Source organism: Capra hircus, chromosome 21 (assembly GCF_001704415.2).
Source record: "Capra hircus breed San Clemente chromosome 21, ASM170441v1, whole genome shotgun sequence".
NCBI lineage: Eukaryota > Metazoa > Chordata > Mammalia > Artiodactyla > Bovidae > Capra > Capra hircus.
This window is the reverse complement of record NC_030828.1, coordinates 67,713,784-67,999,190: the sequence shown is the minus strand read 5'-3', so window position 1 is coordinate 67,999,190 and position 285,407 is coordinate 67,713,784. Positions and strand designations below refer to the sequence as shown.

The window sequence follows — 285,407 nt, the reverse complement described above, 5'->3', positions numbered from 1 at the left end:
GTGTGGTGCCGAGCTCGTAAATACTGGAGCTTAATGAACAGCGTGGAGGTTAATTAATTGTAGGCATAGTCCACATGGCCCTGCCGTACCTGTCATGAAATACATCTTCCGTTGGAACTTATTACATTTTTATCAACTTGGCCTCATGAGTCCTGACGCGTACCTGGGCAGTGGACCGTCCTCGGCAATCAGGTCCATTTGGCTTTTATGGGTTTGCTCAATCTCACCCGAGGGACAGATAGGACAAAGTAAGGAAAGGCCACCAGTGCTACCAAGCACGGGACGTGCGAAGGCCAGGCGCCAGCCCCGGAGTGGACGCCGCCAGCCCCCACCTGCCCACCCTCCGCCCAGCCCAGCCACGCACGAGCCTCCACCCCTCACCCCACACTGTCCCTGCCTCCGGCACCCGCCCCCCGGCCTGGGGCACAGCATCACCCCCAGGGCTGGGTGTGCCCCCACCTTCAGGCTGGCTCCCAGCCTCGCTGACCCCATGTGGGGGCCGTGAGACTAAACTGTGCCACTCTGAGTTGGCACCTGACCCTGAACCAGCCCCTCCACTCAGGGCGATGGCGGTGGGAGGCAGGAAGTCAGGCTCCGGAGTCCCAGCCGGGGGCCCCCCATCAGTGGCAGAGTCCCCCAGCTGGAGGGAGAAGGTAGGAGCTCAGAGCAGGGGGCTCTCCCCAGAGCTTGAACCCACCTGGGCCCCTGCCTACTGCACGCAGCTCCGTTGGGCCAGGGTCAGGGAGGCATGGAGACCTGCCCCCACTGCCTGTAACCCCACTTGCACGGGTCGCTCCATCCCCCACTCCCCAAAGATACACAGCAAGGGACAAGCGACAGCCCATGGGACTGAGGGTGTTGCTCGCTCAACATGGGCCCCTCACCCCTGACCGGAGCTCACCGAGGCCTCCCTCCTGGACAGCATCCCTGCCCCCACCCCCACGCCCCAAGGCCCCCCCACCACCACAGGAGCCTGGCATCAGGACCACCCTGCATGGCGGCCACTGAACCTATGCCCTGACTGGGTGAGAAAGAGGCCACCCCCCACCGGGGGCCCCCCAGGACCTGGTCACCCCCTCAGCTGTCCCCCAGGTGGTTCACAGCCACAGCAGGAACGGAGCCGCTAGCCACAGCCTGCTCAGCGTGCCTCGCTCCCTCTAAGGCACTGTCTCCCACGCACGTCCTCAAGGCAGAGCCACTCTTCACTCGCCCCGTCCAGCGTGGGGCCACTGCCAACGCGGCCACTGGGCATTGGACTCGGGGCTGTGCCAACTGCAGGGCTGGACTCTCAAGACTGTGCTTGATTTCATCGTTTTATTGCTTTATGACTGACACCGGTAAACTGCGCATTTACAGCCAACAGTTTGAGAGGTACTGACAGAGTGTCAGTCAGTACTTCATTGGAAGGGCTGATGCTGAAGCTGAAACGCCAATACTTTGGCCACCTGATGCAAAGAGCTGACTCATTTGAAAAGACCCTGATGCTGAGAAAGATTGAGGGCAGGACGAGAAGGGGACGACAGAGGAGGAGATGGCTGGATAGCATCACCGACTGGATCGACATGGGTTTGGGCGGACTCCGGGAGTTGGTGGTGGACAGGGAGGCCTGGCGTGCTTTGGTTCATGGGGTCGCAAAGAGTCGGACACGACTGAGTGGCTGAACTGAGCTGACCTGACCTGAGTTCGCACAGCGGAACCGTCCAGGCCCAGCACGTGACGACCTGCAGCCGTGCTGTCAGCGGCGCACTCGCCCTCTGCGCCTGGCCTCAGCCGCCAGGCAGCTCCGATCCGCACTCTGTCGTTAAGGATTGCTGTTGCTGCTGTTCAGTTGCCAGGTCGTGTCTGACTCTTCGTGACCCCATGGACTGCAGCACACCAGGCCTCCCTGCCCTTCACCAGCTCCCGAAGTCGGCTCAAACTCAAGTCCATCGAATCGGTGATGCCATCCAACAGTCTCATCCTCTGTCGTCCCCTTCTGCTCCCGCCCTCAGTCCCAGCATCCGGGTCTTTTCCAATGAGTCAGCTTTTCATTATCAGTGGCCACAGCAACGGGGGCTTCAGCCTCAGCATCAGTCCTTCCAGTGAGCACTCAAGGTTGGCTTCCTTTAGGGTTGAGCGCTTTGATCTCCTTGCTGTCCAAGGGACTCTCGAGTTTGCATTTTCTGGAATGTTCTATGCATTCTTTGCAGACTCATCACTGACATTTCATCTGCTTCTTTCATGCAGCATTCGGACACTCACGCTCAGCGTGCTGTTTTTCAGTGAGAGGTATCCACGTTTTGACACGCCAGGTTCATCTGTGCGCTCGGCTGTCTGGACACCGGGGCTGTGTCGGCCCCGGGCTGTTAAGGCCGCGACGTGCCTCCAGGCACAGCTCTGCGTGTGTGTGCCCTTTCTCTCGCAGAGGAACGGCTGGATCACACAGCAGGTGTCCATACGATGTTTAAAAAAGATGTCAGCTTGGAGCCTATTTCACAGAGTGAAGTAAGTCAGAAAGAAAAACACTGATACAGTGTATTAACGCACGTATATGCAGTTGAGAAAGATGGGAACGGTGACCCTACATGCGAGACAGCAAAAGAGACACAGGTGTAAAGAGCGGACTTTGGGGCTCTGTGGGAGAAAGCCAGGGTGGGGTGATTTGAGAGAACAGCAGCGAAACATGTACATTGCCACACGTGAAATAGATGACCAGCGCAAGTTTGATGCATGGAACAGGGCACTCAGCCAGAGCTCTGGGACCACCCTGAGGGATGGTGTGGGGAGGGAGGTGGGAGGGGGTTCGGGATGGGGGACACATGTACCCATGGCTGATTCATGTGAATGTCTGGCAAAAACCACCACTATATTGTAAAGTAACCAGCCTCCAGTTAAAATGAATAAATTAATCTGAAACGAAGCTGTCAGCTCGCCCCCCAAGGTGGTCGCTCCCCTCTATGTTGCCCGCAGCCGGTCTGAGCCCCCAGCCCCTCCCCCGCCTCTCGGGCGCGGGCTGAAGCCGTCTTTTCATCTGTGGTTCGTTTCGCAGCCTTTGCAGTGTGGCCGCTCTGATAGGCGGGGGCACCTAGCACTGCGGCTCTAACTTCGTCTCTGGGACAGCTAACAACTGGGCGTCCTGTCCTGTCTGTGTGCCGTTTACCATTATTGGTTGTTGATGGTGTCTTTTCCTTAAGCATAGTAACATCATCAGGGAAGCCACCTGGGTCTTTCAGGTAGGAAGGCTTCTAAGTGCAAACTGTATTTCTTTCATAGATATAAGGCTATCTGGCTGTCTGTTTCATCCTGCGTTGGTAATTTTTGTCTTTCAAGGGATTTGTCCATTCTTTTTATCCTTTTGTTGGCTTATTAGCTATGGTTCCTTGGTGTGTGGTTTATTGATTGTTTTAAGGTTTATAGGAAGCGTATTTAATTTGTCACAGTCCACTTCAGCGATGTCATAACACTTCATGTACAATTTTATACATTTCATACGTTTCCTTGGAGAAGGCGATGGCGCCCACTCCAGCACTCTCACCTGGGAAATCCCATGGACGGAGGAGCCTGGGGGGCTGCAGTCCAAGGGGTCGCGAAGAGTCGGACACGACTGAGCGACTTCTCTTTCACTTTTCACTTTAGTGCGTTGGAGAAGGCGATGGCACCCACTCCAGTGTTCTTGCCTGGAGAATCCCAGGGACAGGGGAGCCGTTGGACACAGAGTCGGACACGACTGAAGCGACTTAGCAGCAGCAGCAGCATACATTTCCTTTAAGTCATTGATTTTTTTTAAAGTTTTCTTTATGTGGACCATTGAGTTGGTTACATTCAATAAATTTTTTTTGGTTTTATTGGTTTTACTTTGGGTTTCATTGGTTTTATTGGTTACATGAAACATTGCTTCTATTTTGCATTTCGGTTTTTCGGCTGCGAGGCCTATGGGATCTTAGCTCTGGACCGGGATCAAACTCACACCCTCTACATTAGAAAGTGAAGTCTTAACCATTGGACCAGCAAGGAAGTCCCCACGTAGTTGAATTTATTGATATACAGTTGCTCCCAACATTCCTCGTCCTTTTTACATCAGTGGAATCGGTTCTGATGTCCCCTCTTTCATCCCTGACACGGGTGCTTTGTCCCCCCTTTTTCTCTCGATGCGGCAAGCTAAAGGCTCACTGCTGTTGTTGATCCTCTCAAAGAACCAGCTTTGGCTCCATGGATTCTCTTATTGTTTTTCTGTTTGCTGTTTCATCGATTTTTCACTCTGATCTTCATTACAGCTTTTCTTCTTCTTACTTTGGGATTCATGTGTTCCCGTTTTTCTAGGTTCTGAAGGTGGACACTGAAGTCATTGATTTGAAATCTTTTTTCCTTCCTAATATAGGCATTCAGTGCTATAAATGGTGTCCCCCTAAGGAGTGACTTAGCCAAATCCACACATTTTCTGTGGGATTTGCAGTTTTCATTTTGATTCAGTTCAAAATTCTTTTCAGCTTCCCTTCTGGTTTCTTCTTTGACCCATGGCTATTAAGAAATGTGTTAGTTTCCAAATCTGGGGGATTTTCCAGAAGTCTTCCATTTCTCATTTAATTCCACTGTAGTCCGATAACATACTTTTTTATGACTTGGATCCTTTCATATTCTGGGAGTTTGTGCTGTGGCCTGGAATACAATTCATCTCAGTAAATGCCCCATATGTGCGTGAAACGAATGGCCGTTCTCTTGTTGGCGGCAAGGGTTTCATGAAAGTCAGTTGAGTCCGACTTCTAAGTCTTTGACAGCCTTACTGATTACCGACTTGTGACAATTATTTAAAAAGAGATATTACAATTCTGCCTTTAATTATGAACTTTTTCTAATTCTCCTCTTGGTTCTATTGGTTTCTGCTCTGTGTATTTTGAAGCTCTGTTATTTGTTGCATAAACATCAAGGATTATTATGTCCTCTCCCTGAATTGATCCCTTTATCGTTAGGAAACACTTTTCTTTACCCCCGGCAATATGCTGTGCTCTGAAAGCTGTCCTGTCTGGCACTAATATAGCCACTACAGAGGTCTTTTGACTAGTGTTAGCTTAGGATATTTCTTCCAGTTCTTTCCTTTAACTATTTATCCAGTTTACCTTTTGGCTCTGCTGGGTCTCCATTGCTTCGTGCGGGCTTTCTCCAGTCACAGAAAGTGGGGGCTACTTTCACTGCAGCCCGTGGCTCAGGAACTGCAGCTCTCATGGGCCCTGGAGTGCAGGCTCAGTAGTTATGGCACCTGGGCTTCGTTGTTCCAAGGCATTTGGAATCTTCCTAAACCAGGGATCAAGACCATGTCCCCCGCTTTGGAGAGCAGATTCTTATCCCCTGTACCCCCAGGGTCGTCCCCTCCAATTCTTTTACTTTTAACTTATTTGTATCTTTATATTTAAAGTGTGTTTCTTATAGACAAAGTATAGTTGGATCTCGCTTTCCTGCCCGATCTGTCCATCTGTCTCTCATTTTGGCTATTTAAGACTTGGACTGTGAAGAGGGCTGAGCGCCGAAGAATTGATGCTTTTGAACTGTGGTGTTGGAGAAGACTCTTGAGAGTCCCTTGGACTGCAAGAAGATCCAACCAGTCCATTCTGAAGGAGATCAGCCCTGCGATTTCTTTGGAAGGAATGATGCTAAAGCTGAAGCTCCAGTACTTTGGCCACCTCATGCGAAGAGTTGACTCATTGGAAAAGACTCTGATGCTGGGAGGGATTGGGGGCAGGAGGAGAAGGGGACGACCGAGGATGAGATGGCTGGATGGCATCACGGACTCGATGGACGTGCGTCTGAGTGAACTCCGGGAGTTGGTGATGGACAGGGAGGCCTGGCGTGCTGAGGTTCATGGGGTCGCAGAGAGTCGGACACGACTGAGTGACTGAGCTGAGCTGGACTGGTGGGTGGAAGCCCATTACCTTGCTATTTATTTTCTATCTGTTCCACCTGGTTTCTCCTTTTCATTTCTTTCTGCCTTCACTGGGATTAATTCAATATGTTTCTATGATTTTATTTTATCTTTTTGTTGGCTTATTAGCTATGGTTCCTTGACGTGTAGTTTATTGATTGTTTTAACGTTTATAGGAAGCATATTTAACTCATCACAGTCCACTTCAAGCAATGTTATGGCACTTCATGTACAATATAACAATGTTAGAATATTTTCGCTTATTCCCTTCAAAACTTTATGTTGCTGTATTTATGAAGGTGAAGGTGAAGTCGCTCAGTCGTGTCCGACTCTTTGCAACCTGCGGACTGCAGCCCACCAAGCTCCTCTGTCCATGGGATTCTCCAGACAAGAATACTGGAGTGGGTTGCCATTTCCTTCTCCAGGGGATCTTCCTCACCCAGGGAGAGGACCCAGGTCTCCCACATTGCAGGCAGGCGCTTTAACCTCTGCACCACCAGGGAAGCCCCGCTGTATTCACACATTTTACTTAATTGCATGTCATAAATGGGCTTCCCAGGTGGCGCTAGTGGTAAAGAACCTACCACTGCAAGCGCCTGCCAACGCAAGAGACACAAGAGACACAAGAGATGCAGGGCTGGTCCCTGAGTCGGGAAGAGCCCCTGGAGAAGAGCATGGCAGCCCACTCCAGTGCTCCTGCCTGGAGAGCCCATGGACAGAGGAGCCAGACATGCTACAGTCCATGGGGTCACAGAGAGTCGGACACGACTGAAGCGACTTCGCACGTGTCATAAGCTCCACGTTGCACTATTACCATCTTTGTTTGGACAATTATCTGTTAAGTGTATTTGAACAGCAATAATGCCTCTCGTATTTACGTATAAAAGCGCTAGTTTCAGTACTTCCCACTACTGTGTGTAGCTCCAAATGCCCACCAGGTCCCATCTTCTTTCTCCATGAAGGACCTCCTTCAACATTTCTTGCACTGCAGGTCTTCTGGTGAGTCCTTCCAGCCTTTGCATGTTTGCAGCTGTCTTTTTTCGCTTTGTCTTGGAAAGACTTTGTACTGGGTATAGACTTCTGCGTTGACCGACTCTCTTGCTTTGAGGACATGGACGATGTTGCTCCGCCGTCTGCCCCGCATTTCCCGCAGGACGTGTGCTGCCATCCTCACCTTGTTTCCACAATACGAATCTTCTCTTTGACCTTCTGGCTGCTTTAGATTTCGTCTTTATCACTGGCTTTGAGCAATTTGATGAAGATGCACTTTGGTGTGGTTTTTTTTATATTTCTCATGCTGGGATTTCCTTGAGCTTCTTGGATATGTAAGTTTTCATCATCCATGATAAACATTTGGCCATTATTTCTTTCAGCATTTTTCTGTCCCACCCTCTCCCTCCTTCAGATACTCTGATTAAGCATATTAAGCAACTTGCAGCTTTCTCAGTGCTCACTGACACTCTGTTTATTTTTAAATTAATGTTTCTCTATGTTTCAATTCAGATAATTTCTATGGCTTTATCTTCAACTTTGCTAATCATTTCTCCTGCAGTATCTAATCCAGCATCAATTATAAACACTGAGTTTTTCATCTCAGACACTGGAGCTTCTATCTCTAGAAGTTTAGTCTGGTTGTTTTTTACAGCTTCCATATCTCTGCTCAACTCTTTGAACATATGGAATCCAGCTGTAATAACGGCTCATCCTAACACCTGTGCCAGCACTGCTTTGGTTTTGATGATTTATCTCCTCATTATGCATTGATTTTCCAACTTCTGTGCATGTTTGTGTTTTTTATGGGATTCCAGACATTGTGAGTTTTACCTGGTCGGTTGCTGTGTTCTTGAGCTCTTTCTGAGATGTGGAAAGAGTTTGATCCCTTGGGGCATTGCTTTAAAGGCTTTTTTTAGGCAGAAGTCTGGGTCACCCGCCACAGACATAAGGCCCTGGAGAGCCCTCTGCCTCAGGCCCAGGAGTCCTGAACTTTTCCAGATGACTGTGGAACAGACACCACTCCTGAACACCAGGATTATCCCGAATCCTTTCCTACCTCAAGCATTTCCTTGACTCACATGTGCCAATGATCGCTCCGCAGGAGGAGCGGAGCCCTGAGCGGGGCCCTCTGCGAGCCCAGGGCTCCCGCGCAGCACTCGCTCCTCCCATGCTCCTGGCTCCCTAGCCCCCACGCCAGCGCCCCCTCCTGACTCAGGGACATTCCCAGCCTCTAATCCTACTCCACTGCCTGATGCCCCTCATCTCGAGGATGGGCTTTTCAGCATATTTACATCTGCTTCCAGCTTATGTCAGGTGGGAAGGTGAACCTGGTCCACAGTATTCCGTCTTGGCTAGAAGGAGCCCCACTTTATTTTATTGCCTTGAAATGCATTAGTTAGGAGTAACTAGTACTCACAAAAGGATGGAGCCAAAGCAAAAACAGGACCCAGCTATAGATGTGACTGGTGATAGAAGCAAGGTCCCATGCTGTAAAGAGCAATAGTGCATAGGAACCTGGAATGTTAGGTCCATGAATCAAGGCAAATTGGAAGTGGTCAAACAGGAGATGACGAGAGTGAACGTCGACATTCTAGGTATCAGTGAACGAAAATGGACTGGAATGGGTGAATTTAATTCAGATGACCATTATATCTACTACTGCAGGCAGGAATCCCTTAGAAGAAATGGAGTAGCCATCATGATCAACAAAAGAGTCTGAAATGCAGTACTTGGACACAATCTCAAAAACAACAGAATGATCTCTGTTCATTTCCAAGGCAAACCATTCAATATCACAGTGATCAAAGCCTATGCTCCAACCAGTAACACTGAAGAAACTGAAGTTGAACAGTTCTATGAAGACCTACAAGACCTTTTAGAACTAACACCCAAAAAAGATGTCCTTTTCATCATAGGGGACTGGAATGCAAAAGTGGGAAGTCAAGAAACACCTGGAGTAACAGGCAAATTTGGCCTTGGAATGTGGAATGAAGCAGGGCAAAGACTAATAGAGTTTTGCCAAGAAAATGCACTGGTCATAGCAAACACCCTCTTCCAACAACACAAGAGAAGACTCTACCCATGGACATCACCAGATGGTCAACACCAAAATCAGATTGATTATATTCTTTGCAGCCAAAGATGGAGAAGCTCTATACAGTCAACAAAAACAAGACCAGGAGCTGACTGTGGCTCAGATCATGAACTCCTTATTACCAAGTTCAGACTTAAATTGAAGAGTAGGGACAACCACTAGACCATTCAGGTATGACCTCAATCAAATCCCTTATGATTATACAGTGGAAGTGAGAAATAGATTTAAGGGACTAGATCTGATAGATAGAGTGCCTGATGAACTATGGAATGAGGTTCGTGACATTGTACAGGAGACAGGGATCAAGACCATCCCCATGGAAAAGAAATGCAAAAAAGCAAAATGGCTGTCTGGGGAGGCCTTACAAATAGCTGTGAAAAGAAGAGAAGTGAAAAGAAGAGAAAAGGAAAGATATAAGCATCTGAATGCAGAGTTCCAAAGAATAGCAAGAAGAGACAAGGAAGCCTTCCTCAGCGATCAATGCAAAGAAATAGAGGAAAACAATAGAATGGGAAACACTAGAGATCTCTTCAAGAAAATTAGAGATACCAACGGAATGTTTCATGCAAAGATGGGCTCGATAAAGGACAGAAATGGTCTGGACCCAACAGAAGCAGAAGAGAAGGCGATGGCGCCCCACTCCAGTGCTCTCGCCTGGGAAATCCCACGGAGGGAGGAGCCTGATGGGCTACAGTCCATGGGGTTGCGATGAGTTGGATACAACTGAGCTACTTCACTTTCACTTTTCACTTTCATGCATTGGAGAAGGAAATGGCAACCCACTGCAGTGTTCATGCCTGGAGAATCCCAGGGACGGGGGAGCCTGGTAGGCTGCCATCTATGGGGTTGCACAGAGTTGGACACGACTGAAGTGACTTAGCAGCAGCAACAGAAGCAGAAGATATTAAGAAGAGGTGGCAAGAATACACGGAAGAACTGTACAAAAAAGATCTTCACGACCCAGATAATCACAATGGTGTGATCACTCACCTAGAGCCAGACATCCTGGAATGTGAAGTCAAGTGGGCCTTAGAAAGCATCACTACGAACAAAGCTGGTGGAGGTGATGGAATTCCAGTTGAGCTATTTCAGATCCTGAAAGATGATGCTGTGAAAGTGCTGCACTCAATATGCCAGCAAATTTGGAAAACTTAGCAATAGCCACAGGACTGGAAAAGGTCAGTTTTCATTCCAATCCCAAGGAAAGGCAATGCCAAAGAATGCTCAAACTACCACACAATTGCACTCATCTCACACGCTAGGAAAGTAATGCTCAAAATTCTCCAAGCCAGCCTTCAGCAATACATGAACCGTGAACTTCCAGATGTTCAAGCTCGTTTTAGAAAAGGCAGAGGAACCAGAGATCAAATTGTCAACATCTGCTGGATCATGGAAAAAGCAAGAGAGTTCCAGAAAAACATCTATTTCTGCTTTATTGACTATGCCAAAGCCTTTGACTGTGTGGATCACAATAAACTGTGGAAAATTCTGAAAGAGATGGGAATACCAGACCCCCTGACCTGCCTCTTGAGAAATCTGTATGCAGGTCAAGAAGCAACAGTTAGAACTGAACATGGAACAACAGACTGGTTCCAAATAGGAAAAGGAATATGTCAAGGCTATATATTGTCACCCTGCTTATTTAACTTCTATGCAGAGTACATCATGAGAAACACTGGGCTGGATGAAACACAAGCTGGAATCAAGATTGCCAGGAGAAATATCAATCACCTCAGATATGCAGATGACACCACCCTTATGGCAGAGAGTGAAGAGGAACTAAAAAGCCTCTTGATGAAAGTGAAAGAGAAGAGTGAAAAAGTTGGCTTAAAGCTCAACATTCAGAAAACGAAGATCATGGAATCTGGTCCCATCCCTGCATGGCAAATAGATGGGGAAACAGTGGAAACAGTGTCAGACTTTATTTTGGGCTCCAAAATCACTGCAGATGGTGACTGCACCATGAAATTAAAAGACGCTTACCCCTTGGAAGGAAAGTTATGACCAACCTAGACAGCATATTCAAAAGCAGAGACATTACTTTGGTCCAGTGGTTAAGATTCCTGCCCCTAATGCAGGAGGCATGCGTTCAATCTCTGGTCAAGGAACTAAGACCCCACATGCTGTGTGGCATGGCCAAAAGATTTTTTAAAATAAAATAAGAAGTTTTTAAAAAAAAGAACTGTGGGCTGTGTCAGGAGAGGAACCCAGTTGCCTGGTTCCCACTGGGCACCACACGCCCTGCCACATGGTGCCCAGGAGAGTTTGCTGAGTGAACAGTTGGCAGGAAAAATGTGACATAAGCCCCCAGCCTGGCAGGAGAATAAGCCAGCACCAGGAAGACTGTCCCCAGAGGCCCCCACTCAGCATGCACACCCTGGGGTCCTCATTCTCTTCCATCAGGAGCTTCCTCCGCCCATACTGTGCCCCTAGCACCTGCAATCAGGGGGGCTCTGCCATCACTCAGCACCCCATCTCCTGGCACTTTCCCCCCGAGAGGACTCCTGTCCTCATCCTCCCAGCCTCCCAGAGCCCCCACCCAAGAGTCCTCCAGCGTCCCTCAGCATGACAGGATCCAGGCTCCCGCAGTTCAAATTCAGACCATCGAAACCCAGCCTGGCAGCATTCTTGACCTCTGTGACTTAGGGAGACAGGCTTCAAAAAGATTGCAGGTCCCAATGCAAAAATGGGCAAAGCATTTGAATAGACATCTCCCCAATGGTGGTCTAGAAATGGCCAGCGAGCCCAGGAGAAGACGCTCAGCATCATTAGCCATCAGGGAAACGCGAGTCTAAACCACAACGAGACGTCGCCCCACACCCCCTAGGATGGCCAATACCAGAGAAAGAGAAAGCAACAAGGGTCAGCAAGGTTGTGGAGAAACGGAAGCTTGTGCCCTGCGGGTGGGGCTGTGAACAAGCATAGAATTACCAGCATCTCCTCTCCCGGGTGACCACTCAAAAGAGAGCACAGACCTGTACCAGTGTTTACACACGCACGTTCACAGCAGCGTTACTCACAACAGCCAAAAGCGGAAGCAACCCCAGTGTCCGTGGCTGGGTAAATGGATAGACCAACTGTGGTCCATCCACACAATGGATCAGGATGCAGCCGTAATAAGGAATGAGGTTCTGGCACCTGCTCCAACATGCACAAACCTGGATGACGTCATGCCAAGCCAAACAGGCCTGTCGCAGAAGGGAGGATACGAGGTAGCTACACGGTTACACGCACACGAAGTACCTGGAGCAGTCAGTTTCACAGAGACAGGAAGTAGAAGGGTGAGTGTAGGGGGCTGGGGGGGGACGAGGGGTCAGTGGTTTAGGGGCGGAGTTGCTGGAGACACGAAGAGCTTCGGGTGCAGGTGGCGTGGCAGGTACACAGCGTTGTGAACGTCCTCAGACGGCCACTGAGCCCTCGTGCACTTGAGGTGAGAGCTCTAATGCGTTTACTTCACCACGCTACTTTAAAGGCAGGGGCTGCCTACAGCCCGGGCGTCTCAGGCACAGCCAGGCTGGGCGTCTGGGGACCAAGCTGTCACCGAGGGCGAAGCTGATGCTCTCAGCCTCTGACATGTTGACGTGAAGGAAGCGGGGTTTCTCCCACCTTCGTATGAATCCCACTCAGCTCTGGCTGAGGGTGTGCGTCTTCCCAGAAGCATAAATTTAGCAGATTGAGCGGGGAACGGCAGCTGCCTGGGGCTAATAGCTCGCTGAGCACCCATATCTTAAAGGTGGGGCGGGCACTGAGGTGGTGCGGGTAGGGGGCCAGGAGCAGCCCAGTCCGGTGCCCTCTCCTCCACGTCTGGCTTGGGCAGGTTTCGTGGCTTTTTATAGGAAGGTAAGCCAGGCCCGTAGTCCCCTCCACCCAGCCTGGCTCTCATCACACCCCTCCTCCTCCTGTCTCCCAGCCTCTGACTCTGCCTCAGTCTCCCACCTACACCAACAAGGAGGGCTTCCGTGCCTGGGGATCCTTTGGCTCCGACCCTCTGGACCCTCTCCCAGGCCCCCCAGGCCAATCTCCACTCTTGCCCATGTCAGGCTGAAGTTGCCGAGACCTGGGGCTGGCCTCCAAGCACCCTGCCCACTGCCGACAGCTCTGCGAAGGCATCAACTCTCATGACACACATAGAAACGGGCACAGACACGCCTTCAGAAACACACACGCACACACACACACTAGCCGGGCATCCGAGTGTATCCTGCAGATAGAGATAGCATGCGTTGCCCCCCACCACCCGCTACCTCTTTGGAGGGCTGCTCAGAGTCCCGCAGGGCCCCAGCCTTATAAGCCAGCAGCGTGATGAGCAGACACACCCCAGGGGGCTGCCGTCCACTCCCCAAAGCTGATGAGCACGGTTCCCTCGGTCCCGGGGGACTGCCAGGATTAAGTCTGAAATTGGATGCATGGAGCTGGCATCTGGAGCCCCTGCCCAAGCTTGGTGACCCTAACGGCCCTGCAGACATCCCCCTGGGAGCCCCCAGCCCCCACAGCATGCCGGGTGAACTTGAGGGGGCCTGGCCACGCTCCTGCACGGTGGCCATCCCACAGACAGGACACAGCTGATTCCTGCAGGGCCCCTGAGCCACGAGTCAGATGGGCAGCGCAGGGTGTTAACGAGGACTTAGACACAACGTTGCTCAGGCTCACACACTCACATCTCCGCTGGGAGCGAAGGTGCCGGATGCCCTTCCATCTCCAGACAGCCCTGTAAGCTTGCCCACCGCCCCCTCCCTTTCCCCCCATCCCGGGCTCCAACCTCCACCCCTCCTGTGTTTCCTTACGTATCCATCTCCATTGCACTGAGTTTACACACATTCACTCATGGCTGACATTTATGAACAGATTTCAGTTCAAAGTTCAGATTTCTGGCTTTCTGGAAATATTGGAAGCTCCAGCCGCAGGGGCCATCACGGAGGCATCCACCGGAGGCTCACCCTGAGAGGTCCCAGCTGCCCACCACCACCCTGTCCGGCCCCGGGGCCCTGCAGGCTCTGAGTCTGCAGCCCCGGGGTGAGGCCCCAGTGGAAGCTGATGGGGCAGCCTGCTCCGCCACCCTCAATCAGAGTGGGGCCAGACCCCAGGGCATCCGCTGCAGCCGGGCCCGGGGAGAAATGGGGGCGCCCACCAGGTTCATCGGCAGCAGAGGGCCTGGCCTGAGTTGGGGAAGGGCCAGCCAAGGCTGCGGGGAGGCTGGAGGCACAGAAGCAGTAGGCTTCCGGGGCCCAACTGTGGGGGAGGAGAGGACACTGCCCACAGGCACTCTACGCTGGACCTACTCCAGACAGCCAGGCTGCCTCCTCCCAGTAACCCAACTGTGCCCAGTTTATGAGTAGAAAAACTGAGGCTCAGGGACGTGCCCCATTTTGCCAGTTCTCCCAGTTAGCAGCTGGTAGAGGGACCCCTGAACACCTCTCTTTGACAGCTGATGTTTGACATCCGACCCCGGCCCCTCTGAAGGGGGCTCAGTGGTAAAGAACACACCTGCAGAACAGGAGACGAGAGTTCGTTCGATCCCCGGGTCGGAGGCTCCCCTGGAGGAGGACATGGCAGCCCTCTCCAGTATTCTTGCCTGGAGAATCCCATGGACCAAGGATCCTGGCGGGCTACAGTCCAGGGGGTCGCAAAGAGCCAGACCGGACAGGTGACTGAGCGCGCGCCAGCCCTCCTGAGCAGGTCTGGGGGCTCAGGGAGAAGAGATGGGGGCCCGGGGCGGGAACCGGCATGTGTGCCGTGCACCTGTCCCCCAGAGGTGATCAATCAGCCAGCCTCCGTGCTCTGCTACGACACTGTGCGAGGGATCGGGAGTCCCCGGCGGCCCCTGCTCTGGGCTCTGGGCTCAGCCCGGGGCAGCAGCTCTCGCAGGGGCCGGGTATCTGTGCTGCCCATGAATCCTGAGCTCTGACCGAGCCTCGGGGGCCACTTGGGCCCGGGACTGGTTCTAAAAGGCACTTCTGGTCCTAGGCGGGTCCTGAGAACTGACCCTAAGTTCCCCAGGAGCTCGTGCGCACACCACCCTCAACGTCAGAGAGGGCCCCTGAACCACGCCTGCTGGCCACCCGCAGAGCCATGAGCAGGGCTGCCCTCGCCAGCGGGGTTCCATCACGGCCCCGGCCGCATCTCAGCTCCCTGACGTGAGCCACCAGGCCAACCCAGCAGCTAAGCGGCCAGTCAGGGTTGGACAAGGGGCTGCCTGCCTCCCTCAGCGAGACTTCAAGGTGGCTGGGGAGAGCCTCTGCCCGCCGCCCGGCTCTCGTGCCAGGAGTCAGCAGGCCTGAGCCTGCAGGGCTGGGGGCAGCTGTTCTGGGTGGTGAGATGAGGCATGAGGAGGGGGCTTCTCAGCTACAGATGCGCCCCCCATCAGAAGGGGAGCATGTTCGCAGAGGCTGTAGTGGACTCGGGGAAAGGCAGGAAACGGGGAGCAGGACTGAAGGAGAGAAGCGAGAGGTAGCTGGGTGAATGGACGGACGGATGGATGGTGGAGGGAGGATGAGTGATGACTCGTGACGGACGGTGGACAGATGGACGAGCTGCCAAGCGACAGGGAAGGCCAGCAGGCCCCTCAGGACACCCGGGCTAACCCTCACCCAGAGCAGGGTCCCCTCTCCCCACCAACGTCAGGACACCCGGGCTAACCCTCACCCAGAGCAGGGTCCCCTCTCCCCACCAACATCAGGACACCCGGGCTAACCTTCACTCAGAGCAGGGTCCCCTCTCCCCACCAACGTCAGGACACCCGGGCTAACCCTCACCCAGAGCAGGGTCCCCTCTCCCCACCGACGTCAGGACACCCGGGCTAACCCTCACCCAGAGCAGGGTCCCGGCTGCCCACCGACATCAGGACACCCGGGCTAACCTTCACCCAGAGCAGGGTCCCCTCTCCCCACCAACGTCAGGACACACGGGCTAACCCTCACCCAGAGCAGGGTCCCCTCTCCCCACCAACGTCAGGACACCCGGGCTAACCCTCACCCAGAGCAGGGTCCCCGCTGCCCACCAACGTCAGGACACCCGGGCTAACCCTCACCCAGAGCAGGGTCCCCTCTCCTCACCAACGTCAGGACACCCGGGCTAACCCTCACCCAGAGCAGGGTCCCCTCTCCCCACCAACGTCAGGACACACGGGCTAACCCTCACCCAGAGCAGGGTCCCCTCTCCCCACCAACGTCAGGACACCCGGGCTAACCTTCACCCAGAGCAGGGTCCCCTCTCCCCACCAACGTCAGGACACCCGGGCTAACCTTCACCCAGAGCAGGGTCCCTGCTGCCCACCAACGTCAGGACACCCGGGCTAACCCTCACCCAGAGCAGAGTCCCCTCTCCCCACCAACGTCAGGACACCCGGGCTAACCTTCACCCAGAGCAGGGTCCCCTCTCCCCACCAACGTCAGGACACCCAGTCTAACCTTCACCCAGAGCAGGGTCCCCTCTCCCCACCAACGTCAGGACACCCGGGCTAACCCTCACCCAGAGCAGGTTCCCCTCTCCCCACCAACGTCAGGACACCCGGGCTAACCTTCACCCAGAGCAGGGTCCCCGCTGCCCACCAACGTCAGGACACCCGGGCTAACCCTCACCCAGAGCAGAGTCCCCTCTCCCCACCAACGTCAGGACACCCGGGCTAACCTTCACCCAGAGCAGGGTCCCCGCTGCCCACTGATGTCAGGACACACGGGCTAACCTTCACCCAGAGCAGGGTCCCCTCTACCCACCAACGTCAGGACACCCGGGCTAACCTTCACCCAGAGCAGGGTCCCTGCTGCCCACCAACATCAGGACACCCGGGCTAACCTTCACCCAGAGCAGGGTCCCCTCTCCCCACCAACGTCAGGTCACCCGGTCTAACCTTCACCCAGAGCAGAGTCCCCTCTACCCACCAACATCAGGACACCCGGGCTAACCTTCACCCAGAGCAGGGTCCCCGCTGCCCACTGATGTCAGGACACCTGGTCTAACCTTCACCCAGAGTGGGGTCCCCTCTGCCAACCCACGTCAGGTCACCCAGTCTAACCTTCACCCAGAGCAGAGTCCCCTCTACCCACCAACGTCAGGACACCCGGGCTAACCTTCACCCAGAGCAGGGTCCCCGCTGCCCACCGACGTCAGGACACCCAGACTAACCCTTCACCCAGACCGGGGACCCCTCTGCCCACTGATCTCAGGACACCAGGTTTAACCTTCACCCAAAGCGGGGTCCCCGCTGCTCACTGATGTCAGGACACCTGGTCTGACCTTCACCCAGAGTGGGGTCCCCTCTGCCGACCCACATCAGGTCACCCGGTCTAACCTTCACCCAGAGCGGAGTCCTCTCTGCCCACTGACATCAGGACACCTGGTCTAACCTTCACCCAGAGCTGGGTCCTCTCTTGCCACTGACGTCAGGTCACCCGGTCTAACCTTCACCCAGAGCAGGGTCCCCTCTGCTGACCGACATCAGGATACCGGGTCTAACCTTCACCCAAAGCAGGGTCCTCTCTGCCCACTGATGTCAGGACACCCAGACTAACCCTTCACCCAGAGCGGGGTCCCCTCTGCCCACCAACAGGGACCCCCCTCCTCCAGCCCCTCCCCCGCCCTCGCCCCCTCGCCCCCTCCACCGTTCTGTCCCCCACCTTCCCCAGCGCCCTCACCACCTCACCAGCCCCACCACGCTCCCCTCTGGCCCCTCTCAGCTGCGCCATGGCTGCGGGTGTCCTCAGCCCCCCTGCAGACAAGCCCTTGGGTCAACCCAGCCCTCGGTCTCCTGGCCCGAAAGGCCACTACAGACAGCATCACCCGGGACCCGCTGTGCAGGCAGGGAAGCCGTGCCCCCACCAGGCCCACTGCTTCATACCCCACTCTCACTGCCCCTATCCGATGACCGCCTCCAGGCCTCACCCGCAGCCACTCCCCTGCAGGCTCCAGACACCTCACACCCTGCTCCCCCACGCCCCGCTCACCGGCCCCTGAGCAAGTGGTCCCTAAGCCCCAGAGGCCTGGGGAGAGGAGGTGGGCCCCGGCGCTGGCCCGGCCCCTGTCGCACCAGTCTCCCACAGGAGCAGGTCCCTCTCCACCGCTGAGCCTCGGTCCCCCCATTGAAACGTGCGCGCAACAGCAGAGCCCCCAGGGTTGGCACCGGGGTCCTACGAGATGTCTCGGGCCCAGGGCCCTCACCTGGCAGCTACAGCATCAGCCCCGCGGGAAGAAGCACAAGCCCTCCCCAGGTACCCCCCGCTGTCTGGCACTCTCAGAGCACCCTGGAGGCAGGGCAGGAGCCCCTGAGGCCAGGACCTTCCCCGCTGTCTCCAGGCACAGCTGTCCAGAGTGCAGACAGAGCAGCCCCCACGAAGCCCATCCCCAGGCACGGGACCCCCGAGCTCAAGGGAGGGAGAGGAGGGGCTGCCCCCATCTCCTTCCGCCCGACGGCGGCAGCAGGGGGCGGCCCACAGCACAGACTGCCTGAAACAACTCTCGAGCAGGTAACCGGCTCTCTTCTGCTTCAGAACCGGACGGCGGTGGTGGGGGGCAGCCCACAGCACAAATTCCCTGAAACAACTCTCGAGCGCATAACTGGCTCCCTTCTGCTTCAGAAACTTTATAAATCATCCACGTCTGCTTTTATGCATGTCTAATTTGCTCTTCCACCGTTTAGTCTGATTGTCACTTGGGAGGTGATGAGAAGGCAGTTTGAGATCTTAGCTGCTTCTCCTCAGGGTCCCGCCACTCGCAGGGTTGGGGGTGGTGAGGTTGGGGTGGGCGAGCTGGGCCCACGTTCCCCTGGAAGGCAGGAGTCCCCACAGGGTGGCCAGATCAGCCCCCAGTCCCCACACCCAGCCCACGCTGGCCGGGAGGACCCAGCCTCACCTGAGCTTCGAGCTGGTTTTCTCATCCATCGGGGGAGGGCGTTATCACAGAGCAGAAAGAACCTAAGTGGGCAGAGGGATGGGCGCCCCTGGGTCTGCCCCACCCAGGGCCCTCAGGGAAGGGCACCCTGGGCCCGCTTTCCCCTGGGCCTCGGCGCGCTCCGTGGGACCGACCTTCCAGTCCGCGGGCCGAGCTGCATCCAGCGGCGGACTGAGTGGAAGGCTTCCATGACATCCACACTGCCCAGCGCCGCATGGTGCTCGTGCAGACGCAGACCTAGGAGGAGAACGAGGCTATTGATTTTCCCGTCAGCGTTGCCGTGTTCCCTTAAAGGCGTTCACCGGGGCTTTTATGAGCCGAAGCGCTTCCACAAAGGAGCAGATTACCCACAGACCAGGCGGCGGCAATTTGCCCTCCCTTCAGACTCTGGTCGGGAGGGTTGGGAGGGTGGGTGGCCACTCGGAGGAGTCCTGGGGCTGAAGCTAGAGCTTCTGGAGGTGCCCTGCCCTGCAGGGTCCAGCCCATCCCGCCGCCCCACTCGGCTTCCCGGCCAGGAGGTGCCCTGGGGAGACGGACCCTGCAAGGTGCCCAGAGAGGGCCAAAGAAGCTCCCAGGAACCCTGCCGCCCCGCCCAGCAGCACCCCCGGGGGCCCATCCCCGCGTCCAGCCCCGGCCACAGCGGGGCCGCTGTGCCCTCTCACCCAGCCGTCCCAGCACGGTGCTGCCCGTCGGCTCCTCGAGGGCCTCGCACTCTCCACCCTCAGCTCTGCGTCCCGGAGCCCCCAGTCTTCCTCAGGGCAACTGCAGGGGCCAGAACAGCCCCCTCCTGGGTCCTCTGGGCTCCCTGCAATGCTCCCCGGTGGGGCCACAGCTCATCCAAATTCCTGCTCAGCAGGGTCCCAGAGAGGAATGGACCCTCAAAGGCCTGGCCCCTCCTGGGTCACACACACACACTCAGGCACAGCTGGGCGCTGCGGAGTGCCAGCCTCCTGATTCTGGCCGGGCCAGCACCCTGCACACTGCAGAGAGCCAGGCGGGATCCCGCTGGGCCGTTCCCCGGGTCCTGGGAGCCCCGACCAGGCACAGGCGCAGGAAGGCAGAAGGCGAGTCCCCTGGAGGAGGGGACCGTACTAGGCCTTCTCCCACACGCGCCATCCCGTCTGCTTCCCGTGCCGGCCCCAGCGGCCTCTGAGCCGGCTCAGGGCTGTGACCAGGGGTGCCTCTGCCTTAGGACACAGTCCTGGCCCGGGTCGAGGTCCCAGCAGCAAGCCCAAGCCAGCGGCCGGCCTGGGAGAGGCGCGCAGGCAGAGACGCGCCTTCTCTGCGTCCCCGCCCCCAGGGCCCTGGGGACCGGCTAAGCCATCAGGCCCGCGTGTTGACACTGCAGGCCGCGGCATTCAACAGTCTACTCTGCTGTTCGGAGGGACGCGCAGGCCTGCAAAGGCCCTGGGGCGTGAGCCTCGGGTCGGTCCCTCCTGGGCTCCCTGCGGAGGCCTCCGTGGCCTGGGGATCTGCTCATAGCCCACCCCTCCCGGCAGGACAAGGGCCCCTCGCCCTCGACAGCGAGGCCGACGAGGACAAAAGGGGGCCCGGTGCCCTGCGCGTCCTGCTGATCCCATGGCCTCTGACCTCGGAGGCGCTGGGGGCCAGCCAGGAGCCGAGCCCACTCACTGGCCCCCAGAGCCTCGGTTTCCCCCTGAAGCAGGCTTTTCCTCTCATCTCTCTGTCCAGGGTCAGCACTCACCACGTGGCCGGTCAGATGTCAAGAACTGGAGGTGCTCACCCTGCTGGGCAGGGTCACACGCCCAGGCTGGACCCGGGGCCAGGGCTCGGGCCACGCTCCAGCCATTCATTGTGTGCCCGTTGGCTCAGGCATGGGAGGGAGGGGGTGATCACCTGCCCTGACCCCTACCCAGCCTCTGTGAAGACCCACGTCTGGGCCAAGGGGCTTAAACCTGCAGGCCAGGTCACCTCCTCCAGGAGTGAAGTGGACAGGGACACTGGGGCAGCTGCTGGGGACAGCCCGGCCAGGAAGGGCAGAGGCTCGGGGGGCACATCCTCCATCTTTCTGGCCTCTGCCCACCAAGGGGAGGGCAAGTGTGGACAGCGGGGAGCTGGCAGAGCCTGGGTGCTGGCCAGAGCCCTCCCCTGCTGGCAGCGGGCCAGCCTGTGTGTGCCAGGGACCCCTGTGTGTCCCCCCGCCCCCACCTCCTGCTCCCTCCCGCCCCTCAGCCCAGGAGGAAGACAGCTGATGGCCCAGGGGGTGGGGCGGGGATGACGTACCCCGTGGCCCCCGCTGCCACAGGCCCTGGCAGCCATCCTGGGTGGGAGGACCGGAGAATTGGACCCCAGCCTCCCCCGCGGCGGTGTGCTCACCTCCCACGGTGGGTGAGGGCCACCGGCCACGCGCCCCATCCCAGCCCAGAGCGCCTGCCCCACCACCTTGGTCAGCAGACCTCCAGCCCCCGCAGCGTCTGCGGGACCCCTCCCCAGCCCTCCCTTGTGCTTGCCGGGCCCCTCTGCCACCTGCCAGGCCCACGGAAGGGCAGGAGGGACAGGCTGGCACGAGGAGCAGCCTCGGCATATTTTGGGGCTGGCCAGGAATTTGGGGTCGGGGACAAGGACTAATTCTGGCTCAAGGGTGAAAACCCGAGCCAGGCAGCTGTGCTCCAGGGAAGGAACGCGGTCCTGGAAGACACATCTTCTGATTCCTGGGCGGCCAAGAACGCATTCCTGGGCGTTTCTGAGGCTCGGGCTCCCTGTAAACCCAGGATTCCACACAGCACGACAGCTGGCCTGATCCCTGCCAGCCGAGTGGCCAGGCTGGTCCCGCGGCTGCCGACAACCCCATGTTCGCATCTGCTTTGCCCACAGGGAGCCTTTGGTCCCCTGATGTCCCTTGAGCAGCAAGTGGCCACACCAAGGCGGGGCCTGGCTTATCTCTGCAGGCTGAGGAAAGCAGTGGAAGGTCCCTTTGGCGGCTGCGGGGACAGAGGCTCAGAGAGGTCGGAGGCTCTGCCAAGGCCAGGCCCTGTGGTCACCATCGTCTGTGTCCTGCCCTCGCTGTGCCCTGTGCAAAGCTGGCCCTCTCTGCGCACCGCACAGGCCCTGGGCCGGAAGGGAGAGTCCCCACAGCGTCCACGGCGGCCTCCTGCGGGGCGCCCTGCAGTGTCCACTTTCTCCCACCGTGACCGGATATTCTCCTGAAAACAGAAAAGAGAGGGCGTCTGCCTCCAGGAAGAACAGGCGAGGTGGGCGGGACCAGCCCCGACAACTAGACGCGAGTGGGTCTAGTCTAAAGCAGAAAAGAACAAATCGGACCACAAGCAATGCATCCTCAGCCCCAAACTCAGGGGAGGCAGGAGGCCTGCAAGGTAGTCCCGGAAGGACGTCAGATCTGCTTTTGCTTAAAAGGCCGCTGACGGGCCCCTGGAGGCGGCTGGAGCAGGCCCTCTGGCTGCCGGGGGCTGACTGTGGGCGCCGGCATTAGGTGTGATGCCTGCCGGCGGCTTGGCCGCAGTGCGAGTATTCACACCCTGGGGGTCGGCACATGCTGCATGTCGGGGCTGGCGTTTCTGGAGAGCCAGGTAGTAAGCAGGCACCAGTGCAGAGGACCCTAGAGCTGCTAGCAGGCAGCCTCTGACAGCGCCCCCACCCTTTCAGCTCGAAGGCCTGGCTCCGGGCAAGGGGACCTGAGGCATGAATGCCCTGCCCGGGCTCACGCTTGGTGATAAGGTCCCCACCCAGGAAACAGCAGGGTTTGATTTCGCCTAGAACAGTTACAGATGGAGCGCCCTGCCCAGCACCTGGGAAAAGCAAGCCAAAACCATCTCTAAAGGCAGAATCTTCCCTCCTAGGGTGCAGACGACTCCCGCCGGGACTTTTCCAGAAGCAGTCTCTAGCACACAAGGTCAGGCTCCCCACACTGTAAATAAACCTCCAAGGTCTGGAGCCTGCAAAGACACAGAGAACAGAAACACAGGTGCAGAGAGTCGAGTTACGAGCACGAAACACGGGAGAATGAGCCTCTGAAGGGTAAAAACCAAACCCCGCGGAGACTGAAAGCGAAAGCACACACTGGAGCAGCTCAGAAAGAGCGGAAGGAAAGCGTGTGCGCCTGAAAAGTCCCCGCAGACGCGGGCCACGTGGACGGGTCCAACGGGAGAGTGTACACGGCGGAGGCGGGACCGTCCACCCGCAGATCCTGCTCAGAGCGCAGCACGGCGACGCCGACAGAGCAGAAATGGGACGCGGACGCATCGGAGGAGGCCGGCTGTCCAGCGGGGTTCCTAGCAAGGTTACACAAGGCTTCGGTAAAGAAGGCTAAAGGTCATACGACAGGAAGCTGAGAACAAGCGGACAGCCACACACACCTGCTGGACGACGCGACACAGCCACGATGCTGCCTCTCCCCAAATCGTTTTGGTTCCGTGAGATTCCAAACAAAACTCCAGCTGGGCTTGTTTCTATGGAGCTGGGGAGGTTGACAAGCTGACTAAAAGGTCTGTGGGATCACAAAGCGCCTGGACCAGCCCAGAGGCCCTGGAGGAGGAGGAGAGCAGAGGGGAGCCTGCCCTCACCAACGTGATGCCAGGACAGGGAAGCAGACAGCACAGCCCAGAGACCCCAGATTCGGACCTGGGAGTTGACCAACACCTGACTGGTACCGAGGCTGGCCCCCAGAGCGTGGATGAACAGACAGCCTTTGCAATAACAGCAGAAAAATGAATTTGCAGCTCTCCCCACATCACGCACAAAATCAACCCTAAGTAAACGTACAGACCCAGGGGACTTCCCCGGAGGCCCAGTGGTTGGGACGCCGCACTTCCACTGCACAGGGCATGGGTTCCATTCCTGGCCAAGGAACTAAGATCCCACATGCTGTGGCATAGCCAAAGAATAAATAGATAAATACACATTAAAAATAAATACAATTCATCCATTTTAAAAATCTATATTAAAAAACTGTACAGACCCAAATGTGCCCAACTCTTTGTGACTCCATGGACTGTAGTCCACCACGCTCCTCTGTCCATGGAATCCTCCAGGCAAGAAGACTGGAGTGGGATGCCATTTCCTTCCTCCAGGGGATCTTCCCAACCCAGGGATGGAACCCAGGTCTCCTGCATTGCAGGTGGATTCTTCACCATCTGAGCCATCAAGGAAGCTTAAGTGGAAAGGACAAAACAAACTTTGGGAGGATAATACGGGGTCATGGCATCACGACTCCTGAACAGGGAAAGAATTTCTAAATAAGACGCTAAAAGCTTTAACCAACAAGAAAGATTAATAAATTCATCCACATCAAATAACCTTAGAAAGTTTGGGTGGAAGAGGCCCCTGGAATGAGAGCGAAGACCCCGTGAAACAGGGAAGATGTGAAGCCTCGTGCAGAGGATGTATGAAGGGCATCAGCAAGAAAAAGAGAAACGGTGCGGGTCTAAAAACAGAAGAGAGACTCCAACAGGCGTTTGGAAAAAGGGAAAACCCACACAGTGCTAAACATGGGAACGGGGCCCATCAGCAGTCAAGGAAACCCAGAACAGGATCACAGCACCCAGATTCCGCCGCCTGTCTGGCGGATGGGCAGAAACTGTGAGTTCTGACGATACCAAGCACCTCACATCAGGAGCCCCCATCCACGCTGGCCGCAGTGTCCAGGGGGCGGTCCCTTTGGGAAGGGGAGTGGGTGGAGCGTCGGCACTTTAGGGCAAAGCAACAAGGCTGGGTGATGCTGCAGTGAGAGATTTATGACCCTACACACCCATCTAAACCACAGGAAGTGCACACAGGGTGAATCCTAATGCGAGCCACGGCTCTACTAGGGACCGTCTACCAGCAGGGGTTTAACAAGCGTATCAAGCGCGCAGGCCAGAGCAAGGTGCTGGATGCCGCTGAGGACGCTCTGGGCTTTCCACTCGATTTTCCCATCAACCTAAAACTACTCAAATATGAAGTCTATAAAGTAAAAGAAAAAAAAAACACAGATTGGAATTCTCTAGAAGGGTTGAAGACCGGCTGGCCCTATGACCCAGCAGTTCTCTGCAGAAAACACACCCCAGTGGACACGGGCAAGAATGTCCTTAGTGGTACCGGTCGGGCCAGCCACGTGGGAGCACCACAACTTTCCCTCAGCAGTGAGATGAGGGAGGAGACTGGGATGTATCCCAGCGTGCAGTCAGTAGAGATCCAGGCTCCCCAGGGGCTTCCACCCAGAGTCAGAGACCTCCAGGCCCAGCAGGGAGAAGCAATATTGTAAAAACGGCTGGATGTCACGACAGAACGGCAGGGGAAAGGAACAAGAAACAAAGGGAAATCACGTTTCATTCCGTTTATATGAAATTCGCCACCAGGGACAGCTTAACCAGCTTGTGGAGGGCTGCTGGCTTTGGGGTGGGGATCAGAGCGGGAGAAGGCGCACTGATGGCCATGCGGTCCGCGATGGGTCTGCTCGCGGGGCGGGGCGCCGGGGGCGGCGGGGCGGCGGGGCGGCGGGGGCGGGGCGGCGGGGCGGCGGGGCGGCGGGGCGGCGGGGCGGCGGGGGGCGGGGCGGCGGGGCGGCGGGGGCGGGGCGGCGGGGCGGCGGGGCGGCGGGGGGCGGGGCGGCGGGGCGGCGGGGGGCGGGGCGGCGGGGCGGCGGGGGGGCGGGGCGGCGGGGCGGCGGGGGGCGGGGCGGCGGCGGGCGGCGGGGGGCGGGGCGGCGGGGCGGCGGGGGCGGGGCGGCGGGGCGGGGGGCGGGGCGGCGGGGCGCGGGGGGCGGGGCGCCGGGGCGCCGGGGGGCGGGGCGCCGGGCGCGGGGGGCGGGGCGCCGGGGGCGGGGCGCCGGGGCGCCGGGGGGCGGGGCGCCGGGGCGCCGGGGGGCGGGGCGCCGGGGCGCCGGGGGGCGCCGGGCGCGGGGCGCCGGGGCGCCGGGGGCGGGCGCCGGGGCGCCGGGGGCGGGGCGCCGGGGCGCCGGGGGCGGGGCGCCGGGGCGCCGGGGGCGGGGCGCCGGGGCGCCGGGGGCGGGGCGCCGGGGCGCGGGGGCGGGGCGCCGGGGCGCCGGGGGCGGGGCGCCGGGGCGGCAGCCATTCAAGTTGCACTGAGGTGTGTTCACAGTTTCTCATCCTGGGTACCTTTCTGATTTACGCGCCTTTCGGCATGAGTGCTGTATTTTACAATAAAATAAGAATAAAAAGCCAAGAAGAATGTACTTTGCCCTGTGATTTGCTTATTCTGCTTCACTCAAGGTGCAAATCACCCGCCGCAGCCGTGGTCCCAGCCCCGGGCACCTCGGGGCGTTCGGGACGCGGGACCTGTGCTGAGGGTCCCACCTCCCGACCCCCGGCAGTCCGCCCACCTGGCACTGTCCGGGGGCGGCTGCGGTGCGGACCTGCTGAGCCAGGGCAGCATCAGCCCCCACGGCGGGAGCCCTCGCTGTCTGTCCGGCCTCCCCTCCTACAAGAAGGTGAGTGATGAGGCATCACCGTCCCGCCGGGGGTCCCGCCACTCTGCCTGCGCCCGCAGCAGCGGGGACCCGGAGTCGGCCGACAGGAAGCAGCGGTCAGGCACGCTCGGCGCTGGTCAATAATTAATCGGAACATTATGAAGCGCTTTCTTTGTCTGACAAGGAGCTGATCGCTGCGGTTGCCCTGGAGCCCAGAGTCCTTCATCCTCTTCCTGGGGGAGGGCACGCCTGGCTGCCAGCTCGGAGTGGGGGCTGGGGGGGGCTCGTGCTGAGAGCTGCATGGGAGCCCCCCGCCTGGTAGAAGCTGCCCCGCCCACGACCCCCTTCACCCTGCAGCCTTCAGGCCCAGCTCAGGGCCCCTCTTAGCGTGGTCCTACCCAGGACCAGTCGGTGGCTGCATTCTCTGTATGCCTTCTGCACGCCCCGCTGCCCCCCGAGCCCGGCTCCTGTCTGGCCTCCAGCTTGCCAGCTCTCCCCATGAGCACGGTGTTGCCGCCCCATCTCCAGACAGACCTCCTGTGACCACCTGGCCGTCAAGCCTAAGGCTCTAGAAGGGGCTGTTACAACGTCCAGAGTGTAATTTTAAAAATTGATTATGCAAACAAAGAGATAAATGCCTTTTAAAATAGACATGATAACTATGTCCAGGGTTTAAATAAAAAATCTTATGTAATTCATTGTGGAATCCCAGTAGAAAAACAGAAATTATAAACAAGAACCGTCGTTCGAGAGCCGAAAAATATCACACTGAATTTTTTTAAAGATGACTGGATAAGTTTAACAACAGACTGGAGATTGTAAAAGAGTCAGGAAGATTAAAGGCGGATCAATAGAAAGTATTCAATCCGAAGAACAAAGAGATGGAAGAATTTCAGAACGTGAAGAGTATCTGCATTAAGCACCTCTTTCTAGGCTGATGCTTTGACAGGTGGGGCTTTGCTGACCCTGGAGAGACACCCCCCACCCCTACCCCCGCCCAGGGCAGCTAGAGACGTCGCATGGCTCCAGCGCATCTTTCATAGACAAACAAGCCAGCCCGAGCCCACTCGCCAAGCACCTTCTTCACTGGGTTACATCGCACTCTCGCCAAGTTTCCCTCTGCCCTGACCATCCCTGCTTGAGGCCAGGTGCCAGACAAGTAGAGACAACCCTATGCCCAGGATGGCATGGCTCCTAAGCCTGCCCCCTGGAGCCTGCCCTGGCGGTGGAAGCAGCACTGGCTCACAGCTCTCCCATCGCCCTCTCTCTCCTGACTGACCCTGGCGCATCCCCGGCTGGCCCTGCACGGAGCGGCGAGACCCCTTCACCCGGGATCTGGAAAGAATGAGCTCTCTTCACTGGTGATGCATGATCTGGTGGCTTCACCAGACCTGACGAAAAATAACACCCATGTCTTTTAACAGGGCTTCAGGGGGCTGAGCTAGCCTGAGAGGCTTGTGTAACTGGAATTCAAAAGAAAGGAGAGGGGAAAAGGGCGGGAAAGATATCTGAAGATGCTGCTAAGTCACATCAGTCGTGTCTGACTCTGTGCGACCCCATAGACGGCGGCCCACCAGGCTCCCGTCCCTGGGATTCTCCAGGCAAGAACACTGGAGTGAGTTGCCATTTCCTTCTCCAATGCATGAAAGTGAAAAGTGAAAGTGAAGTTGCTCAGTCGTGTCCAACTCTTCTCGACCCCATGGACTGTAGCCTACGAGGCTCTTCTGTCCGTGGGATTTCCCAGGCAAGAGTACTGGAGTGGGTTGCCATTGCCTTCTCCTGAGAGGCTTGTGTAACTGGAATTCAAAAGAAAGGAGAGGGGAAAAGGGCGGGAAAGATATTTGAAGATAGGATGGTCAAATATACTGAGGAGTATTATGAAAGTATAAAATACTTTTCAATACTATTGAAGAAAATGTCAGTTACAGATTCGAGAATTTCAGCAAACTCCCAACAGGGTGAACCCACACACAGGGACACACGCACCACCAAGCACGTCGCAGTCAAACCACTGAACGCCGAAGCTAAGGAGAAAACCTTGAGAAGGAAGCAGGGAGGAGAAAAGCAGGTGTATTGCTCCGGGAACCAGCACTCTCCTGCCTGTCAGCTCCTCCCTCTCCCCCGTTCACTCCTTCGACGTAGAATCGTTTCTTACTATCATCCTTCTCCTCTCTCATCTGTCCAGTGATGCCTCATTTCTCCACCCTCTTTGTTTGGAACGCGTTGTCTTCCCAGAGGATGACAACCACGGTAGTGATGCCAGTGACGACAAGAACAGTGAGCACAACAACGGCGGTGCTGATGACGGTGATGCTGACGGTGGTGGTGACGGCCTCAGTGACGGTGGTGGTGGTGCTGGTGGTGGTGATGATGATGGTGCTGGTCATGACCTTGGTGATGGTGGTGGTGGTGGTGATGGTGCTGGTGATGATAGCAGTGTTTATAACGATGATGATGGTGATGGTACTGATGATGCGAGGGTTGATGATGATGGTGGTAATAATGGTGATGGTGGTGACGGTGGTGGTGTTGATGCTGGTAATGATAATAGTCTTTATAATGATGATGGTGATGGCAATGGTGGTGGCGATGGTGATGACCCCAGTGATGCTGGTGATGACGGTAGTGATGGTGACGATGGTGATGGTGGTGGTGTTGATGCTGGTGATGATAGTAGTGTTAATAATGATGATGGTGGTGGTGATGGTGGTGGTGTTAATAATGACGGTGGTGGTGATGGCGATGGTGGTGGTGGTGGTGATGGTGACGGTGGTGGTGTTAATAATGATGGTGGTGGTGATGGTGATGGTGTTGATGCTGGTGATGAAAGCAGTGTTAATAACGATGATGATGGTGGTGGTAATGATGGCAACGGCGATGGCGGTGGTGGTGGTGGTGGTGGTGGTGGTGCTGCTGCTGCTGACGATGGCTGTGATAGTGATGATGATGTTCACAGTGACAACGCTGATGACGACAAGGATGATAGTCATCTTTTATTAAGCACCAACTGCATGCTAGGTGGGCTTCCCAGGTAGTTCAGAGATTAAGAACCTGCCTGGCAATGCAGGAAATGCAGGTTTGGCCCCTGGGTCGGGAAGATCCCCTGGAGAAGGAAACGGTAACCCACTCCAGTATTCTTGCCTGGAGAATGGCACGGACAGAGGAGCCTGGTGGGCTGCAAAGAGTTGGACACGACGTAACAACTGGGCACACAGCACGCTAGGTGCCCCCTGAGCATCGACTCATCTGGGTCTCAGACGCATCCGGAAAGGGGCACAGCAGATCTCCCCTCCTTGCAGGAACAGACTTCTCGACATGACATGCTCACCTACGTGGGCAGACACACAGCTGGAGCCGCCCTGGCGCTCAGGCCGGGCCTTATGGCAGAGACTGGGGCGTACAAAGCTCACGTCCCTGTCCTCTGAATTCTCCCAGCCAGTCTGTCATGGCCCCCCTTTACAGATGAGCAGAGTGGGCCTCAGAGGGATTAAGGGGCCGACAAAAGTCAGTGCTCCGTGAGGGAGGGAGTGGCAGGTGTGATAGGCAGTGTTGGGGGAAGAAAGGCAGGCAGAGGCCCAGCCACTCGACAGCTGGGGGCCTCAGAACAACAGGCAGAGTCACCCTCAGCCACCTCGCAGGGGCTGGGGCGACACACCAGTGCCAGGGACCCGCTGGGTGCTCGCTCAACCCCGCAGGGTCTGACCCTGGCCCGTCGGCACCAGGCTCCTAGCCCAGGGCCCCGGCCCTTCTGGCCAGATCTCCAGGACCGTGGGTGGGCTCAGGCCACGGCCCAGGACACGCAGAGTAGCAACTGCAGACCCAGGGAGGGTTCCAGCATCCACCTGGGTCAGCCCAGCAAGCCGTGAAATGGTTAAGACCTCCCAGCCCTGAAGAATTGGCTCATTATCATTTCTAATATGATCGATACTCACCAGGCATCTGACAAAGCAGCGCTCAGCCCTCATCCCACCCTCCATCACATGAAAGACCTCTGAGCTTCTGCTGGCCCCGATCAGGCCAACACCCCCTCCGCAGGCCTCACCTCCACCCTGCTCCGCGTCAAATCGAGGGGAAAGATGCGAATCGATCGCCCATCATTGATCAGCTCTTCCCCCTCCGTCCCACTGACACTCTGTCACCCCTCCCCCGCAGCAGCCGGGCTAATGGGGTCCCTGCCGCTCGTGAAGGTGGGGGCCTCTTGAAAGGCCCTGATTGCTCTGAGGCTCTGAGCACCGAGGGGCTGCCAACACAACATACGCTGCCCGCCCGCCAGCTTTGTCTGCAATAATAAAACAGGATTCCTCTTCCATTCCAGCCCTGAGTCCAATTTATCAAGCCCAGCGCTGATAATCTGCTTCCCAGTGCCGGCCGGGCTTGGGGGATAAACAGAAGCAAGTGAATACAGAATTACCATGATCAGATCTCCCTGGGCCAGGAACAAAAACCGCATTAGGCTCCTCGGAACAAGCGTCTCCATCAGCGCAGACACACAGGGGCAGGGAAGGGAGGGCGGGTCCGCGAGATCGGACCACGGTCCTCTCATAGGAAGAGACAGAGAAGGTACAGCAGGAGTCCCAGGCTCCCTCGGGTCCTCCGCCACCCGCGCCTCAGTGTTCCGACGGGGGCACCAACCTCAGGGGGCTGGGCACCCTCAGGGAGCGAGCTGGGCGAAGATCTGTGCCCAAGCCTGGGACCCGATAACTGCTCCGTAAGCGGCGGCCGGTGTGCCCGCCTATGACACAGCAGTGGTCCCCGCGAAGCCGTCACACGTCCCAGCACGGTGCACACGGCACATTCACACACAGCACACTCACACAGGACACTCACACACACCGCAATCACACACACCTCACATTCACACACACACCACAATCACACACACCACAATCACACACACCACATTCACACACACCACACACACCACAATCACACACACCACATTCACACACACCACATTCACACACACCACAATCACACACACCACAATCACACACACCACATTCACACACACCACATTCACACACACCACAATCACACACACAGCAAATTCACACACACCACATTCACACACACCACATTCACACACACCACATTCACACACACACACCACAATCACACACACACCACAATCACACACACAGCAAATTCACACACACGACTTTCACACACACCACAATCACACACACCACATTCACACACACAGCACATTCACACACACAGCAAATTCACACACACAGCACATTCACACACACCACAATCACATGCACCGCAATCACACATACATCGTATTCACACACACCACAATCACACACACCACAATCACACACACCACAAACACACACACCACAATCACACACACCACATTCACACACACGACTTTCACACACACACCACATTCACACACACACCGCATTCACACACACATCGTATTCACACACACATCGTATTCACACACACATCGTATTCACAGACACCACAGTCACACAGACACCACAGTCACACCGACACCACAGTCACACACACCGAATTCACACGGGGCACTCGCAGCCTGCCAGCCGGTGTGTGCCCCACAGCAAGGTCAGTGTGCAGCTCGATTTGCTCCTCCGAGGCCCCCGCACCTGGAGAGGCGCCCTGCAAGCCCGGGCAGGGGTCCTGAGTCCGGGGGAAGGCGGCAGAGCTGCGGGACTCCAGGCCAACTGATGCCCACCTGTGTCAGGAGTCACCGGGGCCTCGACAGAACATCTCAACAAACACTCCCAGACAGGCGAGCTGGAAGCCGATCAGACTCGGCAAACAGCGCACAGCCAAGGCCGCGACTGCATCGCCGCAAAGCGAATAAATCACGGCCCCCGCCGGAACCACAGCGGCCCAGTAATTTATGCCGCCCGCCCCGCAGAACTCGGTTAGCTGCCCGCTAGGTAATGCTCGGGATTAGCAGGTTGCTTTGGCAGGAAAAACGGGCGAGCGCGCGGGGGAGCCGCAGCACGCCAGGGTTGGGGGGCCGGGGGACAGGGCCCCCCTCACAGAAGGGACGGGGTGGACAGCCCCGCTCAGCACGCGGCAGGGAGGCCTGTGGCCAGGCCTCACTGACGCCCTGCAGGCAGCCCCCGCGGCCCCCTGGTGTCCCCGACAGCCACGCGCGTGGACTAACCGAGGAAGCGCCATTCCGCACGTTTCGGTCTGAATGGAGATGCCGCCCGCAGGCCGGCAGGAGCCGCTGCCACGCCCACTGGGCGGGAGGCCGGGCAGGGAGCAGGGAGCGTGGGCAGCCGGCCCGGACAGCCCCGGGCCCTCCTCGCGCCGCCACAGTCAGCGGGGCCTGTGGGCGCAGGGCGGCACGGGGTGAGCCCTTGGGAGGGCACCCAGCCCCTCACCCGAGCACCCCTGCCTGCCTGGGCCCCCCAGCGCCCCTCACAGCCACTCCGTGTGTGGCTGCATGTTGAGGATGGGGACCCTGGCTGTCCCTCCGCGGCTGGGCGCCTTGCCACTCTCAGCATCGGTGGGGGCCCCACCCCACCTCCCGCCCTCTCTGTGGGTCTCAGCTCACAGTCAAACTCCTGCGACAAGAACTCGGCCACTGGCCAGCAGCCAGGATCAGGGCCCCTGCCAGGGACATCTGAGGCCAGCCTGTGGTCAGAGCTCAGACTCAGGGGCCAGGCAAGGTTCAGCTGAGTTCATTTACTCATCTGTAAAGGGACCGACAGCAGCGCCTGCCCAGAGGGTGGGGGTCAGCGCCACACCCACACACAGACGCGCCAATCGCGGTCACCAGCGGCCGGCCAGACTGCAAGCTTGGCGCCGCCAGCAGCCTGGGAGGGCAGAGTCGGGCTCTGGGAGCACTGGGAGACTCCTGTGGCCACTGGCCTGGGTGGGGAAGGGACTCTAGGTCACGACTCAGGGGCACGACGGCTGGACCCGGGGCCAGGCCTGCTGGTGCCCCTCCCGCTGGAGTGCGCCGGGGCCACGAGCCTCCGCCCCTCTGCGTCTGTCACCCTCCATCCACCCCTTTGGTGCCACGAGAAGGACCTAACTCTGTCACCCCATTCAAGCCCTTCTGTGACTCCATCATCTCCAGACTGAAGTCCAAGGCCACTCAGCCCGGCACCCAGCTTCTTTCCCAGGCTCTCCATGATGCACTCCATCGCTGTGGCTCAGGATCCATGCTCCAGTCTCGTTGGACAATTTGCTCTTCCCAATCAGTTCCAAATCTCCGTGCCAATCCCTCGGGTTTCCTCAGCTTCCAGCTGTGCCTAGTGAACTCCTATTGATACTGCACGACCCTATCCAGATGTCCCCTCCTCTATGAAGCTGTCCGTTATTCCTACAGGTAAATCTAAGTCACACCCTCCTCTGAGCTTAGTGAGAGAGGAGACCGGTGTCACTCTTAACCCAATACTCCTTTCTAGGAACTGCTCCCAGTTCTCCACGCCCACAGTTGTTACGAGAGCTGCTGTGTCAGGATGGTGTGGCCCTACCACCCCAGCCCCAGCTGATTAACCCTGAGAGAGTCCCCTGATTCAAGCTGGGACAAGCAAAGCACTTCACTGGGATTACTGGAGCCGGGAGAGAAAAGTCGTCTCTCTCTTACACTGAAGGTATAAGGTGTAACGTTCAGAATCCTCCAGCCACATGTTTGCCACAACCTGCAGCAAATCAGGAAGAGACCGGAAGCCCAGCCTGGAAGGTGAGGGGCCAGGTGCTTCCTGCAGACTTTGGGCTCGGGTCCCAGTGGCCCCAGAAGCCCCGCCCCTCCTGCCTGTCCCATTCCAGGGGCTCCAGCTGCCCTTGGATTTTATAGCCCAGGTCTGGTCCAAGGACTTCAGCCCCACCCGCTGAGTGCTTCTGTCCCTGCCAACCGGAGTTCTCATCCCTGGGACATAGGAGGCCCCTTCCCCGCTGACGGCCCCTCAAGAAGCCTCAGTGCAGACCCTTCACTCACAGAGGCTCTTGCAAGGCCCTGGAACTCACGTGATAGCTTCATTTTTGTTTATTCCTTAAACACTCCACCCCTGCCACCAAATCGCATAAACTTCAGGCCCCACAGGGTACACCCCCAGCCCCGGAAGTCTGTGAGTTCCCAGGGACTCAGGACTGTGTCTCGTGCACCTCTCTTGGCCTGGTGCCCAGCACACAGGAGACACACGTCCCCACAGGACCGTAACTAATGTCTCGCTTCCTGGCCTGGCCCCCTTAGTAACACAGGCATGTGAACAAGCGGGGGCAGAGAGCAGAGGCACCTGCAGGCCCGCCTACAGCCAAGTCACAGCAGACGCGGGTCCTTACAAGGAGCCAGGGACCCGCTCACCGGCCAGCCCTTTCCTCATGGCAGGGTCGTGCCCGCGCCAGGCCCTCCAGGGGGCCATCTCATCAGATCACTGACCCCAGCAGCCAGGGCGGCCTGCCCGGGTCTGGCCTAAGGAACCCAAGCTAACAGCCCCTTCCCTGGCTCCTGAAGGAGCCGGGGACCCCCATCCCCTATCCCCCGCATCTCTGAACAAAAACGTCATGCCCACCAGGGTTCCTGCCACTAAATCAAACACTAATACGCTCCCCCTAATTTCTCTAAGACAATATTAGCCACACAAAATGCAACGTAAATGTTAATAAGACACGGCTGTCTGGAAGCCGAGGGCCAGGCGGCCGGGGAAATGGTAATTTATCGCGTGTTTGCCGAGGCAGGCCAGGCGCACACACCAGGGACAAGTTGTTTCTTCAACTTAACGGGCTTCCTCTTAAAGGCACAGTGGCCTCTCCCTGGAAAAGCAGGCTCCTGGCGGGTGATGGGATCTGGGTACCAGGGAGTCCTATGCAGCTGGAGAGACACATTCATGTGGAGGCTCAGCAGGCGGGTGAAACCTCAGCAGCAGGGCTGAGAGCAAACATGGGTCGGGGAGTTTCCTTGTGGGGGCCCAGTTAATTATTGTGGGCGCTCAGCCCATCCTTGTGGGCGGCCACCTTGTTATTTCAGCTAATAGCTCAGGATCCTAGAGGCAGACGAACCCCCGGGTCACCCACGACAAGAGCAGCCACGAAGCGTGCAGGGCTTCGCTGTGATCATGCCGCTCACCACCAATGCCTGGTGTCATGGGCCTTAGTAACCCAATCTGCAGATGAGAAAACTGAGGCTCCAGGGAGCATAAGCCACTCCCCAGGATGCAGGTCAAAGGTAGGATCTGAAGCAAGCCTGCCTGCCAGCCACATCGCCCATGGAGCCCAGGGCCCAGGAGGAAACACGGCCAGGGCAGGCAGCCAGACCCCCACCCTTAGTCCTGCTTGGTCTGAGAAGGTTGGGAGCCTCTCCCAAGGTCACGCAGCAAGGTCAAGCCACTCAAGCCCAGTGTCCTCTCCTCAACCCCAGGCAGGGGTGGAGATAGGGGGTTAAGGAAGGGTGAGTTCAGGCCGGCATCCGCTTTGCCATCTGCAGGGTCCCCCACTTCCTGGAGCCCCCCTCCATTGTGCATCAACAGCTCTGTGGGGCCCAGCCCACCTCTGGTGTTCCCCCGCCATGGTGCCCCTTGGCAGAGGGCTGCCCGGGACTCCTGGGCCCAGGGAGCCCACCTGGGCCTGCTCCTTTCGCCTGCCTGGCTCAAATCCTCAGCATCTCCAGGTGAAACCGGCATCCGGCAGGCCAGGGCCGAGTCATCCAACGACCAGGGTGCCCACAAAAGAGGTGCCTCTGCCATCCACAGCTCTGGCTCCCCCAGCCAGGGGGACCTCAGTGTCCTCTTTGGCCCAGGAGTCCACACACCACTGGTCAGAGCCACCCGTCCCCTGCCAGGGAAGCAGGGCTGGAGCCCCAGCCAGACCGTCTGAGGCCGTGGACTGAGCCTGTCCAGACTAAGTGAACTAAGCAGAGACTAAGCTCCTCCCCAGACCCTGGAGAACCCAGGCCAGATCTGGAGACCCCTGACTCGAGGCCGGCTGTCACAGAGTGGCCGGGTGGGTCTGAGACAGGGCAGTGCTCACCCACGAGATGGGGCTAAGAAGCCCACCTTGCCAGCCAGGAGGGCTCAGTTGAGGGAGCATGTGCCAGGCAAGTGGCCATGTCTGTGGCCAGAGCCAGGGCCAGCCTGACTGTCTTCAGAGCCCCTCCTGAGCATCTCACCCCCTGGGGTCACCTCGGGCCACATGCTCTGGTAACCAGCAAGGTCATGTCGTCCAAAGTGACATCCAGCCTCTAGACCACAGCCCTCAGCCCAGATCTCCCTTCACCAAGCTCATGGACCAAATCAGATCTAACTCCCACCAAGCTGCCTGCTAGGGTGAAGGAACAGCCAGGGAAGGAGAGGATCCATAAATCTTTTTGGAGGGATTCCCCAGATACCAGACCCCAGAGTCTCCTGGAAGATAAGAGTTCACAGAAAGAGGCTGAGACCCAAAGACAGGGGGCTCGTCCACCAGACAACACACACACACGTACACACATGTAGACACACGTATATGCACACACACATAAACACATGCACACACATACACACAAAATCATAACAGAAACACGTATACACATGTGTACACACATATGCTACACACATGCATACACATACATACAAAAATACAACAAACCCATATACACACAGGTATAGTCAGACACACGTGGACACACACGCACACACACATGCAAACACGTACACATGTATATTTGTGTTCAGATGCACAGACATGCGCGTGCACACGTACAAAAACACAACACATACAACACACACATATACATGCATGCGCACACACATGTACACATAACACACGCGTACACAAACGTGCACACACGTGCACACACATACACATAAAACACGCGCATACACATGTGTACACAAACATGCACACACGTGCACACACATACACATAAAACACGCGCATACACATGTGTACACAAACATGCACACATGTGCACACACATACACATAAAACACAGGCACATACATGCACAAACACACACACATACACACATGCACGCACACAAAACCGTGCATAGACATACGTGCAGACACACATGCTTGCACATGAAAGCACAGGCACATGCACGCATAGAACACACATGCACGCACACATGAGTGAGTGAGAGAAGTCGCTCAGTCATGTCCGACTCTTATATAAATACATACGCACATATAAACACGTGTGTGTTCATACATACAAACACACATACATACACACAGATATACACATACACACACGTGCACACACACGCACACACAAAGTTGTCACCACGGGGAGTTGGGGGTTTGTGTCTTGCTCTGACTACAGAGCGGCTGTAAAGTGGCCGTTGGGGAGTCCTTCACTCATCAGAGGAGGAAGGGCCCGCGGGGTGGGGGCAGAGGCCGCCCGGGAAGTAAGGTGAGGTGCGGGGGCGGGGCTGCGGCCCAGAGCACAGGCAGCCCCCTCCAGTCAACGGAAATGCAGCTGGTTTAATGAAAACGTTAACCTCGATTTCACCCGACATCCCCCCTGCACCGCCGAGGCCTGAGGACAGGGAGCACTGCCCCCGCGGCCAGAGGACGCCCACAGCCCCTAGCTCACACAGGCACATCTGCGGCCGGCGGGGGGCGCCCCTGGAAGCCACCACAGGCCCTGCCGGGGCCCCCCACCCCAGTCCCCCAAGCTCCCTAGCTTTCCAGGGGGCTGCACCCCAGCTTAGCCCAGAGGCTGCCCAAAGTGGGGTGGGCTGGGCAGAGGCTGGGGGCAGGTCTGTAACCCGCTCGCTGAGGACAGCGGGAAGGGCTTTTTCCAATTACCTCAAACACGGGAGTCTGGTTTCCGTGTCAGAGAACACACATTTCATCATTTTTATCTCCTCCATCAGGACTCAGAGCCAGGGCTTCGCGGGCCTGGAGGAGGCTCTGTGTTCAGTAATCAGAGCCAGGCCCCCAGCCACCCGGCTGGCCCGACCAGGCGGGCCTGCAGAGCGCCTTGGCCCCGTCTGCAGGTGGGAGCACTGAGGCACAGAGCATTGTGTAGCCTGGCCTCTGCCACGTGGGCCCCGAGGGGAGCCCAGGACCCCGCTGTATCAGCCCTCGACTGGAACCGGCTTCAAAGGGCGGCGAACTCCCAGACCGACGATCTCCCAGGCCGACAAACTCCCAGGCCGACATCCTGTCCTTGCCAGTCCCTCTGGAGGACAGCCCACAGAGAGGCCTCACCCTGTCCTCCCTGGGGAGGAGCCTGTGGCCCAGAGAGGGATGCGGAGCCCCGGCGGGCTCCCCCACCGCGTGGCCCAGGCCCCTGCCACAGAGGGTCCCACGCAGAGGCTCCCGCTGGCCTGAGCCGACGAGTGTGAAGTGGACTTTGTGTCACCAGCCCGGAGGCAGCGCCCGAGAAGGCCCGGAGGCTCAGGGCCACCGCCTGTGAGGGGACTCTCCCTCCCGAGGAATGGACCAGGCCTGTCCAGTCCACCTGGCCCCAAAGCCAAACACCACACGGGGCTGCGGCCACCGCCCCCTCCCGCTGCCGCCCCGGGGGCCATAAACCCACAGCTAGGACCCTCCCTGAGCCGGGGCGTCCGTGTACTGGAGAAGCAGCCGCCGTCCACGCACACGGGTGTCCACGTCCCCGCCCGCCCAGGGGCTGAGTTATTTACAGCCATGGAAACCAGGCCCAGGGACAGGCGTCAGCTACAGATTGCCCGCCCCTGGCCAGTCGCCTTGTCACCCCCATTTATCCAGGCCTACAGGCCTGTCTTCGGCTCCTGTCCCCAGGCTGCCTTCTTTACCGACAGCCCAGGGTCTCCAGCCCCCGCCTCCAACTCGGGGGTGTGGGCTGGGCCGGCTCCTCTTGCAGAGGCTGCAGTTCTGGGGGCATGGAGGGGCAGTGCCGTGATGCCGTTGCCGAGGGTGGTGCAGACGGTCGCCCAGTGGGTGACACCTGCAGGGGGACAGGTGAGCGGGGGCTGCTGGGCAGCTGCTGAGCCCCGTGAAGCGGTCCTCCCTGTTGACTCTCTCCAAGAGACGCGCCCCATCCCTGCCCCGCCCCCACGGAGCCCCACACCGCGAGGAGGCCCTGCCCCGGCTCCCATCTGGAGCCCACCCAGACATCAGCAGGCCCCTAACCGTGAGGCCACCAGGCGCTTTGTTAAAATTCATCACCATGCTCCAGGCCCCCCACCACCCCCCGGCCACCACAGTGAAGAGATGACCTGTGAGCTCGGACACCTGCCAAGACCTCTGGCGCTGTCACGTTAGAAAGGGACGCAGGAGGCTCTGCCACCGACAGCGTCCCGCGGCCTGTCATTAAATATTGATGAAAGGAGAGAGGGGACAGCTATGCAAATCAGGCATTGATCTTCCCAGGCAGGACTGAGATAATGAGGGGACCGAGGCGGGCCGGGGCGCTGGGAGGAGACCCCCGGTGCCAGCCTGCCATGGACGGGGTCTTGGGCCCAGCAGGCCCAGGGGTCCCGGCACCAAAGGAAGGGGTGGGGTGGGGAGGGACACAGACAGACCCCACTGTCCAGCCTCTGCTCCCAGGCTCAGAGAAGCCGCTGCTTCCCCAAGCCAGCCCCCCAGGAGGGGCCTCAGCCCCACGGGTGAGAGACCATCTCCCATCCTTGGATCTGCATTCCAGCTTTGCTGCCTAACGGTTTTTATGATTTTTTTTTTAAAATAGGAGCATCTGACTTTAAGATAATCCATATAGTAAACGTCTAAAAATAAGTGACGACATGTATATTCTTGCAAATCTCCTTTGCAAAACACCTCAAAGAACTGAATTACATATCTACCTTAAAACCAGTGACGCTTACGTTTTCAAGAAGGATAAAAGTGTCTTCCTTCTGATTGAAGAGGCGGCCCCAGCAGCATTCCCCTCTCCTTCCCCAGCGGAGGCTAGAACCTCCGCGCTGGGAAGGTGGGGACAGCGGCTGAGAGCCGCCCCTCCCCCGCTTTCTGGAGCGAGGAGATTCTCCAGGAACTCCATTTGGCATGTGGCCTCAAGGCCACAAGGGGCACCCTGGTCTCCTTTAATTCACAGGTAGCCCCACACCTGGGCCAGCTGGCCCTTCCCCAGTTCTTCGATCGGCTAAGACAGGGCCAGTCTGCAAACCCACGTCTGCTCGACCCCAGCCCCTCCCCAACGCCCCCATCCTGCAGGGACCCTCAACCAGGCGCTGTGCCTTCTGGGTTCACCCCTCATTCCTGGGAGATTCTGATGCAAAACAGTTCTTTCCTAAGTGGTCTTTTTAAGAAGCGGCTGCTCAGCTAGCCGGAACCCTCTGTTTCCCAGAAACAGGGCTCCTGGTGGGAGTCTCCTGGCCTAGCACTGTCTGCTCAGCATCCCCTCCCGGGCTGTGGTGGCCGTGCTGGGCCTGGGAGGTGAGCCAGGGCAGGCCGCCATCGCGGGTCTTCAGCCAGCTCTTCCCAGCACCTCCCCTGCTTCAGCCAGAGCCCCCACCCCCGGCGTTGCCTCTTAGTAATTTTTGATCCACTGACTCACCTGCTCCTACAGGGATGAGGGTCCAGGCCAGCAGACCCCTCCACCCGCCGGGCCCCCACCCTCTTCACATCTGGCCTGGCCTCTGCTCCCCCCTCCTCCCTGCCCCCCACCACCGCTCAGGGTCAAAGTCACCAGCTGCAGCCTCAGTTCCCCCCGTGAGCGCGTGACCACTCCCGTGGGTCTCCTCCGCCTGCCGCAGCATCTTCCCCATCCCCAGCTCCAGGACTTTCTCCCACCTGCCTGGAAGCAAGAGAGGAAAAGCTTTCCTCCCTGCCAAAACCGACGAGGGAGGGGGTTTAGTTGCTGGGAGGACTGAATTGCTAGGGTCTCCCTGGCCCCTCCGTTCCCGACAGAAGGGACAGCTGGAGCTATCAGTGACCCCCCACCCCTGGCCCCACAGCCTGATGCTTCGCACAATTGAAAATCAAAATCCAATTGTCGGTCCTGCCGCTCACAGCGGGGGCTCGGGGCCTCCATGCCTGCGGATAGGAAGGGGTCACTCTGCAGACAGCCCTTTGCCCCAGTGGTCAGATGCGACAAGTGCCCTGGAGGGGGGCCCACACTCCTCCTCTCCACCCTCCCAGGCTGCTGCAAGCAGGGCTGTCCCCAGCTGACGGCAGCCCTCTCCCAAGTCATTACTGACCCAGCAGGTCCTAAAACCCAGTCTCAGGCCCTTCAGGCCCTTCTGCTGCCCAGCAGGCTCTGTTGCTAGGTGGGTTTGGCAGGGAGAAGGCTTTTAGGAAAGGGACTAGGACCCCTCAGGCCTCCACGAGCCCCACCCCACGCCTCACCCCTCTCCTCCACCTGCAGGAGGGGTCAGCTGCCCACTGGCCTTGCCAGCCACTCCTTCCAGCTCATTCCAAGGTGTTAAGAGGCAGCTCATTCTAAGGTGTTAAGAGGCAGTACCAACAGGACTGGGTGTGAAGGGCTGAAAAGCAAGGACATTAACCCTCTCCACCCCTCTGGTGCCAGAAACCAACCCCCACAGCCTTTGTCCCGTTCACAGCAAAGCTTACTGTTAGGAATAATTAACACAAAATAAAACTGACAGCAGCCAAAACTCTCCTGGAAAATGCTATGCTTGGATAAAGCTTGGCAGAAGTGCTGTCGACCCCTTGGGACTCCAGGTTGGAGCAGCCAGGCAGGGAAGGCGTGACCTCAGATCCGACGTGCGATGTAGGACGTGCCCAGAAAACCACCAAGGACAGAGGCTTCGGGGAATGGAGACGTTTACAAGGAAAACCAGAACCGTGAATCAACGCTCCTGCAGGGAACATCAATCAGTTAATCCGATTGTCTTTGAGGTTGAATGTAGCCCCAAAGACGGGCGATCCCAACCCCCAAACTGAGATGTGACCTAATTTGATAAGAGTCTTTGCCAATGTGGTTACGTCAAGGATCTTGAGATGGGGAGGTGGCCCTGGATTTTCTGGCAGTGGGGCCGGGGCGATCCCTAAATGCAGCATGTGTGTTTTGTCTGAGGGACGAGGCGGGAGATTTGCTCACACCCAGAGGAGGCCCCGTGAAAGTAGCAGCAGAGACTGGAAGGAGCTCGGTCCAGCCAACACCTTGGTTTCAGCCTGGCCTGGCTCTGTGCTCAGGCTGGGCTAAGCTCTCACCTGAAAGCCCCTGGGAAGGCCCTCAGCCAGGCCCTTTCTTCCGGTCTGGGCAGAATTCAGTTCCTGGAGGCCTAGGACACAGAAGACCCTGCTCCTGCACTGGCTATTGGCCAGAGGCTGGGAGAGGCACTCAGCAAGCAGAGGTCACTCGTCCCGTGGTCCTGCCCACCTTGAGTGGCAGGGATGTGTGGACTTCTGCTTCCTGCCCCTGACCCGTCTCTGCCACCCACCAGGGAGAACACTGCCTTTAAAGGCCACGTGACTCGGTAGATGCCCTCCCCACCGCACCCCCCACCCCAGAGAATGTCCCTGTGTTGAGGCCAGCGGATTCACAAGCCCCCAGGGCCACGTCACAGAGGGTGGGGCCACGGGGCTGTCCTGGAAACCCTGTGCTGTTGAAAACATGCGTAGAAATAAGGCCGAATAACTCGGGGTCAGATGTCGTCAGGCTAGAACCACGGGACCTGTCCCAGCCTGCCTGGCGCACAGCCAGGCCGCCCGCCCGGGGCTGTGCCTCTGGCCCCCGCCCTGCCTCCCACTGTCCGCAGCCAGCCCCACTTGGGTCCACCCCAGGCCCGAGCTGACCATCCGGTCCTTGGAGGGGCTGGGGTCCCGAGGGCCTGGCTTTGTCTCAGCCTTGTTGTGCAGGCCGCGGGCCTCAGGGCCTGTGCAGGCTGGTGGAGCATCCGCCCCATCCCATCGGGGGCTTGTGCTCAGGACACTACGGGGTGTGAGTGGGGACCCTACACACACCAGTCAGTCCCTGGGTGTAGACACTCGTCCCGGCCACGAGCCCTCGAGCCCTTGGCCCTCAGAGCTCCTGCGACCCTCCCCCTGAGGGCTTCTCCAGCCCCGCCCCCCTGTGTTGACTTGCTCCCCCCATATCTTGCCCCCTCTTATCTGCTGGTGACCCCAGAACCCTTCAAATGCACCGCTCACCCTGAGTCTCCAGGCAGGCTTCTGGGGAAACTTCAACCCAGTGCTGAGAGCTTGGGTTCTGAGGGCGTGGCCCCCTTTGCTGATGGCACAGACCCGAAATCCCCCACCGGGACAGCCAAGCTGGTCACTTGCAGGAGCAGTGACCGACCCCACCTGGGGGCCCGGCCTCTTACCCACCCGTCCCGTGTTCTCTCCGAGGCCGCTCCTCCCTGGGCCCTGGCCCTGCCCGGAGAGTCGGGGGCTGACTCACGAGTGCGGCCCCCATAGAAGCGGCTCGTGGACGGCTCGGGCCCAGCTGCCCAGCAGGTGTGAGGCCCCAGCTGACCAGAGCATGGGCCAGGGGCTCAGGGCATCCCCGCAACCCCGACCCCGCTCAACCTGGCGCCCCTGCGCCCTCCAGATGGGCTGGGCTGATCTGCGAGGCGGGAGCGCGGGATTTATGTACTGAAGAGTCTGCTTCTGCAGCTGACGGCCGTTGAGGAGCAATCTCGCCCCAATAAATTCTGCCTTCCGCACCGGGCCCTCCTCTCTGCTGAGCTGTCACGTCCTGAGCAACTCCTGGGAATCAGAAGTCCATCACGTGAGTGGGAGGCAGGCTCCTGCCTGGGGCGGTGGGCTTGGTGGGGGGTGGGGCTGGCACACAGGTGCCCCTGGCTCAGACGGGACCAAGGCCATGCAGTCAGCTCCTCGGGTGACGTCCGAGAGGCCCCAGGTCTCTCCACGTGGAGGAAGGAGAACTGTCTGAGTCCACAGACCCCTAACCCCTCCAGGCCGCACCCAGCTCCCCAGACCTGCACCTGCCAGTGTGGGGCTGGCTGCCTCCTTGGACACCCGGCTCTGACCTGTAGCCCAGACCTGCCCCTGCAGGGACTCCCCAGCCCTTTGGCGCTTGCAGGCCCCAGTGTGCCCTGCCTGGCTCCCCACTCCTGCCCGGAATGGCTGGCCCTCTTGACCCCTCCTCAGCCCGTCCCCCATCACCCGCCACCTGCCCACTCACCCCTCCAATCCCGGGATTCCAGACTCCTCACCCTTCGAGACCAGGGCCCCCTCCACTGTTCCTCAAGCTCCAAATGCCGCTGCCCCACCCTCCAGGCCAGGCTGGGCCCACCCCGAGTATCCTGAGGTCCTGCTGGATCCCAGGGCAAACTGACAGTCAGAGCGGAGAGGTCCTGACTTGGATCACGCACGTGGCAACTTACTCCTCGGTCTGACGTTTAGCTTGGCACCGCTGTAATTAACATACATTTGGGAAGCGTTTACTTGTATCAGTTAGGCCTTGTTAGGTTTCTATGGAGACTAATCAGCTGTAACAGGAGGATCAGGGTCCCTGTCCTCCTTGGTGGCCGTGGACGGACAGGAGCTTGCAGACAGAGCTGGCTGCCACTAGCCGCTCCATTCCAGCCACCGACAGTCCAGCTAACAGACTCTCCACCCAGCTGGGCACACTGCCTGACACCTTTCCTGGGGCTGTCAAACCCCCCTCGAGGGCATCAGGGGCCCCCCTGCCCCCCAGAGGGGATGGGACCAGGCTGGGAAGGGGCCAGGCCTCAGAGCCCCCTGCTCCAGCCTGGCAGGATGCCCCGGGCTCCCCCAGAATAGTTCTGCTGTGTACAGCCTCCCACCCTGCTCCCCGCAGAGAGGCGGGGTCACCGCACGCTGGCCAGCCAACGCACTCAGACAGGCAGGTGGACGGAGAGGGAACGGCTGCAGAGGCAGGCTCTCCAGAGGAGCAAAGGGGAGCCTTTGGCGTCAGCGTCCTGGGGGTTCGGCACCCCTGCGGCGCCCTGTCAGGGACCTCACAAGAGCAGCCCCTGCCACGCGGCCATGTGACCCACACACACACTTTACAAGGGGCTCAGAGGCCACACAGGGAGGCGGGGACACAAGCAGAGAGGCCACTGGCGCCCAGAGGGGCCGACTCAGGGTGGTCACCCTTTTCGCCAATGAGGGAACTGGGGCAGAACCCGGAGGAGGGAGGGCCTGTGTGGGATCCTGGCCGGTGAGTCTCTGAGCCCCCGTGTACCCAGGCCCAAGGGTCTGATGGTCAGGGGGAGGCAGGAGGGAAGATGGAGCCCTCTGACCCACCGGTCTGAGGGCGAGAGTGGGTGCTGCCCAGGAGCCCCCAGGGTATGCTTGTGACACAGCCCCCAGGCCCTGCCTCTCCCCTCCAGGCTGACCCCCGTCCAAGGGTCCCCCCAGGGAGACGCCCACGGGGGGAGGCCCCGGAAGCACCCTCACCCTGCCCCAGGGTCTGCCCGGCTGCCTCCCCCTGGGGCGGGTGGGGCCAAGCTCTCAGCGGAGGAGCAAAGCCCGCCCATCTCCGCACCGCCCGCACCTGCTGGTCTGGGGGAGCTCGGCTGGCTGGGCGGACGCTGTCCATGGCCCTCATCACCGACGGCCCTCGTCCACCAGACCGTCCCCTCCACGGGGCCAGGACGGGCCTGCCCGGTCAAGGCCTCTTCACCAGGGCCCAGAAGCGTGTCTGCACTGGCCTGCTGAAGGCTCACACTTGCGTGGAAGGGGAAACTGAGGCCAGGAGCGAGGAGCCAGGCTCCAAGGCCACGGGCAGAGGGTCAGCGAGCCGGATGGAGGCCGTGGGGAGCACGCTGTGACGAGACAGCCCTGGGCAGCTGACACGGCCCTGCCTGCAGTCACCCCGTCCAGTCACCCCAGGACTGTTCCAGCCCAGCTGGGTGTCTGTCCTGACAACACCGCCCACGCCAGGCTCTGCCGCCTGAGAAGTGACCTGGCGGCCACAGCAATGGGGGCCTTGCTGTCATTTTGATCCAGGGCCCAGAGCTCGGGCTGTCCCACGCCTGTCCCCAGCTCCCCGCAGGCCCACACTCTGAGACGGGCAAGGCCATCATCCACACCAGGTGGGACCCCAGGACCCAGCTCTGCGGGCCCGGAGCAGAGAAATGGCCTGGCTGCGGCCTGCATGGCCAGACCTGCCCACAGGCTGACCCACCTCCCCAGTCCCTGCAGCCCCACCCCCTGATCCCTGACACTCAGGAGCCCGGGGTGCAGCGGCGGGGGTGACGGCATCTCTCCCTGCCCTGGCCCCTGGCCTAGCAGCAGAGCCCCGCCGGCCGGCCCTAAACATTCATATGCACCTCCCTCCTCCTCGCGGTGTGGACGGGGCACCCGTCTCCACCTGCCTCAGGCCCCAGCCCTGCTGGACAGCCGTGAGGGGTCCACCCGCTGTCCTGAGAATGGGCAAGTGGCAGGACAAGACACAGAGAGGCTCGCTGGGGAGGCACTGGGTTCCGTGGGGCCCACACAGCCTGTCAGGCCCTGCCCGGAGACACCCCCCGGGAGGGTGGTCCCCATGCCCGGGGGCTAGCCTTCCCCTATGAAGGGGACATTCCCCCTGGGGACCCCTCGCTGCCCCACAGTGCCCTGGCCCAGCTCTGCCCCACACTCAGCCCAGGCGCCACTGCCCTCCCGGGGGAGACCACCTCCCGGGCCCCACGATGCGCTGAGGTCTTCTCCGGTGTCCCCTCCCGACTGCAGCACTCTGGACCACAACAGCCTAACCGTGTGACCCCGCAGGCTAGGCCTGAGCTGAGCGGGATTGTGCTGGAAGGGATAAAGGTGGGAAGATGGATGGGAGTGGGGAGTAGGTGCTTGAGGCCCAGTGAGTGGGTCACCAGACACATGGAAGGAGGGTGAGCTGTGGATGGAAGGATGAGGGAAGGAAGGATGGACGGAAAGAAGGAAGGTAGGACCCCCCGTGGGAGGGAAGAAGGGAGGACAGGCTGGCCACGGTAGGCAGCCCGCCCCCACGCCCCGCCAGCCTCCTCGCTGTTCCGGCCCCCTGAGACGAGCGGCAGCGACCCCACAGTGCCCTTCCATGCTGAATGTCCCCTGAGGCCAGCTTCGTGTTCCTTCCCTTCTGTCCGCAGCCCCTTGGGCTGGGCCGAAGGGGACCAGGGGGCCGCCACCCACACTGGGTAGTGGGAATCCAGAGGACCCCAGACCGCTGCGCTTCCTGTAGCTGCCGCTTCCTCGAATGCCCGTAAACAGGAGCGCTCAGCTGGGTGGGCCAGCAGGCACGGGGGCCGGTGGGTCAGGGCCGGAGGTGGGAGGGGCTGGGCAAGGGACAGAGAGCCCAAGGGCTCCCCCGGGGGGCAGTGGGACAGCCCAGGGTGAGGTGCAGGTCCGCCGCAGGCGCCTCCCCAGGCTCTCCCAGCTCAGGGGGGCCTCTCCAGAGCTCTTCCTGACCCCCGCTCTCTCCTCCCGCCAGCATCACCTGGGCCTGCGTCGTGTGCCCCTGGAGCCTTCCTGGCCTCACAGCCCCCAGGGTCCAGCCGGGAGCTGCACTGCAGGGCGTCTGCCAGCAGGGAGACAGTGTGGAGTGTCCTGGGGGTGGGGCCTGGGCGCCGCTTGACCGTTGTCTGCCTGTGTGTGTTCACGCGGCACACACACACACAAGCACGTTCCATTAAGAGATTAGCCAGACCGGATGCCCCCTAGAAGCCCCAGGCTGCTTGGACCAACACGGTAGCAGCAGAGTGCCGAGCAACCTGCCTCCGTGGGGAGGGGGGAGGGGGCCCACCCAGAACCCCCAGGCCGGCGCCAGGCCCTGGAGGAGGCAAAGGAGACCCCTGACAGTTAGCACCGGGGGCCAGAGACAGCGGGGCTTCCCGTAAATCCCACACCTGCCCGGCTGCTGCGGCCACCGCGCCCGCTCCCCACCTGCCCGGGCCAGCTGTGCCCCGACCCAGCACGGCGGCGGGTGTGCGGGCATGCGGGGCGGGCGGGGCAGGCAGGCGTCTCTCCTCGGGGGTCCCGGGGAGGCTGCGTCCTCCCAGCCCTTCTGCCCAGAGCTCCCAGAGAGCAAGCTAGATGCCCCTGCGACGGCCAGAGAGCGGGGCTGAGTGGGACTCTGCAGCAGGGGCCGGGCTAGAGATTGAGCCTGGGTGGGGCTCCTCCTGGGAGACACCGAGCCGGCACCTCCGGGTGGAAGGGGGCGGCGGGGGCCAGGGAGAGCCATGCACGCTGCAGCTGGGCCACGGGGGCCTCTGTCCAGCGAGACCACCACCCGCCCAGTGAGCGGCCCCAGGCCCCCTCCCTCACAGCACCCCAGCCCCCCACCTCTCTCAACATCCAGGTCCAGGGAGCTCACGGTGCCCAGCCGCCCAGGAAAAGGGGCTCAGCCTCCTGTTTCTCTGAAGGCACCCCACCCCAGAAACACCGTGTGTTTGGGTTGCAAGGGCAGGGCGCAGGGCCCTACGGCCAGAGCGGGCCTTCCTCCACACCTGCCCACCTGCCCTGGTCCCCGGCTTCCCGCCCTTGGTGACCATCTACACAGCATGAGGGTGCGGGGATGGTGAGCCCAGACCTGCCCCTGAGGTCTGCCGGGGAGGGGGCCTAGCAGGGCTCAAAGAGCCCCTCCTGCCTTTAGCATCTGTAGCCACAGCCTCGGCCGCCCCCACTGGGCCACTCATATCCCCAGACTCCGTCGGAGAAAGCCCGGGCCCGGCACATCAGGCTGCGGTCGTTCGAGCCCCCAGCTCAGCAGAGGCGCCAACCCAGGGAAGGGCGGCTTCAGGCCAGGCTGCCTGGCTGCTGGGGATACCCATCCCCAGGACAGACCACCAGCTCAGGCCCCGGGCCTGGACCCTCACCAGGACAGGCCCTGGGCCTGGACCCTCACCAGGACAGACCAGGACAGGCCCCGGGCCTGGACCTCCACCCCTAGACAAACCACCAGCTCAGGCCCGGGCCTGGCCAGGACTCCTCTGCACTCTGGTGGCTCCGCAGTGGGGCTCAGGCTGACTGCAGCCAGGGTTGCGGACAAGGGGTTTGGGGGGCTCCTCCAAGGGCAGAGGGCCAGGACTGCACTGCACCCGCCACCGCCTTCCCGAGGGGGCTGTAATTGGAGTCTCAGGAGCAGACGGGCCCCACTGCCGGGACAAAGGGCCCACCGGCTGATCCCCCAGCAAAGACCAGGCTGAGCTGGGCCCCTAATCCTCGTCCTGTCCCCAGAGGGTGCCCAGGTGCCCGGGCCAGGCCAGGCCCCTACTAAGAGGCTCTAATTGGAGACCCAGCATGGGCCGGCCCCTGGGAGAACTCACCCAGAGCAGGTGGAGGGTGAGGGCCAGGGCCTCCAGTCCCCCACTGTGAAGCTGGAGCATCTGTCATGGGCCCGGGGCTGGGGGTGAGGGTTGTGTATCCAGTCCCTGGTAGCCTCGTTCATGTCCCGGAATTGGGGAGCAGTTAGCACCCAGTGGGGCCTCTTGACAAAGGGGGATGGGGACAGATTCATGCTCTGCCTGGTTCCCTAGGGCAGATGGGGCCCCTGGCGGCTCAGCAGGTGTCCTGGGCACCGGGCGTCCACACCCTCCCCGTCCGTGGGGAGACCAAGGCCCCTTCCTGAGCTGCAGTGTGTCTGACCCCGACGCTGGAACGTGGGTTCAGTATAAGACCCCACTAGAGTCCTGGTGCCGGACTCCATCTGGGAAGCCAGGAGAGGAAGGGGCACCAGAAGAGCATCCCAGCCCCTGCTCTGCCCCCAGGCTCCCCACAGTCTGTCCCTCAGCCTCATCCTCTGTCCAGGGGCCCTGCCATGCCTCCCTGCCACCTCCACCCCACACTGTGACCCCCAAGCCCTTCCTCCTGGAGGCTGAAGTTCACATTTTCAAAGGTGATCTGAGCCACCCCCAAATCTCTCTCCCCACCGGGGCCCTGCTGAGGCCTCCCGCCTGGATCCACTGCTGCCCCGCTGGAGGGTGCGGCCACCTCCCCAGTCCTGGGGACACACACCGCACCTCCTCCTCACAGCGCCACGCTACAGTCCCCAGCAGGGCCACCCTCCCAGGTCAACAGAGAGCCTAACTTTTCACAGGCACACAGGCGCATGCACACACACACACAGCCACACTTCCAGATCGAGTGCCCTGCCCACCGGCGTGCCCTAGAGACAGAGGCCGCACGGGTGCTCAGGGCCAGCCCTGACCCCATCTCTCAGTGTGACCTGCATGAGTCCCCTCCCTCAAGCGTCTCCATGCAGGGTGGAGGCTGACAGCTGGACACCCGCGGGTGCCCACCGCCTCAGCCAGCAGTTCATGGGCCGTATCACTGGCGCTGCTTTGAATAAGGGAGTTACCCCAGAGGTCCCTGGAAGCCTGGTGCAGACAGGGGTCAGGGGGGAGGGGGCGGGAAGAGCGTGAGACCCCTGCCTCTGTTCCCCAGTCATCGTGCCCACCACTAACCCCAGACAGAGGCGGCACACTCCCCGCCACATGCGTAACCATCCTGCATTAGTGCTGACGCCAACCTGACAGGGTAAACCTCTCCTCAGTGTAATCTGTCTCCAATAGTCAGCACAAGGGGGAAGCCCTACCTGGTTTTGAATATTTAAACCTCCACATAAAAAACATAGACCCCAGGAGTGCAAGCGCGTTAAGGAACCTAATATTATCTTTAAGGGAGCGGGCAGCCCCCGCCCCCCCCCCCAATGCAAATGTCCTGTTTTTATCTGTGGCTGACAGGCATGTCGCAAATAGGATTAGAAAGCCATTTTGTGAAATGGAAACGAACAGGATTTAATGGAAAAACCAAAAGATGGTCCAAGACCCATTTTTCCTTAATGGTCTTTCTGGCCAGGAGGCTCCCCTAAATCACCTGCCAGGCTGACCCCCAGGACACCTGCCCCCCAACCCCAGGAGACCAAAAGGCAGGCAGAGCTACGGGACCCTGTAAGAAGGGGCACGGTGAGAGGAAAGCCACCACAGGACAGATCCGCCAGCAAAATTCACTTAACGGCTTTGCTGGGGCTTGATTACCGTGAACAACTTAATCCTCGCCCTGGAAGTCCACCCTGGGCTCCTCTGGGGACCATCCTCCAAGCCCCAGGCCCAGGAATGACGCAGCTGGGCAAGCTGATCTGCAGGCCAACCACACATCCGCAGGGGCTTCTGACATGGGGGCCACCTGGCCCGCCCAGCCCTCTGCCTGTTGCCATGGCACCCCACGGCCGATCACAGTTGACCAACGGTGCTCAGCCCGCTCACCCCTCGCCCCCTTCCTCCTGAAGGAGACAGGGAATTCCAGACTTTCTGTGCAGCTGCACAGGGAGCCAGGGCCCCTGCCCACCCTCAGCCCAAGCCCAGACCCCGCCCCACAGGCCTGCTGCCCCTGGCCAACTGCCTCCACAGGGACGGAGGTTAGAGCCCAAGACGGGCTGGGATGTGTCACGTGCTTCAGGGGCTACTTGCCGGATCCAGCCAAACAAGCGTCGTAGGCTGGAACGTGTGCCCAGAGCTGCGTGCTGAAGTTGTAACACTCACAGCCCAGAAGGGCTCAGGCTGAGACGCAAACGTCTACTGTTTCAGCCCTAGGCCGCGTCCTCTGTTCTATGTGGCAGCCAAGCAAACTCCAGGCCGGAGAAGGAAGAGGAGGAATAATGGGAAACGGGGCCAGGCGGCCACGGCACTAGGGAGCCACGGATGGTGTGTGAGCAGGGCAGGGCCGCAATCAGAGCCGTGCTTGGGGAGCTCATTCTGACAGTGCAGACGAAACAGCCGTCTATCTGCCCCTATCATACCCACAGCCCGTGGGCATCCGGGTCTGCCCAGATATGTGGCCCAAGGCCATCGTCTGGGAGCAAGTGGCCACCCCGCAGAACGCCCCCCTCCTGCCCACAGCCAGAGGGGCAGGACCAGGTGAGCCCCACTCTGGGCTGCCTGGGGGGGGTCAGGAAGCTTCCAAGCCCAAGGGGCCTTTTTACACCTGAAATAAAGCCTTCCTCAAAGTACTCGTCTCCCCCCAACAGATACTCAGAGGGAGGCAGGGAGTGGGCAAGTTGGGGCTTGCCCCCCACCCCAGGCCACCTTCCCTCTCAGGGAGACAGGACGTTTTCACCCATAGGATGAGGCGGGCCCTGCTGAACCCCAACCCGGAGTGCTGAGGTTCCCCAAATGATTGAGTTAACAAGGAAGGGTCCAAGAGGCAGAGCACACCCCGCCCTGGCTCCCGCCGGCAACCTCGCCCAGACGCTCCCCAAGCACAAACGTTCCGTTGGATGCCCGGGCTCCACTGAAGGCCTCTAAGTCTCTTGGTTGGAAATTAGGACTGTTTGTGACTGTGCCCACTGCTCAGCTTAAACCCAGCCACTCTTGTGTCCTGTGCTTGCAGCGACCTTGAACGTCCTAGGAGCTCAGATACCCCTCCCCCCACCCCCACTCGGCTGACGAGCAGATGCGCCGGCCACTGCAAGCTCCCGTCAGCTGTCCCCAACATGTCACCAAGCCCATCACCACTCGGGTGAAGCTGTGGGTCTGAGGGCCGACCTGGGAGCTGAGTTGGTCAGGCTGCCTATGCCCAGGCCTGCCCAGGATAAGTGAGGTGTTACTGGGCATGAGAAAAGAAATCCTCTTTTTAAAATCAAATATTTAGATATAATCCCTTAAATTTCTTTTCATTTGTTTCATCTGTTTCAAAACAGCTCAAGCTGGGGCTTCCCTGGTGGTGCAGTGGTTGAGAATCCACCTTTCAATGCGGGGAAGCAGGTTCGATTCCTGGTTGGACAAGTATTGATAAGATCCCACATGCTGCGGGGTAACTCCAAGGTTGACCCCGGGCCTGTCCCGGGGTGATTCCACAGCACCACTACAGAGCCCACAAGTGACGACTAAGACGCCACGGGCTGCGGCCAAGACCTGATGCAGCCGAAAACAAATAGACTTATTTAAAAGAAAACAAAAAAAAAACAGCTCAAGGTCATGGTAGGAAATCCAAACACACAGAAGAGGCAGCCGTGCAGTCCCAGGAGAAACCTGACATCCCAGGATGCTTGTCCAGCATCTCCCCTCCCCCGTGGTCTTTGCACCCCCGGGAACCAGATTTTGGGGCAGACAGAGACCCTCTCCTGGCGTCTTGCTCCTGGCCCCTTCCATCACTGTTCTGCATGTGAACAGCTCCGAGACTGCACCTTAAACAAAGACAGGAAGAGGGGCTTCCCTGGCAGCTCCATGGTAAAGAATCTGCCTGCCAACGCAGGTTCGAGGTCTGGGAGGATCCCACGCGCAAGAGCAATTACGCCCGTGAGCTACAGCTGTTGAAGAGCCTGCAAGGGAAGCCGCCGCGAGAGGAGCAGGCATGCCGAACCAGAGAAAAGCTCACACAGCAACGAAGACCCGGCACAGCCAGAAATAAAGATAAAGGAGACTCCAGAAGCCAGAGCACAGAGGCAGGACTAGAGCTCCCTGCAGCCGCCGTCCAGGCAGAGGCCGGCCCGGGTCTGTCCCGGGGAACTCCACGGGTGACCCCGGGTCTGTCCCGGGTAACTCCACGGGTGACCCCGGGTCTGTCCCGGGTAACTCCACATGTGACCCCAGGTCTGTCCCGGGTAACTCCACGGGTGACCCCGGGTCTGTCCCGGGTAACTCCACGGGTTAGCCACGGGTGACCCCGGGTCTGTCCCAGGTAACTCCACGGGGTCACCCCGGGTCTGTTCCGGGTAACTCCACACGTGACCCCGGGTCTGTCCCGGGGAACTCCACACGTGACCCCGGGTCTGTCCCGGGGAACTCCACGGGTTAGCCACGGGTGACCCCGGGTCTGTCCCAGGTAACCCTACACGTGACCCCAGGTCTGTCCCGGGTAACTCCACGGGTCACCCCAGGTCTGTCCCTGGTAACTCCACAGGCACCCGCAAAGGTGAGGCCGCAAGCAGGCAGTACCCCCTGCCCTGGGTGTGGGCGCTGAAGCCAGAGGTCACAGAGACTGCCCACCTGGCAGGGAGGCCGGTGATACAAAGGACGGCAGCAGGGGGCGCCTCAGCGCTCCCACCGTGCTGGGCCGCCAGGCCGGGCCACACACACGGCCCGCACACCCCCAAAGCCCCCTGCACCCCTCCCCTCGGGTCGGTGTGACTGGTGGCTGGCATGTCCCGGCTCAGAGCTGAGTCCATCGAGGAATGAAGGCCGGCTGAGCCATCAGGGGGGCAGAGAACCAGGAGCCCCCAGCCCACCCCCACCCCCCAGGCTCCACTCCAGCCCCCACCCCGCTGATCTGGAGAAGTGTGGCTCCAGAGGCCCGGTGTTTACGTAATTAGCGTTTCACACACATTTCTCAGCCCAAGCGGCTTATGGTGTGCCACCTGCTGCCTACCGTACCCCGGGAAGCCCGCCCACTCCCCAGCCCCTCGGCAGCCTGAGCCCCCACCCTGGCCCGCCCTGCACCGGGGCGCTTCCCCCTCTCACCAGCAGCTTCCAAGGCTGGAAGGCCCCAGGCCCTGAGCTCCACTGTGAGTTCAGAGTCCAGGGTTCTCCGTGCCCACGAGCTCGAGGTGGGCCCCAGGCAAAATCCAGAGACTGAAAAACCTGGGCCCCCTCCTCAGGACCCTCCCTGTCCAAGCCAGCTTTGCTCACCCCGTCACTCGATGGTTCCCTCAGCCCGCAGCAGCAACAGGGCCCCCCAAGGGTGCGCCTCGTTTCTGAGGGCTCTGGGGTGAGCCCCAGCCTCCCCTCGGCCCCTGCCCCCCAGGGCCTACTCGTCAGGCCATCCCTGCCAGGGCCACGCTGGGGCCAGCAGGTGTGAGGGGGCCTGTCTGTGTGCGGAGGCGCAGAGGGGAGCCCCCCAGGAAAGATGGCAGCGAAAGAGCCCTGCCAACCGCAGCTCATTATCCCTGTGATTAGTGCTAACAGCTTTCCTGGGCAGCCTCTGCAGGGCCGGTTCCAGGAGCAATTAACTGTAATTATCCTCAATCCCCCAATTCCTCTCCCCCAGCCCCTCCCCAGCCCGCAGAGGAGACACGTCAGCGGTGCGTGAGGCCCCCCAGGTTGCAGCCCATGTTCTGCAGGGGCCCTCAGACCCCACTCAGCCATGGGTGGGAAAAGGGGGAGGGAAGAGGGTTCCAGAAAGGCTAGGCTGGCTCCCCCTGGCCGGCCCCACCCGCCACCCCCCAAGGGGTGCCAGCCCCCCAACGCCGCCCCTGCTCCTTGCCCACCAGCCCTTCCTGTGTCTCAGCGCCCTTCCACACCATCGCAGGCCTCAGATGAAGGGAGGGAGGAGGAGGCCTGGCCCCATCTCAGGGACCAGAGTCTGAGGTTGGGGGACCACTCCGGGGTGGGGTGGAGCCGGGCGCTGGGTAGGGTGGCCTCACACCTGACCGGGGCTGACCGAGAGGTGGGTCTCTGCCTCCCGCCACCCTGGCACAGCCCTGGCCATGATGGTGGAGGGCCTCAAGAGGGCAGAGGGCATCACAAAGGGAGGCCCCTAGTGACCCCAGCTTCCCACCCTGGACAGTGGGTAAACAGTGACCCTCCACTGGCCCTGGGGCCCAGGCCAAGGGCAGGGCAGGCTGAGGGCTGCTATGGGACATGCTGCAACAGAGGGGTGTCCAGGGGACACGTGCAAGGGGCAGCTGGGCACCTGGTCTGGAACTCAATCAGCAGGGCCGCTGGCAGTGGGGGTGTGGACACACGGCCCAGGTGAGGCTGCTGCGCCCCGAGGACCTGGACGCAGGGTGTGGGGGTCTGTGCGGCGGGGGGCAGGGCTGGGGGGCGGCGGGCAGCAGGGACAGCGAGGGGACAGTCTGGGGCCAGGGAAGGGGACAGTCTTGTTGTCCGGGGCTGAGGTGTGGGGAGGGGACAGTCTGGGGTTGGGGCGGGAGGGATAGTCCAGGGCTGGGTGTTAGGGGCCATGGACGCCGCTTCTCAGGAAGCCTGGGGCCCATCTGCGTGTCCTCCACCTGGCAGAGCATCCATGGCTTGGGCAGACCCCACCACGCGTGCTGCTTCCCTTCAGATGGCGGGGCAGAGGGCCGGGACACAGGAGATGCTGGGGGTGGGACACAGCTGATGGACGGGGCAGCCAAGCCCCTAGGGACAAGCTGGGGCCCTCCCTTCCGTCTCCTCTGCTTCTGCGGCTGAGGAGGCTAGAGGCTGGAGGAAGCCAGGTGGACACAGACACCTAGGGCGGTCACAAGGAGGCTGGCAAGAGCTGAGTGGTGTCCCCCCCAAGTTCGCTGAGTGTCCTAACTGAGCCCCAGCTCCTCAGAACAAGACTGCAAGAGGAGGCGGGCCTTGGAAAGGGGTGATTTGGAGGAAACAAGGTCCTGTGGGCCAGCCCCAAAACAACATTACTGGTTATAAGGGGCGAGGCTGACGCACAGGGGGACACCAGGGGCTTGGGGCACAGAGGCGAGGCCTTGTGAGGACACGGGGGGGGGGGGGGGGGCGACGGCCGTCTGCAGGCTGCAAGAGAGGCCTGGGAAAACCAGGCCTGGCGGCACCCTGACCTCAGACTTCCAGCCTGCAGGACTGCGGGAGAACGACCGTCTGACATCTGAGCTGCCTAGGCTGGGTGCGTGGCTCCCTGGGGGGTGGGGGGAACACGGGGAAGGTGGACAGAAGTTTCACACCGAGAAACAAGGCTGAAGCCAAGTCCCGGCAGAGGACAGCCAGGTGACGGTGCTCAGCCCCTCTCTGGGTTCTCCTCCGGGACCCCAGCCCCAGCCCCTGAATGCCCCTCCCTTCCCTCACCTCCTGAAACCCACCCAGGTCCAGCCCTCCTCCGCGGAGCCTCCTGGGGCCCTCACTCTCGCCACTCTGGGTCCTGTCCACCCCGCAGCCCCAGGCCCCTTGGGGAGCAGGGAGCCACCCCCAGATGCCCCCCACCCCAACCCCGCTCAGATGGGCCTCCAAGAGCTGGGGGACCTAATGCCCTCCCTTCCCTGGCCCACCCCAAAGCAGCCTTTTGCCAAACACAGTCAATAAATTATTCAGTTTGCAAAATGCCATTATGTGTGAGTTTACTTAATTGAATAGAATAATTTATGGTAAAACCCGGGGAAAGGAAGATCGATGAGGCACGGTACAGAAGAATGATTGAGTTTCAGGGAAGGCAATTTGATTTTTATCCCTCATTATAATAATGTTAAGGGGAAAACATCAACTTGGGTCAGAATCAATATTTGCCGAGTAGCCGGACCATGAATTTTAACTGGAGGTGGCGAGGAGGTGGGCGGGCGTGTCAATATTTAACGCCTGGTCTGCCGCCACAAATAACGGTGGGGTTCAGGCGCCGACACCTGCCGCCCGCGGACGCGCGGGTGATCATAAAAGATAATTTAGGAACAAGTCTGTCCACGATACGTGTGTAACACCCCCGACATGATTCAGGACGCAGCTCCTCGCCGGCTTCACAGCAAATCACCCGAACAGACAGATGGCACCAAGTTTCGCCTCCTCCTCCTCGGCGCCCCGCCTCGGTCATCACAGTGCCGGCAGCCAGGGCCCGGCCACGGTCGCACAAACGCCCTGCAGCCCTGGTGTCCAGGACGGGCATATCTCCCGCCACGAACCTCGGCGCCCTCCCCGGGAGAGTAGAAACGGGGGTCCTTGGGTGGGTCAGCACAAATGACTGTTCCTGGTGCTGCTTCTCCCCGACTGGAAAGAGGCTCCTGATCAGACGTCTTCAGTGCAGATAACCTGCCCCATCCAAGTCCACAAGCGCCTGCATGCACACACCCGCCGCCCGCAGCCCCTGCAGGAGACTTTGGGCTTCAGTCCCTCGGGTCCAGGGAGCAGCAGAAGGTTCTGAGCCCCCAGGAGTGGCTCCCTGAGCCACACAGCCCCCAGGTTTCCTGAATCCTGGCTCTGGGGCCCCCTGAAATCCCAGGGGCCCTTCTGGGCCCCCCCACTCCCATACACACCCATGCAGTCAGTTCCAAGAAGCTCTAAGTGCCCTGAGCTCCTCGGTCACTGTCCCTAGTTTATAGATGAGAAAATGGAACCTCGTGAGTTCAAGAGACTTGCCTGAGGCCACACGCCCCGGTGGCACAGCCCCACCTCTGCAGACTGTCTGGACACTTCTAGAGGCAGGGCTGGACAGCAGGGTCAGGGTGAGACAGACCCAGCAGCAGGTCCTGGAGGCCAGGCAGGGAGCCCAGGGCACAGGCACCGCCTTGGGCCCCTGCAGGACCAGGGACATCGGCTCTGAGTGGGAAGTGGCATCCGGCTATTTGCCTTTATGGGCAGAGGGTGGCACCAAGGCCTGGGCCCACCGTGTGACCTTAATCACAGCCCTCCCCTCTCTGGCCCGACTTCCACTTTCTCAGGGGCCTCTCTGACCCTCTGTGTCCCCTGGGCTGGGTGGCAGGGAGGTGGGAAGCGGGCCATGACATACCCTCACAGGAACCCACGGAGTCAGTGCCTAGGGGACCCTTGCCCACCCACCTCCCCACAGAGGACCCTCCCCTGCCGGTGGTTGGCCAGAGCTCAGCCCCAGCTCCCTCAGGACCCACGTCGCCTGAACACCTTCAGAACTGCACAGACCCCACAGACACACCTCCCACAGGGGCTTCTGCAGGCCGAGGGGTCTCCAAGGATGGGGTGGTGTACAGCTCCTGCCTGTGACCTCCTACCAGTGCTGAGGCCAACACCAAGAAGCCCTAACTGCTGTTGGATAAGTGAATGGGTGGGTGCTTGGGAGGGAAGATGGGTGGACAGGTGGACAGAGAAGGAATGAATGGATGGATGGATGATGGGTGGATGGATGAATGGTGGACGGGTGGGTGGATAATGGGTGGATGGATGGATGATGGACGGGTGGGTGGATGATGGGTGGATGGATGGATGATGGACGGGTGGGTGGATGATGGGTGGATGGATGGGTGGGTGGGTGGATAATGGGTGGATGGATGGATGGTGGACGGGTGGGTGGATAATGGGTGATGGATGGATGATGGACGGGTGGGTGGATAGATGGATAGATGGATGGATGATGGATGGGTGGGTGGATGATGGGTGGATAGATGGATAATGGGTGGATGGATGGATAATGGGTGGATGGATGGATGGTGGACGGGTGGGTGGATAATGGGTGGATGGATGGATAATGGGTGGATGGATGGATAATGGGTGGATGGATGGATGATGGGTGGGTGGGTGGATAATGGGTGGATGGATGGATGATGGACGGGTGGGTGGATAGATGGATAGATGGATGGATGATGGATGGGTGGGTGGATGATGGGTGGATGGATGGATAATGGGTGGATGGATGGATAATGGGTGGATGGGTGGATGGATGGGTGGATGGATGGATATGGGTGGATGGATGGATGGGGGGGGGTGGATGATGGGTGGATGGATGGATAATGGGTGGATGGATGGATAATGGGTGGATGGATGGATGATGGGTGGGTGGGTGGATAATGGGTGGATGGATGGATAATGGGTGGATGGATGGATGATGGGTGGGTGGGTGGATAATGGGTGGATGGATGGATGATGGGTGGGTGGGTGGATAGATGGATAGATGGATGGATGATGGATGGGTGGGTGGATGATGGGTGGATGGATGGATAATGGGTGGATGGAAGGATAATGGGTGGATGGATGGATGGTGGACGGGTGGGTGGATGATGGGTGAATGGATGGATAATGGGTGGATGGATGGATAATGGGTGGATGGATGGATGATGGGTGGGTGGGTGGATAATGGGTGGATGGATGGATGGTGGATGGGTGGGTGGATAATGGGTGGATGGATGGATGATGGACGGGTGGGTGGATAGATGGATAGACGGATGGATGATGGATGGGTGGGTGGATGATGGGTGGATGGATGGATAATGGGTGGATGGATGGATAATGGGTGGATGGATGGATGGTGGACGGGTGGGTGGATAATGGGTGGATGGATGGATAATGGGTGGATGGATGGATAATGGGTGGATGGATGGATAATGGGTGGATGGATGGATGATGGGTGGGTGGGTGGATAATGGGTGGATGGATGGACGATGGACGGGTGGGTGGATGATGGGTGGATGGATGGATGGTGGATGGGTGGGTGGATAATGGGTGATGGATGGATGATGGACGGGTGGGAGAATAGATGGATAGATGGATGGATGATGGATGGGTGGGTGGATGATGGGTGGATAGATGGATAATGGGTGGATGGATGGATAATGGGTGGATGGATGGATGGTGGACAGGTGGGTGGATAATGGGTGGATGGATGGATAATGGGTGGATGGATGGATAATGGGTGGATGGATGGATGGTGGACGGGTGGGTGGATGATGGGTGGATGGATGGATGATGGACGGGTGGGTGGATGATGGGTGGATGGATGGATGATGGATGGGTGGGTGGATGATGGGTGGATGGATGGATGATGGGTGGGTGGGTGGATGAAGGGTGGATGGATGGATGATGGGTGGGTGGGTGGATGATGGGTGGATGGATGGATGATGGACGGGTGGGTGGATGATGGGTGGATGGATGGATGATGGACGGGTGGTGGATGATGGGTGGATGGATGGATGATGGACGGGTGGGTGGATGATGGGTGGATGGATGGATGATGGGTGGGTGGGTGGATGATGGGTGGGTGGATAATGGGTGGATGTTGAGTGGGTGGATAATGGGTGGATGGATGGATGGTGGACGGGTGGGTGGATAATGGGTGGATGGATGGATGGTGGACGGGTGGGTGGATAATGGGTGGATCGATGGATGGTGGACGGGTGGGTGGATGATGGGGGGATGGATGGATGGTGGACGGGTGGTTGGATGATGGGGGGATGGATGGATGATGGACGGGTGGGTGGATGATGGGTGGATGGATGGATGATGGGTGGGTGGGTGGATAGATGGGTACATGGATGATAGACAGATAAGTGGACTGTGGATGGATGGAAGGGTGATGCGTGGGCAAATGGGTGGCTGAATAGATAGGTGAGGATATGCAAAGAGTAGGGAGCTGGACACACGGCTGGGTGCCAGGGAACTGGGAGACAAGGAACAGAGAGGTCAGAGTGTCCGTGAGTGCTGGACAGAACGAGAGGAAGAGAGGGTCGCTGGGTAGACGGGTAGGTGGGCACACGGGGGGCGTGGTCTGCGGAGTCCTGGTGCTCAGTAGATGTTAATCAACCGAGCAAAAGTGGGCAGCAACTCCACCCCTCTCACCACACTGGAACGACAGAAGAGCCCATCGAAGGCTCTGGCCTCCGATCCCCCCCAGTGGTGGAGGGAGAAGCTGGAGCAGAGCTCAGCGCCGGCTCCCCGGGCCCCGCCACATCAGTGGACGGCGTGGCCCCCGGCCCAGCCCTGCCTCTCGCTCTGCTGCCCCTCCTGCGGCTCGGGTCTCAGCTGGTGCCATGAGCTCCTGGGGGCCGCTGGAGGCAGAGACCCTGCACCCTCTGCTCAGCCCCTGGAGACCCCGCTGCAGGCAAGAGGGCCGGGTAGACCCCTGGAGCCATCAGACGGCTGCCCCTTGGAGGGCACGGCCACACCCCCGAATGACAGGCACCCTGATGTCTCATCACAGCCGCGAGGCTCAGTCAGACGTCCCGCTCCTCACAGCGAGCCTGGCGGGGCGCCTGTCAGCGCGGGGGCAGGCCGAGGCGGCCGAGGGCGGGCAGGGCAGGCCGCCCGTCTGGGGGCTGGGCTGATGTCTGTCACCACAAAGGCTGGGAGATTGAGACGGCCGGAAATGGTCTGCAGGGAAATTGGATGGCGCTTTGGGCATGAGCCACTTCAGTTTCAAAAAGGGGATGCAAGACAGTAGACCAGAAGCCCAGCGCCGTGAGCCTCTGCGGCCCCTGCCACCCCCACCCCCCCACCCGACCCCACCAAAGCCAGCCCCCACCATGTCTGGGCCCCTCCCCTTAGCAAGGCCTGTCTCTGTTTATCCCCACCAGCCTCCCCACAAGCGGCGCTGGGCACCTCCAAATACCTTCCAGGTGACTTGGTAAAGAACCCGCCTGCAGTGCAGGTTTCCATCACTAGCTTGGGAAGATCCCNNCTCAGCCAGAGCCGGTCACCCAACCCTCCAGCGGCCCGGCCATTACCCAGGGATGCCCCGCCATCCCTCCCATGCCGAAAGTGGACGCAGCCATCTGGGCAACACCTGCTCCGCTGCCCCAAGGAAAGCTCTGGGGAGGCCAGGAGAGGCCTGCTCTCCCAGGACAAAGACACCCGCCGAGACCCGACCACCCGTCCCAGGGCCCGGGAGGCTCCCCTGGAGAGCCTGCAGCCCCCTTGGGCCCGCCTGCAAACCCTCCAGAGAAACAGTGAACAACAGGGCCTTCCCTCCCTCGGGCACAGCACCCCCAGATTGAACAGCACCCCCAGAAAGGCCGCTGGAGGCTACCCCCATCTGACAAAGGAGGAAACAGTGGGGGAGGGGGCCACAGAGAGAAACCGCACTTAGGACCTCGGTCTGCTGGGTGCCAGGGACAGCTGGGGAAGTGGGTGAGCCCTCAGCTGGCACTGAGGGGTACCCGTTGCCAAACTCAAACTTGGAGAGGCCACGGGAGGTGGAAGTAAGCACTCTGGGTGTTCGGGGCCTTTCCTGATGAGCTTGTCTGCAGGAAGAGACCACTGAGACCTCCCAGGTGAGGGACCCTGAGTCCACCAGCGACTGGTGTGACCTGGAGCTCTCGCCACCAGGATCAGCTGCCTACCTGCGACCCGCCAGCCGCACGTCCAGCACCACCAGACACAGCCCGGCTCCGTCAATAAAGCCCCTCCTCTCTATGGCTTCGTCTGCCCCTAATGGGGGAGCAAGATGGCCCTGTGGCTCTGATAGGCCCCCAGTGTTTATTCGCAAACATGCTCTCCTGGAGCCTGAAGGTGGTGTGTTTTTAAGCAAACTCAGGCCATCCGGGGCACAGAGCTTGGCTAAACTGCACCCCCTGCTCAGAGCAGCAATGTGGGAGGTTCCAGCCCCAACCCAGGCCAGGCCACAGGCCCCTCCCCTGACCTCCGAGAAAGGGTGCCCCGGGCACACACCAGACTCACGTTCCCCTCCTGCCCCCTGCCCACGCCCACACTACAGGGAACACGGTTGGACTCCAGGAGGCCAGGGTCTTGCCCAACACCGCGGGCCCTCCTTGGAGAACTATATTTAGATTCAATGGGGATTATTCGGTCTTACTTCCCAGGACAGCTTTCAGAAAGGCTGCAGGTCCGGCGGGAAGGGCTTCCTCTGGAGACCCCACCCCCCCACCTTCCCGGGCTGTGCAGACTTCCAGGGTGCATTGTTCCTGGAACAATGGCCCCCGCTCCTTCCAAGACCAGGGCGAGCCCATTGGCTGCAGACCTCAGCAGGGCCCAGGCCCCTGGCAAACACCTTGGCAGCTGGACCGGAGCCTGGGGGAGCACACGGATGACCATGTCTCCAGTGGCAGCGCCCCGGAGTGTGTCCCTCACACGACTCACCCACGAAGCAGGAGGGGAGCAGCGAGGGAACCCCTCACAGCAGGGGGCCCACCCCTGGCCCTCCAAGCCCTCCTGCCCCAGGTGTGCAGTTTCCAGACACTTGGCTGGGGGCCCTGGTGCCCCAAGGGCAACAACGCACGGGGTGACCTCTTCTGCAGGCAGGGCAGGAGCTGTCCCGCCCAGGGTGGAGGCCTTGCCACCTCCCTCTCTCCCCTCCCCCTCCCACACACAGACTGGATTCCAGCTGCCGCCTGTCTGCAGCGGGAACCGGCCCAAGCCCCCTCCAATCAGACCGTGGGATCCTCTGAGGATGAAGCCCCCCAGGGATGTTAGAGACGGAAACCGAGGAGGCAGGAGACCGGCCAAAAATCCACGGTGGAGCTTTGCGCCTGCCTCCAGCACCCGAGTCTCCCAAGTTCCAGCATGGGCCCTGCCCTGGGGACCGGCCCGACGAAGAGTCACTTACCCGGAGAGGTGTCCCAGGCCCGCTGACCAGCTTCCAGGCCTGTCGCTTGAGCTCGGCGAGCTTCGTGTGGCAGTGACGGCACCATCCGCCTCCACCGGCCGAGTGGCCTTGCTCTGCGCCCGGCCCGGCGCCCTCGGGCGCAGGGCGGCTGCCGCATGGGTCCTGCTCCGGCCCGGCGGTCAGCCTCTTGCGGGGGCACACTTCCAGCAGCTGCAGCGGCTCCCGGGCCGGGCCGCCCTCGGCCACCTGCGGGGGGGAAGGGGACAGTGAGCCTGAGCCGCTGGGCGGGGCCACCCCCAAGGACCCAGGCCCGGTGACTAGACCTCAGTGCGCCCCAGCCCGAAAGTGACGCGCTCGACAAAAGTTAGGAGCGCTGGGCGCCGACCTGCAGCCCACCGGGTTCTTCCATCCCAGGAGGTCCTGATGGGGCTTCCCTGACCCCAGCAGGAGGCCCGGCGCCATCCGCGCGGTGCTCCAGGCCCCGCCCCCAGGGGACGCCGCGCGACCCCCGCCCGCCCGCCCGCCAGCATCCTCGGGGTCCCGGGATCGGTCCCGCACGGCCTGGCGGCCCGCAGTCGCCCGCCTTCCTCTCGGGCCCTCAGCGCGTACCGCAGGTTGCGCCGCGCACAGGGGGCCGCCGCGGCTGCCCATGGCCCGGACGCGGGAAGGGCTGGGCGGGCGCTTCGGGGCCACCCGGGCTCTCCAAGGGCGCCGCGGCTACGTGATCCGACCCAGGGACGCCCCCATGGCCCGTCCGGTCGCTCCGAAGTTCTCGGCGCCGGCGAGTGGATAACAGAGCTCCGCGGCTGCTGCGGCGGCGGGCGCGCACGGAGGCGAGGGCGGGGCCGGGGCGGGGCCGGGGACTCCGGGGCGGGCCGGGGCGGGGCTCCGGGAGCGCGGCCCCCCCCCATCCGCCCCTGCCGCCCAGGCCTTCGCTCCGCGGCGCGTGGGGGAAGGGGTCCCGCATTACAGCGCGGCCCCACCCGCTCCGAGGCCCCCCAACCTGTTAGGCGAGTCTCAGTCCCAGGGAGGGGCGCTGGGGGCCCGCGGTGAGATACCCCGTACACGCGCGCGCGCGCGCCTGGCCGCTCCGCTCCCAGGACACTGGGGTCTCCTGGGAGGCACCAACCCACTCGTCAGTTTACAAGCGGGGAAACTGAGACCGCCGTGGGGAAGGTCTTGCCCAAGGTCACACATCGAAGTGGAAGGGGATGAGCCCCGGCTCCCGGACTCCCGATCGCTTTCCCCCGAAATCCAGGGCACTCCGCGTGCCGCTGAGACCACCGTCTGTCTGTCGCGCGTGGGTGAGGGTCGCCGCGGTCTGCGCCCCGGAACGTGCGCCGCTCACGCCGCTGCATCTGCTGTGTCTAGGCGTGTCGGCAGACAGCACACGGGGCTTCGCAGCCGCGCGCGTGCAAGAAGGCGAGCGTGCGCGCCGTGCGCCCGGGAAGCGGGAGGAGGTGGCCCCGGGGGTGCGCGCGGGACCTGTTGTCAGCCGGCCTGGCAGATGGGAACTTAGCTGCGGAATTAATTGCCTGTTTGTCTCCGGCTGGGAGGTCGCCCCCCCCACCACCACCGCCCCCCGCCCCGCTCCGGCGACCAGTTGCTCCTGCTCCGGCTCGGGCCTCGGGGTCGCCGCTCTCCGAGACGGCGGGCTGCGCGGCGTCCGGGCTCTGGATCCGCCCGAAGCCGGGGGTCCGGGTCGGCGGGCGCGGCCACCCGGCTGCTCGTGACGCGGGCGCCCCCTGCTGGTCGCCGCGTCCCCGCCGCCGCCAGGCTCCGGAGAGACCGCGCGCCACGCGTCCCGGGCAGAGAGGCGCGCCTAGGAAAACCGTGGTCCTGGTGGAGACCCCAGCCGCTGCGCGCTCCCCGGCACGCAGGGAGACCCTCACACAGATTCCGCCCGCTCCTCGCCTCTCCTGAGCCTCTCAAAGCGACTCCTCCTTTATGTTTTGCCCCCACCCTCCCTGTCTCTTGAACGGGCCTCACTCCCCCAAAATAGAGAGGAGCGCGGTGATCATGCCCCTCCCTCCTCTCCGAGTATTTAATGGCCTGCAACGCGGCGGGGGGGGGGGGGGGCGCACAAAGTGGACAGAGGCTACCCACTCTCACTCCACGGTCCCACGCCGTCCAGCCCGTTTCCACCCGGCCCAGCGGCCGAAGATCCCCTCTTTCCCACCTCCTCTAAGCCTCGTAAAGGACAAGGGGCGTCAGCACCCCGTCCGCATCCCCCGCCCCGCAACTGCTCCGGGACACGGACACACACACACACACACACGCAGGCCCGGGAAGCGCGGCTGTCCGTAGCACACCCACGGCCACACTCCCCACCTGCACCCCCAGAAACACGTTGGCGCAGGAGCCCCGGTCCTGTGTCTGGGACCGGCCACGCCCGCAACTTTGTCCGCACGGTTGCGACGCTTCCAGAAGCACACGCTCGCACCCTGCACGCGGGTTCCCAGGAGTGATCAGACTCAGCCGCGCGGAACCTGGACCACTTCGGGACTCAGGATCAGCCACGAGACCCCCCGCCCTCTGCCTCGCCCTCCTCAGCAAGGCGCGCGGTGGGACGCCGACGGTCCCGCTGAGAGGAGACAGGTCAGCACTAACGCGGGAAAGTGCGGCCCGGCCTGCTGGACGCTGCTCGGGACCTGCCGCCTCTTTCCCTCACCGCAAGCAGCGGGAGCCCCGCCGCAAAGTCGCGGGACCGCGCCGCTGTCGCCAGCGGGGGTCCGCCGCCTGACCCTCACCTTGGTTCGGCGCCGCAGGAGGTGGCTGGTGAACCCCAGGATAATCTCCGAGTCCAGGCAGAGGGCCCCCATCTCCAGCAGGCTGGGCACCTTGCGGGGCGCGCCACGGGGCGGCTCGGGCGGCCCCGGCAGCGCCATGGAGGAGCCGAGCGCGGGGAGCGCAGCGCGGGGAGCTGGCCGGAGCTCCTCCCGCCGCCGCAACCGCCGCCTCCTCCCCGCCCGCGCGCTCACTGGCCGCGCTCCCGCCGCCGCCGCGCTCCGCACGGGACCGCCCGCCGGGTCCCCAGTCCTCGGAGGCCCGCGCCCGCCGCCCCTGCGCTTGCTCCGTGCCGCGCGCCCCCGCGCTCCGGCCCCTCCCGCCCGCGCCGACAGCGCCCCCTTCGCCCGCGCGACGAGCTAGACTCCCAGACACGCAGACTCGAGGAGCCGGGCGGGGGGCGAAAACCCTGCAGGCCATGGGCCGGAGGATGGGGGCCAGGACCTGGCCTGGGTCTGCACCCCTCTGCTTCGCGCGCCTCCTAGCCGCTGCTCTGACTGCGAAGCACAACGACCCGGAGGCAGCGCCAAGCGGGATTTCGCCAAACCGACCTCCAGTCCGCCGAGGGGACCCCGCACCGTGGGTCCCCAGTCCCTGGCCACATGTAGGGAGCCCAGTGACCTTGCGATCCCCCCTCTGCACGCAGCTACCCTATCCGGGGTCCCTCCTCGGAAGCCCACCATCCCACACCGCAGCCTGAGCCTATGGACTCCTAAGCCCCCCCCCGCCAGGACCCCAGAGTGCCCCCACTCCAAGGACTCCGATTCCGCACCCATCTGCAGCCTTCTCTGCCCTTGACCTGGCCCCCTCCGGCCGATCCTGGGACTCATCACTGGCTGGAGGATCCCTGCTCTTCGCCGGGCGCGACCAAGGGTCAGAGTCAGTAGCAGGACCCTCGGGGAGCAGGGGGTGGATTCCACCGGGATACAACTCGGGCCGAATCCCGCGCTCCTACTATGCGCAGCCCCCGGCCTCGCAGGCTGGCGGGGCAGCCCCTAGGGGCGCAGGCGGGGCGGCGGGACGCCTGCCTGGGGAGGATGACGCCCCAGGACAGGGTAGACTAAATAAGTTAGGCCCACGGGGAGGTCTTTGGGAGTCAAAGCAGGGGAGGGGGGTATTCGGGACCCCACCAGGGGGAGATGAACCTGAACAGGACCTGGAAGGTAAGCAGGCGCAGAGGCACGACCGAAGCGCCGAGGGCCTGGAGGTCTCAGCGCCGGGACCTTCCAGCGGCGCAGGCGCGCTGTCGGCCTGACGTGACGCCGGGCCAGCCTCGCAGCCACCTCTGCGCCCTGGGAAGGACCATGAATCTCTCGCCCCCAACTCTTCATCTGCCGGGAGACCCTCCTGCTTCCCGGAGTCCCACCGCTGACATTCCTAGTGGCAGACGGAAGGCTTTATCTCCACCTGACTACACCGATGGGCTCGCCATAAACGCCTTATCTGCCGGGCACAGGACTGCCGGACCACTGCTCTGCCCCACCGGGGCCTCGGGTCAGGCGAGACACCCCGGGGAGAGCTGCCCGCCCCCCTGACCTTGAGGCCAGCCCTGGCCTGGGGCAGAAATCTGGACAAGCCCTAAAGGGGGCCAGAGTCCCCCCTCAGCCCCCTCCTCTCTGCTCCAGAAGGCCACCCCAGGGACCTCCCAGCCTCCTCCCTCCCACTCGGACAGGCTCTGCAGAGGACTGTCCAGCCTCCCCTGTCCTCCCAGCACCCTGAGCCTGAGGGGGCTTCCTCCAGTGAGCCCTGCTCTTCTGGGAGGCGGCCACCACCACCTCGGTGGATTGATTAAAGCCATCATGGGGATTTTTTTAACATTTAATTTACCAAGCACACCGCGGCCAGTCAGAGCTGTCCCCAGGGAAATCTAGGCCAAGGGAGCAAAAGAGAAAAACCCCTGCAATTGAGCAGAGCTCTGACAGGATTAATTGCGGGACTCAGCTTCCAATCAGACCCCACGTGGCAATATTTCAGGAAGGCGGGAGGACACCAGGCTGCAGTGGTCAGATTCCTGAACTGGATATGGGGAACTCAAGCTCACCACACCACTGCCACCATGATCTGCTGGGGACACTGGAAACCCCCCCCCACACACACACACACAGAGCCACATGACACCCAAGTTCCTGCCAGGGGTTTCCAGCCCACCCCCAGCCAGCCTTTCAAACAGGGGCCAAGCCCTTCCAGCCAGCAGTCTGATCTTCAGAAGATGAACACCTGCAGCCGTTTCTCCATGATGGTGGGAAACTGGACGAGTCGGGGAGTGGGCAACAAACCCTAACAGTTGGTCCTTGGTGAGAGTAGACACAGGTCAAAGGCCGGGGCTCCTGGAAAGATGCCCAGTGTGCGCTGCATGGCCAAGTGTGTGCTTCTGGAGAGCGTTTATGCCCATCAAAGCCTGGGCCTTTCCTGGGGGAGATGCTGCAGACAGGCAGGAGTTGCTGCTTCAGTGCAGAGGAGAGGGTGGGCCAGGGTGAGGCCATGTGGTCTTAACTCTCATCCAGTTTTTAGCCATGAGTTTCGGTATGTAATCAAGAGGTCAGGAAGGGCTGGAGTGCCTACGCTGCCAGACACAAAATGCTCTGAGGTCTGAGACCTAGAACCACACTCAGCATGGAGCAGCCCCTCCTCCCCCTTCCACGGGCAGCGTGGGGGAGGAAAAGGGGGCCTGCAACCTTCCCAGCCTCCCCACGTCTGGTCAGCTCCCCTGGCTCCCCGTCAGCCCACATCCAGAAGGCTGGGATCATGCCTGGAGTGGGAATTTTGCCTCCAGAGGGCAGCCCATGATGACGGCCCCACTGTGTCCATGAGAGAAGCCCACCTCAGCTCAGGGCCTGGGCCCCTGGCCAGGCTTTGTCCCTCCTCCTCCTCCTCCTCAGCTCCCAGGCTGGGGTGGGGCAGGCTTCGGGTTGGGAGCAGGTCAGCCTTTTTGCCAGTTCTCCTGGGGTGGCTGAGTGTGTGACGGGGTTTGGGGTGGGGGGGGGGAGGCACTCATCTTATTCTCACAACAACCCTAGAAGTGGGCATTGTTTCGATCCCTACCACACAGTAGAGGAAACAGGCAGAGCATGAAGTTGCCAGAATGCCTCCCAGTTAGTCTGGATTGAGAATGTGTGCAGGGAACCCCTTCCTCCCGGGGCCTGGCCTCAGTAGTGCCTCTGTGTGGGGCAGGACAGGACCTTGGCCTGGGGGCTCCCCTCCTGTGGTCAGAAGAGGAGGTGAGGATGGTCAGCTCCCCTGCCCCACCCACACCCCACCAGAGTGGAAGGCAGGATAAGGTAGTCAAATCGTAGGAGAGTGAGAACAGCAGGGTGGGGCTGGCCCCCGAAGAACAAGGACCTCACAGGGGCCAGCCCCTGCCCCCTGCCCACCCTCCGCCCTGCACCCCCGCCCAGCATCCCAGGCCAGGAAGAGCCCCAGGCCCAGAGCGAAGGATCCCCCTCTGGCACAGTGGTTTCAGCACCTCGGCCAGCGCCAGCAGAGCGGCTCCAGCTGGCCCAGAATGGCCCCTCCACTCTCTCTACATGTCGGGTGGGGTGGGCTCAGGGAAGGCCAGCGGACAAGGCCGGAGTGGGGTGGGAGGGCGGGGGGCGGGTCTTGGGTGTTGGGTTTCCATCACCACCTGCTCATTCATTCACTCAGTTCAATCACCCTGGAGCCGTCCTTGACTCCTGCTGGCTCTCACCACCCTTGGGTCCTATCCATCAGCATCTCCTCTTCCTGCTCCCTTGACAGAATGTCCAGAGGCAGACTGCTCTCCCAGCCTGCGCTGCCCGGGCCCCGTCTCAGCCACTCTCACGCTTACTGCAGAGGCCTCTCTCTGGAGGCTCTGTGACCACTGCCATCCCCTTGGATCTGGTCTCAACTCAGCAGCCAGGCAAGGCTCTCAGCAGGGGAGTGAGCTCACACTGCTTCTGCTCACAGTCCCGGGAGCCCCCGCTTCCCACAGACTCCTCGCTGTCGCTGGGCACACCCCTTCTGGGGCTCTCTCTGCTATTCCCGCTACAGGGGACACTGGTCCCCAGACATCCACTCTGCTCTCTTCTCTTTTCTGGAAGGTCATCTTCACAGCAAAGCCCTCCTTACCCACCTTACCTAAATCCCCAACCCCTCCCAACTTTCCCCAGCACTCCAACACTCTAGGCTTCCTCCTCAGCACCTACCGTGCTTACTGTGGATGTTTCTTATTTGTCTTGTTTATGGTCTATAATCCCCATTAGATTCATTGGAAGGACTGACACTGAAGCGCCAACTCTTGGGCCACCTGATGCAAAGAGCCAACTCATTGAAAAAGACCCTGATGCTGGGAAAGAGGAGGGCAGGAGGAGAAGGGGACGGCAGAGGATGAGATGGTTGGATGGCATCACCGACTCAGTGGACATGAGTTTGAGCAAGCTCCAGGAGATAGGGAAGGACAGGGAAGCCTGACGTGCCACAGTTCATGGGGTCACAAAGAGTCAGACATAACTGAGCAACTGAACAACAATCCTTATTAGAATATCAGCTGTTCCTCCCACACCTGGCACAGAATGGGTGCACACTGATAGCTGCTGAAGAAACAAAGGCCTGAGCGATTCCCGGGCATGCTTTTTGTTGCCAACTCCGGGTGATTTCCTAATGCAGAGGGTCCCTACCCTCCACCCCAACCTAGCTGCAGCCCCTGCCAGCCCCCTGCCTGCATGCCTGCTCTGGCCTCCTCACTGGCTCCTCCCCACCTCCCACCCCATCCAGAACAAGGCCACAGGGCCAGACACTGACCCTGGGATGATTTGACTAGACCCACCCAGCCCAGCCCTGAGTTGACCAGCCTGAGGACACTTCCTGGCACAGATGGAAGCCTTTCTGATCTGTCTGCACCTCCCCAGCTCCTGAGAGGGGATGTGCATGACACTGAGTGGTCCCTAAGCCCTATAACCAGTGGCCTCACTGTGACAGGTACACTCTGGCCCACCATCCCAGCCAGCCAGGGCTCCCAGCCCTGCTAGAAATCCTGAGAGACCTTCCATGGTGCCCCCCTTAAAGTGGCAGCCCCTCAGCCAGTCAGCCCACAAGGTGCCCAGCCAGGATCTCCTCCTCCTCTTCGGAGCTCAGCTCCTTTGCTTCTTTTGTCCTCTTTGCCTGGATTTCCCCTTCACAGCTGGCCAACTCCAGCTTCGGGTCACAATCAGATGCCACCTCTTCCAGGAAGGCTTCCAGCCCAGGCAGAACCAGTCCTGGCACTCCTGCCACATGGGGCACAGATATCACCGACTCCCCGGTATCAGAGAATGTTTAAGGGAGATGGGAAATTAGCCCGAAAGGTCACCAGGTAGCAGGAGCAGAGCCCGGCTTCCCGGACTGCCTGGGTTGGTGGGGCCAGACAGGAGAAAGCAGGACTCTGGGAAACCAATCCCCTGCGAACACACGGCCACGGACGCAACAGGGACACTGCCACTCATGGCCAGCAGAGGGCGCCCCTTGGCCGCAGTCTCTGATGAAAAAGACTTGTATTAAGAAACTTGTTTCCCTCTTACACAGAGGGGAAAACTGAGGCCCGACGAGGGGCTGCAGCATCCCAGAGTGAGAGGTGAGAGGTGAGAGGTGAGAGGTGCCAGTCCTGAGGCCTCCCCTCCTTGTGCCTTCTGGTGTCCCCTGCCCACCTGCCCACTAAGCCCTGCTAATCCCTCAGGCCTCCCCCAACCCCCAACTCTCTCCTCCCCCTCCCCCAGGTCTTGCTCCCTCTCCTGCTAACTCTCAGAGACCTGGGCTCAGCCTCTAGCTCGAGGACAGGCAGTGACCCAGGCAGAGGGACCCGGGGGTCAGGGGTGAAAGCTGGGAAGCTCTGGGAACCCCCTAGTGCAGGCACATCACCGCTGTGCCAACGTGCCAGAAAAGGCCTTGCTGCTTCCTGAGGACCCTGTCTGGGTGACTGTCCCACACAGAGCCCTGGGACACCGCCTGGGCAGAGTCCAGCTCTGCCCTGGACCTGCAGAAACCAGGGCTGGACACACAGGTGGGGGCCTTGTAAGCACAAGGCGCTGTGTGTGTGTGTGTGTGTGTGTGTGTGAACAGTGTGGTGCATCACATACACTGAGAATGAGCACATCACAAGCTGGTTGCTGAATGAATAAAGACAGGGACACTGAAGGAGCATACCCCCCAGACCCTGGGGTCCAGGCAGCACCACTGACCACGTCAAGCGCCTGCCTCAGGAACCCCATCCCCACAGCCCACCTGGGTATGGCATGCTGGTTCCTCAAAGAAAGCAGAAAAGACACTGAGCTCCATGAACTAAAGTACAGAGGAAATTCAGATAACATAAAATGAAGCACTTGGAAAATAAAAATATGAGACAAATAAAATTCAAAAGAAAGACTGAAAGATAAAGTCAAGGAAATAGCTCAGAAAGTAGAGGGAAAAGAAACAGAAAAATAAGAGGGGGAGGGGAAGAAAAAAAATTCAGGGAAAAGAAATAGAAAAATAAGAGTGGGGAAAAGAAAAAAATTTCAGGGAAAAGAAATAGAAAAATAAGAGTGGGGAAAAGAAAAGAATTTCAGGGAAAAGAAATACAAAAATAAGACTGGGGAAAAGAAAAAATTTTCAGGGTTGAGGTGAGAAGTTCAACGTCTGAATGATAGTAATTGCAGGGGAAAAGAACGGGAAAAGTATGGGTAAGGAAATAATGAGAAACGAAAGCAGAACTAAAGACTGAGGATTCGATGGCTGCCACAACAGAAAGAAAGAAAGATCAACATCTTTGTGAAATTTCAAAACAACAACGAGGAAAACCCACAAGACACTAAAAGCTTGTGGGAGGGACCCACATGGCAAATGAGCTGCAGGTTGGCCTCCAACTTCTCAGCAGCAGCCGTGGAAAGGAAGCGAGATCGGAGCAAAGTGTCCGAAACGCTGAGGAGAGATAACTCCCTCCTCGGATTTCTATATCCAGCCAAACTATTGACTGAGTGCAAAAGTAGAATAAAGACCCCCCAAAAAGTAGAATAAAAACAAAAAAACTTGATTTTCCCCTTTCTCCAAGTTCCCAGAAGATGGACTCCCCCACAAATCAGGAACTAAACTAAGGATAAAGGGAACATGGGATCAGGGAAATGGGACCCCAACCCAGGAAAGAGATAAAAGGCATTTCCAGGATGGTGAACAGACGTTTACAGGTGTCAGTTGAGTAATGAGGATCCAGACTGAAGCAGGCATTCAGAGCAATCTACAAGAAGGCCTTAAAGAAAAGGGAGGGAGGGAGGGAAATGAATTATGTAATGTATTTGGACACATTTAGGAAAGATTTAAACTTTCATCACAGAGGATGGAGTTAGTCACTATTACATAGAAAACTATGGAAATTTTAAAAATGAGAAAATAATAATAAAACGAGGCAATTATTTTTTAATTAAAAGCTGTAGCAGAAAGGAATGGTGACATTGTATGCTAGCTTGGGGACTTCCCAGGTGGTTCAGTGGTAAAGAACCCACCTGCCAAGTAGAAGACAAGGGTTTGATCCCTGGGTTAGGACGATCCCCTGGAGAAGGAAATGGTAACCCACCGCCATATTCTTGCTGGGAAATCCCACAGGCAGAGGAGTCTAGCATGGTACACACCATGGGGTCACAGCGAGTCAGACACGAATGAGTAGGCTAGGCAACAACATGCTAACTTGGGGAGAGAATACGTAGGGCAGGAGGCTCCTGTTTTTTCCTAACAAGCTTTATATTGACAATTGTTATTAGACGTTTTAAATTATATAAGCGCTCAAGGCTCATTTTTAATTTAGAGAGGTGAATGAAGGTGAAAACACGCTTCTGAACAACTCTAGAGAAAACCCCATGGAAACTGTGCCAAAAGCAAGGGAGGGCTCTCTATCACCACCCGTGGGCTGAGGCCAAGGGGACGGCCGAAAACATGAATCCCCCTCTGAATGTGTCCAAAGCAAGGAAGGGGCTTGCCTGGTGGTCCCGCGGTTAAGGCGGCACGGGTTTGATCCCTGGTCGGGCAACTTAGATTCTGCCTGCTGCGCTGCATGGCCAAATAAACAAAGAAAAGCTCTCGCAAAATGGCCAAGTGTCACCTTGCCCGTGGCATGTCACTTGGGCCTGTATGCTGGGGTGTCCTCCCCAGGCACTCTTCAGGCATGGTGGAGATTTAGCCCAGAGCTAAAGAAAGGCTGAATCTTGGAGGGAGGAAGACCAAGTGCCTGGGGGGGTCCTCTCTCCCAGGACTGGGCTGGCTCTGCCCCTTAGACAACCCCACCCCCAAGAAGCTACTCCTGGGGGCAGCCGTCTCACGCGCTTCTGCTAAGGTCAGGCCCTCGGGGAAGTTGTGTGTGTGTGTGATGACCTACACAAGCACTTAGGTTGTCTGTGATGGAGTCCTCCAGGGTCCAGCCTGAGCCGGCAGAATCCAGCCTTGGGGGTGGTCAGCAGGAGGAGCCCAGAAGAGATGGAACTCCAGGTGAGGGCAGGCTGGAGACCTCTGGGGTGTGTCTGAAATAACCTGTCATCCCTCAGGGACAGCCAGAAGCATTTCCGGAAAAGGACCGTGGCAGAGTGTCAGCAGCTGCAGGGGGAGATTGGAGCTGGTGTTCTTGGGGTACCCAGAGGAGGGGGTGATTCTGAGTCAAGATAAAGCATCAGGGACCAGATTCACACCTCCGCAAAAACATCCTAAATGGGAGAGAATAAAGAAACAACAGTTCGGAGGACATTTAGTCTCAGGCCCACCAGGGCAGGGGTCCCTGGGCCTGCGCTGGCCCCGCCCACTGCCCAGCGAGGGCTGCCTGGCACCCGCACAGGGAGAAGGCACAGGAGGAGCTCCCAGGCATTGCTGGGAAGAGGGGTCCTGTCGGAAGCCTGGGGAAGTCAAGGCTACAGGGCGGAGTCTCAAAGAGGAGAGCTGCCAGACTTCCACGGCCCTGGTGGGCAACGGAGACCCCTGAGCCTCTAGCCAAGAGCCCGTCATTGTGTGCAAGAAAGGACGCCCCAAAGCCTGGGATGCAGCCACCGGAAAGGAGGGGGAGGAAAGGCACCCTCGCTCCTAACCATAGTGGGGGCTGAAACAGACATGTGCGGATCGTGTCCGCAGCAGCATCGCTCACAGTGGCCAGGAGGAACGGATCAGCAGGCTGTGGTCCAGTCACACAGTGGAACCTTGTGTGTGTGTGTGCGTGTGTGTGTGTGCGCACGCACAGGCACGTGTGCCCAGTTGCTCAGTCATGTTGGGCTCTTTACAACCCTTGGACTGTTGCCCGCCAGTCCATGGAATTTTCCAGGCGAGAATATTGGAGTGGGTTGCCACGCCCTCCTCCAGGATGTCTTCCAGACCCAGGGGTCGAACCCATGTCTCTTGTGTCTTCTGCACTGGTAGGTGGATTCTTCACCATTTCGCCACATGGGAAGCCCCAGAGGAACATTGTTCCGCCTTCAAAAAATGAAGGACATTCTAGCACCTGCTACAATATGGATGAACCTCAAGGACTTCTGTTCAGCGAAATAAGCCAGTCACAGAAGACGGAAATACCGCGCAGCTCTGGCCGTCTGGGGCCACTGTCTTAGTTCTTACAGACAGAAAGAATGGTGGGGCTGCGGGCTGGGAGAATGGGAGAGAGGACACTGTTGTTTGACGGAGACAGAGTTTCAGCTTTCCAAGATGAGAAGTTCTGGAGATGGATGACAGTGACGGTTCCACAGTCGCGTGAGTGTGCTTAATCCCACAGAACTGTATGTTTAAAAAATGGTTAAAAGAGTAAACTTTACTTATTGTATATTTTCCCATATATTTTTTTTAAGTCTTTAAAATACGCTGGGAATGGTGTGTGTTCCCACCAAGCAGAAGGAACGGCCTCAGTCATTTGCCAGACGTGCCGCGGAGGGCTCACAAGGGGCTGCTTCACTGCCGGGAGACAGAGTAAACGCTTAACGGACCCTGCCTACAAAGCTAAAAGCAACACTCGGGAGAATCAAAACTCTCTGCTGGTAGCTCAACTGCATCCCAAAACAAGGCTCGCAATGTTCGTAAGTTACACATCTACCCAGCACCCAACCGTGAAAGCCACAATGTTTGGCAGCCGATCAAAAACGACCAGGCACGAAAAGAAATGGAAAACTGCAAAATGAGGAGAAAAATCAGGCGGTAGGAACCGGCTCAGAGAACCCTCCTGCATGGTCGACGGGATGTGAACGGACGCAGCCGCTGTGGGGCTTCTTTAAGAAGCTGAAACCAAAGCTACTGGATCGGCCAAAAAGCTCGTTTGCGTTTTTCCGTAACATCTTACAAACGAACTTTTGGCCAACCCAATATCATATGATCCCGCAATCCCACACCTGGGCATATATCCAGAAAAGGTGGAAACTCTAATTTGAAAGGATACACCCACCCCAATGTTCACAGAAGCCTATTCACAGTAGCCAAGACATGGAGGCAGTGTGCCTATCGACAAATGACTGGATTAAGAAAGTGTGTGTGTGTGTGTGTGTGTGTGTGTGTGTGTGTTATACGTAATGTATATAAAGGGATACACAAAGGGGTATATAGAGTGGCGTTTGCAGCAACATAGACGGGCCTAGAGATTATCACACTAAGTGAAGTAAGTCAGACAAAGATAAATGTTACATATCACGTAAATGTGGTATCCAAAATCCTAAATCTGAAAAAAAAATAATACAAATTAACTTATTTAGAAAGCAGAAACAGACTCAGAGACATGGAAAACAAACTCATGGTCTTCAAAGGAGAAAGTGGGGATAAGCTAGAAGGGTGGGATTAACAGATACATTCTGTATAGAACAGATAAACAACAAGGATTTACTGTATGATGCAGGGTACTGTATTTAATATCTCTTGTAATGACCTATGCATAGTGCAAAAGAATCTGGAGAAGAATACACACATAGACATAAACTGAATCACGTCACTGTACCCGTGAAACCAGCACCGTACCGCACGTCGACCACACTCCAATAAGGAAACCTCCAGCGCTACAGGCAGATTCTTCTGAGCCACCAGGAAAGCCCGATAAATGCCACACAAACACAGAAAGACAGACTCAGAAACGATGCAGATGACAAAATCAGTTGACAGGAACTTCAAAGCTAGTTTTGTAACTTTATTTCAATATGTTCAAGAAGATCTAGGAATGCTTGAATGCATTAAGCAGCAATATGGACACTATTAAACAGACCCTGCCAAACTTCACAGATGGAAAATCTAACGTCCAGGGTGACAAACATTAAAAAGCAGAGACATTACTTTGCTGACAAAGGTCTGTCTTATCAAAGCTATGACTTTTCCAGTGGTCATGTACGGATGTGAGGTTGGACTATAAAGAAAGCTGAGGGCTGAAGAATTGATGCTTTTGAACTGTGGTGTTGGAGAAGACTCTTGAGAGTCTCTTGGACTGCAAGGGATATCAAACCAGTCCATCCTAAAGGAAATCAGTCCTGAATATTCATTGGAAGGACTGATGCTGAAGCTGAAACTCCAATACTTTGGCCACCTGATGCCAAGACCTGGCTCATTGGAAAAGACCCTGATGTTGGGAAAGACTGAAGGCAGGAGGAGAAGGGGATGACAGAGGATGAGATGGCTGGATGGCATCACCAACTCAATGGACATGAGTCTGAGCAAGCTCCAGGAGACGGTGATGGACAGGGAGGCCTGGCGTGCTGCAGTTGATGGGGTCGCAGAGTCGGACACGATTGAACGACTGAACTAACTAACTGACTAAGATGCCAATTACACTGATGGAATTAATAGCTAATTGGACGCTGCAGAAGAAACAGTTATTTAGCTAGAAATAGAAACTATCCAAAATGAGACAGAGAAAATGAGCCTGAACAATGAACAGAGCTTCAGGTGGCTTTGGGTCATCCTAAACGTGGCCTAATAGATGCCACCTTAAGAGGCTGGAAAAGCAGAGCAAACAAAGCCTAGAGCAAACAGACGATGGGACAAAACGGCTTCTTGATTTGATCAGTAAAAACAGCAAACCTCTAGCAGACTGAGAGGACACAAACCGTCAATATTAAGCAGTGAGGGGGGCACCTCCCTGGTGTTCCGGTGGTTTAAGACTCTGAACTTCCCCCGCAGAGGGCTGGGGTTCCATCCCTGGTCAGAGAACTAAGATCTCACATGCCACGAGGCATGGCCCAAAAATAAACTTTTTTAAAAAATTGAAAAGAAGGGAAGATGGAACTTTGCTACAGATTTCTACAGATGCCAAAAGAATAATAATGAAGCGTCCCACCTAACTTTACACCAAGAAATCTGACGACTTAAACAAGCAGATTTCTTGAAAGATACAAACTGATAAAACTCACTCCAGAAGAAACAGATAACCTGAATAGTCTTATGTCTGTTAAAGATACTGCATTTGCATTTGAAAACCTTCCAAGAAAGAAAACGTCAGAGCAGGGCAGGGGTGAGGGAGGGGGCTTAGGGCTGTTGGGGAAGGGAGGAAGGAATTGCCAGGGGCCAGGCTAACCCCGTTGGGTGGTGGGTCTGCTCCTTATCTTGATGAGGGTGAGGGTTTCACAGATGTAGGCACATGGCAGAAATCATCAGATCGTGCACTTTAAACACCTGTTGCACTTTTTACTATACCTTAAGTATACCTCTAAAAACTGGAAAAGTGAAGGAGAGGGTGATCCCCAACTGGAGGGCTCGAAGAAAGCTCACTTGGACATGTGCCCCATCCGTGCCCCCTGCAGCCGCTACGGACTCCAGCAGGTGCTCTGACAGCCTGTCACAGCGGCCCCCGAGTCCTCCCAGAGTGGACATTCTCCAAGTCACCGAGCGTGTGAAGACTGTCCCTCCCCCTCTATGAAGGTTCTCGACCTCAGAGGCACTTGGAGTTAGACTCTTGCAGTCTGGTGGGGGCCCCCCAGCAGGTTGCCAGTGCAATAGGGATGCTGGGGACAGAGGCGCTGATGGGCTGTGCCTGTCTGGGCTCTTGCTGCCCTGGGGATTAGAGGCTCTGGACATCACCAAAAGCCACAGGTCACAGGGTCTGTCTCCGCTCACTTCTTTTCTCTTGCTGAGCTCTACCACTTACGCCAGTGATCCTCAGCCTTGGGCCGGGATCAGGATCAGCTAGGGGCTTGGCCAGGGTGACACGAGGTGCCCACCCCGCCCCTCTGAGCCTGGTTTGGGGGTCTTCGCCAGCCCTCCTGGCAACAGCCACACGGCAACCTGGAGAACCACTCACTCAGAAGACCGGTTTAGCTACTTTAATAGAGACCAAAAGAACTGCAGCTTTAAAAAGACAAAAGGTTAATTTTTTTGCGGGAAAGAAAAGTTGATACATGGTCCAAGGACCCAGGGTGGCGGGTCCCCTGTGCCGGTCCAGGGTAGGGTGATTAGGTCCCAGTTTGCCCAGGACAAATAGGGTTCCCAGAACATGAGATTTCTAGTGTTAAAACTGGACAGTCCCAGGCAAACCTTGACAGGTTGGCCAGCCTCGTCCAGGATGCTCTGCTCTGGCTCAGGGTGGTCCTGCCTGCAAGGCCAGGGTGGGCTCAGCACCATGGAGGGCTGGTTCCACTGCAAGTGGGAAAAAGTAGGGGCAGGCCAGAGCACCCCACTAGCAGCTCAGGGGGCCACGTGTGCAGCCAGGGGTTTCCGCTGCTAAAGAGAATGGGTCCTGGGGACCCTGAGCACCGCCTGCCAGAGACAGCAGCCAGAGAGGAGAGGCCTGACCCAGGAGTCGGGTGGGGAACCTGTCTGTCAGCAAGGACAGGCTTGTCATGGAGGAGGAGCTGCCTGTCCTCAGGAAGCCCAGGGGCTGAGGGGGCCTGTGATGAGACCCACCCCACTGCCACCCGCATCCTCCCCCAGCACCACCCCCCAACCAGGTATTACCAGTCCTGGGATGAGGCCCGCATCAGCGCTCGGGGCACGGCCCCTCCAGCGAGCCCCTGCGAGGTGGGCACCAGCACTCCCCTCTGCAAGAGGAAGGAATGGGCTCCCGAGGGGAGGAGGGCGTGCCAGGGTCCCTGGCTCATGGGCAGCAGGGCTGAGACTTGCTGTACAGCTACAGGCTGCACATGGCCGACTCTCAGTCTGGGCTGGGATGCAGGGGACAGCAGAGGAGGGGCCTCCATCACTTTAGCCCCTAAGCCCCCCGAGCTTGCCCCTCCCCGGAACAGGAGCCCGGGCAGGCTGGGCATGGCAGCCTCCGGCCAGGAGGCCAGGATGGGGTAAGCTGGAAGCACCCGAAACTGGGGCCCCAAGACCAAGTCCTCTCCCCAGCCTGCTCCTGAGGCGGCAGAAGGTGGGGCAGGGGGGCAGGGGAAGGTTTCAGGAGGTGGCCCTTCTCCCCGCCCCTGCAAGAGAGGGGCTGGATGAGAGACCACAGTCTCTGAGGCAAGGGGAGGCTGGCAGACAGGCCCAGGGGGACTGTCCCCCTTCTTCCTCCTCGGGTTGGAAGGAAGACGGGGAGGCTGAGATGAGTGAGCAGCGTGGGAGAGAGGACTGCCGGACACGGGGATGCTTTAGGACGAAAGTTTATTGTCATCAATCTGCGATGCATACATGCTCACATTGTACAAAATGATGCCAAGCCACAGACTGGGGAAGCCTGGGGAAGCCTGGGGACCCCTCACCTGAGCCCCACGGAGGGGGCCTGTCCCTGGGCTGCTGGGGGGTGGCATGGACTGCCCAGGAGCATGGTGGAAGGAAACCACCCCAGAGCAGCGCTGGCGGCCCAAACCCTCTGGGCCCCTCGGAGCCAGGGGCACCCAGCCCGGCCCTGCAGCGGCTGCAACGGGGGGTCTGCTGGGCAAAAGGGGGTGCCCTCTGGTAGGTGGACAAGCCTCCAGGGAAAACGGCCCCCTCCCCCAGGCCTCCGAGGGGTCCGCCCGGGCTGGGGCCGCATCCTTCGCAGCCCACTCCCTCCCTCCGCACCGCCTCTCTGCTCGACCGCCCCCCAGCCACCACCAGACTCATGAGCCGTGACTGGCCCGCAAGCTACCTGGCAGCTCGGTGCGCCGCTGGCCTCAAACCCAGGCCTGTGGGACCCAGCAGCCAGGCTGCCCTGCGGCGTTTCCCCTCCAAGGGGGCCGGGCGGCAAGAACCTTTCCTCCCCAGAAGGTGTGGCCAGACCCGAGCCAGGCAGGCTCCGGAGCAGGTCAGTCATCCTGGGGAGGAGCAGCGTCGCCCTTGGTGCGAGGTGGGAACGGACGGCACTTCCCTGAGCCCCTCCCCGCGCCCTCACCCCGGGGATCACAGGCGGCGCTCCCGAGCCCCACTGCAGAGCCGGGCCTGAGGCCTCGGGGGCGGGGGCGGGGGAGGGGCGGTGAGGCTCTTGCCCGGGCGGGCCGGCCCACCGAGTCCTCGGGCCTGACCTCTAACTGGAGCGCGGGCTCCCAGCTTCCCCCCAACCCCAGCGCGTCCGAGTTCTTCGGCGGGGTCCTTCATTCATTCCCCACGCTTTCATCGGCCCCTGCGCTCGCCCCCCACGGCCCCCCGCGACGCGAAGGCTCCAGCTCTCCCCTTGCGAGCCCACGACCCTCTGTCCCCACCCCGAGGGCGCCGCATCACCAACTCCCGGGAGGCCCGAGGCGAGGAGCGCGCCTCCTTCCCGCAGGGCCACCGCCAGGGCCGGGCTGGGAAGCCGGCGGAGTTTCGAGAGGGTGGGAGCCCCCGGGGCACTGGCGGGCGGTGGTGGCGTCTCTGCGCCGGCAACGCGCCAGGAGCGTGGGCCTGGCGCCCTGCACCCGAGCCCATCCCGGCCGTCCCCTGCGCTCGGCGCCGCCGCTCCCCGCCGCCTCCTGCGGCTGTCGGCCCGGGGCCCGGCCTCGGGGTGTGCGGGGCGCGGCGCGCAGGGAACGGCCGGCCCGAGGTGCGCGGCGCCGGGCCCGCGGGCTCCTCCTCGGCGGTCCCGGCGCGGCCCTGCCCAAGCCGGCGCTCCCGGGCCGCGCGTGGGGCGCCCCGTCGTTGTCGCCGGCGCCAGGCCCGCCGGGTCTAGTGGTCCTAAACATTTCACAATTGCGCTACAGAACTGTTGAACTGTTAAGAACCACTGGACCCAGCGCGCGATCCTCGTCCGCCGCGCTCTGTGGAGAGGAGCCCCGCCGCCCTGGAGCTCGGTCCCGAGCCACGACCTGCCGGGCGAGCGCGGCCGCCGGACCCAGCCCCCCGCCCGCCCGCGGCCGCCGAGCCCCGCGAGCCCAGCCGTCCCGGCGGCGCGCCCCCTCCACGAAGCCCGGCGGTGCGTCGGTGTGGCGGCGGCCAGCGCCGCGGCGCCTTTTAAGCGGGGCAGCCGCCCTCCCCCGCCGCCGGAATGCGTTCGCGCCGCGCCGGCCCGACCGGTTTTTCCGGGCGGGGCGGCTCCTGGGCCCGCAGGTCGCGCTGCTGGCCGTCTGCGGCGCGGGTACCTGCTCGGCGCGCCCACGCGGGGGTGGCCCTGACTCACCGGCCTCCCGGCCCCGCCCGGCGCCCCCGCCCCCAGCGCCCGGCCTGGCGCCCCCGGCGTTCCTGGGGTCCGCTCTCCGCCCGGGCCGGTGGGGGGCGGCGGTGGACCACAGCGGCACCGTCCTGCCAGGGCCCCGGGGCGCCCGGCTCACGGCGGGGAGGGTGGAGAGACCCTGGCCCGAGTGGGCCCCCAGGTGAGGACCCGAGCCGCCAGAAGTCCGGCCGGTTCGGCTCATGGGTGGCGGGAGGGCCGGGCTGGACACGCCCATCAGTGTCCCTCTCACTTCAAAGGGAGCGTCGTGGGAGGGGGAGGAGGGGAGCGAAAGGAAAGTGGAACTAGAGGGCGGCGAGGACGCGCAGGCAGGTTTCTGGTTCTCAGACCCGTGGGTCTTCTCCCAGAGGGTAGGGAGGGCAGCCTGGAGCCCCGCCCTCCTCCGAGCTCACGTCGGGGGGCCTCATCCTGACGCCACACACCCGACCCTGTGCGGGGCATGGGGGGTGCACAGTCCTCGCTCTGCTCTGCTCCACACCCGACAAGAGCCTGGGCCCCTCCCGGCACACCGCCCCCTCCCCGTATCGCCCCCCTCCCCGCTCCGCCCCGGCCTGGCCACTTGAGTCACCTGGGGAGGTTGGGGGGCCCACCAGCCGGCCTCCAGAGACTTCTTTACAGCAGAGCTGTCTAACCCTAACCCTAATCGGGGGCTAGTGGGGGAGCTCAAGATTTAGGAAAGAGAAAATCGAGCGAGAGGTGACCCCTGAAGTTCTCAGGGTGGGTGGGAGGCAGGCGGTGGTCATCCTCTTTGGGCTGAGTCCAGGGCAGCCCCCATGACCACGCTACCAGCTGGACACTGTCCTCTGGGCTCGGGAGCCCGGGCTAGCCCCAGGCCAGGACACAGACACCAAGCTGGGCCGGGCCCTCTAGGCGTTCTCACAGGCTGTGTGTGTGTCTTCCTACCCCTTCCCTGTGAAGGGAGCAGCAGAGGTTTCACCGTTCCCATTCGCAGTTGGGGAAACTGAGGCTCAGAGAGAGGCCGTGACTTCTCAGAGGTCAAGCAGCAGAGCTGGAACTCCACATCTGGAGTCTCTGCTGAGTCCACAGGCCTGAGTGTCATTGGGGGGGGGGGAGGGTGCGGAACCTGGGGGCAGGGGGCGCAGACGTGCGTGTGACCCAGACTAGGAGCTTGGGACCAGCCCGGTCCAGGGCGGACCCCTCTGTCCACCTGCCTCAGCGCCAGAGGGGGCCGGTACGAGTGCGGAGGAAGCGGTGACAAGCGGCAGCCTGAGGCCCCCATCTGCGGCAGGAGGTGTTGAGGTGTGAGCCGCAAAGGGGAGGGGGTACTTCCCTGCCTCCTGAGCCTGATTTTAGGATGGCAGACACCGGGTATATGTGGATAATGGCCTAAATGAGAGCGAGATGTTGGCCAGCGATAACGCTGAGATCACGGTGGCTGGGGAAGCGCTGTCAGGAGCTGGAGCCCCACCCAGTGAAATCACCGACGTGAGCCATGCGGCTCTCCGACCGAGGGGCTCCAGGCGCCTCCCACGGCTACCCCGCCCTCCCGCACCTCCCACCACCCACAAGAGGTGCCAGGCAGGCTCACAGCCCAGCTCTGCCACTTGCCAGCCTGGGATCCTGAGCACAGGCCTGGGCCTTGCTTTCTTGCTGTAAATCGGGAAGGTGGGCCGGTACCCCCAGGCAGGTGACCCTCAGGGCAACCCCCTCGTCCCACAGGACTGGGAGTGCAGATGGCAGCGGGCAGCTTCCAGCAGGCAGAAGCCTCTCCCCAGCCCTCAGTGACCCACCTGGCGAGAGGCCCGCACAGCGGCTCCCCCTGGGACCCCAGGCTCTGGGGGCAGTTCTAGGGGGCAGGGCGGCTCCTGCTCAGGGACGGAGGAACCATGCAGGTCCAACCACAGCTCTCACAGCCCAGCTCCGCGGGGCCTGGGAGAAGCAAAGGCTCTGAGCCATCCCCGTCCCCTCGGAAGCAGTCAAAGCGGCGGCTGCTTCAAACAAGCGGCTGAGTGCTGAGTGCCACCAGCCCTGGGACATGGAAGGGGGCCTCCAGCAGTCCAAGCTTTTGTGCAGTGGTCCTGCCGCCCACCCCCTAGCCTTCTGAGGGTCCCAGCCCACAGGGCATGGCAGGGCCCCCAAGCCCTCCAAAACCCTGCCCTGGCCTTCGTCAGGGTGTGGGGCAGAGGCTCCCCGGGCCCCACCACACTCCTCGTGTGGTGTCACCTCGTTGTGCAAGGCTCAGGCACACCCGTGTCTGGGCGAGATCTGGAATGGTGCCAGCCGCGGTGCCAGCCTGGGCCTGGGAACCAGGCTGAGAAGCCTGGGGGTGCGGGTGGAGCCGCCCCCGGCCCAGCCCCGACGGGAGAAGGCTGCATGGTGGGTGCCAAGGGAGAGAGAGCCCTTTGGGGTCACACTTTTACCCCAAATCTACAGAGCACGTGCCCACAGCTGGGCCCAGCAGCTTCCTGAGCCCCTAGCCCAGGGCCCACACAGATCATGTGGGTGCTTAGAGCGGGCCAGGGAGGCCTCCACGGTTCCTCAGGCTCAGCAGGAGGGGCTTGGGGGCTAGAGTGGGGAAGTGAGGCCTCAGGCCAGCCCAGGATCGAGGGTGCGTCCTTGTCCCACCAGACAGAGGGCCAGAGGAGGCCTGAGGTCCAGACACCTGACTTCGGCCCCGGCCGGGCCTCAGAGAGCCGCACCCCACCACAGCCCGCCCTGCCTGGCCCACAGGCTGTCATGGCGAGGACCAGCCCAGGCTGCCCTCTCTGCCTCCCTGGGGTGGGCCTGGAGTGAGCGCGGCCATGGGGCCCACGGGCGGCAGAAGCCCCATGAGAGCCAGGCGGGAGGGCCCGGGAGGACCAGAGAGAGAGCCTCCGCGTGGAGCGCCTGGCAGAGCGATGCGGGTGGGCTGTGCCCGCAGGGGTGACCCCACGCTTCCAGACGAGGACTGGGAGGGGAGGGCCCGGGGCACAGGCTGTGTGGGGCAGAGGGCCCAGCCTGCCCACCCCCAGCGGGGCGCATACTTGCTCACCCTGCCACCTCCTCAGGCAGGATCGGCAGTGCCTCCCTCGCCCCCAGGGTGCCGAAAACACTGCCCTTTGACGCAGAGCCGGAGGCCTGACACCCCACACACCTCCCCTCCGTCCCGGGACCAGACAGACCCACTGGAGCCAGGCTGGGGGTGGAGAACGGTCCTCAGAGGGACTTTATGGCCACTCTCCCCAACGACGTCCTTCAGGCTGCGTCCTGGACACAGAACGGGAAGCGGCTTCCGCAGCAGGGTTGGGGGCGGGGGACAGAGGCCGGGAGTGCACAGCACGGTCAGGGCCGGCGGCGGGTGGGGGTGGGGGGCCCGGGCAGCGCCATCCCTCCAGCAGGTCTCAACAGGAAGGAACAGCTCACGCCGCAGCAGGAGAGCTTCAGGTTAGACAGCAGGCAGCACTTCCTGGAAAAGGGAGGTCTCTGGAGAAGGAGTGGAGGCCCAGGTACTGCATGGGGGCAGGGCAGACGGACAAGCCCAGGCACCTGTCAGTGGGGCCCAGCCTTTCATGAGGGAGGGACCCAAGGACCTGAGCAAAGCCAACCAGAGGGAGAGACTTCCAGAAGGCCAGCTGACGGGGTGGGAGTGGGGAGCCAGCTGGGAGCCCAGTCCACCCGGCCCAGTGGGTGCTGGGGTCCGGGCAGGTGCAGGTTGAGCGGAGCAGGCCCAGCAGGGCCCCTCCAGGCTCGGGAGCTTCCTGGTCTTGGCCAGGCCTCCCGGGCTGCGGCCGGCTGCAGCCTGCCCTGTGGCCGGACGGAGTGTGGGTCTGAGCTCGGCCATCCCTCTGGGAAGCCCTCCGTCCAGAAACTGCAGCTCCCCTCACAGGGTGAGCCCAGCCCACAGGAGGGGCTTTGACCTGCCCTGCCCGCAGGACACCGTCCCCACCAGCGCCTGACCACAGTGGGTAGGGGACTTACTGGGCCCAGGGCCTGGTCACCAGCCCCACCCCGAAGGTTCTGCAGGAGGGCCACCACTTCCAGGTTCCCAGCTGCCTCTGCCTGTGGGGGGTGTTGGGGGCGCTGCCTCAGGCCATCAGACCAGCAGGCTGGCCCTGAACCCCACCCCCCCACCAGGGTGCACTCCCACCCATGCATCGAGGACCCCATGTCTCCTCCATGCCCCCCTTGTTCCCACAGCTCTGGACCATGGTGGGGGGGGGGTACCTGGGACAGGAGAAGGGATAGCCCCCTCCCCAACCCACGGTTCCCACATATGGAGTGCCTCCACAAGGAGGGCAGGGATTGGGCATTTGGGAAGAGGGGAGCCAGTGGCACAGTCAGGGAGGGCTTCCTGGAGGAGGTGGTCCCAGAGAGGGCACCAGGGGCACTCACGACGTGCAGCGCGCTGTGCCCATCATACCCGGGCTGCCTCAGATCGGCCCCCGCCTGCCCCCATGCCCGCAGGCCCTCACAGTCCGCCCTAGATGCCAGCCTGGGAGGGGGAGGGGAGGAGAAGGAGCTGTCGGGGACTCCTGGGTGCCCGGCCAACTGCCCAGAGGCTCTCTTGCAAAGCCAGCCCCGAACAGCTGACCCAGCAGCAACCAGGGTCCCCGGGTCCGGCCAGGAGCCTGGCCTCTGGTGTCTGTCACCCGTGGGGGTGGCTGTGACTCAGGCCAAGGACACACACACACACACGAGTGCTCATACACACGTGCACGTGCACACACACCCCACCGGCTGAGCACCGCCTGCCAGTCTCGTCTTTCACAAGGTAGCTCTCCCCGGGCGGGGCCCACAGCGGCGGGAGGAAAGTCAGAGGCAGCCCAGTAGTGGAAAGAGGGACACACAGGGGCCCGGGTGGGGGGCTCTGGACCAGCAGGCTGGCCAGGAGCGGGTCTGGGCCTGCCCACTCTGGAGAGGCGGGGGCACCGAGGGGCGGCCCTCTGTCTTCCCCCTGCTCTGAGGCGCCCCCCGAGCCTGGGACCAGGAGCCACGGGCGGGGTCCACACCAGGGGTGCCAGCTGGCTGCGGGGAGGGCAGGGCCGACCCCCGGGACTTCCTCTGAGTCAGGAGCCCGCAGCAGCAGCCCCCACAGGGCACGGGGTCGTCTCTAAGGTGAATCACGCTGACGCACCGCCAGCAGCCCTCGGACCTGGCCCCAGGCCTCTCGCGCTGGTTCCCACACACACTCGCTTCTCGGGGAGCTTGTCAAGGGCCCCCTCAGGCCAACCAAGCAGCTCAGGTTGGATGACCTGCTCCCGTGGGACCTGTCACTGCCCCTCCGCCTGCCTCCCCGGCTATCAATCGAGGAGCCGTCGAGGCCCACCCGGGTGCAGCCCTGAGCCGGGTCACCCCAGGAGTCCTCCGGAGCCAAGCCCTTCCTGCTTGGGTCCCGTCACCATGGGTCACACTGCCCCCCAAGCCCTGTCACCGTTGAAAAGTCAGCAGGATATGTCCATCGGGGACACTGAACTCCAGGGGGGAGGGGCTGAGACTGGGGACCCGTGGGGTCTGTGAGCCCCACTCTGTACAGGATGGGGATCCCCCAGGCTGGGTGAGACCTCGCTGGAGCCAAGGCAGGGGGCGGGGGAGAGGCTGGCCAGCGGGGACCCGGGGGCTGGAGCTTCAGGCCCTCATCCTGGTGAGCAGGCAGCCACCCCCCACCACCGCCTACTCAGCCTGAGATGCAACCCCGGGCACCCACCCTGGGGGCTCTGACTTCAGTGCCGCTCCCAGGCCCCCAGCCTGGCTTCTGCCGGTGCCCCGGCCTCGCCTGCCTTCACCTCCCCTTCCCCACGACCCTCCTCGCTTCCAACCTAAAGGCCTTGGGCCTGGCCTGCCGCGCCCCAGGCTGGACACGAGAGGAGCTGGGGGGCACCGGGGAGGCCACCCCGCAGGGAGGGTTTGGGGGATAGAAGACCCTGGGCTGCCGCCTGCCCACCCCCCACCCCCAAGGGCTCCAAGGGCCCAGCTAGTGCAGACGAAGGGCAGGGCGGGCTCTCCCCGTGTGAAGCTCCCCCCACAGCCCACCATCCCTCCCTAGCGCTTGGTTTCCCCCTCGGAGGCCCAGGCCCCCCCATGTCCCAGGAAGCACAGGCGCGCCTGCAAGCCTCACCGGCACAGCTCCGTCCCTGAGTCCTGCAGCTCCTGGGCAGACAGGCAGGCCCCAGCTGCCCGCAGCAGCCCAATGACACCCCGATGCCTGCCGTGAGAAACAGCGGGGTGACCACCTGCCCGAGGCAGCATCCGCCAGATGCCAGCAGGCCAGGACCAGGAGCCCACCCATGCCAGACGCACCCAGACCCACGCTGGGGCTCAGCCCGGGCCAAGCAGCTCAAGGCCCAGGCCCACCCGAGGGCACAGCTGTGGGCACCGGGAAGGCCCAGCCTGGGGGACTGCCCTTGTGGAGCTCACACACACTCAGGCAAAGACTGAGTCCACTGGGCCCGCGCTCTGCCCTTGAGGGTGGGGTGGCGAGGAGATACCAACAGAGGACGCGGGGACAGGCTGGCCCGCAGCAGGGCCCAGATGACCGCAGGCGTCCAGGGGCACCTGGACTGGGCCCCGCATGCGGAGTGAGCCTCCATGGGCTCGCGGGGTGGGGGTGAGGCTCGGCGAGGCGGGGGAACAGAGAGCGGGGCCGGGGGAAGGACCATCAGCTGCAGTCACCCCACTCCTGGGGAGCCTGGGGAGGAGGGAGAGTCCCACAGGCTTGGCCCCCGCCGCCAGCCCAGAGCCTTCCGGGTGGGGCCGCCCCGCCTCGGGGTACAGCAGGGCCCTCTGAGGGGTGAGACCGGTTTGGGAGGTGGGGGAGGTGTTGTGACAGCGGCCGGGACGAGGGGGTGGGGCCAGGATGGGGTGAGCTCACCGTGCCACCCACCCACGCCCCAGGACGAGCAGCCTGGAGTCTGCAGCCAAATCAGCCTGGCCTGGGTGCCGCGGGCACACCCCACAGGCACCCCACCCCTCTGCCCACTGCCAGGCCTGTTCTGAAAACCTTTGATGCCCCCAGGAAGGAGGGGGTGCTATGAGGCGCCCCAGCCCAGGGCCAACCTGAAGAGGTTGGTGGCTTGGACTCTCCGTGAGACTCAGAAAATCCCCAGCAACAAGCCAGGTTCCCACAGGCTGAGAGCCCCTGGGGAGGGGTGCAGGGCCTGCTGCAGACACCACACGGAGCTCAGCTCTCAGAAGGGGGAGACCAAGCAGGACAGGCACGAAGGACAGGGAAGGTGGGCGTGCAGTCCACGGGGTCACCAAGAGTTGGACACAACTGAGCGGCTCACCAACAGCAAAGACACTGGGAAGGAAAGTTCCTAGACACACACTCACACAGGCGTCCAGCAGCATGTGCGTGCGCACACATGCGTGCGCACACATGCGTGCGTGACGCGGCTCTGGGCGGCTGGACAGGGGGAGGGGAGGGCATGGCAGCGCCACCCGGCTCGCCGGTCTTCCCAGCAAGTCCCCAGCCCCCGAGGGACCTAAGCCCCTAGAGGGAGGGGCCAGGTGGCCTCCAGGCCCCCCACGTGCCGGCCACTGCAAGTCCCCACGGACCAGCAGAGCAGGCGAGGCTGACCCTCGGAGAGAGGCCAGGCGGGCCTGGGTGGAGGCAAGGGGACCCCCACCCAGCAGAGGACACGGGGTGCGTGTTCACCCGCCAGATGCCCACACCTCTGCCCTCATGCTGGCCTGCTGCCTGCCCCAGGGGCCGGGCTCAGAGCTTGAGGCCCTGGCTCCTGGGGGTGACCCCCAGCTCGTGTTGATCCCCACACAGCCAGCCCTGCCACGGGCCATCCCGCAGCACAGGTGACCTCTCCGGGTGGCCCCAGCCTCTGGCCTTGGCTGTAGAGGGGCCCGTGCCCTCCGACCCTTAGAAGGAACTGGGCATCAGGTGCCCAAACCCACTGCCCAGGGCGCCAGGTCCTCAGTAAGGACTCGGCTTTGCAAGTCTCTACCTGTGGAGCGGAGGTGGGAACCTCCCCAGAAACACTCAGGTTGGGGACCTGCCTTAAAAAGCCAGGGTTTGTCAGACAGGGCCAGCTTGGGGGACCAGCCCCGAGTATCAGGCTTGCTGACTCCACTCCCTAGGGCGCCTGCGCCCACCCTGCCCACCTGGCACTATGCAAGCTGCCTGCAACCTGCTCCGCCCCAGTGCTGGGCAGGGGCTTCCCCCTCCGCCCTCGCCCCAGCCCCTCAGGCAGAGGGTGCGGGGAACACACGAGGCCTCTTATGCTTTTCTTGTCAGAAATTCCCTGCCAGGGTCTTGCTGGACCTGGCGTGCTCAGCTCGGAGGTCACCTCCAGGAAGCTCTCCCTAACCACCCTGCCCCGAGCAGTCCTCCCAGTCTGGGCCCTGCCCACGACCGGCAGGGTCACTGCTGGTACCAAGGGCCCAGGCCGGAGGGAGCAAGGCTCCAGCAGGAAGGTGTCTTCGGTGCCCCCTGGCTCTGCCCGGGGAAGCCATGTGACCACAGGCACACCGAAGGCCCCCCGGGAGGCAGCTCCGTCCAGGCCTGGCCCTGGGAAGTGCCCATGCCTGCACCCCCACCACAGTGCCCGCCGCCGAATACCTGCCCCCCACGGCCAGCAGCAGGGGGCTGAGGCCACCCTTGTCCCGGGCGTTCACGTCCAGCCCTCTCTGTAGCAGCATGGTGACGGCCCCAGCCTGGCCAGCCCGGGCGGCTGCGTGCAGTGGGGTTTGGCCACTGAAGTCCTCCAGGCTCTGGTCACTGCCCTGGGGGGACATAGGGGCCCATCACCCACCGAAGGAAGGCCACGGGGAAGGGACACCCCGGCACGAGGCCCCATCGACTGCAGTAAGGGAGCAGTCCCCGGAAAAGGAGATCCAGCCCACCCCCAGGCCATGTGTGGCCAGGCTGGTCCCCAAGGGTGGACGAGAGACTCACCAGCTCTACCAGCACCTGCAGGGCCTCCAGGTCGCCCGTGTAGGCCGCGGCACAGGCCAGGCTGGGCACCAGGGCGTCCCACATCTCATCAGCCTCCTGCAGAGGTGGCAGAAACACCTTGGACCCCTGCCCCCTCCCCGAGGCCTCTGCCGTACACACGTGGCTGCTGCCCATTCCCCCACCGCTCTCCTGGACAGGCCTGTCCCCACGCTCACTCCACAGGGGGGACACTGAGGCACATGGTGGGCCCCAGGGGCAGCAACCAGACGGGGTGCCCCCGTACCGGGTCTGGACACTTTGCCCAGAAGCAGGGCGGTGAGGGGGGTCACCAACAGGTCCCAGTCACTGCCGGGAGCCTGGTTCAGCTTGAATCCCACAACCCAGGCCCAAAGGCCAGCCCTCAGCCCCTTCCCGGGCCCAGGCACCCTGGCCAAGAAGGGAAGGGGCCCCGGTCTGGCCCCTCCTCCAGAGAGTATTTGGAGCAGACCGCCCTCTTGCCCCAGCTGACCCTGCCGGTCCTGGGGTGCCCCACCAGGTGAGGGCCACTGTCTGCACGCTGCGTACACACTACAAGAACCCCTCTGGACCGCCCAGCCCCTTCCAGCCCCCTCTGGATGCCCGCCCGCGAGTCCCTGCCAGCCCTCTCGGCTGCCGCCCTGAGCCCTGCCTGCACCCGCCCACCCCCGCCAGCCCAGAAGCAGGCTATGCCTGGGAGTGTTCTGCTCCCGTCCCCCTGGGCCCCTACCCACGCTGCACCTGTCTCAGACTGAGGAGCTGGGCGATCCCGCGCCCCAGCACACTGCCCTGCAGAGAGGGCCGGGGCTCGTCTGCAGCAGGTGGCGTCATCTCCCCGCGCAGGTCCCTGGCCAGCAGCTGGGGTGCACGGGGCGGGGGAGAGGGGGTACACACAGAGAGAGACGGGCAGCTCACCAGGAACTGGACCCAGCAGTCCAGACCCACCAGGCGGGCCAGGCACCCCCAGCCCCCAGGAGAGGGTGAAATGCCTCCATCAGGTTCCATCCTGAGGCCCAGAGCCTGACCCAGCCAGGTCCCCACAGCAGCTCAGCCCACCCTCCAGCCTCCAGCTCAGGGTCTCTCTGGGCCCTGGTGGCCTCTGCCCAGCGCAAGGGGCCAGCCGGGGAAGCACCAGGGTGGGGATACCCAGAGAGCAGGGAGGACCTGGGGCTCCCTGAGAAAGTGTCGGGTGTGGGGCTCCCCAAGAGAGTGTGGGGTTGTGGGGCGGTGTGGGGCTTGGGGGAGGTGATGGGTCGTGGGGGCCACTTCTAGCCTCCCCACAAAGCCCAGGGACACACCCCCCCAGGCTGGGCCCACCCACCACACGCGAGCCGAGGGGCGCGGAGGCACACGCACCTCCTTCCTGCCGTCCAGGCTCAGCCCGGGCAGGCCCAGCACGTAGGACAGCTTGGCCAGTGCCGCCTCGGACGTCATGTCGAAGCCCGGCACTGTCCCGGCACCACTCAAGGCCTGGGGGTAGGGGGGCACAGGTGGACCGTGAAGGAGGCTGGCGACCAGGGCTCGCCCCTGCCCCCGCCCCAGGCACCCCCCCCACCACGCCCACCACGCCGGCTCCGTAATCGGAGGTGACGGCACCCTGGAGGCAGTGGGTGCAGTTGATGATGACCAGGCCACGCTCGGCCGCCGCCCGCAGCTCCTGAAGCAGGTCGGGCTTGGTGGGCCCGTTCCCGGAGCCGAAGGTCTCCATGACCACACCCTTCATGGGGGGCTGCAGGAAGGCCCGGACCTGTGGGGGTGGGAGGCGGGGACTCGCTTCCACCAAACACGGGGACCAACAGGCTGGCCCCCGGGCAGTGGGGACTGTCCACCTTGCTCCCCTCCCCATCCTCCCTGAGTGACCCCCGTCCCCTTCTGAGCGTTAGGGCCATGAACACTGTGGAGACAGGTCAGAGGTCACAGGGAGCCAGCCGGACACGAGAAAGGGCTGTCAGGGGCCTCACTGAGGGCAGGGGCCCCACCCCAGCTGGGCCGCCCACCACCCTCCTGGCCCCTCCATCCAGCCCAAAGCTCTGACACATGACAGGTGATGCTCCCAGCAAGCCAGCAGGAGGAGACGGGCCCTGCAGCTGGACACACTGAGCTCAGGGCACCGCTGAGGCTGAGCTGTTGGCCTGTGCTAAGGGTTCACCCCCCTGGCTGTGTCCCCATCAGAACCTTCAGTTCAGCCCAGTGGCTCAACTGTGTCCAATTCTTTGTGACCTCATGGACTGTAGCACGCCAGGCCCCCCTGTCCTTCATCAACTCCCGGAGCTTGTTCAAACTCATGTCCATTGAGTCAGTGATGCCATTCAGCTATCTCATCCTCTATCATCCCCTTCTCCTCCCGCCTTCAATCTTTCCCAGCATTAGGGCCTTTTCCAAGGAGTCAGTTCTTCGCATCAGGTGGCCAAGATACTGGAGTTTCAGCTTCAGCATCAGCCCTTCCAATGAATATTCAGGACTGATTTCCTTGAAGATGTACTGGTTGGATCTCCTTGCTGTCCAAGAGACTCTGAAGAGTCTTCCCAGAGCCTTCAGCCCTCATCAGAACCGCCATCAGCTCTCTCCATCTCTCCAGGCAGAAGCCAAAGGTGAAAGCTCACCTGTTCCTGGCAGCTACCCAGGAACCAGCAGCCTGGAGTCTGGGACCCATTGCTGGATGACGCCGGACGATGCAGGTCCTGCCCTGATGGCCCAATAGCCCCCATGGAGTGAAGCCCTGGGGTGCCACCAGGGAGGCAGGGGGCCTACCAGGGAGGCAGGGATCCCAGGGTAGAGGCGCAACAGGCCCACATTCTGCTCCATGCTGCTGTGCACCACCAGCCGGCCCTGCCCGCGGACTCTGCACACCAGCTCCCGGTTGACTGCGGGGACAGATGGACCAAGGGTAGACTTCAGGCCGTCTGGGGCCACGGCCGGGCCCCGCCTCCCCCTGGCGCCTCTGAAGCCCCCTCCCCTGCCCTCCCTCAGCTCGCTCAGGCAATGGGTGCAACCCAGCCCGAGCCAGCCAAGTGGTGGGATGGGATCCAGGGGGCAGGAGGACCCTGCAGGGGAGGCGGGGTGTAGCTCGGAGGTAGGGCCTCCCAGGCGAGGGCACGGCTGCTGTAACAGTGAGAGGGCAGGGCGAGGGGCCCCAGGAGCAGTCTGGGCAGCAGCCAGACTCACCGGCCCCTGGCGGGGCGCCCGCCGGGCCCCAAGCCCAGCAGGTCCACGAATGAGCGAGTGAATGAGTCTTCAGGATCCCGCACCTCTGGGAAAACCTCCATCTCATTCACCCCAAAGTCTTAGGGGTACCGTGAGCCCGGCCCGCTCCCCACACCCAGGTCAGGTTTCTGGCTCCTGAGCCCCGAGGAGAGTGGAGCGGCAGCGCCCGGGGGGTCAGTGCCCGCCGCCAGAGAACCCCCCGGCCTTCAGGCTGTCCGTGGGCCTAGAGGCCGCGGCTCTGCAGGGACTGCACGCCAGACTCCCAGCCCTCCTGCTGCACCCACGGGCGGGTGACAGAGGCAGGGGTCCGGGCAGCAGGCCTGGCCTTTGACCCTCAGGAGCATGGCATTGAGCCCGAGTCCCATCCTCTTGGCCCCTCAAGCGGGCAGAGGGTGGGTGCCAAGACCCCTCAGGAGGCTGTTGAGGGAGCAGGTGCCAAGGAGACCCCTTCATCCAGCCCAGGTAAACCAGGCCCAGAGGGGGGAAGGGGCTTGAGAGGCTGCCCAGAGTCAGGTGCAGAACTCAGAGGGGAATGGGGGCTCCTCCAACAGCCTGTCCTGTGGCGGGTGTGAGCCTGCCTGCCTCCTGCTTGTTTCCACCAGAGGAATGCTCACTCAGTTCAGTCGCTCAGTTGTGTCTGACTCTTTGCGACCCCAGAGACCGCAGCACTCCAGGCCTCCCTGTCCATCACCAACTACTCCCGGAGCTTGCTCAAACTCATGTCCATTGAGTCGGTGATGCCAACCAAACATCTCCTCTGTTGTCCCCTTCTCCCGCCTTCAGTCTTTCCCAGCATCAGGGTCTTTTCCAATGAGTCAGCTCTTCGCATCAGGTGGCCAAAGTACTGGAGCTTCAGCTTCACTATCAGTGCTTGCAATGAATATTCAGGACTGATTTCCTTTAGGACTAACTGGTTGGATCTCCTTGAAGTCCAAGGGACCCTCAAGAGTCTTCTGCCAACACCATAGCTCGAAAGCATCAATTCTTCGGTGCTCAGCTTTCTTTATGGTCCAAATCTCCAATCCATAGATGACTACTGGAAAAACCATAGCTTTGACTAGATGGACCTTTGTTGGCAAAGTAATATCTCTGCTTTTTAATATGCTGTCTAGGTAGGTCATAACTTTCCTTCTAAGGAGCAAGCGTCTTTTAATTTCATGGCTGCAGTCACCATCCGTAGTGATTTTGGAGCCCCCCAAATAAAGTCTGACACTGTTTCCATTGTTTCTCCATCTATTTGCCATGCAGGGATGGGACTGGATGCCATGATCCTTGCTTTTGAATGTTGAGTTTTAAGCCAGCTTTTTCACTCTCCTCTTTCACTTTCATCAAGAGGCTCTTTAGTTCCTCTTCAATCTCTGCCATAAGGGTGGAGTCATCTGCATATTTGAGGTTATTGCTATTTCTCCCGGCAATCTTGATTTCAGCTTATGCTTCAATCAGCCTGGCGTTTCGCATGATGTACTCTGCATAGAAGTTAAATGAGCAGGGTGACAATATGCAGCCTTGACGGACTCCTTTTCCTATTTGGAACCAGTCTGTTGTTCCATGTCCAGTTCTAACTGTTGCTTCCTGACCTGCATACAGATTTCTCAAGAGGCAGGTCAGGTGGTCTGGTAATATATCTCTTTCAGAATTTTCCACAGTTTATTGTGGTCCACACAGTTAAAGGCTTTGGCATAGTCAATAAAGCAGAAATAGATGTTTTTCTGGAACTCTCTTGCTTTTTCCATGATCCAGCGGATGTTGGCAACTGGATCTCTGGTTCCCCTGCCTTTTCTAAAACCAGCTTGAACATCAGGAATTTCACGGTTCACGTATTGCTGAAGCCTGGCCTGGAGAATTTTGAGCATCACTTTACTAGCGTGTGAGATGAGTGCAATTCTGTGGTAGTTTGAGCATTCTTTGGCATTGCCTTTCTTTGGGATTGGAAGGAAAACTGACCTTTTCCAGTCCTGTGGCCATTGCTGAATTTTCCAAAATTGCTGGCATATTGAGTGCAGACTTTCACAGCATCATCTTTCAGGATCTGAAATAGCTCAACTGGAATTCCATCACCTCCACTAGCTTTGTTGATAGTGATGCTACCTAAGGCACTTGACTTCACATTCCAGGATGTCTGGCTCTAGTGATTATCTGGGTCATGAAGGTCTTTTTGTAGAGTTCTTCTGTGTATTCTTGCCACCTCTTAATATCTTCTGCTTCTGTTAGGTCCATACCATTTCTGTCCTTTATTGTGCCCATCTTTGCAAATGAAAAGTAACTGTCATGTGATAATAAACCAAGGAACATTCCAGAGACACGCTGCCCTTTCACAGAGAGCTGGGAGGAGGGGGCAGCTGGGGGCGGGAGAGGAGGGAGCTGAGTGTTGGGGGGAGTTGGGCGTGGGCTCAGAAGGAGCGTGGCTGCAGCAGCAGCAAGGAGCGGTGTCCTTTATTTTAGGGCCAGGCAGCCAGGAGTTCTGGCTGCAGAGGAGGGTTTGCGGAGACAAAGAGGGCACACCCACCACGTGACTAGCCCGTCCCCTGAGAGCCCATGGGACCCCGAGTCCGTCCACTTGGGCCTGCCGGGCACGTGCAGAGGGGCCAAGGGGGAGGGAGGCTGTGTGAGGCCCACCGCGGCCAGGTGGGCTCCCGCTCAGTCCTGACCGTGGCCTCAGGCTGACGCAGCCGAGCCTGGTGCAGTGGTGGTTCCAAGTCCCCTGCAGCCACTGGGGGCCCACTGGCCAGAGCCTGGAGGCCTGACTCCCCCTCCCCAGGGCCCGGGTTTCTTCCCGGGGAGGACCTGGGGCTCCTGGAGACCCAGGTGACCACATGTGCCGTGGCCACTTGGCAGGGGTGTTGGGACCCGCGTGGGGGCAGCACCCTGTGTTCCCCTCCTGGCACAGCTCAGCCCCTCCCGAGCCCCGGCCTCACAGAGGGCCGGGAAATGCAGCAGGAAGCAGTGAGGGGCTCCGCCGGGCATGCCCCGGGCAAAGCCTGGCGTTTCTCAGCTCCTGTACTGGGACTTGCCTGGGGTCCTTGCCCCCACATGGGCACCCTCGCCCCGGGCCGGAGGACACACTGCTCCCGGGTTCACAGGCGTGGGGTGTCCACGTCTCGCCCCTCAGGGCCAGCGTCAGCCATTCACCCGCCCAGCCACTGCACCAGCATGCCCTGTGCTTCGAGGCCAGCATGGGCTTGGTGTGGCCCCAGGCGGGGCCTGGGATCCAGGGTGGACTCCTCTGCACCCTTTAGCGGGCCGTGTCCTGGAAGCTCCCCTCTGAGCCTCAGACCAGGAGTGAGGGGCCAGCCCCAGCCTCAGCCCCACGGGGCAGGCAGGCCTGCACAGCGGCCGCCCCACCTTCGTGCCCATTCTTCCTTCCTCAGCTGGTTGGCACCGAGGCAGGACGGTCTGTGCGCCACCACTCAGCACAGCCCGGAGGCGGATCCATCCACCAGCACCAGCCCATGTGCCACCTCCTCCAGGAAGCCTTCCTGACTCTCACCCTCAGCAAGCACGTGCCCTCTGCCTGACCCCGGCCATGCTACACACATCTCAGACACACGGACGTGTTCTGGGCCTCCCCAACCTCCAGGGCATGCGGACAAGCAGGGTGGGTGGGCAGGGGGAGGGAAGTGCAGGCTAAGGCCCCGGAATGGACTCAGGACTCGGGCCGCGACACCACCCTGCATGTCCCTTCCCTCTCGGTGTGCAGTTCTGACACACAGTGTCAAGGGTCCCCCCGCCCCTGCCCACTGTGGCCCACAGCCACCTGGCAGAGATCCTCTCCTCCCCAGGGCAAGCGTGGGGGCCTCAGGGGGAGATCTCAGGACCCACCCGCAGCTGGAGGCATCAGACAGCTCCAGGAGGGGGGCTGGGGCAAAGGGTCCCCTGAAAGTCCCCAGGATGCGGTCACCCCACTGGAGCCATGTCCCCACGAGGCCACTGAGGGGCTCCTGGGCCGGGGGCCCCGTGGCTGGGGCGGGGCACCCGCGAGGCTGGCCCCCACATGGCCTGGCTCTGAGCCGGGGTGACCTGGGGGCGTCCGCACTCTCAGCGGCCTCCCCCCCCGCGCCCCCCGGGTTCTCCGCAGAGCTGAGGGCCGCGCTCCCCCGCCCAGGGCCGCCCACAGGCCCCGCAGCAGCCGCGCCCCCGCTGCAGGCCCTGCGCGCTTACTCGTGACGTCAGCGCCCACGGCGGCCAGAGGCGGCAGGTTGGGCGAGCAGAAGGCTGCGAACCTGCGCGCGTCCACCTTGGTCACCCGGTTGCCCCGAAACAGCTGATTCTGGAAGAACAGGCAGACCTGCGGGGCGGGAGGGGGCCGCGGCTCAGCGCCGGGGAGCCCGGACGGCCCCCCGCTTCCCCTCACCCACCAGCACCTCCCACCCCACTCCGGAGCCGTTCCTGGGGCGCGCGCGAAGCTCCTCTCCACGGCGGGCCCGCCCCGCAGGGCTCCTCCCCTCCCCTGAGATGTGCCAACACGCGACAGGGCAAGGTGCAGAGGGGGTCCCAAAACCACGCCCCGAAGGGCCTGCTTCTATGAAACTTAGGCACGTTCACGTGTGTGTGATGAAGATGGACATACACGCCGCGTCCTCGGCTGGGACAAGTCAGACATGCGTACATCACACACGCAGAGCCCGGGAGAGCCCCCCGCGCCGCCAGCCGCAGGTGTCTGGGGTGGGGCGCGGGCACAGCCTCCCGCTGCATGCTGCTTTCCCACTTTCTCACGTTCAAGGGGAAAGACGGAGCTTTAGCCCTGCCGGCCCCCTCACCTGCGTCCCCCAGGGCAGGCGCCCGCCCCCACCCCGCGCTGCACCCCAGACCCCGCCCCGCCCGCAGGGGGAGGCGGTACCTCGGGGATCACGTACTGGCCGGCCAGCAGCAGGGCGCCCAGCAGGTTCTCCCGGCCGTCATTCCACAGGGCGTGGATGGGCACCTGGGGAGAAGCCGGGGCAGGCGCGGGCCGCTGGGCGCTGCCGCTAGGGGGCAGCACCTGCTGACCGCGCTCCTCCCGCACGGGCCTGGCCCCCTCTGCTCCCCGAGACCCCACTGCCCCCTGCCGGGTGCTAGCCAGTCCTCACGCTTCAGGGAGCACAATGCCCTGGGACCCGTCGCTGCCCAGCCCAGCTCCCTGGCCCCCAGGGCACCAAGGCCCTGCTCTCACACTGCCCAAGCCAGCGCCTGGGCCAGGCAGGCAGAGGGGAGCCGGGGGCCGACCGCAGGTGCAGGTGAGGGCAAGCAGCTTCAGGTGGGGCCTCCGAGCACCAGGTCACAGACCTTACCCGTATCTGCTGTGGGGCCGATGCCCCAGGGGTGACTGATCTGTACCCAGCTCCCCACTCCTACCCAGGAAGGCGGAAAAGGGCTGGACTGCCATGGCGTGGGCAGAGGGGTCGGCTGGGGAGGGGTCCCCCTGGGCCTCCAATGGAACCGCCCTGGGCTGAGCCGCTGTCCTGGGTGCTCATAAGGCCCGTGGATGTGGGCCGGCTGCCCGGCCTCTGCGCCTCATCTGCCCTGGTTATAGCAGGAGTGTCCCACCGGGGCCAGCGCGGAGGAAGGGACAAAGCAGGGCCGCAGGCTGGCAGCGGGCAGGATCCGGGCGCTGATCGGGCACTGGCCAAGCAGAACCACCAGGACCCGCAGGACCAGGCACGGAGCCGGGGACTTGCCTGCCCTCGCAGCGGCCCTACGGCCTGGGAAAAGGCCCTGATCCATGCAGCCTCTGCCCAGCGGGCGCCCGGGGAGGTACCTGGGCCCCGGTGAGGATGACGGTTTTCTGCAGGTTCTCCAGCACAAAGGAGAGCACGGAGGCGGCGAAGGCCATGGTGTCGGTGCCGTGGATAACCACAAAGCCGTCGTACCGCGCGTAGTGGCTCTGCAGGGGCGGCGGCCAGCTCAGGCGGCCCAGCTCCTGGGAGCAAGGGCTGGTGCCCCCACACACGGCTGGCAGAACTCAGGGACATGCGGGCGGGCCCTGGTCACTGCCAGCCGGGGAGGCCCGCAGGGAACGGAGCCCCTGCCCCTGTGCTCTGCTCTCTTCCAGGACAGCCTCCTCCCCTGAACCCCCAGGGGTCTCCCAGTGACACCCCTTGGCCCCGAGAGATCTTGGCGGGGGTCTCCAGGCACTTTGATCCCGAGGTGGGCAGATTCCTCCCGCAATGCCCAACCTGGGCTCCTGAGCACACTGTCAGCTGGACGACAGCACCAGGCCCAGCTCAGTGCTCTGGAGGGCCCCTTACTGAATGACCACTGCCCCTGAGGGCAGCAGGGGCTGCAGGGCGAGGAAGCCTACCCGCCTCTCGTCCAGTGGGAAGGCCAGACATGCACACCAGCAACAGGCGCGAGGCATAGCCCGCGCTGGAAGACGAGATGTCAGAGGTGGGCAGGGTGCGGATGGCAGGCATGGGGACGGGCCCTCCAGGGAGTCAGAAGGCCCCCTGGCATGCAGGCCAGCTCTGCAGGGACAGCCCCCAGCCACCGCCTCCGTGGGAGCAGCCGAGGCCTCAGGGGGCAGTTGGCCTGGGCTGTGGTTGTGGGGAACCATGGGGCCCAGGACCTCTCTTGAAGCCCATCGAGAGACCAAGCCAGGCGCGGCTCGGAGCTGCATGGGAGCAGAGACACGTGGTGGACTGGGCCGCCCTCTGCCGGCCACACCTGGAAATTGCGCATGGCTGGCTAGCAGGATGAAGAACTGATGCCTTTGAACTGTGGTTGGAGAAGACTCGAGAGTCCCTTGGGCTGCAAGGAGATCCAACCAGTCCCTCCTAAAGGAAACCAGTCCTGAACATTCACTGGAGGGACTGATGCTGAAGCTGAAGCTCTAACACTTTGCCCACCTGATGCGAAGAACTGACTCATTGGAAAAGACCCTGATGCTGGGAAAGAGTGAAGGCGGCAGGAGAAGGGGACGACAGAGGATAAGATTGGCTGGGTGGCATCACCGACTCAGTGGACATGGGTTTGAGTAAACTCCAGGAGTTGGTGAAGGACAGGGAGGCCTGGCGTGCTGCAGTTCATGGGGTCACAAAGAGTCGGACACAACTGAGCGACTGAACTGAACTGAACAGCAGTCCTAGGTGCTCAGAAAAGCCGTCAGGCCCCAACTGTGGGTGCCGCTGGCTGGAGACCAGGGAGACTGCCCCGGACACAGCTGCAGACAGCCAGAGGCAGGGCCAGCCCCTGGCTGCCAGGAAGGGTGTCTCAGGGACAAGCCTCTCTCTGGGGAGCGGGGTTTCCTTAAGGGGGGAAGGTGAGAAACGAGCCGGGAGGGCCGCCACCCCGGGAGGCAGTAGCTGGGGCCAGTGCTGGTGGGGTGGGGGGATGGAGAGGAGAGCTGATGGGGACGGGGCGCTCTGGCTGCAGGCAAGACATCCGCTCGGGGCTCTAAACCACAAGCCCTAAACCCACTAGGACTGCACTCCAGGGTGGGCTTGGGGCAGACAGAGCGGGGTTGGCCAGGCGTGGAGTTGTCAGTCTGCAGAAGTGTCTCGCGTTTCCGCCCAGGACACGGACTGGGACAAGCTAAGTTTTCAAAGCGAGACAGCCACCTGTGCCATTTCCTCACTGGACAGGTGGGCGTGGGCCTCGCTGCGCCCCCTCCAGGGTGTAGGAGAGAGGGTCGCGGGCGCCGTGCTGCTGAGGTGGGCGTCCCCCATACCGCTCCCCCCGCCCTCCCCGCACTCCCTGGTCACCTCGATGATCTGGGCAATCTGCACCCACTCGGTGATGGTCATGTCACTGGAGTCAAAGAGGGGCTGGCACTCCAGCACTGTGTAGAAGACCCTCTGGTCGGGGCTGGCCGGCCTGCAGGAGGGCGGACGGCAGGCTCGCACTCAGCACCCCCTCCGTCAGCGGCCCCATCCCCTCCGCCCAGTCGGGCACCCAGGGCCATGGCCTCAGGCCCTGCACCTCCACAGCACCCCCTTCCGCCTGAGGCTGCAGGAACAAGGACCGTGGTCCCCCGGAAGGGCTGCTCCACGGCAGGAAGTGAAGCAGGATGTCCCCGGGAGCAGGGCCACTGGCAGGAGGGGTCGGCGGCCAGCAGGGATGAGGACCGGGCAGCCTGGGCCCTGACCTGGGAAGCAGGACCTTTCTGGGGGCGGCGTGGGGGGGGACCCCGGGGCCAGCCCCTGCCTCCCCTGAGGGACTTTAAAGGGGACTGTGGTCAGTTCCAAAGCCACCAAAGTGGGGCTGGCGCCCTCCAGCAACTCACTGCAGACACCCCGAGAAGCCACAGCCCGCTAAGCCAGCCTGGCAGGTGCCAGGCTCAGGGTGGCCCCCACCCCATGACAGCTGGCTGTCGTCCGTGCCCAGGACCCAGGGGAGCGCCCACTCACGGCAGCACCAGGGTGTCCTCAGGGAGGCCGCAGGCCCGAGCATGCTCCTCGTCGTGGAACATGGGCAGCATCCTCAGAACTGCGGCCAGGCCCCTCCCGGGGACGAGCACTGTGGGTGGGGCGGGTGGGGGGCTCAGGGGCTGGCAGCCAACACCAGGGCCCCCTCACCCCTGCTCCTTGCTGGGGGCTGGGCCCCGAGCAGGACAGGGGCTAGGCACTGCGGGTGAGCTCTGGCCCTTGAGGGAGTCGGACTGGGTGCTCAGGCCTGCAGCAGTGCCAGGGCCCTGGCAAGTGTGGACCACTGCCCGGAGCCTGGGCCACCACTCTCCCCCAGACAGCCCAGGGGTCCGCCAGGGGCTCCGGCCACGTCCTGGCTAACACCTCCACCTCCAGATGAACCCATGGCCCCAGCGAGGCTCACAACACACACACACAGCACCCCTCTCCCCAACTTCCCAGAACATCCGCACTATTCTGACCAGGACACACTGTTGCCTCTGCCTGACGCCCTCCGCTCCGTACCCCTTCTAACCCAGCAGATGCTCCCCCTCCAGGTACAGGGCACCACCTCCAGGAAGCCCTCCTTGATGTCCAGGTCCTGGTATCCTTGCCACACACATCCAAGTTACCCCTTCTCCTTCCCTGGCCAGAAGCACGCATCTAAGGAGGCACTAGGCAGAAATGGCACATGTCCTAAGAAAAGCCTAAGAAGCCCCAGTGTCTCCTGGAAACAACTTCCTCAGCAGAGGCTCCCAGAAGAATCTTTGCATCCAGGCCGTGGCCTCTTGTCCCATCCTGCTCCCTGTGAGCTCCGTGACCTGGGGCAGGTGGGCTGACTCCTCCTCACTGAGGTTCTGCTGGGCATCGCCCACGAGCCTGGCCGTGCTGGACACCCGGACGCAGCAGCAAGGACAACACGCACCCCACCTCCCCCCATTCCAGAAGAGCTTCTTTGGCTGAAACACATAAGACCTCCAGGACCAGGGGCAACGGGCACCTGGGCGGAGATCTTGCTCCCAGTCTTCGCCCTCTGCCAGGTGTATCAGCCTCCTGCTGCTGTGTAACAAGCTGCCCCATGCTCAGCAGCTTAGACAGCAGCCTTCATTATCTCAGCCTGGAGGTGGGGCGTGGGGTGAATTCGGGTGTCGGGGGTACTTCCTGGAGGTGCTGGAGCAGGTCTGGTCCAGGCTCACCCAGCGGCTGGCAGAACTCAGGTTCATGCCAGTAACAACCAGGAGTCTTCCCAGCCCACACCCCTGGCTGGGGGACCCCGCAATGGACAGTGGGTCCTGACACTGAATCTCTCTGACCTCGCCTGTGCCTCTTCCCCCCGGCGGGGCCCACTAGCTGCCCCGCCCGCGCCCCTCACCCTCACCGCCCCCCCGCCAGCTGCCCCGCCCACGCCCCCCACCCTCACAACCCCCCCCCCGCCCACCCCAGCCCTTCTTGGGCATGTGTCTCGTCCTCAGGCTGGCGGCCAGGACCTCTCCCCAGACGTGAATTCGGCCATGCACTCCTTTCCTCGGGGTCATGGGCCCAGCATCAGACCCTCCTCCCCACCCCCGCCCCCAGCTCACTGATGCCCCTGTCCCCACCCTGCAGCTCGGAGCAGGGCTCAGCTTCCCTGTGCCTCCCCCTCCGAGGAACAAATCATCACAAACCCAGGGAACCAAAGCAGCAATGTTTGCGGGCCAGAAGCCGCAGACTCTGGGCGGCAGGCTGGGCTTCCTGCCCCAGCAGCCCCTCCACACGTCCACCTGCTAAACCCCAGGCCCAGCTCCCGCCAGCCCCGCAGGAAGCGCAGCCTCAGAGGTCAGGCTGCCGTCTCCCCAGCCAGAGAAGGATACCTCGGGGAAGGGGCACCTTGAATAGCCACCCCCTCTTCCACCCAGGAAGCTCCCGTGGGGGCTCCATACGCTTTGTTGCAGAAGCAACATGGCTCAGGGAACATCAGTGCGAGACCGCCAGCCGGCCACCCTCCCAAGATGCTGGAGGATGGTCGGGACACGGAGCTGCTGCACAAAGCTCTGGACTCTAGCCCTGCTGCCGGGGGGAGGCCCCGACTTCAGACCTGGGCGTTGAGGGAGGCCCAGGGCCGCCCACCCACCTGCAGCAGGGGACCAGACAGCCCGCGGATGGCCCCACCTGAGCCCCAAGACCAAGAGGCAACGTCTCTATGGGCGTGCATTCAGGAGATGATGCTGGCTCCTGGCCTCCACCAGCGTCCTTGTGAGAAGGCTCAACGCCCAGAGGGGAGGGCGGAGGAAGGACAGAGCGGAGCCGGTGGGGTGGGGGAGGTCTCCAGAGGGCCCTCCTGCTGCCCAAGGCCCTGGTTTGGGGTCCCAGGTCAGGGCAGGCGCAGGAGGCTCCCACACCACTGTCTGCGCCAGCTCCCCTGCAGTGGGTGGCCTTGCGGGAAGGCTGTGGAAATCAGGATCCACAGACAGGGCGGGTGGTGCGCACGGCCACTGCCACAGGGCCAGGCCTCTGCTGGTGGACGCAGGGGGGTGGGCGCGGGGGCCCTGACTCCCGGGAACATCCCGCCCCAGGGCCAGGCCACTGCTGGTGGAGGCAGGGGGTGGGCGCGGGGGCCCTGACTCCCGGGAACATCCCGCCCCAGGGCCAGGCCACTGCTGGTGGAGGCAGGGGGTGGGCGCGGGGGGCCCTGACTCCCGGGAACATCCCGCCCCAGGGCCAGGCCACTGCTGGTGGACTCAGGTGGGGCGCGGGGGCCCTGACTCCCGGGAACATCCTGCCCCAGGGCCAGGCCTCTGCTGGTTGACTCAGGTGGGGCGTGGGGGGCCCTGACTCCCGGGAACATCCCGCCCCAGGGCCAGCGGGGTAGCCCAAGCTAGGCCACACTGCTTTCATTCTATTGTCCCGGGGCAAAACTCTGCCGACGCATCATACAAAGCAGCCAAAAATGTGGGGAAAACGGTGGTGAGAGTGTCAGGAAATCAACAAATAAAAAATATTGTTGTGGATTTTGTAATATTATTGGCTTTTAAGAACGGGAAGTTTGTTATTTTCTTCATCAATCTAAGTAAACACGTGTTACCAAAAAAAAAAAAAAAAAAAAGGCGGGGAGGGGTTTGGGAAACTTCCCTGGCTGTCCAAAGGTTAAGACGTCCCCTGCAGGGGGCGCAGGTTCGATTCCTGGTCAGGGGACTAAGACACCACCCGCCACACCCAGCAGCAAAAACAAAGCAACTAATAAGCAAACACCTGCTTTCACATCTAATTCTGATTTTGTAAATCAGACTCTTTTTCTTAACGAGGCCCCCAAGCTTCAGGCCCTCCGCAAGCGGACGCGGCCGCACAGGGCCTTGTCTCCCCGCTGTGCAAGCGGGGAACTGGTCACGGGCAGCGGCCCCACAGACACGTTCTCCCGTAAGGGCCAGTCTGCCCCCAGGACAGGGAGTGCGTGCAGCCTGTTCAGTGAAGGGCGTCCAGGCCAAGGGCAGGAGAAGCCGTGGGCATTGCCTCTCAGGATGAGGCTGGGCTGCCCGGCCCTCCTGTGGCCTCCTGGCAGGTCCTGGCCCCTGCAGACCCCGAGGCTCCGCCCGCCGGGAGCCGGGCCCACAGGGGGCACACGGGACATCGGGGTCTCCGGCTGGGGTGCTGCTGACCCTGGGCTTGCTGTCATCGACTGATTTCATGTTCCCGATGTCCCTTGACCACTGACATCATCTCTGATCTCAGAGGGGGGACGGGCAAGGGCCGTCCCCAGCCGCCGCGGCCTTGCCCTCCCCTCAGCATCCTGACCTTTGGCAGGGCTCGCGTGCCTGACAGGCCACCGTTGACCAGCAGGCGCAGAAATGCTCCCAACAGTGAGAATCCAAACAGCCACGGGAGCTGGCGGCCCCTCACCGCCCATACCCGCAGAGCCAGGCCGGTTAATTATTGACCCCATGACCGGAATCCCCAGACAGACAGGGCCTGAAGCGGCTGGGCGGCCCGGCCTCCATCGGGGCTTGGAGCAGGGTCCCCACGCCCCAGGCCTGTGTCCTCCACACCCCTCCTTTGCCCTTCTTCCCCCACCCACCCCTTCCTGGCCCAGGAGCGCTGCCCTGAGGGATCTTGGGAGACCGGCCTGCCTGGAGGTCACTGCCCACCACACTCCATCTTTCTAGAGCCCCTTCCAGACAAGGGGATTTGCAAGCTCTTTGGCAAATGCAGAGCCTGTGGGAGTGAGCCGGGGGTGTCCGGGTGGCGGGGGCAGTGATGGGGGGCACACAGCACAGTACAGATGGGGTCACGGTCAGAGTTCCCCTAGTCCCTTCAGCCCGGACCCTCGACACCCAGGAGCTGAGCTCAGTGGGGTCACAGGCATCACAGCTGGCCAAGCGCCAGGCCTGGGGGTCTGGGCAGTGACCGGGGTGGGTCAGGGCCATCTGAGGACACCGGCAGAGCCTGCCTGCTCCCCTCTCTCTGCCCCAGTCCTGCAGTCCAGGGGGAGTGACCCCGCAGGGTACAGAAGGATGTGGAAACCCCCCTGGACAGGGCTCTCTGGGAGTCTGAGCCCCGGGGCCCAGCATAGACTGGAACCATCTGTGGACTGGCGGGGCCGGGGGAGGCGGGCATTAACAGGGACAGAGGACGGGAGGCAGTCGCTGGCGAGAAAGGACTCGTGGCATCTGAGTAGCTGCTTCAGGGGAACCGCGTGATCGGGGGTGGGCGTGGAGGATGCTCTGTTGGCCCTGGGGGTTGTTGGGGGGCACAGCTGGTTCTGAGGGAGGTGGAGGGCCCTGGGAAGCTGGCAGAGCTCCCAGTAGGAGGACACCCCAGGGCAGGGTGGGGCGGCCCCAGGAGTGAGGCCCGCGGGGGACCTGGGGGCGCAGGGAGCAGCCGAGGGCTGGGGAGCAGGCTGAGGGGACATGGGCGGAGGAGGGCCAGCGCCCCTGCTCCAGAGTGCAGGGCAAGGCTCCAGACAGGCTGAGGGGCTGTCTGGGCCCCTCCTGGAGGGCAAGCACCCCCACACCCAGGACCCGGGGCCCACGTGGAGGCCACGCTGCAACACTCTGGGGGTGCGTGCGGTGCCCTGCCCACCCCTGCATGCTCCCCGGACCAGGCTCCTGCTCGAGGCGCTCTGCCCTGCCTGGGGACACCCCTGCCCCAGGGTCCTGCGGCCCAGCTCCCCCCGACACCAGGCCCTCCCCCGCCCAGCAGTCACCCCTCCCTGACCCAAATCCCGTCAGAGCCCCAGGGCAGAGGGGAGCGAATGCTACCGCCCAGTCTCCTGGTGCCAGTGGGCACTGACCAGAGCCGGCGGGCCGGCCAGGGACAGCGGGGAGTGGCCGGGGTCGCCCCGCAGCCCCTGGTGTCCGGAGTGAGAGGCCCGGACAGCCCTTGAGCACCTGCCCACCAGCCCGTCTGTGCAGGGACGGGGGTCCGACGGGAGCCACGCCCCCGGGCTCGGGCAGAGAGGAGCCGGCGGCAGCCCTGGGGGGCCGGGTGGGGGGCCTGGGCGCCCACCGGAGCGGGGGTCAGGACGGGTCAAAGGCCGGCCGGCGGGAGCACGACCCCCACGCCGCCCCCCACCCCGAGCCGGGCGCCCGCCCCACTCACCGCCGCGCTCGCTTCGCATGCCGATGGTGCCGCCGGTGTAGACGGCCAGGAGCCGCCGCTCCGGCCCCGCCGCGCGCGCCATGCCCGCCGCCCAGGGCTCCGAGGGGACGGGCGGGCCGGCGGGGCGGGGCCTGCGGGGCGGGCACTCGCGCAGGGTCGGGCTGTACCTGCCCCGCCGGGGAGTGTCGGGGCAAGGGGGACGTATTAGGGACAGGTCCCAGCGGCCCCAGTGGCCCGGGGCGTTTTGAGTCGCTGTGACTTGTGGCACAAGGGCCTTGGACGGTGGCACCCAAGGACCCCCAAGCAGAGAGCGGGTGGCCCTCCCCACAGGCCCTGGCGCTCCCCCTGACCCAGCACTGTAGACCATGCCGTTGGGGTCTTCTGCCCTGGAAGGCGGGGCAGGCAGAGACCCCAGCCGGTCCACTCACACTGTCCAGAAGCCCGAGGGGACCCCTTCCAGGCCTAGATAGAGGCCGCCCTTCGCAGTCCCGGCTTCCCAGGGGCGCTAGTGGTAAAGAACCTGCCTGCCAAGGCTGGAATCTCCAGAGACACAGGTTTCATCCCTGGGTTGGGAAGATCCCCTGGAGAAGGAAATGGCAACCTGCTCCAGTATTCTTGCCTAGGAAATCCCGCGGACAGAGGGACACGACAGAGTCGGACACGACAGAGCGTGAACACACACACACACGCACACGCACACACACGCCTTTCACTCCAGGAGATGGAGGAGGAGGATGGGGAGTACCAGGAAGAACCAAGTGAAGTCAGTCTGGGGTCAGCACACCAAGGCCCGGTAGGGGAACCACACAGGGGCGGGGAACCACAACGTGGTTTGGTGGAAAACATTCCTCTCCAGAGAGAGCCCTCTGGACTTGATTCTGATTCCTGGAAGTGATGAGATAAAATTTCTATTTTATGGCCAGAGTGAGAAAAAAAAAGGGGGGGGGCTTAAGGGATCAAAGTCTTCTTGGGAGAGACTTGCTTTTCTCCTCCTCTGTCTTTCAGATGTAAATATTCTACTTGGTCCTTTCTAGGAACTATCTAGTCCCTCTTTTAAAAATGCAAATTCCACCATTCCCTTCTCCAGGGGATCTTCTGATCCAGGGATTGAACTCTGGTCTCCTGGATTGCAGGCAGATTCTGAGTCACCAGGGAAGCCCGACTCCTATCCTAAGACAAAACAAAAGGCTGAGGAATTTAGAACTCGACTTGTCAGCATTAGTTGCTCAGGCCTGATTCTTTGCAACCCGTAGGACTAGAGACCTCCAGGCTCCTCTGTCCGTGGAATTCTCCAGGCAAGAACACTGGAGTGGGTTGCCATTTCCTTCTCCAGTGCATGAAAGTGAAAAGTGAAAGGGAAGTCGCTCAGTCGTGTCCAACTCTTCGTGACCCCATGGACTGCAGCCCACCAGGCTCCTCCGTCCATGGGATTTTCCAGGCAAGAGTGCTGAAGTGGGATGCCATTGCTTTCTCCATCTTATGCATACACCACCCTTATGGCAAAAATTGAAGGGGAACTAAAGAGCCTCTTGATGAGGGTAAAAGAGGAGGGTGAAAAAGCCATCTTAAAACTCAACATTAAGAAAACATGGCATCCTATCCTAGGGCACCACTTCATGGCAAATAGAAAGGAAAAAAGTGGAAGAGGTGACAGATTTTCTTGAACTCCAAAATGAACTTCCAATACGTTGGCCATCAGAGATGGCCAATGAGTTTGTGAACAGCAAACTCATTGGAAAAGACCCTGATGCTGAGAAAGATTGAGGGCAAGAGGAGAAGGGGGCAACAGAGGATGAGATGGTTGGATGGCATCACTGATGCAATGGACACGAGTTTGAACAAACTCCGGGAGACGGTGAAGGACAGGGAATCCTAGAATGCTGCATGAGATCGCAGAGAGTCGGACACGACTGACCAACTGAACAGAAACAACAAAATCACTGCATACAGTGGCTGTAGCCAGGAAATTAAAAGATGCCTGCCCCTTGGAAGAAAGGCTGTGACAAAGCTAGACAGCATATTAAAAAGCAGAGCCATCACTTTGCTGACACAGCTCCCTATAGTCAGTCAAAACTATGGTTTTTCTGGTAGTCATGTATGGATGTGAGTTGGACCATAAAGAAGGCCAAGTGCTAAAGAATTGGTGTTTTCAAATTGTGGTGCTGGAGAAGACTCTTCAGAGTCCCTTGGACAGCAAGGAGATCCAACCAGTCTATCCTAAAGGCAATCAACTCTGAATATTCATTGGAAGGACTGATGCTGAAGCTGAAACTCCAATACTTTGGCCACCCGATGCAAAGAACGACTCATTGGAAAAGACCCTGATGCTGGGAGGGACTGGGGGCAGGAGGAAAAGGGGACGACTGCCGGGAGCCAGTGTAAGGAATCCCACCCATGACAAGGTCATGAGGAAGGAAGCTGACATACGCAAGGCGTGCTCAGACTTCAGGGACCCCTCTGGAAATTCCTAAGCATGTACCCCAACAAAAATCTGCCGGGTTTTGTGCTCTGCTTTTCCACTCTTCTGACATTTTCTGGAAAAAGTCAATTCAGGGCTTTAGTCTTCTGCATTTGAAAGAGTGTTTCAATCCAAAAACCCCTCTGATGGCTTTCCAGCCTGCCTGCAGGACTCGTACAGCTGCGCGTGTGATTGTTTGAGGCTCCTGACCGCAGGAGGCACAGGAAGCTTAAAACATCCTAGGAATGTAGGGGCTTCCGAGGAGTCAAAATCACTAGAATAGGACTGATTAAAGGTTTCATTTGTTGAGTCAATGCTTGCTGCTAAATTTTCATATCTTTTATTTTTAGATATAGTTGGTATATAGAAAAACAAGTAGTAGACCTGGTATTAGCAACATTAGATCTTTGAGTTAAGTACCTTCTTTGTTATAACCCACTGCACCTTTGTTCTATAGAGATGTAATTTTAATGCTTTAAGGAGATGTAGATTAAAAAAAAAAACACTTCAGGGAAACAAAATTAACATTCATTAAGGAAGAGAGCCAAAAAGTGTTAACAAGCCTCTTGGCCAGAAGATAATGTAAATCACCTGAGACCTTTTGTATACAAAATGATATACAGAAAGAGTCTGGGCTGCGAACACTACATAACTTTGTGTTACCCATTGATCTCCATGTTTTATCAAAAGTATAAAAAGCCTTCTGAACAATAAAGGATGGGACCAGTTTCTCGGACCAGTTTCTCGAACTAGTCTCTCGGCCTGGTTTCTTGGGACTCTGGCTCCCCCCGTGTCTTTCTCTCTCTTTCTTCTTCTCTCCCTTTCCCTCTCTCTGCTCTTTACTTTAACTTCAGGCTGAATCTCCACCTGGGGCGCGGAGGCTCGACAGGTCTACTTACTTGCCCTGGCTGTTAAGACCCGCGCGAAAGGGAGCTTAAGGCGAGGCACCCTTAGATATTCAAGCGGGCGCCGGTGGCCCAACATAGATGGTGCAAATTCCTTGTCTGGAATTTTATTGGCCTTCCGTGTAAACCAAGCTATTCAGCCCTCTTCCTCCACTTAATCTTCTTACTACAGTATAGTTTCTTAATCTAATCTTATATTAATAAATAAACAAGTCTTTCCACGCCAACGCCGTCCACCCTTCGAATTCCCTGGATCCACCGGGGCTGGACCCCGGCAGACGACAGAGGATGAGATGGCTGGATGGCATCACCGACTCTATGAACATGAGTGTGAGCAAACCCATGGAGACAGAGAAGGCCAGGGGAGCCTGGAAGGCTGCAGTCCAAAGGGTTGCGAAGAGTCTAACAGGACATAGCATTTGACAGCAACAACAAAGGGGTGTGTGATAAGGATCAAGGCAGTAACAGTCTTGCATTCTTCCTTCCACAAAGTTTCAGAAGGGTGGGGTTGCTGACCAGGTGTGCGCAGGGTCTCAGCTGGTGAGTCTCCTAATCTGAATGAGCCTCTCTGGCCCTTTAATCTTGCCTCAGGTGGTTTCTTAGCTGCTCCTTCCCTGATTAGCAACTATTAGAACCTGCTGTTTGGAACAAAGGGAAGGTCAAGGAGGCTGGAGACTTGCCCATAAGAAATGGGGGAGAAAAAGGCCTCTGTGCCTGGGAGCCCCACAGGGCCCTGCTGGGCATCAAGACTTCTGCCATAAAGACCAGTGTCCTCCCAGAATCAACAAGTTCAGTTCAATCGCTCAGTCGTGTCCAACTCTTTGTGACCCCACGGACTGCAGCACGCCAGGCCTTCCTGTCCATCACCAACTCCCGGAGTCCACCCAAACTCTTGTCCATTGAGCCGGTGATGCCATCCAACCATCTCATCCTGGGTTGTCCCCTTCTCCTGCCCTCAACCTTTCCCAGCATCAGGGTCTTTTCAAATGAGTCAGCTCTTCACATCAGGTGGCCAGAGTACTGGAGTTTCAGCTTCAACATCAGTCCTTCCAATGAACACCCAGGGCTGATCTCCTTCAGAATGGACTGGCTGGATCTCCTTGCAGTCCAAGCGACTCTCAAGAGTCTTCTCCAACACCACAATTCCAAAGCATCAATTCTTCAGTGCTCAGCTTTCTTTATAGTCCAACTCTCACATCCATACGTCACCACTGGAAAGACCATGGCCTTGACTAGACGGACCTTTGTTGGTGAAGAGCCTAAGCTACTCCATTTTGTAAAGGTTCCGGGCAAACAGATTTAGACTTTGGATATTACCTAACCTTGCCCCACTGTTCACGAGCCAATCGGCCCTTAGGTTAAACCTCCTGACTTTACATTCAGGAACTTGTGATTTACCTTAAAAGTAAAAACCAATCAAGAATCCAGACACAAACCCTATAGAAGAAAGTAACCAATCAGTTACCCTTCAGCCTGAACACCCACTTTTTACCCTTTTACATGAATATTCCCTATAAAAGCAGTGTAACCCAAAACTCGGGGCTCCCTCCCTATAGCCGCTGCGTTGGTGTTGGTGGGAGCCCCAGCTCGAGCTTGGTAATAAAAACTCTCTTGCTTTTGCATCGGATATTGGCTCCCTGGTGGTCATTGGGAGATTTCGCGACTTGGGCATAACATTAGCAAAGTAATGTCTCTGCTTTTTAATATGCTGTCCAGGTTGGTCATAACTTTCCTTCCAAGGAGTTAGTGTTTTTTAATTTCATGGCTGTGATCACCATCTGCAGTGATTTTGGAGTCCCCCTCCACCCCCCGCAGAAAAGTCAGCCACTGTTTCCACTGTTTCCCCACCTATTTGCCATGAAGTGATGGGACCAGATGTCATGATCTTCGTTTTCTGAATGTTGAGCTTTAAGCCAACTTTTTCACTCTCCTCTTTCACTTTCATCAAGAGGCTTTTTAGTTCCTCTTCACTTTCTGCCATAAGGGTGGTGTCATCTGCATATCTGAGGTTATTGATATTTCTCTCCGCAATCTTGATTCCAGCTTGTGCTTCTTCCAGCCCAGCGTTTCTCATGATGTACTCTGCATATAAGTTAAATAAGCAGGGTGACAATATACAGCCTTGATGTACTCCTTTTCCTATTTCGAACCAGTCGGTTGTTCCACGTCTGGTTCTAACTGTTGCTTCCTGACCTGCATATAGGTTTCTCAAGAGGCAGGTCAGGTGGTCTGGTAATATATCTCTTTCAGAATTTTCCACAGTTTATTGTCATCCACACAGTCAAAGGCTTTGGCGTAGTCAATAAAGCAGAAATAGATGTTTTTCTGGAACTCTCTTGCTTTTTCCATGATCCAGCAGATGTTGGCAATTTGATCTCTGGTTCCTCTGCCTTTTCTAAAACCAGCTTGAACATCAGGAAGTTCACGGTTCACGTATTGCTGAAGCCTGGCTTGGAGAATTTTGAGCATTACTTTACTAGCATGTGAGATGAGTGCAATTGTGCGGTAGTTTGAGCATTCTTTGGCATTGCCCTTCTTTGGAATTGGAATGAAAACTGACCTTTTCCAGTCCTGTGGCCACTGCTGAGTTTTCAAAATTTGCTGGCATATTGAGTTGCAGCACTTTCACAGCATCATCTTTCAGTATTTGAAAGAGCTCAACTGGAATTCCATCACCTCCACTAGCTTTATTTGCAGTGATGCTTCCTAAGGCCCACTTGACTTCACATTCCAGGATGTCTGGCTCTAGATGAGTGATCACACCATCATGATTATCTGGGTCATGAAGATCTTTTTTGTACAGTTCTTCCGTGTATTCTTGCCACCTCTTCTTAATATCTTCTGCTTCTGTTACGTCCATACCGTTTCTGTCCTTTATCGAGCCCATCTTTGCATGAAATGTTCCCTTGGTATCTCTAATTTTCTGGAAGAGATCTCTAGTCTTTCCCATTCTGTTGTTTTATTTCTTTACACTGATCACTGAGGAAGGCTTTCTTACTTCTCCTTGCTATTCTTTGGAACTCTGTATTCAAAAGGGTATATCTTCCCTTTTCTCCTTTGCTTTTCGCTTCTCTTCTTTTCACAGCTATTTGTAAGTCCTCCTCAGACAGCCATTTTGCCTTTGTGCATTTCTTTTCCATGGGGATGGTCTTGATCCCTATCTCCTGTACAATGTCACAAACCTCTGTCCATAGTTCATCAGGCACTCTGTCTATCAGATCTAGTTCCTTAAATCTATTTCTCACTTCCACTGTATAATCATAAGGGATTTGATTTAGGTCATACCTGAATGGTCTAGTGGTTTTCCCCACTTTCCTCAGTTTAAGTCTGAATTTTGCAACAAGGAGTCCATGATCTGAGCCACAGTCAGTTCCCAGTCTCGTTTTTGTTGACTGTATAGAGCTTCTCCATTTTCAGCTGCAAAGAATATAATCAGTCTGGTTTCTGTATTGACCATCTGGTGATGTCCATGTGTAGTCTCTCTTGTGTTGTTGGAAGAGGGTGTTTGCTATGACCAGTGCGTTCTCTTGGCAAAACTCTATTAGCCCTTGCCCTGCTTCATTCTGTACTCCAAGGCCAAATTTGCCTGTTACCCCAAGGGTTTCTCGACTTCCTACTTTTGCATTCCAGTCCCCTATAATGAAAAGGACATCTTCTTGGGGTGTTAGTTCTGAAAGGTCTTGTAGGTCTTCATAGAGCCGTTCACCTTCAGCTTCTTCTGCGTTACTGGCCGGGGCGTAGACTTGGATTACCGTGATATGGCATCAACAAGACAGCTTCTTAAATGACAACATTCCTTCTCGATCTTGTAAGGGGGGCTCGCGCCACCCATCAGGATGATGCCCAGATTGGATACTGTAAACTGCTTCAATAATACGTCACTTGATGTACAGCCTTCTGGTGAAGGACCGGGAAGCCTGGAGTGTTGCTGTCTGTGACAGGGAAGCCTGGCGTGCCTGGTGTCCACGGGATCACAAAGACTCAGACTGCAACGACTGAGCGACTGAACAACTTCTGTCCCAGTTTCTGTAACGTGCCTTGGCTTCTAACCGGGAGGAACAGTTCTCAGAGCTGTCTGAAATGCTCTTCCTGAGTTTTAATCCTTAAATTTGGCTTGAAGAAAAGTTTCCATTTCTTTCTTAGATCAACCGATTATTTTTTAACTGACAGTCATTATCAAATATCGGCTGTATCCCCCGTACTGTCGTGCTGGCTGGGTCTTGTACTGTTGCGCATGCTCGTGGCTGCCGCTGGAACCGGGACTGTGGGGTCTGCGCGCGTGCGTGCTGTCGGTGGGCGGTACTGCCGGACCCACCCTGGAAGAGCGCTGTATTTAAGTGCCTTCCGGGGAATCGAGCCGCTCTGTAAGTGCTCAGAAATTTAAAACAAGCTCAAATGAACGTCAGGATTACACGTGCTGCTGTTCGGCCACAGAGCTGCGTCCGACTCTCTGCGACCCCGTGGACTGCTGCACACCAGGCTTCCCTGTCCCTCACCATCTCCGGAGTTTGCTCAGACTCATGGGCACTGAGCCGGTGATGCCATCCAACCGTCGCAATTATCCAGGATTAATTTTTAATGAATGAAACCAAGTTTAAGCTTGTTGGTATAATTAATACGGGCATATCTTTAGGGTCATCAACATTGAGTATAATACTTTTATTATACCTAAAAATCAATTAAGATTTTATTCCTGTTGCAAAATTTGACAGCAAGAAAAATAACATAATAGGGACCATCAAAAATAGTTCCTCCAGACTGTTGGTAACTGGAAACTGCTAAATTAAGATAAATGGTGGGAATTCGTTTAATATAATTTCTAAACAAGATACTGGAACATTCATTGCTAAGTAAGTCTAAGTTTACCTACTCTTATCTTCTGACTACAGAAAAGCTGAAGATATTTTTGTACATTGGACTGGTCATGTGTCCTATTGAGGAAAGAAATTAGGTTCTAGATTATGTTCTTAAATTTGCCCATCAGGGGACTTTCCTGGTGGTCCAGTGGCTAAGACTCCACACGCCCAATGCAGGGGGCCCAGGTTTGATCCCTGATCAAGGAATTAAGATCCTTCATGCCACGACCAAGAGTCCCTGTGCTGCGAGTAAAGATCCCACGAGCTGCAGCTGAGATCCAGTGCAGCCAAGTAAATAAGAATACATGAAGCATCCACAGTAATCTATCTTTGGATGAAGACTAGAAGCCCTATGACCTGCAATCAGGAGGTGGTGCTTACTGGAAAAGGCATCAGATAAGGGCACCAGGCTGGAAGGAATCTATCAGTCTTCTTCTCTTGAATGAACTGCAACTCCTGTTTCTGACACCCCACTTCAACTAACCAGGACCAGCGCCACCAGACCAGGACGAGAAGACAGCAACATCTGAAGTAGAGAGCTGACCCAAGACGCTCAACCAGGCTTGTGTACCGGTTATTTTGATTATTGTTCACGCTTTTGCTTAGGAACCAAATGTATTTCTCCCTCGGGTTCAGGGTCACCTAAGGGTAGTTTTGGAATCAGTCAGTCCCTGCCAATCTGTCTTTCACGTGAGCACACTGGGCTTAATCAGTTTCCCACGGGATGACCATTTGGTGGCGGTTTTTGTTCCTTCACTTGGAATTTTGCTCAGTCGCTCAGTCGTGTCTGACTCTTTGCGACCCCATGAACTGCAGCACGCCAGGCTTCCTTGTCCTTCATTATCTCCCGGAGCTTGCTCAGACTCATGTCCATTGAGTCGGTGGTGCCATCCAACCGTCTCATCCTCTGTCTTCCCCGTCTCCTCCCACCTTCAGTCTTTCCCAGCATCACGGTCTTTTCCAATGAGTCAGCTTTTCATATCAGGTGGCCAAAGTACTGGAGCTTCAGATTCAACATCAGTCCTTCCACTGAATATTCAAGGTCGATTAACCAGGGGGGCTTTAACAAAATTTACTCAGCAAGCTTTGAATGACAGTAATCACACCATTAGCTTGTCTGGTTCAGAAGTCTTCATGATGAGAAAATCCATTGTATAGAAGCAAGTGGCCCTAAATGCGCTCTAACAGCTTCCCGCGGGGGCACTGGTATTATGATATGACGTCATGATACTGAATGTTGGGTTTTTATACCCGATTCCTCTTCTAACAGAATTCATCTTATGAGACATGTAAGAATCAAATCTCGGCTCTGAATGACCCTCTCCCCGGCGTAGGGGAAACGTGAGGGACGGTGGTGCACTTCAGGAGGGTGTCTGTGCACATGGATCTCTTTTTCCCCTTCTGTGTGAATATATTTTCTCTTCTTAAAGAAACGCCAGTCAGGGGTTTCCCTGGTGGCTCGCTGATCAAGAATCCACCAGTCGAGGCAGGAAACGTGGGTTTGATCCTGATTTGGGAGGATCCTACCTGCCACAGAGCAACTGGGTGCAAGCACTGTGGAGTGCCAGCTGCCGGAGCCCACGTGCCCAGACCAGCGCTCTGCGAGAAGAGCCGCCACTGCGACGAGATGCCTGTGCTCCGAAACCAGCCCGAGCAGCAGTGAAGACCACGCACAGCCCCAGGTGAACAAATCACATTAAAAAACACACAGGCTGCATGAGGACCCAGCCTCAGCTCAGTCCAGTCGCTCCGGCGTGTCCAACTCTGTGTGACCCCAGGGACTGCAGCACGCCAGGCCTCCCTGTCCGTCACCAATTCCCAGAGCTTGCTCAAACACATGTCCACCGAATCGGTGATGCCATCCAGCCATCTCATCCTCTGTCGTTCCCTTCTCCCCCCGCCTTCAGTCTTTCCCAGCATCAGGGTCTTCTCCAGTGAGTCAGTTCTTTGAATCAGGGGGCCAAAGTGCTGGAGTTTCAGCTTCAGCTGCAGTCCTTCCGGTGAACATTCAGGACTGGTTTCCTTTAGGGTCTTTCCTTTTTTTCTGGCTGCATGGCCTGTCCATCCCACCAGACACCTAATCCCTTCACCCTACCCAGCCTTGCCACACGCTTATCTGTCTGTCTTGCCCCACGGTGACTCATCAGATGCCCACACGGCTCCCCCCAGACACACCCCACAACACAAGCACCCCGCTCACCCTTCACTCACAGGAGCTCACCCCTTACATGCCCGCCCACTCGCCCAGCATGCCAGCTCGGGGAGGGTGCGGTGGGACCTGAAAGCCCTGCGTGCCCCCTCAGGGCCTCCACCACCCGGTTGACCTGCTCCCGCCCCCTCCGCGCTCGTGTGCGTCTTCCAGAGCATTCTCCCAGCGCAGTCCAGGCCTAGAGCCTCTCCTGGACCCCGGGAATGCAAGCTTCCCAGACGCCTGGCTCAGAAATCCCGGGAAGGGACCCTGACAGTCCACACACCGATTGTAGGGGGGGGTTGGGAATGCCGCACAAGTCTGCGGACCACGGGCCCAAACCAGGGGTCAGCAAACCAGGACTCAGCTGTTCCCCTAAATGAACATGACTGGGCCATCTCACCTGCACACTGATGTCCGCTGAGGGGTGGGGAGAGGCTGGGAGAGAGCCGCGGCCCCTGGGCAGCTGGCCTTCCGGGGGCAGATGGCACCCACCCCTCGGCCCACCCCGGGGCAGGCGTCTGGTCCCGGGTCAGCCTCGCCTCTCTGAATGCCGGCTCTGCACCCCAGCACGTCCCTGCTCCCTGCTGAGCCCAGTGACTGGGGGAGCAGGTGCTGGCCACCAGGGACTCGCCCAGCAGGGAGGCTGCAGGCTCCAGGGCAGGGCCAGCAGGGCAAACTGGGCACCAGATGCTGGCTTTGCCTCGCCAGGGCGCTCTGAGCTGTGGCCGGCCCGGCCCCTGTCCATGGACAAAGGGCAGCCTGGAGGGCTCAGGACTGCACAGAAAGGACCCGGGGCCCGGGCAAGAGGCCAGCCTCTCTGAGTCCTGAGAGGGGGGGGCGTGTCCACCCTCAGGGCAGGCCTCAGGAGGATGTGGGGTGTGGGGCGCTCCGTCAGCCTTGCAGGGACAGGGGACTCCTCCCCTCGCGTGAGCACTCAGAGGCCCAAGTTGGACCGGTTTCCTGCTGCTGCATCGCAGGGGACGGGGAGGCCTGCGGCGTGGGGGTGGGGGCCGGCCGGCCAGGGGGCAGTCAGAACACACGCTCGTGTGCCCATCAAGGTGCTGGCTTTGTGCGGGCAGCTCGAGGTGCCCCCAGTCAATGAGAGTGTAACTTCTGAGATGGCGGGGCGCCGTGAGCATCACCGTGGGGACAGTGATACAGCTTGAAGGTCAAGAGAGGGTCCCCAGGACGTGACAGGGTGCTCACGCTGTCGGAACCTCAGTTCAGACTGACGCCAACGCTGGGGCTCGCAGGCCTTCCATCTGTGAAAAACGCACGCCTGCAAAAGGCAGCGAGGCAGGGTGCCCTCCGGCCCCGCATGGGGCAGCCGTGAGCCGAGCGGCTGAGACGAGGACTCCCCCGGCCCCTTGACTCCAGGTCAGTGAGGTTCCCCCGTTGTTTCCTCACCCCTTCCGTACCGACCTGCACATCTCAGAAGTACAGAGTTTCCCAGAGTTCTGTGGCCACGTCAGCAAATTCAGTGACCCCGAGGAGGGGGTCGTGGACCCTCTGACCTACAGATGGTCAGAGGCCCAGGTGACAACCTGGCCTTGCAACTGGGGTCTGAGGTGCAGGTGGCTGGAAGGATCCCCCCAGGTACCTGCTGGGGCTGGGGCCCAGGATCGCTTTTGGGGGAGAGGGGGAGCTTGAACTGGGTCAGGGACCCAAGAGAGGGCAGAGAAAGAGCAGATGGCACCTGTGTGACCAGGGGCTCCGGACAGAGCAGGACGCCGTTCCCCCCGCCCCGGGGGTCAGGCCCCTGAAGGTGCCTCCGCACGTGGAAGAGGCGTGGGGTGGAGCCTGGCCCTCAGAGGCCACCAGGCAGCTGGCTGGGGCTGGGAGGCAGCAGGGGGGGCGGCCCTCTGGGGACGCCACCCTGCAGGGAGGTGGCCTAACCCTGTGACACTGCGGCTGCCAGGACTTCAGGGCCTCGGGGCAGCGGGCACCGCTGTCCAGAGTCAGAGGGAGGTGCCCTTAAGCCTGTGTGGACTGGTCAACTGCACGCACACTGCCTCTGGAGGGAAGCCCGATCTTGGGGTGGGGGTGGTGGGCAGGCGGGGAGGGCAGTGCTTTTTCAGCAAAAGAAAACAATACCCAAAGAGGACTGAGGGCCGAGGCCCTGCCGGTTGGAGGGGACATGTGTCCTCTGGAGAGGAAGCCGGGGCAGCCTCACAGCGTCCTCAGCACTGCCCAGCAGGACAGTGGACCCTGTGGCTTGCTGTATCCGACGCTCACCAGGGAAAACATCCCCAGCCCCGGAAGACATCCCCCCGCCCCAATCTCACCACGCTCGGAAGTCACCCTTATGTGGGTCATTCGAACACTCCACCTATAACCTTTTCAGAAGGAAACACAGACGGGGTTTCTTTGTGACTTGGGGTTAGACAAAGGTTTCTTAGGAAACTCAAAGGAACTAACCATAACATAAAAATCTTAAATTATAAAATAAACATCAAAATCCCAAACTGCTGTTCATTTCAAGACACTGTTTAAAAAAAAAGAATTAGATCACATACAAAGAATAACTTAAAATGGGTTCATAAGACCTAAAATTACAAAATTCCTAGAAGAACGTCCCCGGTGGTTCAGTGGCTAAAACTCTTGTGTTCCCAGTTCAAGGGGCTCGGGTCTGGCCCTTGGTCAGGGAACTAGACCCCACTTGCAACACCTAAGAGTTCAGGGGCCACAACGAGGACGAGCCCGCCTGGAGCAAGGAAGGCCGACGACCGCGGGGGCTGCAGCTGAGACCTGGCACAGCCGAGCGAACAAATACACATACTTTTAAAAAATCTCCTAGAAGAGAACATGAGGGGAAGCTTCATGACGCTGGACTTGCCGATGGTTTCTTGGACATAACACCAAAGTACAGGTAACCAAGGAAAAAGCAGAGAAACAGGACAACATCAAAGTTAACTTCTAAAAAAAAAATAATAAAATAAAAAAAATAAACAAAGTTAACTTCTGCACATCACAGGAAACTGTCGACAGCGGAAAAGCACCCTACGAAAACACAGAGAATAGCTGCAAATTGTGTGTCTGATAAGGGGTTAATAGTCACACTATGTAGAAGACTCCTACAACGCAACAAAAATCAAGTAACTCGATTACAAAACACACAAAGGACTTGGATAGACATTTTTCCAGGTTATACACAAGTGACCTGAAACGATGCTCAACCTCACTAACCATGAGAGAAATGTAAATAAAACCACAATGAACTATCCCCCCACACCTTTGGGGGAGGGGAGAAAAAGACATCCTAGCGGTCCAGCGATGAAGAATCTGTCTTCCAGCACAGGGGACCCAGGTTCGATCCCTGATCGGGGAACTAAGATCCCACATGCTGTAGGGCAGCTCACCCCACAGGCCGCAACAACCTAGCCCAGGCTTGCTCTGGAGCCCACGGGCCACAACCAGAGAGAAACCCACACCCCACAGCAAAAGACTGGACACAACCAAATTAAAAATAAAAACAGGAAACAACAAACATTGGTGAGACAGTAAAGAAGCTGGACGCTTTGTGCGCGGCTGGTAGGATTTTAAGATGGGGCAGCCACTACAGAAACCAGTGTGGAGGGCCTCAAAAAATTAAAACTTGAGCTGAAGCCACTTGGTGGGGTTTTGTGGGGCCCCCGGGGCAGGGCATGGCCGCCCACTCCAGCCTTCTTGCCTGGAGAATTCCAGGGATAGAGGAGCCTGGAGGGCTGCAGTCCACGGGGTCGAGAAGAGTCGGACACGACTGAGCGACTGAGTGCGCACGTGAGGAAGGCTCCAGTCCTCTATGTCTCAGCGTATAAAAAATTCATCAAGAGGCAAAGCGGTAGACAAGAAGTGATTTGTCAGAACAGGATGCTTGTGAGGCTGACAAGCAGGCGGGCAAGAGGATGCTGTGCTTGGAGAACCTAGCAGGTACAGGTTTATAATCAGAGGAAATGTGGGGAGGGAGAAAAGACTGCTTTCTGCCTCATTACTGAGGAGACGCCATGCTTCCATCACCAGCCCCTCCTCCAGCTGGGCAGAGGAGCTTTCTTGTCCCTACATGGTCAAGTTAGGGCGACCAAGTATTGTTTTCATATACGCAGAGAGCACGTCCTACCTCACTCGGCTCACGGGCAGGATGTGCGTCTCACGCCACCATTGTGTTATTGTCTGGGGGCATGTCCCGTTCTTCTGGGGAATGGTTTTGTTGCTAAGCCAGCCTACTGGTTTTGTGGCTAAGCACACCTGCCTTCTTGAGTAATCATTGACTCACAGGGTCCCCCGTAGTTTTCCTGGTTTCAGTCTCCTAGTGGGATTAACTATTTAATCACCTCCATCGTCCCTTTACTCTGTCCGTATCAGAACTACCATATGATCCATCAATCCCACTTCTGGGCATTCGTCCAGAAGAATTCAAAGCGGTGTCTTAAGGACGTCCTTGCACACCCATGCCCAGAGCAGCACTAGTCACAACAGCCAAGAGGTGACAGATGAGTGGATAAGCTTAATGACCATCCACACAATGGGCTATTATCCAGCCTTAAGAAAGTAAGTTCTGACACAGGCTGCAACACAGATAACCCTTGAGAAGGTTATGCCTAATGGAACAGGCCAGGCGCAAAAAGACAGACCCTGCATAGCCTACTCATGAAGATGTTTAAAGAGGCCAAGCTTAGGGACTGAAGGCAGCATGGCAGGTGGCAGGGGCAGGTGGCAGGGGCTGAGGGCAGGAGGAAGGCGGAGGGGCTGTTGCATCAGATTTGCAAGATGAAAAAATTCTAAAGATCTGCTTCACAACCAGGTCAGTAAAATTCACATTTTAAATGGTTAAGATGGCAATGTGTTTTTACCAGAATCCAATGAATAGGCAAGGTTACACTGAGATAAAATTTTCGCGAAACGTATACCTGGCAAAGCACTTATGCCCTAAACAAAGAACTGCTACGACTCAGTGAGAGAAATACAGACAGCCCCCGAGACGGGGCCTAAGACTTCAGCAAACACTTCACAAAAGAAGATACGGGAAAAGTGTAATACAAAGAATGACTAATACAGGCAGGTTAACTACTGAGTGGGGGTAAACAGAATCCTAAAGCTACGGGAAACGGACCTCACCAGCAGTCCCGTGGCTGAGACTCAGCGCTCCCAGGGCAGGCCCCGGGCTTGATCCCTGCTCAGGGAGCCAGATCCCACAGGCCGCAACTGCGTCTACAAGCCACGACCATCTCTTGCTCCCTGTAAATAAGGCCCCTCGTTTAGTAAGCCAAATAAATGAGCAAATTCCTTTTAAAGACTATAGGAAGAGAAGGTCAAAGTAGCCAGCACTTTGAAAAATTCAGCCGTTCCTTATAAGGTTTAAGCACTATCTGCTCAGTAACCCCACCACTTCATCTCAGTTCAGTTCAATCACTCAGTCGTGTCCGACTCTTTGCAACCCCATGGACTGTAGCACACCAGGACTCCCTGTCCATCACCAAGTCCCCCAGTTTACCCAACCTCATGTCCATGGAGTTGGTGATGCCATCCAACCATCTCATCCTCTGTCGTCCCCTTCTCCTCCTGCCTTCAATCAAAGAATGCTCAAACCCCACCTCTGCTAGGTATTTATCCTGTTTATCTAAGGGACAAGAAATCATGTATCTATAAAGACTTGTTCACAGCAGCTTTCTTTGGCCCAAAGTGAAAGCAATCCACATCAGTAGGAAAACGGATAAATAAATTGGTCGTTTTTATACAATGGGTAATAAGAGAACAAATCATTCATTTATACAACATCATGAATGAACCTCAAAAAATGTTATGCAAAAAGGAGCCTGTCCAGAGCAGTATGTGCTGTAGGATTCCACTTATATGACCTTCTACAGCAGTCAGAACTAATCTACAGCGCAAAAAAACTAACATGCAGCGGAAGAGATCGGAAGGGTGCTTGCTCTGTGGGGAGCCTTCGGTGCTGATGGGAACAGCCCGCTCTCTCGGGCAGGGGGTGGCTGTGTGTGTCCATCAGCCCCGTCAGGACTGAAATTCACACCCATGTCTTCCCTGTGTGTGAGTGCGAGCGCTCGAGGTCTCCCTCCGTCGTGTCTGACTCTCTGCAACCCCATGGACTGTGGCCCTCCGGGCTCCCCCGTCCCTGGGGTTCTCCAGGCAAGAACACTGGAGTGGGCAGCCACCCCCTTCTCCGGGGGAGCTCCCCGATCCGGGAATGAAACCCAGGTCTCCCGCATCACAGGCAGAGTCTTTACCATCTGAGCCTCCAGGGAAGCCCGTGTGTGAACTAACCTCAGATATTCTTTTTTTAAAAGAAAAAAACAATAACCTCTGATTTAGAGCTCTATATGAAAAAAGGAGGGGACATTTTATCATTTTAAGTGTTTTATTTAGGTGTGCTGGGCCTCAGTCGAGTAGCATGTGGCATCTAGTTCCCTGACCAGGGATTGAACCCAGGTCACCTGTGTTGGGCGCTCAGTCTTAGCCCCTGGACCACCAGGGACGTTCTCGGGGAAACCTTTTTAAAAGACCTGGTAACATCTTTTCACTTTATCCTCTTCCCAAATGAGATTATTTTATAATAACTCTAAACAACCAATAATATACAAATAATAAACTTATATAACTCTCCAAATTGTTTATAAAAATGCTTCCACAAACTTGGAAGAAGCTCTGCTTCCTTGTCATAATTGCTCATCAATATTTCCAATTTTTCTTTTCATTTATGAGGTGTCCCCTCCCATTACCGGGTTACAAGCCAAAATTTAGAAGAGCCTTGTCTACAGACCATGAAATTAAAAGACGCTTCCTCCTTGGAAGGAAAGTCATGACCAACCTGGACAGCATATGGAAGAGCAGAGATGTTACTTTGCCAAATAAGGTCCGTCTAGTCGAGGCTATGGTTTTTCCGATGGTCATGTATGGATGTGAGAGTTGGACCATAAAGAAGGCTGAGTGTCGAAGAATTGATGCTTTTGAACTGTGGTGTTGGAGAAGACTCTTGAGAGTCCCTTGGACTGCAAGGAGATCCAACCAGTCCATCCTAAAGGAGATCAGTCCTGGGTGTTCATTGGAAGGACTGATTCTGAAGCTGAAGCTCCAGTACTTTGGCCACCTCATGCGAAGAGTTGCCTCATTGGAAAAGACCCTGATGCTGGGAGGGATTGGGGGCAGGAGGAGAAGGGGACGACAGAGGATGGGATGGCTGGATGGCATCACCAACTCAATGGACATGAGTTTGAGTGAACTCCGGGAGTTGGTGATGGACAGGGAAGCCTGGCGTGCTGCGATTCATGGGGTTGCAAAGAGTCAGACACATTTGAGCGACTGAACTGAACTGAACTGAACTGCCTACAGACCGACAGCCGCTGAAACAAAACCTGTAGTTCTGAGAGAGTCGCTAGATGGCAGTGCTGCTGTCCTGACGGCTCTCAATTTAGGAGGAAAAAAACACGTCCCCCTCCCTTGAATAGGTTTGTTGAAACCCAAGTATAAGTAGCGCATTATGAAATGCAATTTAAGCAAGAAAACATTATGTAAGAGATAATGCGCCTCTCTCTAATTACAGGTCTTCAAAAGCGCAGCCTAATTTAAGATTCCTCTAAAATCTTTGCCTCTCATCTTTCAACATTATACTACTTCTCTGAGGTTATAATGGCACATTTTTCTCTCTTGCTTAAAAAAAAAAATCTTTTCAAGTTAATGTTCTAAGGCCATTGTTCCAATTCAAAAGCAAATCCAGGGGTTAATCCAGAACATGCCAGAAAACAGAGCAGTATTTTCTGCAGCACTTCCTCACGTGGTGTTTGATCGCTCACACAGCCACTCCGCTCTGGTTTCCAGGGAGTCCCAACTTGCATTCGGGGACCGGGTCAGATCCCTGCTTGTGTTCCTTAACATTCGGGAAACCTCATGGTGCAGAGAGAAGACGCTCAGGAGACATTTAGTCACTTGAATTCTGTGATTTGGATATTGTCTGTGCTTCTAAAAGGAAGCCTGGGCTTTTCAGAGTGGGAAGCAGTGGTCAACTGTTACTTTGAATTCAGACAAGTCAGAATGTATAGCCTGGAAGCAAATCTCCATGGCCACACTGAATCTAGACCATATCAATTTGCCTTGGTCTCTTCTTGTGATTTTTAATACTTCTCCTACCAGATCAGTTCAGTCACTCAGTTGTGTCTGACTCTGCGACCCCATGGACTGCAGCACATCAGGCTTCCCTGTCCATCATCAACTCCATAGCTTGCTCAAACTCATGTCCATCAAGTCAGTGATGCCATCCAACCATCTCATCCTCTGTCGTCCCCTTCTCCCGCCTTCAATCTTTCCCAGCATCAGGGTCTTTTCCAATGAGTCAGCTCTTCGTATCAGGTGGCCAAAGTATTGGAGTTTCAGCTTCAGCATCAGTCCTTCCAGTGAATATTCACGACTGATTTCCTTTAGAATGGATTGGTTGGATCTCCTTGCAGTCCAAGGGACTCTCAAGAGTCTTCTCCAACACCATAGTTCAAAAGCATCAATCCTTCAGTGCTCAGCTTTCTTTATAGTCCAACTCTCACATCCATACACGGCCACTGGAAAAACCATGACTTTGACTAGATGGACCTTTGTTGGCCAAGTAATGTCTCTGCTTTTTAAAATGCTGTCTAGGTTTGTCATAACTTTTCTTCCAAGGAGCAAGCATCTTTTAATTTCATGGCTGCAGTCACCATCTGCAGTGATTTTAGAACCCAAAAGATACAGTCTCTGTTTCCGTTGTTTCTCCATCCATTTGCCGTGAAGTGTTGGGACTGGATGCCATGATCTGAGTTTTCTGAATGACAAGACCTCTTCTCCCCCTCAATCAGTCTCTCCCATCAGGAAGCTCCCACAAGCCTCTTATCCTTCTCCGTCAGAGGGCAGACAGACTGAAAACCACAATCACAGAAAACCAACCAGTCTGATCACATGGACCACAGCCTTGTCTAACTCAATGAAACTATGAGCCATGCCATGTGGGGCCACCCAAGACAGACGGGTCATGGTGTAGAGTTCTGACAGCATGTGGTCCACTGGAGAACAGAATGGCAAACCACTCCAGTATTCTTGCCTTGAGAACCCCATGAAGATAGGACACTGCAAGATGAACTCCCCAGGTCAGCAGGTGCCCAACATGCTACTGGAGATCACTGGAGAAATAACTCCAGAAAGAATGAAGGGACGGAGCCAAAGCAAAAACAACATCCAGTTGTGGATGTGACTGTTGATGGAAGTAAAGTCTGATGCTGTAAAGAGCAATGTTGCATAGGAACCTGGAATGTTAGGTCCATGAATCAAGGTAAGTTGGAAGTGGTCAAACAGGAGATGGCAAGAGTGAATGTTGACATTTTAGGAATCAGCGAACTAAAATGGACTGGAATGGGTGAACTTAACTCAGATGACCATTACATCTACTACTGTGGGCAAGAATCCTTTAGAAGAAATGGAGTAGCCATCATAGTCAACAAGAGAGTCCAAACTACAGTATTTGGATGCAGTCTCAAAAATGACAGAATGATCTCTGTTCATTTCCAAGGCAAATCAATCAATATCATGGTAATTACTGCCCCAACCAGTAACGCTAAAGAATGAACAGTTCTATGAAGACCTACAAGACCTTCTAGAACTAGACCCAAAAAAGATTCCTTTTCATCATAGGGGACTGGAATGCAAAAGTAGGAAAGCAAAAGACACCTGGAGTAACAGGCAAATTTGGCCTTGGAGTACAGAATGAAGCAGGGCAAGGGCTAATAGAGTTTTGCCAAGAGAACGCACTGGTCATAGCAAACACCCTCTTCCAACAACACAAGAGAAGACTCTATACATCACCAGAAGGTCAATACTGAAATCAGACTGATTATATTCTTTGCAGCTGAAAATGGAGAAGCTCTATACAGCTGGCAAAAATGACTGGCAGCTGACTGTGGCTCAGATCATGAACTCCTTATTGCAAAAATCAGACTTAAATTGAAGAAAGTAGGGAAAACCACTAGACCATTCAGGTATGACCTAAGTCAAATCCCTTACGATTATACAATGGAAGTGAGAAATAGATTTAAGGGACTAGATCTGATAGACAGGGTGCCTGATGAACTATGGATGGAGGTTCATGACATTGTACAGGAGACAGGAATCAAGACCATCCCCATGGAACAGAAATGCAAAAAAGCAAAATGGCTGTCTGGGGAGGCCTTACAAATAGCTGTGAAAAGAAGAGAAGTGAAAAGCAAAGGAGAAAAGGAAAGATATAAGCATCTGAATGCAGAGTTCCAAAGAATAGCAAGGAGAGATAAGAAAGCCTTCTTCAGCGATTAATGCAAAGAAATAGAGGAAAACAACAGAATGGGAAAGACTAGAGATCTCTTCAAGAAAATTAGAGATATCAAGGGAACATTTCATGCAAAGATGGGCTTGATAAAGGACAGAAATGGTATGGACCTAACAGAAGCAGAAGATATTAAGAAGGGGTGGCAAGAATACACGGATGAACTGTACAAAAAAAGATCTTCATGACCCAGATAATCATGATGGTGTGATCACTCATCTAGAGCCAGACATCCTGGAATGTGAAGTCAAGCGGGCCTTAGAAAGCATCACTATGAACAAAGCTAGTGGAGGTGATGGAATTCCAGTTGAGCTATTTCAAATCCTGAAAGATGATGCTGTGAAAGTGCTGCACTCAACATGCCAGCAAATTTGGACGACTCAGCAGTGACCACAGGACTGGAAAAGGTCAGTTTTCATTCCAATCCCAAAGAAAGGCAATGCCAAAGAATGCTCAAACTACCACACAATTGCACTCATCTCACATGCTAGTAAAGTAATGCTCAAAATTCTCCAAGCCAGACTTCAGCAATACGTGAACTGCGAACTTCCAGATGGTTCAAGTTGGTTTTAGAAAAGGCAGAGGAACAGAGATCAAATTGCCAACATCCACTGGATCATCGAAAAAGCAAGAGAGTTCCAGAGAAATATCGATTTCTGCTTAAGCCTTTGACTATGTGAATCACAATAAACTGTGGAAAATTCTGAAAGAGATGGGAATACCAGATCACCTGACCTGCCACACGAGAAATCTGTATGTAGGTCAGGAAGCAACAGTTAGAACTGGACATGGAACAACAGACTGGTTCCAAAGAGGAAAAGGAGTATGTCAAGGCTGTATATTGTCACCCTGCTTATTTAACTTCTATGCAGAGTACATCATGAGAAATGCTGGGCTGGAAGAAGCACAAGCTGGAATCAAGATTGCCGGGAGAAATATCAATAACCTCAGATATGCAGATGACACCACCCTTATGGCAGAAAGTGAAGAAGAACTAAAAAGCCTCTTGATGAAAGTGAAAGAGGAGAGTGAAAAAGTTGGCTTAAAGCTCAACATTCAGTAAACAAAGATCATGGCATCCAGTCCCATCACTTCATGGCAAATAGATGGGGAAACAATGGAAACAGTGGCTGACTTTATTTTTGGGGGCTCCAAAATCACTGCAGATGGTGATTGTAGCCATGAAATTAAAAGACACTTACTGCTTGGAAGGAAAATTATGACCAACCTAGATAGCATATGAAAAGGCAGAGACATTACTTTGCTAACAAAGGTCCGTCTAGTCAAGGCTATGGTTTTTCCAGTGGTCATGTATGGATGTGAGAGTTGGACTATAAAGAAAGCTGAGCACTGAAGAATTGATGCTTTTGTACTGTGGTGTTGGAGAAGACTCTTGAGAGTCCCTTGGACTGCAAGGAGATCCAACTAGTCCATCCTAAAGGAAAACAGTCCTGGATATTCACTGGAAGGACTGATGCTGAAGCTGAAACTCCAGTACTTTGGCCACCTGATGCAAAGAGCCAACTCATGGAAAAGACCCTGATGCTGGGAAAGATGGAAGGCAAAAGAAGGTGGCAGAGGATGAGATGGTTGGATGGCATCACCGACTCAATGGACATGAATTTGATCAAACTCCAGAGATAGTGGAGGACAGAGCACTTGATGTGCTGCAGTCTGTGGAGTCACAAACAGTTAGACGTGACATAGCAACTGGACAACAGCAACAATCCCCAAAGTGTGACTCTTAAAATTCTTGCATTGGAAAAAAGTATTCCTTTGTGGTCACAGACAGGATCTGTTTTTGTAAACATTCACAAACCTAAGGGAGAGGACACTTTAAGTGTGAGGGATCCTAGATTCTACATAGATATTGCATCAGCTTTCCTGACTCTACTAATTAATTCCTGTGTCCTATCTGGTGAATTAGAACGCTGAAGAGTGAACACAGGAGTGCCAAGGTCGCCCATCACTTGTCTTTGCATGAAATTCTCCCAGTATTTATTATTGCTTCAGTATGTTGCTTGGAGCCCACATCTTCCTAGCACACCATCGATTCTGCCTTCACATTACATCACACCTGACCTTAAACATCGCCTGGTCTGAGGTCAGCTGCAGATGCCGCTCTTTGCTCTCCTTTCTCTGTTACCCGGGCCCTCACCTTCATGCCCACCTCCCATTCCATGTTCTTGTAGACTGCGTGCAGCTGGGCTTAGCATATCCTCAGCCCTACTTAGCTGCCTGTGCTTTGGTGGGAAAGCTCAGTCCGCATGGTGACACACTTGGTTCTGCTCCCTTTAGCTTTACGTTTGTCCCTCATCACGCGTGGACTGCTTCTGCCCACCCGATCCCCATGTCCTGGTCTGCTCAGGGGGTAGCACCTGCACCCCCCCACCCCCCCGTTTGTCTGAAGTCCTCACTCGGGGATCCCTCCCTTCCATGGTCCCTGCGACCATGGGCATCCCTTGAAGAGTCGTGTCCGAGTACTTCCCACACCGAGAGGTTTCCTCCCCTGGGTCCCTGACACAGCAACCATGCCCCAGGAGACGGGTGGAACGCTGGCTCTGATGGTCGGATCCCTGCTTCTAAAGGGAATAACGCCGTACACAGAGCGGGCCGAAGGGGAGACAGCACAGAAGACAAAGAGACGGGGCCAGAAGTCACTGCGTCAGAGATGCTGGCGGCCACTGAGATGGTGACACGCGACAGAATCAGAGATGTGTTTTGGAAATCAAATTCTAACTGAAAAAAATAAAATAGTTCAGCCACCACCTGTAAACTGCTCCATCCCAGGCTCTTCCGTCCACCCGAAACCTCTCCTGACGTCCAGACACCTCGTGGCTTTTTTCTTTTTAGTTTTCATTTCCTTATTTTGGGCTGTGCTGGGTCTTCATGACTGTGCGTGTGCTCTCTCTGGTTGTGGCGAGCAGGTCTCCTCTCTATTGCGGAGCACGGGCTCGAGCGTGTGTGGGCTTCAGGAGCTGCGGCGCGAAGGCTTGGCTGCCTCACAGCATGTGGGATCTTCCCAGCCCAGGCATCGAACCTGTGTCCGCTTCATTAGCAGGCTCTTAGCCAATGGGCTGCCAGGGGAGCCCCTCACAGCTTCTTACACACCTTTGTTCAACGACCCACGGATGCTTTAAGTGCAAATCCAGATTCTCCCCCACCGCACCAAATCTGTTATTTTCCTGGCAAAGGACGTCACCATGGACCCAGCTCTCTAACCTGACCCTAACGGTCACTGCAGGACACTCCTCATCACTCACACGTCAAGCCTACCTGCTCCAGGCTTGGAAAATCCATTCTCTGTCTCCCCAGCTCCACTGTCAGCCTCCCACCCGGGCGGCCTCCTCCTCGGGCCCCAGCAGCTGTTCTCATCCTCAGTCACTTCATCTCCTGCTCCTACCCACCCCCGTCTACTCATCACCCTGCAGCCAGGAGAGGCTGGAGAGTTCAAAGGGCTTACCAGCCCTCGGCGGCAGGCACCGTCTTCAGTATAACACCCCACGCTCCACTATCTGCCAGCATTATCTCAGACAAACCCCAACCCAAACCAGCCTACCTAGCAAGCAGAGCCCGAGACTCCTGGACGGGGTCATGGAGCCCAGAGGCAGGACCGAGGCCAGAACCAAGCACTCAGATGTCCGCCAAGCCCCCAGCCCCTCCAAGCCCTGCTTCTCTGGACACGGCGACCTCAGCCACCACTCCAGCCTCCCCGGTTCTGCGTGGCCTGACGCCGTGATCTCCAGTGTAAAACCCCGAAGGACCCCGGGGTCCGGGGATGGCAGGGCCCCACCTCTGGACCACAGGGGCCGCCCTCACAGCTGGCCCGGGAGGAGCAGCGATGCTCGGAAGCGGGTGTTTTGATGCTCGGAAGCGGGTGTTTTGGTGTCGAGGGCTCTGAGAACAGGGTCGGTCGGGGCGGAGCGGCAGGGCAGACAGGCTGTGAACCGCTCTCTGCCAGTCAGAGCCCCCCGAGCATCCTCTGCCTGCTCTCCCCGGCCTGAGCCCTCCTGAGCCATCCGCCTCCCGCCGTGCAGGCGTCGTGACCGTCTTCACGCAGGGCCTCAAAAAGGCTGCCGCTGCCCCCCGAGTCCACTGTTCTCCACCGCCCACGCCCCCCGACCAGGGCCCCACGAGAGGGCGGAGCACGCTCCTTCTGAGCTGGGTCTCTGCGCTGTCGCAGGAGATCCGGGCAGAAAGCCCCCTGACCACACTCCCCAGCGCCTGGGCCTGCCACCAGGAGGCCGTCAACGGTTTAGAAGGTTGCTGTTTTCTGAGGGGGTTTCCCTTCATAGCAATTTTTTTCTGTGCTTCTAAGAGCTACAGCGGTTCACTGCTCCGTTTTATATTTAACCAATTGCTCTTACATGTGAGCACAGCACTTGGACATCTCCATGGCAACACGCCCTGGGACAGAGGTGGCCTTACGGCAGCCTCAAGACCCCGCACGGGTCCAGCCAGTGGGTCTCCCTGCCGCGGAGCCTGGACGGGGAAGGAGGCCGGCCGGTGTGCACCTGTGACTTCCATCTCCCCAACCCCAACGGGCCTCCTGGTCCCCCACACCCGAGAGCTGCCCCTCAGCCTCCAGCCTCCTGACCGCCCTCCCCTACTGTGATGCTGCTGCTGCTGCTGAGTCGCTTCAGTCGTGTCTGACTCTGTGCAACCCCACAGACAGCAGCCCACCAGGCTCCCCTGTCCCTGGGATTCTCCAGGCAAGAATACTGGAGTGGGCTGCCATTTCCTTCTCCAATGCATGAAAGTGAAAAGTGAAAGTCAAGTCACTCAGTCGTGTCTGACTCTTTGCGACCCCATGGACTGCAGCCCGCCAGGCTCCTCCGCCCATGGGACTTTCCAGGCAACAGTACTGGAGTGGGTGGCCATTTCCTTCTCCAATGCATGAAAGTGAAAAGTGAAAGTGAAGTCGCTCAGTCGTGTCTGACTCTTTGCGACCCCATGGACTGCAGCCCGCCAGGCTCCTCCGTCCCTGGGACTTTCCAGGCAGGACTGGAGTGGGTGCCATGGCCTTCTCCACCTACTGTGATGGGTTCTATTCAAATCGCATTTGAATACCAAGTAGGTGCCAGGTCTTTAGAGATTAATAAAATACAGACTCTACTCTTAAGAGACCTGTAATACAGTGTGAAAAGCCCTCTCTTAGCATTCACTACAGGGCTAGGTCATTCGACCCTAAACCCCCAAAAGGCAATCCAAAAATGCTTGTGGAGTAAGTGGACTATTTAATTCTGGGAGCAAAACCAGATGCCCGGAGGGACAGGGCAACAGGGCGCTTCCTTCTGTCCAGAGACCTGCAGACGGCATCGCAGCACAAGGGATGCCTGGGGGGCGCTTACCAAGGGGCAGCAGTCTGTCCAAGCAGAGGGAACGGCGTGTGCAGAGAACGTCCAGGGAGATGAAATGTCCAGGACACGATGCGAAGCAGCCGCACAGGACAGGGACCCAGGCCGCAAGGCTGCAGGGTGACATCACAGCCAACGGTGTGTCCAGGCTGGACCGGAGGCGGCTGGGCGGCCGTGACGCGGCCACAGGGTGGAAACGTCCCCACGACGCCCCCCGCCACCATCCTGACAGCATGTGAACCCAAATACATTCGCATTATGTCAACAGTGGAATTTTTCACTGAAAAAGCATTTTCAGGAATGAGTTTCACTAAATCTATGTAACTCTGTGCTGAGTTTTCTAAACAAAGTTTTGTTTTCATTTCCGCTTTTTCCCCTCTTCCAAAAGATTCTCACTAGGGTTAATTCTCTTACAGAGAGTGTTTGGGGAGGTGTGTCTGTCCACAGCTTTATCAGAGCTTCCGTCACTGGGGGGTTTCCTCTGGAGCCATTTTTCCCACATTAAATTTTGTGCTCATTGCTCAATCATGCCTGACTCTTTGGGACCCTATAGACGGTAGCCCGCCAGGCTCCTCAGTCCATGGGATTTCCCAGACAAGAAGACTGGAGTGGGTGGCCATTCCTCCTCCAGGGGATCTTCCCAACCCAGGGATCGATCCGTCTGAGCCACCAGGGAAGCCCAGAACTGTATAAAGATGACTCTGTTCTCATCCCCTTTAATATTTCATTATTACAATCATTACTACTACTGGGCTGCTCTGGGTCTTCGCCAAGGTGCGTGGGCTCCTTGCTGCAGCACAGTCTCTCGTTGCCCCGCTCAGACTTGGCTGTCATCCCGTGGCCTGTGGGACCTGGTTCCCTGACCAGGGATCAAACTAATAACCTCTGCACCGGAAGACAGATTCTTAAGCACTGGACCACCAGGGAGGTCCCTACCCACTTTTAGATAGTAGTAACTGCCATTCTCGAGGGTTTTTCTTTGACTAATAGTGCTGTTTAGAAACATGTTGTTTAATCTCCAAATATTGTGGGATTTTCTAAACTATCTTTCTGTTAGTGACTTCTAGTTTACGGTTCTGAAAGCATATGTATATGGGTTCTATTAAATGGATTAAGGGGTGTTTTATGTCTCATAGTCTGCATAGCTATTGCAGTAAGCCAAGAGTAAAGCTTGCTGCTGCTGCTGCTGCTGCTGCTAAGTCGCTTCAGTCGTGACCGACTCTGTGCAACCCCAGAGACGGCAGCCCACCAGGCTGCCCCATCCCTGAGATTCTCCAGGCAAGAACGCTGGAGAGGGTTGCCATTTCCTTCTCCAGAGCAAAGCTTGGGAAGGAACAAATAAAACTCCGTTTGTTCACAGACGACATGATTATCAATGAAGAAAATCCCAAAGGATCAATTAAAATACTGAAACTAGTGATTACAGCGAGGCTGCAGGATTCAAGATCAACATATAGAAGTCAACTGCTTTTGGGGCTCCCCCGGCCCCATGACTAAGACTTTGCCTTCCAATGAAGGGGGTGCAGGTTCGGTCCCTAGTTGGGGAACTAATATCGCATATGCCTTGGGGCCAAAAAACAAAGCATGAAACAGAAACAGTGTTCTAACAAATTCGGTGAAGACTTTAAAAAAATGGGTCAGATTAAAAAAAAAACAACTTTAAAAAGTCCAGTGGTTTCCAATATTCCAACACTGAACAATAGGAATTGGATATTTAAAACACAGTATCTTTTACATCAGCACCAAAGAAACGCAGAAAAAGTATTTGGTAACAAACCAAACAAAACATGTACATGACCCCTACACAGAAAAGTACAAAACTCTCACGTAAGAAACCGGAGAAGATCTAAATGGATGGAGAGATATTCCCTGTTCATGGATTTGTTGTTCGGTTGCTCAGTCGGGTCTGACTCTTTGAGACCCCATGGGCTGCAGCACGCCAGGCCTCCCTGTCCTTCACCACCTCCTGGAGCTTGCTCAAACTCATGTCCATTGAATACATGATGCCATCCAACCATCTCATCCTCTGTCCTCCCCTTCTGCCTTAAAACTTTCCCAGCATCAGGGTCTTTTCTAATAAGTTAGCTCTTTGCATTAGGTGGCCAAAGTAGTGGAGCTTCAGCTTCAGCATCAATCCTTCCAGTGAGTATTCAGGACTGATTTCCTTTAGGATGAACTGGCTGGCTCTCCTTGCAGTCCAAGGGACTCTCAAGTTTTCTCCAATACCACAGTTCAAAAGCATCAATTCTTCAACGCTCAGCCTTCCTTATGGTCCAACTCTCACAACCATACATGACTACTGGGAAAACCACAGCCTTGACTAGATGGACCTTTGTCAGCAAAGTGATGTCTCTAACCTTGTCCGTGGATGGGAAGACTTAATATTGTTAAGATGTCAGCTATCTCCAACATGATCTACAGATTCAACACAATCCCAACCAAAATCCCAGCAAGTCATTATATGGAAAACTGACTTTAAAGTTTGAATTATTCTGTATGATAGAGGTGTATGGGACTACTCACTGCAATGCTGAATATTAGTGAGACTACTATTTTAGTGTCTGGTGTGAAAAGGCAGTCAATTATGAAAAAATCCATAAAATTCTATACCACAAAGTAGTTAAGAAGAATGAGGTAACTCTTTCTGTAGTGATCTAGGAATACAATCCACAATAAAAATTCAGTGAATAAATTAAGCCATAGATCAGAGTGTGCAACACACAGCCAGGTGTGAGAACAAACCGACCCGGGGCCTGCATGCACGGAGAGACAGCCTCTGGAAGGGAGCAGACGGTGTGTCTGGATTAGCTTTCTGTGGCTGCTACAAGTTACCGCAAACAGGGGGTTCAGGGGCAGGGGTTGGGGGGAGCTTGACACGGCAGAAACGGACGGTCTCCGGTTCTGGAGGCCGGGAGTCTGGGATCAAGGGGCCGGCAGGGCTTCACTCCTCCTAAAGCTCCCGGGGAGGGTCCCCCGCCGCCTCCAGTCTCTGGGGGCTCTGGGTGTGCCTTGTCAGCAGTCTGCCCCTCCATCTTCACGGCCTCTTTCCTCTGTGTCCTTTGTGCATCTCTTAAAAGGATGCTGGTTACTGGCTTCAGAGCCTACCCTAAATCCAGGCCAGTCTTCTCATCTCGAGACCTTTAATCAGACCTGCAAAGATTCTCTCCAGATAAAGTCACCTGACAGAGGCCCCAGGGGTTAAGATGTGGACACAAGAGTCTGCAGCCATCATCCACCCCACACGATGGTGTCCCGAGAACGCTCCTCCTCTGATTTTTCGAATCCAATCGCCTTCCCTGTGACCGCTGTGCTCTGGCACACATGCCCCAGCTGGCCACCTGCTCTCAGCACCAGTGTCCCCCTGGGTGAGAGTCCTTACCTGCAGTGGCCCGCCCCATGCCCCATGCAGCAGCCAGGGTGGTTGTTCTCAGCAAGCGTAGGTGTGACATCACTGCCCAAGCCCCTCTGAGAGCCCCCACCGCACTCAGAATGAAAGGCAAACTCGCCCCGTGGCCTCGGCTCCTGTCCAAGCGTCTTTGCCCCGCCTCCTGGCTTGCTCTCCAAATACCCCAAGCGTTTGATCCCTTCTCATCTCCTCTGCCCAGAATTCCTCCTCCCCGCGTGCCCTCAGGTCAGATCTCTATCCGCTCCCCCCTCACCATGAAGCTTTCCCTGACACTCATTTCGCTGCACCTGCCCTCCATCGCCAAGTCAGCAAACCAAAACCCACGGTCTGACCCTGGTTCATATAAGTAAAGCTTTGCTGGAACTCAGCCTTGCTGATTCATCGAAGCATCACCCGTGATTACTTCTAGGCGATGGCTGCAGAGCTGACGGGCAGCACAGACACCTCGTGGCCCCAGAGCCCAGGACTCTGACCACCGGGCCGGCCCCTTCCCGGGAGAGCGGCCTGCTGCGGCCCCCTCTGCTCCAGTCACCCACTCTCTGGGCGCTCACTGCTGCCCGCCTGGCTGTCCTTCCTGTCTCCACTCCCCAGGGTCAGCTTCATGAGGTCGTCAGAGGCCTGAGCAACAGCGCGTGCCTGACAAACCCCCACGGGAGGGCTGTGCAGACAGAGACCACGCCGCCTCTGGGGACAGCTCGGTGCTGGCGGGGAGAAGGCGGACTCTTCCTACCTGCCCTCTAATGCCCCTCCATCTCACACCACGGACATACGTGACTAAGAACATAGAAACTGTTCAAGGATACGTCAGCAGAGAATCATGCGCGTGAAGAGCATGGCAATTACCCTCTAAATCACAGTTACGTGGAAAGACACGCCGTCTATCACACTCCCTGTTTTCTTGTTCCTTCCAGAAAACACCATGTACAAAGCTGCTGTGATGAGGACCAATGACTGCTTCAACCAGCAACACAGACGCCCGGGTTGGGGCGGGAAAACGAGGTGCAGAAGGGTGGAAAGAGCCCCACCTCCACCTGTTAGCACAGCGAGCAGTTAGCCACTAAGGAGGAACGATGCAAAAACATGATTCACTCCATAAAATATTTACTAAGATGGAGGCGATTCCAGAAAAAAAAAGGTGAGAGTTAGAATTGTTTCGAGGGCCATTACCACAAAAATCTAAAAACTGGATTTTTTATTAATTTATTTGCTGCACTGGGTCTCGGTTGTGGATTGCAGGATCTCAGTTCCCTGCCCGGGGATCAAAGGCAGGCCCCTGCACTGAGGGCACAGTCTTCACCACTGGACCGCAGGGAAGTCCCCCCACCCCCTTCTTTTGTTTTTAACAGAAGCCTTTTGGTGCTACTTCATTTCTCAACCACTCACGGGACGGCTGCTCAAACGCTAACAAGCAGGAAGCACGCCAGCAGCCCAGGCCAGCTCGGCCGCCCCGCGCGCCTGCTCCGGTCACTCCCACCCGGCGGCAGGCAAACAGCAGGCAGCACCTCCTGCTCCTCGCGGAGGCGAGACCTGACCCTTACAGCTGAGGAAGCGCTCTCCCCGGAAACCTGCAGGGGGTGCTTTTGCTCAGAGCTGAGCAAGACTGCACGCCAGGGACACGGGACTGACGTGCTCAGGCGGTCGAGACACAGCCGCGCGGCCCGGCACACGCGCGTCTGCAGGCTTCCCGGCTACTGGCCCGGCTGACCCGCAGAGGCCCAGGGCAGTGCCAGCCAGGCCCCAGTTTACAGAAGTCCTCCCCGCGCCGAGTTCCTGGTCACGAGCCCACCGTCGGACCAAACCCGAGCGCTTCTCATGTTTTCTCACCGGCCGCAAGCGGTCTCCCTGGAAGCCCCGCTCAGGAAGACTGTCTCTCCTACCCAGCCCCTGGCCGGTCCAGACCTTCCCTCCAGCGGGTCACACCCGTGCGAGAACTCACTCAGATCCCGCTGGTTGCTGCGCTTACAGTGGCTCTGCTTTGCTGCTGAAACCCTGTCTTGTAAAAGTTATGGCGAACAGATGGGGAAACAATGGAAACAGGGACAGACTTTATTTCTGGGGCTCTAAAATCACTGCAGATGGTGACTGCAGCCATGAAATTAAAAGACGCTTGCTCCTTGGAAGGAAAGCTATGACCAACCTAGACAGCGTATTAAAGAGCAGAGACATTGTCAACAAAGGGACCTCTAGTCAACGCTATGGTTTTTCCAGTGGTCATGTATGGATGTGAGAGCTGGACTGTGAACAAGGCTGAGCTCCGGGAGCTGGTGATGCACAGGGAGGCCTGGAGCGCTGCAGTCCACGGGGTCGCGAAGAGTCAGACACGACTGAGCGACTGAACACTCCTTTATCAGTTTTAGAAATCTGGATTATTTTTTTTAAGAACAAGATATATTTTAATCTCCTCTGACTAAAAACTGCCAGAAACAAACTCGGTCTAATACTTTTATTAGATACACTAGTGACCAGGTGATCTCTCTCATTTCCAAAACGTGGACTAAGAATTGCAACTTAAGGAAAAACCTGATATACACAAAACGGAAGTATTTTTACCAAAAGTAGATATTTCCCCTCGAGGAAAAACCTTAGTAAAGACCACATGGTTTTGGAAAAGAACACCCAGCTTTCCTCTTGCGATCAGCTGGGAGCACTGGTCTCCCTGGGCCCAGGCATTTAAACCACGGCAACAAGGCAGAACCCACGCTGGACCCAGAACCTGACACCGAACACTACCTATGGATATCCACTTTAATAACAGAGCAAAAGAGAACCTTTTTCCAGATGAAGTCTTCCTTCAGAACAATTTTTCCCAAAATGTTTAATACAGTGATTTTCTGTTTCTAGAGAAGACCAGCCTTTTCCCAGCCCTGGGAACAGAAACACCTCCCTGCAGCCCCCACTGAGGAGGCGAGCGCCCGGCCGGAACGGCCCGCAGCGCAGCGCGCGGCTCGCAGGGGCGGGCGCCGGCCCTCTAGGAGCTGAGCACGATCAGCCTGTGGAGCTGGTACAGGAAGGTGTTCTTGCCCCTGCTGCTCTCCCGGTCCGCCTGCTCCATCACCAGCTTCGGATCAACCTGTCGGGGCAAAAGGGCCAGTCAGGCTCCGACACAGCGCTTTTCTAGACATAGAGTAAAACAAAGTTACACACACACACACAGACTTCTTGTGTGTGTGTGTGTATACAGAGAGGGCAGGAAGCACTCCTCCTATGTCCCAAGAATATTTACAGAATGCTTCTCTACTCTCACAGCACCAAATACTATACATCTGCTATGCCATCTTTCAATTCGTGTTAACAATACAGTAACCTTTACTCAGAAATCTCCCATGCATTCTTTTACGTAAATATGAACAGTAACTTCACAGAGGCATTAGAGCCTGTGTAAGTTTTCTGAAACCCATCAACCCCAGAATGGAACTCGGCTTCCTAAGTCTTGCTATTAGCTTCACACCCCCCATGGAGGCTGCGGGAGAGGCGGCCGGCACCCGCTCCGTGTCCCTCCCCGAGGGCAGACCTCGTGCGTGTGGCGGAGCAGCTCCAGTGATTGGTGCTCAGCACACTAACAGGGGACCCCGTCACGGAGCACGTGGGCAGCAGGAGCGCTGCAACAGAAGTAACCGTCGGACGTGGAGCAGAAAACACCATCTCCGGGGGCAGTGTCTCACTTCCCCTGCCACAGGGATAAGGACACTGTGCCCCAGCTGGCTTATTTATAAAGACAGCCTTGGCTCTAGGACTGCTGCTGTTCAACCACTAAGTCGTGTCCGACTCTTTGCGACCCCATGGACTGCAGCATGCAGGCTCCTCTGTCCTCCACCACCTCCCGGAGTCGGCTCAAAGTCACACCCGTTAAGTCAGCGACACCATCCAACCATCTCATCCTCTGCCGTCCCCTTCTCCCTCTGCCCTCCATCTTTCCCAGCGTCAGGGTCTTTTCCAACGAGTCAGTTCTTCAAATCAGAGAGAGGTTCAGCATCAGAGAGACTTCTTCAAAGTCTCAGAGAGAGGTTCAGCATCAGTCCTTCCAATAAACATTCAGGGTTGACTTCCTTCAGGATGGACTGGTTTGACCTCCTTGCAGTCCAACTACCTTCTCCAGCACAATTCAAAAGCAGCAATTCTTCAGCACTCAGACTTAAGTCTCACATCCATACACGACTCCTGGAAAAACCATAGCTTTGACTAGATGGACCTTTGCTGTCAAAGTGTTATCTCTGCTTTTTAATAACCTGTCTAGGTTTGTCATAGCTTTTCTTCCAAGGAGCAAGTGTCTTTTAATGTCATGGGTGCAGTCACCATCTGCAGTGATTTGGGAGCCCAAGAAAATAAAGTCTCTCCCTGTTTTCATTTTTCCTCCATCTATTGGCCATGAAGTGTTGGGACCAGATACCATGATCTTAGTTTTCTGAATGTTGAGTTTTAAATCAGATTTTTCACCCTCCTCTTTCACTTTCATCAAAAGGATCTTTAGTCCTTCTTTGCTTTCTGCCATAAGGGTAGTGTCATTTGCATTTCTGAAGTTGTTATTTCTCTCGGCAATCTTGATTCCAGCTTGTGCTTTACCCAGCCTAGCATTTCACATGATGGACTCTGCATATAAGTTAAATAAGCAAGGTGACAGTATACAGCCTTGACGTACTCCTTACCCAATCTGGAACAAGTCCGTTGTTCATGTCCACTTCTAACTGTTGCTTCTTGACCTCACACAGGTTTCTCAGGAGACAGATAAGGTGGTCTGGTATTCCCATCTCTTTAAGAATTTTCCATAGTTTGTTGTGATCCACACAGTCAAAGGGCTTCCCTTATGGCTCAGCTAGTAAAGAATCCACCTACAATGTGGGAGACCTGGGTTTGACCCCTGGGTTGGGAAGATCTCCTGGAAAAGGGAAAGACTACCCATTCCAGTATTCTGGCCTGGAGAATTCCATGCAGTCCATGGGATTGCAGAGTCAGACACGACTGAGGGACTTACAGTTCACTTCACACAGGGATTCCCTGGTGGCTCAGAGGGTAAAGCGCCTGCCTCCAATGTGGGAGACCTGGGTTCGATTCCTGGGTCGGGACGATCCCCTGGAGAAGGAAATGGCAGCCCGCTCCAGTATTCTGGCCTAGAAAATCCCATGGACGGAGGAGCCTGGTAGGCTACAGTCCACGGGGTCGCAAAGAGTCGGACACGACTGAGCGACGTCGCCTTCACCTTCACATGGTCAAAGGCTTTAGCGTAGTCAATGAAGCAGCAGATGTCTTCTGGAATTCCCTCGCTTTTTCCATGATCCAACAGATGTTGGCAATTTAATCTCTGATTCCTCTGCCTTTTCTAAATCTAGCTTGTGAATCTGGAACTTCTCGGTTCACATACTGTTGAAGCCTAGTTTGGAGAATTTTGAGCATTACTTTGCTAGCATGTGAGATGAGTGCAACTGTGCGGCAGTTTGAGCATTCTTTGGCATTGCCTTTCTTTGGGATTGGAATGAAAATTGACCTTTTCCAGTCCTGTGGCCACTGCTGAGTCGTCCAAATTTGCTAGCATGTTGAGTGCAGCACTTTCACAGCATCATCTTTTAGGATTTGAAATAATTCAGCTGGAATTCCATCACCTCCACTAGCTTTGTTCATAGTGATGCTTCCTAAGGCCCACATTCCAGCATGTCTGGCTCTAGGTGAGTGATCACACCATCCTGGTTATCTGGGTCACTGAGATCTTTTTTGTACAGCTCTTCTGTGTCTTCCTGCCACCTCTTCTTAACGTCTTCTGCTTCTGTTAGGTCCGTACCACTTCTGTCCATTTATGTGCCCATCTTTGCGTGAAGTGTTCCCTTCATCTCTCTGATTTTCCTGCCGAGATCTCCAGTCCTGCCCACTCTATGTTTTCCTCTATTTCTTTGCACTGTTCGCTTAAGAAGGCCTTCTTAGGTCTCCCTGCTATTCTCTGGAACCCTGCAGTCCGTTGGGTATATCTTCCCCTTTCTCCTTTGCCTTTGATGTCTCTTCTTTTCTCTTGGCTCTTGGATTAGAGCTTAAGATTCCTCCCTGGGCTCCTTTCCTGCAAGCACATTCTATTGTCTTCTCTAAATCTCATGGGCAGGAAATGTCACGGTGCCCAGCGTGGGCCCTGCCACACTTCACAAGCGCTGTGGGCTGATCCATGTCATCCAGACCCCCAGTATAACAGTATTAGGAGGCGGGCCTTTGGGCAGTAGTCGGGTTAGACGGAGGTGAGGGGGAGGCTCTCACAATGGATTAGTGCCCTTACAGGAAGAGACCCAGAGAGCGTGCCACCCACTCTCTGTCACGCAAGGGCACCGTGAGAAGGTGGATGTCTCCAAGCAGGAGGAGAGCCCTTTGCAGAGCCCCACAGTGCTGGCGCCCGCAGCACCCACATCCAGCCCCTCCCACTGCTACGAAGCAAGCTGCTGCTGCTTTTGCCACCCAGTGGATGGCGCATCGTCATGACAACCAAAGAAGATGAAAACAAGCGTGCACTAAGTGCTCGGCCAGACGCCCACACCTGTGCCTGGAACGCCCGCCCAGACGCCCACCCCTGTGCCTGGAACGCCCGCCCAGACGCCCACGCCTGTGCCCTGAGCGCCCGCCCAGACGCCCACCCCTGTGCCCTGAGTGCTCGCCCAGCCATCCGCACCTGTTTTATCTGGAAGTAAAGGATGATTAGCCTGGCATCTAACTTTTCACATACAGTATACTATCCAGAGGGCTTCCGGGGGCTCAGGGGTAAAGAATCCACCTGCCAATGCAGGAGACTCGCGTTCAATCCCTGGGTCAGGAAGACCCCTGGAAGAGAAATGGCAACCCACCCCAGTATTTTTGGGGGAAAATTCCATGGCCAGAGGAGCCTGGAGGGCTACAGCTCATGGGGTAGCAGAGAGTCGGACACGACGGAGCAACCGAGCAGCGCACCATCCGGAAGCAGCAGGCTGCCCGCGGCCGCGCCACACGCCGCACCGGCGGACCGCGCCGCACCGGCGGACCGGCTGACCGCGCCGCACCGGCGGACCGGCTGACCGCGCTGCCCGCTCTGCCGTCCGTCCCCCTCTGCTCTCGCACATCCTCCACCCGGAGCCCCTCCAGAGGGCCCTCCCTGTCCGTCCTGGGGGCAGGCGGCCCACATCCCCTCAGGTTTCTCGCTTACCTGATTCCACTCGTACGGCTTCTCATGCCACTTAGGAACAACCTTCTCTCTTGGTTTCAATTGACAGAACAAACTAAAATTTTAAAAAAGAGAGTTTAAGTCATCTTAATTATATGTTAGTAACTGAAAACACTAGTATGATATTTAAAGAGATTTAAACTCTATGTACTTTTGCTCAGAATTATAACTCCAGTAAGTTTTTTAAAGGTCAAAATTTATGTAATTGTGATCAGAGAATATTTTAATCCACTATACATTCAAAAGAGCTTCCCTGATAGTTCAGTTGGTAAAGAATCTGCCTGCAATGCAGGAGACCCGGGTTCAATTCCTGGGTCAGAAAGATCCACTGGCGAAGGGCTAGGCTACCCATTCCGGTATTCTTGGGCTTCCCTTGTGGCTCAGCTGGTAAAGAATCTGCTCACAATGCGGGAGACCTGGGTTCGCTCCCTGGGTTGGGAAGATCCCCTGGAGAAGGGAAAGGCTACCCACACCAGTATTCTGGCCTGGAGAATTTCATGGACTATATAGTCCATGGGATCACAAACTGTCACAACTGAGTGACTGAGTTTCACTTTCATACATTCAAGAGCAGGAAAAGAATGGAGTGGCGTGGCCTCTAAGGTGACCGCTGCGCTCTGTGTTCCCCTGGTAACCAGTGGAGGCAGCTCCATTACCGAGCATCTCTGCGTCACTGAGGCAAGTTCTGGGAAACGTAACAGGAACTGTTACACCATTTACTCTAAGCAGCTGTGACAAGCTAGAAATGTCAAAAGGCTGAGAGAGAGAATTCTAGCAATAAGAGAATAAAGAAGTTTGCAAATCTTCTTGCACCTCCTTCCTCCCCAACAACTATAAAACTAGACACGATTGTCCAAGGAACATATCTGAAGGCTCTGGATGTTAACCAAAAGCAAACAAGTTCAGAAGCATTCATTCAAGAAAAACTGCTGAACTCTAGGCAGCAAGAGTAGTCTGCGGAGTTCAAGCCTGGGGCTGCTCCCCGCCACACTCACATCCATCCTAGCAGCTCGACCTGGCACTCCAGAGCTTCAAGGGAGCTGGCTGTGCCCCAGCAGCTCGGCCTGGCACTCCAGAGCCCCAGGGGAGCGGGCTGTGAGCACAGATGCTCATGGTGCTCATGGCCAGACTGAGCTCACTTGGTCTGCAGCAGAGGGTGAAGCCTCACGCCTGGCAGCACAGTCAGACGAGCGCAGGAGGAAACGAAGAGAGAAAGCCCCCAGCTCTGCGAGCCTTTGGCCTTGGTCCTGCTTGGGGCCAGTGCAGACCAGCAGACTCCCCAGAAATGCCCAAGGAAGACCTTGTGGCCAAGAGTGGCAGAGGCCAGTGGGGCTCCCAGAGGACCCCAGGGTGATGGAGAAGCTGCACACACAGGTGCAGAGAGCCCTAGGAAGGCCCCCAGCCTGCCACAGGGCCCTGGCAAAAAATACAAGCCAGAAAAGAGCTTAACACTGCCTAAAGTCTAGAGGTACTGCCAACTCACACACAGACCCACCAGCACAGGGCGCAAACCTTAATGATTCAGGGGTCCAAGCACAACTTCTGATTCATCAATGGCTGAGCACTAAGCAATGCAGACACAAGGACAACCCCTAACAAGCCAGGCTGAAAAATGAAAGAATTTTAAAAAAAGCAAACAGGTATTAGTGGCCTTACAACATGGTAGGGAAACCCATTCTGAAAAATTCTGCAGGGAAGAATCAAAACCCTACATTAATATACTGCGTTACCTAAAATACTCAATCTTTAGCAAAATACATGAGAAACAGGGATGTGTGACCCATACTCAGGAATAAAAAGGAGAGCAGGCAACAGAAGCTGGCTGAGTGGGCTCGGATATGGGTTTAGCAGGTAAGACTTCAAAGAGGTCACTGCAAGCAGATACAAAGAACTAAAGCAAACCATGTTTAAAGAAACAGAGGAAAATATGATGATAATAACTCAAAGGTAATCTCACTAAAAGTTTAAAACTATACACAAGAACCAAAGAGAAACTTTAGAATTTAAAGGTACAATAACTAAAATGAAGACGTCCTTATAGGAATCTGTAAGTGTGAGATGGACGAACAGAGTCAGTGAACTTAAGGACAGAGCAATGGACGTTACCTAACTGAACGACAGGGAGGAGGAGGAGGAGGAAAAAGTGCTCAGAGCCTCCAAGACCAGCGGGACAACATCAGTTGTACACAAACACGATACAACGGGAGTCCGGAAGGAGGAGAGAGCGGGAGTGGGGCACAAAGAAGGTCTGCAAAGAAGCAGACAGGCCCTTTCAATTAAAAGGACAGGAAAAGTTATGTCATGGAAACAGCAACCAAACAGTAACCAAACCCAGCAGAACAGCTGCATCAGACAAAACAGACTTTTAAACAACAAATATTATCAGAGTAGAGATTTCATAATGATCAAAGGGCTAATACCTCAGGAAGAAGCAACAATTATAGATGTAAACATGTCTAACAGAGCCCCAAAAGACATAAAAGGGAAACTGACAAGAGCTGAGAAGAGAAATACTATTTCGATAATTAGAAATTTTAATATCCCAGTTTCGGTTTTCATAGAACTAGACAGAAAATCAGCAAGCATAGTGAATCCCGGACCACCATCCACCACAGACCCACCCAGCATCTATAGAGCACCCCACCCAACAACACATATATTCTTCTCTCGTGAGCAAGGAACACTTTCCAGGAAGGTCTGTGTGCCAGGCCATAAAGCAAGTCTCAATACATTTTAAAAGAAAATTATGAAAGACTGAAGTCATTCATTTCAGTATAATGCCTACAATGGAAATACATTATATATTAACAACATAAAATATTTGGAAAATCTCAAAAAAAATATTTGACAATTAAACAATATGCTCCTAAATAATGCATCAAGAAGAAGTCACAAGGGAAACTAGAGACCACTTTTAAAAGAGTTACAATCAGAACACCACTGATCAAACAGTATGGGATGCAGCAAGAACAGTAACGGAGGCGACCTTACAGGTTTAAATGTCTGCAACAGAAAAGGAGTCCTCAAAGTAATGATCAAAGCTCCTAAGCTGCGAAATTGGAAAAGGAGCAAGTTAGGCCCAAAGCAACCAGAAGTAAGGGAATAATTGCGATGAGAGTAAACATCAACGAAACAGAAAAGATGAACACTGGGGGGAAAAAAATCAACAAAACCAAACGTTAGTTCTTTGAAGAGATCAATAGAATTGATAAACTTTGGCTAAGCTAACCAAGAAAAAAGAGAGGCAATACACAAAAATCCAAAGCAAGAAAGGGGGACGTGACTGCCGACTGTCCAGAGAAAAGGACTCCTGGAGAAGATTCTGAACAACTGTATGCCAACTAGTTCATTTACACGAACTGAGCAAAATTCTTAGAAAGACACGAATTATCAAAACTGACTTAAAACGAAATAGAAAATCTGAACCGACCTAAAACACAAGAAATTGAAGTAGTAATTTCAAATCTTCACACACAGAGACGTCCAAGTTCAGATGATTTCATTGGTAAACTCAATCAAATATTTAAAGAGATAATATCGATCCTACACAAACTCTTTCTGAAAACAGAGAGGCAGGAAACACTTCCTAAACTCGTTCTGTGAAGCCAGTGCCACTCTGATACCAAATCTGACAAAGAAATCACAGGAAACTTCAGACCAGTGAGTGAGCCTCATAAACACAGAGGGAAAACCCTAACAACAGAAACAGCAAACGAGTTTATCAAAAGAATTACTAAGTAGAATTCATCCCAAGAATGCAAAGCTAGTTGTAACATCCAAAGAGCAATTAATATAATACACTCTATAAATTTTAAAAAACACAACTTTCTCACAGACACAAAAAAGACGTGGGTAAAATGTCACATCCTTCCCCAGTAAAAGCTGCCAGCACACTAGGGACAGAAAGGAACCCCTTGAACCTGATGGAGAGCGGCTACAGACCGCCTACAGCTACCACACTCAGCGAGCGGCAAGGCTTCTCGCTGATACTGGGACCGAGGCAGGGGCAAGTGCTCCCATCACCTCTGTTTAACAACATATTGAGGGTTCTAACCAGCAGAATAAAACGGGGGGAAAATTGCGAGCATACAGACTGGAAAGGAGGAAGTAAAACTGTCTTTACTCACAGACGGAATCCCATGTGCAGGAGATCCTAAAGAACCTACAAGAACTGCCAGCACTGACCATTTACTAAGGTCATGGGACAAAAGACCAGGATATAAAAATCAATCGTTCATTTGTAGCAATTTACAAGGCAAAAACAAAGAAAATTATTTAAACTCACAATAGCATCAACAAGACAAAAATATTGAGAAATAATTTAACAAAAGTGCAAGCACTGCACACTGAAAACCATGAAGTGTTAAGGGAAACTGAAGGGTGTCTAACAGACGCTCCATCCTGGGGGGCCCAACAAGCCAATGCTGATCAGACAGCGATTCTCCTCAAACTGATCTGCAGATTCGACGCAATCCCCATCACGACTCCTACAAGGTCACTGCAGACACTGGCAAGCTGGACCTGACCTGCATGTGGAAAGGAAGAGGACCTAGAAAAGTAGGAGCAATGCTGGAGAAGAAGAACGGGGCACAAGGGCTAACACTGCTCAGTTTCAAGCATCACTATTAAAACACACACCAGCCAACAGAACAAGAGGAAGTCCATGAATAAGCCTTCACACTCGTGGCCAAGTTATTTTTGACAGGTGCCACTGTAATTCAAGGAGGGAAAAGAAAGTTCTTCAGCAAATTATGTTATAACATATAACAAGTGGATGGTCATATGTGAAGAAACAAACTTCGAAGACACTTACATGTCATCCACCATATCATCTCAAAATGGGTCAGAAACCTAAACACAAGAAGGCGGTGCAGTGGTAAAGTCTCGCCTGCTAATGCAGGAGACACACGGGACTCAGGCGCAATCCCTGGGTCAGGAAGATGCCCTGGAGAAGGAGATGGCAACCCACGCCCGTTTCCTTGCCTGGAAACTCCCACGGACAGAGGGGCCCGTCCACGAGGTCACAAAGAGTCGGACACGACTGAGCAACTGAGCACAAGTATGAGAGACGGGAACAGAGGAGAAAACTCGTGTGACGGTGGACAGAACACCAGAGGCACGCGCCACACCAGAGGTGAAGCGACGGCACCAACACCCCGTCTGCGCGCTCTTCAGAACATGAAAACAGAAGTGGAAATGAAAAGGCAAGCTACACGACGGGGCAAGCATCTGCAAATCAGACTCATAAGAGACTTTCGCAAGCATTCAGAATGTCAACAGCTCAGTAACAAGAGCACAATCAACCCAATCAAAAAGCAGGTGAAAGATCTGAAATGTCAATAACCTCAGATATGCAGATGATGACACCCTTATGGCAGAAAGCAAAGAGGAACTAAAGAGCCTCCTGATGAAGGTGAAAAAGACGACTGAAAAAGCTGGCTCAAAACTCAACGTTCAAAGAACGAAGAGCATGGCACCCGGTCCCATCCCTTCACGGCAAATAGATGGGAAACAGTGGAAACTGTGACAGACTTCATTTTCTTGGCTCCAAAATCACTGCAGATGGTGACTGCAGCCATGAAATTAAAAGACGCTTGCTCCTTGGAAGAAAAGCTATGACCAACTTAGCATATTAAAAGGCAGAGACGCTGCCGACAAAGGTCCATCTTGTCAAGGCTATGGTCTTCCAGTGGTCATGAATGGATGTGAGTTGGACCATAAAGAAAGCTGAGTGCCAAAGAATTGATGTTTTTGAATTGTGGTGTTGGAGGAGACTCCTGAGAATCCCTTGGACTGCAAGGAGATCCAACCAGTCCATCCTGAAGGAGATCAGTCCTGAATGTTCATTGGAAGGACTGATGGTGAAGCTGAAGCTCCGTACTTTGGCCAGCTGATGCAAAGAACCGACTCACTGGAAAAGACCCTGATGCTGGGCAAGATTGAAGGTAGGAGAAGGGGACAACAGAGGATGAGAATGTTGGATGGCATCACCAACTCGATGGACGTGAGTTTGAGCACACTCTGGGACTTGGTGATGGACAGGGAAGCCTCGTGTGCTGCAGTCCCTGGGGTCGCAGAGAGTTAGACACGACTAACTGCACTGTAAGGCCACTAGATTAACTACAATAAACAACTCACAACCAAGCGCAGGCAAGGCTGTGGAGAAAAGGAAACGGTCACACCTTGCTGGTGGGAACGTGATATGCGAGTCACCTTGAAAACCAGTTTGTCCATCTCTTAAAAAACTAACAAATTTACCATAGAACCCACCACTTCCACTCCTAGGTATCTACCCAAGAGAGAAGACGATACATATCCATTCAAAGCCTGCGTGCCTTTCCAGAGGTGCACTACTCAAAACAGCCTAACACTGCAAACAACCCAAGCGTTTCAACGCCTGGTGAGTGGGCAGACGAAGCATGACACACACACACGGTGGAGCATTAGTCGTTAAAAAGAATACACACATCAAACACGGGTGAACCGCAAACACACTCGGCTAAACAAATGAAGCCAGAGCTTTCAGATCATTCGGTCAGTTATAAAAAATTTTCAGAGAAGACAAATCTACAGAGACCGTAAGAGGCCAGAGGGTGCCTGGAGTTTGGGTGGGGACAGGAGATGCTGACAAATGGACAGAAGAACTGGTGCTCCTAAAAACAGCTTTTTGAGGTCATTACACACCGCAAACTAATTCTCTCTAAGTATGCAATTTAATGATTTTAGTAGATTTGCAGTGTTGTGTGACTATCCCCACCACTCCGTTCTAAGGTTATTTGTAAGTGAGCTTGGGGATGACAGAAACATTGTAATAAGTTGTGTGGCGCTTAGCACAACTCCACACACTTACTAACCACCACTGACCTGCAGCCAACCTCCCGCTCCCCATGCGCAGCCCAGCAAGTCAGGACGGCCGCCCGCCCTGGGGCTGGGGGTGCCCTCAGGACACGCAGGGCAGAGCGGGTCCCTCCGGATGAGCCGCGGCCTTGCTGCTGCGAGCACAGCTGCAGCGGGGCAAGGGCCTCTGACACCGTGCAGACTCGCCGCTCCTCCCATGCGGATCTTGCTGGGGGTCTCCCAGTTTGATGAGCACCTCCAGTGTTTTACAGCACAGCGTTGCTCCGGTGCTGGCCGCGTGGCGCATCCGCCGGGGCACACACACTGAGAAGGCCTCTGTGCTGCGTGTGACCTTCGACGTAAAGCACAGCTCAGCCTCTGCTGCGGTCGCAAAGGCAGCGCTGTGCCTGTCGGCCCGCGGCCCGCTGTCCTCAGCTGGCTCCCGGCGGCCCAGGCCACCATCCCAGGCCTGGCAGGGGGTGCGGCCAGCCCGGGAGAGAGGCTGAGAACAGCTCGCAGGGCCCCACTGTGGGCCTCCATGGGCTCCTCCCCACCGTGTCCTCTGCACCCTCCAGGCTGGCCTGACCTCACAGGCTGCCCCAGTGAGGGCCCCGGTCGCAAGGCTTCTGGCTGGCCTCGGTCAATGGGGAGTCCAGCAAGCGGCAAGCTAGAGCCAGCTGGGAAACTCATGAGAGGGGCCCAACTCCTATGAGGTGGTCCTCGAGCCTGGGGCCCCTCATCTCTCCGCCCTCAAGGTGCCCACCGTGGACTCCGTGGACTCCCTCTGCCCTGCTGGTGCCGTTTGGAGGGCTCTCTTTATCATGCTGTTTGCACACCACCCTGCTTCCTGCCCGGCTCCCAGCGGACACAGCCCGCTGCTCCCAGGAAGCTGAGGCCTCTGTCCCGGCACCTCGGAGACATGTCCCCACTTCAGAGCCTTAACCCAGCACAATGCATTGTGTCACAGACAGTGCAAGACACTCACAGTCCAGACGGCTAAGAAAGAAGCCCACGTGGCCACACAGCTCACCCTAAAAGTTTCTGGCGACTGTTATCCTGTAACTGGGCGATCCTTTCCGGCCCAAGACACTTCGATCCATTCGGCCCATCGCACACAAGCTTGTTGACAGCAGCTCTGAGAATATTAATCTGTAAACAGATGGCAATGTACATGCTCACATGGTTCTACCATGACTGAATCTCAACCCACATTTAAATAACTCATAAACATTCGATTTAATATTTTCACAATTACGTCAGCATGGTTTCTGGAACAAATTATCAAAGCAAAAACGACACCCGCAAAGTGAAAGTGCAGTCTCTCAGTCGTGTCAGACTCCTGACAACCCCAAGGACCGTAGCCCTGGACCAGGCTCCTCTGTCCATGCGATTTCCAGGCAAGAACACTGGAGTGGGTTGCTATTTCCTTCAGGGGATCTTCCCGACCCAGGGACTGAACCCAGGTCTCCGGCACTGCAGGCAGATTCTTGCTGTCTGAGCCACCAACTATCATAATTTAAGAAACAATGACAAAAGAAAAAGAAAAAAAACCCAGTAAGGAGGGTTCAGACTTTTCAGTGTAAGCACACTCTCTAAACTTCTGTTCTGGAATGCAATGGTTTAGCCACCGGGCTACACTGGTCAAAGCCTACTTGTATCTTATACACAGGAAGCCCCTGTATCTGTGGAGTCAACAAATCTTGGATCAAAAACATTCAGGGAGAAAAAAAAAACAACTCCACGAAGTTCCAAAAAGCAGCCCTTGAATTTGCTGCACACTGGCAACTGTTTCCAGGGCGCTGACACTGTGGTGGGTGCTGCAGGCAACCTAGAGACAGCCTGAAGTGCTGGGCTGCCGAGGGCTCCTTAGGCTGTTTACCGGTTCATTTATTCACGGCGGCGCTGGGTCTCCACTGCTGCCGCGGGCTCTCTCTAGCCGTGCCGCGGGGCGCTTCTTCATTGTGATGCCCAGACTTCCCGCCGTGCTACTCCCGCTGTGGCGCACAGGCCCCAGCAGCTGCGGCACGCGGGCTCAGGGGCTCCGAGGCGTGCGGGATCTTCCCAGGCCAGGGACTGAACCCGAGTGCCCTGCACTGGCAGAGCGATTCTCACCCGCTGCGCCACCAGTAAGTCCCTTTGTTTTCTGAGTAAAAATAAAAGACACCTTTTTCATGTTCACCAAGGACTTTGTTCAATGTATTCACTGTTTTGTTCTACTACCTTCTGTGATTTTTCAGGCAACTTCATAACTCCGTCTTTCCAAAAACTTTTTATCTTTTTGAGAAAAGAACTGTTCCAGGCGTCTTTTACAGCCTTAGAGGGAACTGAAATTTTTCCCACTAACAGAATTCTGTAAAGACCAAAGTAAACAGACATCCAACGGTGCAATGTCTGCCGAATACGGTGGATGAACTGGAACTTCCCAGCCAAGCTGTAAGAGCTTTTGCCCGGCCACCAGGGAAGCATACTGTCTGTGTTATCGTGATGGAAGATGAAAGGTCTCCTGCTGACTAATTCCGGACGCTCTCGTCAAGTGTCGCCTTCCACTGGTCTAACTGGAACCAGTACTTGCTGGAATTAATCGTTTGGTTTTCCAGAGGGAGCTCATAACAGAGGACGCCCTTCCAATCCCACCATAAACACAACATTGCCTTCTTTGGATGAAGACCGGCCTTTGGTGTGGTTGGTGACGGTTCATTTCACTTGCCCCATAATCCTTTCTGTTCCACATCAATGCACAGGATTCACTTTTCAGAGCCCACCACAATCTGTTTTAAAGACAGGATGGTTCTGTTATATCTAAGTAAAGAATCACATGCAGTAATGCAATCAAGAAGCTCTTCTTCAGCTACATGGAGCCCAAACATCGTAGTCATTAACATAACCAAGCTGGTGCAAATGACTTTCAAAGCTCGATTTGGATATTTTGAGTATGTCGGCTCTCTCCTGCGTCATATTACGTTGATTCTTCTCCAGTAAGGTCTCAATTTGATCACTGTCAACTTCAACTGATCTACCTGACCACGGAGCATCATCCAGAGACAAATCTCCAGCACAAAACTTCGCAGACCACTTTTGCCACACTCGCTCAGCAACAGCATCTTGTCCATGTGCTGCACAAACTTTGTCTGCATTTCAGTAGGATTTACCTTTCTCTAAATAAAGTGTAATGCACCAAAAACGTTGCTTTCTTTTCCATCTTCAGTATTAAAATGGCTACACAAAAATTCACCAACTTTGATAAGCTTTTTTTAAAGATGAATGCTGATACTGACACCTGTCACAACACAATCCAACAAAACTGTCTCGGATAAAGTTAAAGACAGAGAACTGCTACTGGGGCCACCTTACAGAAAAACCTGAATGAACCGCGCCCCTCACCCTTCCCGCACCATGCCCCCCACGGTCCAGCAGTCACAGCCAAGGATCAACCTGGGCACACTTGTAACCAGACACCAGGCTCTGACCGGCTTTTCCACTGGCGTCCTCTTCCCATTCCTGGACCCAATCCATGGCACCTGCAGTCACGTCTCCCCAGCCTCCTCCTGCTCCTGGGCAGATCCTCAGGCTTTTCCTGTCTTTTGAGACCCTGACAGTTCTGAGTCAGGTATCTTGGGAGATGGCCCCTAGTTTGGGCTTACGTGATGCTTCTCACATGACTAGGTTGGGATGGTGAATTTGGGGGAGAAGCCCACAGACACAAGGGCCCTTCTCACTCCATCACATCAGGATGTGTGTGCCATCACCACGACGGGTCACTGGTGATGCTGGCCTTGGGCACTGAGCCCAGGCAGTGTCTGCCAGGCTTAGTGAAAGCCGTTCACTAAGTCTAGTCCGCTCCTAAAGCAGGGGGAGGGGGAAGGGGAAGTTCCAGCTTCACCTCTAGAGTGCTGCTGGGAATTCCCCAGGACAGAAGATTGGTCTCTTCTCCTCATTTGTTTATTCAATCACCGGTTTATATCCCCGTTCACTCTTGGGTTATCATCCAACACAACACCATTTATCCTGTGGCTCTAACTGCTCCAGCCCTGGCACAGGTGTGCCCTTGTTTCCTGAGGCCATCTTCACTTCCCGGCACTACGAGGAGCCCCAGACTCACGTACTTCCTCTGCCCATTTCTCCGGGGAGCCCCATATCTTCTTATCGGAAAATCCTATCAGAAACTACCATCAGGGCCCTGGGTTTGTTCGTGGCGGACTACTGGCTGCCTTTGTTTCTGGCTCTCAGAGCACTGGGGAATCCAGGCACGTGTTTGAGATCACGTACTGTGGCTCAGCTGGTAAAGAATCCGCCTGCAATGTGGGAGACCTAGGTTCAATCTCTGGGTTGGGAAGGTCCCCTGGAGAAGGGAAAGGCTACCCACTCCAGTACTCTGGCCTGGAGAATTCCAGGCCATGGGGTTGCAAAGAGCTGGACACAGCTGAGCAACTTTCACTTTCCATGAACATGTGACTTGCCTGCATGCAGACATGAAGACCCCGAGCCCTGCCTCTTGGCCACCCTGCTTCACAGCGTGTGCCTGCCCGTCCTCTCCTGCCCACCTCAGGCCCTGTCCCACAGTAAGAAACTGGCGCCCACATCCCTCACTCACCCGTTCAACTCCAGCAACACGCCGAGCCATTTCAGAGCTTGCACTCCTCGAGAACAGCTTTACCAAGGAGAGAACAGTGTTTATGTGCATTTTCTTCCCATCTATAGCCTCACTGGTACCAGTCGAGCACTGTTTTCCAAAATTCCTTTTCCCTCACCTGCTTCAATGCAATTATCCCCCAAACCCTACTTGGTGTGTACGGGCACACGTGCTCACTTGCTCAGTCACGTCCAACTCTTTGCGACCCCATGAACTGTGGCCCACCAGGCTCCTCTGTCCATGGGATTCTCCAGGCAAGAATACTGGAGTGGGTTGCCATGCCCTCCTCCAGGGAACCTTCCCGATCCTGGGATGGGGCCCACGACACTTCTGTCTCTTGCACTGGCAGGCGGGTTCTTTACCACTCAGCCACCTTTCTGATCCTCATGGAGCTCAATACAGGCCTGTGAAAAGGTTCTCATCACAGAGAGACCATATAAGCCTGTGTTAACAGCACCACGTCAGACACGGCGTGTTGAATGGCTGTACAAGCAAAACAGGAGTGAGAAGGAGCTCCCACGCCATGATAACCGCAGCCTTACCTCCACAATATCCTCCACGCTGAACTGCACGTCAAACGCAAGCTCCATGTCGTGTTCTGGTAGGACTGGGGCGCCTGTGGTCGGATTGCACCCCAAGCCACACAGGACGCCTGTATAGCATTTGCCATCTTGATCGACTCTACACAAAAAGGTTTGAGAAAAGTTACTTGTTAAGCTACTCGGTTTTTTGTTTTCAATAGGTAACTTGAGCTCATTTTACATATATGTGCACATATATAGAATATTCATTTATTGAAGTATAGCTGATTCATAACGCCATGCTCGCTTTAGGGGTATGGCACAGTGATTCAGGCATACACACACACACATATACACCTGAACATATGGATACACAGAGCATACACATTCCTCTTCAGATCCTTTTCCCTTACAGAGGTCACTGAAGCACTCTCCTGAGCTGAGTCCCCTGTGCTGTCTACTTCCCTGCTGCTCGTCTCTTCACATCTAGGAGGGCAATACGTCATTCCCACCCCCACCCCCCAATTTACTGCTCTCCCTCCCTTCCCCCTGACCATGTTCATTTTCTGAATGTGAGTCTGTTTCTGTTTTGTGAATAAGTGGCATACTTCCCCATCTATTTGCGTCCTCTGATTTCTTTCATCAGTGTTTTATAGTTTTCTATACATAGGTCTCTTGTTTCTTTAGGTAGATTTATTCCTAAGTATTTTATCCTTTTCCTCGCAATGGTGAATGGAACTGTTTCCTTAATTTCTCTGTTTTCTCACTGTTAGTGCATAGGAATGCAAGGGATTTCTGTGTGTTAGTTTTATATCCAGCAACTTTACTATATTCATTAGCTCTAGTGATTTCCTGGTGGTGTCTTTAGGTTTCTCTATGCAGAGGATCATGTCATCTGCAAACAGTGGGAGTTTTACTTCTTGTCCAATCTGGCTTTCTTTTCTTTTTCTTCTCTGATTGCTGTGGCTAAAACTTCCAAAACTATGTTAACAGTAGCAGTGAGAATGGGCACCCTTGCCTTGTTCCTGACTTTAGGGCAAATATTTTCACCACTGAGGATAATGTTTGCTGTGGGTTTATCATATATGGCTTTTATTATGTTGAAGTATGTTCCTTCTATGCCTGCTTTCCGGAGAGTTATCATAAACGGATGATGAATTTTGTCAAAGGCTTTCTCTGCGTCTACTGAGATAATCATATGGTTTTTTTTTTGAATCATATGGTTTTTATCTCTCAATTTGTTAATGTGGTGTATCACACCGATTGATTTGCGGATACTGGAGAACCCTTGCATCCCTGTTGTGAAGCCCACTTGGTCCTGGTGTATAATCTTTTTCATGTGTTGCTGGATTCTGTTTGCTAGAATTTTGTCGATGATTTATGCATCTATGTTCATCAGTGATACTGGCCTGTACACTTTTCTTTTTTTATGGCCTCTTTGTCTGATTTTGGTATTAGGGTGATGGTGGCCTCATAAAATGAGTGTGGCAGTTTACCTTGCTCTGCAATTTTCTGAAAGAGTTTTGATAGGTGTTAGGATAGTTAGGATAAGTGTTAGCTCTTCTCTAAATTTTTGGTAGAATTCAGCTGTGAAGCCATCTAGTCCTGGGCTTTTGTCTGTCGGAAGATTTTTTATTACAGTTTCAATTTCCGTGCTTGTGATGGGACTGTTAAAATTTTCTGTTTCTTCCTGGTTCAGTTTTGGAAGACTATACTTTTCTAAGAATTCATCCATTTCTTCCAGGTTGTCCATTTCATTGGCATATAGTTGCTGATAGTAGTCTCTTATGATCCTTTGTATTTCTGTGTTGTCTGTTGTGATTTTTCCATTTTCATTTCTAATTTTGCTGATTTGATTCTTCTCCCTTTTTTTCTTGATGAGTCTGGCTAATGGTTTGTCTATTTATCTTCTCAAAGAACCAGCTTTTAGTTTTGTTGATTTTTGCTACAGTCTCCTTTGTTTCTTTTTCACTTATTTCTGCCCTAATTTTTATGCTTTCTTTCCTTCTACTAACCCTGGGGTTCTTCCTCTTTTTCTAGTTGCTTTAGCTGTTAAGTTAGGTTATTTGATTTTTTTTCTTGTTTTTTGAGGTAAGCTTGTATTGCTATGAACCTTCCCCTTAGCACTGCTTTCACTGAATCCCATAGGTTTTGGGTTGCTGTGTTTCCGTTTTCATTCATTTCTATGCATATTTTGATTTTTTATTCCTTCTGCGATTTGTTGGTTATTCAGAAGCATGTTATTTAGCCTCCGTATGTTCGGATTTTTAATAGTTGTTTTCCTGTAGTTGACATCTAATCTTACCACATTGTGATCAGAAAAGATGCCTAGAATGATTTCAATTTTTTTGAGTTTACCAAGGCTAGATTTATGGCCCAGGATGTGATCTATCCTGGACAATGTTCCATGTGCACTTGAGGAAAAAGGTGAACTCCATTGTTTGGTGGTGAAATCTCCTACAGACATCAATTAGGTCTAACCGGTCCACTGTCTCATTTAGAGTTCGCGTTCCCTGCCGATTCTCTGTTTGGCTGATCTGTCCACGGTGTGGGGGTGTTAGGCCTCCCACTACTGTTGAGTCACTGTTGGGCCCCCTCATGCTTGTTGGCATCTGCCTCGCTCACTGCGGTGCCGCCATCCGGGTGCCTATGTAGGTGTGCCTGTCACGTCTTCCTGGATGGATCTCTCGATCATCATGTAGTGTCCCTTGTCTCTTTTCATGGCCTTTATTTCAAGTCTATTTTATCTGACATGAGTATTGCTATTCCTGCTTTCTTTTGATCTCCATTTGTATGAAATATCTTTTCTCCAGCCCTTCACTTTCAGTCTGTATGTGTCCCTTGGTTTGACATGGGTCTCTCGTAGACAGCATACGTAGGAGTCTTGTTTTTGTATCCATTCAGCCAGTCTTTGTCTTTTAGTTCGGGCATTCAACCCATTTACATTTAAGGTAATTAGTGTTAAGTATGATCCACTGCCATTTACTTTGTCATTTGGTGTTCAAGTTTATAAACCTTTCCTGTTTCCTGTCTAGAGAAGATCCTTTAGCATTTGTTGAAGAGCTGGTTTGGTGGTGCTGAATTCTCTCAGCTTTTGCTTCTCTGTAAAGCTTTTGATTTCTCCTTCGTATTTGAATGAGATCCTTGCTGGGTACAGTCATCTGGGCTGTAGGTTTTCCTCTTTCATCACTTTAAGTATATCCTGCCATTCCCTTCTGGCCTGAAGAGTCTCTATCGAAAGATCAGCTGTTGTCCTTGTGGATACTTATGGATCCCCTTGTGTGTTATCTGTTGCTTTTTCCTTGCTGCTTTTAATATTCGCCCTTTGTGCTTGATCTTCGTTAATTTGTTTAATACGTGTCTTGGGGTGTTTCGCCTCAGTTCAGTTCAGTTCCTCAGTCATGTTCGATTCTGCGACCCCATGAATCACAGCACGCCAGGCCTCCCTGTCCATCACGAAGCCCTGGAGTTCACTCAGACTCACGCCCATCGAGTTGGTGATACCATTCAGCCATCTCATCCTCGGTCGTCCCCTTCTCCTCCTGCCCCCAATCCCTCCCAGCATCAGGGTCTTTTCCAATGAGGCAACTCTTCGCATGAGGTGGCCAAAGTACTGGAGCTTCAGCTTTAGCATCATTCCTTCCAAAGAAATCCCAGGGCTGATCTCCTTCAGAATGGACTGGTTGGATCTCCTTGCAGTCCAAGGGACTCTCAAGAGTCTTCTCCAACACCACAGCTCAAAAGCATCAATTCTTCGCCGCTCAGCCTTCTTCACAGTCCAACTCTCACATCCATACATGACCACTGGAAAAACCATAGCCTTGACTAGATGGACCTTAGTCGGCAAAGTAATGTCTCTGCTTTTGAATATGCTATCTAGGTTGGTCATAACTTTTCTTCCAAGGAGGAAGCGTCTTTTAATTTCATGGCTGCAGTCACCATCCACAGTGATTTTGGAGCCCCCCAAAATAAAGTCTGACACTGTTTCCACTGTTTCCCCATCTATTTCCCATGAAGTGATGGGACCGGATGCCATGATCTTCGTTTTATGAATGTTGAGCTTTAAGCCAACTTTTTCACTCTCCTCTTTCACTTTCATCAAGAGGCTTTTTAGTTCCTCTTCACTTTTTGCCATAACGGTGGTGTCATCTGCATATCTGAGGTTATTGATATTTCTCCCAGCAATCTTGATTCCAGCTTGTGCTTCTTCCAGTCCAGCGTTTCTCATGATATTCTCTGCATATAAGTTAAATAAGTAGGGTGACAATATACAGCCTTGACACACTCCTTTTCCTATTTCGAACCAGGCTGTTGTTCCATGTCCAGTTCTAACTGTTGCTTCCTGACCTGCATACAGGTTTCTAAAGAGGCAAGTCAGGTGGTCTGGTATTCCCATCTCTTTCAGAATTTTCCACAGTTTATTGTCATCCACACAGTCAAAGGCTTTGGCGTAGTCAATAAAGCAGAAATGGATGTTTTCTGGAACTCTCTTGCTTTTTCCATGATGCAACAGATGTTGGCAATTTGATCTCTGGTTCCTCTGTCTTTTCTAAAACCAGCTTGAACATCGGGAAGTTCATGGTTCATGTACTGCTGAAGCCTGGCTGGGAGAATTTTGAGCATTACTTTACTAGCATGTGAGATGAGTGCAGTTGTGCGGTAGTTTGAGCATTCTTTGGCATTGCCTTTCTTTGGGATTGGAATGAAAACTGACCTTTTCCAGTCCTGTGGCCACTGCTGAGTTTTCCAAATTTGCTGGCATATTGAGTGCAGCACTTTCACAGCATCATCTTTCAGGATTTGAAATAGCTCAACTGGAATTCCATCACCTCCACTAGCTTTGTTCACAGTGATGCTTCCTAAGGCCCACTTGACTTCACCTTCCAGGATGTCTGGCTCTAGGTGAGTGAGCACACCATCGTGATTATCTGGGTTATGAAGATCTTTTTTGTACAGTTCTTCTATGTATTCTTGCCACCGCTTCTTAATGTCTTCTGCTTCTGTTTGGTCCATACCATTTCTGTCCTTTATTGAGCCCATCTTTGCATGAAATGTTCCCTTGGTATCTCTAATTTTCTTGAAGATATCTCTAGTCTTCCCCATTCTGTTGTTTTCCTCTATTTCTTTGCACTGATTGCTGAGGAAGGCTTTCTTATCTCTCCTTTCTATTCTTTGGAACTCTGAAATCAGATAGGTATATCTTTCCTTTTCTCCTTTGCTTTTTGCTTCTCTTCTTTTCACAGCTATTTGTAATACCTCCTCAGACAGCCATTTTGCTTTCTTGCATTTCTTTTCCATGGGGATGGTCTTGATCCCTGTCTCCTGTACAATGTCACGAACCTCATTCCATAGTTCATCAGGCACTCTATCAGATCTAGGCCCTTAAATCTATTTCTCATTTCCACTGTATAATCATAAGGGATTTGATTTAGGTCATACCTGAATGGTCTAGCGGTTTTCCCTACTTTCTTCAATTTGAGTCTGAATTTGGCAATAAGGAGTGCATGATCTGAGCCACAGTCAGCTCCTGGTCGTTTTTGTTGACTGTATAGAGCTTCTCCATCTTTGGCTGCAAAGAATATAATCAATCTGATTTCAGTGTTGACCATCTGGTGATGGTTCATCCTCAGGTTTATCCTATTTGGGACTCTCTGGGTTTCTTGGACTTGGGTGGCTATTTCCTTCCCCACTTTAGGGAAGTTTTCAACTATTATCTCCTCAAGTATTTTCTCATGCCCTTTCTTTTTGTCTTCTTCTGGGACTCCTATGATTCCAATGTTGGGGCGTTTAATGTTGTCCCAGAGGTCTGTGAGGTTGTCCTCATGTATCTTTTTTCCTCTCTGCCTCATTTACTTCCACCATTCTGTCTTCCAGCTCACTCTTCCTCTCTCCTGCCTCCGCTGCTCTGTCGGTTCCCTGCAGAGTGCTCTTGGTCTCGGTTACCGCATTGCCATCACTGCCTTCTCTTCTTCCAGGTCCTGGTGAAACATCTCTCGCATCTCCTCAGCCCTTGCTGCTAGTCTACTTATCTGCACGTCCATTTTGTTTTCAAGATTTTAGATCATTTTTACTATCATTATTCTGAATTTTTTCAGGTAGGCTCCCTGTCTCCTCTTTGGTTTGGTTTGGTGGCCTTTGCTGCTGCTGCTAAGTCGCTCCAGTCGTGTCTGACTCTGTGCGACCCCATAGACGGCAGCCCACCAGGCTCCCCCGTCCCTGGGATTCTCCAGGCAAGAACACTGGAGTGGGTTGCCATTTCCTTCTCCAATGCAGGAAAGTGAAAAGTGAAAGTGAAGTCGCTCAGTCGTGTCCAACTCTTAGCGACCCCATGGACTGCAGCCCACCAGGCTCTTCCATCCATTGGATTTTCCAGGCAAGAGTACTGCAGTGGGTTGCCACTGCCTTCTCCGTTGGTGGCCTTTACCTGCTGAATATTTCTCTGCCTTTTCATTTAAATTGCTGTGTTTGGGGTGGCCTTTCTGCAGGCTGGAAGTTTGTGGTTCCTCTTTATTGTGGAGCTTGCTCCCTGTGGATGGAGTTGGACTAGTGGCTTGTGACGGTTTCCTGATTAGGGGAGCTTGTATCTATGTTCTGGTGGATGCAGCTGGATCTCCTCTCTCTGGAGTGCAATGAAGTATCCAGTAGCGAGTGCTGGGGTGTCTATGGGTTTGGCATGACTTTGGGCAGCCTGTCTTTCAATGCTAGGGCTGTGTTCTGGCATTGCTGGAGAATTAGTGTGGTATGTCTTGCTCTGGAACTTGTTAGCTCTTGGGTGGAGCTTGGTTTCAGTGCAAGTATGGAGGCTTTTGGATGAGCTCGTCTATTAATGTTCCCTGGAATCAGGAGTTCTCTGGTGTTCTCAAGTTTTGGATTTAAGCCTTCTGCCTCTGGCTTTCAGTCTTATTCTTACAGTAGCCTCAAGACTTCTCCACCCATACAGCACCGATGATAAAACACCTAGGTTAATGGTGAAAAAATTTTCCACAGCGATAGACACCCAGAGAGGTTCACAGTTACGTGGAGAAGAGGGAGGAGGGACATAGAGGTGACCAGGGAGGAGAAGACAGGGGGTCCAAAGTGGAAAGACCAGTCCAGCCAGTAATCAGTTCCCTAGGTGCTCTCCACAGCTCGGAACACCCAGAGAGGTTCACGGAGATACGCAGAGAAGAGGTGGTGGAGGGGGAAACAGAGGTGACCTGGGGGAGGGAAGGGAGAGTCAGAAGGGGAGAGAGCAATCAAGCCATTAATCACACCCGAGTGAAAGTGGATATTAAAGATTTTACTCTTACAGGTACAAAGTGTGTTAGTCGCTCAGTCGTGTCTGACTCTCTGCAACCCCATCAACTATACAATCCATGGAATTTTCTAGGCCAGAATACTGGAGTGGGTAGCTTTTCCTTTCTCCAGAGGATCTTCCTAACCAAGGGGTTGAACCCAGGTCTCCCGCATTGCAGGCGGATTCTCTACCAGCTGAGCCACAAGGGAAGCCCAAAAATACTGGAGTGGGTAGCCTATCCCTTCTCCAGGGGATCTTCCCAACCCAGGAATTGAACTAGAGTCATCTCCTGCATTGCAAGTGGATTCTTTACCAACTGAGCTATCACAAAATTGACAACAAATATCAAAAAGCAAAGATTAAAAATCTAGAGAAGAGGTTAGACTCTCAAATATACAATATTAAAAATACAGAGCAAGATCGCAAAAATTATAAAATATATATATGAAATTTGCTTTAAAAATTGGGGTTTTTTGCAAGGTAATAGTAGGTTATAAAAATGAAAACTAAAGGAGTAATAAAGAACTTAAAATTTTTTTCTAATTTAAAAATGGTAATAGTGAAAATATTTTTAGGAATTTCCCTGGGGCTGTTGTGCCAGCCCAGTATTCTGGACGATGCACTCTGCAGAGAAGTTAAATAGCCAGGGTGACAATATACAGCGATGATGTGCTCCTTTCCCAACTGGGAACCAGTCCGTTGTTCCCTGTCCAGTTCCTACTGTTGCTTCTTGACCTGCATACAGATTCTCAGGAGGCAGGTAAAGCAGTCTGGTTTTCCCATTTCTTTAAGAATTTTCCACAGGGGATCTTCTTGACTCAGGGATTGAACCCTGGTCTCCTACATTGCAGGCAGATTCTTTACCATCTGAGCCACATGGAAGCCCATGTAAGTCTGTAAGCCCTGCTTGAATGTTAAAAGAAGTGACCAATAAAATCCTAAATTCTGCCAACCCCTAAGGCAGCAACTAATTTCATTTTTGCATTTTCTCCTCCTGTTTTTATATTAAAAAGGAGAGAGTACACATAGTTACAAAAAGAGTGAAGTATTTTCACTAATCCATTATTTAGGTTTCTGATTCTCACTGCACTAGACAAGATAATGTGAAGAATATTTTATCACATACAGTCTTCCCCTACTTCTGGAATTCCCTCCCCAGTGAAGTCTTATAAGTGGTATTTCTGGAGAAAGGGTTATAAACTCATGTGTGACCTGTGAAAGAAGTCTAGCACCCAGTAAAAGCTTCAAGATGTCTGTCCCACCTTCCCACCGCAAAACAATCACACACACCAAGAATGCAGAACACTATACCCCCTTTGCACAAAGCCTGCTGTTTCCCGCCGCCACCACCAGCTCCTGCCACCTCCATCTCCGAGAGCTTTCCTAAATCCACTCATCCTCTGCATCCCAACAGCCACTGGCCTCGTCCAAAGCACTGTCATCGCCCACTGGGCAGTCAACCGATTTACCCCACATCTACTCCTGCTTCCTCTCGTCTGTCTTTGCTGGCTTTTCACAACACGTCTGCTCATCTTGCGTCGTGGCTCAAGGGCTCCCAGCGGTGTCCACGGCATCCTGACGACCACCTCTGTGGGGCTCCGTCGCATAGCACACTCCCAGCCAGGCCCCTGCTTCTCTGGCTTCCTGGCAGGAGGGGCTCAGGCCCCTCCTGAACCCTGTTGCCACACACACACACAGCCAGGCCCCTCGACCCCAAGCTCCCTCGCATGTTATAGGCATTAGTTAAAACACCACTGTCTCAGCCCATGACAAGCTCAACAGATTATCAAAAGAATGAACATTTTGAAATACTGATACTATCAAATGAATAAAATATTTTTTGACATTTCATTTTTAGTTGGGGAATAACTGCTTTATAATACTGTGTTGCGTGCTGCCATATACCGACATGAACCAGTCATAGGTATACACACATCCCTCTGTCTTAAACCTCCCACCCGTCCCACCCTCTCCACGTTGTCACAGAGCGCCAGGTTTGACTCCATGCATCATACAGCGAACGCCCATCGGCTCTCTGTTCTACGTGCGGTAGCATGCGCGCTCCCAGGCTGCTCTCCCCGCCCTCTCCTTCCCTGCCACCCTGCGCCCACAAGGCTGTTCCGTCTGCGTCTCCACTGCTGCCCTGCAAGCAGATGCGCCACTGCCATGTTTCCAGAGTCCACGTGCATGCACGCGTGCTAAGTCCCTTCAGTTGCGTCCAACTGTGTGCGACCCTCTGGACTGCAGCAACCCGCCAGGCTCTTCTGCCCAGGAGATTCTCCAGCAAGAATCCTGGACTGGGCTGCCACTTCCTCCTCCAAGGGACCTTCCCGCTCCAGGGACTGGACCAGCGTCTCTTCCGTCTGCCTGCACTGGCAGCCGGGTTCTTCACCACTGGCGCCACCTGGGAAGCCCATATGTATGTGAAGATAAACTTTCTGTTTTTCTCTTTCTCACTCACTCCACTATGCATAACAGGCCCTAGATTCATCCACTTCATTAGAACTGACTCAAATGCATTCCTCCTTATGTTGAGTAATACTTCATTATGTACAAGCACCACAGTCTCTTTATCCATCCATTTGTTGGTGGACATCAAGGTCGCTTCCACGTCCTAGCTACTGGAAATGGTGCTGCAGTGAACACTGGGGTACGCGTGTCTTTTTCAATTACGGTTTCCTCAGGGTATATGCCCAGTAGAGGAATCGCTGGGTTATATGGTAGTTTTATTCTTAGTTTATTAAGGAAGCTCCATGCTGTTCTCCATGGTGGCTGTATCAATTTACATTCCCACCAACAATGCAAGAGGGTTCCCTTTTAACACACCCTCTCCAACATTTGTTTGTAGATTTTTTGATGATAGCCACTCTGACTCGTGTGAGGTGATATTTCATTGCAGTTTTGATTTGCATTTCTCTAATAATGAGCAATGTTGAGCATCTTTTCCTGTGTTTATGAGCCACCTGTATGTCGTTTTTGGAGAGATGTCTGTTTAGATCTTCTTTTTACAAATATTGATATTAAATACCTTTAAAAATATTTTGGTAATTTTATTTGACTCAATCAATGCAGACCTTTTCCCATCATCTGGATCAGTAAAACTCTGAGGAAAATACTCTAGGCAAGCAGTTTTCTTCTTGGTCCTAAACATATACATACACACACACACATTTTCCCCCTCACTTTAATAAAAATGAAAGAGAATCACATTCTAAGTAAACTCAGAGAGACTCAGACTCACTTACACGTTAGATACTGAGTATGTGCTTTACACAACAGTCACCAAAATATTTCCTTAAATGGCAAGCTCACCCACATTTGTTTTTAATGAATGTAATTGATTATTTCAACTTATACAAAACTTTCCAGAACAGAATAACCAGGGCTCAGCAGAGTGAAGGACGACAGCTTCATCACGGCTGTCAATGAGGCATCACGTCACCTCCACGTTACTGCAGCTGTGATGAGACTTAAACTGACCGCTCACCTGTGAGAGCACACATTCTGCAACAGGGACGGTTCTACACACTCAGCCTTGAACTAACCCCCACTGGGGCAGCAATTTATGCTCATCGACTCTAAAGCTTAAATTAATAAAGGAAATCAAAGCACTGGGTTTAATTCTCTTCTGCTGCTGCTGCTGCTAAGTCGCTTCAATCGTGTCCGACTCTGTGCGACCGCATAGACAGCAGCCCGCCAGGCTCCCCCGTCCCTGGGATTCTCCAGGCAAGAATACTGGAGTGGGTTGCCATTTCCTTCTCCAATGCAGGAAAGTGAAAAGTGAAAGGGAAGTCGCTCAGTCATGTCCGACTCTTAGCGACCCCATGGACTGTAGCCTACCAGGCTCCTCCATCCATGGGACTTTGCAGGCAAGAGTACTGGAGTGGGGTGCCATAGCCTTCTCCGAATTCTGTTCTAGGGATCCTAAACACCCTATGTGCACCTAAGAAACAGTGATTAAGACCATAAAAATACTTTTACTTCCTTTATGAAGCACGTTTTAGATTCAAACTGAAAACTGCAAAAATCATGACAGGAACAGAAGAAAGTGCACCCCTCACAGCAGGCAGCAAGGGCGCACTACGGAGTCCCCAGCCTGAACCACACATAGGAGGAGCTTCAGTGTAGATAAGCGCACCACAGCCGTCTTTGCAAGGGCCAACTTCTCTAAACAAGGAGCTTTAAACTTACGTTGCAATATGTTAAAATTATGTTGAAACAGAGACCCTTGTGGGTGGAACTTTTCTTGCAAGCTAATATCCTAGAACTCCCCATATGAACCAAATAAGGAAATCAGTTCATTTCAGTTGCTCAGCCATGTCCAACTCTTCGAGACCTCCATGGACTGCAGCACGCCAGGCCTCCCTGTCCATCACCAACTCCTGGAGTTTATTGAAACTCATGTCCATTGAGTCAGTGATGCCATCCAACCATCTCATCCTCTGTCATCCCCTTCTCCTCCTGCCTTCAATCTTTCCCAGCATCAGGGTCTTTTCAAATGAGTCACTTTTTCACATCAGGTGGCCAAAGTATTGGAGTTTCAGCTTCAGCATCAGTCCTTCCAATGAATATTCAGAACTGATTTCCTTTAGGATGGACTGGTTGGATCTCCTTGCAGTCCAAGTCTTCTCCAACAGCACAGTTCAAAAGCATCAAATCTTCAGGGCTCAGCTTTCTCTTTATAGTCCAATTCTCACATCCATACATGACTACTGGAAAAGTCATAGCTTTGACTAGATGGACCTTTGTTGGGAAAGTAATGTCTCTGCTTTTTAATACGCTGTCTAGGTTGGTCATAACTTTTCTTCCAAGGAACAAGCGTCTTTGAATTTCATGCTGCAGTCACCATCTGCAGTGATTTTGGAGCCCAGAAAAATACCCCACTATTATCCCAACTATTTGCTATGAAGTGATGGGACCGGATGCCACGATATTAGTTTTCTGAATGATGAGTTTTAAGCCAACTTTTTCACTCTCCTCTATCACTGTCTTCAAGAGGCTCTTCAGTTCTTCACTTTCTGCCATAAGGGTGGTGTCATCTGCATATCTGAGGTTATTGATATTTCTACAGGCAATCTTGATTCTAGACTGTGCTTCATCCAACCCAGAGTTCTCACGATGTACTCTGCATATAAGTTAAATAAGCAGGATGACAATATACAGCCTTGACGTACTCCTTTCCTAATTTGTACCCAGTCTGTTGTTCCATGTCCAGTTCTAACTGTTGCTTCCTGACCTACATACAGATTTCTCAAGAGGCAGGTCAAGTGGTCTGGTATTCTCATCTCTTTAAGAATTTTCCAGAGCTTGTTGAATAAGGAAATATATTTCCTCAAAAGGCAAATGTTAAATCAATCTGAAGCCTCCATAAAAAAGAAAAACACGCTGTTAAGTTCTCTGTAATGCGTACTGTATTAACCTTCAAAGTGTTGAGAGCCTAACAGCATCTCCAAATGCTGCTCAGGCTGTCCTCTGAGGTTCTGCCCACCTCCCCACTCTGCCGCCAGACGCGAACAGCCAGGCCCTGAGTCACGGTGGGGCTGCAGCATCTGTGAGTCTCCTCCACCGTCCTGTGAGCCCAGGAGGGCCGCTCTGACAGCTGGGAAAGCCCAGACTTCAGGGAGTGCCAGGCACGGCCAGAGAGCAAGCCCAGGTCCCTTTCTTAATGTATATTCTCAGCACCCCACCCGCTTCCAGTACTTGACAGGTCCCTGCTCTGGTCTCCTGTTTCCTAAGGCTTTTTTAAAATATAGGAATGGAGCAAGGTTTTTTAAAATTACAAAAACAGCCCATGAATACACTGGTCAACAACTGAGACAGTCTGTGAGCACACAGGGTGGAGATGTGAGCCGCTCTCCGCTCCCGCGCTGGCCATCCAGGGCAAGAGGCAAGGCTCGGGGAGTCTGGAGCGCTGGAGGTAATGGGGAGAGCTCTTACACGGGAGGACAGGCCACAGTGCGGCAAGACGGCGCGTGCCAGAGCGCCTCCTGCTCAGGCTCTGAGTGCCTCCAAATACCTCACTGTCCAGAATTCTTAAAGAGGTATTCATCTTGGGTAAAAAAAAAATATATATATATATACACTGCATTACTCAAGTCCTCAAGAGGTTTATATTGAAAAAAGAGCTGAGGCAGAAGCCTGGACAGATGTGGCGATGCATCCACCGAGTCAGACCCCCCAGCCCCGCCCTGCGTGGAGCTTTCTGACTGTGGCATCGCACCTGGCGTGTTGATTTCACATCTGTCTCCCCTACAAAGACCCCGGAGATGCCTTTATTCTAGAGATGTTTATCATACCATTATTACAAAACTAGAGAGAAACCAAATTCCAACATACAAAGGCATATTAAATTCCTTCAGGGTCAGAGCAGGTCAGAAACAAACACAAATCCAAACAAAACAGGGAAAAGTTGGTAAAAGCCACCGTATGTCCACTCAGCAGTGTCTGATGCAATGTTTACAACGAATATTTACAGAGATGCCACCGCACTATGAAGACGCTTACGTGTATGAAAAATTTAAAGCAAAACAGAACGCGTGCACAGCCCTGCGAACCAACTCTACTCCAGTTTCTTTAAGTGAGTATATTCATCCAGGTGACCACCGAGTAAATACACTGATAATGCTTGTTTTTTTCCCATACAGTATTTTTCTTTTTAAGTAGCATATGTTTTTATAGTAGGGAGAAAAGACATATATAATTATAATTATTATTTTTTAAAAGCCCTGTATACCTGAGACGTGACAGCAGATTCTAAGCAGCCCTCGCAGGAGGAGGGCTGAGTCACAGCACAGGGCTACCTCCCCTGCACTCAGTGAGGCTGGTTGATGGACCTGTGCGTGCTCCCAGGAGAGGCGGACGGGGCACGAGCCACGGGCAGGAGCCCTCCTCCAGCACGCAGGCCCACCTCAGTGTCTGGGGAGGCCGTCCGTCTCACCCACCAGAACGTGGGCTCCCGAAGGCCCAGCTGCATTCCTTCCTTGTGTTCCCCCCACCCCGCAACCCGACGAAGCCCCACAGGGCTGCCTCCTCGGCCATGCCCTCCTATTCCAACGCAAGCCCCTGCTATTCCAATGCACGCCGTGCAAAGGGCGGGGTCTCGGGGCTGCCTGCTGTCTGGCTCGTCCTCACGCCACTCCAGGGGCTCCAGCTGCCTTCTCTGCTCACAGCCCGCAACAAGCGGGACCCTCCAGCGTCCACTGACGCCGCTGCCAGGGAGCCTGGCGTCGCCCCCGGGCCCCTGGCTACGGACATGCGCCGCCTTGAGCCTCCGTTCTCCCTCCCGAGTGCTTTCGTGGCACTGTCACCGGGGCGCCCGTGGGAGGCTGTGTGTCCGCTCAGTGTCTTTCTGAACAGGATCCAAGCGCAGCCCCACAAACCACCGTAAACACAGAAGCCAGGGGTCTTGCTGGCAGGCAGACCACAGGGCGCGTTTCCATCAGCGCTCTCTCCCACGAGGACACCCGCTTCTCCCGCTGGTTCAGGTCTCACTGAGGCCTGGGGTCCAGGCTGCAAGCACTCCCTACCTGAGCTCCATGACGGGGGCGAACAGCATGCTGAGGAGCGCGGGGAGGCCTGGGATGTGCGGCATCAGGGAGGTCTCCCGCAGCAGCATGGTGGACCCTGCGGACAGGCCCAGCGGGGGGCAGGCAGTCACCGTGGGCGCCACGCCTCCACTGCCCGCGGCCACGCCCGTCCTGTGCTCAGGCCTCCCGCCTTGCGTGCAGTTGTCCCACAGACGCCAGGCAGGGCAGAGCTCCCTGGTGCGGGTCCCCCAGCTCCCCAAGGGAAACCCACCGCCTAAGGCCCTGGCTTTGACCCTGTCCTGTTTAGTTACTCCTCCTCTCCTTCCTCCTCAGGCCAAGACCTGGGATTCACCCTCCTGTCCGGCCAAGATAACGGGAAGCATGGATGGCCAAGGAGTCCATCCCTGCGCCCCCGCGCAGGGAACGGGAAGGCTGGGACACTCTAGCTCACAAGCTCACACCCGCCGATGCACTCAGAAGAGTCCAGGAGCCGGGCCGCAGGCGTGAGGCTACTCCCGACCTCAGGACAGATGTACTGCCCTGGAGTCCGGCGGGGAGCAGGGCGGGCGGCGCGGCCCCCCACTCACCGGTGGTGTTCACGGAGAGCGACGCAGCGACTAGCAGCCGCTGGTGTGCATCCTCGGGGCTGTCGCTGATGATGACCGAGTTGATGCTTTCCTTCTCAATCCAGACGCACCTGAAAGGAGAGCTGCCAGGAGAGGCGGCCCCTCCACGAGGCAGCGCCTGACGCCAGACCAGGAGGAGTCACTTCAGAGACAGGCCAACTCGCAAACGCAGCGCCCGACCGACTGCTGGGAGGCCGGGGCCCATCTCCACGGAGGCTCCTCGCCCTGCTGTCCCAACCACGCCCGGACCCACGTGCTACCCTGGCACAAACCTCCACCTCCAGCCAGACGGCCGCCCGCGCTGCCCACCTGCAGTGGCTGCTGCCTGCGTCCCAGCAGGCCTTCCCTGGACACCCGCCTGCAGGCAGCCCGGCCTGGCCCACCTGCCCCCTGCTCACAGAGGCCCAGCATGGCCCCCTCCATGCCTGCTCCTCCCGAACCTTTGACTCTAATCACGGGCCAGGCTGTCGAGTCCACACTGAAAGCTCTCATGAGCTTTCTGCTCCTCCTGCGGTGGACACAGTCCACAGTGACCCGCCTGGAGCGCGGAGGGAACGGCCTCTGGAGTCTCTCCTCCGTGTGGGCCCGCACCCTCTCAAGTGCTCACTGGGCACCTGCAGACCCTGGGACTCTTGCTGCAAACCGGGGGCTGAGCTCTGCGTTTCTAACAGGCTCTTGGGGACACATCTGCTGCTAGTTCTGGAGGGGACTCTGGCAAACCAGGGTTTTCCCCTGCAGCACAAGCGACCGTTTAAGATGCACAGAATGAGGCTTCTCATGCTTCTCAGGAGGAACCGACTCGTGAGGCTTGGCGCCCCGCACCTCCCAGCAGTCCTCCGCTCTCACTCCCCATCCTCAGGGGAGCACTTGCTCCAGATCCGGCCTGCACCCTCTACTGCCAGGACCCTCCCGCAGCCTTCGCCCTGCCAGCACGATGCTCCTGGTCTTCACTCCTCCGCACACTCCAGGTCTCAGACTTCTGAAACCCGATGGCCTTCCGAGTGTGGTCAGGGCGCTCTGAGACACCTCCATGATGTTCCATGAGCCCATCAAGAGCCACACCAGCCCACCGTGAAGTCAGAGGTTTCCTCTGTCCTGCCGCTGTGCCCGCTGGACCCATAACGTGGGAGGCACACCACCTGTGAGGTGGTCACTAGTGCCCTCCCTAAACTCCTCCAGGACACAGCAGGCACGACAGACCTGCTGGACGAATGACGACGACGCTGAGAACAGAAATGACGAGGGCCCTGACGAAGCCCAGGCCTCAGCAGAACGGCTTTCACCTAAGAGAATGTGGGAACCTCAGGTCTGCAGCGAGCGCAGGCCAGAGGCCTTAGCAAAGGCAGCACGTTCCGAGAGGCTAGACATAGAAAAGCTTAGTTTCTGGTAGGCCCTGTGAACAGAGGAGCAGAGAAAGACGCTTCGTGGGAATCTTAATCATACCTGAACTTGGATATTCTGGTCAGACTATGACACTTCAGCTCATAAGGGTTAAAAGGCCCGTGAAGTACTGCCTGTACACACAAAACATACAAGATGTTACCGGTAAGTAAAATGCCACTTCACTTTCATTTTAAAAATCCAAAAGTCAGCTCACAGTTTAAAAGAAAGAAAGAAAGCTACATCTTAGTCATAAGGTCTTGAAGATCTAATGGGGAAAAAAATGCTTTAAAAGAGGTATTCTCCTGGGATGCACCTGTTTCCATCAATGGTTTGCTAACCTTCATATTTTGCATATAAAATATATCTACACACACATATATAAGATTAAAAGGAAACACAGGCGAACACTTCTGTGAAAGGACTCTCTTCATTGCAACAGCAGGCCTGAGATCACACAGCCAACGGCCAGGGCAACAAGAGCAGAGTCCCTGACTGGGCCGAGGGGACATGTCCCAGCCAGCCCGCCCCGCCAGACGCCTCCGTGGGATGAAGCTGAGCCCTGATGCTGGTTCTCCGGAGCCCACAGCTGTGCTCCCCTCCATCCGACGAGCAAGCACCGGTCACTGTGACTGGAAACACAGCCTGCCACCCAACTGCCTGGCTTTATTGCAAAGCTCCCGTCTACCCTGCCTCCTCAGAACTGTCGGAGAGGCTGCCTCCCGGGCTTGAGTCCTCAGAAAGTCCGCCAAATATAATAAACATAATCCTCAGCTTTTAGGCTGTGTAATTTTTTTCACATGGCATCGCCTCTGGAAAGGTTGGCTTAAAAAGAACCACTCAAAAAAAAACAAAAGAACTAGTCAAAAGCCCGTCTCTACAGTAAACTCCAGGTTTTTCTCATATTAATACAGGCTCCACAGTGAGAGAAGTAACAGCACTAAAAACCAAGAACAAGAAACCACCGTGACTTCCAGCTGCAACTCAGCTTATAGCTGCAGAGTGACTCAGAGTTCCTAACTGCACTTTAGAATAACTCCTATAAGTTACCTTGCAGTTTGGGTTACCCAGCTTATTGGAAGAAAAGCTCTCTAACAAAATCTGGATCAGGCGCTTTTCGTCGTCTTTCACAGGAGACACCGTGGACACGTCTGTCAGGCCTTCTACTGATTTGGAAAAGAGACCCTTGAGAACTTCGTGGCTTTGCTAAACAAAATAAGAAAAACTCATTTTGCTGAAAGGAAAACCAGTATTGAAAACGTTTTATTCCAAATTAGTCAAAGCATCTCATAGGCACGAGCCTGTCATCAGGGTGGATAATTAAAAGGCCACTAAGACACCCTGGTGGCGTCAGCTCATTAAGACGCCAAAAGGCACTTTATTGATTCAAACAAAATAAGACAGAGATCACTGAAGGCTCAGCTCATTAGCCTTTACTAACTTCCAGCCAAAGTGAAAGTCACTCAGTTGTGTCTGACTCTTTGCAACCCTGGACATATACAGTCCATGGAATTCTCCAGGCCAGAAGACTGGAGTGGGAAGCCTTTCCCTTCTCCAGGGGATCTTCCCAACCCAGGGATCAAACCCAGGACACCAGTGTTGCAGGAGGATTCTTCACCAGCTGAGCCACCAGGGAAGCTTTCAGCCATCAGAGAATCGAAGAGTGACTCAGCGTTTTTGTGCAAAATGTCAGCTGCATCCTGGGACTGTGACCAGGACCCCCGGTGCGTTTTCTCAAGTGGAAGCACAAACCCGGCTGGCTCTATGGTGACGTTTTCCTGCTGGTTTGCCCCCTGCCCAACCCAGTACCTCACCCCACCAGAAATTATAGAAGGAACCACCTTCAACATGAGCCTCAAAGTGGCATCTCAAACTTTCAGATCAAGAAAGGCAGCTTCAGAAATGGTTTTGAAATAAACAGTTGAAAGACATTTTGAAATGTTTCAAATGCTTGAAACAAATATTTTATAAAGGAATTATAAAATTCATTAGGGAGATAAATCTTGGAATCCATTTTTTAAAAACTCCCCAAAGAGAGAATATTTTAACATCTAAGTTTCATTCCAAGAAGAAAAAGAAGAAAAAAAAAAAACAGCTTCATAACCAGAAACCAACAAGAACAGTGCCTGGCCACCAAATCACCTGGCCACCAAGATTCGGTCTCAGAGAAACTAGAAGACATTCAGGAAGGAACCACAGGTCTCAACACACTGATCGCCGTCCAGCCCTGCAGCCCTTGGGATCCTGAGAGCGGGAGAGGCCCCCTCTGCCTCACTCCCCACCCCACCCACGGGCGCGCACACGCACACACGCGCTCCATCCACGGGCAGCACGCACCTTGGACTCGTAGGGCTCCTCGGCCGGCTCGGCGTAGCCCTGGCTGATGAGGATGCTCCGTACGCTGACCGTGTCCTGCAGCCCTGAGGGGAGGTAGGCGTCCACGTGCAGGATGCTGTGCACCATGGAAAAGACCCTCACCAGGAGGGTGCGGCCGCTGACCAGAGCAGAGAAGCGCCGGCCGGCCGCGGCGCTCCAGCGCTCGCCGCACACCAGGCACCTCGCCGACGGCCGCATCTTGCAGATCTTGAACTCCAGGGCCTGCAGGACGGACGGCAGGGCCGGACCCTCAGCCCAGACGCCACCCAAAGCAGGCCTGGGCGGGGTCTGCACCAGGGACCGTCCCGGGTCCTACTGGAAGCATGTCAGGGTGACCGAGGATGTCACAGGCAAAATCACACGGTTTCGTCAGTCAATGACAAAAAAGCTTAGAATGACTTTTACAAAGCACAGGTGGAAAAGCATGATAAACTTCACTAAGTTTGAAACCCTCCATGTACTTTTAACTTGCTCCAGAAGTACTATTAGCAAAAACATCTACAGCAATACATCTTGGGGAAGAAGCAGAAACCAGACTAGGGGAGTCCAACATACTGAGTGCCTTCCTACTCTGGGTCTTGGCCCAACTGCACACTGAGAGGCGAGCCCTGACCTCCAAGACCCCTCCAGCTTCACACGCTCAGCCCCAGGAGTGTGTCCCCTCACCTGAAAGGGCAGCTCAAGGAACCGGCAGGGCATCTCCCTGAGGACGCCCAGCGCCACGCGCGCTCTGTTCCCGTAGTCCACAAAGAACACCTGGAGGAGGCCGGGTGTGCGTCAGCGCAGGCCCGGCCACGAGCCCAGACGCGGCCGCCCCAGCCCAGCCCACTCCTCGGGACTCCCAGGACGGGGCGAGGCCTCCGGCCACTGAGGGAAGGCGCTTTCCGTCTGCACCACTTCTCTGTCTGCAACTGTTTTACATTTAGTTTCCACGTGAAAAGACAAAGGCTTTCTGTCAACCGTGTGAGTCTGCCTCATTTCCGTTTGCGAGATTTATTACAGAGAAACGTACCTCAGCAGAATTTCCAGAAACATAGAGGACCTGAGCTCTGAAGTAGCTTTCTTTATCACTGTCGGCAAAGGGAGCCAGGCAGACTTGGTCGGGGTGGGGGTGGACAGGCAGGGGCACCAGTGTGAGGCGGTTTATCTCGGCGGTCAGACTCTTCAGGAACTCCCAGTTCTTCTCATCGGTCCTGTACCCCCAGAAGTGTCCCACTTCAACCACCTAGAGGGGAGGAGGAGACGGACCCTGCAGAGGATCTCCATCTAGAGGGACAGGCACGCCTGCTGCAGGCCTGACGTGCCCCCCCCCCCCCACCACACCGCAGGTCACAAGCTATATCCCCTGGTCCCTAAGGTTCTCCAGGCTTTGAGTCGGTGCTTATGAGAAAACGGGGGTCCCGGTCAAGTGAGGTGAGGGAGTGTGACGCACGCCAGCACTGCAGGCTCTGGGGCCACGTGAGGTCAGGGCTATTCCATCTGACCAGCCCCCAGGACCCGCCGAGCCCCCAGAGCCCCCACGGGTTCTCTGGGCAAACACCGGCCCCCAGCATGGCGTGGGGCAGAGTGGGGATGGCCTCGCCTGCTGCTGCCACCACACGGCCCAGGCCGCGCTGCTGCAGCCCTCCAGGCAGCAGGAGGCCAGGCTGCTACGGGGAGTCTCCCAGGGAAGGGGACCACGCATTTGCCAGGAAGCCTGCGGCATTTTAACTGAAATTTTATTCTGAAGAAGTAAAAACTACACTCCAGTGAATAATGCTGCCGATGCTGGCTTTGCTGATACAACTGAATTACAGAGGTAAACGGCACCACGCCAGTGGCAGTCTACCTGCACCTTACTGCTAAAACTGGTGCTTTTCAGCATTTCAAATGTACTGACATTTTAAAAATCAAACTTTGATTCTAGGATGAATATTTGTTTCTTTTTCTGTTACAGCCACGTTTCAATTCACCGAGTGAGAGTAAGTCAAGCTCACCTAGACCGACTTCAGGCGGCCTTCAACAATGCTCTTAGATGATGCTAGTGTGAGCTATGAGGGCCCCTCACAGGGAGGTTTCTCCACAGTGAGACACAGGACCACACAGTCCACGGCTGGTCGAATCTGAGGATGAGAGGAGCCGTGGACAGAGGGCCAACCTAAGTTATCCGAGGACTGACCCCTCGCTGCTCACGGGCCCAGTGTGGGTGACCAGGGTACACAGGCTGCCTGTGGCCACATCTCCACGTCCACTGCCCCGTGTGTTCAACGAGACGATTCTAGACGAAGACGACGGAAGAGCTCTAAGGCTGGGTCGCACCGCTCTCACCTCTGTGACTTCGACTTCGAGGAGGAGGTCTGTGATGGTCTGCGACTTGTCCAGCGTGCTAAAGGAGACGTGAGTGGGGTCGACTGTCTGCTTCCGGAAGTCCACGCTCACCCTGTTAGACAGCACTCATCTTAAAAGGCAGCAGAGGTGTTACAAAGAACACGTGTATGCTTACATACGTGAAGTTATTATTTGAACCAGTCCACAGTTACTACAAGAAAAGAAGGTTTTAATGAAATACAGCCGGTGGTGACGAATCACATCTCATCTCACACAAGAGACTCTGCCGGTGTCCTACGCTGCCCTGGGGCAGGGGGTGCACCCCGCAGGCACACACCACCCTCTACAAACGTATGCTAAAGCTCAAGACCGCCATGGAATTCTGCTTCCAAGGATAGAAATTCTAAATCTGGGAACTGCAAGGTCTCCTGACTTGTGGGTTCAGAGGTGAGTGACCCTGACCTTTAGAAAACCACAAGAATCCACAGCTGTGTCGTGTCACTAGAAAGTCCACGCCTAGGTCATGAGGTCATGTCATTAGAAAACACATACCTGGTTTCTAAAACACCCAGTTATCATTCACCCCTTAAAGCAGTAACACAGCAAATGCTAAAATGTGAGGAGATAACACTCAAGTTTGGGAAGAGGTTTCCTTTTCTTCCTAGTAATTTTATTCTTCCGTAAAGAGGAAGGATGAGAGACCCTGACCCGCCTCTGCCCCACCCGCAGACCCGTCTGTTAAGTAAGGTACCTAGGCAGCCAGGCAGCGGGACGGGTGTGCTGCACACGGCCCCAGGCTCAGCGCACCCAGCTGCCACCCTCAGAGTCAGGTCATCCCACACCAGCCACACTCGGGGCCACACCTCCCCTCCTCCCACTCCTCGGCTTCTGGTCGGTGCCTCGGGGACTTACAAGATGACACAGGACTGCAGCTCTGCGGGCTCACCCGAAAGCAGTCCCCGTCAGGGACGCCGAGGGCAGTCAAGCGGGTCCAAGGCGCGCAGAGCCGCCAACTGCACAGCAGCGCCCCGGGCCAGGCGGAGCCCCTGCGCTGCCCACCAGGGGCTCCCAAGGGCGCAGCCATTCGGTGCCGGGTCAGCCCCGCTGAGGGCAAGGAAGAGCCTCTTACGCTTGAGAAAAGGAGTGACGGGAAGGAGGAAGACAGGGGTGGCACCAGGCTCGGTCCCCTCGACTCAACGGAAAATGACACAGCGGTTCCGCCCACTCCCCCGCAGCCTTGACGACAGGTGCCACAGCTGTCACACAGATGCAAGCGCTGAGGTTTGAGAGGTCAAGTGGTGTGTTCAGGCACACACAGCAGCCCCAGGCCAGTGCTGAGTGTGCACTTGAGCACAGCTAAGCAGTTGTTCAAAAGCGGTATTTGAGGGTATGTAGGCAGCAGGACAGAGTCGTGCCCACTGGCCTCCTGAGCCTACCTCGTGTTCCGGAGCTTGGACACAGCCCCTCCTTGCACCTTTGCTTCAATCTCCTCTGCAGAGTGAACACTGAGTTCAAGGGATACTTTGAGCTGAGACATCTTGATGGCCATGTACACGGCAGGGAGCGTTTTAAACCTCTCTGTTGGATTGCGTGAAAACTCCACAAAGGCTCTGCTCCACAAATACAGATAAAAAGTAAGCTTATGAGGCGTCTGAAACAGAGGTAAGTGTATATTAATTTTTCTCAAGTTCAGATAAAAGATTTTCAGCTACACCTCTCCTCAGAACTACCTAGTAACTAACTTCTCATCACAGGGTCAATCAAGAAGATGTATTCAAGAGGGAACTACTCACTTAGGAGCAATAAAAATTACAAGGCTGCTGCTCTGCTCAGTCGCTCAGTCGTGTCCGACTCTGTGAGGCCCCATAGACGGCAGCCCGCCAGGCTCCGCCGACCCTGGGATTCTCCAGGCAAGAACAGTGGAGTGGGTTGCCAGTTCCTTCTCCAATGCATGGAAGTGAAAGTGAAGTCGCTCAGTCGCGTCCGACTCTTAGTGAACCTGCAGACTGCAGCCTACCAGGCTCCTCCGTCCATGGAATTTTCCAGGCAGGAGTACTGGAGTGGGGTGCCATTGATGACATATCATTAAATTAAAAGCCAGTATTGTCCTCATGTATCATGCAGTATAATGTGAAATAAAGACCGACTTCATGTGGAATGTCCAGCTAAGAAATCTTAATTGTCATCATTGGAACAGAGTGATAGGTCTGTGTTTTTTCTATCTTTTTGTAGAATAAAATGCAGAGAGAAAACCACACAGCTGAGCAGCTCAGTCATCTCTCTGGTGCCCCTCAAACACCCGGTTTATCACAGTGACGCTGAGGCATGGCCTCCACCCGCCCCACTCTGCAGGTAAGAATCAAACGCGCAGTGTGGGTGCCCGCCAGGCACGCCCTGGTATAAACGGGAAAACCCTCTCGCTCACATTTGTTGGTGAATGAATGTCAGAACCGCCCAGGTCAAACACCACACTCAGAAACAGACTCGTGACCCTCCAGCTGCTGTCCTGGCGAGCGCAAGCCTGGGGGAGCCAGAGCCCTGAGGTGCTAAGAGCAGCCCACTCAGTCCTTCCACCCCCAGCCTCCTCCGCACTGCACTGTCCCACCTCAGCTCCATTTCCGGCCCCTCCGCTGACCCTCACCTGCCTGGGGCTCCCTTCACACACGTCCATTCCACTCCCACCAGCTGTCTCTAGAAGGCGCCAGGTTTCTCCTTACAGACCACTTCTTTCAAAGACTCTAGACCACCATGATTCTCCCCTTCCCTGAGTGTTCCCAACGCAAGAGGTGGAGCAAGCCGAGCCCGCGACATCCCTCCCCTCATTGGCTCCCGCTCCTTGTGCCCCAGGTTCTAAATGACTGAAGCAGACAGTCTCCTGGGGGCATCTCTGGCAGCCGGCCCACACGTGAAATCTCAGCCAGATACACTCCAGTGCAGTGCACCCCCCGAGCACCAGCCCACACCCCTCACGCTACTGAACACCTTGGGCATCAGACCCGGGACCACACAGCTCGGCTCCTTTAGGAGGAACTCGGCTGAGAGCAGACACACAGCTACATGAACCACAGCTGCTCTTCGAGAGCTGTCCACAGTGGCCCTCTGATGACCCCTTCTCCCACACACCCAGTTTCAAGAACCAGCCCCTGTAAAAATGAACACCTCACGGCTCTTTCGCAGCTGCAGTGGATTACAAACGTTCACTACTTACTTGGCACCATCAAACACGATGGACTTGACTTGGCCACACTGTCTGAAGAGAGACTGCAGCTGTTGGTGGTAGAGAAATCCGTAGGGAGGGATATGCTTCAGCTGCAAAACACGGCAGGCATTAGCAGGGGCAGACCCAGAGCCCCCGAGAGTCACCGCGTTCACAGAGCAGGGCGCGCCGTCTCTAACCAGAGAGGTGGGCCCCACAGCAGGACACTGAGGGATTAACGACTGCTGTGGGGAGTAATAACTACGCTCTAATAATACACATTAAACAGAGGCTAGTTCTTCCACAGTGTTCAGTCGCTCAGTCGTGCCCGACTCTCTGTGACCCCACAGACTACAGCACACCAGGTTTTCCTGGTCCTTCACACCTTCTCCCGGAGCTTGCTCAAACTCATGTCCGTCAAGTAGGTGATGCCATCCAACCTTCTCGTCCTCTGTTGTTCCCCTTCTCCTCCTGACTTCAATCTTTGCCAGCATCAGGCTCTTTTCTAACGAGTCAGTTCTTTGCATCAGGAGGCCAAAGTATTGGAGCTTCAGTTTCATTATCAATCCTTCTAATGAATATTCAGGGTTGATTTCCTTTAGGATTGACTGGTTTGATCTTCTTGCAGTCCAAGGGACTCTCAAGAGTCTTCTCCAACACCACAGTTCAAAAGCATCAATACTTTGATGCTCAGCCTTCATTATGGTCCAACTCTCACATCCATACATGACTACTGGGAAAAACCAAAGCTTTGACTAGACAGACCTTTGTGGGTAAAGTAACGTCTCTGCTTTTTAATATGCTGTCTAGGTTGGTCACAGCTTTTCTTCCAAGGAGCAAGTGTGTTTTAATTTCATGGCTGCAATCACCACCTGCAGTGATTTTGGAGCCCCCAAAAATGAAGTCTCTCACTGTTCCCATTGTTTCCCCATCTATTTGTCATGAACTTCGTTTTCTGAATGCTGGGTTTTAAGCCAGCTTTTTCACTCTCCTCTTTCACTTTCATCAAGAGGCTCGTTACTTCCTCTTCAATCTCTGCCATAAGGGTGGTGTCATCTGCATATATGACCTTATTGGTATTTCTCCTGGCAATCTTGATTCCAGCTTGTGCTTCTTCCAGCCCAGCGTTTCTCATGTACTCTGCGTATAAGTTAAATAAGCAAGGTGACAATATACAGCCTTGATGTACTCCTTTCCCAATTGGTAACCAGTCAACAGACTGGTTCCATGCCCAGTTCTAACAGTTGCTTCTTGACCTGCATACAGACTTCTCAAGAGGCAGTATTCTGATGCTGGTATTCTCATTAAGAATTTTCAAGTTTGTTGTGATCCACACAGTCAAAGGCTTTAGCATAATCAATGAAGCAGATGTTTTTTTCTGGAATTCTCTTGCTCTTGCTTTTTCTGTGATCCAATGGATGTTGGCAATTTTGATCTCTGGTTCCTCTGCCTTTTTCTGTGATCCAATGGATGTTGGCAATTTTGATCTCTGGTTCCTCTGCCTTTTCTAAATCCAGCTTGTACATCTGGAAGTTCTCGGTTCACATACTGTTGAAGCCTAGCTTGGAGAATTTTGAGCATTATCTTGCTAGCATGTGAAACGAGTGCAATTGTGCAATAGTTTAAACATTCTTTGGCATTGCCCTTAATTGGGATTGGAATGAAAACTGATTCTTTCCCATTAAAATAGTCCAGAAGTCCAATATACAAGTTAAGACTTTTTTTCACCTTAAAACAACAGAGTAGCCTATATATCTTTGTCAAACACGGCATGTCTACACAGGCAGTGGTGGGAATGCAGACACCCCTGGGAGGCAGGAGCGGGTCCTCACCCCGCAGGCAGCACCCAATCAGGAGGCGCTGGGCAACCCTCCCTTCCCTCTCCCCCCTCCGCCCCTTCCCCACACCCACCCTGCCCTCCCCGCAGGGCCCTCTGGGTTCTGAGCTCTGGCTGTGTACGAAACCCCACGCCCAGCACAGCTCCACAAGAGGCAGCAGGCAGTGAACAGCGAGGGCTGTGGGTTCGGGTCTGAGTTCAAGTCCTGCCTTGTTCAGTCTCTTTAGGCAAGTCACAGAGCCGCCCTCGGACCCCCAGCCACGCCACGAATTAAGGGCGATGATCAATCTCTCACTCAAAGGGTGAAATGCAAAGAAAAATGAGTAAAAAGCAGCTAGCAAAGGCGCTCTCAGAGGACAAGCAATACGTCCATACTAGCACGAACTGAGCTGTTACAAAGCACACGGGAGGGAATTTTGGCCCGCAGAGTGCATGGTGAACAGGCTGCCTGGTGGCTGCAGGAGGCAAGCACAGTTCCACATCCAAAGAAGTGCGCCCTGGGGTCCTCCCCCAGTGCACAGGAGAGGAGAGACCACCGCCGCACGTGCTTGGCCCACCACGGCCATCAGGAAGAGCAGAGGCCCAGCCAGGCTTCCCCACCGTGAGGCAGAGCTGACGAGCACCTCCGTAGGACAGAGTGCAGTGCTCCTCTGAGACAGCACCCCCCCCCCTCGCCACCCCCACAGTGTAAACTCCGCTTCTTCACTACCAGAGCGACGACGGCCTCAGCAGGGGGAGGAGAAGCCTCGGTGCTGTGGGCTCACCACCTGCTGGGAGCCCTGCCAGGTCTCCACGCCCCCTTAGTAGATGCAGGCTGATGACACAGCAAAAGCCCACGCTTCATTTCAGCTGCCGACCCAGAAGTCACCCTGGGCTCAGGTTTGATTAAACACAGAGTCCACCAACGTTGATCTGGTGGTGAGTGCTGTGACTGACCATGAGATTCGCCCAAAGCTCATGTTATTTAAACACTAATTTTCAGGCCGCACTTCTAGTTCAGCTTCTGTGGCACGGGGCCTCAAGTCTGAATTTCAAAATAAACAAACACTCTCTAGGCGATTCTGTTACGTGTGAATGGGGATCAGAGTTTAAATCGCAGTACAAAGTTGCCTACCAAATAACCCTTTACACTTTGCGTAAAATGAAGTTATTAACCGCCTGCTCTTAAATTTATGGAGAAGTATCTTAAATCCTTCAAAACAAGACGGGGCAGGCAAGGTTGGCCTTGAACACTTCACTCCACCAGGCTTCCTTCCTTCAGGCCAGGTCTGCGAGACAGGAACCAGCGGAGGCGAGGGAAAAGGCCAGACAAGCCATGAAATTCACTTTAGGGGAAGAAAGTCCACTAAGCATTTATACAAACAGGGACATAAAATGCCCTGTAGTGGCCACACTGCAGTGGTGCCTGTCTGAAAACCGAGCGCCCAGTCTCCGCCCAGGGAAGGTCGCCGTCTCTCCACCTACCACGACGGTCGTCTTTGGGTCTTTGCCTGCCAGCTCCCTCATGGCTATCTCTTCGTCAGGCTGCCCGAAAGTAAAGTAATTTGGATAAAAAGCACCTGCCAACACAACCTGGAAGACAGACGTATTTTCATGAAGTAACAGCATGATTTTATCACGGTGTCTCATTAATATATTAATCTCATCCCACAATGACACCCATAATATAAAAGGTGAGTTAGTATTTTCTAAAACCTGGACCTTTAATCGATCAGCACAAAGTCACGATTCTGGTTACTTCCCCGTAACAGAAACACATTCTACAAGATCATTCCTCCAAGGAGCCTGACTATTTCTCAGAATGAGGTTGAGGGACTTCCCCGGCAGTCCAGTAGTTAAGACTCCACTCTCCCAATCCAGGGGACACAGGTTCGATCCCTGGTTGGGTAACTAAGATCCCACAAGCCACACCGTGCAGCTAGGGAAAAAGAATGAGGTTTAGAAAACAGTGGTGAGTTGAACAAGGACACAAATGATTGCACACACAGGGCCCTGGGGGCGAGCCAGCATTTTCTACCTTCTTCTCAACGTACTGCCTTCCATGGGTCAGGCCTTCTCCAAAAGGTTCAGGCAAAGTTCCAGTCGGGGCACAGAGACTCAGAGCAGCAGGCCTGCCCTCACTTCTGAAGAGCACTCTGCAAGGAGCCGCTTCTTCAGTTGGAAACATGCCATTTGAAACCAACACCCGAGGAAGACTGTCCCAACCTTAATTTGACATTGGTTTCCCAGCTGCCTCCAGGTTACAGGATCCCATCTCTGTATGCGTCAGCCAACACACGGGCGCAGGACAAGACCTCCTCCTCGGAGCCCTGAGTTAGAAGCACTGGCTGCCTTTCCAGGATACACTTCCCTCTACACATGCCTAGAAGGCTCCATCCAACAAGGGAATCTGACCGTGGCCTCCAAAGTTAAAATAACTTTTTGATGCAGGATAAAAGCAATGTAATATTAACAGCAATTTTACTTTCTTAAAAGCCAAAATAAAAGGATCTCTCTAGAAGCAGTAAAGACAGCAGTCTTCAGAAACACTCCTCCAGAGATCAGAACTGGGTTTGGATCATCAACTCCTGTTCTCCAGCACAGTGTTAACACTGGGCATCTAGGATGTCCTGTGAGATACAATTTGTATCAGAAAAGGGGAGCAAGCACTTTCACAACCGTGAGACCAAAGGTGCAGAAGAAACCAGGAAAAGACATCCGGGCACGCCCAGGTACCTGCAGGATGAATCTCTGCTTGTACGCGTACTCCTGGTCCATGACAGGCCGCCGGGAATCAACATACATGTTGAACTGTGAGATCCTAGTCTTCAGTTCTTCGTATAACTCAGCCACCTAAGAAAAACACGTTGACAGATGGTGTCTCCAGGTGACCTCCCCAGGTGGCCACGCTATTCAGGGTAGTGGCAGCACTTGAAAAGCAGCCCACACTGGGGAACACTGCCACGCCTATGGGTGAGGCACTGCAGCCACTGAGAGCCACGGTGATGAAGACGGGTTAGCGAAGGATGGGAGAGACACACAGCGCAGCGTCACGGACAGCAGGACGCAGCCCCGACTTATAAACACACGCAGGAAACCGCCGCAGACGCACACGCAGGCGGCAGCACCACCGGTGTCAGAGGAGCTGGACACCAGGGCCACAGCCCGCGCTGCAAGTCCTTGCCACACTTCCACAATCTCTTGCCATAAGCATATACTGCTGCTTTGTGATTAAACACAGCAGCTACACAGTCACCCTGAACAAAACAAACCTCTTCAGTTTAACTAGAATCGTCTGACGTAAAATGATTTCATCACACTTCAAATGTACACACACAAGAATACACAAATCCAAACACCTATGAATGCACCATAAATTAACTTTCCACAAAATTCTCTCAATAAGCGGCAATACGGAAAAAACTATACAAGCTACAGTTGCAAAGGTAACTGGAAAAGACTACAAAAAGGAACGGTAAGGACGGAAACGCTTAGAAATCCTGCCCTGTGAGGAGAGGAGGAGAGCCTGGGGACACAGGAAGGGCCCAGCCTGGCCACTTCCATACTCACTACTGAAATCACCCAGAAGGCTGCAGGAAATACAGCTTGTCTAATTAAAAACCAATTTAAAATTATGCAAGTCACCTTTTCTGACCAAAATGCAATAAAAATCAAAATATTAACAATAAAGCAAGATACCTAAAGATATTTCTTTCTACCTAGAAACTCAAAGACTCTTCTAAAGACCCTGAGTCAAGGAGAAAGCCAACAGTGAAATGAGCCTCAGACAGAGATAGCAGTGAGCTCCCTACAGCTGGGAGCGAGTGCGCATCCCTACATGGGATGTCAAAGACCAACGGACCCAAACTGCTCACAGGAAAACTCGCAGCTTCAACTGCTTTTAACTAGAAAGACTGAAAGTGCATCCCACTCCAATATTCTTGCCTGGGAAATCCCACGGACAGAGGAGCCTGGCAGGCTACAGTCCATGCGATCTCAAGAGTCAGACCTGATGTAGAAAGACTGAAAGTGATAATAAGTTAAATTCTCATCTCCATAACACTAAAAAAGTAAACCAGAGAAAAACTAAATTAATGGAACAAAAGCCAAAGTCAGTCCATTGACATCTTTTACCTTTCCTCTCCCGCAAAACACCTGCACAGCAAAACTGTCAAATCGAACCAAGAGTAAGTTCTCTGAAAATACAGTAAAGCAGACACAGCATCTTGCAAACCGGTGCAGTAGAGGACCTAAGCCAGCAGGCCCAGCTGTCCACATCCTGGCCATTCCAAAGGAAGGTTTGGCTCCCGGCAGGTCACCTCTGGGTCCCTGGCATATCCTGCCTCTAAGAGCGTCTTTGTTCAGCTGAGGCCTTTGTTCAGCACGAACGCAACAAGCAGTTCATGGAGCAATGTGACATCGTGGGGGCGGGGGGCAAGGGGCCTGGGCCACATGGTATCAATGTGACCTTCAGAGGTGCTGCAAACTAAGTCAGTAAGGTCAACCAGGTGAGCACCCCCGACCACGTAGCCAACCCTCAACACAAGCTCGCACGCCAAGGCCCAGAGAGCCTCCCCGGCCTGCAGAGTCTCCTGCAGGCTGTCGGCACCCGCGCTGCCCAGCAGGCCCTGCCACGAGAGGCTGCCTGTGTGCCGACACCTGGTCTCTCCGGGTCCCTCCCCACCCGCCTTGCACCTTTGCTGGTCTTCATCTGTGTCCTTTCGCTGTAACAGACTGTAACGGTGACCCGAACACATCAGTTCTACTAACGCTGGACACAGGATGTACTTCCTGGAAGGCTCACTGCTACCCATGGGGTGGCGAAGAGGCCCCCACGACTGAGCAACTAAGCACAGCACAGCACAGCACCCTGTGTAGTGCTGGTACTTGATAAACGCCACCTTTACCTTCATTCAAAGAATATACAACTTACCTCTCTAATTCTCTTGATCTGAATGTAATTTAACCGTCCCCAGTCAAGTTCATCCTTTAAATACACAAAAGCATAATATTCACTATTAATGTAACAAACTAGAACTGATACACCTACTATAACACACATATCTCACGAGGAAGAGTATACACCGGCAGGAGAAGCACTGGCCGGCTCTCTTTCCGGTCAGTCACACAGGCGCGTCCGCCTCCTTGCAGCCCCACGGACTGCAGCACCCCAGGCCTCCCTGTCCAGCACCAACTCCTGGACTGTGCGCAAACCCATGTCCATCGAGTCGGTGATGCCATCCAACCATCTCATCCTCTGTCGTCCCCTTCTCCTCCTGCCTTCAATCTTTCCCAGCATCAAGGTCTTTTTCAATGAGTCAGCTGTTTGCATCAGGTGGCAAAAGTACTGGAGTTTCATCTTTAGCATCAGTCCTTCCAATGAATATTCAGAACTGATTTCCTTTAGGATGGACTGGTTGGATCACCAGGTGTTGGAGAAGACATCCAAGAGTCTTCTCCAACACCACAGTTCAAAAGCATCAATTCTTTAGTGCTCAGCTTTTTCTGTGGTCCAACTCTCACATCCATATATGACCACTGGAAAAACCACAGCTTTGATGATACAGACCTTTCTTGGTAATGTCTCTGCTTTCTAATACGCTGTCTAGGTTGGTCATAGCTTTTCTTCCAAGGAGTAAGCGTCTTTTAATTTCATGGCTGCAGTCACCACCTGCAGTGATTTTGGAGCCCAAAAAAATAAAGTCTGTCACTGTTTCCATTGTTTCCCTATCTGTTTGCCATGAAGTGATGAGACCAGATGCCCTGATTTTCATTTTTTGAATGCTGAGCTTTAAGCCAGCTATTTCACTCTCCTCTTTCACCTTCATCAAGAGGCTCTTTAGTTCTTCTTCCCTTTCTGCTATAAGGGTGGTGTCATCTGCATATCTGAGGTGACTGGTATTTCTCCTGGCAATCTTGATTCCAGCTTGTGATTCATCCAGCCTGGCATTTCGCATGATGTACTGTGCATATAAGTTAAATAAGCAGGGTGACAATATACAGCCTTGACGTACTCTTTTCCCGATTTGGAACCAGTCCAGGGTTCCATGTCTAGTTCTAACTGTTGCTTCTTGATCTGCATACAGATTTCTCAGGAGGTAAGTAAGGTAGTCTGGTATTCTCATCTCTAAGAATTTTCCAGTTTGTTGTGATCCACTCTGTCAAAGGCTTTAGTGTAGTCAATGAAACAGATGATTTTCTGAAATTCTCTTGCTTTTTCTACGATCCAGCAAATGTTGGCAATTTGATTTCTGGTTCCTATGCCTTGTCTAAATATAGGTTGTGCATCTGGAAGTTCTCAGTTCGTGTACTGTTGAAGCCTAGCTTGGAGAATTTTGAGCATTACTTTGCTAGCATGTGAGATGAGTGCAATTGTGCGATAGTTTTAACATTCTTTGGCATTGCCTTTCTTTGGGATTGGAATGAAAACTGACCTTTTCCAGTCCTGTGTCCACCACCAAGTTTCCCAAATTTGCTGACATACTGAGTGCAGCACTTTCACAGCATCATCTTTTAGGATTTGAAATAGCTCAGCTGGAATTTCATGACCTCCACTAGCTTTGTTCGTAGTGATGCTTCCTAAGGCCCACTTGACATCGCATTGCAGGATGTCTGGCTCTAGGTGAGTGATCACAGCATCGTGGTTATCTGGATCATTAACATCTTTTTTGTACACTTCTTCTGTGTATTCTTGCCATCTCTTCTCAATCTCTTGCTTCTGTTAGGTCCATACTGTTTCTGGCCTTTACTGTGCCCACCTTTGCATGAAAAGTTCCCTTGGTGTCTCAAATTTTCTTGAAGAGATCTCTAGTCTTTCCCATTCTATTGTTTTCCTCTATTTCTTTGCACTGATCACTTGGGAAAGCTTTCTGATGTCTCCTCGCTATTCTTTGCAACTCTGCATTCAGATGCATTTATCTTCCATTTTGTCCTTTGCCTTTCACGTCTCCTCCTCCCTCAGCCACTTCGAAGGCATCCTCAGACAGGCATCCTCAGACAGGCACCCTCAGACAGCCATTTGCCTTTTCGCATTTATTCTTCTTGGGCTGACTGTCTACACAATGGCTTTCATGAGTAACTCAGGCAGTTGCTCTAAGGATGCATCTGGGCAAAGCAAATTTACACACACATACCTATTAGCAACCTTTCGAACACACTCAGTTTAAAAGGAGAACAAAACCTGACTGCACCCACCCCAAAACACGAAGGCTTTCAGGCTGGGTTTCCACGCCCACTATGGAGCGCACGGCTGCAGCAGCCGGAGAGCCTCGCGCCCCTCCGCACCAAGCAGCAGCCCAGGCGTGGCCCCCAGGCCTGTGGTCCCGGCAGCTGCCGGGGCCCCTGACGTGGAAGGCTCCCCATTCTTGGAGGCGGGCGGCAGGCAGCATGGCTACACACAGTCCCCGCCTCCTCCAGGAGCTGGCCGCTCCAACAAGCCGGCACTGCTGGTTCACACGTGGCAGTGAGGCTGAGCGAGGGGGACCCAGGAAGCTCCCGGAGCGCCAGCAGTCACAGCCGAGAAACTCAGGGAATAGTCACTGACCTTCGGGTGCCGCAGCTCCCCTCTCTGCCTGCAGGTCTGCCACGCCTACAAAGAAACCATCGGGTTCAAAGTTCTTTCCCGACCATAGACAGTTTACGGATCTGTTCTTTCTTTTTGAAAGTTATCAAAGTTTGAAAAACACATTCATAGGAGACTTGGAAAACAGAGAGCAAAATTAACATATAGCTCCACTATATACTAAAATTATTCTTTTAAGTAGGTGAATTAGGATTTTTAGGTGGGAGGTTTTTTTTCAGTCAACTTCATAGACTCAGACTCCCATGCTGACATACTTCTCGAAAAAGTTTGTTTAGTCTCAGGGGTCCGTCACGCTAAAAATACTTCTGACGGAAACAGGCACAGGGCGTGAAGTGTCCTGACACCTGCAGTCGCTTCTTTCGGAGCTGGACTTACTCTAAAGGCTTCAACAAGTGCAATACAGTCACTCCTGCTACTGCCAGCGAAATTCACTTTGTTCCTATAAACAGACAACAAAAGGTGTCACTTGCTCCCATTAAAACACAGTGGCTTAAAAGTATGAGAGTTAAATACCTATATCCATCAAGATGCTGCCTAAAAGGCATCGCAAAAAAATTCTTCAAGGAAAGAGATGCCGCTATCAAGAGAATAAACAAAGACAATGTGAGATTCTCAGAAGGGCCTCTCCTTACACCCTCCGTCCCCACCTGGCCACTGCACACTCACCAATGATAAGACATTCGTCCAGACACCCGAACACGTGTCCGAGGACTATGAGTTTGCCGAGCTGCTGACTGACAGGAAGCTGGGCTAGAACCCTTCCTAGGAAGGTCAGCTCACCATCGTGGGGGTTGTCGTCTTCTCTCTGCCCGCTCACCGCAAGCGCGCCTACCTTCAGGAAACAAAGCAGGGCCGTCAGCACGCGTGGCTTTGCTCACGCCCTTCTTCCCTCAGGCCCGGAGTTTAAGACAGTGACCAACTGTGGATGAGCAAGGTTCCCAACAGCCTCTGAGTCAGCTTACCAAAGACTGAGACTAAAAGGTTTTTTTTGAAACCGTGAACGCCATTTCATTATTTCCACGTAACTCACAGGCTAACGAACGCAGCAGGCCCAATCCCAAATATCCAGCCGCCGCATCATTCACAGCCAGATGGAGCAGACCCCGCGCAGAGAAAGATGTCCTCAGCTGGATGGAGTGTGTTTCACGGACACCCAAGCAAGTGCGAGAGGCACCTCAAGGCCAAGGGCTGGAGGCAGATGCACATAGCCGGCAGACAGGGGCGCCCAGCTGGGCTGCCCACGGCAGGGGCAGAGCCAGAGCTCACGGCAGGAGCAGAGCCTCCAGCACCAGGAAGGAGAAGGCTGGTGGGGGGGACTCGAGGGCGGGGGAGAGGGCTCCTGTGGCTGGAGCCAGGGAACAGGCACGCCCTGCGCCCAGCGGCCCTACCAGGGCTTCTCAGCAAACAGCAAGCCTGGCGGGGGGTGCGTGACGGGTGGTGAGAGAGCCGGAGCTTCTAACAAAGCTGGTCTGAACTATATAAATCTGGAATCAACTGTTAGTCATGAATGCCTAGCCAAGCAAACACTGACTATTTACAACCATCAAAATACCTTAAAGATAATCCACATTATGGAACCTATAAAATTCGCCCCAAAAATCTTAGCTCTTCCCAGCACGAACAAGTATGAGAGGGTCCTACCTCCTTGAGCAGAAGGATGGTGCGTTCAATGTCACTCAGACTAGGTGGAGAAAGGGCCGTGGCCAGCAGGGCCCTGGGCTCACCCATGTCAAGTAACTTCACCTTCAATATTGTGCTTCCTAATGGACAACGCTGAAAAGAACAGAACTTGAGTTTAGAAACAGAAAAATCAGTAAATCCACTCAGAGGAAGCAGCGCACGAGAGGAGGTAAAGAGAATTAAGAAAGGAAAACAGCAAGAGGCAGAGGGCTGGGCGGAGGAGAGAGAGACCGGGGATGGAGAGACGTGGGAGAGGAGGAGCGGGGGACAGACGGGAGGACGGGCGACGGAGGGGTCAGAGCGTGAGGAGGGGAGGGAGGGGTCAGAGCGCGAGGAGGGGAGGGCAGGAGCAGCGGAGCGGCAGCAGAGACAGCACGGACGGAAGGCGCGCACGGGGCGGCTGGGCACAGCGCTCCTCAGGCCAGCCCCTGGCATGGCGTGACCCCCTCAGGGGCCTGGGGCCCAGGCGATGAAGGCAGTACTGGCATTAAACGACCCTGGTCACAAGTGACGTTTCTGGGGTCAAAATTACATGACACTCAAAATATACTCCTTAGACTGTTGGGTAAAACTGTCCATAAAAACCAACTATGAAGATGACCAAAGTTCGTTACCAACATCTCAGGGATGACGTGGTTGGGGATGGAGTTGTCCCAGAAATCCTTGTGCACGAGTCTGTAACAGTATCCTTTAGACACCCGTCCAGCGCGGCCTTCAAAGGGGGAACATTCGAAAGCTGGCATTAGTTACTTTAACATAAGCATAAAGACATGTTTCAGAATAAACATTAAATACTAAGGAAAACTCTTGTTATCCTCTTCCAAACCAGGTCAGTAAAAACTTCAGAATAGGGCAGTGTTAGAAGCAACCTTATACACAGAAATTAAGTGCTAACTTGTACTCAGAACAGCATCAAATGCACATTTCCAAAGACTACCACGTTGGCCCCAGAATGCGACGGCAATCAGAGCATGATAAACACCACAGCTCTCCTGCAAGCACATAGTTCACACTGATAATCAAGCCGGCAGAGAAGCCTCGCCACGCCCAGTGGATGAGCTGGCTGTGCCCTGTCCCCACAGCCGTGCGGAAGCGTCGCCCTTCACGACGACTTCACACGACTTGAGTGTGCAGAGCTCAGAAGCAGGCCTGGCCTGTGGAGACTGGCCGATGAACGGCTCTTCTCTTGCAATGGGATCGCTTGCGCAATGAAAACTGCTTTATCCAAAAACAGGATAAAATCTGAGAGCGCGGAAGGCGGGGAGGGGGCTTCTTCATGAATACTCGCTTTTCAAAAGTGGGGCAGCAAGGGAGGTGCCTGTGGAGCCTGGACCCCTACCCTTTATGCTCCCCACACTCCGGGAATCCGCCCCCCTTGCCACCAGGAGACTGAGTGGAGAGTCCAGGCGTCTGCTCCCACCCCCATCCCACCCCCGTATCTCCAGGCAGGACTGCACGTGGAAAACCCCAAGGTAATGACAAAACCAAATGCTCGACTCCTAGAACCAACAAGCGAAATCAGCAAGTCACAGGACTCAACAGCAGCACAGAAAGTCAGCCACGTCTATACACCAGAAACGAACACGTGGAAACCGGACTGCACGACGCCGTCCCAATCACTGCAGTCCCGCCAATTAAACTGAATACTTAGACACAGAGCTAGCAAAACGGCTCCCTGGCGGCTCTGAAGGTAAAAAACCTGCCTGCGGTGCAAGAGGCCCGGGCGCAACCCCTGAGTCGGGAAGATCCCTGGGGAAGGAAATGGCAACCCACTCCAGTATTCTTGCCTAGAGAATTCCATGGACAGACAAGCCTGGCAGGCTGTGGTCCACGAGATCACAAAGAGCTGACGTGACTGAGTGATAACACTTCCTAGGGAAACATGCAGCATCTGTGTGCTGAAAATGACGCAATGCGGCTGAAGACGTCACAGGCAACCTGAATGAAGGGGGACACACAGCGTTCAGGGACAGGCAGACGCAGATCCCCACACACACACGCTCAGGCTTAGCACAGGTCCCAGCAGCGCCACGAGCAGCTCCTGCGCATGCGCACATCACTCTCAAGTCCACACAGAAAGGCAAAGCGTAACACAACAGCTAGAACAGCCTGGAGAAGGGAGACTGGAGGGGCAGGAATCCATCTGCTTCACGCTGAGTCTCACTATGCAGCGATCGAGACAGTGTGTTCTTGGCGGAGGAAAAAGAGACACGAGAGCATCATGAAGACGCAAAAACAGCCCCAGGCAAGTGCAGCCAGCGGTGCTCACAGAGGTGCGCACGCCCCTCACCACGAGGACGACGGCGGCACTGGGACACTCTGCATCCAGACAAACCGCGCATCGTCGATGAAAACTGACTAAACGGATCACAGACACACAGGCAAAAACCCACCTGTGAAACTTCTACAAGAAAACAAGCAGAAACACCTTTGCAATCTAGGCTAAGTGAATTGTTCTTATATGACATCTTAAGCATGATTCATAAAAAGAAAAACTGATATTAATAAACCAAACCACACCAAAATGTAACTTCTTCTCTATGAAATACCCTGTTAAGAGGAGTGAAGGACAAAATGCACACTGGGGGAAATACAGGAAGCCCTCCACAGACGCCTTCAAGCTGCAGACTTTCAAGGTGAGAATGGGAGTGCCAGCGTTCGCACCCTGGCCCCGTGCAAGGCGGCCACACGCTCCCGGTGGGCATGCCAACGCGCTCAGCTGTTCAGTGGAGAGGAGGCTCGGGCATGTCAACAGAGTCTGACGGTGTGAGAGGCTGTTGCTTATACGTAAAACTGGTTCCAATAAAGGTGATCTCTGATTAAGACCAAACATACAAACAGCAAAAACCTTAAAAGGACACCCAGTGTGTCACCAGGCCCCGGGGCTGTGCTGGAACGCAAGCGCCTTACCTTTCCTCTGCTCACAGCTGGTCTTAGAGGCCCAGCTCAGCCGCAGACTCTGGTAATTCGTGTCTTCATCACAAACCAGAGTTCTGGTCAAACAGAAATCTATAACTGTCATAAGAAAGGGAATGTGAATACCAGGCTAGCAAGAAGCAACCGTAACGATTGGTGCAGAGTAGTAAGTCAGCTTACAGAGCACACAGCCTTAGATCTGGCGCACACAGCAGCCTCTGGAGAAGACCGGCCACTCCCCACTGCCCAGGGCAGGGCCGCGGTGGCCACGCGCTCCTCCTACGGACCGGGCGTCCGGACAGAAGGAAGACTGCCGCTCCGAGCCCCCGCAGCACAGGGAGCCGGTGCGGGCTGCGCCCCAGCCTCCCAGGACTCGCGGCCGCACAGCACAGCTGAAGCGGGGACAGTCAGGTCTCAGCCGTGTGCGTCTGTGTGTGTGTGTATACAGTCACGTCTCAGCCATGTGTGTGCATGCGTGTGTGTGTACAGTCAGGTCTCAGCCGTGTGCATGTGCGTGTACAGTCAGGTCTCAGCCGTGTGCGTCTGTGTGTGTGTCTGTGTCCAGTCAGGTCTCAGCCGTGTGCATGTGCGTGTACAGTCAGGTCTCAGCCGTGTGCGTCTGTGTGTGTGTCTGTGTCCAGTCAGGTCTCAGCCGTGTGCGTCTGTGTGTGTGTCTGTGTCCAGTCAGGTCTCAGCCGTGTGCGTCTGTGTGTGTGTCTGTGTCCAGTCAGGTCTCAGCCGTGTGTGTGTGTGCGCGTGTGTGTTGCTCTGTGTCTCTGTCAGGACCCGTGCCGCTCTCCCCATGCCCCAGGCCCAGCACAGAGCAGGCAGGCTCCGCACGGGAAGGGGGTCTGTCCCCGCCGCATGTGCGCACCCCTCCTCAATGGCCCCCGCCTCGTCCACGACACCACGCGCCCCCAGCCCATCCCGATGGCTCCACCGGGCTCCGGACACTCCTCCCACTATACCCGCGGGGACCTCCACTCGCAGACACAAGGTGGGCAGCATCCAGGACCCCTGTCCTGTGCCCGTCCTCCACCCACCTCGCCTTCCGCGCCCCCCCTGACACCCCCTCAGGCTCAATCTCCAGCCTCTTCTCTGGAACTGGAGCTCCCCCACCACTGTCTTGCGACCCTCCCCAGCAGCTCTTAATCCCTACACAGACCCACGGTCTGTCCATCTGAGGAGCAGCTCCCTCCTGTCCCTCATCTAACGACCTGCCCTCCCTCCTAACCAAGCCCAGGCCCCCAGCCCCTCTGCCCGCTCCTCGCCCCCCGCACACCCTCAGCCCACCGGGCAGCAGGCGGCTACTCATCTCACCCCGTCAGTGCCCGCCTGCTCCCGCGTCGGCACTGTCTCCCAGTGCCGCGACGGCCCGCTGGCCTGGCCCCACGCCAGCACCCTACGGCTCCTCCACACTCGGGCCCCCCAAGTCAAGCCCCCCTCAGCTGTCGCCTCCACACAGAGGGGACCCCCACGGCCCCAACCGAAAGGTCACTCCTCCCAACTAACGGTAACCCCTTTCTCTGAATGATTTTCCTACGTAACATCCACCTTGACCTGGAACCACACACACTCTTTTACCTACTAACTGTCTCTCACCAGACAACATGTCTTGCCCATCCTGCAGGCCTCCCACCGAGAACACTCTCTGACACGTGTCAGGCTCCCAAACTTTTTCTTGGCTGTGACGTCCCGCGTGCAGGATCTGGTTCCCTGACCAGGGACACACCCCACGCCCCCCGCACTGGGAGCGATCTGAACCACTGAACCGCCAGGGACGTCCCTCTGGCTCACAAACACGAGCCCACAGCCTCACGGAGTCATCAAGGACAAACACGTGGGCGCCCAGCCTCAGTGCCCTCACCCCTGCACTGACTCAGGGTCCTTCTCAACCACCCTCAGCAACAGGGAGGACTCGGGGTCCTCCCTCCAGTCACGATGTCTGGCGGGGCAGCCCCAACACTCTACTACCCACAGACCCTGGCACGCCCCGGATCACTTCCTGTGTTAGTAACCGTGCCCAGAGGCTGCCCGCGTGAAAGGACGAACATGCTCGGAGGACAGCACGGAGCTTGCACCTCCAGAACAGGGAAGAGACAGTGACAGGGAGGGGCCTCCCGAGGGACACACAGGCCACAACTGCCCCGGCCACGCGGGGGGAGACGGGGATCTCACCGTACTTGACGTCTGGAACCGTGACAGAACTCTCTGCAATGTTGGTGGACAGAATGATCTGCAAACAAACAAAAGAGAGCAATCTGACGCGCTCACACATTTGGGAAGGCAGCAGGCACAGCGACAATAAAGCAGCTCAAAGTCACTGAAAGGCAAAAGCACTGGACTCAAACTTTAAAATCAGCCATTTTTCTATTTTACACAAACGTCCACAACTGGTCAAGGGTCTCGGGGGTGAGGCGAGGAGTCATCAGTGCAGGGTCTCTGCTCCACACCAGTGTGGGACCCTGGGCCACTCACCTCAGTCTCCTCATCTGTAAAATGGAGACTGCAGCAATACCTACCTGAACCGAGCGCTCAGTAAACAGCAGCTCGCCCTGCAGCACTCTCGTGTGGGTACTGAACACCCCCCGGTGTCGGCCCGGCAGCACCACCGCAATTCAAGGACAGACAAATACTATCGTAATTGACCTTCCTAACAGCTCTGCAAGGTGATTTTATTGTCTCTCCTTTCAAACAGTAAAACTGAGCCTTGGAGGAGGCGCTCAAAGCACACACCTACAAGGGACGGAGCCTCGAGTCATCACCCGAGTCCACACGCGTGCTCTCGACCTCCCCTCCATGTGAAGCTGCAGCTTTTCCTCGTGGACTCGCCCTCGGGGCTCCAGCGGAGCCCTCAATGCACAGAAAGCCAGGCTCTGCACACAGCAGGCAAGAAACGGGGTAAGGCCAGCTCTCCCGACCCCGGATTCGGCAGCTGCAGGGGACCTCGGAATTACCCAGGGGCGCAGAGCGCGACAGACTAGAGGCAGAGGCCCTGGAGGGCCACAGCGCCTAAGAGCCCCGAGCTGCCAGCAAGGCCTAGGCTGCCAGCTCCCCTGATCCCGGATTCGGCAGCTGCAGGGGACCTCGGAATTACCCAGGGGCGCAGAGCACAACAGACTAGAGGCAGAGGCCCTGGAGGGCCACAGCGCCTAAGAGCCCCGAGCTGCCAGCAAGGCCTAGGCTGCCCCAGAGACGCACAACCTTCTCCTGGAATCAAAGGGGCTGGGCTGCACGCTCAGGGCCCCTGATGATCTGAAGCCACACTCGAAGGGCTGTGATAGGATAATCCCATCACCCACCCATAAAGGATTAAAGAAATGCTCTTAAGTGCCAGGGACAAGAGGCCCCGAGCCCAAGAAGCAGCGCCCTGAGGCTGGGGAAACAGCAGACCTTAGCAAACGGACTTACAAAACAAAGGCAAAGTGAACCCGTACACCCAGCTCATCAGCACACACGCCTGTGGGCGACTGACCGCCAGCTCCAGAGCCCGCCACCCACGGGCCCTCCCGCTCTCATCAGCAAGGTGGGCGACTGGCCGCCAGCTCCAGAGCCCGCCACCCGCGGGCCCTCCCGCTCTCATCAGCAGGGTGGGCGACTGGCCGCCAGCTCCAGAGCCCGCCACCCGCGGGCCCTCCCGCTCTCATCAGCAGGGTGGGCGACTGGCCGCCAGCTCCAGAGCCCGCCACCCGAGGGCCCCCCGCCCCCGCTCTCATCAGCAGGGCCTCTAAGGGGAAGGCACTCAGAGCACAGAACGGGTGCCCCGGCCGTCCCACCTTTCTGTACCCGGGCACGGGACTTAAAAACACGTTGTTCTGTTCCTCCAAAGTCACACTTGAATGGAGTGGATAGACCTGCAACCTAAAAAAGAAGTGAAAGAAAGAAAACGTCCACAAATGGAAGATATAAACGAAAATGAGTAACTACTCGCTAAGATAATCAAAATGATTTAGGGCAGAAACAACACAATGCTGTACAAGTAAAACTATACAGATTTCCATTTTAAACACACCTTTTATGAACCATGTTTGTGAGAAGTTCGTGCATGTAGTTTATTTCACCCAGACCTAGGGAAGAAAGATAGTAGGGGAGAAAAAAAGGAGATTTGTATTCATTTCTAGAAAACAACCTTTAAGACGACATCTATTCTAAAGATGGTACTGCCAATTCATTTCAGTGGACTCCTTTATCCTTTTCACCTAAATACATCAGTGTTACCAGTGACAAGTGTGTAACATTGTTTTCGTTGCTGTTCAGTCACGAAGTCGTGTCCAACTCTTTGCGGCCCCATGAGCTGCAGCACACCAGGCTCCCCTGTCCTTCACCATCTCCTGGAGCTTGCTCAACCTCATGTCCATTGAGCTGGTGATGCCAGCCAACTGTCTCATCCTCTGCTGCCCTCTTCTCCTCCTGCCCTCAATCTTTCTCAGCATCAGGGTCTTTTCCAATGAGTTGGTATGGATTAGTTTTGTATTTGATACTGATTAGTTTTGTATCCAGAATGAGTCGGCTCTACCAGTAACTCAAAAATATGACAAGAACCGTATTCTTCCAATGTTTTCCTTTCCGCAACAGGGGCTGCCTGTGAGTGCTGGCCCTATGGGTAATTTTACATTTCCTGGGCCCCCCACTAGTTTTCCAAATGCCTCACATTAATTATGCAAAACTCTTACAATCGAAAACTGATAATTAAAGAGTATCGGTCACAAAGATGTGCTACCTTTTTACTAGGTCCACAAATGCTCGTTGATATACATGAAGTTTGCATGTGATTTTGCCACATTCTGAACTGTCAATATTTGAACCTCTATGGGTTGACCTGTGGGCCCCCCAAAAGATGTGGAAGCCCCAACCCCAGTCCCTCAGAACGTGACTTTATTTGCAAGTAAAGCATCACTGCAGATCTAATTAGTCAAGAGGAGGTCACACTGGAGAAGACTGGGCCTTTGTTTCAATAGGACTGCTGTCCTTGTGAGAAGACACACACACAGAAAACACCATGTAACCATCGAGGCAGGAGGACAAGCCTCGAGCCGCGGCGCCCGAAGACTGCCTGCGGGAGGAGCCCGGCCGGAGCCCTGGGGAGCAGGGCCCGGAGACGCTTTCATTTTCACTTCCCGTCTCCACAGCAGCCAGGGAATTAATGTCTGCCGGGCTTTGTTACAGCGCCCCTAACAACACTAACACAGAACCATTCCCAAAGATCAGTCACTGAAGTGAACACACTATCGAACCTCAACTCACATAAACGTGTAACAGAAAGACAACAGACCAAACTGTAAGGTGTCACTGGCAGACGCCTTGTGCCGGTGACGTTTAGCAGGGAGAAAGCACGCGCCTCGCGCCAGGCGTTCCTAGGCGCGCACTGCCTTGCCTCCACTCGGAAATCGCTGACAAGTATTTACATGGGCACATGCAGCTGCACACCACCGCCAGCTGACGGTGGTCTTCTGGATACAAAACTAATCAGTATCAAATACAAAACTAATCCATATCAACTCAAGCAACACACGAGCAGAGCTTTCAGCTCACATGTTGCATTCAAAGTAAAAGAAGCTCCCTTTACTCATGCTGCTTGTTCTCCCCCAAAACTAGCACAAATACCCACATGTTCTATACATTACTTTCCACAACAAAAAATACATGCATTGTCATAGTTTCCTCAAGCTATATCACTTGATTAAAAAATCATTAAAAAAACATCATTTTGAAAAAGTACAATTTAACATAAATTAATCTTGTCAAATTAATAAAAGATGCTTGCTCCTTGGAAGAAAGGCTATGAAAAACCTAGACAGCATATTAAAAAGCAAAGACGTTACTTCACTGACCAAGGTCCATCTAGTCAAAGCTATGGTTTTTCTAGAAGTCATGTATGGATGTGAGAGTTGGACCATAAAGAAAGCTGAGCACTGAAGGACTGATGCTTTCGAACTGTGGAAAAGTTGAAAACTGTTGGAGAAGACTCTTGACAGTCCCTTGGACACCAAGGAGATCAAATTAGTCAACCTTAAATATCAACCCTGAATATTCATTGGAAGGACTGATGCTGAAGCTGAAGCTCCAATACTTTGGCCACCTGATGCAAAGAGCTGATTCACTGGAAAAGACCCTGATGCTGGGAAAGATTGAAGGCAGCAGAAGGGAACGACAGAGGATGAGATGGTTGGATGGCATCCCCGACTCAATGGACATGAGTTTGAGCAAGCTCCAGGAGACGGTGTGAAGGATAGGCAAGCCTGGTGTGCTGCAGCCCATGGGGTTGCAAAGAGTCAGACACAGCCGAGGGACTGGACTGAACTGCATATTGTCAAGTGTCTTAAACAGATTATTTTCTCAAATACTGAAGAGAAAAGAACTCGAGGCCTACCTTGATTATTTTCATGGTATTACAATAATGATATTATTATTAAATAAATTTTAAATGCAGATGGATGACAGTTCAGTCGTTCAGTCGTGTCCAACTCTCCACGACCCCATGAACCACAGCACGCCAGGCCTCCCTGTCCATCACCAACTCCCGGAGTTCACTCAGACTCGCGTCCATCGAGTCAGTGATGCCATCCAGCCATCTCATCCTCGGTCGTCCCCTTCTTCTCCTGCCCCCAATCCCTCCCAGCATCACAGTCTTTTCCAGTGACAATTACCTCAAAAATAGCAAACTTAACATAGCCCATTTTTTCCCGAAGGGGGTCAGACTGCCCTCAAACATAACATTAAACTCTTCATTATCAATGTTTTTAGCAACATAAAGCTTATAGTAAGAAGTCAAACTAAGAACCCCATCCATTCCCATTCCCAGAGTCCAAAACTAAACCCACTCTCCAAATAACCACATTTCACCATATGTGCTAGACACAAACCAGCCTCCATCCCGAGCACAATGCCGCATCGTGGAAGGACGGCACTCACCCGGCAGAAACACCAGCACGCTGCTCCGCTCCGACACAAACGGGGTGCCCGGCCGGGTCTTGGCCCTGTTAACAGGCAAGGTGCACAAACATTAGTCACGGTGAAGCAGCCGTGGTTTTGAGAGTCCTGGTAGTACAGGCTTCTAACCGTGAGAGGCTCTTACCTCCAGGTCACCCACTGCAACATTCTGTCCTTCACATAAAACGACGCAGGGGCCCCAGGACGGGAGACACAGCCCAAAGCCCCACAGGAAACCAAGAGGCCTCCAGCCTCCTGACTACTTTGTCCCATTGAAACTCATCATCAGCAAAAGTCTTTGATGTTCAGTTACTGTAATCTAGACCCTCAAAACACGAAAGATTTAGAATAACTATTACAAACAAAACTTAAACTTATAAGGAATCGAAAAGATTATCAGAAAGCATTTTTACAGACCAAGATCTCAAACCATCCCCTCGCGTCCTGCTTCCATCAGCCCATCCACTTCATGGGAACTCAGAAGTCTGATTCCTCCACAAACCCCGTGGCCCGCCCAGGTGCCAGGCTTCCTCCATGCGGGCCAGCACAGCATTGAGACAGTCCGCTGCCTGCCCTGCTGACATCCCAGCTGGAGAGACCGACAAGAACAAGGAAGTGGGAACCTTCAGCTCAGCAAGGAGAGCGTGATGGGGACAGGCAGGGCCACAGAGCTGCAGCCACTGGGCTACCCCCTCACCCCGCCTCTTTCTCTGTGGTTACTATTCCCAGGAATGGTGGGGACTATTGTTTCTTGGCTTTTCCAAGAATTTAAAAAAAAAAAAGATTAGAGTGGAAATTAATGAAATAGAGAAAGAAAAGCAACAGAAAATCACAAACCTAGCTCTTTGGAAAGACAAGCTGACAAATCTACCTACTTTGACCAAAGGAAAACAGAGTCCAGTGGCTCCAGTCAGCAATGAGAGGGGCTTCCTGGTGGCACGGGGGGTAAGAACCCCTCTGCCGGTGCAGGGCACGCAGGTGCGCCCTCTGGTCTTGGAGGGGTCCACACGCCACGGGGTAGCTGAGCCCCGTGCGGCCACCACTGAAGCCCATGCGCCTGGAGCCTGCGCCCCACAGTGAGAGCAGCCGCACTCGCAGGGGAGCCCCGCCCTCCCCAGCTAGAGGCGGGCCCCAGCACAGCCACGGAGACCCCGCGGCCAAACGGTCAGTCAGACCGCTTTCTGTCAAACAATAAACACAAGGTCCTGCTATTAAAAAAAAGAGATGGAAGAGAAGACATCACTGCTGACTTTACAGAAAGGAAAAGGACTGTAATGGAGTACCATAAACAACCGAAAGCTAACACATTAGAAACGGACATTGAGCGGGCACAGTCCTAAAAGACACAAACCACTAGAGCTGATCGAAGGAAAACAGAGAATCTGAACAGATGACTCCACGGGAGGGAAAGCTGCTGGGCAGCACCACGAAGACTCCCTGAGTCCACAGGGCCTCACGCAGGTTCATAGAAAGGCAGCCACACCTCTCCACGGCAACCGCACCACCGGGTGTCAGAGACCAGGAATGCAACTGAAGGGTAACCAGGCAAAGACACATTTACCTACAAGGAACAGCCAAATCAAAAGGTTCTCACCATAATAAGAGAAGCCAGATTATGGGAAAACATCATAAAATATTTGAGAGAACAATAAAAATGGGTGCCTTTGATATATGTAAATTACAGATCAGTGAAGTTATTTAAACTAAAAAATTAGAAAAAGTACAAGTAAGGAGAGAAATAGCAACCAAATTTTACACTTAACAAAACTGTGTTTCTCAAATGAGAGTGAGACATTTTTAGCCACAAAAAAACCGAGAAGATTCACCAGCCGACTCAGACTTCTGAAGGACATGCTTTGGGAGAATGGAAACAATCTAAGAAAGTCTAGGATGAAAGGATGATGCGTAAAATGACACGCATTTGAGTAAATGTAAACACACTGATCATATAAAAATAACAAAAAGCTGTGGGAGCTTAAAAACAGTCAAAACAGTCCTCATTTGCACATAAGCTGTGGTTTCCAGCTCGGGTGTCAAGCACTGCTCAAGGCCCAACCCACACGTGGTCCTGGCACATCCCTGGCCCTGCCGCTGGATCAGCAGAGGAGTCAGGATAAAGAGAGACGCAAGTGCAGTGTCGGCAGGAAACCTGTTCTAAAGGCTCGGAACGCAGCTGCCTCCCTCCACGGCATCCTTCGGCAAAGAAGGCAGGACAACACCCTGATACTTACTGCACATTCACATCACACAACCAACAACTAAAACAAGAGAAGTCCCGTGTCTGTGCGTGCCTAGAGGCGACAGAGAGCAGCCTTCCCAGAAGTCGAGGGCTGGTTACCACGAGGAGGCAGGATCTATATTCTCCTTGCTGTTCCAATATGTAAACGGTAAAAGTTTTTAACGCAGTGTAATATCGTGAAAGACTCTAACCACACCTGTAACCTAAAACTGCCCTTAAGGGAAAATACCTTCTAGGTTTCAAAGAGCCAGTCAACAAACGCGTCTGGATGACAATGAAGTGAAGTGAGCTCGCTCAGTCGTGTCCGACTCTTTGCGACCCCATGGACTGTAGGCCACCAGGCTCTTCCGTCCGTGGGATTCTCCAGGGAAGGATACTGGAGTGGGTTGCCATCTCCTTCTCCAGGGGAACTTCCCGACCCAGGGATTGAACCCAGGTCTCCCGCATTGCGGGCAGGCACTTTACCCTCTGAGCCACAAAGGTAACGCCCTGGATGACAATGAGCAACTGCTTAGAATCAGGAATAGAGCTTTAGGATAAATGGAATCAAAGGCAGAGAAAGCATTCAGCAGTCTCCCACAGCGGCCCGGCAAGTTCCACCTCGGGCCGTGCGGGGCGTGACTTCTGCGTGTCTCTCTTCAGGCTGCGGTTTCCAGCTTAAACCCCGTCAGCCCTAAAACTGCACTTAGTATGGCTTTAGCTACTTTAAAATAGAAATTTCCAGTAAAACATTTGTTAGAGACTAACTTTAATTTTAAAATACCTAGAGTGACCACTGAACAGATATCTATAGTTAATATTATAAAAACACTAAAATGCTTCAAAATGAACAAAGACTTCCCAATCCCATTGAAGTTCACTGCCCACTGGAGGAACTCTTACCCACTCTCCTTCATGTCCAAGTCATCAAACATCTGAATCAGGGAGATGGCCACCTCATAGACAGCCCTGGTTATCACTGGCTCCTCCAGGAGCTGAGGAGAAAGCTAGAAAGAGGAAGAAGGGAAGCTGGAACAGAGGCTCACCAAGGGAACTCATAACAAGTACCCCAAACGAGCATGGTATCGCTGGCAGCCAGGATCCAGACGCCTGCTGAACAGTAAGCCCCCGACACACAGCCCCCACCAGCACCGCCCTGACCCGTCGCTGGGGCAGCGGGGCAGTCAGGGTGCATGCAGGCAGGGGTCATACGTCGGGCAGGACATCTGTTTTGCAGACATGGAAAAGGTGCTCCAAATGCCTGTGTAGCTAGGAGGAGCTTCCCCTCCTGTCAACCCTGCCCTCGAGAGCCGAGGACTGAGCCCCCCGGGAAGACCACCAGAGCCAGGGAAGGGCAGCAGCCCGTCTGCATGCGCGACAGCAGCCACTGTACCACAGCCGCCAAGGTTCTGCGGGGCGACCAGCCTGCTTTCAGCTGGGTTAGCACCAGCCAGGGAACCCAGGCACCGTAACACTGCCCTTCGGGTGGCCCCTCCGGAACACTGGGGTTCAGCCACCCCCACCACCCCCTGGAAAGGTCAGGACCTCCAGTCTGAGCTGGCAGCATTCACATGGCAGAGGCCGTCTCTGGGAGTGCACCTCCCCAGAATACCCACCCATGACATCATATCACAGTTTCCATAAGATCTATTTTATAGCTATACTGCAGTTTCTCACCAAGAATAAGAAGGCTTTTTTGTTTAATAATTTTACTTATCAAGTACTGTATAAAAGAAACAGCATTTGTTAGTGTGCAGAACACATCAGAAAAAGACTTCAGGAGAATGCAAACTTTCTTCCAATTTTTACAGTAAATTAACTCAGTTACTACTTAAATAATCTGTTTCATTATTACAGTTCTAATGTAAGCATGACAAATTATCCTCTGTTTAATCAATTAACTCTGAATAAACATTCTTGATGTTTAACCTTTACCTTAAGCGATCTTCTACTTTACGCAGTCACCAGAACTTACCACACTACAGCCATACAAAGAAGGTGCAGAGAAAACGCACTCTTCAAACCTCCAACAGTAACATCCACACCGGACTAGAGCTGCTTCCCTACAAACAAGCTTCGGGAGAAGCACGGCGCTGGCTCACAAGGTCTCCCGGAGCTCTAGAATCCAAGCCCGCAGAGCACCCGGTGAGCACCTGCTGAGACAGCAAACAGAGCCCTGCCTTCTCCAAGCCCGTGCGACGCGGGGGACAGGACGCCCGCGGCCACAGCCCTGGCCCCGCTGCTGAACCGCGGTCCCCATGTGCACAAAGGAGACCCGGAGAAGACACGGGCGCCAGAGAGAACACACTGGTCATAGCAAACACCATCTTCCAACAACACAAGAGATGACTCTACACATGGACATGAACAGATGGTCAATATGGAAGTCACACTGATTATATTCTTTGAGCCCAAGATGGAGAAGCTCTATACAGTCAGCAAAAACAAGACTGGAAGTTGACTGTGGCTCAGATCAGTTCAGTTCAGTTGCTCAGTCGTGTCTGACTCTGCGATCCCATGAACCGCAGCACACCAGGCCTCCCTGTCCATCACCAACTCCCGGAGTCCACCCAAACCCATGTCCATCGAGTCAGTGATGGCATCCAACCATCTCATCCTCTGTCATCCCCTTCTCCTCCTGCCCTCAATCTTTCCCAGTATCAGGTTCTTTCCAAATGAGTCAGCTCTTCACATCAGGTGGCCAAAGTACTGGAGTTTTAGCTTCAACATCAGTCCTTCCAATGAACACCCAAGACTGATCTCCTTTAGGATGGATTGGTTGGATCTCCTTGCAGTCCAAGGGACTCTCAAGAGTCTTCTCCAACACCACAGTTCAAAAGCATCAACTCTTCGGCGCTCAGCTTTCTTCATAGTCCAACTCTCACATCCATACATGACCACTGGAAAAACCACAGCCTTAACTACACGGACCTTTGTTGGCAAAGTAATGTCTCTGCTTTTTCATATGCTGTCTAGGTTGGTCATAACTTTCCTTCCAAGGAGTAAGCATCTTTTAATTTCATGGCTGCAGTCACCATCTGCAGTGATTTTGGAGCCCAGAAAAATAAAGTCAGCCACTGTTTCCACTGTTCCCCCATCTATTTGCCATGAAGTGACGGGACCACATGCCATGATCTTCGTTTTCTGAATGTTGAGCTTTAAGCCAACCTTTTCACTCTCCTCTTGCACTTTCATCAAGAGGCTCTTAGTTCCTCTTCACTTTCTGCCATAAGGGTGGCATCATCTGCATAGGCCATGGACTCCTTATTGCCAAATTCAGACTTAAATTGAAGAAAGCAGGGAAAACCACTAGACCACTCAGGTATGACCTAAATCAAATCCCTTACGACTATACAGTGGACATGATAAATAGATTCAAGGTATCAGATCTGATAGACAGACTGCCTGAAGAATTATGGAAAAAGGTTCGCCAATATTGTACAGGAAGCGTTGATCAAAACCATCCCCAAGAAAAAGAAACGCTAAAAGGCAAAATGGTTGTCTGAGGAGGGCTTACAAACAGCTGAGAAAAGAAAAGAAGCCAAAGGCAAAGGAGAAAAGGAAAGATGTACCATCTGAACACAGAGTTCCAAAGAACAGCAAGAAGAGGTAAGAAAGCCTTCCTCAGCGATCAGTGCAAAGAAATAGAGGAAAACAATGAAATGGGAAAGACTAGAGATCTCCTCAAAAAAATTAGAGACATCAAGGGAACAGTTCACGCAAAGATGGGCGCAATAAAGGACAGAAATGGTATGGACCTAACAGAAGCAGAAGATATTAAGAGGAGGTGGCAAGAATACACAGAAGAAGTGTACAAAAAAGATCTTCACGACCCAGATAACCACTATGGTGTGATCACTCACCTAGAGCCAGACATCCAGGACTGTGAAGGCAAGTGGGCCTTAGGAAGCATCACTACAAACAAAGCTAGTGGAGGTGATGGAATTCCAGCTGAGCTATTTCAAATCCTAAAAGATGATGCTTTGAAAGTGCTGCACTCAATATGCCAGCAAATTTGGAAAACTCAGCAGTGGACATTGGACTGGAAAAGGTCAGTTTTCATTCCAATCCCAAAGAAAGGCAATGCCAAAGAATGTTCAAACTACTGCACAATTGCACTCATCTCACATACTAGCAAAGCAATGCTCAAAATTCTCCAAGTGAGGCTTCAACAGTACGTGAACTGAGAACTTACAAATGTTCAAGCTGGATTTAGAAGAGGCAGAGGAACCAGAGATCAAATTGCCAACATCCATTAGATCACAGAAAAAAACAGGAGAATTCCAGGAAAATATCTACTTCTGCTTCATCGACTACACTAAAGCGTTTGACTGTATGGATCACAACAAACTGTGGAAAATTCTGAAAGAGATGGGAACATGACACCACCTGACCAGCCTCCCAAGAAACCTGTGTGCAGGACAAGAAGCAACAGTCAGAACTAAACATGGAACAACGGATGGGTACCAAATTGGGAAGGGAGCACGTCAAGGCTGTATACTGTCACCCTACTTATTTAATTCATATGCAGACAACATCATGACAAACGCTGGGCTGGAAGGAGCACAAGCTGGAATCAAGATTGCCGGGAGAACTATCAATAACCTCAGTTATGCAGAGGAAACCACCCTCATGGCAGAGAGTGAAGAACTAAAGAGCCTCTTGTCGAAGGTGAAAGAGGAGAGTGAAAAAGCTGGCTTAAAACTCAACATTCCAAAAATGAAGATCATGGCATCTGGTCCCATCACTTCACGGCAAACAGATGTGGAAATAGTGACAGTCTTTATTTTCCTGGGCTCCAATATCACTGCAGATGGTGACTGCAGCCATGAAATTAAAAGACGCTTGATCCTCAGAAGAAAAGCTCTGACCAACCTAGACAGCGTATTAAAAAGCAGAGACATTACTTTGCCGACAAAGGTCTGTATAGTCAAAGCTGTGGTTTTTCCAGGAGTCATGTGTGGACTTGAGAGTTTGGCCATAAGGAAAACTGAACGCTGAAGCATTGATGCTTTTGAGCTGTGGTGTCGGAGAAGACTCCTGAGAGTCCCTTGGACTGCAAGGAGATCCAACCAGTGCATCCTAAAGGAAATCAATCCCGAATATTCACTGGAAGAACTGATGCTGAAGCTCCAGTACTTTGGCCACCTGATGCAAGAGCTGACGCATTGGAAAAGACCCTGATGCTGGGAGGGACTGGGGGCAGGAGGAGAAGGGGAATGGCAGGATGGCATCACCGACTCCACGAACCTGAGTGTGAGGAAGCTCGGGAGAAGGCGAAGCAGGTGAAGCCTGGCGTGCCACAGTCCACGAGGTTGCAAAGAGTCGGACACGACTGGGTGATAGAAGAAGAAACACCCTCCTCCCAAATCCCCTCAATGGACTACGCTGTGCTCCCGGGCGGTGGGCGTCCTCCAGAAGGAACCCACGGGCAGGCCCAGGGAGCGGGACCCACCCTGCTTCTGGCCCAGCTGCAGGCCATGGTGGCCACAGCTGAGGACACGGCTGCATTCGAGAACTTCCTGGGGAGTGGCTGTAAGTGCTCTTGGCAATTAAAACAAGCTGAAAATCAAGCACGATAAAGACTCTTCAAAGCACCCTGGAGGGAACTGCAGAGTTGGTAACAGAACGACCGGGAGGGCGTCACGGGCCACGGGAAGGGTGCATTTCCAGACACGTGGTGCCAACAGCATCAAGAATCAGAGGGGGGCAGGCGATGCAGGCCCCGGTGCCCCGGACCTCGCTAGGCGGCCGCTAGAGATGCTGGCAAATCGGGCGTGGTGCCAAGTAAGCAATGCAAGTTGGGTCTGGCGAAAGCTGTGGGCAGCAGGACACTGAATCAGAGGTTTCTAAGGTGAGAGACTCAGGGCTCCTTAAATGTGGACAAGACGCTCCCTAAATGTGGACAAGACGCTAGGAAAGGTGTGGGAAGCAGGGCCGTGGATACCCTGAGGCCCCGAGGAGGTGGGAAGGGACGGGACTCGCACGTGGTGAAGCTGCCATCCTGGGAGGGTCTCAGGTAGATCTCACAGCGAGGGACCACGACAGCACCGATGAGAAGACGGGGTTAACGCAGGCCCTCTGACTCCAAGGGTTAGAAGAGAAGCCACATGAAGCATGTAAAAATGAATCCCGAGTCACGCCTTGCGTGTCCGTTCATTCAAACAGTAACTGACAGCAACCAGGATAGGGAAACGCAGCCGGGCCCGGCATCCTCCCAACAGGAGCACGACCCACCAGGCCACCGGGGCTCACACCCGCGTCCAGGCCTGGCCCCTCCGCAGCACGACCAGGAGGGACCGACAGGAGCTAGTGAGACTGTGGTCAGCTGAAGAGACGGTAACGCACGTCTACTCGTACTCCAGAACGGGTCAGACAAGGCGCAGTGTTCGAACGTTATAAACATGGGCGTTTTCCCTCCATCCTGAATGCGGGCTGCTTTAAAAGACTCGTTTCCAACCACGGACCAGTAAGGAGGGGGGAGAATGTCCCCCGACTCTGTTCTACCTTGGGGTGGGTGACGACACACAGTAGGCAAACCTAATGTGCACGCACGCACGCACGCACGCACGCACACCCACACACACACCCCCGGAAAAGTAAGAGCACAAAGGAAAGGAGGGGAGCGGAACCTTATGGGGAGCAGCCCGGTAAGCCTCCTCGGCCGGGAGGTCCAGGCCCCATCACCAGGGATGAGCCGCGCCTGTCACCGCGAGACAGAACCACTCTTCTCCCTGCGGCCCTCTGCCCCGAGGCCCACAATGAAGCCCAGTCTGACGGGAAAATCACCTGAAAACCTCCAGCAGCAGGGCACGCTGTCAGATACCCGGCTGCTCCTCCTACAACCGTCAAGCTCATCAAAAACAAGAAAAGTCTGAGAAGCTGCCACAGCCCAGTGGAGCCTACGGAGACACGACAGCTACATCAACCCAGTGTGGGATCCTGGAGCAGAAAGAGAGTCTTGGGGAAACGAGTGAGCTCCAAACAAGCCAAGTTCGGCTCACAGTGATCCACCACATCAGCTGTTTGCTCTGACGGGTTCAGGGTTTTTTTTTTTCAAGTGCTACAAAGCAAATGTTATCTGTGCACTCTAGGTGATGGATACACAGGTGCTCACTACAAAACTCTTTCAGCTTTTCTGTTTTGAGATACTGTTGTTTTAAAAGTTGGAAAAAAAAAGTGCTATATTTTAATGGTCATCACTGGCCTCCCTTTGACATAATCACATTTGACAAAATACATCTTCTAACAGTAGGTGAACCCTAGTCTGCCAACTCACTGTAGTAGAGACTGCTTACTTTCTAACATTACAGATGCTTTTAATAGAAGTCAAAACTCCTCTAGAGAGCGACTTGGCAGCATCCATCAAAATTCCAAACGCACACACATCCTTCGAGCCACTTCCAGGAATTTACGCTGCAGGAGGGCTCGTCCCACACAGGGCTCCTTAGACACAGTGTTTCACCCCCACCCCAGGGGTGTCTGGGTCCACAAAGAGGGTGGGGGTGGGAGGAGCCCTGGAGGGCCCACCTGCGTCCAGTGGGTCAAGGCCAGCACACATCCTGCGATGCAGTGGACAGCCCTCACCACACAGAATTACCTGGCCCAAAACGTCACTTGTGCTGAGGCTAAGAAACCCTGGTCTGCAAGATACACTTGCAGACGTGCAAAGATGTTCCCTTTGGCACAGGTTTTAATAAGAAAAGATCAGAAGCACTGGGAATTACTTAAACGAAGATCATCTTTAATAAATGCACCTCAATGTTCACAGCAGCATGACTCACACCAGCCAAGACATGGAAGCGGCCCACGTGTCCACCCGCCGACAAAGAGCCCGGGGAGGTGCGGCGCGCACATGCGACAGGCTGCTGCTCGGGCCAGGGAGGAGGGAGACAGTGCTGTTCTCAGCTGCAGAGCTGAACCCAGAGATTATCACATTGAGAAGGCAATGGCACCCCACTCCAGTACTCTTGCCTGGAAAATCCCATGGACGGAGGAGCCTGGTAGGTTGCAGTCCATGGGGTCGCGAAGAGTCGGACACGACTGAGCAACTTCACTTTGACTTTTCACTTTCATGCATTGGAGAAGGAAATGGCAACCCACTCCAGTATTCTTGCCTAGAGAATCCCAGGGATGGGGGAGCCTGGTGGGCTGCCGTCTATGGGGTCGCACAGAGTCAGACATGACTGAAGCGACTTAGCAGCAGCAGCAGCGAAGGGAGTCACAGAGAGGAAGACACGTATCGTGATGTCACTCGTAGGAATCTAAAGCATGGCATCAATGAGTTTAGTTCAGTCGCTCAGTCGTGTCCGACTCTTTGCAACCCCATGAATCGTAGCACGCCAGGCCTCCCTGTTCATCACCATCTCCCAGAGTTCACTCAGACTCACGTCCATCGAGTCAGTGATGCCATCCAGCCATCTCATCCTCGGTTGTCCCCTTCTCCTCCTGCCCCTAATCCCTCCCAGCATCAGAGTCTTTTCCAATGAGGCAACTCTTCGCATGAGGTGGCCAAAGTACTGGAGTTTCAGCTTTAGTATCATTCCTTCCAAAGAACACCCAGGGCTGATCTCCTTCAGAATGGACTGGTTGGGTCTCCTTGCAGTCCAAGGGACTCTCAAGAGTCTTCTCCAACACCACAGTTCAAAAGCATCAATTCTTCGGCGCTCAGCCTTCTTCACAGTCCAACTCTCACATCCATACATGACCACAGGAAAAACCATAGCCTTGACTAGACGGACCTTAGTCGGCAAAGTAATGTCTCTGCTTTCGAATATACTATCTAGGTTGGTCATAACTTTTCTTCCAAGGAGTCAGCGTCTTTTAATTTCATGGCTGCAATCACCATCTGCAGTGATTTTGGAGCCCCCAAAAATAAAGTCTGACACTGTTTCCCCATCTATTTCCCATAAAGTGATGGGACCAGATGCCATGATCTTCGTTTTCTGAATGTTGAGCTTTAAGCCAACTTTTTCGCTCTCCTCTTTCACTTTCATCAAGAGGCTTTTTAGCTCCTCTTCACTTTCTGCCATAAGGGTGGTGTCATCTGCATATCTGAGGTTACTGATATTTCTCCTGGCAATCTTGATTCCAGCTTGTGTTTCTTCCAGTCCAGCGTTTCTCCTGATGTACTCTGCATAGAAGTTAAATAAGCAGGGTGACAATATGCAGCCTTGACGGACTCCTTTTCCTATTTGGAACCAGTCTGTTGTTCCATGTCCAGTTCTAACTGTTGCTTCCTGACCTGCATATAGATTTCTCAAGAGGCAGGTCAGGTAGTCTGGTATTACCATCTCTTTCAGAATGTTCCACAGTTTATTGTGATCCACACAGTCAAAGGCTTTGGCGTAGTCAATAAAGCAGAAATAGATGTTTTTCTGGAACTCTCTTGCTTTTTCCATGATCCAGTGGATGTTGGCAATTTGATCTCTGGTTCCTCTGCCTTTTCTAAAACCAGCTTGAACATCAGGAAGTTCACGGTTCACATATTGCTGAAGCCTGGCTTGGAGAATTTTGAGCATTACTTTACTAGCGTGTGAGATGAGTGCAGTTGTGCGGTAGTTTGAGCATTCTTTGGCATTGCCTTTCTTTGGGATTGGAATGAAAACGGACCTTTTCCAGTCCTGTGGCCACTGCTGAGTTTTCCAAATTTGCTGGCATATTGAGTGCAGCACTTTCACAGCATCATCTTCCAGGATATGAAACAGCTCAACTGGAATTCCATCACCTCCACTAGCTTTGTTTGTAGTGATGCTTTCTAAGGCCCACTTGACTTCACTTTCCAAGATGTCTGGCTCTAGATTAATGATCACATCATAATGATTATCTGGGTCATGAAGATCTTTTTTGTACAGTTCTTCTCTGTATTCTTGCCACATCTTCTTAATATCTTCTGCTTCTGTTAGGTCCAGACCATTTCTGTCCTTTATCGAGCCCATCTTTGCATGAAATGTTCCCTTGGTATCTCTAATTTTCTTGGAAGAGATCTCTAGTCTTTCCCGTTCTGTTGTTTTCCTCTATTTCTTTGCACTGATCGCTGAAGAAGGCTTTGTTATCTCTTCTTGCTATTCTTTGGAACTCTGCATTCAGATGCTGAATATCTTTCCTTTTCTCCTTTGCTTTTCGCCTCTCTTCTTTCACAGCTGTCTGTAAGGCCGTATCAGTGAAGGTATCTACAAACCAGAAACCGACTGGCAGGCACAGAAAACCAATGTATGGTTACCAAAGGGGAAGGTGAGCGGTGGGGCGGGGGGATAAGTTAGGAGTTTGGGGTCAGCAGACACAAACTACCACATACAAGTGAGGCACGGAGTCCCAGGGCGGAGCACAGGGGCCTGCACTCAGCATCCCGCGATAAACCGCAACGGAAAAGGATATGAAGAAGACACACACACACACACGGATGTGACGTGTGCATTCACGTGCACACATCTTTGCACGTGTGAAAGTGTATGTTAGAGGCCAGGGTTTCTTTACAATATTGTGAATCAACTATACTTCAGTAAATAAAAAAATTTACACTCACATAAAAGAATGTTATATAGCTCTGAAAAGGGAATGAAGGAATCATATAATGATATGTGAAAAATGTGCAAAGTTAAGTGAAAAACAGCAAGATGCACACAGAAAGAAATCATTCTATAAAAAAGAGAAGCAGCACGTCCATATTTGCTTCTACAGGCGTAAAAGTCTAGCGCAAGGACCCAAAGAAACTGCTGACAATCATGTCCTCTTCTTGGCAGGGGAACTGGGCAGTCAGAACACAGGAGCAGGAAGGAGCTACTTTATACCTGCACGTACTGGCCGATCTTCCGACCCTGTGAATGGATAACCCACGTGAAAAGGGGCGTGAAACGCCTGCAGCTTCTCACGGGAACGGATCACCGCGCTCAGTCCCCACAAGGCTCTTCCTTTAGTTTTCAGCAACACAACCGACACTAGAAACTTTAACTAAAATAAAGTTACCGCCCACCCCCAGCTGAACCTACAGTTTTGCAGTGAATCAAATGGCTACATTTTAGTCTTCAACGAAGTGTAAAACCAGTCTGAATAATTTTCACCAGGACATACAATGTGAGGGTTTATTACGCTCACAGTTTCTGACAACAAACCCAGGCGTTTCCTTCCGCTCATTCTTCTCCAGGCCCGTTCCACACCATCGCCCGGCTCCAATTTTAAGCTCCAATAGAGGTTTGCAATTGTAGCTAATGAATGCAGATGTGATCAAATACAAAAGTACATTCACTGTAAAACAAACAATGCATTCCAACATACCCTGCTGTGATGAACGTGCTCCAAATCGTTGAGATAATACTCCTCAATTGAAAAGGGCTTTCCTTCCACTTCAAAGACGTAAGCTGGGTTCATCTTGTTCTGAACAGGAACAGCAAAGTAATCTGCAAACTCTCTGCAGTTGATGGTGGCTGACATGAGGACAACCTGGAGGAGAGATCATCGAGGAAACGAAGTGGCACCGCCGACGGTGGCGACCCAGAGGCTCATTAGGCCAGGCTTCTCCTCTTCCGGAATTCCCACAGCTTTAGCTGCACACACTGACTCGATCTCAGTGTAATACAAATTATTACAATCTAGGACTGCTCAGAGATGTCAACTTCACAATTTCTCTTCAGTTACTTTTTCAAGTGAGAAACTACCCTTCTCCAATAAAGCTCAATTACAACCATTTACCGAAAAGGACACTTTGCATCAGAAAACTAGTTTAGGACAGAATAAGCTCTAGACGGCGTGTTCCAGAAAGCTGAGGGAGCAGAGCAGCAAAGGGGAGGAGGACAAAGGAGGCAGGAAACCTGGACCCTACGCGGAGAAACGGGAGGCGCCCAGCAACCAGTCCCAACCGAGTGGGATGGCAGAGGCTCGGGACTCCCTGCAGGTTTCAGTTTTGCCAGAAAGCATATCTGGGATGATAGCCTGAAGAACTCAGCCGTGAATGCCAGCAGCAGCATCCGCAGCCCGCCAGCTGTGTCCTGGAGATGGCGGCAGCACTACGCGGGGTCTCCACTGTCCGCCAGGCTCCAAAGTACTAAGCCGGAGGCAGACACAGCTGTCTGCTGACTACATTTCTGAAGTCTGTCTTTGCACAGAAGTAAAAACTTTACACAGACATTATTAATACATTTATTGGGCAGACAGAAAGTCTGTATTTCCCCTCTGATGTCAGGTACAAAAGGTCAAAACCCCACTGACCCAGGTCACTCAGAAGCCAGGCTCTGTGAGGCCCTGCGGGTGCTATGGGTGGCCCCCAGGGCACGGCCATCCCAGCAGAGGACCTCTAACGTGCCTGCCAGAGCCGCCAGGCGAGGGCGCTTCTGGGCTTCTGTCCGCCTGAGCGCGGATGTGCACTGCGCACAGCCGCAGCCGGCCCAGGCTGCCCCGCCTCCCCGCCCTGCACCCTCCCCGCGGCTCTTCGCTGTCCGCAGACACTCAGCAGCCTGCCCTGACACCTCCTTGTCTGGGGGCCCGGGGCTGAGTCTGGGCAGCCAGCGGCGACAGCACAAAGCCGGGGCCCTCTGGAGGGCTGGGTGCGGAGCAGAAGGGGGCCCGGAAGGCCCATCTGCCCAGGCTCCTGCTGCATCTAAGGCCCCCACTGCAGCTCTCTTTTTAAAAAGGAGTAAGGGAGGAAGTCTCGAGAGTTTCAAAACACTTACTACAAAGCCATACAGAACCTGACTTCTAGTTTCTTAGCCCAACTACGTACACCATTACAAGGTTCTATATTCAGGAGGCATTATGCTTCCTATATTTTTTTAATAAATCACGGAAACACTGAAACTGACAAGGCATTTCCTACTACGCCTATGAGCAGCACCAAATTCCTGAGCACCGTTTTCAACAGTGTGGTAACCTTTTTTAAATTTACCAACACTCTTAACTCCTAAAAAGTAGAAAAAAAAAAAAATCACTGCAATCAAGCTATTACCTTACAGCAAAAATTAGTCTTAAAATGACAATCACGGGTTTCCGTGGTGGCTCAGTCATGAAGAAGCTGCCTGCTAATGCAGGCGACACGGGTCCAATCCCTGATCCAGGAAGATCCCACATGCCGTGGAGCCACCAAGCCTGTGGGCCCGGCTACTGAGCCTGTGCTGAGCCCAGAACTGCAACCACCGAAGCCTGGGTACCCCAGAGCCCACGCGCCCCAACAAGAGAGGCCACCACAGTGAGAGGCCTGCACACCACAACTAGAGAGCAGCCCCTTCTGGTGGCAACTAGACAAAGCCCACACGCCATGGAGACCCAGCGCAGCCAAAAGTAAATAGATAAATAATTTTTTTTTTAAAGTGACTGTCAAGTAAGGTCTGGTTCTGTTGATTCTCTCCATCATGTGATGGGCCTCTTAAGCAGTGAAAGTGAGAGTCTCTCAGGTGTGTCTGACTCTTGTACAGTCCATGGAATTCTCCAAGCCAGAATACTGGAGTGGGTAGCCTTTCCCTTCTCCAGGGGATCTTCCCAACCCAGGGATCGAACCCAGGTCTCCCGCATTCCAGGCGGATTCTTTACCAGCTGAGCCACCAGGGAAGCCCCAGAATACTGGAGTGGGTAGCCGACCCCTTCTCCAGGGGATCTTCCCGACCCAGGAATCGAGCCAGGGTCTCCTGCATTGCAGGCGGATTCTTTACCAGCTGAGCTATCAGGGAAGCCTGTCTTAAGCACTAGGTCAGCCCACTGCAAACCTTGGGTTCTACTTCCTCAGCGCCCACCAGCTGAGACTGTGGCCCTCCCAAGGCTGATGTCCCCACCCTGGAAGGTGGGGAGGGAGGAAAGTCTCCCTAAGCTGAGAGATGGAACACGTGCAGACAAGATACCGTGTGGTCTAGCGGGCGCCTGCTTTCCCGAGACAGCAAGTCCTCCCACAGCCCTTCCCATGGTGAATGACCGCGCCAGTGGCCACCGCTCTGGGAGACTCCTGCAGAGCAGAGCTGGGCTGACCTGTGTCTAGCCTGCGTAATAATTACAAACCCTCCACTACTCTGGTCACGTTCACGTCCCCATCCTTCCTGTTCAGATAAAACGTAAACAATGTTGGCCATTCCCACAGATTTTCGGTTAGCTCCTATTGTAAGTCTCCTATAAAAGCAGGGCACGTAACCACTAACTTCAGTGCGACTCAGTGCTGCTTATAAGAGATGACAGAGTCACATTCCCTCAAACTCTGGTTTCTATTCAGCCCCGTTGTGCTCTAATACCCAGCATTTCATTATTTTCTGTAGCCTGGAGAATATTTTACAATTTAATGCAACATAATAACCAAAAACTCTTCCACTGTCTGATCCTAAGGGAAGGTCCTCCAAGCCAGCTTCCTGGCAAGGTCTGGAGGACGGCGGAGACAATGATTTGAAGAGTCACTGCTTCCAGCCGTTTCTGCTGAACAAAACTACATCACAAACCTAACCCTGAATATTTCAGTTACTCATGAAATCGACTTTACCTTCACAAAACGTGAATTTGTTCTTAAGAGTCTGCGGACAACTAGCAACAGGAAATCCATCTCTTCAGTTCGCTCATGTACCTACAAAATAAGAAGGGAGGCCCCCACGGGGGAAGGCATGTCAGTGTGGAGTGACTGGGGGGAAGGGGCTCACCGCCGTGCCCAGGGCTGGGGTCAAGGCTCCGCAATGGAGGCCGCCACTCAGCCCCCAAACCAGGACGTTCAGGAGAGGCATGTGGGTCACTGTTCCCCCTCCACCCCCGGGGTCCCAGTAGGACCCAACTGGCATCCGGGCAGGGGCACGTCTAGCACTCTCAGACCCGACCGCTCAATGCCAACAGCAGCCCCGGTCCCTGAGACAAGACAGAGAAGCACAGAGCAGCCTCCCGCGGCCACCCCCAGCCCACGGCCCCTGCCCTGGGCCCATCTGCACTGTGACCACAGCAGGGGTGCGGGGCAGCAGGCCACCTGCCCAGCAGGGCGGGAATTGCCGGGAGGCCTGGGAAGAGCTGGCTTGGCAGAAGCAGGCAGGGCAGGGCTGAGGAGGAGGAGAGGGCAGCAGGGAGCCTTGCAGGAGCGTCTGGGACACAGGGCTGCGGGGCCCCAGGGGAAACTGCCCCACGCAGCCCCGCTCAGACAGCGGCCTTCCAGCAGGAAACCACCCCCCCACCCCCTGGGGCCTGCCCACGCCCACCAACTAACGCCAAGGGCTGAGTCACTCAGTGTGGGGCATCTCACACTGACCCCAGCTGCCCCAGGCACAGGGCACAGGGGATTCCTCCCTGGGCCACGTCTCTGCTGACGCGGAGAGACGAGCTCCTGAGTCTCAAAGAGGGAGCCCCTTCTCCGCAGGGCGAGAGGCTCCACTGCTGAGTCTCTGGCCGGACATCTTAGAAAGCTAACTCTCCTTCTCTTACCAAGCTCAGCGTAGAGAGCAGCGCCTGAACACCAACGTGCCGCCTTGGACTTGAGAAGCAGAAGCAAAGGCTGTCCTCATTGGAGAGCCCCAGGTGGGCCTCCTCGGCACCGAGGCCCCGGCCTCCACGCCATCCTCACGAGCCCCCAGAGCTCAGACTTCACACAGCCATGTCTCCTGCTGCTGGAGGCTGGGCTGCCCCTCCTGCCTGAGGACCCACTTGGCCCTCCACCCCAAGGTCCTCTCCCCAATGCTGGCATTCCTCCATCCACATAACCACACCTGAGCAGACATCTGTCCCCCCAGCAGAGAGGCTGACAGCGGAAACTACAGCTTCTCCAACGTTATGACCTCAGCACCTAATGAGGCAGGTACTCTACAGATGTTTATTGAATGAATGATTCACCTGAAGTGAGTTATTCTCTTTCCAGAGCTAAGAAGTTAAGGACATGACCATTCCGTTCCCTGCTCATTTAACTTATATGCAGAGTATATCATGCGAAATGCCGGGCTGGATGAAGCACAAGCTTGAATCAAGACTGCCAGGAGAAATTATCAGTAACTTCAGATATGCAAATGATACGACCCTTACGACAGAAAGCAAAACTAAAGAGCCTCTTGATGACGGTGAAAGGGGACAGCGAAGAGCTTAACACTCAACATTCAGAAAACGAAGATCATGACGTCCAGCCCCATCACATCATGGCAAACAGATCAGGAAAAACGGCAACAGTGACAGACCTTCTTTCCTTGGGCTCCAAAATCACTGCAGAGGGTGACTGCAGCCATGAAATTAAAAGACGCTTGGTCCTTGAAAGAAAAGCTAGGACAAACCAAGACAGTATTAAAAAGCAGAGACATCACTTTGCCAACAAAGGCCCATCTAGCCAAAGCTATGGTTTTCCCAATAATCATGTTGAGATGTGAGAGTTGGACCATAAAGAAGGCTGAGCACCACATAATTGATGCCTTCCAACTACGGTGCTGGAGAAGACTCTTGGGAGTCCCTTGGACTGCAAGCAGATCAAACCAGTCAATCATAAAGGAAATCAACCCTGAATATTCACTGGAAGGACTGATGATGAAGCTCCAATACTTTGGCCACCTAATGCAAAGAGCCAACTCACTGGAAAAGATCCTGATGCTGGCAAAGACTGAAGGCAGAAGAAGGGGATAGCAGAGGATGAGATGGTTGGCTGGCGTCATCGACTCAATGGCCATGAGTCTGAGCCAACTCTGGGAGATACCGAAGGACAGGGAAGCCTGCCGTGCTGCACTCTACGCAGCTGCAAAGAGTCGGACACACTGAACAACGGCATTCCATTTTCAACTGCCTGGCTGTCTTCAACTTTTGCTCTTCTCTTTGTTTTGAAATTCAAATCATCCCACACAGCAGGAACAATATTCTTTGTAAACGTAAATCTTCAGGCCTATCCAAACCTGTTCATTCTTTAAGCAAAGTTATCACAGTGCCAAGTGACAAGACGCTCCCGTGGGGGGCAAGTTCCCGCAGAGTGCAGCCGGCGTGTCCAGCTGCCATCATGCAGCTTCGGGGGAGAATGGAGCCAGCACCACAGCGCACACAGGCTCGTCTGCGCCACTCAGGTGTGCGTGTGCAGAAACACGGCCAGGAAGACGCTGGATCTACAGAGACAACCAGAAGCTTGGGCAGCAGAGACTCGGGAGTAGGCTACCCAGCGTGAGCCTTGCCATGCTACCTGGAGGCCTGAGTGAAAGGCTCAGTGGCTAACAGTGACTCCTGCGAACTTCACCATACTGACACCAGCTTTGGGCATACTGCCGGAGTTTGATTTCATCACCAGCTAAAGTTACTCAAAACTGCCAAAAGGCGTGAAGAAAACATGAACCACACTGCACGTCCCACTGTACTGCGAAGAGCAACAGAGCATGTTCCGCATTTCCCGTCCCAGACACCCAAGAGTGCCGCAGAGCAGATGCGCGTACACGACCTGGTAAACGCGCCCACTCCGCTTCACCTGCAGCACCGACGGAGGAAATTCTCACACACTGAGGTGCGGGCAAGTCATTCTGCTTACACATGGCACGGCTTGGACTTTAATTAGAGCAGCCTTGCTTTGCGGCCTGTCACACAGGCATCAAGTATCTTCTCTGTCCACTAAAGAAGAGGATGCATTTGAGTCAAAATGGAGTAACTGCGGTTCAGTCATCCAGGGTGGAGCAGGGTGGCCACTGCGGACATGAACCCAGACTTCCCCTGACGCCCTGAGGATCTGCATGTCCTCGACTGTCCCAGGCTCCAGGCCTCCACCCGCATTCTCAGACGGTTTCTGCCAGCCCAGCAGCGACCCCTGGCCTCAGGTCTCCCTAACTCTGCAGCCGTCTAACCCCAAGCAGCCCTCTAGCAAACTGTCCCAGGCTCCAGGCCTCCACCCGCATTCTCAGACGGTCTCTGCCAGCCCAGCAGCGACCCCGGGCCTCAGGTCTCCCTAACTCTGCAGCCGTCTAACCCCAAGCAGCCCTCTAGCACCCTTCCTTCTCCCCAGCTCCAATCCCAACTCTGGACAACAGCTGCCATTACGTTTCTGGTTTTGCCTTTCCAGGCCCCCACCTTGTAGCCCAGAACACAACTCAAGTGCCTCATGAATCTGGGTCTCCCAGGCAATCGGCGTCAGTTTGGCTCAAATGGCACCCTTCTCTATTCCCGTTATAGACTCATGATTCCCGCCGACAGCACGTTTCGGTTCCATGCTGATCACACACGCACCAGGAGGGTGGGGAGACCTGCCCAAGAGGGCCACGCAGGGGGCCTCACTCCAGCCTCCGTCAGACGCTCCAGCGCCACCTCACAGCCTCCCACAGATTCCACTTATCTGCTGTTTCCAAGGCCTCAAGAAACCAGTGAAGCTTCTCGAGGCATAACTACTGCTGAGGTTTAAAACTCCAGAGTCTAGGGGGAGTTACTTCCAGAACTCGTGGGACAACTGTTTGAACACAACATCACTTCACCTCAAAAAACCCTTGTTTACGCAGGTAAGAATTTAAAAAAATAAATAAATAAATAAAAAGGAAAAGAAAGAAAAAAATAATTAAAAAAAAAAAAAACCCTTGTTTAACACAGACTCGAAATCGGAATAGAATCCAATAGAACCCCCTGGAGGTCCAGTGGACAGGACTCGACGCTCAGTGCAGAGGGCACAGGTTCAACCCCTGGCTGGGGAACTAAGATTCCACAAGCCCCACAGCACGGCTAAGAGAAGACAGAATGAAGTCAAATCAAATTAAAATCAATTAAAACATTCTATCCTTATGGAGGAACGCTGAGACAGCTAAGACCGGGGCAAAGAAAGGGTTCACAGTACATTTTTTTTTTTTTTTTTTTAGAAAAAGTGAATAGATTAATCTCTATTCATTTTCTTAGAAGATGTTTTTATTGTTCTCGTTTTATTGTTCTTATTGCTCTTGTTTACTAGATGGAAAGTATCTGAAAGGTGCTAGAAACACCTACAGACAATTAAAGTTCTTTTAATTGTCCGATGTGGCTAACACTCCAAACCAGGGCCAGCAGGCGTTCGCTGTAAAAGGCCAGAGAGCAAGCGCGTCCAGCTTCACGGCACGTACAGCCCCGACCCTAGCGCCCATCTCTTGCGCAGTAGCCTCACAGCGCTCATAAATACAGCAAAGCTGTGTGCCAACGAAACCGCATTTACAGAAGGGGCCAAATTTGGCGTGAGGGCTGCAGTCTGCCAACCACCGGTCTCAACAAGGAATCTCTGCGTTCTCCTCAACCTCCTCACCCGTGTTTTCCAAGTAAGAGCAAAGGATAAAAAGAGCAAATCAGCTTTCATGAGTAGAACAAGCCGATACAGGCTCAAAGAACTTTCTGACACTCTACAAGTAACTTGGACTGTGTTCTCTCATCAAATAAAAACAGAGCGTAAGAGCAGAGCACTCACTTCGTCAATGAAGATGTGTGTGAATTCCACCAAGCTCTTGGCACTGACTATCTTCTGAAGCAGGACCCCCGTTGTCATATAAATTAACTTGGTGTCTTCTGTCGCTATTTTCTCCAACCCTACCTAAAATTGGGGAAGGAAAAAGGACAGAGTTTTCTATTTAAATGGCTTACATTTAACTGCAAAGAAAGCAATGTTAATTTCATAATGAAGGTAAGAAAGGGAACAAAAAATTATCATAAACCGCAAAAAAATAATAGGGTCTAAACTAACAAATTCTCAAATTGATTTTTCTTCTTCTTTGGTGATGAGGGGAGAGACTGGCTTATCTAGCCATACTGCCCGTATCATTTTGATGCTGAGATGACTACATATGAAGACCTCTTCAACATAAAGATACGATTAAAGATAAAATCATAAAAGCCATGAGTCTGAGAATTCTCACTTCTTTTACATTCAACTGAGAAAGAAATTAAGCTATTTTCAGGAACTTCTGACTTTCACTATTTTTGAAATTATGCCGTAATTCTGCTCCATAAGCAACTGATTGCATCTTCTCTCCCAGCAGAAAATAAATCACATCCTATCATCGACTTATGTAAAAGACAAAACGAACAAGGGGAGAAGCTCACCTGGTAGCCCACCAACCCGCCCAAAACCCAGCCGCGCTCTCTGCTGATCCAGCGGGCGATGCTGCTGGCCCCGATCTTGCGCGGCTGCGTGACCACGATGTTGCAGTAGGCGGAGCGCTGCAGATGGTGGTCGAGGACGTACTGCGGGAGCTGCGTGCTCTTGCCGCTGCCTGTGGCACCGTGGATGATCACCACGGAACTGCTTTCTATCAGAGAGACGACCTAGAATGGTGAAAGAGAGTTCCTTCAAACTTGCCACAGATTTAACAATGATGTAAAGTGTTACCTATGAACCGAAAGCTTCATCTCAGGAAGACTTTCAGGATTTCTTTTCTCTTCACCCTTACAAGTTAAATACTTAACCTAACCACCTGAACATCACAAAAGGGACACAGGTTACTAGTGGTGACTGCACTTGAGACAATCTGACCACTGTGAGCAGTAACGAATGGCTACAGAAATCCAGGCCAAGTTCACCGCCCCCTGGGTCTCAGCTTCTCCATCTATAAAAATGAAAACACCAAACTGAATTTCTATAGCTCTTGTTAAATCTAAATTTCTATTATTTTTAAATTGTGTGCTGAGCCTCCATCTAATTCTACTAAGAAACATGAAAACACAGCTGTTGTTACACACAACAAATGTACACTCAATTCTCATCTGAAATTCTTCAGACACACTTTCAAACAAGTAGCTTCCACTGCTCCACAGACTGACTGCAAAGGCAGCGTTACAGCGCTAATCCAGTTACCCACCCCTCCCCCACCTCCACCTGAAATACCGTTCAGTATCACTCTAGCCATCAAAATGGTCAGGGAACGCAAACTGATTTTAATGTTGGCCTCTTAAAATTAATAAGCATACCTACTCTACACAAGATGCACGGTCTGATCTAAGACAAAGCGAAAATGAACTCAGAGCATTTACAGTTTACTGTCTTCTGTAACCGTTTCCTCCATTAGCACAGGCAACTGCAACCTCAGTGCGTACGCTTGTAACCAGGTTTATGCCGTGCTAGGTCACTTCAGCTGTGTTTGGCTCTGTGCGACCCCATGGACTGTAGCCCGCCAGGCTCCTCTGTCCATGGGATTCTCCAGGCAGGAGCACTGCAGTGGGCTGCCAGGCCCTCCTCCAGGGGGTCTTCCAGGCCCAGGGATCAAACAGGCGTCCCTTCCATCCCCTGCACTGGCAGGTGGAGTCTTTAGCACCAGCGCCACCTGGGAAGCCCACCCAGGTCTAGCGACAGGTGACTGATTAAAATGCAAGCATCTTGCCGCTGTATTGCCTGACATTGCTCATAAAATGATATACCAAGCAACTGACAAACAACTAATCTCAAAAATATACAAGCAACTTATGCAGCTCAATTCCAGAAAAATAAACGACCCAATCAAAAAATGGGCCAAAGAACTAAATAGACATTTCTCCAAAGAAGACATACGGATGGCTAACAAACACATGAAAAGACGCTCAACATCACTCATTATTAGAGAAATGCAAATCAAAACCACAATGAGGTACCACTTCACACCAGTCAGAATGGCTGCGATCCAAAAATCTGCAAGCAATAAATGCTGGAGAGGGTGTGGAGAAAAGGGAACCCTCCTACACTGTTGGTGGGAATGCAAACTAGTACAGCCACTATGGAGAACAGTGTGGAGATTCCTTAAAAAATTGCAAATAGAACTGCCTTATGACCCAGCAATCCCACTGCTGGGCATACACACCGAGGAAACCAGAATTGAAAGAGACACATGTACCCCAATGTTCATCGCAGCACTGTTTATAATAGCCAGGACATGGAAACAACCTAGATGTCCATCAGCAGATGAATGGATAAGAAAGCTGTGGTACATATACACAATGGAGTATTACTCAGCCGTTAAAAAGAATTCATTTGAATCAGTTCTGATGAGATGGATGAAACTGGAGCCGATTATACAGAGTGAAGTAAGCCAGAAAGAAAAACACCAATACAGTATACTAACACATATATATGGAATTTAGGAAGATGGCAATGACGACCCTGTATGCAAGACAGGAAAAAAGACACAGATGTGTATAACGGACTTTTGGACTCAGAGGGAGAGGGTGGGATGATTTGGGAGAATGGCATTCTAACATGTATACTATCATGTAAGAATCGAATCGCCAGTCTATGTCTGACGCAGGATACAGCATGCTTGGGGCTGGTGCATGGGGATGACCCAGAGAGATGTTATGGGGAGGGAGGTGGGAGGGGGGTTCATGTTTGGGAACGCATGTAAGAATTAAAGATTTTAAAATGTAAAAAATAAAAAACTAAAAAAAACAAAAAAATGATATACCAAGGACTGATCAATGACCAGGCAACACAAACAGCCAGTGTACAAAGGAATCCCAGTGGGATGCTAGAGGTGGCTGCGACCAGGGGCAGGCAGTATCCACTTCCTCAAAGGTCTGGGCAGCGGGACTTGAAGGCAGCAGCTCCCTGGGCCCGCAGGTGTCCACTCACATCTGCTTCAGAGCAGGGGAGACAGGACGAAGGATTCAACAGGAAAAGGTGAGCTCGGGGGAAGCTAAACGAGTGACGCACGGCGGGAGAAAGGCCCTCTGCGTGGTCACTGCACAGAGCCACCTCTCGGTGCCCGCCCGGCCCCTCGTCACTTTCAGACTAGAAACCAAGGGCTGGATCACTGGCACGCAAACAACAAAACTACACCAGGAGAAGGGTCACGTTACCTCTTCCTTACACCGGCTTACAGGCAAATCAGGGTATTTGTAGGTTGTCTCTGGGATGCATATCGCATTGCTTGATTTAGCTACAGGTGGCCTCGGACCTGGATTCAGACAAAACAAACAAATACAATGCTATTTCCTATGCGAAAAAAGGCAAGATAACAACCCCATGTTTATCTAGTTTATATACGCAGCAAATACACAGCAGGCTGTACACACACACACTCACACACTCACACACATACACACACACTCACACACACACAATCACACACTCACACTCACCGCTAACACCGTGAGCAGGGTCTTCAGCAAGCTCCCGGCGCGCCCACCCTCAGCAGCGCACAGGAGCCGAGCGCCACATCCCCATCCATCACAGCCACCAGCGCTGCGGGCTCGGGCCACCTCTGAGACAAGAGACCTGCACAGCGCAAAGCCCATCACCCTCAAACAGCACAAAGATGACTGGCTGAAAGAACTGACTCTGATTTGAAAGTCACATCAATTTGTTAAGGGTTCACTCCTCGCTACTGGAACAAGTCAGCAGTAGACCACCACACACCACCTTGGGAACAGAGATCCTGAGAGGGACCTTCCTTGCTCTGACAAAGACTCACCAGGGGAGCTCTGCCCAGTCCTACGAGTGAATAGAAGTGTTAGCTGCTCAGTCGTGTCCGACCCTCTGCGACCCCATGGACTGTAGCCTGCCAGGCTCCTCTGTCCTTGGGATTCTCCAGGCAAGAATACTGGAGTGGGTGTCCGTGCCCTCCCCCAGGGGATCTTCTCGACCCAGGGATGGAACCGGGGTCTCCTGCATGGCAGGTGGATTCTTTACCCCTGAGGCACCATGGAAGCCCGGTGAATGTTCTCTTGTAAATATACACGTTCCTCTCCGGCAACGGCCACAAATTCTTGACAAACTGACAATCATCAAAAGTCTCAGCATACAAACTTTTATTGGGAAATAATTTTATTTCCAAAGTAAACTCTGGAGCGTCCCTGTCTCTCCCAGCCTCAGCACGAGGCTGGCCCTCCTGGGTCCTTCTCCCGAGGCACTCTTCCCGCTCCTCCCGGCCCTGCGCTGCTCCGCCCCGTCTCTCCCTCTGCCCCGCCGCTGCTGCACCCGACACACACGTGTCCCTGCCTCTCTTCTGCTGTCCTACATGTCCCCTACACATGCCCTCAGTTTCAAAGCTGGCCTAGCTACATGATTACAACATGGCTACTTTCCTGCAGTTGAACCAACAACTTGTTCCGAACCTGGAGAGCAGAGGAGCCAGCGCCGTTCTCCCTCCTTGGGGAAAGAGTTCCTCCCAGGGCGCCGCGCACTGACTTCAGGAGGCTGTTCTCCAAGTCCCGCCCCCGACAGCCTTCCGACCACCTCACTGCTGACCGCTGCTCTCGGAAGCCTGCGCTTCTGTCCGCCCTCATCTCTCTACTCCCCTTCCCCGTCGGAGCTTTTACAAGTCACAGTCTGCCTCTGTCCCATGCTCCCACCGTTGCACTTCCTCCCAGTCTCACCCCTTCTAGAAGCACTTGGCTAAGAAGCCCTTAAATTAACCACGCTATCTTCAAAACACTGAGCAAAACTCAGAGTGTGAACAGCTCCCAATTTACAAATGATTCCAACATTGTATTAAATTGTTTGTAATTCTAAATGATGGCTGGGTACTCAGACCGCTCTACAAATGTAAGAACTGAGATAATGCAAGCCTAAATAGGGGAAAAAATCTGGCCCTTCCTTCTCTTAGGGCCGGCAGGCTTATCCATCAAGAATCGGCCTTTCCAGCACAAACGGAAGGGCTGAGGCTCCACAGCCGAGGGAGCCCCGAGAGACGGGGTATGGACGTGGGACAGAGGGAGGGACACCGGGCGCGGCCGGGCCTGCCGGGGCCACGAGGCGACACGGACTCTCCAGAGAGACCAAAGGCTGGCAGCCGCGCTTCCCGCTCAGAGACCTGCAGCCGTGGCTCCCGGAGCTGCTGAACGAGCCATCACGTTAACCACACTAACGTGACTCACACTCCTTGATGACATGCATTTTGAAGGCTGCTACTTGAAGACAGAAATGCTACAAGAAAAATTCCGAAAGGCCTAACTGTATTGTCTAAACCGCAGCCCTTCCTCTGTTTAACATGCAACACGGGCTGACGTTTTCAGGTCACTGGCTGGAGCCGACCCAGCACGAGTCGAGTCCAGCCTCCGCGTCCACCGCCAGAGGGAGGCCCGCGAACCAGAGGGAGGCCCGGGCTGCGCACCTCGGGCACCTGCGCATGCGCAGCCACGCCGGCAGCGCGGCCCGGGCGACCCCCGCGAGCAGCGCGCGGAGAAAGGGCGCGGCCGCCCAGGGCGGGCAGAGCAACGCGCGGCGCACAGCCGAGCCTTCACTCACAAGCGACACAGGCCACACCCCTCAAAATTCGCTGTGTTTATTTCCCTGTTACCTCTTTATTCTAGGTTATTAACATGAAAGTATTTCACTTGAACTGGAAAAAAACAGGAAACCATGAAAATTGCTAGTTTCTCTTTACTAAGTCACCCCGTTATTTTGGCATCAACCAAATCTAAAATCTAACCCCAAAATTCAGCGGTTCAGGGCTCCAAATATTATACAGTGGACATGATGGATTTTAACTGAAGAACATAACACTGCTTATCAAAAAATCTATTACTATACAGTACAGAAAAGGAGCTTAATTACCACATTACTGACGTAACCATAAAATTAAATCTTCAAAATAAATAATTACATATCACTTTCTCCAAGTAAGGGTTGGTATTCCAAATACAAAATTAAACTTAATTTGACTGTTTCCTTCTTCAGTTATTAAGAACTCCATAAAGGCGATTCTTTTAAACCCAGAAGAAAAGTTCCGAGAGGAATGGAAATCACCAACAGAAATATCGCCGAACAAAAGGGAGGCCGTGCTACGGCCTTTCATCACAACTACAGACACATCCCAGGAGGAGTTCAAAACCGCTGTGTGAAAACAGCAGAAACCCGGCAGGGGCCCACAGTCTGGAACCAAGCTGGTCAGAAATGCTATTAAATCTCAACTTTGGAAAAATGATTTACCTTTAATTATGCAAAATAATTCTAATGTCCCTCATAGAAATTTACTGAATGTGCGTTCTTGGATTTCTACTTAGAAATAATTTTTAAGAAGAGTTATATAGGTGAAATACCGCCCGCATCACACCAAAAGCAGAGGTACTGTGTATCTGGACATGAGAAAATGCTCACTCTGAAACCTTGGTGCTGGACCAGAATTAGGGGCACTGGCGTGACCTCATGGTTTCAATGCAGACAGAGCAGGGAGAGAAGCTGCTGTGCGCTCTGTGTGTGCTGTGCCCACAGGCACACGCACACACACACTCGAGAGAACCGCCTCCCTGCCCTCACGGGCACCGCCACGCTTCGGAAGCTGGAGCATGAGCCCGGCCACTCGCCACGGCCCCTCTGCCCCACGTCCCCGTCCCCACGCCCCGAGTCCTGCCCGGCTGGCCCCAGACCCACTCCCCGCTCCCCGACATCACCAGCCAGGGCTGCCTGGACTTCACGAGCCCACACCGGCCCCTCCGATCCAGTCCCTCCGGTTTGAGCAGAGCGGTCTCCTCAAAACACTCCTCACTCGACACTCCTCCCCTCAAGACTCACCGGGATGAACCTAGAACCTTCAGCCCTCCGCTGCTCTGAGCACTAGGACCAGAGCTCTCCGCCCTGGGCCGCCCCGCCAGCAGCTGCGCCTGCACTCCCCCACGAGCGCGCTCAGCTTCCCTGCTCCCGCGACAAGGACCCTGAGCCTCATGCTCACCCCGCACACCTTGCCTCTCCCACAGCTCTGAGCATCCGAGGCCCACAGCAGTCTGGCTGGCTCCTTCTGCAGGCTCTGGGGAGGACCAAGCCCACACCTTTTCAGCTTCCAGAGGGCCTGCGTCCCCTGACTTCCTGACCCCTACTCGAATCACGCAGCCCATGGCGCCTGTCATCACATCCACTACTGACTCTGGGAAGAGCCCTGTGCTTACCCCAGGCCCACCCGGCAGCACCCCTACCTCAAGCTCCGTAATGTCATCAGAGCTGCAAAGCTCCTTCTACTACGGACGCAGCACAGGCACCACCGCCCTGAAGATGAAGGTGTGGGCCTCTCGGGAGGGCTGTGACTCGGTCCCCCACTGCCCCCGCTCAGGCCCCCCACACCCAGCCCTGTCCCAGGGCTGGGGGCTTCCCTGGTGCCTCGCCTGGGAAACAATCCACCTGCAATGCGGGAGGCCTGGACTCAATCCCTGGGTCGGGAAGATCCCCTGGAGAAGGGAAAGGCTACCCACTCCAGTCTTTTGACCTGGAGAACTTCATGGACTGTACAGTCCACGGGGGCGCAAAGAGTCGGACACGACTGAGCGCCCTGTACTCTCCCAAGGCTGGAGCCTCAGACTCCCCCCCGTTACAGCCCTTGGCACACATTCCCCGCCCCCCGATCCCCACGCTGCCTAGGTGACTTCTAAAACTTCTACTCATCCTTCAGCTCCAGTCCCGATTACGACTCTCCTGAACCCCAGCTCAAGTCACAGTCCTTGTCCCAGGTCCACAGACGGCTACGCCCCAGAGCATTCTCCTCTAAACGCCCCCTTCGTGTAACTGTGTGCTCACACGACGGCCTCCCTGAGAGGAGAGGCCAGGCCCTTTCAGCTTCTCCTCTCACTGCTCCCCACGGTCCCTGGCTCACACCCTGATAAACACTGGCCTTGGAGTGAATCTTCCAAGTGCAGCCAACGCTGTATGACTCCTTAGTGAAAATTCCCAAATATATTACAGGTGCCACGCACAGAGACTGCAAACAGCTTCAACTACGAGCCCAAAGCAAGGGTTCCGAGAGCAGACACCGGGGCTCGCAGGCATCCCTCTGCAGTCCAGTGGCCTCCGCGCAGGGGCCAGCAGGGGCGCGCCGGGCGCTGCGTACGCAGGGGCAACGGGAAGGGCCCTGGCACCGAGTGCCGTCTTAAAGCTAACACACCTCCCCATGAGACGGCAACGACGGCCGTCTGTCCACAGTAACAGCAGCTGTGGCAGGCTTCTAGCAACGTCTGCAGACTCCCTTACACAGGTCAAATCACCAGTCCTCACCTACGGCTGATTCATGCTGATGTCTGACAGAAAACAACAAAATTCTGTAAAGCAACTATCCTTCAATTAGAAAAATAAATAAATATTTTAAAAATCACCAGTCTCCTGTTGATTCGAAAGGCACCCCTTCCATAAGCAGAGACGCAATGAATGTTCCTACAAGTACTGCGTTGTACTCTCCTTAGCGTAAGTAAACATCGGATCAAAGGACACACATGATCACTCTGAACGGTCACTTCTGGTAATAAGGTACTGTGCTGTTCAGACAAACATTCCCCCTGAGGACAACTAAAGATGCCAGATTAAATATACAAACATCATCTTTAAAAAGCCAAAAGTTTGGTGAGAGAGAGGAAAAACACCAGGGCAAAGTCTCCAACAAGGCTGGGACACAGAGAGGGAAACCAAGAACTCAAAGCTGCTTCTGCCTCAGGAGAAAGACCAACAAGGGGAAAGGAACCAGGAGACAGCAGAGTGTCCAAACATGAGAAATACAGGCTGAGTGAGGGTGGGGGTCTCCGGGATGACGGCTCGGAACGTTTCAGAACGGATGAAAGACATCAGTATTCTATACTGCCAGCAAGTCCAAGTGAAGACCATTAAAAGGATTAACATATTGTTATATATGGGCTGTATGTTGAAATTTTCAGAAAGGCTGAAAAGGAAAATATTACTCAAATCCCAGCTTCTATCTCTACATCAGAGCGTGAGCACACAGGGTAGAAGGGGACAGAACTTGCTGACTGGCTGGTAGGAAGCTTGTGCTGCGTAAGCTTTTGCAAACCAATAAAATAAAAACTCACTTCTACCGTATGAATCAGGCCTAATGCTAACAAGAAAACCCACACAGAAAAAGGGAGCGCGCTCACAGGAAGTGATGAGCTTATGTAAACTCTGAACAGTTGCACCCATGGGAGGCGGAGAGACCAAAAAGGACTTCCATCTTTTATTTTACACATTTATGTATTATTTTAAATTTTGTTTTAATGCAGTTATTCTTAAAACTACAATTTTTTTCATTAACTTTAATGATACAGATGATTTTTAAAAATAAAACAGAAAACTCACATTTCCAGGCTAATGAACATCGTTAAACTGCTACATGTGAGCAGAGAAATTCGTTTCTCTTTATGCACCTGAAATACTCCTCCACTTTCATTTCTGGAAACTGCTTTTCCTGGGCTCAGTGTCCAAGCCTGCTACCATTTTACAGATTTCACTCCACTCTACTCTTGTTTCAGTGAGAAACCTGTGATCATGTTCGTTCCTCTGTGCGTAATGTGACTTTTCTTCTTGGCTACTTCCAAGAATTCTCTTTACCTTCACTTTTGAGTTATTCGGTTATGCCATGTGTTAGTTCAGTTTTGTTCCTGTTTCTTGTGCTTACGGTTCGTTGAGATTCATTGATTAGTATGTTTGTAGTTTTCACCAAATTCGAAAAAAATTCAGCCACTATTTCTTCAAATAGTTTTTTTTGTTCCTTCTTCCAATTTTGCCTCCCCTTTTGGGATAACAAGTAGACACACACTTGAGACTGGAAGCTTTTCCACAACTCATTGGTACCCTTACCTATTCACTTTCCACTTTTATCCTGTCTTCTCTCTGCATTTCATTTTCAGTTCAGTTCAGTCGCTCAGTCGTGTCCGACTCTTTGCGACCCCATGAATCACAGCACGCCAGGCCTCCCTGTCCATCACCAACTCCCAGAGTTCACTCAGACTCACGTCCATCGAGTCGGTGATGCCATCCAGCCATCTCATCCTCGGTCATCCCTTTCTCCTCCTGACCCCAATCCCTCCCAGCATTAGAGTTTTTTACAATGAGTCAGCTCTTTGCATGAGGTGGCCAAAGTATTGGAGTTTCAGTTTTAGCATCAGTCCTTCCAATGAACACCCAGGACTGATCTCCTCTTGATGGACTGGGTGGATCTCCTTGCAGTCCAAGGAACTCTCAAGAGTCTTCTCCAACACCACAGTTCAAAAGCATCAATTCTTCGGCGCTCAGCTTTCTTCACAGTCCAGCTTTCTTCACAGTCCAGCTCTCACACCCATACATGACCACTGGAAAAACCACAGCCTTGACTAGACGGACCTTTGTTGGCAAAGTAATGTCTCTGCTTTGGAATATACTATCTAGGTTGGTCATAACTTTCCTTCCAAGGAGTGTCTTTTAATTTCATGGCTACAACCACCATCTGCAGTGATTTTGGAGCCCAAAAAAGTAGTCTGACACTGTTTCCACTGTTTCCCCATCTATTTCCCACGAAGTGATGGGACCAGATGCCATGATCTTCGTTTTCTGAATGTTGAGCTTTAAGCCGACTTTTTCGCTCTCCTCCTTCACTTTCATCAAGAGGCTTTTTAGTTCCTCTTCACTTTCTGCCGTAAGGGTGGTGTCATCTGCATACCTGAGGTTACTGATATTTCTCCCGGCAGTCTTGACTCCAGCTTGCGCTTCTGCCAGCCCAGCATTTCATAGTTTCCACTGCTATGCCTTCCGGCTCACTAATTGTTTCCTTTGCAAAATCTAATCTATCACTTTTTTTTTTTTTTTTTTTTTTTTGCTGCAGGCCATGTGGGATTTTAGTTCCCTGACCAGGGATCAAACCCGTGTCCCCTGCAGTGGAAGCAAGGAGTCTTAACCACTGGACTAACACAGATGTCTCCAGAGTTCTTTTTCTCTCGTAAGCAACAGCTTCCATCTCTAGAAGTTTAATTTGGGTCTTTAAAAAAAATCTTTCAGGTCTATTTAACTTTTTTCATGTATGATGTAGTTATAAAAACTACCTACCAATAAATGTTTTCATCTAATACCAACACCTGTGTCAGGTCTGGTGAGCTTTGACTGATCGATTCTTCTCTTAACCAAGGATATATTTCCTGCTTCTTTGCATACCTGTTCTTTCCAACTGAATTTTCATCAAGATATGGTTTATACACCAGAAACCCAGCTTTTTAAAGTACAGAACTGGTTAGAGTCTGTTCACACAGTTACACAGTTGTTGCTGTTACTGCTGGTTAGTCACTTGTTTGTGTCTCACTCTTTTTGACCTCATGGACAGAGGAGCCCCTGTCCATGGGATTTCCCAGACAAGAAGACTGGAGTGGGTTGCCATTTCCTTCTCCATATAATAGCTTTAATAACAATTTTAAGTATTTCAAATTAACAGTAAGGTAAGGAACCATCAGTAGTCTTCCAAAAGGCAGAGTATTTAGACACTATACTTAAAAGAGAAAAAAATGAGCAACTTACAACCCATCACACACTCACAATTTATAATCTATCATGCACTCACTCCCCTAAAAATCCTGAATTAACAAGCAACATGGATTCTTCATTGATCAAAATATTAATACATTTTTAAAGACTTTTAAGAATTTAATGTTGTGAACAACTCAAATATATTTTATGATATTTAAAGATACCTGTTTTATCTGACCCACTGATTAAGTGATCAAGGAAATACAGATAAAATTCTTGCGCTTCAAGTTGTCTGTATTTGTCAATGTACTCCGTTTCCGCGCTCTTTTCACCCGGCAGCCTGCAAAGAATATTAAAAGTTACTATACTGTTTACAAAAGGCCTATAAAAAGTCTACTGTTTATAAAAAGCCAAGAAATTTCCATATGCTAAGAGAATTCTTGAATAGTTAACTTTTACATTAAGCCCTACAAGAAAGATTGCAAATCATCCATAAACAAATGAAAATACAATCAAATTCACAGTCAGTCACCAAAGAGATGCAAATTAAAGCAATGAGAAAGGTTTTTCATCCTTCAAATTGGCGAAAAGAACAAGTGGCCTCAGATTCTGAGGAGAGGGTGGTAACCGGACGCAGCCACTTACTCCGCAGGGCAATCTACCAGTGTCTGTTGCACTCCCCCCGTGCCTTCCCCGAGAGCCGTGCAGAGAGCAGAGCTGTGCCTGCAGGCAGGGGAGTAGGAGCCCAGATGCGCATGGAGGCCGCAGGGTCTCAGAACGAGCCTCCGCAACACAGCTCACTTTTCTATGAGGATTCTTTTGAACTAAAGGCAGTCAAGACGCTACAGGTTCAGAGAGAACAAAGGCAAAACATTCTCTGACGTAAATCATAGCAATGTTTTCTTAGGTCAGTCTCCCAAGGCAACAGAAATAAAAGCAAAAATCAACAAATGGGACCTAATCAAACTTACAAGCTTTTGCAAAGGAGATGAAACCAAGAAAAGACAATTTACAGAATGGGAGAAAATATCTGCAAATAATTCAACCAACAAGGGCTTAATTGCCAAACTATACAAACAGTTCACACAGCTCAATTTAAAAGGAAAAAAAAAAAAAAGGCAAAAGACCTGAATAAACATTTCTCCAAAGACAACATTCAGATGGCCAACAGGCACATGAAAGGGTGCTCAACACTGATAATTGTGAGAGAAACGGAAGTCAAAACAACAGTGAGCAGCACCCCACACCAGTCAGAATGGCCACCACCAAGCCTACATGTGACAGGGAGCGCTCTGGTCCAGCGGCTCAGAGCCCGCCTTCCAGCGCAGGGGACACGGGTTCCGGGCCGCAGCTACTGAGCCTGCGGGCCACACCTAAGACCTCACACAGCCAGATCGTTTCCTTCTAAAGTCCACGTGCAACAAACACAGGACAGAGTGTGGAAGAAGGGGACCCTCCTACCCGTCGGTGGGAATGCAAAATGGTGCGGCCACTGCGGACAACAGTCTGAGGCTTCTTTAAAAACAGGAGTTACTGTATGATCCTGCGATCCCACTCCTGGGCACATACCCAGAAAAGAACTCTAATCTGAAAAAATACATGCACCCCAGTGTTCAAAGCGGCAGTATTTGCAATAACCAAGACACTACTTTGCTGACAAAAGTCCGTCTAGTCAAAGCTATAGCTTTTCCAGTAGTCACATATGGATGTGAGAGTTGGACCATAAAGAAGGCTGAGGGTCAAAGTACTGATGCTTTTGAACTCTGGTGTTGGAGAAGACTCTTGAGAGCCCCTTGGAGACTGCAAGGAGATCCAACCAGTCAATCGTAAAGGAAATCAGTCCTGATATTCACTGGAAGGACTGATGCTGAAGCTGAAACTCCAACACTTTGGCCACCTGATGCAAAGAGCCGACTCACTGGAGAAGATCCTGATGCCAGAAAATACTGAAGGCAAAAGGACACAGGGATGACAGAGGGAAGAGACGGTTAGCTGGCATCACCGACTCAACAGACACGAGCCTGAGCAAGCTCTGCAAGTTGGTGATGAACAGGGAAGCCTGGCATGCTGCAGTCCATGGGGTCGCACAGAGTCGGACACGACTGAGCCACTGAACGGAAGACATGAAAGCAACCCAAATGACCATCCGTAGAGGAACGGATAAAGAAAACGTGGTGTGGGGGGATAAATTACACAGGGGACACTCAGGCAAAGACCAGACAGGAACGAAGGCTGGGCAGCTCAGGAAAGCAGGAGCCCTGAGGCCAAAGCCCCAGGAAGGTGGGCAGGAGGCCCGTGTGGCTCCGGCAGAGAAAGCCCGGTGGGGGTGGAGGGCTGGAGGTGCAGAAGGGCCAGGGATCCGGGCGGAGGGGAACCAGGGGACTGGCAGGGGCTAATCCTAAAGATTTGGGCCTTTGCTCTGAGTGAGGTGAGTCTGGCACATAGACAGAGAAACGACAATACCTGACTCCTATTCTAACAGGATGGCTCTGACCGGGCGAAGTGGGGCGGAATGATGGGTGCTCAGACACAGCAGAAAAGCAGGGAGACCACCTAACAGAGCACCATATGACCAAGGCCAGAGCTGACATCGCTCCGACCAGAGGGGCAGCGGCAAAAGTGGAGCCCATAGGACATGCTGTCAGTATTAGACCTGGCGTACGCAAACTAACCGGCTTCCGTGGCAGCTCAGGTGGGAAAGAATCCGCCTGCAACGCAGGAGACCTGGGCTGGGAAGACCCCCTGGAGGAGGGCAGGGCAACCCACTCCAGTCTTCTTGCCTGGAGAATCCCATGGACAGAGGAGCCTGGGGGGCTACAGTCCATGGGGTCACAGAGTCAGACAGGACTGAGTGACGGAGGAGTCAAGAATGAGTTCAAGGCTCCAGCTCCCAGCTGGACGGGTAAGCATCTGCACCCGCACAGGAGGCAGCTGCGAGTCCCGGCAGAATGCCTCAGCAGCCGCTGCGGGACGCTGACCAGCAAGCGGAACCGGGCAGACTGGGGAGAGACGCGTGCAGAGCGCGCACCAGGCGCAGTGCGCCGTGCTTAGCTCTGGCAGCCCCTGGCCTGAACTCCCCACACTGCGAAACGCACGTGGGCCCTGGCACAGGGTGTGGGGGGACTGATTTCCTTTAGGATGGACTGGTTTGCAGTCCAAGGGACTCTCAGGTCTTCTCCAGGGCCACAATTCGAAATCATCAATTCTTTAGCACTCAGCTTTCTTTATGGTCCAGCTCTCACATCCGCAGATGACTACAGGAAAAACCACCACTTTGACTACGAGGACCCTTGTCGGCAGCACAAACTCTCACGGCCCTTTTTCTTGGTCTATCCACTGCTCGGCCTAGAGGGCGGAGGCTGCTGCAGGAAGTGCTTGGCAGAACAGGACAAGAAAGCCCCGACTTCTGGCCAGAGGACTGGGAGAGGGAGGCCCTGGGCGGGACAGCGCACCTGGGACACTGGAGACCCCCGGGAACCTCTAGGAACCGCTGTGCTCACCCGGGCTGGGCGCGGCACCAAGCCCACACAGCCTGGCACGGACCTGGAGAACGGAGGACAGATCCAGACAGCCCTGCCGAGGCTCGGAGGCCCCAACGGGCCTCGGATCGCTGCCCACAGGAGGCCGCGTGGAACCCGCAGCCCCACAGGGTGTGACGAGACCCAGGGCCCATGATGCGATGATACTCCAAGCGCCCAGGGCACGCCCGCAGGGACCGCGCTGGGAGCCGTCAGGAGCACTCCTGGGCGAAGCGACGACCACTGACTTTGGATAACGGCTATCCAACCTGGGGAGCCCCCCACCTCACACCAACTGCAAATCAACTCCAAACCAACTCTACAGCCAGGAGGTACTTATTTTTTAAGCCTAAAACGCTGATCTTCCGCTATGTCACAACTATGGAGTAAAGAAGGCTTTAAACAAGAACAGAAAAAAGGGAAATATGAATGAACGAGTTATAAAGCCTGTGACGATGTCTACAGAGGCAAAGGGCACGGACAGAGGTCACGTGAGAGCGGTGACCCAGGCGCACTGCGAGTCCCCGCCCGTCAGGAAGACCCGAGCACAGCCCGGCAGGGACCCGGCTTTTAACGTGGCCCGCCGTATGGAGGGAGTGATTAATACAGGGAAAAGAAATCCAACATCAGCATCTCAAATGCTGACTGCATCTTTAACAGTCAAAAAAAACAACCAATAATCCAGAACTTTGAGATCCGTAGCAAAGGCATTAAAAACCGGAAGACAGTAGTCTCCTTACAATGAAAAACCTTCCTTTAATTGCAATACAAAGCTGCTGAGAACTGTATGAGGCGGCCGGGTTGTAAAAACATAAAATCTGCATATATACAACCTGGCTCCTTAGCCTGCCCTTCAGGATTCCAAAACTTTGTCTTTTTAGACTTAAATTTAAGTACTTCCTTGTACATCTTACACTTTTACACACACACACACTAGGGATGACACGATCCTCTCTCACCGTCTTATAAAGTTTTCTACAGCTCAGCCAAGATGTGGCCTGAAAGCCATGGCAGGGACCAGAACGGAGCCACCTTCACACTCAAGTCTCACGTCTTCCACACAAACCAGCCTCACGGGGTTGCAATCAATTAGAAAAACTCACTCATTCAACTCACTAAAATGTTTGATGAATAAAATCCAACATTATTCTGATTATACTCTGATGAACAGGCAGGATTAACGCAAAGGTACTTCCTTACCTGGATCTACAAATACTTCTGTTCTCTATCTACATCACAGTAGGGGAACTGCTGTAATCAGAGAATGACATTTGGGCTCTATTTCAATCTAATGACCTCAGGAGCTAGGACAGAAAAAACAAAATTTATAATACTACCGGCAGCACACCCTAAGTATTAGAAAAACTGGCTTATCCAAGGAAGATCAAAGGAAAACGTACTGAATGTGAGTCAGGGTGGTAGGAAACGTTCTGTGAAGGTCAGACTTGGGCAAGCCTCGATGGCCAGCAAGGTGCTAACAGGTCAAGCGGAGGCGGGAGACCGCCCCTCGAGAAGTTCTCTGTGTGGCTTGCTCAATGACCCTTAGGTCTCTGCTCCGAGGCCAGCCCGTCCCTAGGAAGGCCTTCCCCGACCCCTGCAGCCAACCAGGGAGGCCTCGTGTGTGCCAGGACCACCACACCGACCCCTCGGGGACTCGGGTTCGTCTGCCCACGGGGCCCACAGGTCAGGGCACGATCAGTTTGTCCACTGCTGTCCCCCACGCCCCCCCAGTCCCCAACATGCACCAGGGCTGGCACAGTCGGGCACAGTCAAGGGTACCTGCTGAGAGGAGAGCCGCAACCCCAGCGGGGGCAGAACGGACCTGGTCTCAAAGGACGGGAGTATAGCAGTGGGGAGAAACGCGACCAGAGCCAAGCAAACAGGCGTAAAGGGGAAAATGGTGTTTTTCCCTCAGACCGAAGAAAAAGTTAGCTGGTATTTAAACCGGGCGCTGAAAAAGAGAGTTACAGTATAGGAACACGGAAAAGAAAGACAAGCCCCGCAGCAGAGCCAGCGTGAGCGCAGCTGAAGGGTCAGAGCCGGGCACGCGCGGGACAGACACCGGTGTGCAAGCAAGCAAGCCCAGGACAGAAACGCAGGTCATCTTCCACACCCAACACAGCTCTGACGCTGCAGAAGCAAACGTGAAAAACGAAACCGCCGACGAGGAGGTTATTCAAAGGGAGAAGCCGCATGGTTCACGGCGCCGTCAGGAGGAAATCCGAGAGGACAGTTCTGTCACGAGAAACTTTCCTCCCGTCCTTCGCACAGCGCTATACACGATGCAATGTGAAAACCTGCTCGTTGCAGATAATGAATCCTGACATCTGGGTTTCCTAACATGTGAGCGACAGGAGCTGCAGGGTGACCACACGCATCCCTCTCTATCGTGTGTGACATGCAGGTCTGATGTGGACGAGCGAGGTCTACTCGTCACAGTTCAGTTGAAGGAAAGAGCAACACAAGAAACAAATAGAAAAGGGAAGTGCTGTGCAGTCATTTAACATAGACCTAGAGAGTCAAGAACCTGTCCACACCTGAGGGGACAGACAGGCGCTCGGACAGAAAATCCTCACGAGGACCTTACACGCCAGCGCTCACCCGAAGAGGACGTGCAGGTCTCACTTTCAGCTCCAGAAGAACACAGAAATCATTTTCTATAATGAATTGTAAGATTTCGTTTACAACTTCATATGTTCTTATATCTCTATTTTTTTTTCTGACCTTAATCAATAGACTCACTTATCACCATGCTTCTAGAGATTACAAAGTATTAAGTTATCTGCTTCAGTGTATGTAATATCATATGTAATGCATTGCAACTTGTTTAAATATACAAATTTAAATACTATTTAGAAAGAAAACAGAATGTGTACAGAATGTAACATTTGCTAATATCCAGCATTCTCTGCCTATTTTGCACAATTGTAATGCGTTTCCTCAGAGTGTAGATCGTGTGTTATCTTGTGCAAAGAGTCAAGCCCGATCCCTTCCCCATGCTTTCATTAGCGGGGACAGTGACCTGGCTTCTAAATGGCCTGAAAGTTAAGCTGAAGAATAAAAGCAACATGGTTATTTTTAGAGCTCTCCAGGCATAAAAATGCAGCACTAAACTGTGGCCCGCAGCTCCGCACAGCAGAGCGTCACATCACGCGGCAGTCTTCACTTTAGCTGGGAGCGCATCTGCGGTGCTTCAGACGACCTTTCTTCATCTCTTCACCAGGGATATGTCTAAACGCATTTAGGACCAGAATCCGTAGCCGCTGGCATCTTTTTCAAAGAGACTGAGCTACATTCAAAAGGCAGAGCGTTATATAATTTGTAAAGATTAAATAGTAAGTTATTTTTGTCATTTCTTCTAGGCTACTTACAGGGTGAATTAAGGAGCATTCTCTCCAAATGAAGACATCACAGCCTCATTCCTGACACAGGAAGTTATTTATTTTGAAGACGGCTTCAGTGGGGAAAGGAGGCGGCTCATTCTCTCAACAGGGGCCCGTCCAGGAGGAGGAGACGTGCCTGTGTGAAGCACAGCTCCATCACCCATTCAAGTGAACTCTTTAGCAACAGGCCACGTTGGACCCAGCAACTTCACAGGTAACCTTTAAACCTTTTCTGTATAAAACCTGAGCCAGAAGTATGTTTGCAGACAGCACTTTCCTGTATGTTAATATTACAGAGCCCCTAAGAACCTTTAACAGCAAGTGTTGGTGTTATTTTCCGAAAGCGTTCAGTCTGTGCATTATCTCTGGCTGTGGTTCATTCCTGCTTAGCGACATAAAAGTATTTCGAAAGCCTGGTTTTTGGCACTGACCTAGTTAGAAATAATCCGTTCTAATCTTATTCTGACCTGTATATCTAACCAGTGAAAAATCCATGCACTTTTCTGGCAAATTTGCTGTAAAGAAACAAATATTTGCTGATCAGAGCCGTAACATTTTATGCAAGTAAACAAGTGAAAGCTTTTCCACAGGCTTAAAATGCCATTTTTTGGCTGGATGAAATGGCCAAAATATGATTCCTACAAATCCACACACTACCCTGACTCAGATGTAGTGACCAAGACTCTGCTCCGGGAATTAAAGTGGCATCTGAAGGAACGGGAGAGACTGATACAAGAGATCGAAAACGAGCAAAAAGTGAAAAAAACAGGTGTGGATTACAACTGGCTGAGAAGCTGCCAGAATCCCCACACAGCCATTCCAGCTACGGAACAAAGACAACTCGAGGTTCTCTGCTCACAGGTTCAACCTTGTCAAACGGGAACTGTTCTCAGCAGGTAAAATACGATATTCTCTTCTCGTGATGTCTGCTGTCAACTCTTAAGCTCCTCTTATATTTAGAGTGGAAATCGTTATCTATCATATAAATCCTTTAACCATGTGTATCAAATACTCAGCAACCAAAATCCCTAAGAATGGGCTGGACAAGAAAAAAAAAAATCTGTTGATATCTCACTGGCTAGGAAGTGTTTTAAAGTCACTTTCAAAATTTCTTCACTAGAAGCATAATTTTAAAGCAATGTGCAGTTTATGCTAAAGATGGGTAACTACTATATGAGCACATTACTTAAGCTGAATTTTTGAGACAAAGGGTTATGACAAAAGAGATTTTCTGAACTGAATACTCATAAGTGCTTTGCCTCTAGATTTCGAGAAGTTCTGGCAGAAAACGATGTACTGCCATGGGAAATCGTCTACATCTTCAAGCAAGTTCTGAGAGACTTCCTGAGCAGCGCTGATGGGAGCAGTCAGCAGGAGGGCCTGGAAGGGTCCCCGAGCGCAGCCTGCGCTGTACGCTCCATGACCCCCGGGTGCAGCTCCATGGGTCCTGAGAAAGATGAAATCCCCACCATCTCAAGCTATGTAGACAGAAACACAAAGAACAGGTTCCCAACATTCTCACACCGAATATGGAACCTACCGTACTACTACCCATCAAGTTAAGTTACCTATACCCAGAGAGAAGAGTTTTTTGGTGACCATCTTAGCATCAGAACTCTTAACATTAAGAGAAAGTGATGACTTAATGCTCCTCTTTGTTGCAAGATCAGAAGCTAAAATTTCTGTGATGTAGTCGATATCTGAAATAGTGTTCCTTTTCTAGCCACTTTTAAAATGCAATGTTTTCACTGAACAGGATGCTTTTAACTAAAATATTTCCTAAATATTTTGAAAAACTGTTTGAAGTATTTTCTTATACCTCAAACACAACTCACAGGAACTAAGTTTTATTCTGAAATTTGAAATATGAAATTTATATGAAAGTATGAAGTTTAACATTTGACAAATTAACTTTGACATTAACTTTGACTTTTCTTGTAAAAGGAAGCTATGTATTGAATAAAATAAATGACTGATGTGAATCTTATCTTTACAATATAAGACTGGATCAATCAAGCTCTGCGGGGGAGGCGGCAGGGAAGGAGGAAACGACGGGTGCTCTGCAAGCAAAGCAGCGCTGTATCTCAACACTCAGAGTCGTCTTTAGTCCCAGCCAACAGTAAGAGACACGACTGGGCGACTTCACTTTCCCTGTTCACTTTCATGCACTGGAGAAGGAAATGGCAACCCACTCCAGTGTTCTTGCCTGGAGAATCCCAGGGACAGGGGAGCCTGGTGGGCTGCCGTCTATGGGGTTGCACAGGGTCAGACACGACTGAAGTGACTTAGCAGCAGCAGCAGCAGCAACATTAAGAGACGCATAAAAAACACAGATCTATATTACGAATAAAAAGAAATGAACTGGTTTAACAACACTGCTAACTGCTACTCTCAAAGAAAAACAATCAATGCTGATCTATACTTTAAACCAATACTGTGTTAGTCGCTCAGTCGTGTCCAACTCTTTGCAACCCTACGGGCTGTAGCCCGCCAGGCTCCTCTGTCCGTGGAATTCTCCAGGCAAGAGTACTGGAGTGGGCAGCCATTCCCATCTCCAGGCCATCCTGGTGTCAACATGACCAGGGCTTAATAAGACAAGGCAAATGGAAATACACCCCAAGCAGATTTAAAATAAAGACACCTTTCACTCCTGATCCCTTTCTGTTCAGTTTTCAGAACATAACTATGGCTTCTTCCATCACTGTAAGAGTTCACAGAGTGAGAACTATTTGTGGGAAAGAGAAATGTTCCCCAAAGTGCACAGCTGCTCACTGAGCACTGAATGTAGGAAGCAGAAAACAAGAGGTTCAATACTGCATCAATGATGCAAACAGGATTTTCATTTAATTTTTATGGGAGTCTAGTTGGTTTACGACGTTGTGTTGGTTTCTGCTATACAGCAAACTGAATCAATTACACATAAGCATAGATCCACTTTTTTAATTATTTTCCCATAAAGACCATTACAGAGTATTGAGTACATTTCCCTATGCTATACGGTAGGTCCTCACAGAATTTTTGTTTTAAATAGAATTTGGAGTTTGTCTATGAAACTCCGTACTAGAACTGGCAGCCTCACCGTATCAGAAAATACACACCATGAAGAGCTTTAAAACATCTTCCTCCCACAAAGGCACCTCAAACAGTCACTGCACCAAAGAAATGACCAAGTCTACAGCACTTTCAAGAAAGGGCAATCCTCTCTGTCCAGAAGGGAAGAAAATAAAATTTTAAATATGGTTCCTATCAAAAAGCTCACAGTGACTGAAGAGGCTGTAGATGGTAGGTCATCCCAGTAGCGCAGGAAGAAGACGGACCCACCCCACTGAGTCACCCACAAGGCGTGAGCCATCCGCACCCCAGACTGTCAGCGAGTGGGAAAACGCACTGACCTGGGCATTCTCAGTTTCCACCTCCCACTTCCGTCTTTGGCAGTGAGCTACTATCCATGGTTCCCGCATCAGTATCAGTGTACGTAACTTGAAGCTAGAGTTGTTTCTTAAAAACCGACAAATCAAGCAGAAATTATAACACCAATAACTCCCTGAAATATTACCAGATCCACACATTTATACGCTGGGCTACTTACAGTACTTTAAATCAGCAAAAGAATGAGGATTGAAAATATAAGTGGGGTACAAATGGGGGAGAGGAAAGCTTCAGGTATGGTTTACAAAGATGAAGTGTCGGCACGGCAGCCAAGTTTGAGCTTGGGAACAGTAAGGAATACACACACTAAGCCACTAACAGGACTCTGGTAGCCTGACACACAGCCAGCTCTCAAAAGGCGGCATTGCTCCCCAGCTCGGTCCACCTAAGAGCAGGCAGCCATGCCTCTCCACGCAGGCGCTGTGCTGAGCATCGCCTGTGTGTCTCTCTCAATCCTGGATTCGAAAGCAGGTGACGCTGTTCCCGTCGGACAGATGAGCAGACGGCCTCAGGCCTGCTCAACGGCTCCCCAACAGCACAGAGACGCTGACTGGCAGAGCGGGGATGCACGTCAGCCTGGCAGGCCCCTCCAGCCCCAAATGCACACAGCCGGTTGCCTACCCGACACCTCCTCTTGGAGGCCCACAGGCAACTTAAAATCAACATGCTCTAAACCGAAATCACAGAGGTTCACTAACAGGATAAATAAAATGCAAGAAAGGAACAGAGGAATCCAAACAGCACATTTACAGACTAAAAGCATAACTCAACCCTTCACCCAGTGCTTTCCAGTCACGTCTCAGGAAATGACACTACTACCCATCCACCCAATTTTATAAGCCAGACATCTCAGAATCGTTCTGATCCCCTTGCTTTGGTGGAGGAGCCAAAAAACACATCACAAACAAGACTGTGTGTGACGGTATACACCGTGAAACACACTTACTCTGGAAATACTTCGTGGTACAGTTGCCAGGGTATTACACACACACACACACACGCACACACACACGCACACACACACGCACACGCACACGCACACACACACACACACACACACCCCGCCCCCCCCCCCCCCCCCGCCCCAACCTGTGGGAAATCAGCTCTGGTCAGAGGAGTGAAAGCAGATTTCAGGCTTTATTCAAGACAGGAGCAAATGAGGAAGCAACCCTCATCATTTTTGGAATAAAAATAACTGGGACCCACAAAGACAATTCATCCCCTCAGACACCTGAGTTCCTGCTACATGCCAAGTACTGTGCTGGGGTGGAGACTCATTGAAAATCTCCACCCTCAAGAGTTATGTGGGGAAAACACCACAAAACAATTCCTTGAGAGCACTAAGAGACACACTCAGTACACTAAGCACGCGCGACGTGAAACAGGCTCCCCGCTTGCCTTTCCTCGGACCCTGCCAGTGCCTCTTCCCAGCCGCCTTTGCACACTTTATCTTACAGCCTCTAAACGAGCGCGTGCTCCCGGCTTGGGGCTCCATCACCCAGGGCCTTAAACTCCCACTGGTCCAGCCCCACAGCGAGGCTTCTCTCCTCGACTCCAGGCTACCTGCGCTTCCCGTTATCTAATAGGAATTTCAAAGTTAGCATGTTCGAGGTCGAGCTCCTGGTACTCCCCCCTCGCCCGTTCTTCCTGCAGGCCAGCCTTCCTCAGCGGATGGCAACAGCTTGCAAGGGCTCGGCCAGAATCCAGATGTCACCCGTGCCTGCTTCCCACTCCCGTTCTGCATCTGATCCGGCTAGAGCTCCAGCCTCTTAACAACACATCCTGAATCCCACCGTCGCTCACTACCTCCACTGCCACTGTCCTGGTCTATATGCCTGTCCTCCCTCCTGCTCGGATGATGTGTCACTGAGGACTCTTCAGAGAAACAGAGCCAATAGGATATGTGTTGATAAAGTTGATACCCGACTGCCCTGTTTCTGCCCTGGGCCCCATTCAGTTCACTCAACTGGCAGCCACCCTGCTGGAGTGGGAACCACAAGGGGCGGCCACGCACAGAGCCTCCAGGTGCCCTCCAGCGACCCCGGACAGCTCGGTGGGGCAGCTTCTCACTGAGACCACAGACGGAACTCGTGACCTGGCGCCTGCTCCCACCGGACCCCCCTCCTCTCCATCAGCCAACCCCAGCTGCTCATGGAAGACACAGACACTCAAGTACTTTCCCAACGAATGGGGAAATTACCTAACAATTTATATCCGTTAAACAGAAGGTTTTTAAAAAACAGGGACTTCGTAGGTCAAGAGACAACAGAACTCCTTGGACGGTAACACGGGCCAACACTAACATCTATGCAAGGCCTAGACACGGAAAGGCAGGGCCAAAAGGAAAAGGTCACATGCTGTGGAGTCAAACACAGCCACTGTCCAGCCTATCAGATACCGCGCTGGGAGCAGCTTCTCAACACAGCTGAGGAAGCCAAGGGGCAGCTCTAAGACAGGACCAGCCTCGTCTGTCAGAAGGACGGACTGCTTGTGCGGCCTGTCACGTGCAAAATGCCCAACGCAGTAGGCACTCAATCGACAGCACTGCACACCAGGAAGGAAATGGGAAATTAAGAAACAGGAAACTGGGTAAAGGCGCCAGACGACGGCAATCGGAAAGCTTCCGCAGCAGCGCCTCTGGGATCAAGCACACCTTAAGGTGCTGGAGAGTCAAGAGATATAAAAGTGGGAGCTAAGCAAGATCGCAGTGAGCCACGAGTCTGGGAGCTTTACAGACAGAGGCCAGGCCACACACAGACCAGCCCTGGGCAGAGGAGGGGGTGGCCAGCTCCCAGCCTCGAGCTGAGGGCCAGGCCCTGAGTTCCAAAGGGAAGCCCGCAGACAACCGTGGAGGGAAACGCTCAGATGCCTATCACAGTCACAAAGTATTTCCTTTTTCACATGCCAAGGTGAAGAAAGGGAATGTAAAAATAAAAAAAAAAAAATCCCACAATCAGCACAAAGGAGCAAAAACACAATACCACGTGGAAAACAAGACAGGAGGAAACCCATATCACTGACACATCATCTGCCAACCATTCACCCACCCACCCGGCTCTGCCACCCCCTCCCAGCTCGGGGCCATCTCTGACCACTCACCACAGGGCCTCAGGCGCGGCTTCCTTCCAGAAGGAAACGCACACCGTGACCGTACTCACCACCCAGACATGCATCCATCTCACAGAGCAACTCTTATCTCAACTATTGTGATCCATACTGGAACCTTCTCTTGCTCCGTTTCTAAATGCTAGGGGTCATGACTCCTGCGGCTCACTGAACTGACTTAGCACCACCCACAGACTAAACTCCAATGACGCACGCGTGCTACTCTTCCCACCCGAGGGACGGATCCCCTCTAGTACGGTTTCACTGTGTGATACCCTACACTGATAAAGCCTGTCTTCCTCTGCATCAAATGTTTTCTCCCAACATCGAAACTCTCCTGCACAGAGAAGACATCAGTCGGAAGCCTCTGAGTGGCCGCCGTACCAGGCGACAGCTTCTCATGTCTGAATCCCAGCTCCACCGCCGCCACAGTCAGCCCGAGCTCAGCAGTCTAGAACAGCACACACGTGTTGCTTCAGTTTATGTGAGTCACGCGTCCAGGTGGCCCCAACCGGGCCCTCTGCTTTGTTGTGGTTGTTCAGTCATCAAGTCGTATCCGTCTCTTTGAGAGCCCATGGACTGATGCACGCCAGGCCTCCCTGTCCTTCACCACCTCCTGGAGCTTGCTCAAACTCATGTCCACTGGGCCAGTGATGCCATCCAACCATCTCATCCTCTGTCTCCCCCTTCTCCTCCTGTCCTCAAACTTTTCCAGCATCAGGGTCTTTTCCAATGAGTCGGCTCTTTCCATCAGATGGCCAAAGTACTGGAGCTTCAGCTTCAGCATCAGTCCTTCCAGTGAACGTTCAGGGTTGATTCCCTTTAGGATTGACTGGTCTGATCTCCTTGCTGTCCAAAGGACTCTCAAGAGTGTTCTCCAACACAATTCAAAAGTATCAAGTCTCTGGCACTCCAGCTATGACAAACTTGGATAGTGTACTGAAAAGCAGAGACATCACTTTGCCAACAAAGAGGTCCGTTTAGTCAAAACAATGGTTTTGCCAGTAGTCATGTGCAGATGTGAGAATTTCACTGTCCTATGGTTTGCCTTGGAAATGAACTGAGATCATTCTGTCATTTTTGAGACTGCATCCAAGTACTGCATTTCAAACTCTTTTGTTGACTATGAGGGCTACTCCATCTCTTCTAAGGGCTTCTTGCCCATAGTAGTAGATATTATGGTCATGTGAATTAAATTCACCCATTCCCATCCATTTTTAGTTCACTGATTCCTAAAATGTCAACATTCACTGTTGCCATCTCCTGTTTGACCACTTCCAATTTACTCTGATTCACAGACCTAACATTCCGGGTTCCTATGCAGTACTGTTCTTTACAGCATCAGACTTTAGTTTCACCACCAGACACAGCCACAACGGGGCACAGTTTCCACTTTGGCTCAGCCTCTTCATTCTTTCTGGAGCTATGTCACTCTTGAGCATACTGAACACCTACTGACCTGGGGAGGGGGGCTCATCTTTCAGTGTCGTCATTTTTTGCCTTTTCACTGGTGGTAGGCAAACATCTGGAGAAGGCAATGGCAGCCCACTCCAGCACTCTTGCCTGGAAAATCCCATGGACGGAGGAGCCTGGTGGGCTGCAGTTCATGGGGTCACGCAGAGTCAGACACGACTGGGCGACTGAGCAGCAGCAGCAGGCAAACATCTACTGCATTTACCAAGTAATCTTACATGCTGATTGTAATAATCTTAAAAATGGGGCTTATATTTTATCTTTTTTCATTTTATTACTCTGAAAATTCATTTTTTATTGACTTTACAAGAGTCTTAGCCCATGAAGAATTGAAAATTTTTAAAACTCTCAGACGGTAAAGTGTCTGCCTGCAATGCAGGAGACCCGGGTTCGATTCCTGAGTCAGGAAGGTCCCCTGGAGAAGGATGGCAATCCACTCCAGCACTCTTGCCTGGAAAATCCCATGGACGGAAGAGCCTGATAGGCCACAGCTCATGGGGTCACAAAGAGTCGGACACGACTGAGCGACCTCAGTTTCACTTCAGCAGTTAAAAGGACATTTAAATCCGTGCTTGTCATTTCTGACTAAGTCAATAATAATTTACTTCAACAACGAGTTATTTGAAAGCAATACCATTCTGTCCATTAAGTCTAGGAAGCACAGGGCGGAGCAGGGTGGCAGGTGGGCCAGGGGTGGGGGTAGGTGCTAAGGGATCATTTGCCAGAGCAATTCAGGGAAACAACCTGTGTGAAAATGAAGCAAAAGAGCAACTCCAAAGGTGTATCAGAGCTTTATCCCTGCCCTCAAGAAACAAATTTACCAAAGATCCCAAGTCCCACTTGGCTTTACAAAGGCTTGAAGCATGTCTACAAAGGTTGGAAGCAGCCCATGAGACCTTGACTCAGGCTCGAGTTCATCCACTAGATCAAAGGGTAGGGGTGAGGGGCAATGAACAAGAGTAACTTGCAGAAGTTACCAAGACAAAACCACCATCTCAACTGTAAAGGGGGCTGAACTTGAGGGGAAGGGGCCAAGCAGTGATACACAGTCCCCAGGTGGGAAGAGGTACTTCCACTCTGACCTTCTTTAAAGAGTAAGCAGGTGTTTCTACTGACCAGATCTAGGTCGCCTCAAAACGCAGGCATCTTCTTGCTTTAGTTCCACCAAGATCACGTGAACAGACTACCCGATCACGTGAACAGACTTCACTGCACTCCAGTGGAAGAGGAGTGGGAGGAGGAGCACCGGTGAAACCGCACAGAGGCCCAGCACTGGTGCTCCTGGGTACTCACCCAGGCGAGCAGCAACTTCTGAGCCCACAAAACCTGCCCAAGAATGTTTACAGCAGCATTATTCACGACTGCCAAAACTTGGGATCCACCAAGATACTGTTCAGTGGTGATCCGATAGACCATGGTGCATCCAGACAATGGAATATTATTCAGCACTTAAAAAGAAATGAGTAAGCAAGCCCTGGAAAGACATGTAGGAACCTTAGGTGCATAATACTACGTGAAAGAAGCCAACCTGGAAAGGTCACATACAGAAGGGTAACACCCATTGTTTAGTTGCTCAGTCGTATCTGACTCTTTTGCGACCCCATGGACTGTAGCCCACCAGACTCTGTCCATGGGATTTCCCAGGCAAGAATACTGGAGTGGGTTGCCAATTCCTTCTCCAGGGGAATCTTCCCCATCCAGGGATCAAACCTGCGTCTCCTGCATTGGCAGGCAGATTCTTTACCACTGAGCCACCACAGGGAAGCAACTATAAGGCACTGTGAAAAGTGCAAAACTAGAGATAACAAAAAGATTAGCGGCTGCCTACCCACTGGAGATGGCGAGCGGGGCAAAGAGGGATGAACAGGCAGAACACAGGATGTTTTCAGCAGGGGAACTACTCTGATACTAATGGTGGATACATATCGTCATGCTTTGTCCAAACCCACAGACTGTACACCACAAAGAATGAACCCTCTGTCTTATCTATGGATCTAGTTAATGATGATGTATCTATTGGTTTGCCAGCAAATAGATGAGGAAAATGAGGAAACTGTGAGATTTCATTTTCTTGGGCTCCAAAATAAATTCCAATTGTAACAAACATACAAATATACCACACTAGAGCAAATTACTAACAATGGAGGACTGCTGGAGCAGCAGGAGATGCCTGGGACTCTGCTTTCCATTCAATTTTCCTGCAACCTTGAAGTGAAGTCGTGTCAGACTCTTTGCGACCCCATGGGCTATAGCCTACCAGGCTCCTCTGTCCATGGGATTTTCCAAGCAACAGTCCTGGAGTGGATTGCCATTTCCTTCTCCAGGGGATCTTCCCAACCCAGGGATTGAACCCGGGTCTCCCGCATTGTAGACAGATGCTTTACCATCTGAGCCACCAGGGAAATCCTAAACTGCTCTAAAAAATAATAATAAAGCCTATCAATAAAAAGATTTTTCACTGACCCAAACTGGAGAGGGTGCACTCCTGGTGGAGAAGTTTAACCTGGTCCAGGCCACGAGGGCTTGTCTGATGCCCAGCTACCTCACCAGAGAAGCCAAGGCCAGGGACGTGGTCTCACGGGGTGGGGGCGGCCCAGGTCCTCGGAGCCCAGGCCCACAACGGCGCCCACCCGTCTCTCTCTTCCCCAGCCTCCTACCTCCAGGGTAGTGCCAGCATGGCCTGGGCCTGGGCCGGAGCCTGCTCCTGGTCTTGGTGCTGGCCCTCAGCCTGGGCCTGGGCCTCAGCCAGGACCGGAACCTCAGCTGGAGCCTCAGCCTGGCCCTCAGCCTCAGGGTCAGAGCTGGGGGCCGCATCCCTGCGCGGTGCCTCGTCCCGGGCAGCCTCGGCGGGGAAGGCAGGTGGTGAGCCGAGGAGCTCCACATTGGTCACCATCTTGCCGATGGTAAACCAATCATCGATTTGGTCGAGGGTGAGCTTGCGCAGCATGTTCGCAGCCCGGCCTGCGCGCCGCTCAACCGCCGGTCAGAGAAGCGTGAACAGGCGAGGCGGGAACGCCTGGCTGCACCACCAAGAGACTGCGAGCCCGCGGCCCCGCCCCGCCCCGCCCCAAGTCCTCCAATCAGAGCCCTCCACAAGGCGCATTGCCTCAACCTCAGGCCGCTGGCCCCACCCCGCCACAAGCCCTCCAATCGGAGCCCTCCACGCGCCGGGCTGCTGGGAGCTTGTGGCGCCAACGGACCCCGTGGCGCCGACGCGCTGCGCTAGGCGTGTTGGGCGCGCTGGTCTTCCGCCCACACAGAGGCTGGGTGACTTGGGGCTCGGCCGTACATTACCAAAATTGGGGAAATGAGGCCTTCAGGGTCCCTCAGCCATGTGGAGGTGGGCCCAGCGTCAGGGGACTGTAGATGTGCAAGACCAGCGCCCCCAGTGTCTCTCCAGCCTCCCCCTCGGGGCTGCTCCGTCTAAGGCCTGGCGATCTGGGCCGAGGGGGAACAGACGTTTATTGCGTACTTCCTGTGCGCCTGGCCCAGTGCAGGGTCGCGGTGATAGACCTCAGGTGAGGAAGATGAAAGGCAAACCAGAGCCTGCCAACCTCAGACACCTTGCACCTAATTTGGGGAAAGGAGCAAGACAGTTAGGGAAGGCTTCTTGGAGAAAATGACACCTAAGTGGACACCTGCGGGAGAACCGGTTACAAGCCGGGCGAAGGAGGACTTGGAGGGGAGGTAATCCGCTGATGAAGGCGGGGGCTCTGGTAGCTGAGAGGATCTGGACGGAATTTAGTGGGGCCAGAACTTGACTGGCCGCAACTTGAGTTGCGTCTTCCTTGAGTTCGTCTTCCTTCCTAAATCCATTTCTCGGGGGCAGTGTCCCCACAGCTGCACAGAAACAGGTGGTAAGAGGTTCACATTTGGAGATTATCCACCAAATGGATGGTGATTAAAGCCCTCAGAGCAGCTGAAAAGGTCCAGGCCAGAGCGAGTGGAGGTGGACAGAAGCTAGGAAACAGCCTGAAAGAAGAGGCAGAGAAGACAAAGATACTGACGTTACTGCCTGCCCAGCTTAGTATCATCAAAGCCCAGCGCAGTGTCTGGCACCATGTGGGCTCCCGGGAGCGGTGTGAAAGAGTGCGTGAGCAGCATGAAGAGCATGGTACTAATCAACAATGTGAGAGCCAGTCAGGTCAGCACTGGGAAATACCCAATGAGTGGCAGTTAAGAGGTCAGCCCGAGAGCAGTGCAGGCAGAAGTCAGACTAGACACGGTTGAACTACTGGTTTCTTACAAAAAATGAACCCAGCGTGGCACTGACCTAGCAGTTCCAGGTCCTAACTTGGCCACACCACCACCGTGTTATGAGATCTGGGCCTTGGGTTTTTGGCCAATCCAAGTACTGAACCGTCAGAAGTATGCCTCACACATACACATTTGTGGGCAAGGGAAAGACAAGAAAATGTGGTCATAGAGTCATTGAGACTCTTTGTACGTCGTTCAGCATTGATTGAAAAACACTACAACTTCATCCGTTTAGTGAAGGCTAACAGGTGTCCGAATTTTGCAAGATAGGCTGTTGTTCAGTTGCTCAGTCATGCGCAACTGTTTGTGACCCCATAGACTGCAGCACACCAGGCTTCCCTGTCCTTCACCGTCTCCCAGAGTTTGCTCAAACTCCTGTCCATTGAGTAGGTGATGCCATCAAACCGTGTCGTCCACTTCAGTAACTGCAAATCCTATTTGTGTTCCCTGGTATGTTATCAGTATATGACTAGTACAAGGAGGAAGAAGGCAATGGCAGCCCACTCCAGTGTTCTTGCCTGGAAAATCCCACGGATGGCGGAGCCTGGTGGGCTGCCGTCTATGGGGTCGCACAGAGTCGGACAGGACTGAAGCGACTCAGCAGCAGCAGCAGTACAAGGAGATCAGCCCTGAAGATTCACTGGAAGGACTGATGTTGAAGCTGACACTCCAATACTTTGGCCACCTGATGCGAAGAACTAACTCATTTGAAAAGACCCTGGTGCTGGGAAAGATTGAAGGCAAGAGGAGAAGGGGACTATAGAGGATGAGATGGTTGGATGGCATCATTGACTCAATGGGCATGAGTTTGAGTAAACTCCAGGAGTTTACTGGAGACCACAAGTCTCCAGGCTTCTCTGTCCATGGGATTTCTGAGGCAAGGAAACTGGAGCGTGTTGCCATTCCCTTCTCCGGGGGATCTTCCCGACCCAGGGATCAAAACTGTGTCTCCTGCATTGGCAGGTAGGTTCTTTAACACTGAGCCACCAGGGAAGCCCAAAAAGCGGATTAAGCACTGCAGTATTTTCTAACAGAAGGTAGCTGAAGATACTGCATGCTAACAGACAGTATGATACATAAGCCCTGGGCGAGGAGTCAGCATTTGGCCGAGGTCACCTGTTTAGACTGAGAGCTTTTCAATGGACTGCTGGATAAATTGGCTCTGCCGCTTCAGCTGTGAGCCTTCGAGGATGACAGAACAAGTGATGACAGGTCTGGAGATGCCACGGGCCTGCCCCAGGGCCTGCTTTGAGCCCCTTCCTTTCACGAGTAGTTCTTGGCCCCCTTTAGTCACTTGGCCCAGCTCATCCAGCATTCCTGCCCAAGGTCCAGAGTTCACAAGAGGCAGCTTGATAGTTCTGCATAGGCACGTGGACACCTAGGTCAGGGCACCTGGGAAGGCCCCAGAGTGGGCCTTGGTGGAGGTTTCACAGATTTGCATTCCCAGAGCTGGTGGGGCTGCAGGCCCAAAGGGAAAACAGAAGACGATTACAAATGATGTTGATGCCATGAGCAGGAGAAGCTTTGCCCAAAATACTTTCATATCTTCACTGACCCTCCTCAGGCACAAAATACAGCATTTTGTACTCTGAATAAATCTGCTGGGATGGCCCATTCTTTAAACATTGTTTTCTTTAAACATGGGCCATGTTTCTTGCAGGCCATGTTGGATAAGCGACTAAGGACATTGAAATTCTGTTGATCTCAAGTGGAGTTTTAAGTTGAAATGATTTGTCTTGAAATAACTCCTTGAGGTTTTTCCTAAGTGCTTTTTGTCCTCTGCAGTTTTCTGTTTTTCTAAGAGTGTTTTTAAAACTTTGTCTTTGTTTCAGGATTCCTTTACATGCTTAAAAATTGTTGAAGACCCACCCTAGAGAGCTTTTGTTTATGTGGGTTCTGTCTACTTTTTTAGGGGTTACGACTGAGGTTTTATTTTTTTTTTACATTAATTTTATAATATTAATAAAACTATTTTGTGTTAAAGCGAATAATTAAGAAAAGTCACTGTATTTGCCCCTCAATTTTTGTGTTCGAGAAGAGTGACATGTCTGCGTTTCTGCAGACCTCTCAATGCCTGCCTTAATGGCTGATAGCTGGGTTCTCATTCTGTTGCGACAGCACAAGTCATTCAGCCTCTGGAGAGCTCCGCCATAGACTTGTGAGAGAATTCTAATGAAAAAGACAAATGACATCTTACTATTGTTGTGAATAACAGTTTTGACCCCTAAGGAGTCTTGAAAACCCCCAGGCCACATTTTGAGCATCAGTACTGTAAGATGACAAGTTTTCTGAGTTTGATGCACAGCTTCTTTTAATTCTAAACTTTCTTCCCTTTGAAGTGGGGCCCAGTTCATTGCTGTTTCTCCTTCACACCCTTCCATCTGAACTCACTTTTCTTTTGCCTGAATAATGAACACCAATTTTTTTTTTTTAATCTGCAGATCTACTGCTGATAATTTCCTCAGTCTTAGTTGGTCCAAAATGTCATTTCGCTTTCTTTATTGAATGCATAGTTCCTCACACATAGAATTCTAAATCGGTGGTTATATTATGGTAGACTTGCTGTTCCTCTCTTTTTGTCTGTGTTCCTCCAGAATGGTTTTTTCTAACCCAGCCTCCAGTTCAGTGATTCTTCAACTAATATGTTGCTATAAATCTATCAAATTTCTTTTTGGCTCTTTTTCAGTCAGTTAAGTGGCTTTCTTTGTTTCTTTTTTTTTTTTTTTTTTTTACAATTTCCAGTTTTCTGCTTAATTTTTCAGCCTGGTGTTTCCTTGTGCATACTACGCATGGGTCTTTTTAAAACCTCCGTTTATTAGGTCCAGTGTCTGGAGTCCCTGTAGAAGTCTTTATTTATAGTCTATTGTGTAGAAATACTGTGCACGGAATTGCTGCATAAAAACATGCAGAGCAAGAATGTTGATAACGCAAAGAGAAACGGCAAGAAACCCAGAGGTGGGAGACTCGGCTTCTCGGCCATTAACCCGGCAAGCAGAGACTCCCGTTATCAGGTAGACCTGCTCGTCCTCTTTGTCCAAGACCTTCCCTGTTGCAGCACAACAGGAAGTCCCACTCCCGGGCAAATCCGGACGGTTGGTCACCTTATTGTGACACAAAACCCCGCCACGTCCCCTCCCCCAGCGCTCGTGCTGAGGCCTCCATCCCGTCGAACCGCTGGGGGCGCTGTGGTGCGCAGGCGCGGTCAGGTAGGCGCTCTGGCCGGGGGACTGTCGCTCCTTCCGCCTTCCCGGCATGCCCCGCGCGGCGCCTGCGCGCTGAGTGACCTTTCCGAGTCGGCGGTTCTGAGTTGGGGCTTCCTGAGCCTCTGGTCCTTGGCCGAGGTGAGTATGTGGCCGAGTTCGGCACTCGGCGTGGGGCCACCGGGATGGTGAGGGCTGGGCCGCGGGCGGCGGAGACCGGGGGCCCCGTAAGGCCCCCACGGCCGCGGGCAGGAGCTTCCCCGGCCCTCCCACAACCGCATCTCGACCCCCGCTGACCTTGGGGCCCAACCGCTGCCGCTGCCCACGCGAGTGTTCCCCCGCGGGCCCCCCACTGTAGAGGGGGCTCGTCTCGGGGTTCGCTGTGCTTGGCGAGTAACGCCGAGGACGCGCTGCGCCTTTTCCTTCGGCCTTGAAAGTCAGCCGCCACCTCCGAGGTTACGGGGCTAGTAAGTGATGGAGTCAGGATCCAAGCCGAGCACTTCGGCGCCACGTCAGGTGGCCTCGCTCCTTACTGTTCTCGGAGCTACCCTGTACGTATGCCAAGGCCATGGGAGGGGCGAGACGGGGACCAGAAGGGGATCCGAGGTGGTGACTACAGTTGCAGGGACATTCAACCTGTGAAGCGTGGTCCGGGCTCAACGGGTCAGACGGTTCTGGTCCTCAGTGTAGGCTCAGGTGACGTTTGCTTAACATAGCGCGCCAGAAACTGCAGACTGACACGGACACAGTGGACGCCCATCTGGCCTTTGACTAGGAGGGGCCTTTGAAGGAATGGGCGTTAATAAAACCCACCCAGAGCTGGGAAATGTGGCCGGACAGAGTGGACTCAGGCAAAAGTAGGAGGCCTCCGGGACACTCACTCGTCCGACCAAGCTTGAAACCCTTGAGCCAAAGGCAGGTGGGAGGTGAGCATTTGCAGCGTACCTGCCCTGTGGCAGTCTCGGATCGTTTTAGGTGAGGAGAGAACGCCAGGGGCCTGGGCCTTGAGCAAAAGATCCAGATAACAGAAGGTTATTTTGGTCTGTTCTTAGGGCCTTTGACCTTCCTGGTTTGCTTTGCTCTTTTCCTTCTAGGTCTTCATCTGGCCTTGCTCCAAGCCCTCTAATGGGCCTGGGCCTTGCCCTCATCATAAGCTTAAGTCCTCTGTAGAACCCCAGGAGCTTAGTACTATTGCAACCAGCTAGCCTTTTGGAGAGATTCCTTCTGACCTTGTTGTGATCATTTTCTGAGTTTTTATTCCTCATCAGGCAGTAGGCCGGGCTTCCCTGGTGGGCTCAAACGGCAAAGAATGCGCCTGCAGTGCTGGAGACCGGGGTTCAATCCCTGGGTAGGGAAGATCCCCTGGAGGAGCCCCCCTGGAGGAGGGCATGGCAACCCACTCTAGTATTATTGCCTGGAGAAGCCCCATGGACAGAGGAGGCTGGCGGGCTACAGTCCATGGGGTCTCAAAGAGTCGAACATGATTGAGCGAATGCACAGGCAGGCCAGGGTCCCTTATGTTTCCTCCTGAAATTCCATTGAGAGCCCAGGGGGGCAGGTAGAGCTGTCTGTGCTTCACAGAAAGGGAAACCTCTGAAGTGACATCTTTCAGACTGGCCCGAGGTAGAGGGCAAAGCAGGCAGAACTCATGTAGGAACCCAAGATTCACAGGCTTCCAGCCCCACTGGCCTTCCTTCCCAGTCAGTGCTGGGCGCAGGGAGGAGAGGAGCATGCTCAGCGCCTCTGAGCTCTTCCCATCTGGGGCCCCAGAGGTTCCTCCGCGCCCTGTGGCGTCTTCTCGGGTGCCTCTCGAGGTGGCACCCTTGGCCTCCTGGAGCCGTGTGTTCTGACAGAGCATCCCAGTACTGCCTGGGGACAGGACGCGTGAGGGCACCGCTGTGTCAGCCCAGCCTGCGTCTGTGCTCTCCTGGGAAGAGCTGGGAGCCAGGCCTCAGAGCAGATCCTCAGTCACGAAGCGCAGATCCAGCTGGATGAGCTCAGGCAGCTTCCTCCTGGGGTGCAGGCGATAAGCGTGTAAAGTGCCTAGCAAGTGTGCTAGGTCGGTGTGACAGTCTCAGGGTGAGAACCGCGCTCTCTGCTGCAGCCGCCAAGGCCTCCGTGCTCTGGCTGTCCACCGCCCCGAGTGCAGCTGCGATTCCATGTGTATGAACGCTCGCTGTAGCGCAGCAGGTACTGTGACAGCAGCGCCTGTCTTCACGACAGCCCTCTGAGTGGGGGGGGCTGTGGGGGTGGTTTTATCCCTGCTCTAGAGATGAAGAAACCGGGACAGTTCAAGTTAGCTGGCAAGAGGGACGGTCCAGGTGCAAGCCCTGCAGCCGACACGGCCTTCCCGAGGGCCCTCCCACTCCGGGCACGGCCTGACCGCGGGGTCTTGGCCCGTGTGCTGCCTCTGCTGACGACACTGTTCCCCCAGGAGCTCCTGGCTCTGTAGGAGCCCGTGCTTCAGCTCTGGAAACAGTGCCTGCCGCCTCTTACATGCACACTTCACATCTGCTGAGTGAATGATGGCCACACGATACAGATTTCATTCACGGAAAACCAGAGGAAACTGAAGTGAAATTTTGTGTAGCCAAGTAGAGATTCGGAAGGAACAGGGGTGACTCTCAGTGAGCCTGGGGCTGGGACTGGGGCCTGCTCTCGAAGCCAGAGCAGTGTTTCCTAGTAAGATGAGAAGTACTTTGATGTCGGTGTTCCTCACAATGCTTTGAGTGGCAATAGTTTAATAGATCACCTTGGATGCTGCAAAGCGTATCAAAATGAAAATGGGGCACCTGAGCAAAAGCATTGCTTTGAGAGCTGCACATAACGGTGAGCTCTGTCAGTTCAGGGTGTGATGGCTTTTCCTAATCAAATCCAATAATTATTGTGTTAATTAAATAAGTTATTACTGCATCTCTTAGGAAGTGAGTGTTCTCTCATGCTCAAGACTGGGATACATGTAACACTCTGTAGGTCATAACACTGAATTGCATAGTTGAATAGAACTGAAAGTTCTGTTTAAAAGAAAAGTGAGGTGACAGGCATGTTAATTAACTGGACGGGGGAAGGTGCCCGCAAGGTGCCCATCTGTCGGTCACCACTGTGGTGTGCACCACAAGTACCGCATAGTTTTGTAAGTCAGTTATGTCTCAGTACTGCTGAACTTAAAACATAAAAGGCCTGAGATTCACTGGATGAACGTGAGCCCGAGCCTGGGTGTTATTGTCACAGGGAAACCACCATGCTCTTTTTCAGCGTCGAATGCCGACAACTCTTAACACGGTGATGTAAATGTACTAGTTTTAAAGTTTTAGAAGCGTGTGATTTGGGGCATAATTTGGGGACACGGGTGGAGGGTAACCTTCAGAGGCGGGCTGTCAATGACAGTGCAGGCTGAGAGAGCTCTGGGCCTGGAGGAATGGGAAGTGACGGAGTGCCTGGATGGCCAGGGTTGGGGGTATTGCCGGTGTGTGGAGCTCGGAAAGCTGTTGAGAGCAGAGCCCCAGTGTAGATGTTGGAATGGCTTTGGGGAGCAGGTCTGGCATAGAGGCTGCTGCCCATTGAATAGTTTGAGAAATAGGGTCAAACTTAATAAAGGGAAACCTCTTGGCAGTTAGGTTTATTAAAACAGCAGTCATGGCAATACTTAACCACTGTGCTCCTTTTCAGATGCTTCAGAGTCTTATTAAGAAAGTTTGGATCCCCATGAAACCCTACTATACCCAAGCTTACCAGGAGATTTGGGTAGGAACGGGGTTGATGGCCTACATCGTTTATAAAATCAGGAGTGCTGGTAAGTTTCTTTGTTTGATTCATTAGCGGTCAGGAAGAAAATTCCTTTCAAAAGGAATCACAGTTCATATTGTAAAGAAACTATGGCCCTTAACCAGCAGGGCACACCAGAAACCCTGGTGGTCCTTTATTGAAACATGGGGAGTATAAGAGCTGTGTCAGCAATAAGAGAGATTTGAATAAGACTTTGCTATCAGGGAATTGTGAATTTTCTTAGGTGTGGCAGTGTCCAGAGTGCAGAGGCGACGTCCTTAGTTTTGAGAGACGCAGGTTAAAATATTCAGGGGTGAAGTGACGTGGTAAACCGTATTCCACTGCACCTTTCCCACTGATCTGAATGAATATGTTCATAGTAAAACTTGAGGCAGAGCATCCACTTGGTTCTCAGTAGAGCAGAGATGAGGCCCAATTGTGTATGAATAAGAGAGAGTGAAGAAAGGAGAAAACTTTAAACTGCAGGGCTGGAGTTTGGGATGTGGTGGGGAGTGAAGGGTCCTGCAGATCATGAAGGGCTGTTTAACTGTTTAGAGATCATCTGTGGTAAAAGTTTTACCACTTTGTGGCTTTGAAGCACTATAGGATTACTGCTTTCTGAAAGCTTCACTTAACAGCTTTACCTAAGGTATGAACTTTTCAGCCAGATGATGATTTTGACAATAAATTGGCTAAAGGTATTTTTGGAAAGAATTGGTATGACCAACTTTTCTTTCCATTTATTTTAGATAAAAGAAGTAAAGCCTTGAAAGGTAAGATTTCTGCTTAAAATGGGTGGGGAATGAAAAACACCATCATACCTTTTCAAGACAAGGTGCCTCCTTATTGGGAATTGAAGCCAACAGCTGTTCCAGTGAATGTTCAGGCCCAGAGGGGACATATCAGAACGTAGAGTGCTGGTCTGCTGAAGCAGAGGAGCCTGCTGTTCTGCTTCCTATAGACTGAGCTTAAAAACCATTGCTCAGCCCGTGGGCTGCGTGTAGCTCCCAGGAGAGCAGTGAGTTGATCAGAGCTAGCTGGTGCCACCAGTGGGGACGCAGGAGTTACCTGGGCGGGCAGGCTGCCCTGGAAACACACAGCGGCACTCTGGTGCTAGATATTTCTTCACTTCACTTCCTCCCGACAGTGAGACTCTAGCCGTCTGAGTCCTAGACAGACGCAGGGCTGGCCCGTGAGCTTGGGAGGAGACATTTCCCTGCCCTCGCTCTTAGTGTCAAGGTGGGTTCCACAGACCCTCCATGTACATTGCCGTAGAAATAGCCCTCTCTCTGCCTCCTGGTATTGCAAGTCGTCCTTTGTGCCCCCGGCTTGTCAGTGCGGGCTTGCGTGATGACTGCAGTCCGCTCTTCCCCCCCCAAACTGTCTCTGCATCGTGCTTCTCTTTGGAAAGCTTCCAGTGCCGCTCCGGCTCATGGTCATCATTAACCAGCCTTCCACGGACGGGACACCGGCCTGGCTCTGCTGTGGGAACGTGGGACCCCGTGTTGACGTGCTGCGGTGCCGCTGCCCTCGGGCCTGAATAAACATACCTGTGAGACTCACGCTGTCTGCACCCGTGTCCCTCCCTGCGCCCCTCGCCCGCCCTGTGCCCGCCCCACCCCGAGCAGGTCTGCGCGGCAGGTGCAGCCATCCTCAGGGGCCCTGAGGGGCTGAGGAGTATGCACCCCAGTTAGCGCAGGAGTCGGGAATCACATCTAGGCACTCACGCTCCCATGGTCTGTAAATGTTTGCTAAACAGATGATTCTGCTGCTTAGGACTGTGACCTCTCCAAGGCTCCCTTTTCTCATCTGGAAAATGAACAGGGAAGTTCTAACAGGGTTACTGTGGAGCTCAGGAAGAGGAGGTGTGGGAAAGCGTGTGTTATTCAAACTATAAAAGGCTTTAGAGGTAAGGCAGTGTTAAATCACATACTAGGTGGAATGAGAGACTCATTCCACCAGGAGAAGGTTTTGTCCAGAAGTCACTTATAAGGCAAGATACATAATTTAAAAAAATTTCTTTTAGCTTGACTGATACAAATGAACGCTGCATGATGTTTTTCTCCATCTAAGACAGTACCAATACCCCTAGAATCGCATTCAAAAAGTAGGTCCTGCCGCAGTCTGCACAGGGTAGCAGTGCGGTGGCGGTGTCTCCCTGTGGCGTAGACTGGGGCCCGGGGCTCGGGCTGGTCTCCGGGCGCCTTCCCTTCTCTGGAGGGCAGTGGCCGCCCCTGCTTGTCATTGGCTCTCCAGCACTGGTGTCGACTCAGGCCCATGGATGGTGCCTGAGAAACGGCTGCCGCTTCCAAATGGGGTCTCTGAGCCTTGGTTTCTGTTGTAAAGCAGGGATAAAACCCACTTTTCAGCCTTGCTGGCTCTGACAGGGCACTGGCGTGAAAGTGTCATACAGTCCCAGAGGGCTTTGGCATTGAAGCTGGGTGCAGGGTTCCATTCTCTTGCCGGAATAGCATTTTCTCCGATAACTGCCTCCAGAGGATGAGTCAGCTCTGCAGTTCAGAAGGACCTCATTTTAAAATTTGCTCATCTGGGCCATCTGTTCCGAGATGGCATCCCCTCGAGGGCTGTCAGCAGGGATGAGCAGGCCCAGCATTTCCAGCTTCCTTCAATGTAAGAAGAAGCCTGAGAACTTGTGTTTCTCACAGGTTCCCAGGACCACACTTTGAGAACTGCGGATCATACAAAAAACGCACCCACCCAGAGCCCTTAAGGCCCACTCCACCAGTGCTCACCCACATTCCAACGGTGCTGCCCGTCAGCGCATTCAGTCCTGAGACCCGAGCGAGGTGGGGCTGTAGTCCCGTGTCACAGAGGAGACTGAGGCTGAGAGATGGGCAGTGATGTGCCGGGGTTGGGTAGCCAGGGCTGGGACCAGGACTTGGACTCCGAGAAGCCGAGCTCTGTCCGGAGAAGGAGAAGGTGAGGCCCGGGAACAGGCCCTGATGTCAGCAGAGGTGCTGCTGTGCAGACGCCGGGGGCAGGCCCCCTCTGCCGCGAGCAGGTTCCCGTGGCTACAGTCATGGGGGAGCAGTCTGTAAAAGACGCTCGCCGCTCATCTAGGGCCTGTGCAGAAAGCGGGGTGAGGGGCCGTTGGGACTGTGGGAGTGGGCCCTGTGGCTCATGAGTGATGTGCAGAGGAGCGACCCACCCCTGGGGATACACCAGCCGGTGTCTTTTTTATTTGTTTATTGAGTTTGTTACAGTGACCAGGAATTGAACCCTCACCCCCTGCATTGGAAGGTGCAGTCTTACCCGTTGGACAGCAGGGAAGTCCCACCAGCTGGTTTCTTGTCCCTGCCTCCTAAGTGGAGGTAGGTTGTCAAAAGAAGCGCTTGTATTGCTGCTCGGAACCCACTTGCTGTTTGCACCCATGGCAGCCTGTAGGGGGAGCTGGTGTTCGCTGCCAGCCCGGCATCACCAGGCTTCCTGTGGGCGCTGAGCACCGAGCTGGGCCGGCCTGGAGCCGTGCTGGGGGCGGGGAGGGCCCTCCACCGGGGAGGGGCGCGTTCAGAGCAGCCCTCAGGAGGTGCCGACCAGAGAGGCCTCGAGCCAGCTGGGAGCGAGAGCAGCCAGTTTCTTTTTCAGACGGTGCCACAAGGGGGCCCTTTATCCTGAAGTCTGCCTGCCGCCCGTCCTGGCCTAGTACTCTGCTCCTCACCCTGAACCGGTTGGGGGGGAGGGGGGATCCTGAGACAGGTGGGGGAGAACACAGCTCCATCATCTAAAGGGCTACCTTTGAACAATGTTTCAGCCTCGAAGCTTCTGGGAGAAGGCACGTGTCTCCTGTCACTGTATATCGCAGGGGTACCTGCACCCCAGTCAAGCTGTAAAGCAGCTGTAAGGTGACTGATCCTAAATTCCAGATTATGTGAAGGGCGCTAACTCGGCCTCTTTCCACCTGGCATCTCATGGAGGGCCAGGTGTTAGCATCAGGCACTCAGTGAAAGCAAAAGCTTGTACTTTGAGAAGATAAAATGGACAAACCCTTTAGGTGGACTGGTGAAGAGAAAAAAGGAAAATAGTGTCAAGAAAGAGGGAGATGCCGTTGCTATAGATTCTAAGGCCCTGAAGGGATGAGGACTTCCCTGGCGGCCCGGTGGGTAGGAGCCACCCCCGGCCCAGGAAGGCCCTGTGCGCCGCTGGGCAATGGAGCCCTTGGGACGCCACAGCGGGGCCTGTGCCCTAGAGCCCGCGCCGCAGCTGCTGAAGCCAGCACAGCGAACAGCCCAGCATCCCAACAAAAGCAGCCCCACTCGGCCACAACTCCAGGGACCCCACGCACAGCAACGAAGACCCAGCCTAGCCGATAAGCAAGCAAGGGAACATCACAAAAGACCAGAAGATTCTACAGGGTGCGTGACGTAGACAAGTTCCTTGTAAGATACAAACCACTAAAGCTCACTCCAGAAGAAATGGGAAAATGAATAGCACTCTCTCTCTCTTTTCTTTTTTTTTTTTTTTTTTTTAGCACTCTCTCTCTCAAAGAAGTTTAATCTGTAGCTGAAAACTCTGGAAACTCCAGGCTCAGATGGCGTCCCTGGTGAGTCACACCAAATTTTGAAGAATGATGTAATAACCAATTGTACACAATTCTTCCTTAATAGAACAGGGGGAAGCACTCCCCAACTCATCCTGTGAGATCAGCACCAGCTGCTCTCAAGGAATGAGAAGCAGAGTGACATTAAAAACTACAGACCAGTATTCCTTCTTGAATATAGATACCGAAGTCTTCCAACAAAATTGTAGCAGATTAAATCCCATCAAAAGGAAAAAGAGTAATCATGACCAATGTTTAAAATTTAAAAAGGTTTAAGATTCAAAACTAAACGGGACATGTAGGAATTCCCAGGTAGCTCAGCTGGTAAAGAATCTACCTGCAATGCAGGAGACCCTGATGCGATTCCTAGGCTGGGAAGTTCCAAGAAACCCTGACTAGGATTAGGCTTAAGGTTATGCTAGCAGATCCCCCAAGAGAAGAATCTGGCAAACAGCAGAGAACCTACTGATTCTTAAGAACAAAGACAGCACGACCCTCAGCTGACTGCTAGCCTGTCTCCAACACTTTCCTCGAGGGAGTAGGAATCACTGGCATATGCTCCTTAATAGGCACGCTGCCCGTAGACTCCAATGCACGCCACAACGCTGGGACTAGAACAGCAGTAATGAGGGAGCCATGGAGCGGGAGGTTGAGGCCTGCAGATGTAATAAGACTGTATGGAAATTAACATTGTAAATCATCTATACATCAGTTGAATTAGTAGTTGTTTCTTAGGGCAGTATGCTGTTACGTGTAGCAGAAATAAGGTGTTCTTTGCTTAACTAAGGAAAAAACATAGCTCGTCGTATTACAATGACAAGGAAAAACAATGTGGTCATCTCAAGAGATGACAAGAGAATTAGAGTTAAGCGGCCATTCATGTGAAGTTTCTCATCTAAGCAAGGGTAGAGAGTGACATCCACCACGTAAGTGCGTGTGTGAGCACTTCCAGCGAAGGCCATCCTCAGTGGAGAGGCTGACTGCTTCCCCTTTATGACTCTGGGAAGATGGGGTTGTCTGCCCTCACCACTCCTGCGCAGTGTCGTGCTGAAAGTACAGGCCCTTCCAGCCGAGCAAGATAGAGACGTGAAAACGCATGGAGAATGGGATACAGTAAAGCTGCGCACAGACAGCGCGATGGCACAGAGAAAACCTTCCGTCCTCTTCCGCAAAGCCGCCAGCCCTGTGAGACTGTTCAGCAAGTCTGCAGGACCAAATGTCAAAATACAAAAATCAGTTGTATCTCTCTGACAAACCTAGACAGCGTATTAAAAAGCAGAGACATCACCTTGCCAACAAAGGTCCATCTGGAGAAAGCTACGATTTTCCCAGGAGTCACGCACTGCTAGGCAGCTCCCTGAAGCCCCAGCCCCCGCCCCACCCCTGTGAGTGACCCAGCAAATGCGGGGCCCGGGGACCTGCATTTCCCTCAGATTCCCAGGCGCTGCCGCCACTGCGAGAGCCCCAGGACGCCATCCTGAGAGCTGCCGCTGTGGCCTAGCCACTGCAGAGAGGACTCGTTTGCCGTCACTCAGCTGCTCGCCTTCGGGAGGACCTGCAGCCCCGTCCAGGGCCAGTGCACCGTCTCCCCTGGACGGCGGGCTCCACGCTCTGGAGCTTGAGGGCAGGGGTCTCCAGAGGGAGGGCAGGGGTCTGAAGAGGGAGGGCGGGGCACACCTTCCTTCCTGAAGGTGGGTGGGGCCCTCGAGGCAGTGCCCAGGGCTCAGGGCACCGCTGGCCTGTGGCAAGGGGGTGTGTAGGGATGGAGGCCCAGTGACGGAGGACCCCACCTCCACGGCCAGTGGCGCCTCGGCTCATGGGGTGGACTTCGGAGCCACTGCGGCTGTCTGGGGGGCGGCACAGGAGGCCTCAGTGCTGGTTTCACTGGAAATGTCACTGGGTTTAAGGCTGCTGGGTTTCTGCCCTTTTCAAAAGGCAGAGCGGCCGCACCTGACGGCAGCGTCTGCTCTGAGCCCGGCGTTGTCCACAGCAGGCAGACGCCAGCTGGAGGCCAGGCTGCTCCTCTGTGCCCCCGTGGTCCCTGCGGGAGCCCCTCTGCGGGCCTCCGCCAGGCCCCTGGACGCCTGAGGATGCTGGCAGGTTGTCACAATATCCCCGAGTCTCGGGCTGGGCTGTCAGATCCCTTGAAGGAAGGTATTGTGAAGGTCGGGGAAAGCGTGGTGGCCAGGCTGAGGTCCCTGTGTGCGGGGCCTTGTCCTTGGCACCCCTGTGATTCCTGTCACATTCTCCCGAAAGGTGTCAGGAGGCTCAGGCCGGCTTGTCAGAGGCCGACCCCAGGCAGGGACGCAGGGGCAGGTGGCTTCTTGGGGAGGTGTCCCAGGAGAGCCCGGGAGGTGGGAAGGAGCAGGCCTGGTACACAGTCTGGGGAGGAAGAAGCCAACCCAGGGCGCCGCAGCGGAGCGGCCACTCGGCGGGTCACACACGCCCAGCGCTCCTGGCCCTCCTGGGACCGGCCCCAAGAAGCAGCGTTGTGGGGGCTGCCCTGGGGTGGACTGGCAAAGCCGGGAGGGCACTCGGGGCCGTGAGCGGACGGGGATCTGGGAACAGTAGCAACAGGCTCCACCTCATCTGGGTCCTCCCCAGACCCTTCCAGCTAGGAAGGAAAATGTCCTTGCAATTATTTCAAGAAATTCTTGTCATCTACCAACGAAGATGTGTAATGATTGAAAGAGTGTAGTGATAGTAATAATGGAAAAGAATGTGAAAAAGAATATGTCTGTGTATGTATAACTGAATCACTGTCTATATTCTTGAAAGCAACCCAACATTGTAACTTAATTATACTTCAGTTTAAAAAAATAAAAGAGCTTAGTGACACCAGAAGGGCGTATGCAAAAGAGCTTAGTGAGGCCAATGAAGAAAAGAGAGAAGACCCAAGCACACAAAATAAGAAATGAAAGAGGAGAAATCACAATTGATACCAAAGAAACACACACAAAAAATAATACTACGAACAATCGTATGCCAACACCAGTTCGACAACCTAGAAGAAACAGACAACGTTCTAGAAACGTGTGGTGGGTTTAGTTGCCAAGTCATGTCTGACTCTTACGACCCCATGGCTGCTCTGCCCATGGGATTCCCCAGGCAAGAATGCTGGAGTGGGTGGCCATCTCCTCCTCGAGAGCATCTTCCCAGCTCAGGGATCGAACCCTCATCTCCTGCATTGCAGGCAGATTCTTTACCACTGAGCCACCAGGGAATCCTGTCAGAGTCCACCGAAACTGAATATAGAAGAAACAGACAACTTGAACAGGCCAATCACTAGAAGTGACATGGACTCCAAACAAACTCCCTACAAACAAAAGTCCAGGGCCAGGTGGCTTCACAGGTGAATTTTACCAAACATACAAATAAGAACTCATCCTGATTCTTCCCAAACTCTTTCAGGAAATCAAAAAGGAGGAAACACTCCTAAAGACGTTCTGTGAAGCCACAATCACCCTGGTAACAAAAGCAGGTAGAATTACAGGCCAAAATCTTTGATGAATACAGATGCAAAAGTTCTCTACAAAACGTTAGCAAACTGAACCCACCATATAAAAAAGATACACCACGACCAAGCTGAACGCATCCCAGGGTGACAAGGATAATTCACATACCCAAACCAATCAATGTGATCCACCACCTCAGAAAAAAAGATAAAACCACATGATCGTTACTACAAACAAAGCCAGTGGAGGTGACGGAGTTCCAGCGGAACCATTTCAAATCCTGAAAGACGATGCTGTTAGACTGCTGCGCTCAATATGCCAGCAAATTTGGAAAACTCAGCAGTGGCCGCGGGACTGGAAAAGCTTCATTCCAATCCCAAAGAAGGGCAATGCCAAAGAATGTTCAAACTACCATACAATTCTGCTCATTTCACATGCTAGTAAGTTAACGCTCGAAATCCTTCAAGCTTGGCTTCAGTAGTACTTCCAGAACTTCTAAGAACTTCCAGATAGAAAAGCTGGGTTTAGAAAAGGCAGAGGAACCAGAGATAAAATTGTCAGCATCCATCGGATCATACAGAAAGCAAGCGAATTCCAGAAAAATATCAGCTTCATTGACTATACTAAAGCCTTTGACTGTGTGGATCATAACAAACTGTGGAAAGTTCTTAAAGAGATGGGAATACCAGACCATCTTACCTGCCTCCTGAGAAACCTGTATGCTGATCAAGAAGCAGCAGTTCGAACTAGACATGGAACAAGAATCTGGTTCACAACTGGCCAAGGAGTATGTCAAGGGCTGTGTATTGTCACTCTGTTTATTCAACTTCTATGCAGAGTACATCATGCAAAATGCTGGTCTGGATGACTTACAAGCTGTAATCAAGATTGCTGGGAGAAATAGCAACAATCTCAGATATGCAGATGATACCACTTTAATGGCAGAAAATGAAGAGGAACTAAAAAGCCTCTTGATGAGGGTGAAAGAGGAGAGGGAAAAAGCTGGCTTAAAACTTAACATTCACAAAATTAAGATCATGGCATCTGGTCCCATCACTTCATGGCAAATGGCTGGGGAAACAGTGAAAACAGTGACAGATTTTATTTTCTCGGGCTCCAAAGTCACCATGGATGGTGACTGCAGCCATGAAATTAAAAGGCACTCGCTCCTTGGAAGGAGAGCTGCGACAAACAGACAGTGCATGAAAAGCAGAGACGCCGCTGCTGCCGGAGGCCCGTCTAGTCAGAGCCGTGGTTTTCCAGTGGGCATGCGCAGATGTGAGAGCTGGACCATAAAGCCTGAGCACCAGAGAACTGATGCTTTCCAGTTGTGGTGCTGGAGAAGACTTGAGAGTCCCTTGGACAGCAAGGAGATCAAGCCAGTCCATCCTAAAGGAAATCAACCCTGAATGTTCACTGGAAGGACTGATGCTGAAGCTGAAGCTCCAATACTTTGGCCACCTGATGCGAAGAGCTGACTCATTGGAAAAGACCCTGATGCTGGGAAAGACCGAAGGTAAGACGAGAAGGGGATGACAGGATGAGATGGTTGGATGGCATCACTGAAACACTGGACATGAGTTTGAGCAAGCTCTGGAGTTGGTGATGGACAGGGAGGCCTGGCGTGCTGCAGTCCATGGGGTCACAGAGTCAGACATGACTTACCAGCTGAACAGCAGAGCAAGAAACAAGTGGAGATGAAGCATTTTAAAATGCCATTTATAACATCACTCTGGGGAAAGGCCATATGTGTGGGTGCATTTGATGAAAGATGTGCAAGACCCGGAAAGAGACGCTATGAAGCGTCACGGAGAGAAACCAAGACAAGTAAATGGGGAGACGTAGTCGCGGGTAGGGCTTCCCTGGCTTCCCAGGTTGCTTCAGACAGTAAAGAATCTTCCTGTAAGTGGGAAGACCCGAGTTCAGTCCCTGGGTCAGGAAGATCCCATGGAGAAAGGAATGGCAACCCACTCCAGTATTCTTGCCTGGGAAATCCCATGGACAGAGAAGCCTGGTAGGCTACAGTCCATGGGGTCACAAAGAGTCGGACACAACTGAAGCAACCAGCATTTTCTCACACTCATAGATACGAAGACTCAGTCTTGTTAAGATGTCAAGCGGCTTCAAATTGACCTAAGACAATTCCAGTCAAATCCCCAGGAGACTTTTATAGGAATTTCCAAGCAGATCCTAAAATGTATATATACATGATTGTTCATAACAATTGCCTTAATAATAACCAAAAACTGGGAGGAGGGGAGATCAAATGTCTATCAGCAAATGAGTGATAAGTTGGAATATCCATACAATGGACGATTCCTCAGCAATGAAATCTATTATCAATACACACAGCCTGGGTCAGTCTCTGGACCACTATGCCGAGTGACGAAAGAACTAGGAGAGAAGACATGCTGTGTGACTCCACTTAGGATCTGTTCCAGAAAGCGTGTGCGAATGTGCAGCAACGTGCGGAGAGCAGTGGCTGCCTGCGGTGGGAGGGTGGGGCACAAAGGGCTGGCGGAGGCTGGAGTTGACGGAGGAGTTCATTTCCCTGATTACAGTGATGGTTTGACGAGTACATACATGTGTCAAAACTCGTAAATTGTGCATTTTAAACATGAAGTTTATTGTACGTCTATTATATCTCAATAAAGCTGTTACGGGCTTCCCAGGCAGCACGGTGGTAAAGATTCTGCCTGCAAGTGCAGGAGACACAGGAGACGTGGGTTCAATCCCTGTGGTGGGAAGAACCCCTGGAGGAGGAAATGGTAGCGCACTCCAGTATTCTTGCCTGGAAAATTCCATGGACAGGGGAGCCTGGCGGCCTATAGTCCATGGGGCCGCAAAGAGTCCGACACAACTGAGCGCGCGTGCAAAGCTTTAAGAAGGATTTTAAAATTTCTAGTCCGGCCCCTTCAAAACATAAAGATGTGGTTCAGTGAATGAACCGAAGAGGTTGGCATACCAAACCGCATGAGTTCAGCCTCCACTCACCTTCACTTGAGCAAAGCGTGTCTCAGCAGATGGAGATGATGCGGGTTTTTCAGATGCAAGAGTGACACTAAAATACTTGAGGGGTCCTGAGATTTGAATATTCATGTGCATTCAGCAGTGCACATTCATAACGTAAATGAGAGGGTGACTGTACGTAATCCTTACCCAGTGAGGCAAACTTAAGATACGTGTGACCTTGCAAACGGCAAAAACTGGCAAAGCTGAGAAGTGAGCTGTCAGTAAACCTGAAACATGTTATCAGCTTTTCATGACTAAGACTTCTCTTCATTTCAGTGGGTAGGTTTCACTATAGTCACAGGTTGAATTCAAAACAATTCACTTAGGGTTGACTTGGGAGCAAAATGTGCTCAGAATAAACACAACAAAGTCTATAGTCGTCACATACATAAGGGGGTTCCTGTCACCACAGCGCTCGGGGTCCGGTGGGGAAGCAGCCCTGGAAATTGCGCCCTCTGTTGTAGAGACAGTGACAGTGCCCACGATCGTTCAAGACTGAGTCCTCCCAGGGGAAAAGCTCGACGGCGTTACCCCAGGGTGTCCCAGCTGTGTGAGACCTAGAGGCCCCTTCCTCCCGGAGTAGGAAGGCATCGCCAGGTGTCCTGCCTAAATGTCTTCTCCGAGAGGCTTTGGCCCTGCAATCTTTTCTTTTTTTTTTTAAGTTTTGCTGAAGTGTAGCTGATTTACAGTGTTACTAATTTCTGCTCTACAGATGTATAGAACGGACTTTTAGACTCTGTGGGAGAGGGAGAGGGTGGGATGATTTGGGAGAATGGCATTGAAACATATACTATCAGGTAAGAAACGAATCGCCAGTCTATGTTCGATACAGGATACAGGATGCTTGGGGCTGGTGCACGGGGATGATCCAGAGAGATGATATGGGGTGGGAGGTGGGAGGGGGGTTCAGGATTGGGAACTCATGTACACCCGTAACAGATTCATGTCAATGTATGGCAAAACCAATACAGTATTGTAAAGCAAAATAAAGTAAAAATTAAAATTAAAAAAAAAACTTTTCCTGAAGTCTAGCTGATTTACAGTGTTGCTAATTTCTGCTCGGCAGCGAAGCGCCTCTGTTGCGCACGCACTCTCTCATATCCCCCCCACTGTGGGTTATCACAGGATGCTGAACGCTGCGCCCTGCGCTCTGCAGGAGGCCCGTGTTGTTCTACCCATTCTCTGTGTGATAGTTTCTCTGCTAATCCCAACCTCCCCATCCTTCCCCTCTCCCCCCCACCACAATCACAAGACTGTTCTCTGTGTCTGCGAGTCTGTTCCTGTTTCATAAATAAGTTCGTCTCTGTCATATCGTAAGCTCCACAGACAGGTGATGTCATATGGTGCTTGTCCTTCTCTCTGTGCCTTAGCTTAGTACGACAATCTCTAGGTCCATCCACGGGTGTTTTTTCTTTAATATTTATTTGGCTGTGCCAGGTCTTAGCTGTGGCTCATAGGACCTTTTCTTTGCGGCATGCGAACCCTTAGTTGCAGCGTGTGGGGTCTAGTTCCCTGACCGCGGGTTGAACCCGGGCCTCCTACACTAGGAGCACAGAGTTTCAGCCACTGGGCCACCGGGGAAGTCCCCGTAGGCTCTCTGACGATGGCCACTCTGACTGATGTGAGGTTGGTACCGCACTGCAGTTTTTATTTGCACTTCTCTAGTAATCACCAGTGATGAGCATCTTTTCATTGCCTATTGGCCGTCTTGACGTCTTCTCTGGAGAAATGTCTGTTTAGGTCTTCTGTCCATCTTTCATTCTGTGGTTTGTTTTTGTTTCTTTGTTATTGAATTATAGGAGCTGTTTGTATATTTTGGAAATTAGGCCCTTGTCAGTTGCATTGTTTGCGAATATTTTCTCCCAGCCCTTAGATTGTCTCTTTGTTTCATTTATGGTTTCCTTTGCTATGTAAAAGCTTGTTAAGTTTGATTAGGTCCCATTTATTTATTCTTGCTTTTATTTCTATTGCCTTGGGAGACTGACCTAAGAAAATATTGGTATGATTTATGTCACAGAATGTTTTGCCTATGTTCTCTTCTTTATGGTGTCTTAGATTTAAGTCTTTACTATTTTGAGTTTATTTTTCTGTATGATGTGAGAGAATGTTCTAACTTTATAGATGTATATGCAACTGTCCAACTTTCACAGCACCACTTACTGAAGAGACTATCTTTTCCCCATTGTGTATTCTTGCCTCCTTTATCAAAGATTAACTGACCGTAGTGAGTGGGTTTACTTCTGAGCTGTCTATTCTGTTCCACTGATCTGTATGTCTGTTTTTGTACAAGTACCATGCTGTTTGGCCTTCCCAGGTGGCTCAGCGGTCAAGAATTTGCCTGCCAATGCAGGAGATATAGGTTCAGTCCCTGGGTCGGGAAGACCCCCTGGAGAAGGAAATGGCAGCTCCAGTATTCTTGCCTGGGAAATCCCATGGACGGAGGAGGCTGCAGCCCATGGGGCCACAGAAGAGTCAGGCGCAACAGCCGTGCGGTTTTGATCACTGTGGCGCTGCGGTCTTGCCTGCAGTCTGAGAAGGCCGCACCTCCGGCTTTGCGCTTCCTCCTAGGGTGGCTTTGGCAGTTCTGGGCCTTCTGTGTTGTTTTTGTTGTTCAATCATTAAGTCATATTTGACTCTTTGCGATTCCACAGACTGCAACGTGCCAGGCTTCCCTGTCTTAGGAGATTCTGATCACAGTCAGAATTTTCAAGACCTTGGAAGAGCCCGCCTCTGAAGGAAGCCTGGAGCAGAGGCTGTGGCAGGGCCGTCAGCCACCTGCAGTTCTGCCCAGGCAGTGAGTCACAGCGGGCACACCAGGTTTTCCTAGCACGGGGCCCCTCCACTCAGCACCCAGATGTCCCCAGGGAGCAGCTGCAGGTCCGAGCACTTGTCTCCCTTCCCTCCCCTGCCCCCCATTCCTGGCCAAGGCTGGGAGCCCCACCCACCAGTGCGGGGGCCACAGTCAGTCTTGTGGCCCTAGACTCCATTTCTGGTGGCCTTAGGCCCAGTGTCATCCCCCCTCCAGCCCCCAGTGTGTCCCGGCAGTAAGCTGGGCTGTCGTCTGCCCCCCAGCCCTGATTTGAGCATGAAGCTGGGCATCAGAGGTCCTGCCTAGTTCCGTCCCCTCTGGGAGACCGACTATCTTCCAGTCCCCGATTTGTGGTCAAATACGCCTATAACAAAGATGGACCTAGTATCGCTACTGACCAGAGCCTCCCAAGGCCCCTCCCGCCCGCGCGGTCTCTGTGCTTGCTAGAACTCTCTCACAGGTGGGCCACACCCAACACCCAACACCGACCGCCAGGTACCAGCATCCCAGCCTGTGAGCCAGGGAGAGCTGACCTGTGTTTCCCAGGAGGTGGGCGATAGACCCACACTGGACTGGCCCAGAACTGCCCTCCTGTGTGGGGCCAGCCCAGCTCCAGCCCTGCCCCTCCTGTAAACCCAGACAGGCCGGAAGGAGAGCAGACCCGGCGTCCACAGATGTCTATCCCAAATGTTCTCACTGGGCCTATCCACTCATGTCGGCCCAGGAGGGACAGGGGCTCCTTGGAAACCCCAGGAAAGCACAGGGGCCCCTGGACCTCCTGGAACCAGAACTGGATCTGGGAGCTGGAAACTCTCTGCATCCCCCCCAGGCCCCACAGCACGTCTTCCCCCTGGTGCCTGAGCCGCCCACTCCACTCCTCTTGGCCTGAGGAGACGGCCGTGATGCCATGAGGGGCCCATGTGACGCTTTTGCTGCATCGCCCTCCTCCGCGGGGCATCTCCCTCTCTTCCGGGTTAGATACCTGCGGGGGACATCCGACTGGCCCAGCCCATCTTTCTGCACCAGGCCACCGGGCACGGCCAGCCTGCGCATGACCTGCCTTCACGTCAGGTGTCAAGTGGAGACTGAAAGAGGCTTTCCTTCATGACAGCTCTGGCCATCATCTCTCACTCCATCACTGAGTAAGCTTTGAAAACTTTGACTTACAAATCCCCCAGTGGATGTGTCGAGTATATCAACAAGGCCCCTGACCTGGAAGTGCAGGTTTGGGGGCGGCTGCTATGGCTGTGGGCTGGGCCCTGGCACCAGGAGCCAGCCTAGATGTCTACAGTGCCCCCTTCTCCAGCCAGGAGCCCAGGTCAGCTCACATTCACTCCCAGTGGGAACTGAACGGACAGGTTTCTCACCTCCCAGGGGAAAAGTTTGCTAAGCCTCTGGTTTCACTGCCCAGATAGTGAGGACTCTGCTCACTTCTGCTCTTCTTCAGGGAAGGCTGAGGGTGGCCCACGCAGGACTAGGGTTCTGGGGGGAACTTGGGGCCCCAGGGACAGCCACAGCTAGCTTCTCTGACCACCACAGGGAGTGGTTAATAACCACCTGGGCTGGCGGAGGGCTACCTTCTTCCAGGAAATTAGTTCAGGAGAGCTTGGTGGCCTGGATCAAGTCTCCTGTTAAAGAGTAACTTACACCCCATATTACATTCAAGTCCCGGGAGTAAATATCCAGGGGAAGTGTTTATTTTAACAGGGAACAAAGCATCCTTTGTGGGCCAGCTCCGCCAGCACCCGGACCTCCTTAGATAGGAACTGGCTGGCGCAGCCCCCCGGGAACATGCAGCCTTGTGGCTGACCAGCTAACCTTTCCGAGTGGGTTTACACACTGCAGTCTTTGCTCTCCCTGCGAAGTCAGTAGGGCTGTCAGCAGCCCCTGCAGGCCCCTTAGGTCCAAGTTGAACAGGATCCCTGTCCATGTGTGGTCTCTCCCCTCATCTGGAGTGAAGGTATAATGCACCCTCTGAGTGGTCCGTCCAAACCCAGACACGCCATTTGGGCCTCACCTCTGGGGGCTCATGGCGTCACCTAGCCTCTCCTGGAGGCAGCACCATAGATCTGCCAGCTCTGAGCACCCTGCCCCCCACTGGCTGCATCTCTGTACCTCCCAGGAGGGAGTGCTGCTAAAATACACTTTTTCTGGGCCCCAGCCTGGATGACTCAATTAAATTCCTAGGGGTGAGAGTCTGGGACTTGTATTTTGAAAAAAAAAAAAAAAAAAGGAAAGAAAAAACAACTTTCTTTGCCTGATTCAGAACAATGTAAGGAGAATTGTGCAGAGTATAAATAAAACGATGGGCATGAATTGAGTTGATCATTGATATGGGGATATGAATGTTCATTATAAATCCCGTCTCCTGTAACAAGCCTGAGGGAAAATATTAACAATGCTTCACATGAGGAAAAACTTTTAAATGCTCCCCCAGGAGATTCGCCTCTGCAGCCAGATTGAGAACCCCGAAAGTGAGCCCCGTGGGACTGAGAACCCCAAAAGTGAGCCCCATGGGCCTCGACGGGGAATGAGCCGGCTTGCTCAAGATGCAGACGGACCCAGCATGCTGGCACCTCCAGCACAGCGGCCTGCCGCCAGCCTGCTCCATTCCTTCTCAGCAGACTCCGGTAAGATTCAGGGAACAGCCCGTGAGGCAGAATCAGTCTCCGCTGTGGCTCAGGAGGCCTGCGGGGCCAGTCATACAGCAAGCAGAGCAGGAGGGACTGGGGCGCACCCAACCTGCAGGCCAAGCCAAGGTCCTGTGGGGTGGGACGCTCCTCCCCGGGACCCCTTCAGGAAGACCCGAGTGACAGCCTGCTGCCGGCGGTGCCCCTGGGCCGCTGGGCACAAGTGGCCTTGTGACCAGGGCGGTGGCCTCCCAGGAGATAGGCTCAAGGTGGTCAGGTGGGGAAACCGGGCCGAGGACGCTGCATGGGCACCAGCACCGAGGACACACCCCGGCCGCACCCACGCCGCCCCAACCCCTGGGGCCCCGGCCTCTTTCAGCCAAACGCCTGGGAAGTGGGTCAGCTGGGGCAGGTCCATCCGGGAGCACAGAGCAAGGTCCTTCAGCGGTCCGGGGACTTCCGGCGGCTGGCGGGCGGGCCCGCAGTGAGTCAGGAGGACGCAGCGCCCGGGGCAGGCTGGAGGCCACTTCCCCGCGTCCTTCCGCCTTCAGGGGAAGCGCGCCCCAATTAGCACCTGGGCCTTCGCGGGAAGCGCTGCGGGCCCACCCGGGCCCACCCGGGGGCCTGGCCTTCCCCGGGCCGACAGAGGCCACCTAGCGCTGGCGTCACAGGGCGTGGGAGACCCGGGCCCACTGGCCCGGCTGGGAGTCCTGGAAGGCAGGGCCCGGGGTCAGGGCCCAGCCCTCGGCAGCAGGCCGCGGAGGGGAGGCCGCGGAGGGGAGGCCGCGGGGAGCGGGGCCGCGGAGGGGAGGCCGCGGGGAGCGGGGCCGCGGGGAGAGCGGGCGGGGGAGGGCGGGGGGAGGGCGGGGGGGCGCGGCACGGGGGCGGGGCGAGGGGCTCCTTGGCTTCCGGGCCGGAGGCCAACTTCCGGTGCCCCTTCTGGACTCGCGGCCGACTTCCGGCGCTCCACCTGGCCTCGCCGAGAGCCGCGGGCGCCGGCGGACTTCCTGGGCGCTGGCCCCGGTGTCCCCCTCAGCTGCCGCCGCCTTCCTCGTGCTCCACACTCAGCAGCCCCGCCCGCCCCTCTCCCAGCCCCTGATCCTCACACAGCTGGACGTGACCCGGGGCAGGTCACACAGCCTCCACAGGAGGAAGCCTCAGCTTCCTCCTCCATAGACGGGGCGCTAACGCCTGTGGTGGCCATCGCTGCAGTCCGGGGCCCTCTGCAGCAGACGCAGGTTGTAAAGAAGACCTCTGCACACGGACCAGCTCTCCAGGATTTAGTCTGCTCAAGGAAAAGCAGGCCGCAGGACGGCACATACAGAGCGACTTGGTTTGAGTTTCAGCACGCCCACAGGCACAGCACTCAAATTGTGCATTTATATAAGCACGAGCTTGTATTAAGTTGACCAGAAAAGTTTGGTCGGGTTTTTCTGTACCATCTTCTGGAAAAAACCAAAAGAACTTTTTGGCCACCTCAATATACAAGTAAGGGATGAGATGCGTGTGCCTGCTCAGTCTTGTCCAACTCTTTGCAACCCCATGGACTGTAGCCCGCCAGGCTCCTCTGTCCATGGTATGTTCCAGGCAAGAATCCTGGAGTGGGTTGCCATTTCATCCTGCAGGGGATCTTCCCGACCCAGTGATCAAACCCAAGTCTGCCGCGTTTCTTGCCCTGGCAAGTGGATTCTTTGCCACTGAGCCACCTGGAAAGCCACGTCTGCCAAGGTGGACGCCGAAACTAACCAGCAAGTACACCAGGAGTCGGGGGCTTAATCAGGATGGACTTGGATTTTATTGGTAACACCTTGATTTTTATGAGACTGCTCAAGAATTACTGTGTGATCTCAAATAAAAATGTAAATTGCACCCTTCTTGCAAAGGCGTGGGGAGAATTACACCCTGAGAGCTTGGCACAGCCCTGCCCTCTTACCCTGTGCCTCCTCAGCACCTGAGCTCCAGGAACCGGCCCAGAGCCAGGCCGTTTATCCGTCAGCGAGCTGGTGCTACTGCTCCTCTGCTGGCCTCGGCCTGGACTCTGGGTCAGAGGCGGTTCCAAGGTGGGCCTGGCGTGGCATGGAGTCTCCCGGCCCCAGGGGACATGGCAGGCACACCTGACGCCCAGCCTGGCTTCCACACGCGTCTCCTAAATGTTTGGAGGTGCCAAAAAACACCAGCAACAGTATTTTTCATGCCAAACACCCATGAATAAACATTTTCTTCCAAAGAGACAATGTGGGACTTCCCTGGCAGTCCAGTGGTTAAGGCACCGAGCTTCCACTGCAGGAGGAATGGGGTCAATCGCTGGTCAGGGAACTAAGACCCTGAGTGCCTCTCAGCATGACCAAAAAGTACAGAAAAAGAAAATTCGTCAGACCAAGATTGATTAGCCAAGCAGTAAAACACAACAAAACTAAAGTTTTTCTCTGGAAAAACCCAAAAGAAGTTTTTGGCCAACTCAATGTATTAGTAAGGGATGGGATGTGTGTGTGCTCCGTCGTGTCCCAACACCCAGACCAGTGAAGTTACAGGAAACAGGTGGCTTGGAGAGCTTCGCCAAGCACCTGTGACACCCCTGCAAGGTGTTCTGAACTTGAGACTCTTCTTGTTGTCTGCTGTTTAGTTGCTAAGTTGTGTCTGACTCTTTTGCAATCCCAGGGACTGTAGCCCTCCAGGCTCCTTTGTCCATGGGAATTCCCAGGCAAGAATACTGGAGTGGGCTGCCATTTCCTCCTCCAGGGAATCTACCCCACCCAGGGATCGAACCTTTGTCTCCTGATGGGCAGGCAGATCCTTTACCACCGAGCCACGGAAGATCCGGCTCTAGCGGCACCCTCGGGCACCAGCGGTGACTGCAGGGCACACGGGCACTCTGCATTTGCCCCTCCCCACCCCACCGACCACCAGCCCCGTCTGGGCACCCCACCCCTTCTGAAACCCTTTCCCACTCCCTCCTCTCAGCCCAAACCAGGCCCAGGCACCTCTAAACCGAGTGCACCCACGATCCACCTGTCCCCAGGGCAGGGTTGACAAACACAGAAGACCTGCTCAGCAGGATCCGGGGCGCAGCATCCAGACGCAAGCCCAGCGTCCCAGGTTGCCCCAGAGGCTCGGGGAGGTTCCCCAGTGTGGCCAGCCTTGCCTGCAGGTTCACACCTAGACCTGAAAAAATGTGTGTCAGACTCAGCGGAATGCAGTCCCCAGGGGGGCACCAGGGAAAACAGGCCCCAGAGCTGGCCTCCCAGGGAGCCACACCTGCTGCCGGGAAGCCACTGCTGGGCTCTGAGAGCGCCTGCCTCCTGAAGACAGACAGCAGCATCGTGTCCACCGGCTCAGGGCCTGGGGAGCCCAGTGTGGGTGGGAAGCTAGGGGGGCTTTGGGCTTGCGGGCATCGTCCCCCAAGCCTCGCCTCCGTGCCTGAAAGATGGGGCTGTGCTGTCCCCACCAGCAACTCTGACGAGACTGCCGGGGAATGAACGAGGCGTCCTGTGAGCCTCAGGAGGGGATGGTCTGGGGTGGGGGAATGGCTTCTCCCTAAAATCAGGGCCACAGAAAGTCAGCGCAGAGCTCCTCCGCATGACCCCTGCCTCCAGCGCTCCCCGGAGGAGCCTCAAGCCCACAGCCCAGTAGTCTTCAGGTGCCCGCACATGACAGAAGGGGGTCAGCCCATGCCCACCAGCTCTCAGTGACCTCCCCCAACCCCCAGGAAGCACCCAAGTGTCAGAGCAACCCTGCCCCGTCCTCCCTCAGCCCCAGATCCGGCAGCAGGAAGCAGCTGGAGAAGCAAGATGGACAGTCACCCCATGGGCCCCCAGCGGCCAGCATCTGCTGTGAGACTCCCTGCCTCACCTCCCCAGGGTTGTGAAGAAAACACCCTCGCTTTGGTCAGCTTTTGGTTGGGAGGGCCCCTGTGCAGACCATGTCTGTCTGCCAGCAAGCAGCCTTCCCCAGCTGTGTCCCAGAGGACAGTGACTAAAGCCTTTTTGTCATCCTGCTGCTAATCCGATGAATTGCAATGGGCAGTGTCACCTCCCCATTCGTGAACTGTGAACCGAGCTAACGCCACCCACTCAGTGCTCACAGGTCTTTATCATGAGTGTGTATCGCTTCCGTAATCAAAAATAACAACAGGGCACTTTAAAAACAATGAGGCAATAATCCCCCAGCCCAGCCAGCCTGGGCGGCATCGGGGAGGCAGCGTGGGGTGGGGCTTCCTGAGCTCCAGGCCATTCAGGGTCCAGATGTCCCACCCCAGCTGCCTGACCCCCGGGAGGGGGCAGGACGGTTCAGCTCCCCAGCCCCGCCCTTTCATCATCCTCCATCAGGAGTGGTTCTGCCCCTTGGTCACCAGCTGAGGCAAGCTGGTGCCTCCTGCCAGGAAGGACAGACAGACCTCGCTCCCAGCGCTGCCCTCAGCGGCCCTCAGGCAGCCATCAAGGTCTGCGCACTGAGCCGGCTCCTGACTCCCCTCCCAGACCCACGTGTGCAGAAATAGGAGAGCTTGCAGGGCTGGGACTAGGGTCAGGGGAGTGAGGCGCCCAGGGCACCCCTCGGAAGGGGTGCCCACTCTAAGGGCACATGACACCGCCCGAGGATTTAGGTAAATTTACTTATTTTTTTAATTGAAGTAGAGTCGATTTACATGTGGTGTTAGTTTCAGGTGTACAGCAAAGTGATTCAGTTATTCATACAGGTTCAGTTCAGTTCAGTTCAGTTCAGTCGCTCAGTCGTGTCCGACTCTTTGCGACCCCATGAATCCCAGCACGCCAGGCCTCCCTGTCCATCACCATCTCCCAGAGTTCACTCAGACTCACGTCCATCGAGTCAGTGATGCCATCCAGCCATCTCATCCTCAGTTGTCCCCTTCTCCTCCTGCCCCCAATCCCTCCCAGCATCAGAGTCTTTTCCAATGAGTCAGCTCTTCACATGAGGTGGCCAAAGTACTGCAGTTTCAGCTTTAGCATCATTCCTTCCAAAGAACACCCAGGGCTGATCTTCAGAATGGACTGGTTTGATCTCCTCGCAGTCCAAGAGTCTTCCCCAACACCACAGTTCAAAAGCATCAATTCTTCGGCGCTCAGCCTTCTTCACAGTCCAACTCTCACATTCATACATGACCACAGGAAAAACCATAGCCTTGACTAGACGGACCTTAGTTGGCAAAGTAATGTCTCTGCTTTTGAATATGCTATCTAGGTTGGTCATAACTTTTCTTCCAAGGAGGAAGCGTCTTTTAATTTCATGGCTGCAATCACCATCTGCAGTGATTTTGGAGCCCTCAAAAATAAAGTCTGACACTGTTTCCCCATCTATTTCCCATGAAGTGATGGGACCAGATGCCATGATCTTCATTTTCTGAATGTTGAGCTCTAAGCCAACTTTTTCACTCTCCACTTTCACTTTCATCAAGAGGCTTTTTAGCTCCTCTTCACTTTCTGCCATAAGGGTGGTGTCATCTGCATATTTGAGGTTCTTGATATTGCTCCCGGCAATCTTGATTACAGCTTGTGTTTCTTCCAGTCCAGCGTTTCTCCTGATGTACTCTGAATATAAGTTAAATAAGCAGGGTGACAATATATAGCCTTGACAGACTCCTTTTCCTATTTGGAACTAGTCTGTTGTTCCATGTCCAGTTCTAACTGTTGCTTCCTGTCCTGCATACAGATTTCTCAAGAGGCAGGTCAGGTGGACTGGTATTCCCATCTCTCTCAGAATTTTCCACAGTTTATTGTGACCCACACAATCAAAAGCTTTGGCATAGTCAATAAAGAAAGGAGAAAAGGAAAGATATAAGCATCTGAATGCAGAGTTCCAGAGAATAGCAACAAGAGCAAGAAGAGATAAGAAAGCCTTCTTCAAAAAAAAGAAAGCCTTCTTCAGCGATCAATGCAAAGAAATAGAGGAAAACAACAGAATAGGAAAGACGAGACATCTCTTCAAGAAAATTAGAGATACCAAGGGAACATTTCATGCAAAGATGGGCTCGATAAAGGACAGAAACGGTCTGGACCTAACAGAAGCAGAAGATATTAAGAAGAGATGGCAAGAATACACAGAAGAACTGTACAAAAGAGATCTTCAGTTCAGTTCAGTTCAGTTCAGTTGCTGTCGTGTCCGACTCTTTGCGACCCCATGAATCGCAGCACGCCAGGCCTCCCTGTCCATCACCATCTCCTGGAGTTCACTCAGACTCACATCCATCGAGCCCGTGATGCCATCCAGCCATCTCATCCTCAGTTGTCCCCTTCTCCTCCTGCCCCCAATCCCTCCCAGCATCAGAGTCTTTTCCAATGAGTCAGCTCTTCACA

At 54.4% G+C, this 285,407-nt stretch overlaps 4 protein-coding genes and 1 long non-coding RNA gene across 7 annotated transcripts; 2 read left to right on the top strand and 3 right to left on the bottom strand.

Moving 5' to 3' along the window:
- KIF26A (kinesin family member 26A) lies at window positions 63,882–64,681 on the bottom strand (the record flags this gene model as incomplete). The annotated part of the gene is given in 2 exon segments (XM_018065950.1): window positions 63,882–64,127; window positions 64,491–64,681. Coding segments are annotated over 2 exon segments (288 nt in total), but the record flags the coding sequence as incomplete, so codon positions are not given.
- ASPG (asparaginase) lies at window positions 86,258–109,167 on the bottom strand. 3 transcript variants are annotated; one of them, XM_018066608.1, is made up of 16 exons: window positions 109,072–109,167; window positions 103,504–103,612; window positions 102,859–102,970; window positions 100,917–101,042; window positions 100,020–100,103; window positions 99,341–99,467; window positions 94,730–94,842; window positions 93,543–93,725; window positions 93,335–93,448; window positions 92,720–92,836; window positions 91,964–92,059; window positions 91,628–91,791; window positions 89,174–89,260; window positions 87,451–87,550; window positions 87,037–87,117; window positions 86,258–86,604 (listed from the first exon to the last, which is right to left on the bottom strand). In XM_018066608.1, the coding sequence occupies exons 1-16, from the start codon at window positions 109,151–109,153 to the stop codon at window positions 86,401–86,403; spliced, it is 1,899 nt and encodes a 632-aa protein (XP_017922097.1). In that variant the 5' UTR covers window positions 109,154–109,167; the 3' UTR covers window positions 86,258–86,400. The 3 variants fall into 3 exon arrangements, with proteins under 3 accessions (XP_017922097.1, XP_017922099.1, XP_017922098.1); XM_018066610.1 differs by having other exon boundaries at window positions 86,263–86,524; XM_018066609.1 differs by having other exon boundaries at window positions 86,408–86,567.
- Window positions 140,904–230,220, bottom strand: TDRD9 (tudor domain containing 9). Its single transcript, XM_018065936.1, has 35 exons — window positions 230,202–230,220; window positions 228,183–228,280; window positions 225,462–225,683; window positions 224,830–224,952; window positions 219,979–220,059; window positions 216,807–216,971; window positions 206,436–206,539; window positions 203,297–203,361; window positions 200,397–200,451; window positions 200,161–200,245; window positions 198,563–198,620; window positions 196,379–196,483; window positions 194,083–194,180; window positions 193,430–193,561; window positions 192,455–192,620; window positions 192,302–192,365; window positions 192,164–192,227; window positions 191,750–191,794; window positions 189,140–189,193; window positions 186,943–187,059; window positions 185,692–185,799; window positions 182,403–182,503; window positions 180,631–180,804; window positions 179,195–179,306; window positions 177,900–178,112; window positions 177,554–177,643; window positions 176,849–177,109; window positions 175,562–175,717; window positions 174,575–174,645; window positions 173,093–173,202; window positions 172,506–172,602; window positions 157,725–157,863; window positions 153,583–153,701; window positions 145,698–145,770; window positions 140,904–141,623 (listed from the first exon to the last, which is right to left on the bottom strand). The coding sequence occupies exons 1-35, from the start codon at window positions 230,218–230,220 to the stop codon at window positions 141,522–141,524; spliced, it is 3,846 nt and encodes a 1,281-aa protein (XP_017921425.1). The 3' UTR covers window positions 140,904–141,521.
- RD3L (retinal degeneration 3-like) lies at window positions 244,004–244,969 on the top strand. The gene is made up of 2 exons (XM_005695442.2): window positions 244,004–244,302; window positions 244,672–244,969. Exons 1-2 carry the CDS (start codon window positions 244,004–244,006, stop codon window positions 244,967–244,969), a joined length of 597 nt encoding a protein of 198 aa, XP_005695499.2.
- On the top strand, window positions 262,574–264,040 carry LOC108638524. Its single transcript, XR_001919908.1, has 3 exons — window positions 262,574–262,663; window positions 263,385–263,408; window positions 263,783–264,040. It is a non-coding gene; the product is annotated as an uncharacterized LOC108638524 (long non-coding RNA).

What these genes read in the sequence shown, in the direction of transcription:
- TDRD9 (XM_018065936.1), bottom strand. An exon ending in GGTTCCAGACGTCAAGTACG is followed by an intron (nt 196,484 to 198,562) that starts GTGAGATCCCCG and finishes TTCTTATGACAG; the next exon opens with TTATAGATTTCTGTTTGACC. An exon ending in TCCAAGCTCCGGAACACGAG is followed by an intron (nt 179,307 to 180,630) that starts GTAGGCTCAGGA and finishes GCTGTCTAACAG; the next exon opens with GGTGAGCGTGGACTTCCGGA.
- RD3L (XM_005695442.2), top strand. Translation starts at nt 244,004, where the DNA reads ATGCCATTTTTTGGCTGGATGAAATGGCCAAAATATGATTCCTACAAA. An exon ending in ACGGGAACTGTTCTCAGCAG is followed by an intron (nt 244,303 to 244,671) that starts GTAAAATACGAT and finishes CTTTGCCTCTAG; the next exon opens with ATTTCGAGAAGTTCTGGCAG.
- ASPG (XM_018066608.1), bottom strand. Translation starts at nt 109,153, where the DNA reads ATGGCGCGCGCGGCGGGGCCGGAGCGGCGGCTCCTGGCCGTCTACACC. An exon ending in CATGCGAAGCGAGCGCGGCG is followed by an intron (nt 103,613 to 109,071) that starts GTGAGTGGGGCG and finishes CCCCACCCACAG; the next exon opens with TGCTCGTCCCCGGGAGGGGC. An exon ending in GAGGACACCCTGGTGCTGCC is followed by an intron (nt 102,971 to 103,503) that starts GTGAGTGGGCGC and finishes GCCCTCCTGCAG; the next exon opens with GCCGGCCAGCCCCGACCAGA.